We start from the raw sequence: 288,358 nt of genomic DNA, 5'->3' as shown, positions 1-288,358 counted from the left end.
GAACTTAAAGGTTCTGTGTGTGACATTCAGAGCATTTATCTAGCAGAAAACTTCTCCTTGCTATATAAAGATATAGAGGAGTAAAGGCGTCGTGAGAATGAAGTCATGGTACCTCTCAGTGACACGCCGAGCTTCTCTGTGGTTTGTTGTCGTAAGACGGCCTGGCTGTGCATGCATACAGCGTGCATACGCTCTGAATTTCACATAAAGCCCCTTTAAAATCTGATGTAATAACTTTGAATCTGCACTAATTATTGCATTTTTATCAACAGTAATTTGGGCGTTTTTAGCACTTTTGATCTCACTTTTCACAGCTTGACACTTTTGTTTTTTTTAATGTGTTTCCCAAGGAAGCAAGTAGATGTTTTTTTAATTTAAAAAAGAAGCTCTAGTAAATCGTCGGTATGTAAAATTAGAGTTCTGATGGATTTACACTAATTTTCTGGCCAGAAACACATTTCTCAGAGTTTACCATAACCTTTGTAAGTTGATAATGTGTTAATTATGTTATTGAAAATTATTATTTTTCCCCTCTTACCTGTAGTGCTATCCATCAATCCACATTATTTTGGTGTCTGCCTTCTCTCCAATATAATTGAACTAGACTGTGTTACTCAAAGCACCAAAAAATACATCTGAAAAAATCAACAGTGTTGTCTCTTTCCAGAAATCATAATCGAATTACTCAAAATAATCCACAGACCTCACTGTGAGCAGTTTTATGTAGGAACTATTTTCTTTCTACCAAACTACACCTGCCAACCGTATCACCATTCAGACAGAAACGTACATCTCCTCATGGACGAGATGCTCGTGCTCGTGACAGCTCAAGATGTGGAGTGATACGGTTGGCAGGTGTAGTTTGGTAGAAAGAAAATAGTTCCTACATAAAACTGCTCACATCAAAGTCCGTGGATTATCTTGAGTAATTGGATCATGATTTCTGGGAAATGATGTTGAGGTTTTAAAATTATTTTTATTTACCTTTATTTTTGCCATCTATCTTTGTTACACTGCAGAAAAGGCAGATGTCTCCAGCTGATATCTCCAACACCAAAACAATCTAGATTAATAAATAGCACTACAGGTAAGAGGAAAAATATTTATTTTTATATTTTTGCGGTGAACTGTCCCTTTAAGCAAAAATAATAGTAAATTATTATATTATTAATTAGCAATCTTAGGGGAGTTATTATTCTTTTTTTGTTTAACAGCTCTGAATCCAGTGCTTTTAGAGTGAATATTTTTCTGTGAGACTTAACTGTAGGTTTGTTTTTGAGGACTTGGATTCGTGACCTTGGTCTTTCTTAAATCCTGGCCCTGAATTCACTACAAGAGCATGAAATAATTACTCAACTTACATATTTGCAGCCTCGTTCCGCACGTCTAACTGTATCAAATGTGTTAATTAGCTGGCATTTGATACGTACACAATTCCAGAAATAATTCTATTGTTTGGAGTGATTTCTTTATTTAGCCTACTCGTGTGTATGACAGCGCGCAAATCCAAATATCATTCCCAGCTTTTGTTTTCTCATTTGTATCACATTAATCCCACTGCCTCGCAGCTGTTTTCATCATTTTCTCTGTTAAGCTTCTAAAATTAACCTAATCTTCTTCCCTTGTCATCCCACCCACTCGCCTTGTTGCGCGAGCCCACGCTCATCTTGCGTTTTTGTAGTGTTTTCTAAGCGCAGAGTGTTGAGATAAGTGGCATATTACACCCCGACAGCAGACGCACCGAGTGACTTTGATTATGATGCAGAGGGTGTTGTCTTTGAGATAGGCAGACGTGGAGGAGGAGGAAGGGAGGGGGATTATGAGGCTAATTCCCTTATAACTTTTTCCCTCATTAATCTCTGCGGAGGGATACGAGATTCTTTAAATGCTAATGTCCAATAAAGATGTCAGCGGTGACATTTTACAGTCGCGGCGCAGATGTGAACAAAGTTGACGGTGTTGTTGTGGAAGAACTTTTCTCACTTTACTCATATTACTCGCCTCACATGTTACTTTGAAGAATCCTCTCTCGGGATTAAAAGTGTTATAATCAGCGAGGCGCGCACTTGCGCGTCTTCGGCGAGTCACAAACATTTTGAGCCAAGGTCAAACTTTTAATTCAAATACAAGTCGATTTAATTTAAGCACAATCAGCTCTATTTACAAGAAATGAGTGGAGGTCAATGTGGCGACAAACAGAGGAACGAACAGAAAAACATCCTCATTGTCAACAAAGGACTATCATGGCAAATAAATGCAGAAAATCCTTAAAAGCACCCGTTGATCAAATAAAACCATGACAAATAAATCACTGGGACTTTATCTAATAATTTACTTACACAGCAAACTTGCTCCTCTCAATCCCTTTATACAGAATTAGTATAAAAATTAAGGTAGAATATGAAATGTACTGCAGCTCCTTCCATTGCTTCCCTGTTTCAAGGACAAATTATTCTTCCAAAATCCCTTCTGAAGGGATTTGATTGTTTTTGACACCCTGTCATTCTGTTGAGGCCTTTTAACGCTGACCAGGGCTCTGACGCCGCCGAGCTACTGTCACCGCTAGTCGCAGCACCCTTGTGAGTTCAATGCAATGACACTAAACGTTTGCGTAATATCGATCTCTGTTCTGATAATCTCTGTAGGCAAATTTAGCATCGCTCTTGCTGTGCGGGATCCGTCCAAACGGCGCGTGGTCGTTGAAACACGTGTCAAAGACCTCGTCCACTATTTTCTCCGCCTCCTCTCGGCTGATTTTCCTCACAGCGAGGATGGAGCGAAGGGCGCGGCCTCTGACGCACTCCTGTTGGAGGAAAAATCCCGACGTAAGCGTTAGATTGTCGACACAAAGCTGAATCCTGCCTGTAACAGTGAGATTTATCTCAGAGCAGACCTGATGATGCTCCTTCAGGCCGAAGTTGAATCTGGAGAGTTCGTTGCTAAAGGAGCAGTCTTCACTGAGGTTAGCTGCACGAATCTGAAATCATAATAATAATATATTTTGATTGGGTTTTGAAGATAGAAAAACATACCAAATCATAAAACAATATTTAAACTGTGCAAAACACACAATACGCACCCTTAGACCAACATTTACAAGACACAAAACATAGCTTAGCTGGAGGATAAATAAAACTTTAAAATAAAAACAAAACAAAAAATAAATAGAATTTAAGAAAGATTGCATTTTCACTTAAAGTGCAGAAGGTCTCCCAACATACAGTAGGAGTTGCTCTCTCCCCGCCGCTACAGATCACCACGCCAGGAGGAGAAAGTGCAGCAGCTCCACAGACGGACCCTGACTCAGCTGCCGCAGCATCCCAAATCCAGCCAGCGAAAACCGCAGCTCGCTCAATCAGCAAACTTTCTGTTGCTGCCGTTACACACCCGGCGCTGCAGCTGGCCACCATCAGTCTGTGGTGCTTAAGGTTTGCGCTGGACGAATTTGAGCCGCCATCCAAAGGTTCGTCTGCCGAGCTGCTGCCGGCTTTACCTCACAGCGACAGGGAGCGAGGCTGAGGCTGTGGAACACGCCGGGGCTCACCTCAGAACAAGCCAGATGTCTGAAGTTGCTGAACCAGTCCACGTGGGCCCGACAGTGATCGAAGGCGTGAATGAGCTCATGCGTGACCACTCGGTTCATATGGGACTGCTGGCGGATGTTGTTCTGACACAAAACGATCTGGAAGCAAATGTAAATGTCATCAACGTTTAGGAGTCAAATTCTTTTCCACTTTATCTTCACTGTAGCCAAGATCTCGCTCTTACCTGAGAAGAAGCTGCGTCAAAGCCTCCGCTGACCGACCCGTCACAATCCTCACAGGAGAAATGTCGGTCTTTGAACACTTGGCTGCAAAGAGAGGAGACCGTTGTTTTGGTTTGTTTTCTTTGGTGTAACAACAGTTAAAGTTTTTTCACATCTATAAACAGCTCAAATTCAAATGTTAAATTGTTGCAAAAGTGTCAAAAACTGTCAGTGGAAGGTGAAAGTGAGCACAATATGGGACCTTTAAGGTCATAATTTCTGTTTCTTTCATAAACTGATTATTTGGGTATACCAACACTTCTACAGCTTATTATTACTAAATAGTAATAGCAGTATTTGCAAGACTGAATCTGTTAATAATGTCTGTGTAAACAAAAAACAGTCCTAGGATTTGTTGAAAAAATATTAACCTTTTGAACCCTGGATCAACATCAGTTTTCTTTTGCTGCAATTTAGGATTAAATGACCCGGAATTGGAAAAAGATTGTTAAAAAAAAAAAGTGCCAAGAAAATGACCAGAAAATTAGCCAAAAATAAAAATAATAATAATAATAACAAGAACATAAAAAGTGAAAATCATTAGTAAATTAGCAAATAACAAGGGGAAAATATCAGGAAAACTAAATTTATTACAATTCTATATTTTAAACGTTTATATATATATATAGATATAGATATATAGATAGATAGATATATAATTATTATTATTGTTATTATTTGTGTTTTATTTGTGTCTTATTTTATTATAACATTTTCGGTGGGCTTTTTTTTTTTAGTAATTTTTTAACTAATTTCTGGGTCATTTTTACTTAGCTGCTTAGCTTGGAAGAAAACTAGAAATTTTCTCAGATTTCAAAAGGCTAAGGTTAAAGAAGAAGGCCAACAACTCTAGACACACTCATGTTTTATATTAAAAGACACGTACCATCCTGATTTTTTCATGGCACTGAGGAGGAGTTTGGCATATGGACCTGAGGAGCACAGAGACATGACACACTGACACAAACCACTAACTACATTAGCTAAAGCTACATGCTGCTAATCTGACAGTCAGGTCAAAACGTTACCATTGCACTGGTATTTAAACTATCATAGACATCTGATTGAGAGCTTTAAATCAATAAAACATATCCTCTGATCATTGCTGTCATGACATCCTCTCTGCAGGGGTTATTTATTAGCTGCAACACTCACTAGTATCCATCGCGAACTGCAACATGACCCGACACTTGTGGTTGAAAGTGAACAGACTCTGTCCGACCATGCTCCCCTCGTGTTTATCCGCTTTTCTCTTCGGGAATAAGCCGTATCCATAATCCTCCTCTTGTTTCGGCTGATCCATCGTGTGTAATGTTGTCAGCGGTTTGGAAATGTGAGCATCGGTTCCTCTGGTTTAGCTAACTGCTAGCAAGAGAGGTCATCGCTGTTTTGTAGATCACGTGGTCGCAAAAGGTCAAAGGTAATGAAATGAATATTTATTCGCAAATTTGTATATTGTTTATATCGTTCTTATATACCAAAAAAAGTCAAGAAATGTAACTCACGTTAATTTAATGTAAGAAATATATATTATTTTCAATGCAGCTTTGTTAGACTGCTATAATCAGGAGATCGTCTATTGAGAACATGTAGGAAAGTCGTTCACTCCAATGCGTAGACCAAAACTAAAAGCATGTCACAAAACCTGGAGGAACAGTGTTTAGCTTTTAACATTACAAAGAAAATGGGCCCAGGGGAAATCTTTGTGTGGATATTTTGTTTATTTAATTTGTTTAGTGTGGGATAAAAAAAAAAAAAAAATTACAAAAGTATTAATAAATAAAGAAAGAAAATGACAATCAATAATACATTAAACATGTACAGAAAGAAATATATAAATTTGGCCAATGGAAGATGAAAAATGACATAAGAACCAATACATACAATTCAATAAATATTGACATAAATAAATACAGGAATAAATACATAGAACTTGATTTGACAAATGGAGGACAAAAAAATGGCAAGTATCAGTAAATGAAATGAAATAAATGTATACATAAATAAACACAGAAATTAATTTGGCTTTTGAAAGAGGAAAAAACGAACTAAGTACCAATAAATATAATAGAAATAAAATAAACAAATACAGAAATAAATAAAGAAAATACTAATAAAAGCTGAAATAATAAGCAATTACAAGAACAAATTAAGAAATCTATGCAGAGGTTAACATTAACATACAGGTAAAGAATCATACCAAAAAAAATGCAGTACAAAAATGTTGCCTATTTAGTTTTACATCCATCTATTTATTTCCATATTTAAATATTTATTTATTTATTGAAAGTTGGGGTTTTTTTTTTTTTTTTTTTTTTTTTCTCTGTATGGGCTAGCCAATTATAGTTACAGTAAGTTTTCTGTAGAAACAATAGACGATCTTTGGTTACGCCCTGCGCACGCTCAGCAGCGCAAAGGCTGCTGGTACTCTGCTGTCATGGCTCCCAACGTAAACAGAAAGCTATCAATACCGACACACTGAGTTGTCGTAATTAGCCAAAATAACTGCTGCTACGTTATAACTGTAATTATCAGCCGGAGGAGGAAGTGTTGTCAGGTACTTTACAAGGTTCATGTAGTTACAGAGTCACATATATTTACTTTATCCGCTCGAAGTGTTTTTTTTTGCTAGCTAGCTGTTAGCCTCAAACGCATGACGGCGTGATTCTTCCTCTCGGCTGAAACTTCAAGACCACAACTGCAACAACAAGAATTTCTCCAAAACAAATGTGTCTTTCACAGGCAGTAACATGTCCGGGGGAAACAAAGCCTTTGAGTTACAGCTTCAGATGCGGCAAAACGCGGAGGATCTGCACGGCTTCATGAGGGAGCTGGAGAGCTGGGAGACGGACATCAAGAAGAAGGACGAGGAGCTGAGGACAGGAGGACACCAGGAGGACCAGGTTTGTCCCCGCTGCACACATGATGTACCTGAAAGACATACTTGAGTAAAAGTACAGATGTCTGACCAGAAAATGACTTTGGTAGAAGTTAAAATCACCTATTAGATTGTTACCTGAGCGAAAGTGTCTGATATTTACTTCACTTAAGTATCAGAAGTTTTTTCTTTATATTAAATGTACTTAAGTATTGGAAGTAAGAGTACAAGTACATGTTAGTGTTAAAAGAAATTAAGAATTTACTTATCTATTCCTGTATTTGGGTACACATTATTTTTATATTTACCTTTTTACTTATTTATTCCTGTATTTAGCTATACATTCATTGTTTTAGTATCTATATTGAATTCTTTATTCCTGTATTTATATTGAATTCTTTATTCCTGTATTTAGTTATAGATGAATTTTTATGTTTGTTTCGTCTTCTACACCACCTGTGCAATAATGTCTGTAGGCTATATTTCTATATACGTACAGTAAATACACTGTGTGTTTTAAGCTGTCCTATTCAACTGTCAGTCATGGGGATACAGTAAATGTATAAGTGAAAGATGTTTATAGATTTTATATTTCTAATTTTATCTGATTTGTATTTTTGTAATATTTGTATCTTTATCAGCACCCTTTTTCTCTCTTCTACTTCTAGTTCTTGAGTTGTTGTAATATGTGAATATCCCAAATGCGGGATTAATAAAGTCTTAAAAATACAGAATACGTTACACTTGAATGACACTTTGCTATAACTCTTATGTGATTAATTTATGATCTAACTTGCAAGGTAGGACCACTGATATGCCAAACCTTACAATTTTATGTTACGATTTTTTGTAGTAATTAAGTAATGAAAACGCTCTGAGGAAATGTGGTGGAGTAAATGTAAAAGTTGACAGAAATATAAAAACCCAAGTACAGATACTCCCAAAATACTCAAATATTGTTACAAGGTATTATTACTCCATTACATTACACCACTGCACCTGTGGATGATCTTCAGGTGTGAGCAGCGTGTTGTGTCTGTGTTTCAGAAGAAGCTCCCACCAGTGCGCAACAAAGACTACAAAACAAAGATGAGGGAAAGGAAGAAGAAGAAGAAGGAGGGCAACGGAGACGCAAAGACAGAGGAGTCCAAGGAAGCTTCGAGGATAAAAGCATACGACTACAGATCGTGGGACAAGTTTGACGTGGTAGTTAATTCTTTCTTTTTTCTGGAGGAGATGTTTACAGTCATATTCATACTCATCCATACTTTAAATCTTTTATTTATCATGTCCATATTCAACAATATTTAATACACCTTTGGTGGGGATATTAATTTCCAAAATACACCTACAAGATGAGCACACAACCCAAACTTTACACAATTTATAATTCAATAAAAAAAAAACACAAGAAAAATACACACATATATATATATATATATATATATACAAAACAGTAAAAACAATACCATTGAAAAAAGTGATAAAATGAAGCTTAAAATGATAATAATCACAATAACGACAAAGAGGTGACGAGGGGCCACTGAGTGCGATTACATGGATATGAATAACCATTTTGAGGCTTATACTGTTTATGACCATAATTGGGATATTGTGTTTACATGAGCACAGAGAAATCGGGTTATTCACATTTTGCGTATGTATCCCAGTTTCTTTTAGAGTCCTCCACCTCGCACATTAAGTTTCTCATAAGCATAAAATGGTGTTTACATGCTTAAACACATAAACGGGACACTACAAAAAACGATCATAAACGGGTTATTCATGTCCATGTAGAAGCACTCATTTTCGTTATTAAACTGTCATCTTTTTGTATTTTTTTCATTTTACCCTGCCTCTGCATTGATTAATGCTGGGGGTTTGCAGCTTTAGCCAGGAGGCTTAAAGAGTTGTTTTTTGATGAAGTCAATACCTTTTTAATCTCTTTTTGAATATTCCTCCAGTGAATCAATTCTTTAAAAACATGATGATTGGACATGATCAGTTAAGTCTTGGAGCAGTTGACTCAGAGATTTACGCGTCTGTGGTTTCAGGACAAGGCTCTGGCAGAGATGGACAAGGAGGAGAGTCCCGCAGAGTCGAACGAGTCGGACTCTGAGGAAGCTGCAGCGGATCAGGAGAGAGCGCTGGCTGAGAAAGAAAAGTAGATACTTTGTGAGAAGTACTGCAGTGACATAACTAAAGAGAAGAAGAATTTATTCTTTCGTTAAGCAGATTATATTTTCATTTTCAGGGTAATGCTTTTTTCAAAGAAGGGAAGTACGACGACGCCATTGAGTGTTACACCAGAGGGATGGGTGCCGATCCTTACAACCCTGTGCTCCCTACAAACAGAGCCACCTCCTTCTTCAGACTCAAAAAGTAAACAGATCACAAGGCTGCCGTATTGCACCAAAGATTTCGCTGTAAATCACTGAGACTTTGTTCTGTGCAGGTTTGCTGTGGCAGAGTCCGACTGCAACTTGGCGATCGCTCTGGACAGCAACTACTTCAAAGCGTACGCACGAAGAGGAGCAGCACGGTTTGCACTGAAGAAATATGAATCTGCGTTAGAAGGTGACAAACTGTTCACAGGATCAAATCTTCTTTTTTATTTGAGTGCATTGAGATAACAACTTTCTGTTGATAAATCTCAGTAAGGGGGAAAACTAAATAAATAATAAAATTTAAAAAATGAATAAAAAAATAATTAATAATAATAATAATAGTAGATATATAAATAAATACATAATAATAACAATAATAATGATGATAATAATAATAGCAACAATTCACTGAGATAACAACATGAATCTGTTCCTGAATAGATTACGAGATGGTTCTCAAGCTCGACCCCGGGAATGTGGAAGCACAGAATGAAGTGAAGAAAATCGGAGAGGTGAGTGTGATGTGATCATTTTGGAGTTTAGCTTCATTTTTTCCTCTTCTCTTTATTTCATCTCTTTCTCTGGATGGTTTCAGACTCTCAGACAGCAGGCGCCGGCCGTCCCGAGTGAAGCCGCACAGCCACAGGAGGCTCCCGCAGCGGACTCTGAGCAGCAGAAACTGATGGAGGAACAGCAGAGACGACAGGAGGCGGCTGTACAAAAAGACAGAGTAAGCTTTGCTGCAGCATCCTCAATCATTCACACATTATAGGCTGGTAAATTAAAAATGTGCCCAAATGTCCATATGAGGAATAATTTTATTGGGTTTTTTTGCCACTGTTTTTTTTTTAGCTTTATTTGTTCTGGTAAGGGAGACTTTTTTTTAATTAAATTTGACCATTTAATATTTGTCTTTTTTAGTCTTGATGTAAATTTAATTGTATTTTATTGTTTTCAATGTTTTTATCTATTTTTAAAATATATATTAGCTATGTAATTTTACTTGTATTTTACTTTATTTTTGTTTAGGGGAAGCTTTTTATTATTTTTTTTGTTGTGTATTATGATTTTTAGTAAAAATAAATAAATAAATAAATAAAATTATTTATTTATTTTGTAGGGACAGTGTACAGTGGCCTACAAGGTGTTTAAGAACAGGCTAAAAGAGCGATGGTCTCAATTTATATTGTCACAAAAATGAGACCCTGCCAGATTTACTCATCAAAGATGACGTTTCTGCAATGTCTGCTTTAAAAGAACATTTTTAGATCCTGATGGTAACAGGTTTGAAAATAAATGAAGCTGTGTTTATTTAAAAATAGTTTCCCTAAGTGCTCTGATTGTGTGTTTCAGGGGAACGCTTATTTCAAAGAGGGAAAGTATGAAGCGGCTGTCGAGTGCTACAGCAGAGGCATGGAGGCAGACAGCATGAACGTCCTGCTGCCCGCCAACAGAGCGATGGCCTACCTCAAGCTGGAAAAGTCAGCACAGCTTTTATTTCTCCAGTTTTTTTTTTTGTCAGAGTGAAAAGGCGTCCGTTAAAATGTTTTTTTTTTGCTGTTTGCTGCAGATATCAGGAGGCAGAGGAGGACTGCACCAAAGCCATCTCTCTGGACAGAACTTACTCCAAGGCTTTTGCCCGTCGTGCCACCGCCAGAGTGGCTTTAGGGAAACTGGAGGAGGCCAAACAAGGTGCCGAATCGAACAACACTTTCCTCCAAAGGCAAACAGCCGCAACTACAATTTATCCTTTTGTTTTTTTAACACCTGGATGACCTGAAAGCTTTGCAATACTGTATTTAGCTATATTCTTTTAAATAATCTGTGTTTATATATGCTTTAATTTTCAAATTTATTTATGTGACAAAACTGCTTTTATTCTATTTTAAGCAAGTTTACAATTTAGGTTTAAGGCCTTTTTTTTATTTCTTTATCAGCTTTAACTTAGCATGAAAACACTCAACAACAATTGTCACAAAATGAAATTGACAGAAAATTGTGCTGAAAAATTCTGAAAGAGGATTTTTGTGCTCTATTATTGAGTGTTTAGCCCATTAAAACACTGTGTGTGTGTGTGTGTGTGTGTGTGTGTGTGTGTGAGACAGATTTTCAGGAGGTGTTGAAACTGGAGCCAGGGAACAAGCAGGCCTTGAACGAGCTCCAGAAACTCCAGATAGTAGGTTTCAAAATCCAGTTTTCAGTTTCATTTATCTTAATTCGTAAATAATGAAGTTGTCATGTTGACTTAGAAATGAATCATCTACTGTGTTTCAGAATCAGCGACAACATAAATGCTGAAATTCCAATCTAATTTAAAGACTAATTGACACGTCAGACTTTATTAGGTCTGATCTTCTACAGACATCATTTCTCTCTTTTTATAATGTCATCCTTTTTTTTTGACAGGATGTGGCCTCCAGCGGCCTTCTCCAAACACCAGACAGCACACAGCGGAGGACAGTTCAGCCGATAGACAAACCAATACATCTGCGGTCAACTGTGAGTTGCAAGTTTTTCCTCAGTGCAGACTAAATAGATGTTTTTGCTTCACAGAAGGCAGGAAAGAAGTTCACTCTGATGCTAAAACACTGAAGTTATGTGACTCAATTCCAGGAAAAAGGTTTACTGTATAAGCAGGACAATATATTTTAATTTCTGAAAGGATCCTTTAATTGATTAACGCATCATATAAGCCGACGTGCTTTTACAGTGGACTCTTCACAGCATGCTGTAACATTATTTGTCCAGCAGGTGGCAACACAGACATCAAAGTATATGGTGACGCTGCAATCCAGACAGATATCACAATGAAACTTCTCAAAATTGACCAGTGCATGAAATACTTGCTTTCACCATGTAATGTCTCACCTTAACATCTGTAGTCAGTCATTTTTATTTTGTGTAATCACTGATCTGAAGATTTCGATATGCGACTGATTGTGCTGCTCTGCAGAAACCTCTGAGGAGGATTGATATTGAGGAAGTAAGTGGAAAGGTGACAGTGTCCGAGGTGGAGTCTGGTGGGTCCAAATCCTTCATCCAGGAGGTGATGAATGAGGCGGAGCGTGGATCCTCTCCACTGTCGACTTCACCCAGCGCCAAAATGATCAAGATTGAGGAGATAGCAGAAATCTCCTCACATTCACCTGAGCAGTTAGTACTTTTATATTCATGTTGTTTTTGTGTGATTTGAACAAAGTCTGTGAAGCACTCAATAAATTTTGCATTATTTTTTTGGATATGGTATTGATTATTCCCAGTAAACAAATGTTCTGTTTCTTTTTTTTAGCAGTCAAACCAAACAACCCGAGCAGAAGAACATCAGGACTGTTCCTGAACCCTCAGCAGTCCCCTCTCCGACAGAAGCAGACCTGCCTCCTCCACCCAACAACAGCTTCCAGCTAGAGGCCGACTTCCGAAAGATCGGAAACCAGCCTGAAGTGATTTACAGATATCTGAAGGTAAGGTTGTGTGTTTGGAAAAAAAAAATCTGACTGGTCACTTACTGGTGACAAGATCATATTTTTGTGCTCAGACAGAATCATTATACGCTGTCAGCACAGCGTCAGCACTCACGTGCAGATTATATTTCATGTCTAACAGCTCTGAGTGCAGTGGAGTTTATTTTTTGTGTTTTAGATCTTTTATTTATTCTTCTCAAGTGGTATTCTGCAGACGCTAACCCTTTTTTGATTTCCATGATGCAATTATCTCATCGCTTTGTCAACCTAGTCTGATTTTCACAGACAAAATCTCTTTATAAATCAACGACACTGAATTTGACAAACACATAAGACTTGGTGCTTGAAAACAGTCTAAATGTCAACGTCGCTCTGCATTGTTTCGTTTTAAGTAAGGCTCTCAGCCTCATTTTTCTTCTCATCTTGCAGCAAATCAAGCCTGAGGTGTATGCAAACATTTTCCACAACTCCCTGGAACCTGACATTCTCAATCAGATCCTGAGGACGCTGCACGCTTTCTATATCAAGTAAGTTTTAAAAGATGCTCATGGAAAGTAATTAATCCTGTACTGTTACTTCTGTACAATAACACCGGTCTTGTTTAGGAATGAAGCACCGACCATCACGCTGGAAATCCTCAGGAGTCTGGCGAGTGTGAGGCGCTTTGACATGGCCGTTATGTTCCTGTCGTCCCCGGAGAAGACAGGTTGAGTCTCTTTGATGTGCTGCTGAAGATGACTCATACTTTTCACCCGCACATCCCATCTTATTGATAATTTCTGTGTCTTTTTTCTTTATCCCAGTGCTTAAAGAACTGTTTGACTTCCTTCGCCGAGCTGAGCTGGAGGGATCATCTGTCGCGGCCTTACAGAAGAAATACGGTGTGTGACGCTGCGAGTTCATTAGAAGTTTAAGCTCAACACAAAGTGCTACATTATTTTCAGAGCCAACAAGACCCCATAGTTATATTCTAATACTAAATAAATGTTCATTCAGTTCATTTTTATTAAATTAGACTGCTGTGTTTACAGCCCTGAATAGATTCTATTCATAACACCGCGTTTAATTAAAACTGGAAATTCACATATTGCAGATGGTAATGGAGAACATGTTGTGTTTAAGTATTAAGTGACAGTTTACTGTCCCTTTAAAGCTGATAAAATAGAGACTTCCTTTGTAGACTCCTTTGCAGCAGCATTTATGATGCTTCAGAAAATCTGCAACTTTGCTGCATGAATGTATGAGTTCAACCATTTACTGCACAAATGTATGAGCATGCAAAGATAAAAAAACATCTTATAGAGGATTATACCCTAAACAGCAGGGATGTTCAACAAGGAATTTTTGTAAGAAGTTTTCAGATTTTTCAGACGTTTTTGAATGCAGCACATGTATGGATTAGTCTCTGTGAGTACTCAGCCCTGTTTGAATGTTCCCCAAATTCTGCCTGAAAAAAGAAAAAAACATTTTATTGGCTAAACTTGCTCAGTTTGACAATGTGAGAGAGGAGTCCCAAGTATTCTGCCAATACAGATGTTTCAGAAACACAACAAATAAAGGTGTATTTTTTAATTTGTTTGTGGGCTGTTGTTGAATCAGTCACTACAGAAGATCAAAGAGAGTCCGTATAGCAATCTCAGATGTGTCACAGAGGTGATGGATTAGCATCAGGTTATCAAATTTGCAGTAGTTCCTTGTTTAATAAAGAATAATAGTGCACATTGTTTGGCAAGACAAGTTGGAATATATCATGAAAGAGAATGAGATTAGCCTTGTGCAATTAAAACCCCAAAACTCATCACTCAAGCACACAATACGTCTATCTTTTCTCTCTACCTGTCTAATCTTGTTCAGGGTCACAAAGAGGTTGGAACCTGTCCCAGCATGCATTATGCTAAAGTCAGGGAAACACCCCTTTCATGTCGCCAGTCTATCACATTCAGAGCACGCAATCCTTGAGCAAATACAGTCATACACATACATTAAGTGTCATTAATAAGAAGATTATCAAACTTAAACTTTGTGCTCCACTGTGTGCAGAGCTTGAGCAGATCAGGAGGGTGTAGTTGAAGAATGAGTGCAGTTCTTCGAGTGTCTCAACAGCCGCACCACTGAGGATCTGCAGTGAAAAGCACATAAATTAGAGTCAGGTAACGGTAACAATTACACCGCCATTCAAAGACAAAATTTAGTTTACTAAATGTTTGCTCAAAATGTAGTTTTTCATTTACTGATCTTTTTTACTACACTGAATCACCGTGATGCTGTGCTGACTACAGCTTTCACTTCCCAATAGACGCCGTTTACAAAGACACTGTTTCAGTGCTGTCTTGCTTAACAGCTAGCTAAGTCTGCCCCCATATTTTGCAATTGGGGCCTTGATCAGAAGAGCCAGCCAGCATAAAGCCATAATACACCTACCTGTAGTAGGCAGTTTAAAAGATACTATAGACTACATAAATATTGAACGTAGCTGCTAGGGGTGGGATATTATCACAATACTTAAGTCACAATACAATGTTAAGATTTTTATTGTTTTGTAATATTCTGAGTTATGTGATAACACACATTGCAATATATTGCTATTTATTGCCCTTTTGTTCAACTGTAAATTATGTCCTTAATGGAAAACTTTGTCAACATCTGATTTATCTAACAGTAGAAAGTTTTATAAAGTTTCTCACTTCAATCAATTCAATTAATGCAAAAATGTATATAGCTGACTGAAAAAAAAAGATTTTATTATCCTAGTAGGCTACCAGGAGTTTTATTTGTATTTTCAACATAAAAAAATTTAAAAATCGATACTTGGCGTTCGTGTATCAGTACAATATTGCCGCACAAATATCATGATACGTTGCTGTATTGATTTTTTTCCCCACCCCTATTAGCTGCAGCGGTGTCACCTGTAGTTGTGGACTGCTGTTTAAAAGCCTCACGTTTAGCATTTTGGCTATTGCCGCCTTGTATTTTTTATTTGTTTTACAGTTCGCTTCACTGCCGCTGTAGACACTCTGGCAGCTGTGGTCAAAATGACGTCGGGAGACGTGTGACTTTTAAGTCGGGAGGGCGTTAAATTTTGATTGGAATAAATATCAGGTTGTGTCTGATGACGTTTCTGTTGTGTGGATGTTAACATTGTTACATTTTACGTTGACGTTGGATTTTGTTCTCTGAACTTTACGACTTAAATGTCGGTATTCCATGTCAAGATGACTTTGGCATCAGACGTCTGTCATGATATTGAATTTTGGTCACCTGACGTCACAACCAAAATTCAACCAAATATAGCTGAAAGACTCTTTGCTTTTGAGGGCAGTATGTCTAAGAACACCCAACAACAGCCTACCTGAGACACTGAGCGTCTCATTAAACGTTGACGTCTTCCCGGTGTATGTGTTCTCAGCCTGGCAGCTGATGGACTCTTTGGACACGTGGCGGTTTACAGTGATGTCAATCTCACTACCCGTGAAAGTCGACCCGTACAAAGTCCACTTGAATCTGCAGGGAGGAGTACAGTCGGCCGAGCACGTAAAGCTCGCTGTGATCCCGATTTCAAGAGAATCTGGTCCTTGGATGATCACATTGTGTGGTCCATCTGCAAGAGAAGAGCCACCTATTTAAGCCAAAGCATTCTGAACTGTACAAAAACCTTCCAAAACACGTGCATCTATGCAGAAAACATCACAAAAGAGGAATAATGTCTTACTTCGTCCCATAATATTTGCTTACCAGGCACCACCACTAAGGTCTTCGCCTCTTTGTTCTCCTTTGTCACTGAGTTTGATGCCACACAGGTGAGGTCAGCCTCGTATGGAGGTGTTACAGGCGTGAAGAACATGGTGGCGTTTGTAGTCAGGAGCTCGCGGTTGTAAAACCAGTTGATGGAGCAGATGGGGACGCAGTCAGCTAAACATTGGAGCTCCGTTGTGAAACCAGGCTGACTGAACATCACCTCACCCACCGGCACGTTGTTGGGTTTCACAATCAGCACCTCATCTGGCCCATCTGAGTAAGATAAGACAGCCTATTTTAAACTCAGTACTGACTGGATCGTCAACACTTTAACTTTGCTACGGAAAAATATAGTGGAGAAACTAAGATAAAGAGAAAAAATGTACCCGGTATGATAATTGTCAACTTTCATATTACAATAACTTAAATCTGGTATATTGCTGCAGTCCTATAATGGAGTTAGCCCCATTAGCTGCTAGCCACCACTCTAGCCACCTCCATGTTGCGAACCAGACAAATCATAAGCTCTGATGTCCACAGAGAACCCCCTTGAAGAAATATTTTGCCATTTTGGGAGGATTGATATGAGAAGATTGATGCTACTTTCTATTGTCTGCATGCTAATGAAGACTTTGCATATCCTCTTAACGCCAAGCAATAACAGTGAATACATTGAGTTTCATGACTCTGTAATACTCACAGTTTACTTGCATCAGGTAGCCAACAGACAGGATGGGGGTCCCACCCTCAACTCTGAGCAATCTGTTGTACTCGACCGTGCTGTTTGCACTCTCTACTACCAAACATTGGTACAACCCTCCATCCTCTGGCAAGAGAGAGCTGAAGGTGATTTTGATGTTGTCAGGGGAGAATTGCACTCTCTTAGACGCTGGAATTTGGTGTTTGTCCTTGAGCCATGTAATGGAGGTTGGTTCCTGAGGGCCAACACACTGCAGAGAGAAAGGCTTGCCAGCGACCGGCGGGGCCTGAGATGAGGGACGCACTGAGAATGGATCTGTGCAGGGAGAATATTAAAAAGTGAGGAACATTGCTAGTCTACTAAGGCAACATAAAAGACCTACAACATAAAAGATCTCAAACTTGTTCAAAATCTGCGTGAGCAATACCACAGGCTCACCTTCGACAGTGACGTTCATCGTGGCGGCCATAGTGGCGTTAGATAAAGTGTTCATTGCCTTACAGGTCAGAGGCTCCTGTTTGGCGTAGTCACTAACAGTGATCGTCAGTGTTTCGCCTTTGTAAGTCTTCCCCATGAACTTCCAGGTGAATGCACAAGATGGAGAGCAGGAGGCGAGGCACATGTATGTGTACTGTTTTCCAATTGCCACTTGACTGTCCCCATCAATGGCAACGTTGGATAAACCTATAGAAAAAGGTGACAATGTATATTGCGCTCACTTGGTAAATTACAGCAGAACATGTATGCAGTTGAAATGTCATCAAAGTCAAATAATCCAACAGGTAAATTTGCAGTAAAAAAGTCATTTACAGTTAAACTCTAATGAGTGTAGTCATGACAATAAAGGATAAATACAATGTTAATAATGGCTTAAACTCACAGAGTTGCGAAGTAGGAGGGGTGAAGTGTTACTCCAGATTCCTGTTTTAGTTTTTTCATTAAATGATTACTTAAGTGTTATTTAAAATACCACATTGCCCTTCCAGATGATGTAACAATCCTATGAGTTTACGCCATGGCCACCGGTTTTAATAATGTCTTTATTTTATACAGTCAAAGGTGTCACGGCAGTAGCAAATTCACTTTCACATACTTGCCACCGGCAGCTGCAGAACCTTGTAGATGTAGATATGTGAGACGCTGTCCTGAGCCTTACAGACCAGAGTTGCAGAGATGACAGGATTAGAAGGAATGACAGAAATGATATTGCCTTGTGCTGTTCTGATCGTCTCGTCATCAATGGAGACGGTCCATGAGTAGCTGCAGGAGGAGGGGCAGTCAGCTGAGCAGTTAAACATGGACACAGCTCCTGCAGTCAGAAAGGCTGGACCACTGATCTGTACATTAGATGGTCCAGCTGAAAAGTTGGAAACTGGTTTATTGTATTTCTGCTGTAAAACAACATCTGAGCTAAAGTTCTATTTTTAAACAAAGTATTACCTATGACTTGCAGCATCTTCTGGACAGTGACTGATGTTCCTGTAGCAGGATTGACTGCCGTGCAGGTCAGGTTTAGTGTCGGCTGTAGTTCCCTAATCTGCAAGCTCAGCTTTGGGCCCTTTGAGGTCACACCACCCCTGGTCCAGGTGAACTGGCATGCCGGGTAGCAGCTGGCTGAGCACTGGAAATCATACGACATTCCAGCAGTCATTATGTCGACGCCACTGATCTCCGCTGACGACGGCCCGTCTGTGATTGCAAGAGGAACAGATGGATACAAAGATAAATCAGGCCGGCACATGCAAGTACTTTGTAAATTGTCAAGGTCATGCCCCCTTTTGGAGGATAGAAAGCCAAAGATCCTGTTGATGACAATGCAATTTGTGTTTTGAGATTATCATTTCTGACACATCTGCATTTAAACAAATTTAAGCAACCTTGCCTGGACCTGAGCACATGCTTTACCTTAAAAAATGTATTATCTTGGAAAACGAAAAATGCTTGTTAACACAGATTTTAACAAATTTGTGACAAACATTTGAGAGAAATATATGTTGAGTGCATGAAAAAAAAGTCTCAAATCTATGACCTGTGAAAAATGGGAGCATAAACCAAAGTGTTGCGGTCAAGTTTTTGTTCAGAGTACATGGGGCATGGGCGCGGTGCAACACGTCTTCCACAGCATGACCATGTGATGATCTTTGTATACTCACAATTTACTTGCATCTCGTAGCTAACAGACTGTATGGGAGGACCCCCCTGTGTCACCACACATTGGTATAAACCGTCGTCTCCGTGCTGGAGAGGACTGAAGGTCATCGTGATGTTGTCAGAGGAGAAGTGCACTCTTTCAGATGCTGGCATTGGCTGTTTGTTCTTCAGCCATGTAACGGAGCCTGGGTTCTGAGGGCCGACACACTGCACAGAGAAAGACGTGCCTGCAACCGGCAGGGCTTGGGAGGTGGGACGCACTGAGAATGGGTCTGTGCAGAGACAATATGAATATGAACAGCATGATGTGATTACCTCATACCCTTTTCTGAATGAAACATCAAGGTAGTAGCAATGCCCCAAACTCACCAATGACAGTGAGCTCCAGAGTGGTGGTGGCCGTGACATGAGACGCAGTGTTTGTTGCCTCACAGGTCAGAGGCTCGATTTTAGAGTAGTCACTGAAAGTGATCGCCACCAGGTTGCCAGACTTTTTCTTGTTCCCCTGATGCATGATGGGTGTCTGGATTTCTTTTCCATGGAAAGTCTTGCCCATGTACTTCCATATAAAACTGCAGGATGGGACACACAGAGCAAAGCACCTGTACAGGTGCTGTGTCCCCATCATCACTGTGCTGTCACCAGTTATGCTGATGTCAGATACGCCTGAAAAAGAAGTTTGATAAAGAGAAGTTTGAATATATCGTGCTCATTTCCCAATCAGAGCACAAATTGAATTGATTTGAAAGTCCACGTGCAAATTTAGTAATATCTTGTGACTGCATCTTTTAGTCTTTCAGCAAGTTGAACTGGCTCGGCTGATAACTTGAAATGCTAAAGGGACAGTTCACCCCAAAAGTGAAGTTTATCAGTCTAGATTGTTTTGGTGTAAGTTGCTGGGTGTTGGAAATATCAGCCATCAGGAACTTGATGGCATTTGGCTTGTGGTTCTCAAAGTGCCAAAAAAATACATTTGAAATTCAACAGCAATGTCTGTCCCCAGGATTAATGTCCTGGTTACTCAAGATAATCCACAGACCTTGTTGTGAGCAGTTTCACGTAGGAACTATTTTCTCTCTACTGAACTACACACGCCAGCCGAATCACCACGCAGAAGACAGCGTGCATCTGTTGCTAGCTCACCAATGAGCTTGCTAACATTACAGCTCAGCCGAGGAGGACAACGTTAATGTTTACATCTCTTACTGTCATGAGCACAAGACTCGATCCATGAGTGGATGCATGCTTCCTTTTGTCCAAAAAAATCTAATCACAAATCTAAGTTAAGTATTATTACTAAGGTAGTCGGTCACAGAAATGGATGAAATGCCAACTGTTTTAACAGTAAACACAGTGGGATGACTTCTAATGATTGTTACTTGATGATTGTTCATTTTCATTAGGTTCTTTTACATACTTGCCACTGGCAGTGTCAGAGTGGTTGAGATGTAGAGATGTGAGACGGTGTCCTCAGCCTCACAGATCAGACTTTCATAGAGGACAGTACTGGCAGCTGGAGCGACAGAAATGGTATTGCCTTCTGCAGTACGGAGCGTCTCCCCTTCCCAGACAACACGCCATGAGTAGCTGCACGAGGGGTAGCAGTTGGCTGAGCAGGTAAAGGTGGATTCAGTTCCTACAGTCAGAAAGCCTGGACCGCTGATGTGTATGTTTGACGGACCAGCTGGAAAGTTTGGAAACAGGTTTGGTTGAAGGAAGTTGTGCTGTGGGATTCATGAATTTCAGTTCTGTTGGGTCATTCATACCTGTCACTTGCAGCGTTTTGTTGACAGTCGCTGACCTCCCTGTTGTCGGGTTGATCACCGTGCAGGTTAGGGTCTGTGTTGGCACTATGTGCAGGAGCTGCAGGCTCAGCTCGGGCCCCTGAGAGGTCACATTGCCTCTGGTCCAGCTGTACCTGCAGCCCGGGTAGCAACTGGCAGTACACTGGAAACCATATGGGATTCCCACTGTCACCACATCAACCCCACTGATCTCCACTGAGGACGGCCCGTCTGCACGTGGAAGGAAGAACAGACAACATTTTTCTCCAAATAAAACCTTTTTAAGAAAACTGAAGCTCATGAATGAAGAGTGATATACAACCCAAAGATTATCCCAAGGAAACACAAAAAGACAACAAAGAGACAAAATGCCCATAAAGAGTCATAAAACAACTAAAAGACACATGAAAGGACAACAAAGAGACACAAAACAATAACTAAGAGAAACAAAGAGACCCGGAAGAGACACTCAAAATGACAAAGATCTCAATGAGACACAAACAGATCCTAAAGAGACCCCAAAGAAATAACTAAAAGACACAAAATAATGTCTTAGTGACACAAAAAGACACCAAAGAGACACAAAGTAATCCCTGAAAGACACAAAATGACCATAAGGAGACACCAAATGACTATAAAGAGCCACAAAGAGACCCTAAAAAGACACAAAACAACTACAATGAGACACAGCCAAAAGGAGACACAAAATGCCTTAAAGAGACACAAAATTGCCACAGAGAGACACAAAACAACCATGAGACAAAATTTGTGCCATAAGACCTATTGTCTCCCGATCCGTCCATGCATACAGCACAATAAGAGAATCATATAAGAGCTGCTTTAAAGCAGTTTTTATGTATCCGAAGCTCATAGTTATGTGTAAGAATCTGAATTCAATCTTACATGAGGCTTCCCCCACGGTTCCACCCGCTGCAGTTTCACTGGCAGAAAAACCTTTATATGAGAAAAGAATAAATTAACATAATTCATTCATTGCAGCTCCTTCAAGTAAATCCTAAAAATAATGTATCTAAATGTCCAGTGCAATAAGTAATGTCATGAGTAGATGATGATGTCTCTTACCTGCCAGGCAGGTGAGCAGCAGCAGCAGCAGCAGAGGTGCTGAGTGATCCATGGTGCTGCACAGTCAGAACAACTATCCGCACACTTGTGATCATCCACCCTCTTATAATCCATCGGGGGAAAGGCCTCGCCTAGTGTTATCACACGCTCATTAGAGACACAGACAGCAAATGATCGAATGTTCCTGGCAAAGGTTATCAGCTGCTTTATTCAGCTGACGTGTTGTTTTGTCTTCAGTGGGTTGTGGCTTCTTTTGCATCTTTTATATCAGCCTGCAGCTGCAGATGTAAATATTATAAACTTAATTTATCACATTTTGACAGAATAAAACTTCAGCTGCTGCCAGATCTGATATGTTTTTATGTTTTCCTTGTGGTTCTGTTACTATATACCTTTTATTAACGCACACATACACACAGTATGTCATGTATTTTCAATCTAAATGAAAATAGTAACAAGCACGTTTTTCCTCTTCTTCTTAACCAGAAAAAAGTTGAAACTACAGTTTGTGTGCATTTTTGCTCTAATGTTGTGTTTTCTGTTGAAATAAATATATATGGAGTTATTATGAATAAAAATATGTATTCTGGCAATGGGTTGCAAGGCAAGTCAAAGAGAGATTTTATTTTATTTTAATTTTTGAAGCTGGACTGAAATGGTTTCAAGCTGTAGTTTGTAGCTTTTATTTGAGTTTTTATTTTGATGAAACTGTTATTACATCCTGACAGTAGTCCATGAGACAGATAATATGTGAAAAAATGCATAGTGCCTCTTCCTACTATTACTTCCAATGGAATTTGCAAGAATCTACCATGCAGTGGATTCTTGCAAATACCAAAGTTATTTTTTTACAAAACTGACTAAATACAGCTTTAACTCAGGATGTTGTAGCAGTTGTTCATTCTTTGGGACTTGCATGATTTCTCTTTTACACATACATTTTTAGCTGAGTGTCACAATTCTCTGGAGTTGATTAGAGGGTGATTCTGATCACCTGTTGTGCAGGCTGTGGGTGCTGACTCCTAGTTAAGAATTGAGAGCAGCTTGGTGCATTTTCCCTTTGAGCCAATCAGGGTGTGAAGACGCACTTTCTGAGGGATAAGAGAGGTGGAAAAATCCACACTCAGGACTTTCTGATACCTCCTCAACCTGAGGCATATGTCATATTAGCAGACGTTGTCAGTCAGAAGCTCTCTTATTCGGGCTGCTGTTATTCTTTTTTGCTGTCCTGTTTTAGGATGATTTTGTGCATTTAGAAATCTTAGTGTGGAGAATATTAACACTCCCCACCAGGTTACCTGTATCAGGGCATTTCTTTCTTGTTGTTTTTTTTTGTACAAAATTCCAGCTTATATAACAATCACCAAACACCTGTAGGCTTTATATTATTTTTTTGTTTTTGATTTATTTTTAACTGAAACCAAATATAAGCCCCACCCCATATATAAACATTTCTTTATTACAGAAAAGGCTTTTTTTTATTCTTTAAAGCACATTTGTATATTAGTTTGATTGAATTTTTTTGTTACTGTCAGAGGCCCTTTACCGTTTCTTCTACCATATCCCCCAGTGCCAATGATTGAGATGTAAGAATAAAATCTCAGATGTTGGAAAAGGGAACGAGCCACAGCAAAACACTTTCAGAAAGTGTTTTTCAGTGGGCTGATATGAACCCTGGGTGTGTCCAACATAAGATTACCACAAACATGAACCTCGCTGAAGCTATGAGGAAGTATTGAACTGCTTTTCCATTTTATATTAACTCATAAGAATGACTCCTGAGACAGTCCTGAGAGTGTTAACATTAAGTGCTCTTTAATCAGGCTTTAACAAGTGAGAACACCTGTGAGGGTGAGTGAAGTGGTTGTAAATAGTCTTGGACTCCTGAGAAGTCTTTCACGTTGATTTGATGGTGTTGATTCAGCCTTGGCTCCACCTGCAGGCTGAAGTGCTGTGATCACTCTTAACATATAGTTGGTTCCTCCCAGATAAAGTGCAATTAAACCTGCTTCCCAAGACTGTAGTTGTGTACAAACTATCTTTGACTTGCATCTCCCCCACCGTCCTCATTTCTTAAACACGTTACTCATGTTTTATGTCTCTTGTGTGGACATCAGGTCAATCAGCATGTCGCAAATCAACATGTTCACATTTGGTAACTGAAAAAGTCATCTAAAAGTCATCAGTGCACTTTATTTGTGTGTAGAGAAATACAACATTTCAAATATATTATTGCAGAAGTACCCGACAAAGATTTTATTTATTTATGCACTTTATAATTTATCTGATAAGGACAAATGTATGAAACATCGCTTCATATGTAAAATACAAAGTTGATGCAATGCATACAGGTCTCTAGTCAAGGCTAATTACAAGTATCTTCACAAGTGAACAAATTCTGACATTACATGTGCACACGTTTATATTTTCAAACTTTTGCCTCTCAGCAGAAAGTGCAAACAGAGTTCAGCCTACGGTCAACATATCAAATAGAAAAGAACAGTATGCAGAGTGAGATTACCGGTGCATGAGTCATTCATTCGACACACTTTTATTCACGAAGAAAGATCTGACAGACGAAGACAAAGAGAACAATTAGACATATTTTTTTTAAAATAAACCATAAAAACTACAATTAATAATATTACCATTAAAAATAGTGAAGTTATTCTTTTTAAGTAAAAAGCCACAAAGACCACATGTTGCAGGGATCATACAGTAGCAAGCTTCAGCCGTCCTCAGTGGGATCATATGAGTGTGAAGGCAGCAGAAATGATGAAAGCCAGCAGAAGCACAGCTGAAGTCTCTTCAGGACGAGTGGACAGGTTTCGGTCTGACCCTGAACACAAAGAAAACGAAAAAATGCAGGTCAAATAAACATTTAAAGTGTAATTATGATACAAGAGGTAAGGGGGTTGAATAACGCTCTAAAGTAAGGTTAAATTTTGGCAATGGAAAAATGCCATGGCCATTTCACAGGGGACACTTGACCTCTGACCTCAAGATATCTGAATTAAAATGGGGTTTTATGGGAACCCATGAGTCTCCCTTTAAGCGATGTGCCTACTTTATTCTCGTCCCATGCAGTTTTTTTTTCTGTCATTTGATTCCTAATCAAGACAATCAGGTAAGAATTGCTTCACCTTGTCAATAAGGACCACGAAAGTGTTTTGAAATGCAGAATAATGGCATTGTGAACGTGAATAAGAAATTTGATTAATCACAATTAACTATTGGTATTCTGCGATTAATCGTAATTTAAAAAAATATCGTTTGAAAGCCCGAAACATTATGTACATTAAACCATTTTATTGCTTATCTACCTTTTATTTGTACAGTCTTTAAGACTGTCGCTGTCCTCCTTGAAGCGGTGTTTTGCGCCTCACACTTGAGAGTGACCGATTTAAGCGGATAATCCACTGTCAGCTCGATCACGTTGCCCCTCACAGTGTGACTGCCCATTGACGACACGAAGCGACAAGACGGCAGACATTCAGCAGTGCACACAAACTTGTACGTTTTTGCAATTTCTATTATGTCGGTGCCATTGATTTGAACCTTTGATGGACCAGCTAAAAGAAATAAAAGTAAAGACTGATCAGAAAAAGCTACTACTTGATTAAAAAATACCAATGTTTCACGATTCTCTATTTGTTAAAATAAATAAATAAATAAACAAATATTGAAAAGTGAAAATGTTCTTTTCTGTGAAGGGTTTTCAGGGCTGTGACAAAATATATTCATACATAAATAATTGTATGATTAAATGCTCAAATAAATGAATACACAGGTAACCGTATTGATAAATGTTTAAAAAATAAATAAATAAATAATTACACAAGTCGATGCTTAATAAATATAAAATTGTACAATAAAATGCTTAAAAAATAAATAAATGTTATTTAATGCTTAATTGTCACCATAAATAAATCACAATTCATCAAATAAGACAGTCGATAAATAAATGTTAAATTTATTTGTGAATTTACTCATATTTATTTATTCACTTAAAATTACATACATATTTAGTAATGAATTTATTAAAGCATTAAATTTTATTGTTATATTTATTTTTAGCATTTATTTATATAGTTATTTATTTATTTTAGCATTTAATTATATAATTATTAATGCCTTTATGGCCCTAAAAACCCTCCATACTCTCCAAGTTTAGGACCTTTCACCCGACGTGCAAATATATGAAGCTCTTGACTCACATGTAATAGCTAGCTATGTTTCGAGTAGCAGCGACAAACAGCCCAGACACAGTATTGATAGCTTTGCAGATGAGAATTTTGGAGTTGTCCATCTCCTGAGGAGTGATAGAGATAACATTTCCTTGACTTCCTATCCACGGGCCTTTATCGGTCCTCCAAGCGTAGGAGCAAGAAGGCCGACAGTAGGCGTGGCAGCTGTAGGTGTGGCTCACTGACGGATTCAATAAATCAGGGCCTGTGATGGAAACATTTGCTGGTCCAGCTGAGGTGAGGAAGACAAATACATTAGAAGGGAAGCTCTGTATGCTATACGTCAATTAATATTAAAGCCATGGTACCGAAGTCTTAAAATTTAGAAATCAGCTTTCATTACCTAACACTTGCAGCTGCTTTGTTGCCGTGGCAGTCACCCCTGTGTCGTCATCTGTGGCCGTACATGTCACTGTTAAGGCCTCCATCCATCTGTAAACAGTGAAGGCGAGCACGTTTTCCTGACCCTGGGCACTCTGTCCATCCATAGACATAGAGTAGGTACACGCAGGGCAGTTGGCATCACACATAACGCTGCTGGGCACTCCCACAGTCACGTAGTCCGGACCGACAATCTGACAGCTGAATTCTGAGGATTTATGAAATTCTTCAGAAAATGTCAACATTTGTGAACACTGTACAATTGAGACAGTGTCTTTGTGTAATTACGGTGGAATATATCACAGTGAATCTTTTAGTATCTGGATGTTATAATTGATACAGGTAGAATCTTTAATATAGAATTTATTTTTAAAAAAAAATCAAATTTCAGGTACTCGTGTGGAGCATTAACAAATGCACAAGTTTTAAAGTCTTCATTCTGGCTACTTGCATTAAAGCACCAATGGGTTTCGACCCTCAGGTTTTCATTAGGGTTCGAGTTTGTTTAATTTTCCTGTGTTTTTTTTCTTGATTTTCATATGATAAAGACAGTCATCGAGCACACCACCACCTCATTCTCACATTGATTTCATTGCATGTTTGTTTTTTAACGTAATATCACTTACCCTGATCATCATCATCTACTTCATCTGGGTCATCTGGTTCGTCTAGTTTGTCACCATCTGTGGACAGTACTGGCTGAAGGCCTGCACAGTCAATGAAGATATTTCATTAGTAGAATTATGCATCAAAGTCCATTCTGGGCTTTGAAAATATATCTACAATCCCAAAATACAATTTAGGGTGGGAGGGGGGGTAAGTCTGCCGTGGGGTTCTGGGGTCTGAGTTGGTCTGAGTTTGATAACTTCACATCTCTAGAGGGGTCACCAAAACTTCACTGGAGTCACAAAGCTTTCTTGATTTAAAGGATGCACGAAAATGTTTTTATTTCAGCATTTATTCATTTCTATGCAGAAAACTGAATGATACTGTGATTTTTAAAGTTTATATTATTATTTAAGATTTAAGATATATATATATATATATATATATATATATATATATATATATATATATATATATATAAAATTTATTTTTTTATTTTTTTATTTTCACGGTAAAGTTCAATGTTCATGGAACAGTGAGACCTGAACAAAAGCACCTTCAGCACCTTCACTCTGCTAAACAGCCTTGTTCTGCATTAGAAATGTTCGAACTTAAAACAACCAAAGAGATAATAGAACAAGTACAAAGTGTCAGGGAGAAGAAAACTATTAATTGTCCCAAAAACGCCTTCTATGTTTTAAAAAAAATGATTTAAAAAAATCTCTGAGGCAATATTCACACGAAACAGTCTGCTCAAAATTCATCCAAATCACTTCCTGCAGTCATTGCGTTCACTATATGGATCAGTTATGGAGTTTATCAGTTGTTCTGAGCTGTTATTGTTATGCATTGAACTCATACTGAAAAAAAAATGTTAGTGTGTAGTATTACATTTCATTACACATTTCATATGTGTAGCTGAGTAAAAAGTATCATATTTACTTCAGGAGGACCAGAAGCATAACATAGCTTGAAATGGAAAAACTTAGGTAAAGTACAATTACTGCGAAAGTTTACTGTAGTTTGTGATCCATTACATTTATAACAGGTAATATATACACACACAAGTACAGAGTTTTGTAGTGAAAACACAAAAGCCATTGAAATCAGTATGACAGCATTCACTCACTGTGACACAGGACCATTTTATCACAACTAAAACTGACTCTCTTTGCATCTTGTACTATTGTCAGAGAGAAAATATTTGTATTACCTGCCAGAAACAGCAGCAACAACAGTCTGCTGAGCTTTGACCGTCCTCGGTTTTGTTTAGATATGTTGGTATAATCCATTGTCCGGTAAGAATGTGAAGTGTTCAGCCACTAGGAAATAGAAAAGTGTCGCTGCATCGTCAGACCCCAGGAAACGGCTCTAATCAGATCTGAGAAGAAACATATCTGCCTTCTTAGTCACTCTAATGAGAAATGCATTGCTCTTATATGATGGCAGATCAAAGTCCACGCCACAGCGGTTAAAATGAGGTTTCACCCTGAGTTTGCACGTCCCTCGTCAACAGAAAACTACTTTGGTAAATCTTTGGTGAGTTTTCCAGATGAGATAGAAGTACGGAGCAGCAACGCTCCCGTCTTTGGGCTTCTGGCTCAGAGCCACTTTAAGGGAGTGTTTTGGCAATTGTAGGATGGTGTAATGCTTTGGAGACTGATCCAAATAGGGACAGGCACAGGTCTGACCACTGTGAAAGTGTACATGTCCCAAACAAAAAAGGATTTCACATTGGAAAGCACATATATATACAACAAAATTTAAAATGACATTGTCATAACTCAGCTACAGAGATTAAAAACACATCCGCACATGATAATAAATCATTTGTGGGACCTGCAGTGGTGCAATATGATGTATGATGATATTCACTTCTGCATTCCCAGCATTCACCCTGGTATTTGTACAATAAGTGACCTCGCCCATAGTTCCACAAAAACGTCACTATCAGAATAAATGATCAAAATGCAAACAGACCAAAAAACCTGCTACATAATGGATGGACAGACTTCAAGGAAACTTTATCAGTACGACTTCAAACAAGCTGTGTATGGATCTGGCACACACACACACACACACACACACACACACACTAAAACACAACTGAGCAAATCACATTTTTTGAAAGCCATGAAACTACAAAAGACTGCTATTACTTTATTCCTACACAAATAATCAACAAGAAAATCACATTTTTGGGTGCAGATGTGTATGTTTGGGCATATGCAATTTCCTGTGTATGTGTGCGCAGTGTGTGTGGTCTTAAAGTGACGTCTCTCTGGAGTCCCTGGGCGGCCTGAAGGTCAGTATCTCTGTGAAAGTGTGACCTGCACAAAAAAAAAAGAATAATGCATCAGCTGTCAGCTACATCATGTCTGTGTCCTACCTAGGCGTCAGGGTTTAACATCTTAAACTTTTCTTTCATGAAAACGTACATTTCCCCCGTTAATTCTCTTCTTCATGTTAAAAGTAGCATCAAGTAAATCTGAGATCTTCAGTGACCTCTTCTGACAAACAGCAGGTACTGTGACAACACAGCTTTAAATTTCTCTTACGCTTCCACTGGTCCAGCGGCAGGTCCGTGTTGTCCATGGTCTGATCATAAGGCAGCGCCTCAGTTTCCTCCTCTACATCTCTGAACTCGCTGAAGAACGGCAGCTCGAGCGCCTCCGAAGCACTCACCCTCTGCTCGGGGTCCAGGAGCAGCATCTTTTCCAGGATGCACACTGCTGTGTTGCAGATACACAAACCAAATTCAGCATGACAGAGTTTAATGAAGCATCGTTTGTGTAAACTGGAGAACGGAGATCAATTCATACCATTTGAGCTCGCTTTGGAGAAGACTGAGTGCAGGTCTTTTTTTGGGACTTTTGGTAAACTTCTAATGTAGTTTTTGGCCTGTTGAGAGAGGAAATTGTGAGAAGGATGTGACACTCCTCAGTGACAAACAAATGACAAATTACTTAAAGGGCACAAAACATGTTGGGGTCAGTGGTAGTGAAACAATGGCCAAATCTAATTCAATCAGTCATTATTTGCTATAAACATAAACAAAAAAAAAAAAAAAAAAATCCGACTTCTGGTGAAATACAAATTTGACAGTTTTCAGGCTGTTTTCTGTGTCTTTAATGATCCACCAGCATCTACAGCAGCGACGCAGAGTAACCCTAGAGAGGTATTCGAAGTGAAATATGTCAACAATTAAGCACTTGAGTCCAGGGCGGATTATGAGACAATGCAAAACCACCACTTCTCCTTCATAAAAGCTGGACACACAGACTTTGTTTTTGTTTGTGTCTCTTTGCAATCATTATGCATCTTTTGTAATTTTGTGTTCACTTGTAGTTGTTTTGTAACAGTTCCTCATTCTTTGGTATTTGCTGCCATTTCCCTTTACCCAACTTATTTTAGCTGAGTGTCATAATTCAAGTCTCTGATTAGAGGGTGATTTGGGTCACCTGTTGCACAGGCTGTGGGTGCTGACTCCTCATTAAGAATTGAGAGCAGCTTGGCGCATTTGGCCTTTGAGACAGTCAGGGTGTGAAGATTCACTTTCTAAGGGATAAGAGAGGTGGAAAAATGCACACTCAGGACATTCTGATGCTTCTTCAACCTTAGGAAGACCTTAGCAAATACTGACAGTCAGAAACTCTGTTATTCAGGCCCCTTTAAGGCTTTTGCTGTCCTGTTTTAGAGGGTTTTTTTTAAAACATGGGTGTAAGGAATATGAAAAAGCACCTTTCCACAAGATTACTTGCATCTGGGCAGTTCTGTTTTCCATGCAAGAGTTTTGTTTTCCTAACAATCACCCAACGCCTGCAAGCTTTAATTTCTTATTTTGTTTGTTGGTTTATTTTAATGGAAACACAATATAATCCCTACCCCTAAATATAAACATATTTAATTTTTAATTAATGAAACGTTTCTTCATTGTTGGCACCTTGTAAGATTAGTTTCTCCAAGTGAATATTTTCATATTATGTGGTTGGAAAACTGGTTCTCAGACTTTTGTCCAGCCAGATAAAGTCTGGGGAATCAGTTTTTCCATTTGGGGTTATTTTTATTTTTTATTTTTAAATTAGTCTCTTTTTAGTCTTTTGTGCATCTGAGGTCATTTTGATTTGACTTTATAGTAAAAAAATAAATAAATTCTGAAATGAGTCTTGTATTCCAGGACATTAACTGTTTCACACAAATACACACAAATACAAAAATATAAACAGCACTTTCCCAAACAACAAAATCATACAAAAAATGCTATGCATTAACACTGACATTACAAAAGTGGATGCAGTGCAACATATTACTCATAATCTATTGCATTCAGCGTTGGCCTCAGGCACACTGAGGTGGCTTAGAAGTCACACTCTGATTTCATAGATTGACAGACTAAAGAAAGAAAGAATTTCTCAACCTGTTCAGTCGAGTCTGTGAGACTCTAAATCTCCTGCATGATGGCAAAAGCTGATATTCTTTAAATAACATGTGAGAGGGATCCGACGTAATATTACCAGCCAAAGACAACATTCTTTCAGTTAAGTTTGGAAACTTGATTCAATCGCATCACCCATAAGCTTCTCTAAAAAAGACATGAAAATAAAGTGAAACTCACTATCAGAATGCATTGCAGCAACTATGAAAGCAAACTGACCACAGCCGCTGTTCTCTTCAAAGTCTAAGAAAGCAAACTACAATTTTTTGCAATCTCTATTCAGCTTTACAGCCAGTGAGTGTTTCATACAGTTTTTTATCCAGTGCATCAAGTGTATCTCTAATAGCAGTCTGCCAGTCTAACCCCTGGGTTCGACTTACATCTTGGCTCTGTAGCTTCACAACAAAGTCAGCACCTGGAGTTCCTGTGATCTTCATGATCTCTCTGAGCTGGTCCAGGTCTGGCAGTATCTGTGGTCAAGTATTAACTGTTGCATGGATTTGATGATTTGGACACATTATAAAATAGTTACATCTTACAGTTTTGACACAATCTGTGCACAACAGTTAAGGATACGATCATTTCCTTTGAACAGCGGCTTTCCCAGCAGCATCTCTGCCATAATACAACCTGCCGACCAAATATCCACTGCAACAGAGAGCAAACACTCAGCTTTCACATTATGAAACAGATCCCTTTTTCCCTTTTCTGCATGCTTGTTGACACAAAATGTGAGAAGAGTTTACCAGTTTGTGTGTAGTGCATCCAGTTGAGGATAACCTCGGGCGCTCGGTACCAGCGCGTCACGACATAGCCGGTCATTTCTGCGTCGGCCTGCCTCGCCAGGCCAAAATCAAGAATCTGAAGCAAAAAAAAGTAGAACTGTGATATGGAAATGTGTAGGTGTATGCAGTGTTCATGTCAAAAAGGCCTGATGTGAAGTTTGCGTACCTTTAGCTCACAGTCTGGGTTAATGGCTAAATTTCCAGGTTTAAGATCCTGTAGGATGGAGAAGTGTGAGAAAAAAGAAATCAAGTTAATGATAGATGTCATCAAAAGACATTTGTATTTTCAAATATTTTAAAGAAATGATAAACATAATTTTACTATGATATACTTCAATTTTAATCATATAAATAAATATTTCTGCTTCTTGAGACACTATTAGCAACCTGTGGCTGTTTTTCCACTGGCTTTTTAATTCCCAGACATTGGTGTTTTTTAGTGACCCATGGCTGCTTTCCAGCATCTTTAAGACCCACAAACATGGATGTTTTTAGCAACCTGTGGCTGTTTTCCCACTAGTCACAGTGCCACAAAAAGTGGTCGTTTTTTTACAGAGACATTGCTTTTTTCCCAGTGGGGATTGTGCCATTAAAACTGGGTATTTTTAACCAAATCATTATCTTTTCCCAACTATAACCATGGTTTAGTTCCCTAATCTAACCACATGTTAAGTGTCAAAGTATCTACAACATAAGCCTCAATATCTGTGGTTTGCAGAAGCGGTCCCATTCCAACAATTATTCTGAGTTCGATTGGGTTGTTAATGGACAGCGTATCATTCTGTCTACAGGCTCCCTGTGTGGGAATCAGGATGAATGGGATTGAGTGTGAAAAAGAGCAAGAACCCCACCCCCAAAGCTCATAGTCAGAAAGGCCAAAGTTCACGCACCCTGTGGATGATCCCTGCAGAGTGGATATACTGAGGACAGAGGAGACGGACAACATCAGCAATTTCAACTCACTCCAGCATGTATGAACCATAGTTGGTGGAAATTATAATATTTAAACCGTTCTAACAGAAGGAAACGAGTAACATGCAGGTATCTGTGCTGGTCGTGGTGTTCACCTTGAGTCCCCTCAGCATCTGATAGACAAGGAACTGCACTCTGTCCTCTGATAATCTCTCCAGCTTCATCAGCTTGCCGAGGTCAGTGCCCATGAACGGCATCACCAGGTAACTGTGGACAAGAGAAGAGGAGTCGTATCACAGCAGTGGGAGGAACGACCCATTTTATACTCAGCTCTCACAGAACTCACAAGTCACGCAGACGGTCCAATGAGATTTCAGCTGTGAAAACATCCAGCAGCCCAATTACCTGATCAGAACAACAAAAGCACAAATACAATCTGATTAAGATAACATTTACTCACTGCAGTTATTTTGTAATCAGATGTTGTAAATTCTTTTTTCGCCTTCAAGTCCTATTTCCTTCTACCTCAAAACCACAGCTTTAAAATATGTGCCCCTCTTTTGTCTTTTCTATGTGGAGAGCGTTATTACATTTTCGTGCTTCATGTGCTTGAGGAGCCGCAACTCTCTGTATGCCCTTTTGGCAAAAAGCTTGGACTGGAAGGGCCGATGAAGTTTCTTTATGGCCACCTGCATTCCCATCCGGCGGTCCCATGCTGAACTGAAACAGACAATATATAAGTATATTATGTATTTCATTAAACAGCTTGAACATCTTAATTTTCACTTCTAAAAACTCAAAGTCTATCACTTAAGGAATTTTCACCGCAGACATTTAATCATAAGGAGATCTAGAAGTTTAATTAACAGCATCTAAATGGAACACAGCCTCATTATTGATATTAATTACACCTGTGCCTTTCTTCTTGCTATGACAAGTCATAGAGTGATGTGAGAAAAAGGTCTGTTTGAGACTGAAGACAATATAGTGGTGCATTCTCTAACTCTAACTCGGGGTCTTTGACTTCTTCTAACAATGAAACTGGGGGGGTGGTTTTCTTTTGTTGACCCTCATCCATACAACACAATGCAAAGAGAGGCCCTGCAGAGCCAGCTGTGGATCCGCTGCCGAAACCAAAATATCCCACACAAGCAGGAGTGCTGCTGCAGGAATATTATAGTATACTCAAGTACAAGTAAAAGTACTGAGGGGAAAGTCTACATACATACCACAAGGTAAAAGCAGTCATGGGGGAAGTATTCAGATTCAGTATATCACTTTCAGTTTTCACATAAAAGTAGCTTACTAATACTGCACTATAAAAAAATGTTTACAAGTATAAGTCCCACTTTAAAAAACCTTAAAGTAAAAGTATGAAATCAGCAAAATGTACTTTACGTATTAAACATAAAATAAAAATTAAATTCAATATAATCAATCAAAAATAATTAAAAGAGAAGCTACAAATCCTCACATTTGAAAAGCTAGAACAATGAAATGTTTTGCATGCAAAAAATAGTTGCCAACTAATTTTCTGTCATCAAATCAATCAACTGTCTGTCAGTTTCAGCTGCACTTGTATATTTCATATGTTTAATGTGCAGAAATCCTGAATGTAACAGCAACTTTGTTTATTAAATAATTGTAGTGGAGTATAAAACACAGTACATCCCTCTGAAATGCAGTCCAGTAGAAGTATCTAGAAAGTGGCAGGAGAATAATATACTCAAGTGAGGTACAAGTACCTCATATTTGTACTTTTGTACAATACTTGAAACACAGTTACATTCCACCTCTGAGTTAAAGTGCTCAGTCTAGACATTGTACTTTTACCTCTTTGTCACCTACACTGGGAAAAGGATCAAAGTTTCTTATGAGTTGTTTATAAATTTGTAATATACTACCAGACTAAAAACTTATACAGGGCCCATGTGCGGAATGCAAATTAAAATACTGAAAATACAAAAGAAGAGTTATTTTTTTTGGGTGAGAGTGCTTTGGTAAATAGTCCTGGCTCCAATCAGCTGACACTGATCGATACTCTATTGAACAGTAAAACTGATGTTAAACTCACCACACAGTCCCATAAGCTCCTGTTCCGACCTGCTTCAGGTCCCGGTACCTCTCCGGAACCTCCCACACGGTTCTGTTTATCTCCTGCCGGTAGTATCCCGTCCTGGACCGCACAGCCATTCCCTACCGACTAGACAAGGCTGAGGTCAGGATGTGGGTCCACTCGACTCTAGCGTCAGGTCAGCTCCGTCCTCTCATGTGAATTAAAATGAGATTATTACTATTATTCTTTGATTATTGTAATTTCCAAATGCCCAAGACGCGCAGAGAAGAGTTTAGTCCGGCGCAAATTCCTTCAGATGAACCAGCGGAGCGCTTGTACGCTGTGAGGGGTCGCCAGTTACACCCCCAACACACACACACACACACACACACACACACACACACACACACACACACACACACACACACAAACTCTGCTGTTAGTCATGGCTCCGGTCGCCCAGGGCAGTCCATGGGTGTGTCTACAATGTGGGGAATAAAGCCACCAAACATCTGCCCACCCTCAGGTTAAAATACCACTTTAATATCTCTGTCAATATCCCAATAATGTTTCTGTAATAATCCTGCAAAGCTGACAAACTAGCCTGTCACTTTCAATTAATAGTCACCATGGAAGGTCATTGAAAACTTTTTCTACTTACTGATTTTTATTTTGATGGTTTTAATTAAAAAATCCTCATTGCTGTTACAATGAGTCAATTGGAAAAGTTTGAGTGTAGTTTGGTGTATTTTCAGCCTGTCCATGTTGCTTAATAATCTATTCATACTGGTCTTAAAGGTCCAGTGTGTAGGATTAGCGGCCTCTTTTGGTGAGGTTGCAGAACTTACACTTTACCTGTGTGCCAAATGTGTAGGAGAACCATAGTGGTCGTTGCTATACTATACTAAAGTATATTATTCAAATCTATATTGTGCTATAGGTTATATTAAGTCTATTGTGCAATGCTAGCTCATATTGTTCCATGATAATTTTTTAACATCTCAAACCTAAATTCCAATTCATCCCATAGATGTTTGTTTGAGGTCAAAGCTCTGTGAAGGCCAGTCATGTTTCTTCTCACCAGACTGGACTAACTGTTTCTTTATGAAACTTGCTTCCAGAAACAGGAAAGGGCCTTTCCCAAACTGTTTCCACATAGGTGGAAACATTATTCACACAACACACAATTCCCTTGATAGAAACAGGGAAGCCACAGATATAAAAAAAAATAATATTTGCCTACAAAATGTATGTGTTTATAAAGTCTAATTGTTGCAGAGAATATAAGGCAAGAAACTTACAAACAGAGCTAACAGAACTGATGGTGTTTATTCTGTTGAAGCCAAGTCATGTTACCCGTTGATGATAAATGAGAAAATCATCAGAATCATCTTAAAACTGACAGCGGACATTCAGTTTAGTGATTTGAAACTCATGGCTACCGTTGAATCACATGCCACCATGTATTCAAAAGACATGTCTAACTTGTAACACACATACAGTTTACATATACATTCGATTTGCGGTTTGCTATTCAAATCCACCACATATACAACATCCACATAAGCACACAACACTTGAAACATTCAGAGCTCTAACAAGCTTTGACTGAGACAGACAGTTTGATTCATTTGGACTGTAAATTCAACACTTTGCATCCAGTGTTAATGGACGACTTGCACAACAGGCTACATGTAGCACTCCAGTGTGAACCATTACAGAGGGGGATATTAAGAGTAGATTTCCTTTCTTGTGCTCCTTAAAAATGACTCCTGAATGGTAAATTGATGTTTTAGTTGTACTTATGTTTCTTTGAGGCAGAAATAAACTCACTCTGACTTAGAGTTGACTTAAAATATAACATTAGCTAACAGATGTTTAACCTCACTAGCTATGTTTTCTTCTTGTTCCATTCTCATAGGCTATCTGCAGCAAATAAAACCTCAGATTACATTTAATGCCAAACCTGGGTATACTCCATACTACAGTTATACTAGTAAACTATATAAATTTTACAATCTAGCAAGTATTACAACTTATAATTAGGTTAAAATCAAAAACTAGCTTAACTCTTCAGGCAACCTAAAGAGTTGCTCGAGCTGCAGCTTAGCATTAGGAAGTCAACTAAATTAAATAACTAACCTAGAACACATATATACCTGCCATTAGTATCAAACTTCTATCCAGATAATATACACAGTGGCACGTCAAAAAATGTTTCATAAGGGTGGCCAAATGGGGCCACAGAAAATCTTAGGGTGGCACCAAAACCAAAAGCCAAAACTGAATTTCAGGAACTTGCTTATGCTGTTGAAGTATATAGGCTATCTGAAAACTATGTCAATATGAGAGTTAAAGAATCTCATACTGGTATACGTAGGATTGTTGTGCAACTCAAAGTTTTAACTGTATGATTTAAGTTTACGTACACCAGATAATAAGTTATGTAAACTGTAAAATAAAAAAAACAGTTTTAATGTGTTCTGTGTCTGTACATGTTAGGAGATTCATTATATAACGTTCAGCTTAAATTTGAGTACATATAATGTAAGACATTTACCGGAACCTAACCCTCTTGAGTTTTTTTTTTTGTTTTGCCAAAATTTATCCTTATTTAGCTCCCTTCCCTGACAAGCTATGTCAACAAAGTTGGTACCAATAGGTGTCTTAGGCTGTCAAGTTTTACAAAATAATACCACCTTTACGCCACAGCCCCTTAATGACAGTAAACAGTGTATCACCACTGAGTATACAGATTAAGTGCAAGAATGCATCTGCAGATATTACCTGGATTTATGCCTAATCTATAAGCCTTTTATCTCCCAAAATGTCATCTGATATCAGTCAATGAATTCTCCACTTTACTAAAAATTTGGGCAAAATACCACACAGGTTTTATTCTTTATAAATGCATCATCAGTTAACATTGAGGTATATCCCATTGAAATTATCAGTTTTCTCCTGAATATATTTTCTTCAAGTATCAGAGTTCTAGATTTCATTATATTGGTGCTGTCCTCTTTTACCCCTTGAGATTTTCACTGACCTTCAGTATAATGCTGGAAAACTTGTGATGTGTTAGCTCTGCACATTGTGGTTTGACACTACCAGATTATTTCTACCTCAGCAAAAAGTTTGTTGAACTAAAACTCCAGTCTGCTGCAAGCTGAATGACACAATGTCAGTGAGGAAATCAGCCATTTGTGGTGATAATCTGCACTGAGCTCATGCTGTTTATACAAACGTTACCAGTGATTCCCCAGTACTTTAGCACGGCGGTCACTAATGAATGTGTGCGCTTATTTTAACACTCAAGCATCATGTAAACCATAAAGAAGATGAGGAAACATGAAATATCACTAATGAGCCAAATATGGCTGCTTTGTGAGAATCATGTTCCTAACAGTTTGCAAAATGCCCGTAGTCTTAATTATTGTAAACACAAACGGGGACTGTAAAAGACTATGGAAACCTGATGGAGCGCTGCCAACACCAACAGGTGATCAGAAATCAGCCATCAGCGGAAACTGTATATGAGAGGCAAGGCCGCACTGTAAACACAGACCTGCAACACAGCCATTCTGCTCCAGCTTTGGCATATATTTATTACCTTGCTAATTAATAGCACAGTTGGTGTTTACTACTCTGTAAGCGGGAGAGGATGACTCTCATCTGAGGAAGAACAGTCGTCTTTGTTTGCTTTTGTATTATTATTTTTTTTACTGCACTGAAATGATGAAGATAAATAGTTGGTCACATTTCCTGGTAATGCGTCTCTCTGACCCTCAGGCTGTTTTACATCAGTGTGTGGCAGATGCAATAAGCAGTCTTAATGGTTATATAATTACACTACCATAATCTGTAATAATAAAATGCACAAAAATCATGCAGTAGTAAGCAGGCTAGATGCTAAGCTGTTCTGTGACATGACGTGGCATTGCTGCAAGCATTTAAACATGAATTTTATATATGAAATCTCTGACTGCTTATGGCATTTGTCATGATGAGACGGCACTCTGTCGTTGCTTTGGATATCCTAGTGTGCGTTTTGTTTTTCATCTTTCGATACCTTTCTATCAGTCTGTAAACACAATTCAGTCCCACAAAGTTGCTCCCTCGTATGACGCAGTCATGTCAAACGGTTCCACATTTTACCCTCACTGAATGGAAACATAAGAGGAAGCAACTTTCTGGACTGGAAAGCTCTTTCTATCGGATTTTAAAATTGCTCCCTGTAATTGCAATGTGTGCATCTGATTCCATGGAGACCATCCTGCCCTGCTGCTCACTTAAACCCATGACAGGCAGTCAAACACAGTCACGCTGAGCAGAGGAAATGCAGTTTTTCTTCACTTGGCTTGCCACAGTCCTTCCTCATCATTTGAGTGTGTGCTCCTTCTTCAGGGTCAAGGGTTTGAGGCAGAGCAAATGCTTACTGCTCCACCTGAAGGCTATCAGTCTTGCTGCCGGATGCTCTGATGCTGTTCACCTCTTCGAATACCAACTCTGTGCACAATCATGGAAGAGAAAAAAAAGAAAACACAATACGTTAGGAGTGTTGAATCGCATATGATCAATGTCTAGAGACTTCACACCATCTTAAGGTTAAAAAAACACAATGTCCTAAACTACTTCCTTGAAGTTTTGTTGTTACAACATACGTCGATTTCCCACACATCCTCATGCCTACATGACAGACTAGGTCGTTTTCCGGTGACTCCAAAAACAAACAAGCGAGAATCTCTGGGTAGGGCAAGACAGAGGGGTGGTGGATGGGTCAAACACACACAACTTTTACCGAAGAGACCAGTGATTGTGCCTCACGTGAAAGCAAAGGTAAAGTTTTTTCAAACATACCGTAATTACTGGCATTTGTTGCATGATATAGTTGTGTCATGCCACAGATGTCATTTGACATACTTGTCAAATTACTGTAATAAACATACTTCTTTTAACCCACATCATGACCAGTTTTGTAAACCTAACCATGTGGGGCTGTATCTTAAAATGAAAGTAGTCTTGGTGATGAAACCTAGCTTTCGTGTAAGGTTTATTTGGAAAGACACTGCAGCATGTAACGAGCAGAAATGACACATACAGAACTGACACTAGGGGCACCTAGAGCGTAGGGCCACTGACCAAGCTGCCTCATCTGCGGAGTTGGGAGTTTGAACATGTTTGACAGTCAAGAGTCTGATTTTGAGCACTTGGTCAGTGTAGTTAGATTTTAGTGGGTGAAAGTTGACTCATGCACCACTCAACCTTTCACCCAGCCTGGACTTTATTGTTTTCCATGGATGTCACCTGACTTCCTCCTTTGCTCATAATTACTAGGGCTACTAGAGGGTCACCACCAAACAATAAACTATAGGTCGTATTAAGCTGCTTGTACAAACGACCTATAGGGTCATTTCTGGGGGGATGACAGTCTCTTAATGTCACATGGAAACCAATACTTGTGCACGCTTTTATTCAGTGTTATCATAATGCTGCTTGATCAGCCTGATCTGTCAAAGGAGCTCAAAATTAGGATGCAAACCATACAATAAACCACCATGGCAGATCTGCCTTGGGGCAAGTCAAAAAGAATAGAACTTCCTGCTGAAGTCAAACATAATCTATTATGATGATTCATGATTTTATGAACAGCATCTCTAAATATCTCAGATATTACTTTGGTGGTGTAGTCGACATTTCTGCAACACCCAAGCAAGCTTAAAATCAGTACTGCATAACCTTCACTGTTAAAAGCTCTGCAACTTGAAGCTCCCCTTGGATTTGTGGCATCAGTTTATGCAATTGTGGATTTGCCAGTGTCTCACAAAGTTCTCTGTTTGATTAGTAACAGTTGAAATGTCTGGGAGCTCTTAATACAGTGTGTAGATCTTTGTCTTATTATTTGCCATAATCTTTAGTGTTAAAAAATCTGCAGCTGTGTCGAGTCAATTTGTGTAACTTCCTCTGCAAATCAAAAACTGCCCTTTTAAAATTGTTTATAAAGGGAAGTGAAAGCATTATTTTCAAAGAAACCGAGAAGTAGACAATTATCTATACATTTTAACATGCCATGCAAAAGCTGCAATCATTTTTTCACTCTATGTGTTTTATTGTGCTACCCACATGTGTAGTTCTCCTCTCAAATGATATCTTTACCTTTCCATTCCTCTAGAGTTCGATCTTTACTCTCCAGCGTTTGGTCGTAAGGCGGGGCTTCTGGCTCGTCATCGGGATCATGGTACTGTGAGAAGTACGGGTGGGACAGAGCCTCGCTGGCTGAGATCCTCCCGTCACAGTCCAGAACCATCATACGCTTCAGCAGATCGACAGCTAACAGACAGAGAGGGGAAAGAGGGATATGGGAGGTGGTTGGAAACCAGTTTAAACCCAAAGGGCCAAACCTGCGTAACTGAATTACTCATTTGCAATATGGAGAGAACAACTTGAGCTTCAGCAGCCTCCCGAAGCCTTACAATTGAATTTAAGAAGTTGGTAATCAAATCTGTGGTGCATCACCCACCTAGTGGATTTGCTCCTCTAAAGATTTTTTCGAGGTCCTGCTGAGGCATGAAGGGCAGAGACTGGATGTATTTCTGCGCCTGCAAGTAGACAACAGAGTTCAGCTCATGGCATGTGACAATGTGGATGATTTGTTAGCAATCTATCACCCCAACACTCAGACATATTGACTTCTCAGTCAACAGCCTTGTAAATAGAATGACTAACGATTGGAGCATGTTGCCTGTGTTGGCAGAAGCAACATTACAGTGAGTACAGATTTTTTTCCCCAATCACTCTGTTCATTCCTCCCCCTCTCACATGTTCAGAGCAGATCTTCTTTAACAGTTCGGGTGACGGTGTCCCAACCACCTCCATGATTCTCTTCAACTGGTCGATATCTTCAGGAGGAGTTAAGGTCTGTCATTGTATTATCTTATCACATATAATCAACTAATTCCAATTGTACGCTAGAAGACTTCTAAAATACCTTTTAAAGACTAAAGTCTGACACCTTCTCACATCTTAAGACAATTTGCAATCAATACTTGTTTCAGCTGAGTATTTGGCTCAACCCTAGTAAATAAACTCTCTAGTGAAAGTGAAAGTAAAAGCCAACCCCAGATTCACTCCTGTCTGGCCTTTTGCCTTACTATTTTTTAAAATTATTATTATTATTTTTTTTCAGTTCTGTGTCTCTGCTTACGGCCTGGCACCTGGACGCTACCGATTATAAAGCCCTGACCTCACTTGAGGATACATACCCATGGACGTCCCATATTTACATGAGCCAAGACTAATACCTATGGTTACATTAACCATGTTTAATTTTGTTGGTATGGCAAGATGTAAAAAAGACTACCTTAAGAGAGCTTGGACTGAATTTTATGACCACCGAACAGCAAACAATCAAAATCATGGGAACGCAAAACAACTGAGGTAAAACTCTTATGATTTTATTCCAATTTTAGTAATTTGTCTGTGACAATGACATCATTTGAAAAGTCATATAAGGCCAGTATAAGACAGAGTCTCTCCTTGCTGATCACTGCTGAAGGTTCTTTTTTTGTCAACGTCCCACAAAGATCAGTAAATCAATTTTATTTTAGGTCTGCTCCTAGACAACGAATACAACAACCTAGATAATTCAGCCTTTTGTGATTGCTCCTATTCATTCCCCACTTCTCTCTGTTAATGCACCTCCCCTTCAGAAAGGGGATTGTGATGCAAATCCACAAGAGCTCAGCATCCACAGGGCACTTTAAAGAGGTAATGGAGGGATGATGCTATCTAAGAGGGAAAAAAAAGATGCAGATTGCTGTGGACTCTCGCCATGGTGATAAAGGATACAGTCAGTGCCAGGAAAGAGGACTTTTCCCTTCAGCAGCTCTCCCATAATGCATCCCACTGACCAAATATCAACTGGAAGAGAAACACCAGAGGTTTTACAATTTAGTTTGCTTCTGGGAAAAATATTCTTATTCTACAGCTTGATAGATAGATAGATAGATAGATAGATAGATAGATAGATAGATAGATAGATTACCATTCTGATTGTAGTGCATCCAGTTTAGCATGATCTCTGGCGCTCGATACCAGCGAGTTGCCACATACCCTGTCATCTCGTCATCTGTCTGTCTGGCCAATCCAAAGTCAAGGATCTGTAAGACAGGAAGACATGTCTTTTACTTATAAATTGGAGTAAAGGATTAATAGCTTTAAACTGAAGGTTAGTCTTACCCTCAGCTCACAGTCCTCATTTACTGCCACATTACTTGGCTTAAGGTCCTGAGAAAGATAAGGTGAACAAAGAGGAGAGAACCATGAATACAGTGTATGCAGAGAGAGGAATCCATATGAATACAAAACACAAGCAGCACCTTCTGAGGCTGAAAAATTAAGCTAACCTGCAACTGCAGTTCCTTAAATGGCCACTTGAGGTTGACTCCAAAAGCGAGTAAATCCCCACAAACCTCCATGTTAAAATACTGACCTTTACAGCAGAAATAAACATCTTTACGTAACCATTGCTTTAAGGTTAGCTCTACGCTGTCGTCCAAATATGGTCATTTTTGGCTCCAACAAACCAACAAACAGCTAAAATACCAAACTTAAAGCTAAAAAACAGTCGTCCACAAACCACCTTGTTACATCACAGTGACTTCAACCATTATTTCATACAGTCTGTAAGTAAAAGGCATAAATTACTCAGCTTCCATACTAGCCTAATCCATTTTTAGCTATTTTCACAGCTCTTACAGAGTATACTCATTGGGATAGATATCAAGAGCACCAAACAAAATTCATGGCTATTAAATGGTGTCAAAATTACACTTTTTGATGCCACTGCAAAATTTATTTTAAGTCAGGTATCGCCCTGACTTTTCTAAATGGGACTAATGAATAATTCTGTCCAGACAACTGGATTCCACCAAACAATTTTGGACAACCATTATAAAACTCTATTTAAAGTTTCAATGTACAGCTACCTGCATGCTTGTCTACAACCTCACTGTTGCATTTATAATTTAATCAGAGCTGTCAATCAAAAATCTCTGAAAAAGGGCTACAATCCATTTTTTTAAAGAGATTGATGAGCAAGCTTTAACCTATTTTAATGACGAGTTGGAGCAACATTGAATACACAGGGGAAATATGTATGTTATCTTAAACCAGGCAAATGCTGTTCTGTTTTCCTCAAACTTGATGGTCAGAAATGACAAGAACGGCAAAGAGAAGGCACTCACTCTGTGGATCAATCCGGCTGAATGGATGTACTGTTCGCCAGGCGGTGGGATGGGGCAGGACGATGGGGGAGGAGAGAGGAGAGAGAGAGAGGACATAGAGGGGGACAGGGGTCAACAGTGCAGTTAACCATATTAGCCCCTGCCAAAAGGGAGACTGCCTTTGTCTGTCCCATAGTAACCATGAAGGCCGAACAGCCGGTCCTGCCGGCTGCTGGACTGATTCAGTGAGCATGCAAACTTCAGACAGAATAACAGCATGTCAGACTCAATATAAATACAGCAAGTGTTTGCTAAACACAGGCTGTGGAGTCCAAATTCAGATTTTTGACAGGCTGTGTTCGCTTTAAGCATAGTATACCACATTGATTCCCAACCAGTGGTCAGTAGATGCCAGGAAGATACATGGAAAAATTGTAGCTCAAGAAATATTTGAAAAATAGAAACTCTGATTTGTTTACAAAAAACGATAACAGATAGCTAAAAGTAAAGAATGTAAGATTAAATAGTTCAATGAGTTCTCATTCCAGGTTGTCAAATGCCGCCACTTTTGGCATCATTACGAAACACACCCTTTAACGTCTATATATGACGCACAGCTGCATGCTGGGTGAAACCAACTGTAACATGAGGCTGAAGTTGTCAAACGGTCATGGTTAGGTCAGGTTAAGGCAACAAAACTACATGGTAAAGATTATAAAAACATCTTGTTTTAAGTTAAAATAACAACATAATATGACATAAATATGTGACATTAGTATCTGATGGACAGATATTATTTATATAACCTTAAATTGAAATAGCATTGACTTTACATCAAAACTGCCTTGGTTTCAAACAGGACACAAACAGCCCCCTAAGAATTGCACTGGACTTTGAAGACAGTTTGACAATGGCCAAATCGTGTACAACTTTTCTTTTTCACTCTTTATACTACGTCAGTTTCCCTGAGCAACAAATATTGCCCCAGATGGATTTGCATTGGAGTTATTTCAAAGCTCAAAAAGACGCCAAATTGTGACATTAACGTCAGTATCTCATGCCGAGTGGTGTGACAAAAAGTCTGTATTCGATGATGTAGGAATGAGGATGGGCTGAATAGTTAGGTAAACAGATGGATAAAAGTAATAGATAAATGCTTTAAATTACCATTTTCTGTCACTCCCAGTTAGCAGTATGAAGGCAAACTTGACTATTGCAACCTAAACACTGACAGTTCAATTGTGTGAAAAAAATATTTATATAATCAATAGTGTTAAATAACATCCAGCTTAAACTCAAATCACACATTTCAACCATGGCAGATGGAGTCAGTGGCTGTGAGGGTACAACATCAGACAAAGAATCACGGGTGTACTATCTGCATGCTAACTCATATATTATGTATGTATGGCATGCAGCAGGTGTATCACACTGCAGCAAATTACCTTGAGGCCGCGGAGAAGCTGGTAAATTAAGAACTGCACGTGCTCGTCTGACAACCTCTGAAATTTAACAATGTTATTGAGGTCTGCGCCCATCAGGTTCGTCACCAGGTAGCTGGAAAAGGGGAGAATGTATGAGTGAATGGGGGGGGGTCTCACTTAGAGGAGAACATGCTGCCATGGCAACCGTAAGACGTCTGTGATTCAGTTGCAATACCACCCTGCCCTCCAATAACAGAATCATCAGTGAAAGGTGGACAGCTATATAACGTGTAGTAAACATAACAGATTTACAGTTCATTGAAGTCCTCTAATGTTGCAGCAGGTGTGAAGACGTCCAGCAGTCCTATTACCTGCAGAGACAGAGACAGAGAGAGACGATCAATAACAGGCCGGAAACATGCAGAGAGCTGCGTCTGTCTGTCTGTCTGTCTGTCTGTCTGTCTCTGAGTATTTTCATGAGAATCACTAACATTCTCATGTTTCATGTGCTTGAGCAGCCTGAGTTCGCGGTACGAGCGGCGGCTGTGGATCAGAGACTGGAAGGGCCGGGACAGCTTCTTCACTGCAACCTTCTGCCGCAAGACGACATCATACGCTGAGCTGGAGAGAGAAAACAGAAAGAATTAATAATTGTTAAAAACTTGTCCGTTTACCTGAGTTGTTTGCCATTTTAAAGCCATTGTTTGACACGTGGGAAATTTAATTTTCTTGCCAACAGTTAAATCATGACATTGTTCCCACTTGCATCTATTCTTTTAAATATGAAGCTAAAACCAGCCAATAGTTAGCTTATCTTAGCATAAATCCACCTTCCACCACTCTTACAGCTTACTTAAGTGACAGTTCACCCCAAAATCACAAATACACACTTTTCCTCTTTCCTGTAGTGCTATTTATCAACCTACATTGTTTTGTGAGTGAGTGTTGGAGATATCAGACATAAAGGTGTCTGCCTTCTCTCCAGTATAATTGAACTAGATGGCACCCACGTTGTGGTGTTCAAAGCACCAAAAAATACTTTTGAAAAACTCAACAGCAATGTTTCTTTCCAGACATCATGACCCGGTAATTCAAGATAATCCACAAACCTTGTTGTGAGCATTTTCATGTAGGAACTAGATTCTTTCTACCAAACTGCACCTATCAGCTGTATCACTGTGCAGAAGGAAGAGTGCATCTACTCATGGACAGGAGGCTCCTACTTGTTAACATTAATGGCATCCTCCTCAGCTGAGCTGTAACGTTAGATACCTCAGTGGTGCTACATGAGGTGGCAGTAAATGCACACTTCTTTCTGTGTAGCGATACGGTTGGCCAGTGTTTGGTGGAAAGAAACTAGTTCAGACATGTTCACAACAAGGTCTGTGGATTATCTTGAGTAACAGGGTCATGATGTCTGGAAAAAGACATTGCTGCTGACTTTTTAAATCAATTTTTATTATTATTTGTATTATTAGAATTTTTAAATAGCACTACAGGTCAGAGGGATAAGGAGACAGGACAATTTTCCTAGCAGTCACCTTTACCACTTTCATAAAGGACTTAGGCTTGCTGAGCGCTTTTAACTTATCATTTCAATCTCTTAGTGTTAAATTGTGTATAACAATTTTTGCTATTTAAAAATGTTGTGTGTTGCTCATATATTTTTCTTTTGTGTTGTGTTTAAACATTGTTCCTGTGTGTGTTTTTTGAAGTTTTAAGTGCAGAGCACTTTGAAACATTGGTTTAGATAAGTGCTATATTAAGAAACTTTATCATTATAATAACATGTTGAAATTTAAACCTTTTTTTGGTGGAGGCTTCAAGTAAACTTACTCATTTGTTGCCTCTCACGGCACAGTATACTATGCTATTTTTTCATTTTGTGTATTTTATATTGTATAAAAATAAAAACAACACACTTTAAAAAAATAATGTTAATCAATAAAGGTATTTTAACTAATTCAGAAACAAGAGCACACGTCTCTCTCCCACTAAGTCAGTCACCTGCAAGTCATTTATTCAACCATCTGTGCCTCATTACTCTAATCACCTGCTCAGACCTATAAAGGTGTGTCAAAGCCTTTCAATCCTGTTTGTCTCAGTGACCTTAAGAAGTGTTGGTGGACAGATTTGGAAAAAAACTGGCATTAGCTTGAGATACTGAGAGTATGTCTATATATTATGATTGGGAGTGGGGAAAGGGATAGACAGAGACTAATGCAGAGACAGCAGGAGAGTGTGAAAGAGGATGTGGTAGAACAAGAGAAGTGAGGTTGTCGGATATTGTAAAAGTGCAGCGGTTCATTTCATCTGCCTCTTTTGAAATGTAAATGCCACTCCGTTAATGCCACTCCGTACATCGAACACTGAGCCCTGCAGCTTCTGACGCCACTGTCTTTGTGGTGCCAGTGTCTTTTCAGTCCTGCTGGCTTTTCAACACTCACTGTAGTATTATTAATACAGCCAACAACAGAGAGAGGAACAGACAAACAGGAAGGAAACGAGAATTGTGAAATACCAGGCAACACTGCAGAAACAGAGCCAAAAGCAAGAAGTGAAACAATGACTGAAAAAAACGAGTAACAGAGGACACTGAAAAGAAGATTTATACTGTACAATAACATGTAGAACTTACTCAATATAGGGTATAAAACTCATTGCTATATGGAAATCCCATTAGTTTTTATTGCTGATTTCTGATCACTTAAAGGGAGAATCCCCTCTTGCTCACACTTGAAGTTCCTCAAAATGTATCATGTTTATTTCAGGAATTTCTCAGTAGTTTTGGGGAGACCATAACCTGCTTTGTCATCTTTTACTGAAGTCTGTGCAGCAAAATACTTCACATGTAGTATCCAGCTGTCAGTTTTAGATGAAGGCAGAGATAGTGACACTGTATATTAAATGCAATATAGAGCTTTTTAAAAAAATAAAATAAAAGCAGGATTACCGCCTCTTGAGTTAAGCAGTCAAGCTGTAGTTTCAGTTCACATTCATGTCTGTCCAGACTCTATGCAGCAACGACAGACAACAAAGCTTCAAATATGGATGTCGTTGCAAAGAAGCTACAAAAAAACATGATAGATGATGTGGTGGGGGGCCTTTTTGTCCTATATGTGGTTATACTCAAAACATTTAGAAAAGAGGACACCCCATTTATCTGCAAATACCCTCCACTACACCACTGTTTCACATGCATCATCTCTCCAGCAGCACAGAAGATTTATACAGTCAGCGCAGTTTCAAGATTAGTGTCACTGATTCAGTATCTCACCAAACACCCCCCCTTCTGTTCTTGAGTTATTGAGTTATGTCCGTGAATAATGGACAGAAAACATTATGATGTCACAGTGAAGTTGACCTTTGACCTTCTGGATATAATTCAGATGATGAGTGCATGCAAGATATCGAATTCACGAAATTCACAAACGGGATATCACAGTGACCAAAATTCAGTTTTGCCAAATTTGAAGAAATTCCATCATGGTGTGCTTTTTTTCCCTTAGATTACTTTTTGGGCCTTTTGTTGCTTTTCTTAATAGTGCAGCTGAAGGGTGGCAGAAACAGTGGGGAGAGAGACAGGGGTTGAGATGCTGCAGAGAGCCATGGGAGTCGGTATCAAAACCAGACCGCTGCTAAGACCTCTGCACACTCCACCAGGAAAGCTAGAGGTCGTTCTTGAGTTATTGCAATCACAAAAATGTGAGAGACGAGGTCACAGTGACTTTTGACCTCTCAATTTTAATCAGTTCATTGATGAGTCCAACATCTGTGCCAAATTTGAATAAATTCCCTCCAGACATTAGAGGTCAACAGATTATCGGCCTGGACGATTAATGGGGCTGATATTTGGCATTTTGCTGATTAACTATGTCAGTGTTGTATTTTGATGATCGTCGATTAAATTAAATAATGAAAAAGTGTGCGTATTAAACTCAACCAACACCAGGGAAAATGGGATGGATGGGAAAACAAAATGCCTCCCGCCCAGGCTATCACCAGCTCAAAGGCATTAAAACTGGAAGCCTGCTTACTCAAAACCCAACTTGTCTTGCCGCAGCACTCTGATCTGTTTTATTAATGTGGGTGCAATAACTGACTCTTGCATCTATGGATTTCTCCCTGTACAATGCTCAGTGACTGCACTACTGTAAAAAGCCCTAGAAAGAAGCCATCAACCCAACCTTCGCTTTCCATTTTCCAAAACACCTGCAATACTTCAGTTCGCAGCAGGTACAGGATCTGGTTTATGGTCAGCTTCAGACAATTAACAGAAGTGCCCAACAAATGATGCATGTTTCCTGTTTCTTCCACAGGATGAAACCCACTGTAAATATTACTGTATCACTTCATGGTAACCTATAATGCTGACACGCCTGATTACACTACACTCTTGCATGGTTGCGTGCATCCATGTGTCTTGAAATCACCTGCTGTCAGACCGGATGTCCCTGCCGGGCTGAAGCCGGGACAGCAGCCAGTCTCCTCCATCTCTGACATGAAGCAGGCCTTGCTACCTCACACATACCTTCCTCCCTGCCATCTTCCATACATGGCTCTGACTGCACTGCTGTCAGCACACACACCGCAGCCAAGGCATCGGTTTTCACTCCTCGTCTCTTGTCTCAGGTTTTTTTTTTATGTATATCTGAGCTCTTAATGCACTGTCAGTTTCACAAAGGAAGAGGGGGAAGGGGATGCTAATATTCAGTGTAAGATGATTCAAGCACACTGTTAATCTACAGAGGAAACTGTTTTTATGCATATTTTCTGATCATATCAGTTGTTGTGATTCATTCTGAATAAATCAAGAGGACAACCTCTATGGTTACATATATCTAAACAGGGGTAGAGTATTGACTCTTGTAAATGCAGAGAGGAAATTATGATTTATTCTCCAGACTTTTGTACACAGGGTTTGTTTCTTCCATCCAACACTGCACCCAAAATGATGTCTTTCATTGCCTCACACAAAGACCTGAAACAGGAAACAGCCAGCCATGCTCTGTCTAAAACAATCAGCGACCTCCAAGGCTGAAAAATGAAGCCAACAAAGTGCCACAAATTGCAGTTCCACAAATGACCACTTGAGGCTGGCTCCAGAAGCAAGTCAGTCCCCACAGGACCCCATGCTAAAATGTCAACTTTAAATGATCAAACATGTTTACAGCCTGATAAAAACATGTGTCGTCTCTATAGCTTATTTTCCCCCTTCATGACGACCGTACAAGGCGTGAATTTTTATATAACTAAACCTAATTAACCTACTAAAACAAGATGTGTTAAAATTACAAGTTTATGTGGGGTCACATGATGGACTATTTCTTGGCAAGATGCAATGATTTCCATAGATTTTTGTTACATTCATATAAGGCTAAACTGGTTATTTCCCCCCTGTGTCCAGTCTCAGTAATTGTGTCCTGACTGACAGACTAAGAGCAGTATTGATCTTTTCATGCAACTCTCTGCAACACAACAAATTAACATATTCCCAAAATGTCAAACTATTTTTTTTCAAGCAGTACACACCCAAATACACACACACTTTCCACACAAACATGCACTCTATCATTACAGCCCACATGCATCTGTCTCTTTTAAATTGTGCTGCACTCACATGATAACCCCCAGCTACCAAAACAAGATCAGCAACAAACCCCAATCTCGTTTTCTGCTCAACTTATTTCCAATCAACAATGTTACAAGCACAAACATAGCAGTTTTGACAGGAGAAAATGAAGCAGTCATGTTTTATTCATCATCATCCAAATGAGAGGCTTCATGCCAAAGTTCTGCTTCACTGAACAGATGTTACATATGGGGACATGAGATGAAAGCAGCCTTGATCAGCTTTGTGCATATTCTCACTTGATGTTCAGCCTCGGCCAGACCAAAATTGGCCCACTTTTTGACTCCAGACGCAGGGAAGAGAACATTCAATGGGATTAGGGTTCGACAGCGAGAAGCTGAGAATACAATGAGTCTGGATTAGACTGGGAATATGACAGTCCTCCGAAACTTTTTCTCTCATGACTTATCAAAATTCAAGAGGCAGTGCATGTTAAAGTCTTAAAGCAGATTTGTATTTCTGATGCTTCGCTCTCTTGCGTCTAAAATCCCTCCTTCCTTACTGTCTAATATCCTCCCTCACACCTACTGTACTATTCTCTTTCTAAACTATCTGTCTGTGTCCTCGGTTCTCCATCTCCCATGGGTGCCGGGGGTATAAGTTCTTCATCTCTAGCTATAAAGGATTATATGAGCTTGTTGGATCCTTGACCTCAGGCGTGCAGCCTCAAGAGGGTTCACCGAGAGAACAAGACACTCTTTGAGATAAATGATGAGAGCTGTTTTACTGTGCATCTCAAGAGGTGGGACTACCCTAACCCCCCATCACGACAAGCATACATATGTCGTCTTCTGGAGCCCCATCCCCCATTCTAATGATGTCTTCCCATGAGAAAGTCACTGACAATGGATGGAGATCGACATTAACAATGCAGGGCAATGCTGGGTGGTGTGTAGAGGAATGTCCTTTGTGTCTGTGTGTGTATAGTTTAAGTAAGAGCTTCAGTCAAGTCCAGGCATTTCACCAGTGCTGTCATTCAACTTATGCACTCACCATATGATATAACATCTTAAAAAGTTCAGTTCATAAAACAGGAGGAGAAAAACACCTGCTAATCCCCTAATATGTGTCTACCACTTCATGCTGGCATGGTTTTCTGATAGTTGCGCAAAACAGTGATGTCAAACCGATGCGTCAGTGCTACAGGAAATCTGCAACAAGAAGGAGTCATGGAAGAGAGAAAAAAGCATGCCAAAGTGTGGCTTCATTTCATGAAGAAAGATGACAGTGTCATTTGTGATGTCTGTAAAGTGATCAGGGTGGAAACACCAGTAATATGCTTTCTTTAAAACCTGGGTTTAAATTCCAGGTTTGCCATGTATTTGAAACTCTATATATGAGTACTGTAGCCCTAAACAGCAGGTACGTTACCAAGGGTAAATATCCTAGTTTTTAATAGCATTAATGCCATTGGTGTTTTTTTGTTTGTTTTTTAAAATCTAAATGAAAAGATATGCTGGACATGTATTCTCTCATTTCATCCATTGTAGACAATGAGATAATAAAACAGACTTTTTTTCCACACAGAGAACTGACCATAATAAGGGAATCGATAACGAATCAAGCCCATACGCAGACTCGATAATAGCATTTTATCTGTATCAATACGATCTTATTCATTCCCATCCAAACAGCCTCTTGACACCAATGATTTAGAGCACTGATCCCCAACCAGTGGTACATGGACAGATTATGGACTAGTTCGCTTAAACATAAAAAAAATAATGAAGTAAAACGTTAACAGTTGTCTGAGAAATATTGTAACAATATCCACTTTTATACAATAAAAAATTGTGTATATATTCAGATGACCACATTTTGGACATGACAGGAGGCTACTGGTACACAAATGGAAAACTCATATTCTGATCACTGTTAGGTCTTATATAAAGCCACTTTCTTGTCATCAAGGGGGCATAAAGAGCCTCCACTCACAAATCTCATCGTAACTTCACTCTCAGGAAAATACCCTCCTTCATAATCCTATTATAGAAATCAGAGATTTTCCAGAAAGCACTATTCAGAGCAATAAATAAGTGTTTTATTACAAAGATCAGGCATTGTGAATTCCATGTTTACACAAACTGGCTAAACCTTTAGGGATCATACCATATTACTTTATTTCTGTCAACAAAGATGAGCTTTATGCACCGTTGAATGAATGCTTTGATAACACTATAAATGTAGCATGAGTGCCCACAATGAGAATAAAACCTCAACCTTGGCTATTTTCTGCTCCAAAACAGCCCGTGTGCATATAATCTTCCTAAGGGTAAGTGAAACAGCTGAAAGCAAGCTCGTCATTCAGCTCTCAACATTTTTATTATTGTGCTATTCTGAGCTTTAAAGCTGCAATATAGGCAAGATGTTTATGCACTTAATACTCCTGTGGGAGCCCGAATCATAGACTGGAGCCCCAAACAAGCACATTCAGTCAGTGTCTAAATTAACACCTGACTTGACAGGAAATCAGCTGTCAGGATAAAACCTTCTTTATAAGGATGCAGGGGTGTGGCTTAACAGGCCAATCTGCCAGAGCGTTTTAGTTTGTAATGCACACATTCTTTATGATATTCCAAAAATGTGGTAGTAGAATGATCCTTCTACAAAAAAAGCCACTCATCAATATTTCTGAGACAAGAAAGGTGTGACAAAAGAGAATAAGATGCAGTCAATTCAGCCTAGCAGCCCGAATTGTAGACGTCGATTTGGGATACTTCTCTGCCGACACCGACAACAAAACACAATGAATCAAAATTTAACAGCCAATTCCAGACTCTGTCCTAAACTGCAGAGAGTGAGTTCTCCATCTGGAGAGAGTTGGACTCACCGACGTTAAATCTTTCGCCTCTCTCATCTTCCTTGTACAAAGCATCACAGAATTTGGACTTGCAGAATTTTGGAACATGCAGTGAAGCAAAGCTGGCCCACAAATTTAGATTTTCATGATCACAATCAAGATTTAAGGGCTGTCCTCATTGAGGAAGTCTGAATTTACTTTGCAGGTGAGAGGATAAGGGGGCATTTCAACTGGAATTTTAATTAAAGAGATTATTTTACATCTACAAAGCTATGTTTGGCCAAGCTGCCGGGATCAATCAAATCTTTGTGAAAGTTCCTTTTTTTGAAACCATCTCCAAGGCTTACAGCTGTAATATTATTCCTTCTTGCTAGCTATTTTTGGCACCCTCTCTATTACGGATAATTCCAATATCCCTGCTCTCTTACAGAAGGTCAATGCCTTTTCCTCCCTATTAGCTAGATGTTCAGTTCTTAAATGAATGGATATAACCCCTCCATCACACGACCAATGGATCAAAAATGTGATGCAGAACATCAAACTTGAAAAGCTGGCTCCAAGCTGGCTCCAAGCTGGCTCCATTAAGAGATTTTACAAAAGTTGGGACCCACTGATATATTATGTGAATAATCTAACTGGCCTGGAATTTTTAATTCATTCCTCCACAAGCGGTCTGTCCTATATGTGATAAAAATGCACTATGATGCACACATCTTATTTTGTTGTTTTTCAACTTGTTTTTTCCTTTGTTTTTCCCCTACCATGTCTCTTTACATTTCTGTTCATATTTAGACTCTAAATTATACCTGATGTTAATATCTTGTCTGATAAACTGAAAAATCTCTCTATATAAAAAAAATATCTTGCTGATCTTGTTCTCCAAACAGAGGACAAGATCAGTCATCCTTTGAAAAGGATGATAAATGATTGTTATTGCCATGTTATGCTGTTGGTTTTGTTTAGAAAGTACTGCTGACACATTATTCGAGGCAGATGCTGTTGTGTCACATGTCATGCCTCTCTTTTGATTCTGAGGTGCCAGCATGCTATCTAAAATCACACGCTGGGGCAGAATTATGCCGCTGTTGTTTGGTTCTGAGTAAAAATGCCAAAAAGGTATAAAGAATGGATTCTGTAACAGCCCAATGATACAATCTCTGTGTAAAAAGGGCTACTCATACTGAAATCTGCTGCTGCATTTACTGAAAAAAAAATGTTTTGGCGGTATGAAAGTAGTTGTTCTATTCCAAATAGTCTCTGAGCAACTGAGAGAAACGGAGAAAGTGTTGCAACCATTCCCAGTCACCCCTACTTCTCACTGCCAACATGCAATGCTGCATCAAAAAGCTGTAATATATTATTCATGTCTTGAAAATAAGACATGAAAACCCTTCACTCCACATTTCCTTGGGTAACCATTAGCTGGCTATTACAGCTTAATTTATATTGACTGTTGGAGGTGGTTATCACCATGACAAATCACCATGGCAACGTGATCCCACTAGCTGATACCAAACTGGAACAAAATTAAAGCATGTTGAAAGACAGGATATGTCTGCATCAGAGAGGGACATACAAAGAGCAGGGTGTGTGTGCAGGTGAATGATATATGCTAAATGATGATAATGCATGCTGCTGCTGCTGCTGAAGGCTTCAAAGTGTCAGACCTGCTTTGTGTGAGAGCAGCTGGGCTTCCCCTTCCCAGATGTGACATGCCATCTTTAGGGTCCCGCTACACCAGCCTCTGCAGAGTTGCTCCTCAAATTTGGAGGAGCAGACTGTGTGCGCGTGCGTGCGCGTGTATGCAGGGTGGTTATTTGGGAAATTCCTGCGCTGATGCTGTCTCATTCTTTATTTCCCTCCCACAAATATAGGACAGCAGACAGTGAGCTGGGGGGTTAAAACAGGCTGAGGGTTTTTTCTGTATGGCAGACCATATAAAGAACATTAATCTGCATATTAAAACACAGGAATGCTATTGTTATAAAACGTTTTCCTCCCTTTAATAATGATACAAACAAGCGATGAAGCCAGTTGGATGATAATAATACACCGGCAATGACAACAATAAAACCCACGGAAGCTGCTTCATCCCGACACGTACGCATCGCTATTCTGATGCATCATGACCAACATACGGTAAATATTGTGGCCGTGCAGCCTCGCCCCTCCACCCGCCCTACACACACACGCACACACACACGCACACACACACACACACACACACACACACTCACCACACCGAGCCGTAGGCGCCGGAGCCCACCGGCGTCAGGTTCTGGTACCGCTCCGGAACCTCCCACACAGTCTTGTTCAGCTCCTGACGATAAAAACCTGGTCTGGCGGACATCTCTCCACACAAAAACAAAAACAGAGAAAGGAGTGTGCAAAACAGGAAAAGAGGGAGAATGGGAATAAACGGAGGAAAACGCTAGATGGGACCGGAGGCGCGAGCCGCCGTCTGCTGCCTGAGCCGAGCTGCTGTTGCACACAGAGACCGAGCAGTGACAGCCTGTCTCCCCCTCTCTCTCTGTCTCTCTCTCTGTCTCTCTCTTTCTCTCTCTCTCTCTCTCTCTCTCTCTCTCTCTCTCTCTCTCTCTCTCTCACCACCCCCACCCCTCCCTCTGGATACATTGTCAAAAAAGTTCATTATAACAGAGATAACACAAATATGGCATATTATACTTTCATTATATACGCAGGTACATGTGGAGTTAACATACACAAAAGCCTATGTAAAGACCCTTGATGTCGAGGAATAAAGTATCATGCAAAATTATGTAACATGAATACAACAAAAACACATGAAACTAGATTTGAAACTAGACACAGAAAGAAAATTCTTATGTTGAATGCAGTGCTGGACCTAAGACATTCGGCACCCAGACAAGCATCCCCTGGTGCCCCCCCAACCACCACAAAATTAAAAAAAGTCTGTCGTATGTCTTACAAACAAAAACAAGAGCTAATGGGAAATCAGAACAAATAAACAACCAAGCTAACAAACAATAATAATAAATTAAAAACAATAAAATGTGCAAATTTGAAAATTCCTTTCCTCCTGCACCCTGGTTAACAAGTAAAATAAAATAAGAAAGAATAAAGTAACAACAACAACAATAATAATAATACATTTGTTAATACAACACTTTTCAAAACCAATGTTACACAGTGCCTCACAAAACAATAACAGCAGATAAGTCAAGCAAGAGAAAAAACTGAGGTAATTGTAAACAAATATTTATACATCAATATATAAATGTGTGTGTGTGTGTGTATATATATATATACATATATATGCACACACATATGCGCTTGTATACAGACATGAATGGATGCCTTTTGCATTTTCATTCCCTCTTACTCTAATGCTCTTCACATACTCTTTGCTTCACCATATGAATTCTAAAGCATCAGATTGTGATGTTCACATTAAGGTCAACTTGCGAGAACTAGAGGTGGTTCTCCTACTACAGAACAACCGTTAGCATTAGATGTGTGGATCACTTTTCCCTAATTTATCTATATTTTTTTTTTCTGGTTGACGCCCTTGGCAGCTGCATACATTGCCTATAGGAAAATCTGCTTCTGATGAAACAAAACATATCTTGATATAAATCCATTACTGTCATCTGGTGGTTGACATCTGCCAGTGCGAGAGGTGTCAAAAGCAGCACTGCTGTTTAAACCATTCAACTTTCAAAGGAGAGCTTGAATTCTCATATTTTGGCTTCAGATGTTGCTCTGTCCATCTGAGCACACACTGTGGTGAATACAGACTTCACCACACATGCCATAACTCTGAGGTATTTATGCCCATTGAAGTGTGACTGATGTACTTTATTTAAAGTTATATCACGGGCTGTGCCTGTCCTTGCTTTGGATTATAAATAATGGGTTTAGAATTATAATATATTGTTGAATATGACTGAAATAGTGTACACTGTAGTAGTGTTTTAGTTAGGAACATTTCTACTTAATAGAACAATGTGTAAGATTTAATGGGATTTAGTGGCATCTAGTGGTGAGGATTGCTTATTGCAACCAGCTGAAACTCCCATTTGGAATTCCTTCAGCGTTCATTGATACCAGGATTTAGTGCTCTTACTGCCACAGCCGGGTTCGATTCCCATTCAGTGAAAACTTATGTGCCACCACATGTTGGAAAGGCTCGGCTCTGTCTCTGCTGGCTGCTCTGTCTTAGCCAAACCCAGCCCCAAGTGCAGCAGGGACACACCTCTGCACTCAATCACCTCTGATTGAGAACTGCTGGTCCAACAAACAGCAGTCAACACTGACATTGACACCTAAGCCACAGATTCTTGTCTCTGCTACTCATCCAGTTTATTTCCTGATCATCAGTATTGAGGAACCAAAGATGAGCACAACTGTGATTTCAATTCCTCTACAGTAATCTAAGGTCGTATCTAAATCTAAATATACTTTGTACTTCTCACTTTTAGTTAGGATTGTTTCTGGTAAAAGTTAAAGGCTGTGATTGTTGTTTTACTGCAGGCCGCACAGTGGGGCTGCAGCCTCATGGACTCAAAATACCTTAAAATATGACAGTGCAGAAAGGCCAAAGATTTGTTAGGATTTTTTTCTGATGTAATCTCCTGTCCAGATCATTTCTTGGTTGAAAATTTAAAAATAAATTCACAGGAATCTTATAAAAAACATTTAAGTTATGGGTTGTGTAAAGAAAAGCAGTATCCTCCAGCAAATGCCACACCCACATATTCACACTCTACAGTAAAAATGATCATTATTTTCAGTCACATAAGTCTGTCACTATTTCACACACGAGCACTCTTTAATATTGGTATGTATTTTTATTGAGAAAACTTTAACCTTAGTGTATTGTAAACATATACTCTTTAATTATGATCTCTCAAAACATGAGATAACCATTATTTCACACATGTAATATTCCAAGTGTTCAAAGGCAACATTTACATGCAAACATACATGTTGGTGATTTACTGACATGAAGATGCATCAAAAATCTACCACAGAGATACAGCAATATGCAAAAATCTTCTCCAAAAACACACAACAGCAAGCTAGAAGTTCTTGTGGACTTTGAGGTGTATCCTCATGTTGGATTTTTCAGAAAATGTCTTGTGACATGTCACGCACTGGTAAGGTTTCTCTCCTGTGTGTGTCCTCATGTGTTTCCTCAGTCCTGAACTACAGTGGAACGATTTTTCGCATTCTGAGCAAGGGTATGGTCTCTCCCCCGTGTGGGATCTCCGATGAAGTGTCAGTTGTCCTGCTCTGCCAAAACGTTTTCCACAGGAGTCGCACTGATAAGGCCGCTCTCCTGTGTGAGTGCGTGAATGCACCAGCAATTCCCCAGAGCTACAAAATGACATCCCACATGTGCTGCACAGGTACGGCTTCTCTTTCTTGTGCACCCTTTGGTGCACAGCGCGCACACCCGGCTGTGTGAATGTCTTGTCACAATAATTGCAGGCGTACGGGCGTTCACCAGTGTGAATGCGCATGTGAGACTTCAAGACTTCATTCCTGAAGAACCTCTTGTCACAGTATGAGCAGGCAAACGGCCTCTCTCCGCTGTGATGACGCAGGTGAACTGTGAGCGAAGCCTGAGAGCTGTATTTCTTATCACAAAGGCTGCAAGACAGGATTTTAGGGTTAAAGTGACTAAGCAAATGCCGGTTCAGGTCTCTCTGGTTTTTATACGTCTTACTGCACTGACTGCACTTGAACGGCCGTGCAGAGGAGTGAACAGCACGATGTTGTTTCAAAGTGGAGCGATTTGCAAAAGTCTTGCCACACTCCGAGCAGGTGTTATCATCTGAGACAAGAGAGACATCGGCTCTGTCTCCTGTTGAGGACTGCATCGTGCTCTTTTCTGATGGCTCCTTCTTTCTACTTAGTTCCAGATGTTCCCTCAGACTTTCCACCGGGCTTTTGGTTGGCTGTAACGTGGCTTCATCAGCTGTTTCTGCAAACAGGAAACGAGAATAAATGATAAAATCACTCAACAGAATCTACATGACTATGACTTCCCAGCAAAGAGAGGCAAAAGCACACAGATGTAGAAAGAGTAAAAAGTGATGCAAAACAACAAAAAGAGGCTAAACAACTGTAAAGTCTGTAGCCCTTTAACACAGAGATCACACTGCTTGGCACCTAATTTGTCCCATGTTTGCATTTTTACACAGAACCAAATGACGGTGGCATCGTGCTGCTCCTGTGTCTGATTGTAGATAGCATGCTGGCATCATGGAAGCCAAAGAGGCTTGATGGGTGTGACTTTTATCACAACAGTGTCTGCTTCCAGTGTGACATACAATGTATGTTTCAGAAATGTTTTCTCAACAATAACAATGGCATTAACATGGTAATAATATTTATTTACTGTCTCTGTTAAATGGCAGCTGAGCTGCTTACTGCTGCTAACTGCTTTTTAAATCTCCTGCGTCACACCCCTTCTGCTCATGGTCCCTTCCATGGACCATTTCGGTGCTGTTACTAACATCAAATAATAACTCTGTTCCCCAATCCACGATCGTACAGAGTGGTGGGGTGGTATAACGGCGCGATATTTCCGGCCTTTAACAAGCAGTGTAGAGGGGGCTAAAGAAAACACTTGCACCGTCACCGACCTAAGAATACTTTTCAGATTTTCCATAAAATCATGTATGAAGTCAGAGATGCTCACTGCCATCATCTGCCGCACCATCTTCTTCGGAACATAGAGAGGAAGTGAGCGGTGACAAGTCGTACTTGTGCAGCCGAGAGTTCAGGTTAGTTTCAATAGAACTGTCGTCAGTTACTTCATCATCCCCACAAACGTCCTCTTCTAGCTTTTCTTGATTTCTTTCCTGTGTTTTCCCATCTCCACCTTGCTCAACGTGATCTTCAGCGGCCACTAAAGTCTGTTTAGATGCCAGAGTGGCAAGGATAGTGTCTGACATGAAGGTGAATTCACCTGAGAAACAGACACAATGTTCTTGTTAAAGGAATTAGAGTGGGGGAAAAGGGGGTTCAGTACACCTTGACTTTAATTGTTAACAGATTCTTACTTTTATTCAACTTTTGTCGCTCTTGTTGGTGCTGCAAAATCCTCTTCAGATCCTCAGGGTCGGAGACAAACTGCTCAAACTCACAATCAAGGGAAGAAACGTCAAACATGGAGAATACCTGGAAAAGAAAGGGTGGATATTTAACAAAAGGCATATCGTATAAGTTTAAGTCTACCTCTATACTTCTTCTTTAATACTTGGATCTACACTTATAATCTATGCTGACATGAAGAAATTGAAGAGATTAGAAAGAACTTACAAGTGATGCTGAAAAAAGCCACAAGAGTTCTGTTATTCAGAAACATGTTTACTCTAATAGCCATTACTCCACGACGACTAATTACACAAACATAATTCGCCAACCAGCATGAAGGAATTGAGCAGATGGAAGGTCAGTTTGTTGTTATCCTGCTGCCTACCTGTGAAAAACTTGGTACTGGGAGGAACTCCTCCAGGCGGCAGAAGAACTCCCACACCAGGATCTGCAGCACTGTATCAAAACGAGCCCCATAAAGCACCAAATAAATCTCCTATGACAAGGAAAAAATATCATTAACATGTAAATGTGTCATATATGCAGAAGATAAACTAATAAGTTAGAAGCATATATTAATGGCTTTAAAGCGTCAGTTCACCCCAAATCAAAAATGCATACCTTTCCTCTTACCTTTAGTGGTTTTTAGTCAGTCTAGATTGTTTTGGTGTGAGCTGCCGAGTGTTGGAGATATCTGCCTTCTCTCCAATATAATGGAACTCAATGGCACTCAGTTTGTGGAGCTCAAAGTGCCAAAAAATACATTTAAAAAACTCAGCAGCAATGTTTCTTCCCAGAAATCATGGAATAGTTCCTTCATGAAACTGTAGACAACAAGGTCAGTGGACTATTTTGAATAGGTGAGTCATGATTTCTGGAATGAGATGTCATTTTTTGGCGCTTTGAGCACCACAAGCCAAGTGTCACGTAGTTCCATGATATTGGAAACATGGCAGACATCTCTACAGCTAATATCTCTAACACTTGACAACTCACACAAAAACAATCTAGACTGAGAAATAGCATTAAGAGGAACGACATTTTTGAAAACTTGTGGTAACACTCACCTTGAAAAAATGCTCTTTTTCAGACTGGTCTGTCAGCAGTGTTTGAACCAGCTCCACAAATGCCGACTTTGAAATCTCTACCTCTTCATCTTCGTCCTGTCGTGAAGCCCAGGGTAAGTTTATTTACATGCATTAAGGATAAATATTTCAGGATAAGAAATACTCAAGCTACATTGCCCACCTCTTCATGCATGATGTTTGTTGTCATCTTTTGGAAACTGTTCAGATGATACTGGATAGTTTTATCATCAACATTATCCGTCCTCTTTAGGGATTCAAGGATCAGCTGAAAAACACAGTCAAACCTTTTAGGCTTGACTTTAAAAAAGGGCATTTTGACAGAATAGACAATGTGATGCATAATTCTTTAAATATTAGCCTCACTTGGGGGACCTTGACTGCTTAATAATAAATGATAAACAGAAAAACATGCCCCACAAATAGTCCTAACACCCACATTAACTTACCCGCGCCTTTAGTCCCAGGATCAGCTGAGTCTTCTGTTTGTAATTGAGAAGCTCTGGGACCATCTCTGTCACCAGTGTGATGAATTCAGCCAGTTTGTCATACTGGTCTACATTTCGCTCCTGGGCAACCTGCCACATGCAAGCTGACATCAGCCTCAGTGGAGGAACCAGGAGGTGCAGAGATGACACAGGAAGATGAGGCTCAGACAGCAGGCCTTAAAGCAAGCAGTTAAACAAAGAAATGCTGTGTTATTAACTTGTACTGTCTCAAAACTTAATAAAAACATAAAATAAGCAGAGGACTTTTATCATGATTAAAGAAATTTACTCCATAAATTGATGCAGAAAAGGCACAGTTTAGTACTAAAATTGTAAAATTGTACTAGTATGCAGGACTCAGTGTTTGAAGTGGGCAAAGTGAAAAATAATTTGGTTATATTCAACGTGTTTTAATGTGTCTATGGCTCTACAACTTTTTATGTTTCATATGGTGTGCAGTGCTGTCATAGACTATGCAATATGTTGCTGTGACTTTTGATTGCTGTTTGGTATAAGGGACTGTTAGTCATTTATGGGGGGAGGCGAAACAGGGGAGACATTCCTACCAATTTTCAAGCACTGGGGAGTGACAAATAATTTATATATATATTTGTGGTAGAGGGATGGTCATTCATATTCCCCCAGTCACTTCAGGAGGCTCAAGAAAAAATATATTTTAATAAGGGGGGTAAAGGGAAAATGTCCAGAACACTATATCATAACTAGAAATTATAATACTTTTAACTTTTGTGAAAAATGTGTTACGTGTAACATGATATACATTACATCCTTTTTTTTTTCTTTTTTTTTTGCTTATCTTCAGGTAATTTTCTTGTAGCTTTTTTACTGTAGGTTTAAAAAAAAGCTGCATAATTATTGTTCACATTCAAGAACTGTCATACAAATTATTTAAGGCTGTCATAATTTAGGTATGCTGGACAGCTGAAAATACATTTTATTGTGAAGACAACAAACATGATATAACGATGATTAACTTGTTAAATAGTGCATGCAGTATATTTTCATTATATTTTATTGGACAGACAGATTTAATGGGTAGTTTCTGGTATACACTCCGCAGCAGAAGGTGGCGGTAATCGGACATACTTTCTGAACGCGGACAGCGGCGGACTTGTACTGGTCGCGCGGACGCGCACGCGGCGTCGCTGCTGGTGCGCGTTGGTCTGGCGCTCCGCGCATGCGCATGTCCGGATTCACTTTCCGCTCCTGTCGGTGCTTCACGATGTTTGATAAAACTGGAGAGCCAGTCTAACTTGGAAATGATTGAAGGTAGGCCAATGTCTGTTCTCCTGCCTTTCTGCTTCCTCTTGGTCCTCACATATTTGTCCCTCAGATATTTCCACTTGTACCGGCAGTGGTTTTCATCTCTCCCAAGCGACTGCGCGATTTCCCTCCAAGAGTTTAGCACCATTTGGCCGTCTTTGTATTCCCTTAAAGACGAGTCATATAAATGTGGGTGACGGCGGATCTCCTCGCACAATCTTTCTTCAAAACAAGAATCCATTTTGTTATTTTCTTCTACTACTTATTCGCAAAACCGTTACAAGAGCTTTACGCCACCAACTGGACTGGAGAGCACGCGCAGACTTCCCTATAACACATTGATGACGCGCAGTCCGCGCGTTTGGCAGGCGTCGCGTACAGTCCACGCGGACTTTTTTTTAAATTTTTTTTTTTAACCCTTTAACAGTTTTGAAACCAGTACATTTAATGGTCAATCCCTAAATTTACAAATGACAATAATGACATGTAGCTACAAACCTCCTCCCCCCCCCCCCAAAAAAAAAATCGACACAAGTATGAAAACACACAGGTAGTGTACATTTTGAGAGATCAGTCAGCTCATTTAAAGTTTACATTAACTTACTTATTTTAAATTCTTTATTAAAACCATACATACATACAACAAACTGAACATGCCAGGGGTACGTGTATACAGAAAAAAAGCGAAAGAAAACCAAAATTAACATAAATAATAAAAATGTTGCCTAATGCAAAATCAAAATATTAGTTCATGAGAAATTTTTCAAAAATATTGTTCATCTTAACCGCCTTTTTGTTTTTAAGGCCTCTTATTGTGATGCCATATAGTTAAGTTCTTGTTAAAAAAAAGTCCAAAGTCTGATTGTCCATCCATCTTTTCTTTTGGATGTGAAACTTTAAAGCAACTATCTGTCTGTCCATGATGTGCGGATATTACCATGCATCCCTACTATATATAGGCATAGAGAAATCAAGAGGAAATGAGAATAAGAAGTATGCAAAAAAAGAATAGAAGTATGCCTTTTGCTACAAAATATACATGTAAATATAAAAATATAAAAATAAAAAAATTTGTTTTTATATATAGATATATAACTACAAATAATAACTACAAAGATGCACGTCATACTAAGAGTGTGCAAAATATAAATACAAGAGTAGAATAGGTAATATTATACAAATAAAATATTGCACAGTGTATGATACAGTTTAATTATTATTGCACGGTGATGTAGAGGGATTCAAATCCGTCTTGCATAGTGGAAAAGTTTGCAGTTGAAACAGTAAAGTATTGCACAGTTTAAAACATCAAAAAATAAATTATTGGTGATAGCAGCTGCTTACGGGTAAATAAGTCGGGGGGGAGGAGTTGAAAAGTTTGATGGCTGCAGGCAGGAATAACTTTTGGCGCTCTGTGGTTCGGCTCAGAGGAAACAATGTGCTCGAATGTGCTCCTGTGTTTGACCAGGAGTGGGTGGGAGACATTGACCAAGATGACACGTAACTTAAACAGCACTCCCCTCTCTGATACGAGAGAGCCCGACTGCGCATGTTGAGGTGTTTGACAGGGGGCCTAGACGTATCTTGGGGGCAGACTGGGGTGGCTGGGTGTGCCGGGGTTTTGGGTGGGGTTGGGTGGGGGGGGGGGGGGCGGGATTGTGTGTGGTTGTTGGTGTCGTGTTGTGGGTGTGATGTGGGGGGGGGGTGGTGGGGGGTGGTGGGGGGGGTTTTTGTGGGGGGGGGGGGGTGTGGGGGGGGGGGGGGGGGGGGGTTGTGGGGGGGGGGCTGATTGTTGTGCGGTTGTGGGGTGTTCGTTTTATGGGTATTTTTGTTGTGCTGTTGGTTGTTGAACGGCCTGAAAGGAATTAGAGAGGAGTGGGTTAATGCCACGCCTGTCCCGTGGTGTTATTTGGTTTGTTCAGTGGGGGGGGGATGTGAAATAAAGGCTCCCCTATTGCCCTGGGTGTGTTAAAAGATGTGTTTGTGTTGTGTTTTGATTCTTTTTGTAAATAACCACCCCCCGACACACAAGAAATATAGTGAGACGTCCTTTCCCGGAAAAAAGAAAAAGGTTGTTGAAAATTAATACCCGAGAAAAAACGTTTGTTGAGATATTAAATATAAGGAGGGTTAAAATAAAAAATGCACTGCGGGTCGTGCCGTTGTGTCCCGGTTGTTGACTTGTCTCGGGAGTGGGTGGGGGTGGGGGTGGGTGGTGGTTGTATGGGTGGGCGGGTGGGGGGGGGGGGGGGGGGGGGGGGTTGTCGGCGGCGGGGGTGTGTTAAGGATTATGAACTCGAGTTTTGTTGTGTTCGTGCATTTGTTGTCCTGTGTCGATTGTGTCCTTTGTTTCGGCTGTGTGGGGTTGTGTGAAGTTATGAATTCGTGTGTGGATGGTTGAGGATGTGTGAATGGGTATGTGTCCTCTCGTTGGGGGGGTGTTCGGGGGGGTGTTGGTGAGTCAGGGGAGGGTACTGGGGTGGGAGGTTTGTTTATGGTGTGGGTGTTAGGGGTAAAAATAGGGGTTGGGGGGTGGGTGTGGTATGGTGGTTAGATGGATGGGGGGGTTTGGGGGGTGGAGGTCTTGGGGGATGGTGGTGTTGAGGGGGGTGGTGGGTAAGGGTGGGATGTGGGGGTTGGGGATTAGTTATAATATAATAATAAAAATATAAAATATAAATATAAATTATAATAAATAATTATAAATATATATATAAATATATTATTAATAAATAATTAAATATATAAATAAAATATTTATAAAAATATATATGATATTCATATATAATAAATAAAAAATATTTATTTATTAAATTTTAATAAAAAAAAATATAATAATATTTAATTATAAATAATATCATAATAAATATTAATAAATAATTAAATATTATATTATATATATATATCTTATAATAAAATAATAATAACTATATTGCATTGCTGTTTTGGACTTTGTATGAAAATATATATATAAATTAATTATACATTAATAGATCTTAAATATATATATAATTTAATATATAATTATATATATAAATACAAATATTAAATAATAATATATATATAATAGAAAAAAATATCATTAAAAAATAAATAATAAGAATATATAATTAAATAATAATATACATAAATATTATATATTATATAATATATATTTGTATTATTTTATATATTCTTATCTATTTTTTGCTTCTAATTATATATTGAAATATAAAAATATGATGTTAATATAATTTGTTTTTATATATAGATATATAACTACAAATAATAACTACAAAGATGCACGTCATACTAAGAGTGTGCAAAATATAAATACAAGAGTAGAATAGGTAATATTATACAAATAAAATATTGCACAGTGTATGATACAGTTTAATTATTATTGCACGGTGATGTAGAGGGATTCAAATCCGTCTTGCATAGTGGAAAAGTTTGCAGTTGAAACAGTAAAGTATTGCACAGTTTAAAACATCAAAAAATAAATTATTGGTGATAGCAGCTGCTTACGGGTAAATAAGTCGGGGGGGAGGAGTTGAAAAGTTTGATGGCTGCAGGCAGGAATAACTTTTGGCGCTCTGTGGTTCGGCTCAGAGGAAACAATGTGCTCGAATGTGCTCCTGTGTTTGACCAGGAGTGGGTGGGAGACATTGACCAAGATGACACGTAACTTAAACAGCACTCCCCTCTCTGATACGAGAGAGCCCAGCTCCACCCCCACAATATTACTGGCCCCGTGGATCAGTTTGTTGAGTCGGTTGACATCCAGTAACCTCAACCTGCTGCCCCAGCATGCAACAGCAAACCGGATAGCACTGATCATCAGATTCAGAAATGACTCTTTGCATTGTCCAGCAGATGTTTGAGGACCCTATGGAAAGACCTCGGCCTCCTCAGAAAGTACAACTCTGGCTGCCCTTGTAGAGGCTTTCAGTGTTCCAGCTCAGTTTAGTTTATTTTCAGTTTTCACTCTACACAATGTGTCCTCACTGGGGTTGCAGTGATATACCAGTTTAAAAGTATATTTAGGGGTCGACTGATATTGGTTTTTCAGAGTGATACCAACCACTGGTTAACCAGTGACCAGTAACTGATATTTAGAACCAGTCTACATTTACAATAGAAGTGAAAATCTTTCTGTCAATGTTTCGAATTTGGACTATAACAAACTCCAACACAAAACTTTGTTTAAATACCTTTAGCAAATATTTCACCAGAACTAAAAACTTCTAACATCATATACAGCAAGTTACCAGCAAATTTATTGAATTATTTGTTTAATAAATGCAAGTGAAAATTTGAATAAAAAATGAATAAATAAAAATAGCTCACTGGGGTTTGACAAGTAAAAGTTTGCACTTTTTAATTAATTAACTTTATTGGCGAGCATTAAAATAAAACGCCGATACAGATAATCGGCAAAATGCCAGATGTCGGCACCAATAATCAGCCAGGCCGATAATCTATCAACACCTAGTTATAATAAAGGCAAAGATTATTATACTGTGTACATTTTCTTATCTGCTGTTGTAGAAAATTATTATTTTATATTATGGAATCATGTAAATGTATCATGAGTAATGGTATGGAGTTATATGATTCATTAATGTCATGAGTTTATTTAGGACCTTAGAGTCCTTCCCTGTCTCCGGGAAGTCTGAGTGTTAGGGTACTACAAGAGCAAGACCTTGTAGATGTTTAGGCTACACTGACCTGTGAAATGTTACTGTTTAAATTAGTGATTCTTGTGTTACTTGGAAGTTTTTGATATGTCTCCGTCCGTACTTGTGTCGCTCCAAAAGCTTCTCTGATCAGATTTATGTAATAAAGATATATTCAAGTAAGGACAACTGAGGCTTACAGAGTTTATTTAATAACTCATCGAACTTATTTAATTAATCATCAAGTTTGTGTTACTATTCATCAAGCATACTTTATTATTTTATTTTTGTTATTCAACCTGAGAAAAAAATATTTGGTGGACAAGATTTGAAAATGGGCCTTGTTTGTTTCTACTTTCAAAGTTCTCATTAAGAATAAATGTATGTGTATTAATACTAACAATAAATATATCAATAATATATATTAAAAAAAAAATACAAATTCAACTATAAGTAAAAAAGAAATTCAAAATATATTTTTTTTCTTACCTTGATACAAACACACATCCACTTTGCTCCACACAGGTCAGACTTTGGTAAATGGCGCCATCTAGTGTTTTAAAATCTATAAGATCTGCTTGATCCGGTCTTCGTCAGCCAACCAGGAAAGAGGGCTTGCCGTGATCTGGACTGAGGCGGATGGGACCAGAAACCTTTGTTCTGTCTCTCCTCCCGAAGCGAGATTTAAAAACAAGAGCCTGTCCATGCTTCCTGCAAAACTGCGCGTTTCTGCGGGTCGGCGATCGCTGATGGACGTTTTATTAATCAGAAATTAGCTGAATTTGTTTAACAGGCTTTCTGATATTTTTCCCGATCGCTACAACCCGAGGGGGACATCTGCTCGTTTTTTTCCTGTCAGCTGCTAAATGGAAATAAAACGGGGAGCTGAAAGTGGAGGCAGTCGAGGTGTGTAATGAAACATCACGTATATAATAATGTGTGTGCTGTCAGTTTACAGGGACCTTACATTAACTGATTTTAATATTCCTGCAGTGTTTCTGTATAGACTTGATCCACAATGAGCGTGTTCTTGTAGCATCAAGTGCTTGCTTTATTTCCATCACTCCACTTATTGATCTGCTAGAATACTTTGCTTTCAGTATTGATCTGAACATTATTAATAGTTATTTTCCTGTAGCTTCCTATATCAGTGGGCTGCTCGGTTGTGCAGCATTCAACAAGATGTGAGTTTGTGGTGAGTTTGATGGATGCTGCTGTCAGAGCACCTGAGAGCACCACTGTCATGTCATGATTTCTGCAGGCACTTTGCATCGATAAATCAAGTTCACTTATGCACAGTGTGCTCTTGGCCGGCATGTGAAGTGTCAGGTGGATGTTGTTGACTCTAAAGTGCTGATGAATTATATGAGCTGTAATAAGTACGCTGCCACTGCTGGTTTGCATTTTCTGAAGGGGGCTTTGGCTCATTTGTCCTTGTCTGAACAACAGTTATAATGTTACCTATTTACTGTACAAAACAATAAAAAGACATGTAAAAGCAGGTCACACAACAGCTAGTACAACAGATAGTAGTATAGAAACGGTTTGCTTCGGTTGCAGCCATGGGCGGATTTCGAAATAATGGGTCCCTGGGCACAGATGTGCAAAAGGCCCCACCACCCTAAGGGCAAAGCATACAAGCCCTTGTTACACTGCCACAGGCTGAAATATCACGCCACCTAGCCGTTCTTTATAAAAGGTACTATTGCGATATGCGAGGACAGAGTTGTCTCACCTTAAAACCGGAAACAGAGGGAGTGACAGCTCCAAGTCACACAGTACGTTTACATGTACAGTTAAGTTGAGCTTCAGTTACAGCTCGATTAGGACATTTTATTGGACTACTGTCATTGTCCCAGTATACAAGCAATGGAGGAGTATTGATTTATTGATGGAAGTATGTTCGACACTGCAACTGTAGGTGGCGCTATGTCCCACTTTAGCTATCGAACCACAGCTGCTATCAGACCTTTTTCTGTTTGATCGATGACATCACTTACCAAACAAGTTAGCAAGCGGCAAACAGGATGCATGTTGAATGTTGAAAACATGAACAACAGTTCGGCACTGCAGTTCATACGTACGTATTACGTGCGTTTCTTTTTGGACAAATGAGAAACGCATTTTTTTCTCTTGGTTTTTTTTGTAGTTAGTTGTTTTGCCACTTTTCATAGTCATTGTTAGTCTCTTTTCATTTTTTTTTTAATTTATTTTTTTTTACCTATTTTTAAAATCAGTTTTTATCAAATATGAGAGTTTTCATTCTAGACAACAACATGTGTCTGGTGGACTGAAAAAGCAATTCATTTTATCCTTACAGAAGTTGTATTTGTATTTGCAATACTAATAATCTCTACAATAAAAAATAGACACTTGGTGTTTGTGTATTGATACAATATTGCCACGCAAAAAATATCACAATACAATGCCATATCGATTTTCCCCCCACCCCGAACTGCATTTATTTTTTTAGAAAAGCTTCATTATTTAACCATCAATCTTTATTTGAACAATGAAGTGTTTCCCTTTTGCAAGTAGCAGTGGGTTGAGATACCATTTTAAAGGGCCGAAACAGTTTGAGAAATTGTTCATACATAAAATAACCAGTTGATCATGTGTGTTTTTTGCCTGTGCCTGATAAAAGCCCTTCATCGCAATAATGCAGAAGTTATATTAATATTAAATATTGTCAATTTTTATTAAAAAAGCTCATTGGTGTAGCCAGATCAGTAAGCCATAGATGTGTTTATAACATCAGAAACCTGCCTGAAGTTCTCTGATAAGGAATATGAAGCATAGAACTGTAGTGCAGGTGCTTCATGTTACCTGGTTATTGGGTTACCTGTCTTGGGTTGTTTACACCTGCTCCTGTTTTCTCTCAGGTAATTTGAAACACTGTTAAAGCACAGTAATCCTCTGTGGACAACCAGCTGAATCAAAACAGTTTTAATTGTCTTTGTTACATGAAGCATTCAAACGTCTTTTTACTTTTTCCTCTCTCTTTCAGGTAATGATCTTCCAGTCCACTATCTACGCCTCCTGGCCCCTCCCTTGCAGCTCCTGTCAGCCGCAGTGTGGCAAGTCGTGCAGCAGGGACTTGTGGACCACTATGGGATGCTGGAGGAGTTTGTTACCATGGTGACAGAACTGGTCCCAGAGCTGATGAGCTATAGTCAGAGGGCTCAGCTCATACTGGGACTCAGGGCCAGGGTCAGTAATAAGCACTGTTTAACCAGAACGAGGCAACGCTTGTACTTATTTTAAATGTTTGTCTCTTTTTAACAAGTTTACGCTCTCTTATAACGTACTCTCTTATAACGATGATCTAATTGGTTTGATTTCTTTCGAAAACATGGAAAAAAGGCAATGAGCAACTTGGCAAGAAGTGTCCCGCAATTCCCAATAGAATGAATAAAACGTGACAAGAAACATAAACTGATAAAAGAAAAGACAGAAAATTATTAGAAAACTGTTAAAAAATTAAAAATAGATTATTTTAGCACTGTTTTCCATCTAATTTTCTTTATTTTAATATTTTTTTTAAACCTTTCTTTGATGAAATTTTAATTTTAATTTAAGAAATTTTCATGTAACTTTAACTAATTGTTTTGCTGATTTTGGGGGGTTGTTTTGGATTGGATTTCCTATAAAGTTGCTTATTGCCTTCTAATGGTCTTGAAAGAAATAAGGCCAATTTGCTCAGGTTTCAAAGGGATAAAGAGGCAAATTTATAAACAGTTTTAAGTCGCTAATAGGTAGATGATTAGTGATGTAAGTTTTCTTTCTCACTTTTCTTTGTTATTATTGAATTTCTTCCACTTTAAACAGATTAGCAACAGGTCAAATACTTTCATATGGCAGCTTAATTTTATGCAACACAAAAAAGCATGGAAGTGTAATGCATTCGCTTGACCACAAAATATTTTCCCTGTTGTTATTTTTGTTTGTTTGTTTTATTAACAAGATTATTATTTTAGAATTATAAGAAAAGTTTTCCGCGACATTGTGCTCTTGTCTTTTTTTCTGAATTAGGCAGAAAATAATCTCACAAATTGTTGTTTTTCTGAATTAAATTGCATTATTTTTACTTGCACATGCAAGCTCAGGTACTATGATGTTCTGTATATATGTCTATGCTTCTGTATATAGTTTTATTTATGTTGCATCTTGATCCCAGTGAAACGCTCAGCCAGTCTGCCGTGGACAGAAATGTACAGCATGGTAAAATGACAGTAAACTTGATTTGATTTGTCTCAAGTGAATGCATTACTCTTCTGTAGAAAAGAGAGCAAAGATGAAAATAAGTTCCTCAGTTGTTGTTGTCCAGTGATGCATAATCCAGGACTGTTTTCTTTGTGTGCGTACATTCAGCTGGTTCTGGAGATGTGTCGAGGTGAGCACCCGGTGGACATGCAAACCATTCAGCCTCATCTGGACAGAATTAAAGCTCCCGTCAGCACTGCCAAGGATCACCATGTAAGTAAACTGTCGCTGGCAAACACGCAGCTGTTTTCTTCCTGGTGTGGAAGTTTACAGTTTTGATTGATTTAGTCTCATGACTGCTGGTTTACTTCAAACCTTATAAAAAACTGTGTTTATGTCAAGAGTACACTTGATTAGAATTTCAGAAAACATAAATGATGCATAACTATATCATTTACAATCATACACAAGACAAATGTGTACAAAAATACATAAAAAATAAATACAGTCCATCATACAGTTAATATGAAGTAACGTATGCCAGGCTTCCATCTTGCAGAGGAGTAAATCAGTCAACTCGAAATTCACTATGCTGACCAGTATACTTCCTATTTTGGATGTTTAAGATGATTAATCAAAGGACTCTGTGCATGCGTGTGTGTAACCGTAGGTAACCATAAACCAGGTGGAGGAATCTGAGGTGAACTTTGTGGAGTTGGTGCATTCATTACTGGAGGATCCCTCTGAAAGAAAATATTTTTTCCAGGTGAGACGGCACTCAGTCTTTATTGTGTTGCTTTACTTTCCTTTTAGCTGAGCAGGAAACTTTTAAAATGTTATCTGGGTGTCAGCTGCAGGGTCACGTTAAATAAGACTCTATTTTAAGCCTGGGAGATTTTCAAAACAGTGTCTGTTTGAACACTGAATACACGTTTGGTTTGCAAACGCTGCGAATTTTGCGAATGTTGTAAGTTTGTTGCTTGTTTCACATGCGTGAATTTTTATGCTGTTCGTTTGAACTTTTGCTGTTGTGTTTAAGTCTGTTCGTTCTTTTATGTGAAATTCCTTATGCTGCTGTCTTGGCTAGGACTCCCTTGAAAAAGAAATTCTGAATCTCAGTGGGACTATTCCTTGTAAAATGAAATGAAAAATGTATTTAATGATGAACATTAAAATGAAAAGAGAAGACAATCCATCAGTGCTCACATTGATTTAACTGCATCGTATACTCTAATATATGCTGTACCATCAGTTCATCAGATGGAAGAACGTCCAGTGACATTTCTGACTTTTTCCAAACAACAAACCATCCCTACTATGTCTTCTCATTTGCAGGAAATCTTCCCTGTATATTTTGGGCCAAAGTATGATGCTGCACTCGAGATGCTGGTGTGGGAGTTCATATCAAGACTGGAGGAGCTGCTGCCAGTTCCAGACTTCACACAGGTGCCATGTTTCTTTTATAATAATGATAACAAATTTTATTTGTATAGTGCTTTTCTAAACTAAAGTTATAAAGTGCTTCACAAAACCAAACCATACATTACAAGAGCTTAAGGTAAAACAACATCAACCCCATTAAAACATACATACATACATATTACATTCTAAATTTATACAAATTACCGGGTGAACACGCCAATTTCAGCTCTTTAACCGGTGACGTGCTGCCACTAATTACCATCCGTCTCCTCCTAAAGTGCACTAAAACACAGATCCAACTACTTCTGCACCTAGTTTAAAAGAGAGACTGAATAAGTAAGAGATATATAAAGAGAAGAAACAACTGAAAAGTTTGCAAAGACCTCTGTTCCTGCTGCTGTCTACTGTTCACCTGCTCTCCTGCCTGTCTTGGTGATGTTGCACGGACACACCAAAAAAAAACAACCAACACGCACACATAAAAGCTGACAGAAAGGCAGACTCGTGTGCTGCAGTGGTGTGTTCTCTGGCAGTTGGAATACAATCTATCGCCTATGCTCAGTGGGTTTACCCGTGTTTGTATAGCGCTCTTAATGAATGGTCCAGCTCCAAAAAAAAAAAGTCCATACAAAGCAGAAGATATTTTAATTATGGCAGGCCGTCATAAATAAATGATTGTGTGGGAGTCCCTGTTTGAAATACAAATGGTCATTTGGGGGGTGAAGTCTTCCTTTAAACCAACTTATGATAATTCAAAGGTCCTAATAAGTCATAATTGTCTCCATTTTTTTAAAGAGAAAAACATACTGATTTTTATACGCCTATGACCTTTTACTCTATTGCTGCTGCCAAGGTTTTTTACAGTCACAGAGCTGCTGACATTCACACTCACATAACAGGCCATATTTTGACCAAGGTTACATCCCTATTGTGTTACCTGCCCTCTGCGGTGTTGATGTGAAGCTACCAGGGGAGGTAACCAGGCGCTGTGGGAGGTCTTTACTACTTGTTTTGCTTCTGCCTTTTATTCCACCATCAGAATAACCCGAATGTAAAACAGAGAAGTGAATCACCAGAAAATAGCTCTGGCATTATACCAAATTGAGCTGCTTTTTTCAGGCTGACTGTGTACTGTCTCACTGCAGGGGCTCATCTGTGTGCACCACTGACCCAGAGGCTGATATGGAGGAGGGTTAACTGGGTACAGGTGCAACACATTTTCCCAGTGGACTGTTTCCTTCTCCTCCTTTTCTGTACCGAACAGTGGCGCAGTAGTAATATAGCAAAATCAGATTAGTAGCAGTTAAATGCTACAAAATAAAGTCTAAAAAATGTTCATCAAGCTCATTTTCTGTTGGTCAGAAAGACTTTTTATGTAACGTTCCTCATATGCATGACAGTAACACAAGTGGAACGCAAAGTGACGCATGTATGTCAAGAAAAACACAACACCTTATCTAATTAATTTGGCAATTTTAAAAAAATGAATGGATGCGGGATTACTAAAGCAAGTAACTTGATCTCTCTTTTCAGTTGGCAGCTTTGCTCGGAGATGCGCCGTCATTCCTCGATGACTGTTTACAATCCTTCTTTCCGCCAGACGACGTGAAGGCTGTGCTGGAACACCACAGGAACCTCGGTCATTTTGAAGAGAAAGGTGCTGCACTGTAGGCTCGTGGTTGTGTACTTAAATCATACGCTGTAACATAAGTGCGACCACAAAGTGACAGTCGTCACCAAAATTAATATGGTGATCCTGGATAGTAGCCTTTAATAAACATTTGTGATAGATGACGCTGTAAGCAAATATTATTTATCACACGCAGAACTTTTTTTTTGATATGATAATAATGATAAAATAATAAAATAATAATTATAAAAAGAATTTTAAAAAATAATGATAATAGTAATAGTAATAATTATTATTATATATTCAGTATTTATGTATTTAAGAAGAAGTTGAACCTGAAGTGAGAAAAAATAGTCATTGTTGTCTTTACATTTTGTTAAATTTGACAGTTTTTACCTGTTGATTTATGGTTGAAGCCAGCTGGAGTCTAATTAACTATATTTTTCCAAATTGTAGATCCTAGATTATTACCGATGGATGACTGCATTCTCTCCTCCCTGTCTCTGCCTCCTGGGAGCAAACCTGTCACTGACACCTCCTCATGCTCACCTGCTCTCAAAGAGTCAAACCCTCCAGAGCACAAAGGAAGTCTCGACGCTCCCTTCAGCACAAGCCGTCTAGAGAGGGCGATCAGGAGGAGCTCTGAGACGCTGAGACAAACACTGAAGGAGACGAGAGACTCGGGCAGCTGGCAGCTGCAGGTTAGAGGCGGAAACACTTCTCAGGAGGGGAGGATGCAAAACTCAGTCAGTGCACGACCATGTGATGAAACCATAGACCTCACCACGCCTAATGAGACTGCGGATACAGACTCAGCAGCCAATGACAACAGCCAAAGCTTGAGAGGAGGGCCTGTTCTCAGGAAGAGGAAGCTGAGCGAAGGCGTGGATATTCCTGCAAAACAGCCTGCCGAGGCGACACCTTTCTTGTAAGATTACCAGAAATGTTTTTTTACATTTGTAGTTATAGGTGGGCTTAATAATGAAAATGTGAAAGAATGTTTAAAAGCTTTAATACAATAGCAATACAAAATTCTTCGTTTTTTCTGATATTTTATAGAATTTGGAACTTATCAGATAATATGTCCCTCCACGATATCTGGTTTACAGCGTACCAGAAGATGCCTGTGCGTACAGCTTTGTGTGGTCTGACTGTAACAGCAATATTTAAATATCACAAATTCAACATACATATTTATAAAATTATTTTGGGATGCACGGTTTACTGTTTGCTTTCCCTCTATTTTTAAATGCTAAAAAACAGTTTCCACTGATGGCAACCAAAGCTCAAGAATTTGTCGTTAAAGAACCATTACTGCTGAGCCAAGCAGTCGTCGTTCCCAGACAATCAACCCTAATGACTCTAGTAATCACCTGACTCTCCATATAGTACCATCATCAGGTTAAATGTTGAATTTGTCCAATCCCACAGACGTCAAACCAGAGACATTTCCATCAACCTCAGCTTTACTTTTTCAGCATGCAAACGTGCTAAACAATTTGTGGGTAAAGAAATCGCCTTGATTGGATTAGAAAAGAATTGTGCAAAGTAATCTGTCAATTAACTACTTTGTGTGTTTTCCATGTTTGCAGGGATTCATCAGTGGACGATGAGAATTCAGGAGAATCTCCTCTGATCTCCATATGGGGAGAATATACAGGTTTGTACAGTTTATATATGGGTGAATAGATTGTTTTGGTGCATTATGTCATTCATTTAATTTTTTTTTTTATTTCTGTGTCATGCCAGACATTTGCCATCCCACACCATAATGTTAATGCATCCTCTGGTCTTGTATATATCCCAAATGAGCTGTCCACAAGAGTAACTACTAAATATTAACAGATTATCTTGATAAAGACCTTTTTTTTCTTCTCTTAACTAAGTATTTATGCATCTTACATATTAACAAAAATTTGTTTTTTATCTTACTGCACAGTGCATCGCATAGTACACAATAAAAAGTACCATAGAAAACAGTGTGGAATCATTATCTATATATTTTAGACAGCACATTGCACAGATTGGCTTTTCTTTGTTTAGATTAACATATTGTCAAAAGTATCTATCTAGCATATCAGTCTAAGCTTAAGCTTTTCAAGAACTCTTCTCGTTTCATTTCAGACTCTCAGGAAGGTTCTTTCCCAGTTGTGACGGACACAAAAGTTCCCTGGTCAGACGAGGAGACGCTCAATCTGCTCGACATCTGGGGGAAGGACTCGGTGCAGCGAGCTTTGAAGGGCTGTTTAAAAAACCGCCACATATTCACACAGATCGCTCAGAAGATGGCAGAGAGAGGCTACATGAGAACGGTGGAACAGTGTCAGACCAGGATCAAACGGCTGAAGAAGAGCTTCCGCCAGAACAACAAGTGGGTGTTACATGAAATGTCCTTTCTGCTTGTCTTTCTGTCCAATCATTGCAGTTTGACAATATTTCTGATAACATCATAAAAGAGGCAAAATGTCCATTTTCTTCCTCTTCTGTCAAACCCCAGAGGGAACTCCAGGCTGGAGTATAAATTCTACGAGCAGCTGAAGCGGGTTCTCGGCTCCTCAGCTCCCTCAGCTGTTCCTGAGGTCACCTATGATGTTGAAGAGGTCATCGATGAGGACGAGTCCCAAGACGGAGATGAAGACTTGCAGTTTCTTGGTCAGACGAGTCGACTGGAAATCGGTACAGTGCTATTTTTTTTTAGTGTAGTTTGGGTCTACAACAGAAAATAATTATTTCTGTTATAATAAACTGTAAAACTTCAAACAAAAGCTTAGTCCCAGTTAAACGCCCAGTCCCTTTCACAAATAATCAGAGGCCTGGTCTGGTGTCATGCAGTTCGTTTTTATTGTTTTTGGCTACTTGCTGGAGTTAACATCAGTTAGCTGCTTAGATCATGCATACAAATATGTATATGTGTTAAAACTGCTGTTAAAATGGACATAATACTCACAATATTAGCTTGGTAAAGATTCTCCATATTAACTGACACCATGAGCACCAAAGAAGAAGATATTACCGGCATAATTAACAAGAGGGACGGAAAAACAAGCGAGAGATTAGTAGATGTAATTTTTTTTTTTAAAGTTAGGGTAAAATGTCCAGTGAACTATATTCATAATTGTCATGATTATATATCAAAAAATATTTTACAGAATTATTATATTTTTATCTCATCTCTCACTTTCTTTTCTTTCTTTCTTGTTTTTTTTTTTACTGTGTTTCATTTTCTTTTTTTAATGTTTTTTTTGGGTAATTTTCTTGTATTTGGGTAATTTCTTCTTTTGTTGCTCATCACCTACCTCACATGTTTTTTAGATAAATAAATGAATGAAGAAAGATGATTTGCCCAGGTTTCAAAAGGCTAAATAAATAATTTGATGAATTTCACGTCCTTGCTGAGCAACACTTTTGTGTGAAAGGAATTAAAAGCCCGTCCCATATAGACCCCAAATATAAGCCTGTTGAGGTCAGTGAATTAGGCAAATAATAGCAAATAAATAAAGTTTTACAGTATGTGTGTTTTACGTATTCATTACTGACTACTTGTTGATTATAAGTATTATATACCACATACATGCTTCAAAAAAAACAAACTATCCCATTAATCATATTTTTCAGTTATATTTATATAACAAATTCCAGTAAAATTATCATACTGGACAAACAATATGATTCATATTTTTATTTTAGGAACCAGAAGTGTTCCGTGGACAGACTTCGAGACGTTGGCCCTCATCAACACGTGGGGAGAGGACAAGATGCAGCAGGACCTGAGAGGAATGCACAGAACCGGACACATTTTCTCCGTCATATCCAACAAGATGTCTGCGCAGGGCTTCTCCCGCACACCCGAGCAGTGCCAAACAAGACTGAAAAGGCTGAAATCAAATTTTAGACAGTGCTACCAAAACAAGTAAGCATGCTCACAGCAAAACATAGTGAAAGGAAACGTTAATGTTTGTTAATTTAATATCTGTTCTCTTCTTATTTCTTGATGTAGCATGAAGGGACTGGAGCAAGTAGAATGCAAGTTTTACAATGAACTGGGAAGAATTTTAGTGAAGGACTTTCAGTCAGTGCCGCAGCTGGAGGAAATAACAGGAGAGCCCGAAGACAACGACTTTCCCTCCTTCTCCCATCAGGATATCGGTAAACGCTAATGTCCTCTACAGACAGCAGGGAGGGGAGTTCAGACAACAAGCTGAGGTGGTTTTAATCACATTACCTTTAGTCACCCTTCCACCTAATGATGAGACACTGACTGACCCTTATATGGAGGACAGAAAATGCCAAAATCAAAAATTGATTAATAAATTAATATGCCATTAAATGTACCAATATTTAAAAAGAAATGTAGGCTTAGATTTATTGATGAGTTGTGAAATTCATTTGTTTTGCTTTCTTTCTTTTTGATTTATTTACCTTATTTACTAATGGTATATTAATTTATTGAAAGAATTTTTTGGGTTTTTTTGCAGCTTCTGTCCTCTATATACTTATGCCTTTATCTCTTACTAAAGTTTACTGCTCCATATTTTGTAACTGTCAATATTATATATTCTCAAATAAATTCTGTCATTGATGTCTTTTTTTGGAAATTAATTGTTAGTATATGTTGTGCCCCGTAATGCAAAAAGAAAATAATGAACAGTTGTGTTTTTCAATGAGTATAGTTCTTTTAAACTTTGCAGAAACAAACTAACAGCATATCATATTCAGAACAAAAATACAACTAGAGATGCAGTTTGGCTAATATTATTAGTAGTGACCAGTGAGTAGATGCTGACAGAATCAACACAAAAGTTATTAAATAAGGTGTTTAATTTTGTATTTGTGTCTCCTCAGAGTCTGCTGTGGGAGCTCAGGAAGAGAGCAGGAAAGTCCCCTGGTCTGACAAAGAGACCATCATCCTCCTGGAGATCTGGGGAGACCCACAGGTAATTTTATAATGGCCATATGTAGACTTACTTTTAGGGCTGCAGTGTGTAACTTTTATGTTGAAGTGAAATTAATAATACAAACAGTAACATCAACATGTGCTTATGATGTATGACAGCAGAAGAGCTTGCCGCATCTCTGCCTTTCTTTTATTTTGTTAAGTTTAAATCCTGCCTCTGAGGGCCGAGTTTCTTTTTTACGTCAAGCATCCACTCCAGAATCTTCTCTTTGACATTTCTTAGGATTTTACGCCACAGCTTCTGCCGTACTTTAGCTGCGTCTTTGTCTCTTCGGACTCTCCCTCCTTCCCACCCCTTTTAGCTTAGGCTGGCTGATGTAAAATACCTCAATTCTTGTTACCACAGTCACCACAATATATAGTACAAAATAATATATAATACAGAGAGCTTTTCCTGGCAGTGAAACAGCATTGTGTGAACTCAAGAGCTTGAATGCAGCAGCTGTTGAGTTATATGTAAAAGTACCACACCACAGCTTTAACTTTTCCGATAATCAGGCTGAACTGCCACCTCATTTCTCTTCATCACATCCTTCATAATTTCAATTGTTAGAAAAAAAAACATGAATTTATCAAGTTATCTTTTTTTCTCCTGCTCAAAAGTGAAACTCTTGAGTGTAAGAAGAGAGCTCCGGGAACATACAGACAAACAAAAAGAATAATATTTCTAAAAATTAAAAGAGAAATCTATTCAATCCTAAAATGCACATTGCATGTGTGATATCATCTTCAGTTTGATTGATAAACAAATTTTAAATATTTTAATTATATCGCCACCTTTATTACAAACTTCTCCTATATTTAGGTCCAGCAGAACATGAGACGATACCCTCACAACGGTCACATTTTTACCGAAATATCAGAGAAACTCGGCGCCAACGGCTACTCCCGCAGCGCAGGGCAGTGCCACACCAGGATCAAACGGCTGAAAGCCAGCTATCGGCAGTGCCGGGAAAACATGAGGTGATGGCTGCATGTGTATATTCATGTTGTGCACTCTGCTTCAGGCAGGATGTGTGTTTTTAAAACAGCTGCCTCTGCTGTCCGCAGCTCCTCTGGGACGGATAGAGTCGACTTTAAGTTTTATGATCTGCTGGAACAAATTCTGGACAAGCAGCCATCCACATCCTCCGCTGTGGTGACGGACCACATCGAAATATCAGAAGACTCCAACAGTGAATCAGTGATGGAAACAGGTAAAAAAAATCATCATCAACTCGTGATTAAAAAGGCAGAAACACTCAAGATTACACTTATTACTGATTATAGCTACAATAACAGCATTTATATTATTGTGATTGACATGTGCAGCGTTTCAGATGTGTTCTTTGAAGCAGTTCAAAAGCTGAAGCATGCTGAAACATGCAACTTATTATTTCACATTAATTTTGTTATCAGTAATCTTAGAATCACTTTTTTTGTAAAGTATTTTTTAGTTTGAGCTTGATGATTTGCTGCTTTTCTCTTTGTTAAATTTTGCACATTTAATTGCAGATTTGTAGACGTAAGTTTTGGGATGTGTGATTAAAAATCCTCCCTCGGGCCAGTTTTATTACATCTTTAATCACACATATATCCAAGTCAGTTTACTGTCTTCAAAAAACTGAGCTGTCTCCTGGAGCAGACTGACATTACTTTCACCCTCCTCTCGTGGGCCTTGTTGGCAGAGCCCCGTCGTTACGCCCTCTGATCACTGCTCCCCACTTTTGCAACCATTGTTTCTTGAAAACCCCATGACATCGCCGGAGGGCACACACCTACTTGAGCAGAGATGGCAAACGCACACACCGTTTTCTTTTAGCTCAGCTCTAGGGTAACAAAACACATATGTGATTGATAGTAAATATATGTTTATTGATTCTAATAATGCAATCTATTAATACATTCAGGTGAGTAAAAAAAAGTCTATATTTAATGACATTTTATAAATGACATATGGGCATTTTTCACTGTTTTTAAACAGACAAAACATTTAACCCATAAATTGGAAAGTGACCACGAGTTGCAGCTCTAATTTTCTGTAAAAAAATATGTGTAATTGCTGTACTCCAACAGGCGGATTAGTTTGATTTTAGTGTTGCAATCGTTGTTCCATTTTCTAAGAAGTCGCAAGGGAGCTCCTTGTTGGGTGCTTCGTCATAAATGTGTGTCTTGTTTACATGTGAATGCCTCCTGGTATATATCTGTTTGTAATAGTCCCAGCTGAATTTGAGTTGCTGTAGCCATCAAAGGGAAACTTTGCTGATTTTAAACTAGCTCTGTCTTTGCAGTGCACAGGGGGAGGCCAAACAACGTTCATCTACACACACTGCAGCGATAGACCGGTTAAAAATCGCCAAGGTTTCCCTTTATCTACAAATATCGCTATATTTCCAAGCTGTTGTGGCTGTCACAGTTAGTGGAGACAGACCTTCAGTGGCTGCAGCAACTGAAACGCAGCCAGTACAAACCTTAAGGGCCAGAGGTTTGATCATGAACCGCTCCTTGCTGGATCAGCAGACTTTTCGGCTTTGTAGTCTCCGAGCAGCGAGGAGTGAGGTGGAGGGAACATGGATTGGGTTAGTGAGCTCGCAGCAGTCTCTTTCAGCGGCGTGGCAGCCAGTCATGGGGCCTTAAAATTTGGCAGCCCGCTTCGTCATGTGAAAGTGAGCATGTTTTCACAATAGATGCTACCAGACCAAGAGAGGCTGTAGCACCAAAGCAGTGTTTCAATTTAAAGGGGTGCATTTTATTGCTTATTAAAGTAACTTTATGTTTATAAGAGGAATAATTGTCATTCTGTCTTTCAAAAGAGACACCGGCTTTCTTTAATGCATTAATTTAACTCATTAACAACCTACAAACTATACTTGTGGAGTAGATGAATGAAGCATTTGTAAATGAAGAGACAGAAAAAAAAACAATCAGCATGAAAGCAAACAGTATTTTTTTGTGCTTCACAGAGACAAATCACATTACTTGGCTTTAACTTTTGAAACTGTGCGCTAAGTTCAAATCAAATCTGTGCAGACACTGACACGTGCTGTGTTTCTGCTGTTAGATGGAGAAATCAGCATGTCAGCAGAAAAAAACACATCCAGCTCCTGGTCCAATGACGAGACCCTGGCACTTATTGAGATCTGGGGCGACGAGGACGTTCAGAGGGCGCTAAGGGGTTTCGTCCACAACGGACACGTTTACGCCGACATTTCACAGAGAATGCAGGACCTCGGCTACTTGAAGACCTCGGAGCAGTGCCGCTGGAAAGTCAAATCACTAAGGACAAACTTTCGACAGTGCTACGACAGGAAGAAGTGAGATCAATCTTTCTATCAGTTTGCTTTCTGTTCAAATGCAGAATGACATTATTTGCTCATATTCACGTCTTTTCACGCCTTCCAGATGTGGAAGAAGAGTCGATTATAGATTCTACAACCAGCTGGAACAAATACTCGGACAGGAGGCAGTTTCTATCGATGAGTATGATGAAAGAGACGAACAGGCAGACCAGGATCCAGGTACAGTCGTGTTCACATCGTACTGTGTTCACACAACAATCAGTCTTTCTAAGGACTGCATCCATTTCTAAAACAGGTGCAGACGGTGCAAACACAGCGTGGACGGAGCAGGAGACTGCCGCTGTCGTGGAGATCTGGGCTGCAGACGATGTGCAGCACAGCCTGAAAACATGCGTCCGCAACGGGCACATATTTGCAGACATGTCGGAGAAAATGGCCGCCTTAGGATACCTGAGGACGGCGGAGCAGTGCCACTCCCGCATCAAACGTTTGAAGAAGACTTACAGGCGCTACTGCAACAGCCGCAGGTAAATAAATTGGTTGAGTGATTGTTTGTAGGACAGAAAACCCACACCTGGTGTTTTTTGCACACAGTTTTGTTTAAATTATGCAGATTTTACTCGTAGAGATTTTTCTCGTGTATTGCTGCTTTTAATTTTTTATGTGTATTTATTAAAATGTAATCTGTTCTATCAGCACAGTCGGTGGATCAGGGCGACTCAGTTTTACTGTGTTTGCTGCATGTGACAACAAAGCTTCCTTGAATCTTTCAAATTGCTTCATTGTTCATTTTGATTGAGATTACGGCCACAGTTTCCGCCGCAGTAGACTGTTTCACAACTTGCTTTTGCATTTTTGTGTCCCAGAAGTGGAGGACGTCCAGCTGCGTTTCGATACTTCCACCTCCTGGCTCCGGTGCTCGGTGACGACTCCATGTATGCTGACGTGGACAGTACTGCTGCTGACACCACCTTGCAGCCCTTCATGGACAAAGATCCTGACATGTGTAGGTTCAAATATGATCTGAGCCATCACACCTTTTGGAAAATTGTGCACAGCGTTATTTTGAGGAATAATTTTGGTTAAAAACCCTAAATCTGTTGTTCCTGCACATAGACGAGCAGCCGTCAGGCAGCCACCTCTTGGCCGACTTAAGCAGGAAGATGCCGTGGTCGGACCAGGAGACTCGCACCCTGCTGAAGATCTGGGGGGAAGACAATGTCCAGCTCACCCTGAAGGGTTGCCTGAAGAACCGCCACGTGTTCGAGTACATCTCTGAGAGGATGAGCGACAGAGGATTCACAAGGACCTCAGAGCAGTGCTACACCCGAATGAAGCGCCTTAAACATGGCTTCCTCCATGAAAAGTCAGTGAAGACAAAACAAAGATTTTTTTCTCCTCAAAACAAATGTATTAATTATATTAATGGTATTGTTAAAAGACAAAGTTTTTTTTTTTCAACCTTGACCTAATTTTCTATGTTTTTTGCGTTTGTTTGTCCACTAAAAGTGTTTTTGCCGCTGACAGGCTCAGATTGTTAATAGAAGGGTCTGCTAACTTTATGGAAAGGATCCCTACAAAAATAGACCTTTTTGTTTTGGAGTAAGATCCTTTCTGTTTAACCAGAAACCGCACAAAAAACGCCATCGCCAAACTCACCAGACTCCACTTAAATAAACAGTGATTTTAGAGCATCTGGAGCCAGCATATTTTCACATCAAACTGGCTGAATTAAGGGTTTATTGCAAACAAACCAGACTTGCTGATTGTTGGAACAGCGGACATATAAACCAAGACGGCTCTTGTGAGTTTTATTTTGTTTTTGTCGACTGTGAATGAAGTATGTTTTACTATATTATTAAATTATTGTTAATTTTAATGGCGTCTGATTGCTATTGCAATTTTGAGGCTGTTTCAGCGTAAACAAGAAGGATCTTACTCTAAAACGAAAGGTTTGGTCTCTTAAGCAATCCTGCCCAAAATGTTGTCAAACACTTATAATAACACTCTGAGCCTGTCAGTGGCAAAAACAAGCACTTTAAGCAGATTTAAACTGATGACGCATACAGTCCCTAGTGGTTATTCGCAGCCTGTTTTGTAGCAGAAGGTTGCAGTGTTCCTGCTCAATACTGCACTTATTTCAAAAATCGTTGTCTCCGTCAGTCACTTCGAAACAAAATGGGAAAATAGATTCCCAGTTGGAAAAATGATGAGCTTACCCTTTAATAGCCAGAACCATGAGGTAATACTTTGAGGCCAAAAAAAATCTCCAGAATACAACAGATTGAAAGGCCTTGAATCTAGCTTCTTCGTAAAATTAGGACAATTTATCAAAATCTCTCAGCTTTTCCTTTGCACCATCAGTAATTTATGTCTGCTCTAAAACAAACCCTGTAATGGGCACTTGCTGTGATAAAGTAGCAGTTATATGATGATATGAGTTTGTTTTGACATGACCCACGTAATTTATGAATTTTACCAATTTTTGATGTTGAAATTGCTGTGTGCGTTGTTGAATTACCATGCGAAATGTTTGGGAATTAATAGTTAATCACAGCCTAACTGTCAGTGTTTTTTTTTTGTCCATTTAAATTCAGGGAGGATTTTAAATTCTTCAGTGAGATGGACGAAATCTTCAGGAAGGAGCTGAAAGTTGACGGCTCAGTCGCGGACACATCAGTCACAGATGAGTCAGACGACCCCCCGCAGAAGAAAGGTGAAACTTCACAAAAACACTTAAGTGACACCATTGGATGTCAGAAATGCTGCATCAAACTAACTATTCTTCATTCATGACAGCAGTCATCACAGCAGGAGTGTCAGTGGTGGCATCAAGTGAGGACTTAGCTCTCATGTCTCATTTATTTAGTTTTTATCATAAAAAGTTGATCAAAACCAAACAGACAAAATAAATTAACTTTATGACCAAAATCAAAACAGGAGAGAGATACAGTTTGATAAACATATCTAAGAAGAAGTTAAGAATTTGACCCTGTGTTAAAAAACTAACAGTAAAGTTGTCTGTTTTTATGTTCCCCAAAAATCATAGTCAAAAAGCCATTTTTTGACCGTATTGTTTGTGTTGCATTCAAGTTTCACATTTTGAGCCGCATCTTTTTGTGCTTGTCATTCAGTTTCCGGTTCTTATGTACAAGTGACTTGAATCTACCGAATGTTTTTACCTTTGTGTTTTGTCAGATAACACAGTTTTTTTTAGCAATAAAGTAGATCTACAAGTGTATACATATGCCAGTATAGCTTTTCTCATATTATAATAATGCCATAAACCAGATTTTTTATTTTTTTTTAACTCTGAGACTTTGACTGTTAGTTGCCTCAGGTACCCAGTGGATGGCCGACAGCTCTAAGCTGGCCTGGAGCGATGGGGAGACCGAGGCCCTCCTGGACATTTGGGGGAGCGAGGAGATCCAGGAGAACCTGAAGGGCTGCACCAAGAACAAACACATCTTCATCCAGATCTCTGAGGTCATGGCCAGCCAGGGCTACATGCGAACTCCTGAACAGTGTCAGACCAGAATAAAGAGGCTGAGGGCCAATTTCCGACAATTCCTAGAGGGCAGGAAGTAAGTACTTTTGTTTGTTGCTAGGAGATGTGGTTAGCTCCCGCTGCAGGTGCAAACATCTGAATACATTTTTATCTCCATCTATCGTCTCCATAACACGCTCTGAAATTCTGTTTCGTGTTTCCAGAGGAGATAAACAGGAATGCAAGTTCTTTGACCAGCTGGTGCAAATATTTGGAAGCAAGTATGTAATAAACTCTGACCCCCTGGCCGACGACACAGCTGATAGCGTAGGTAAGAAGTCACACTGCCTCACTGTTGTCCATCATGTTAGTGTTATGCAATGACTTTATACACCGGATAACGCTTCTGGTAGCTAGTGAGCAATGACTGGTTTACATTACTGTTATATTTAGTTTCTTTCATTTTTTTGTCATGTGAATAAAATAAAAGATCTTTCAGTTATTTCAAAAGCTAGAAATAATTAAGGTTTATTATTTTAAGAAAATGGAGCTTTTTGTAGTCAACTGTATCGTGTCTGACAACCTAAACATGCAGTAATTAACAACTTATAGCCTTATTTAAAATGTATTTTAGTCATAGTCAGTAGTTCAAAAACATGACCATGTGGTCTTACAGGGAGTTATGTATCATTGTTCTTACTTAGGTTTATTGTACAGATGAGGTATAAAGCTGTTTAAGCATGGATTTTTACAAGTACAAGTACAGTTTACAAGAATATTTATAAAAAAAACTGATTCTTGGGTTTTTATAAATGCTTGCACACCCGTTTGGAACAGTGTATAAGAAGGAAAATACTCTCGATTTTAGCAGATCAGCAGAAATACATTTGTGGCCAATGAAAATCCCTTTGATGTCATACCTCAAGGTCACAGCTAACTTGCTGCCTAAATGGGGGAACGTCTTATCAGTTTGATTTCTCAATATCGTAACACAAACACCTCAGTGACTGGCTCAACCGGCAAATACAGCTGCTTGCTAAACCATTGCTAAAAATCAACTCCAAACCAGCTCAATTAAATTCCCATTTTGTACTAACACTAAACAATACACAGTAGCTTGTAAGTCATAGTCACAATTTAATATCTAAAATTTACTTTCTCTAATCCAGAGACCTGAAACTGTCCATCATTGTTGAGTCGAATCACAGAGACGCAGCAGCTGCAGAGACAGGGGGGACATCCAGAAGAAAAAAACAAGGACTATTGAGCAGAAACTGTTACATTAACGGCTGTGGTGTGCAGTTCTTTACAGATGACGTTTGCCTCAGTACATATTTCAGATTCTTTTACGTTCTTCATACACACTGGATGTGGTAGTGTGTGTGCGTTTGTGTGCGTGCATTCGTGTGTGTGTGTGTGTGTGTGTGTGTGTGTGTGTGTGTGTGTGTGTTGTGTGTGTGTGTGTGTGTGTGTGTGTGTTTTGCGTCCCTCCACCAGAGTGTCTTTGTATTATTTACAATAGAGCCATGACACTAAACTCCAGGCAGCTCAGGGCTCGGGGGACAAAAATGAATCTCTGATCTCGACCCGGTGGGAGTCACAGAAAAAAAGCTGTGCTCCTCCAGAAAACATGTTTTTGCCAGCGTTTAGTTATTTTGTACTTGAGTGAATCAAAGCACACGCAAAAAGAAATACACGCAAGGCCTCTCTTACTGTGACCACAGTGTACATTTGCTTTTTTTTTTTTAAATTCAGGTCTCTGTTAAATCTTGTTTTTGCACTTGTTTACGATATGATAAAAGTTGGATTCATGAAGCTAATTATTATTTTTTTACACGATGTGAGTTGATATTGTCCAGAATTTTATTTATTTAAATTATTGTCTTTCTATGTATTCCAAAGTTTTAATATTTACTTTAAATCTCTGTTACTCTTCAAATTCTATTGAAGCACTTTTTTTTCCACACAAACTAGTCAAGGTTTTATCACGTCCATTAAAACAAACTTGAAATGTTTAATTGAGGATTTACTTCTGTGATTTGTTGTTTGTTTATTTATTTCTTTATTTTGCATGTGAAAGGTTCATTGACATGCTAGTAGGGTTTTATCTGAACACTAAAACTATAATGGAAACAGAACAATAACAATAAGAGTAAAATAAAAATGCATAAATGTAGAGATAAGGTCAAGCTAAAGCAATAACAGGAACGGAGCGATTTTACCAGAGTGTCCTATCTGTTTTTATGCCTCTGTGCCAGCGATAGCTGTGGCCGAAGGCATGTTTTTGGGTCGTTTTGGATGTAAACTGTAACTTGATCAGTTTGCAGAAGCATAAACCTGCCAGGCAGTAATTTTACCAAATCATGATGCTTTGACAGTCTGAATTCTGACACCTTGGTGCTTTCTGATGATCAATCAAGATTCGATCTAGACGTACAGAACTGGAAAGTAACTCAGTGCATTGACCCAAATACCATAAAGCAAGCATCATGTACTTACCTGGTACGTCTTCTGTCTCCGTGATATGGTTGGTGGGTTTAATTTGGTAGCAAGAAATTTTTTTCCCCCTTTTTTCATTTTTTTTTTTTCAGTTTGTTTTTTAGTTTAGTTTTTTTTAGCACCACAAGCAGAGCGGCATCTAGTTCATTATGTTGAAGAAACACAGACTTTTCCACAGCTGGCAGCTCGGGTAAAATGACATACATATCGTGCTATGGCAGAAATTTGTCCACCAGAAGAAACTTGCTAGAAGTAGCTGTTGGAGGCGGGCTGTGTAGCCAATTAGGGCTGAATTTTCACATGATCTTGTGATTTCTCAAAATCCAGCTGCCTCAAAAGCTGGCATGTTTTGGGCAGACATGGAGGAGGAGAGTGAAGTTGCAAATACAGAAACCTGTATTGAAATATTTGCTCTCAGGAACCTGAAAGCTTTCATTTTACAGGAATTTTAGTTTTACTGTTTTGAGTCTTGTCTTTAACTGTGTTGTTTCTTGTGAGGCATTTGTTGTTTTTGTTTGTTAGTTTAAAAGAGAAAATAATCAAATGCGATGGTCATTTCTAAATAATTTCTTAACTGAATTTACAGAACAGTTACTGTATCATGATGCATAAAGTTACTGTGATATAAAGTTCCAAATACTGTGATAGAAGATTTCGACCATATGGCCCACCGCTAGCTGCAGGTATCTCCAACACTGTGCAGCTCACACCAAATACTCTAGACTGATAAACAGCCCCACAAGTAAACAGAAAAATAGGTATTTTTGATTTGTGGTTGAACTGCCCCTTTAAAAGAAACCAAAAAATACTGTTTATATAGGAAACTGCAAACAAACATCACATTTTATGGATAAAATAAAAATGAAATAATGATGCTGTATTATGTAAGGTTTGCAAATTTATTAAGGTTTAAGTTGGATACACACCGATCAGCGACAAAATTAAAACCACCAGCAAGTGAGGTGAAAAACATTGATCATGTGCTTACGTAGCAATGTTCACTTGGAAAACCTTGGGTCCAGACATTCATGGAGAGCCACTTCATACAAACCACCCACCTAAACACTGTTTTGGAGTATGCCAAAGCAGGACAATGCACCACGCCACAACCGTAATGACTGCCTAGGAGTGGCCTGACGAACACGACAAAAAGCTCAAGTTGCCGAATCGGTCACCTAATTACCAAGATCCTGATCCAAACATCGGTGTGATGTGCTGGTACACCACCTCAAACTCAGAGGACAACGTCCTGATGCCTGTGTCCATGCCTTGACAGGTCAAAGCCACGTCCGATCCATGATGTGGTCTCTGACTTGGCAGGGTCAGAGCCACATTCGGTGTAGCTTCAAGCTTGGAAAGACATGGACACAGGACCTCTGGGGGTGTTGATCAGATTAGGATCGAGGGAATGTAGAGACAAGGCTCCTTGAGGGTTAAGTCATGTTGCTCGGGCCATGAGCAGTTTTTGGATGCGGAATGGTGCATCGTCTTGCTGTTGTCATAGAGGAGGTTACAGTGTTAGAGTAGGTGGAGCATGTCAAGTAGTATCCACATGAATGGCAGGATCCAAGATTTTGTCGCGTAACATCACACCGTAATGAGATGATCGCTGTTAGTCTCCTCTTGTGTCGGTGGTTTTATGATGTGTTTGATCAGTGTATATACACAACAAAAACAGTGACTAACAATACAGTAATATACATAGAGATGATGTAAATGTTTACATCATTCGATTTTTCTTTGTTTTGTCCACTATGGGACTCAGTGCCCTCTTGGTGTTAATAAGTAGAGGCAGATTGAGGATCTTGTCCTCTCCATTAGCAAAGACTGGAAGCAGTCGCTGCGGCCTTCCGGTTTTCGGCCTGGAGCGCTTAATAACTGGAGCGCTGTTGATGTCAGGCAGCTTGAAGGCATTGGTCACCTCTGTGATTTTCGTGGGGACAGCAGGCTGATGTTTGGGTCCTGCTAACCAGTCGCTGCAGCAGCCAGACGGGGGCTTGTTGTCAACTGGGGGCAGACGCACAGGCAGTCTGTCACGTTTGAGCTGACTGTCCTCCTTGTTGCCGCGGTGTTGTAGGACAACTGCATGACAATTAAGACAAAATAGGTCAGTACAACTTTAAAGGTTTGAAGTGTGAGATACTGCAAATAATCAAGCGGCAAAAATGAAGCTGATGTGCACATGCCGAAAACTGCAGTGCCTGTGCAAAAGCTACTTAATTTCAGTGGTCCACCTGTAACTTTTCAGCCTATTTGAAGATGGTGAGACAGTCTGGGTTTGTGTCTGTTAAAAATGTGCCTCAGATTGATATGCAGCCCTGTGCAAAAGTCTAAGGCCACCTTAAACTTTGATAATTACACGGTTATAATAATCATACATATTTATTTCTCAGTAATCTTTTTACTAAAAATACAACCAGAAGAAAGAGGAAATATGCATGCAATATTAAAATATTAAATATATTAAATATTAATATTAAAAGAGCGAAGGGATTAATTAATAAAAGGACAGAGAAATATATATATATATATATATATATATATATATATATATATCCTCTTTACAACTTTGCTAAAGCAAGAGATCTATGGTGGCCTAAGACTTTTGCACAGTACTGTATAATCAAACAGCTCAGATATCTTACCTGCAGACACCTTGGGCAGTGTCCCAAATCCACGTCTGTCCTGCTGTGGATGTTCAGAGTCAAATCTGGGGCCAGGGGCTGAGAAACGTTTGTTCAGCAGCTTCACCTGCTTACAGGCAACACGTGGTAATGGGGGGATGTGGTTTGAATCTTGTTCACCAGTGTGCTGACTCATCATCCGGCCATTGCCAATTGGTGGCAGAGTGCATCCATAAGCAGGCTTGGACTTCTGTGAAGTCAAGAGGTCACCTCCTGCACGAACCTATGTCACAAAATATAATATTTTTCAGAGTGAGATTTCACGAAATTAAAACACTTGGAAGAATTCAGGCCAATTTTCTAAGTCAAATTATAGCGCAACAAAGAAAAATAAAGCTAAAATAAAAAAGTTAAATGAATATTTAATTTGAATGATCAGTTTTCTAGATATTTAGGTCTTTTTTTCATGTTTACAAAGGAAATCAAAACGATTTGCTCAAGTGTCAGTACTACACAGCACAAGAAAACTGAAATAGATCCGGTTTCAAAGAGTTACACCTACACAGCTAAGGTTACTGTGTGTTATAATAATTTACTGCTTTGAAAGACAGAGATCAAATTGGCCTTAATTATGGATTTTAGGGGAAAATATTCCAGGAAAAAAACCATTTTTATATTGAAACTATGAGTAAAAACTTATGTAGAAAAAGAAAGTTAAAGAAACAACACAAGATAAAAGGTATGTTGAAAAGGTGGGACATTTTCAGACAGAGGTCAGATGAAATACAGAGAGCTACAGTGTTGAAGGTTATAGCATACCTTGTTTCGGTTCATATCCATTCCATCCTGGTTTTTTTCTCGTTTTTCAACGAGTATCGGCAGTCGCCTGGTGAGAAAGTTAAGAGAGGTCAACCCTGATACTGATGTCAGTTTTAGGGAGCAACTAGCTGACTGTTATTGGTAACAGTTACTGAATCAAAAAAATATGTAATTTGTATTTGACTAATCAAAATACTATTGAGGTTACATCCATATTTAATATTTATGCAAAAAATAACCAAGTAAAAATATGCGGGTCAGCAAAGCTGTTGGGACAAATCTGAGTGCAACAGTTAGAAATTCATGTTTTTTAAAAATGTCAGCCTTATTGACCAGTTTTTAAAACATTTATTAGAAAAGTTACACTATAAAATGAATCTATTGGTTTTAACCTAAAAAACAAAAAAAAAGTTAGTGCCTTAAACTTTTAAGTTGACTGAATTTGAGAAGACAAGTTGAATTATTACAAAATTACCTCGATTTGTCTCTTCCAATTCAGACAAGCTAAAATTTTATCTTTTTAACTTAAAGCATATAGTCTTTTTTCACATTGTATATTACATAAGCACAGTAAAATAGTTAAATTGCTTATTATTTTACATTTTAAAAGTAATTCATAAGTAACATGGTAAAAGGTTGGTGAAGGATTAGGACCTTGTAGATTCGTTACTGGATTTCTTACCTTTGCTTTTTGTCACTCATGGCTTCAGTTAGAGTGTACAGTGTCTCTCACAGAAAGTCTCTCACAGAAAATCACAATCAATATGCAGTTTGCAGATTTGATGTGTTCGGTGGCTGTGAATGTGCAGTAATGAAGTGTTAATCTTGGTTACACAGGATAGGATGCTGTGGAATCAACTCACCCTCAACATTCCATTCCATGTGTACATTCTGATTCCACATTCCACTGAGTCCCAATCAGCAGGTTTAAAAACAAACAGAAAATAAATGCAAATAACTGTGACAAAAATAACAGTTAAAACACAATAAATCACTAAGACTGTTCCCATTATGAGAAGAGGTTAAATCATCACTTTTAGTTTCAGAAAATATGACATCTTCAATGTTTATCGTTCTTTCAAAGTCATTGTTTTGTTTGTTTTTGCACATATTGCCCCTTTCTGTAACAGTATCATCATTAGTAAATCTATATTCACATATTTATTTCCATTTCAACCTCAATGTAAATGTGCAAGAGTTCATGTGGCTAAATTTCGACTGTGATCCCTGGGCAGGTTATGAATTATAAGTATTATTATTAAGGCAATACTTCAGCATCAGCGACAGTACAACAAAATGCAATGCAATGTTAAGTCAAATCAAGTCAGATGCATTTTAAAGAACAAACTTTGACCAAAGTGCTTTACGAAGAGATTAAATCAATAAAGGCATGTTCAAATAAAAATGCAGGAATAACCAAATGAAAAAGTCATAAATAAGCCACTATAAGTCAATTAATAAAAGCATACAATATGTTGGTAAAATCATAACACACAAAAAAAAATTAAATGCATGAACATGTATGATTAATTTGGTTTGCTTCCAGTGATCTCTTAAAACAGGGGTCTCCAAACTCTTTTGAGTGGGGGCCAGATAAGATGATGTAAAAATACTTGGGTGGCAGCTGCCTCTAGCATCAAATGAATTATTTAGAAAAATACAAACAAATGAGACAGGCGCAACAATTTAATCTTTAAGTGAAAACGTTTTCAACTTTTCGTCGCTCCTGAAAGCGTCAGTCCTCACTGTCGATGCTAAAAATCAACTCCAAACCAGCTCAATTAAATTCCCATTTTGTACTAACACTAAACAATACACAGTAGCTTGTAAGTCATAGTCACAATTTAATATCTAAAATTTACTTTCTCTAATCCAGAGACCTGAAACTGTCCATCATTGTTGAGTCGAATCACAGAGACGCAGCAGCTGCAGAGACAGGGGGGACATCCAGAAGAAAAAAACAAGGACTATTGAGCAGAAACTGTTACATTAATGGCTGTGGTGTGCAGTTCTTTACAGATGACGTTTGCCTCAGTACATATTTCAGATTCTTTTACGTTCTTCATACACACTGGATGTGGTAGTGTGTGTGTGCGTTTGTGTGCGTGCATTCGTGTTGTGTGTGTGTGTGTGTGTGTGTGTGTGTGTGTGTGTGTGTGTGTGTGTGTGTGTGTGTGTGTGTGTGTGTTTGCGTCCCTCCACCAGAGTGTCTTTGTATTATTTACAATAGAGCCATGACACTAAACTCCAGGCAGCTCAGGGCTCGGGGGACAAAAATGAATCTCTGATCTCGACCCGGTGGGAGTCACAGAAAAAAGCTGTGCTCCTCCAGAAAACATGTTTTTGCCAGCGTTTAGTTATTTTGTACTTGAGTGAATCAAAGCACACGCAAAAAGAAATACACGCAAGGCCTCTCTTACTGTGACCACAGTGTACATTTGCTTTTTTTTTTTTAATTCAGGTCTCTGTTAAATCTTGTTTTTGCATTTGTTTACGATATGATAAAAGTTGGATTCATGAAGCTAATTATTATTTTTTACACGATGTGAGTTGATATTGTCCAGAATTTTATTTATTTAAATTACTGTCTTTCTATGTATTCCAAAGTTTTAATATTTACTTTAAATCTGTTACTCTTCAAATTCTATTGAAGCACTTTTTTTCCACACAAACTAGTCAAGGTTTTATCACGTCCATTAAAACAAACTTGAAATGTTTAATTGAGGATTTACTTTCTGTGATTTGTTGTTTGTTTATTAATTTATTTATTTTGCATGTGAAAGGTTCATTGACATGCTAGTAGGGTTTTATCTGAACACAAAAACCATAATGGAAACAGAACAATAACAATAAGAGTAAAATAAAAATGCATAAATGTAGAGATAAGGTCAAGCTAAAGCAATAACAGGAACGGAGCGATTTTACCAGAGTGTCCTATCTGTTTTTATGCCTCTGTGCCAGCGATAGCTGTGGCCGAAGGCATGTTTTTGGGTCGTTTTGGATGTAAACTGTAACTTGATCAGTTTGCAGAAGCATAAACCTGCCAGGCAGTAATTTTACCAAATCATGATGCTTTGACAGTCTGAATTCTGACACCTTGGTGCTTTCTGATGATCAATCAAGATTTGATCTAGACGTACAGAACTGGAAAGTAACTCAGTGCATTGACCCAAATACCAGAAAGCAAGCATCATGTACTTACCTGGTACGTCTTCTGTCTCCGTGATATGGTTGGTGGGTTTAATTTGGTAGCAAGAAATTTTTTTCCCCCTTTTTTCATTTTTTTCCCCATTTTTCAGTTTGTTTTTTAGTTTAGTTTGTTTTTTAGCACCACAAGCAGAGCGGCATCTAGTTCATTATGTTGAAGAAACACAGACTTTTCCACAGCTGGCAGCTCGGGTAAAATGACATACATATCGTGCTATGGCAGAAATTTGTCCACCAGAAGAAAACTTGCTAGAAGTAGCTGTTGGAGGCGGGCTGTGTAGCCAATTAGGGCTGAATTTTCACATGATCTTGTGATTTCTCAAAATCCAGCTGCCTCAAAAGCTGGCATGTTTTGGGCAGACATGGAGGAGGAGAGTGAAGTTGCAAATACAGAAACCTGTATTGAAATAGTTGCTCTCAGGAACCTGAAAGCTTTCATTTTACAGGAAATTTAGTTTTACTGTTTTGAGTCTTGTCTTTAACTGTGTTGTTTCTTGTGAGGCATTTGTTGTTTTTGTTTGTTAGTTTAAAAAAAGGAGAAAATAATCAAATGCGATGGTCATTTCTAAACAATTTCTTAACTGAATTTACAGAACAGTTACTGTATCATGATGCATAAAAGTTACTGTGATATAAAGTTCCAAATACTGTGATAGACGATTTCGACCATATGGCCCACCGCTAGCTGCAGGTATCTCCGACACTGTGCAGCTCACACCAAAATACTCTAGACTGATAAACAGCCCCACAAGTAAACAGAAAAATAGGTATTTTTGATTTGTGGTTGAACTGCCCCTTTAAAAGAAACCAAAAAATACTGTTTATATAGGAAACTGCAAACAAACATCACATTTTATGGATAAAAATAAAAATGAAATAATGATGCTGTATTATGTAAGGTTTGCAAATTTATTAAGGTTTAAGTTGGATACACACCGATCAGCGACAAAATTAAAACCACCAGCAAGTGAGGTGAAAAACATTGATCATGTGCTTACGTAGCAATGTTCACTTGGAAAACCTTGGGTCCAGACATTCATGGAGAGCCACTTCATACAAACCACCCACCTAAACACTGTTTTGGAGTATGCCAAAGCAGGACAATGCACCACGCCACAACCGTAATGACTGCCTAGGAGTGGCCTGACGAACACGACAAAAAGCTCAAGTTGCCGAATCGGTCACCTAATTACCAAGATCCTGATCCAAACATCGGTGTGATGTGCTGGTACACCACCTCAAACTCAGAGGACAACGTCCTGATGCCTGTGTCCATGCCTTGACAGGTCAAAGCCACACGTCCGATCCATGATGTGGTCTCTGACTTGGCAGGGTCAGAGCCACATTCGGTGTAGCTTCAAGCTTGGAAAAGACATGGACACAGGACCTCTGGGGGTGTTGATCAGATTAGGATCGAGGGAATGTAGAGACAAGGCTCCTTGAGGGTTAAGTCATGTTGCTCGGGCCATGAGCAGTTTTTGGATGCGGAATGGTGCATCGTCTTGCTGTTGTCATAGAGGAGGTTACAGTGTTAGAGTAGGTGGAGCATGTCAAGTAGTATCCACATGAATGGCAGGATCCAAGATTTTGTCGCGTAACATCACACCGTAATGAGATGATCGCTGTTAGTCTCCTCTTGTGTCGGTGGTTTTATGATGTGTTTGATCAGTGTATATACACAACAAAAACAGTGACTAACAATACAGTAATATACATAGAGATGATGTAAATGTTTACATCATTCGATTTTTCTTTGTTTTGTCCACTATGGGACTCAGTGCCCTCTTGGTGTTAATAAGTAGAGGCAGATTGAGGATCTTGTCCTCTCCATTAGCAAAGACTGGAAGCAGTCGCTGCGGCCTTCCGGTTTTCGGCCTGGAGCGCTTGATAACTGGAGCGCTGTTGATGTCAGGCAGCTTGAAGGCATTGGTCACCTCTGTGATTTTCGTGGGGACAGCAGGCTGATGTTTGGGTCCTGCTAACCAGTCGCTGCAGCAGCCAGACGGGGGCTTGTTGTCAACTGGGGGCAGACGCACAGGCAGTCTGTCACGTTTGAGCTGACTGTCCTCCTTGTTGCCGCGGTGTTGTAGGACAACTGCATGACAATTAAGACAAAATAGGTCAGTACAACTTTAAAGGTTTGAAGTGTGAGATACAGCAAATAATCAAGCAGCAAAAATGAAGCTGATGTGCACATGCCGAAAACTGCAGTGCCTGTGCAAAAGCTACTTAATTTCAGTGGTCCACCTGTAACTTTTCAGCCTATTTGAAGATGGTGAGACAGTCTGGGTTTGTGTCTGTTAAAAATGTGCCTCAGATTGATATGCAGCCCTGTGCAAAAGTCTAAGGCCACCTTAAACTTTGATAATTAATTACACGGTTATAATAATCATACATATTTATTTCTCAGTAATCTTTTTACTAAAAATACAACCAGAAGAAAGAGGAAATATGCATGCAATATTAAAATATTAAATATATTAAATATTAATATTAAAAGAGCGAAGGGATTAATTAATAAAAGGACAGAGAAATATATATATATATATATATATATATATATATATATATATATATATATATATATATATATATATATATCCTCTTTACAACTTTGCTAAAGCAAGAGATCTATGGTGGCCTAAGACTTTTGCACAGTACTGTATAATCAAACAGCTCAGATATCTTACCTGCAGACACCTTGGGCAGTGTCCCAAATCCACGTCTGTCCTGCTGTGGATGTTCAGAGTCAAATCTGGGGCCAGGGGCTGAGAAACGTTTGTTCAGCAGCTTCACCTGCTTACAGGCAACACGTGGTAATGGGGGGATGTGGTTTGAATCTTGTTCGCCAGTGTGCTGACTCATCATCCGGCCATTGCCAATTGGTGGCAGAGTGCATCCATAAGCAGGCTTGGACTTCTGTGAAGTCAAGAGGTCACCTCCTGCACGAACCTATGTCACAAAATATAATATTTTTCAGAGTGAGATTTCACGAAATTAAAACACTTGGAAGAATTCAGGCCAATTTTCTAAGTCAAATTATAGCGCAACAAAGAAAAATAAAGCTAAAATAAAAAAGTTAAATGAATATTTAATTTGAATGATCAGTTTTCTAGATATTTAGGTCTTTTTTTCATGTTTACAAAGGAAATCAAAACGATTTGCTCAAGTGTCAGTACTACACAGCACAAGAAAACTGAAATAGATCCGGTTTCAAAGAGTTACACCTACACAGCTAAGGTTACTGTGTGTTATAATGAATTTACTGCTTCGAAAGACAGAGATAAATTGGCCTTAATTATGGATTTTAGGGGAAAATATTCCAGGAAAAAAACCATTTTATATTGAAACTATGAGTAAAAACTTATGTAGAAAAAGAAAGTTAAAGAAACAACACAAGATAAAAGGTATGTTGAAAAGGTGGGACATTTTCAGACAGAGGTCAGATGAAATACAGAGAGCTACAGTGTTGAAGGTTATAGCATACCTTGTTTCGGTTCATATCCATTCCATCCTGGTTTTTTTCTCGTTTTTCAACGAGTATCGGCAGTCGCCTGGTGAGAAAGTTAAGAGAGGTCAACCCTGATACTGATGTCAGTTTTAGGGAGCAACTAGCTGACTGTTATTGGTAACAGTTACTGAATCAAAAAAATATGTAATTTGTATTTGACTAATCAAAATACTATTGAGGTTACATCCATATTTAATATTTATGCAAAAAATAACCAAGTAAAAATATGCGGGTCAGCAAAGCTGTTGGGACAAATCTGAGTGCAACAGTTAGAAATTCATGTTTTTTAAAAAATGTCAGCCTTATTGACCAGTTTAAAACATTTATTAGAAAAGTTTCACTATAAAATGAATCTATTGGTTTTAACCTAAAAAACAAAAAAAAAGTTAGTGCCTTAAACTTTTAAGTTGACTGAATTTGAGAAGACAAGTTGAATTATTACAAAATTACCTCGATTTGTCTCTTCCAATTCAGACAAGCTAAAATTTTATCTTTTTAACTTAAAGCAAATAGTCTTTTTTCACATTGTACATTACATAAGCACAGTAAAATAGTTAAATTGCTTATTATTTTACATTTTAAAAGTAATTCATAAGTAAGATGGTAAAAGGTTGGTGAAGGATTAGGACCTTGTAGATTCGTTACTGGATTTCTTACCTTTGCTTTTTGTCACTCATGGCTTCAGTTAGAGTGTACAGTGTCTCTCACAGAAAGTCTCTCACAGAAAATCACAATCAATATGCAGTTTGCAGATTTGATGTGTTCGGTGGCTGTGAATGTGCAGTAATGAAGTGTTAATCTTGGTTACACAGGATAGGGATGCTGTGGAATCAACTCACCCTCAACATTCCATTCCATGTGTACATTCTGATTCCACATTCCACTGAGTCCCAATCAGCAGGTTTAAAAACAAACAGAAAATAAATGCAAATAACTGTGACAAAAATAACAGTTAAAAACACACAATAAATCACTAAGACTGTTCCCATTATGAGAAGAGGTTAAATCATCACTTTTAGTTTCAGAAAATATGACATCTTCAATGTTTATCGTTCTTTCAAAGTCATTGTTTTGTTTGTTTTTGCACATATTGCCCCTTTCTGTAACAGTATCATCATTAGTAAATCTATATTCACATATTTATTTCCATTTCAACCTCAATGTAAATGTGCAAGAGTTCATGTGGCTAATTTTCGACTGTGATCCCTGGGCAGGTTATGAATTATAAGTATTATTATTAAGGCAATACTTCAGCATCAGCGACAGTACAACAAAATGCAATGCAATGTTAAGTCAAATCAAGTCAGATGCATTTTAAAAGAACAAACTTTGACCAAAGTGCTTTACGAAGAGATTAAATCAATAAAGGCATGTTCAAATAAAAATGCAGGAATAACCAAATGAAAAAGTCATAAATAAGCCACTATAAGTCAATTAATAAAAGCATACAATATGTTGGTAAAATCATAACACACAAAAAAAAAATTAAATGCATGAACATGTATGATTAATTTGGTTTGCTTCCAGTGATCTCTTAAAACAGGGGTCTCCAAACTCTTTTGAGTGGGGGCCAGATAAGATGATGTAAAAATACTTGGGTGGCAGCTGCCTCTAGCATCAAATGAATTATTTAGAAAAATACAAACAAATGAGACAGGCGCAACAATTTAATCTTTAAGTGAAAATGTTTTCAACTTTTCGTCGCTCCTGAAAGCGTCAGTCCTCACTGTCGATGCTTCTTTGCTGTGTTGTTTATCGTCTGATGAGGAAAACACAGCAAAGGGATCTTGCTTGACAAACCAATATCGTGTGGCAAGCCATATATTTAAAAGACAAGCAGAGAGCCATTTAAAATTGGGCAGCAATTGGCCCCCAGGGCCACATTATGAACATGACTGTCTTGGAGGAATACTTTACCCACACATTGACCATTTGTGAATCAGTTCTTCATGCTGTCTTACCTTGAATTCATAAAAAAAAAAGAAAACATTTTTTTTCACATGGCTCCACCGAAAACAGTGAACATGTTGATTAATTGATTGATTGGGGATCATGTTTATAGACTGCAAAAACATGAAAACACGTGCATTTTCACTAAAAACTTTAAAGTGGAATTTGACTTTAAAGACAGCAAAGAAAAGTTTCGCTTTCAGGTCATTTTTAAGTCCTGAGCATACAGCTGGATAAATGAGACTTGGAATTTATAGCATGAGTTGTGTGAAAGTTTGCAAATAGAGTTTTGAGATAGTTTTGCTGCTTTTAAAGTGTTCCTCAATTAATCAATAAATCAATAGCCTATTTTCACCAATATAATGGTATAAAAGATTATTAGTGATTTTAGATCTCACTAGAAAAAAACCTGAAAAAATCACCTTTTCTTCGCTTAAACATCATCTATTAGACATTTTGACTGTAACTTGCAAATGCCCACTTGGTGGCGCCAGTGGATAATAAGTTATTCTGAAATAACTGGAATTGCCTAAAAACATTATTTCTGAGTCATGGTGGTTGTCCTTTGAGTTCAAATTTTTTTAGAAAAGATACCCAGAAATACACCAAAATTACTAGTTGTCTCTTCTTTTCAAATGCCCCTGTGTAGTATTGTCTCACTGGAAGTTGTCTCCTGTCTCTTTGGACTGCAGGTCTTATTGTCTATTTACAATAAAGTATCAATATGCCAGCAGGGAAGCTCTGTCCCAGCATCACTGACATAAACACACTCCATGTAAAACACACGCTCACAGTTTACTTAAATAGACACAGGGACAAACACACATATGCAGCTCTCAAAAGCTAGGACAGTAATTACGTGTCTAAATCTGACAGAGCGTCCAACCGCCAATGTCTGGCTGCCTGCCAGTGTGTGTATGTGTGTGTGCGTGTGTGTGTGTGTGTGTGTGCTTGTGCCCGTGTGTGACATTGGTGAAGACAGAGACAGGCTGGCTGGAATGTGTTGAGGGAAGGGTTATACTGAGGGTGTTGCTACACTCAAGAACACATGCACAAGAAGGCCGAGCAGTGCCACATCACCCACCTCACCACTCGGCCCACTTTGCACACACTCTCACCCTCACACACCGTTTTCTATTCACACAGATGATAAGGGCGACATTCATCCCCTCCGTGTGTACCGTTAAGTCCATGTGGCTTTTTCTTTTTGTGTGTATCTGTACATTTTTTGTTGTTGTTGTTTTTAGATAAAGATAAAGAGAAAAGATTCTGGAGAAAGTAATGATGTTTGGTTTTTTGTCCTGTCCAGGATAGCACATCACTCAGAGTACCCTAAAGTGACTCAACTCTAGTACTTATCTGTTGCCAGCTAGCATTTACTCATAGCTTATGAGGCTAATGTGTTGCAATCAGGAGCAGAATGTACTTTTAAGCTAATGCCGTTCTAAAGGTGCAGTCAGTGACTAGTCTAATACACTTTTTGTGCATGTTCATTCACCGACCTGACTCTGTAAAGGCCCTGACACACCAAAAAGTCATCAAAGGGCAAACACACAGCAAATACTACAGCCAACTGCCAGCTAGCACGTACGTTTTGCGCGTGGGTGAGAGGACATTATGCCTCATAGCAGCAGGCAGCAGTAGTCTGTATCCTGTATTATTTAGCCAGTTAGCATATAAAGAACACAACCCAGTGTTGAAAAAAACAAATGATATTCATTGTGTGACCATTTCAGCTAAAGAGCTCAATAGTTAAAAAATAATAATCTTTCGTTATGTAACAAGTTTGTTTCACTTTCATGCCCTCTTGACTTTAGCCTTGTTTACATTCCTTTCTTCCGTTTCTTTTCTTGTGCGCTGAGCTGAACTTGAATTTGTTTGGGTGTTGAGTCCAAATATCAACAGTCACTGACTCCACCTTTAAATACAGTTTTGAAGTATTTGTGCTTACTTGAGTATTTTAGTTTTACTTCTGCTTCACTTCAATTAAGGAAGAAAATTGTACATTGTACTTCATAACATTTGTTACTTTTACATAAAGAATCTCAATACTTCTTCCTCCACTGGTCTCACTGATGCTAATAAGTCAGTTCACCTTCTGGGCCTCCATACTGAATTATTTCACAGTTTCCTTGACTTCTTTTTCACCACCCAGCTCCAGGTACAGATCATTTACAAATGAAAGAAAAGTCAACAAAAAGTTTCTTAATAAGGTTTCAAGTATCAAAGCATAAGTTCTCCAGGCATCTTGAGCTCCACTTCTTCCCTTATTTGGTGTGATGTTGAACACATCACCTCAAAATCTCCTATAGCTGTTCAGTTAGGCTGCTATCTGTTGAGACCATATAATGTGGCATTCCGAATTTTTAATACTCATCAAAATCCATTTATTCCATCCATTTTTATTTTGTTGAGGCTGGTTATGATTTGGACATTGGACTCTAAAGATCAAATTAAAATTGAATTAAAAATTCCTATTTGTACAGCCCTTTGGGGCACACTTTGTCACTGGGCTACTGTAAACTTTGACTTGATTAATCTGTAAAGCACTTTAGGTCGCCTTTGGGCATGAAATGTGCTATATAAATAAATCTGCCTTGTCTTGCCTGGTGACCCTCCATGCCCTGTGTATGTCATCCTGGGACATGTCACATGTCACTGATGGGATGTTGATGTCACATGTATGGAGGCATCATTGATTATGGCTCCCCGTCCTTTTATTCAGGCTCTAATTTGTGACTTTGTGCATATGAGTGAATTCTGTAGAGGGAGGCACGACGAGCTTGTGCAACATGCAACTGAGTCATTCCTCCCCGAGGGCAGACATTTTCACCCTGCTTCATTACTGCAACAGGCAGGCTCACGTTCTGTCCTTCTCTCTCTTTCTGTGTGTGTGTCCAGAGTAGATACACTCATCCTGTTATATCCTCAAACACGTAGCTTCATGGTCTGCCCTCCACTGCAGGAACACCCATGTGGAAATACAGACCATGAGTGAGAGAGGATGGAGGGAGTTTATCGTTTAGCAGAGAGGAAGAAAGTCAAAGAGCAAATGTCGTGAAGAAGAAAGATAATGTGTGTATGTGCGGGGAGCCTCCCTCCCTTGGGGTTGTGTATGGGCTTGTTACAGCTACATTCCTTCACTCAGCTGCTTCTGAGAAGCACATTCCAGAAACAGAGAGATAGAAAGAGAAAAGACAGTAAAGGGAGGAGAGAAGGAGAGAGGGAGGTGAAAGGGGGAGTAAAAAAGAAGTGGGAGAAAGAGTGGGAGTAAATGAGGCAAAGAGGACGGACAGGGATGAGCGGTTAAGGCAGAAAAAGGACATTTTTAATATGATATGTAATTGATCCCCGTTATGACCTCGTTTCTCCACAGAGAGGTCAAAGGTCAGGGTCAGATACAGTACAGAGAAAACAGGAGCAGTGCTGAGAAAAGGAAGTGACAGAGAGGAGGGGGGAGGATCCCAGGAGGCCATGAGGGCTTTTCTTAAAATATTATTCCCCGTGTAACCATAACACACACACACACACACTGGTGAGAGAGCAAAGTGGAAGACTCTTTGGAGTGTGTTCATCTCTTCAGTCTGCTTGACCTGTTTCCACTGAACTGTGCAAGAAAGAAACAAATCTCACCACAAGCACAGACACACATCATGATTCAGCCACATGATTACACTCCTACATGAATACAGACACAAACACACAGTAAATGAAAAGTGAAACACAAAAATATAAAATAACTTCAGTGATAAAATGAAACATTATAAGTCAGAGTAGACGTCTCAATTAAATTATCTCTGCACGTAAATAACATTACTAAAAATTTTCAGGCAAATATGCAACATAATTCCGTGAAATAAGTTATAGTAACTCAATATCTTTGAGTTACTATCTGTCATTTATTTTAATAAATGTCCTATGTATAAAATTATTTTGGTTAGAAATATATTATTTCTTTTAAAACAATGACTGGTAAAATTATTAGTTTAGAAAAAAAGAGATAGTTTTATTTTTGTAAGAATGACATTGATTGTAAAAGACAGTTTATATTATACCTCTAATTTATATGAAAAGTACTACATACACAATGAAAATGGACTAAAAATATGCCACACATGAAATTTAAAATAGAAATTAGACACTATGTTGAAACTTTTATTTTTTTTTATATAGTTTCCTTTAATGTCTTGGTTTCTTGTCACATTTTATTCTTTTTATCTTTTATTTTCATATATATATATATATATATATATATATATATATATAAACCAGTTTTCTCCCAGCGCAACAAAGAAAAATAAAGCTAAAATAAAAAAGTTAAATGAATATTTAATTTGAATGATCAGTTTTCTAGATATTTAGGTCTTTTTTTCATGTTTACAAAGGAAATCAAAACGATTTGCTCAAGTGTCAGTACTACACAGCACAAGAAAACTGAAATAGATCCGGTTTCAAAGAGTTACACCTACACAGCTAAGGTTACTGTGTGTTATAATGAATTTACTGCTTCGAAAGACAGAGATAAATTGGCCTTAATTATGGATTTTAGGGGAAAATATTCCAGGAAAAAAACCATTTTATATTGAAACTATGAGTAAAAACTTATGTAGAAAAAGAAAGTTAAAGAAACAACACAAGATAAAAGGTATGTTGAAAAGGTGGGACATTTTCAGACAGAGGTCAGATGAAATACAGAGAGCTACAGTGTTGAAGGTTATAGCATACCTTGTTTCGGTTCATATCCATTCCATCCTGGTTTTTTTCTCGTTTTTCAACGAGTATCGGCAGTCGCCTGGTGAGAAAGTTAAGAGAGGTCAACCCTGATACTGATGTCAGTTTTAGGGAGCAACTAGCTGACTGTTATTGGTAACAGTTACTGAATCAAAAAAATATGTAATTTGTATTTGACTAATCAAAATACTATTGAGGTTACATCCATATTTAATATTTATGCAAAAAATAACCAAGTAAAAATATGCGGGTCAGCAAAGCTGTTGGGACAAATCTGAGTGCAACAGTTAGAAATTCATGTTTTTTAAAAAATGTCAGCCTTATTGACCAGTTTAAAACATTTATTAGAAAAGTTTCACTATAAAATGAATCTATTGGTTTTAACCTAAAAAACAAAAAAAAAGTTAGTGCCTTAAACTTTTAAGTTGACTGAATTTGAGAAGACAAGTTGAATTATTACAAAATTACCTCGATTTGTCTCTTCCAATTCAGACAAGCTAAAATTTTATCTTTTTAACTTAAAGCAAATAGTCTTTTTTCACATTGTACATTACATAAGCACAGTAAAATAGTTAAATTGCTTATTATTTTACATTTTAAAAGTAATTCATAAGTAAGATGGTAAAAGGTTGGTGAAGGATTAGGACCTTGTAGATTCGTTACTGGATTTCTTACCTTTGCTTTTTGTCACTCATGGCTTCAGTTAGAGTGTACAGTGTCTCTCACAGAAAGTCTCTCACAGAAAATCACAATCAATATGCAGTTTGCAGATTTGATGTGTTCGGTGGCTGTGAATGTGCAGTAATGAAGTGTTAATCTTGGTTACACAGGATAGGGATGCTGTGGAATCAACTCACCCTCAACATTCCATTCCATGTGTACATTCTGATTCCACATTCCACTGAGTCCCAATCAGCAGGTTTAAAAACAAACAGAAAATAAATGCAAATAACTGTGACAAAAATAACAGTTAAAAACACACAATAAATCACTAAGACTGTTCCCATTATGAGAAGAGGTTAAATCATCACTTTTAGTTTCAGAAAATATGACATCTTCAATGTTTATCGTTCTTTCAAAGTCATTGTTTTGTTTGTTTTTGCACATATTGCCCCTTTCTGTAACAGTATCATCATTAGTAAATCTATATTCACATATTTATTTCCATTTCAACCTCAATGTAAATGTGCAAGAGTTCATGTGGCTAATTTTCGACTGTGATCCCTGGGCAGGTTATGAATTATAAGTATTATTATTAAGGCAATACTTCAGCATCAGCGACAGTACAACAAAATGCAATGCAATGTTAAGTCAAATCAAGTCAGATGCATTTTAAAAGAACAAACTTTGACCAAAGTGCTTTACGAAGAGATTAAATCAATAAAGGCATGTTCAAATAAAAATGCAGGAATAACCAAATGAAAAAGTCATAAATAAGCCACTATAAGTCAATTAATAAAAGCATACAATATGTTGGTAAAATCATAACACACAAAAAAAAATTAAATGCATGAACATGTATGATTAATTTGGTTTGCTTCCAGTGATCTCTTAAAACAGGGGTCTCCAAACTCTTTTGAGTGGGGGCCAGATAAGATGATGTAAAAATACTTGGGTGGCAGCTGCTCTAGCATCAAATGAATTATTTAGAAAAATACAAACAAATGAGACAGGCGCAACAATTTAATCTTTAAGTGAAAATGTTTTCAACTTTTCGTCGCTCCTGAAAGCGTCAGTCCTCACTGTTGATGCTTCTTTGCTGTGTTGTTTATCGTCTGATGAGGAAAACACAGCAAAGGGATCTTGCTTGACAAACCAATATCGTGTGGCAAGCCGTATATTTAAAAGACAAGCAGAGAAATTTAAAATTGGGCAACAATTGGCCCCCAGGGCCACATTATGAACATGACTGTCTTGGAGGAATACTTTACCCACACATTGACCATTTGTGAATCAGTTCTTCATGCTGTCTTACCTTGAATTCATAAAAAAAAAAGAAAACATTTTTTTCACATGGCTCCACCGAAAACAGTGAACATGTTGATTAATTGATTGATTGGGGATCATGTTTATAGACTGCAAAAACATGAAAACACGTGCATTTTCACTAAAAACTTTAAAGTGGAATTTGACTTTAAAGACAGCAAAGAAAAGTTTCGCTTTCAGGTCATTTTTAAGTCCTGAGCATAGAACTGGATAAATGAGACTTGGAATTTATAGCATGAGTTGTGTGAAAGTTTGCAAATAGAGTTTTGAGATAGTTTTGCTGCTTTTAAAGTGTTCCTCAATCAATCAATCAATAAATCAATAGCCTATTTTCACCAATATAATGGTATAAAAGATTATTAGTGATTTTAGATCTCACTAGAAAAAAACCTGAAAAAAATCACCTTTTCTTCGCTTAAACATCATCTATTAGACATTTTGACTGTAACTTGCAAATGCCCACTTGGTGGCGCCAGTGGATAATAAGTTATTCTGAAATAACTGGAATTGCCTAAAAACATTATTTCTGAGTCATGATGGTTGTCCTTTGAGTTCACTTTTTTTTTTTTTTTTTGAAAAGATACCCAGAAATACACCAAAATTACTAGTTGTCTCTTCTTTTCAAATGCCCCTGTGTAGTATTGTCTCACTGGAAGTTGTCTCCTGTCTCTTTGGACTGCAGGTCTTATTGTCTATTTACAATAAAGTATCAATATGCCAGCAGGGAAGCTCTGTCCAGCATCACTGACATAAACACACTCCATGTAAAACACACGCTCGCAGTTTACTTAAATAGACACAGGGACAAACACACATATGCAGCTCTCAAAAGCTAGGACAGTAATTACGTGTCTAAATCTGACAGAGCGTCCAACCGCCAATGTCTGGCTGCCTGCCAGTGTGTGTGTGTGTGCGCGTGTGTGTGTGTGTGTGTGTGTGTGTGTGTGTGTGTGTGTGTGTGTGCGCGCTTGTGCCCGTGTGTGACATTGGTGAAGACAGAGACAGGCTGGCTGGAATGTGTTGAGGGAAGGGTTATACTGAGGGTGTTGCTACACTCAAGAACACATGCACAAGAAGGCCGAGCAGTGCCACATCACCCACCTCACCACTCGGCCCACTTTGCACACACTCTCACCCTCACACACCGTTTTCTATTCACACAGATGATAAGGGCGACATTCATCCCCTCTGTGTGTACCGTTAAGTCCATGTGGCTTTTTCTTTTTGTGTGTATCTGTACATTTTTTGTTGTTGTTGTTTTTAGATAAAGATAAAGAGAAAAGATTCTGGAGAAAGTAATGATGTTTGGTTTTTTGTCCTGTCCAGGATAGCACATCACTCAGAGTACCCTAAAGTGACTCAACTCTAGTACTTATCTGTTGCCAGCTAGCATTTACTCATAGCTTATGAGGCTAATGTGTTGCAATCAGGAGCAGAATGTACTTTTAAGCTAATGCCGTTCTAAAGGTGCAGTCAGTGACTAGTCTAATACACTTTTTGTGCATGTTCATTCACCGACCTGACTCTGACTCTGTAAAGGCCCTGACACACCAAAAAGTCATCAAAGGGCAAACACACAGCAAATACTACAGCCAACTGCCAGCTAGCACGTACGTTTTGCGCGTGGGTGAGAGGACATTATGCCTCATAGCAGCAGGCAGCAGTAGTCTGTATCCTGTATTATTTAGCCAGTTAGCATATAAAGAACACAACCCAGTGTTGAAAAAAACAAATGATATTCATTGTGTGACCTATAACAAAACAGTTCAAACCATTTCAGCTAAAGAGCTCAATAGCTTAAAAAATAATAATCTTTCGTTATGTAACAAGTTTGTTTCACTTTCATACCCTCTTGACTTTAGCCTTGTTTACATTCCTTTCTTCCGTTTCTTTTCTTGTGCGCTGAGCTGAACTTGAATTTGTTTGGGTGTTGAGTCCAAATATCAACAGTCACTGACTCCACCTTTAAATACAGTTTTGAAGTATTTGTGCTTACTTGAGTATTTTAGTTTTACTTCTGCTTCACTTCAATTAAGGAAGAAAATTGTACATTGTACTTCATAACATTTGTTACTTTTACATAAAGAATCTCAGTACTTCTTCCTCCACTGGTCTCACTGATGCTAATAAGTCAGTTCACCTTCTGGGCCTCCATACTGAATTATTTCACAGTTTCCTCGACTTCTTTTTCTCTGTGTTTTTCACCACCCAGCTCCAGGTACAGATCATTTACAAATTAAAGAAAAGTCAACAAAAAGTTTCTTAATAAGGTTTCAAGTATCAAAGCATAAGTTCTCCAGGCATCTTGAGCTCCACTTCTTCCCTTATTTGGTGTGATGTTGAACACATCACCTCAAAATCTCCTATAGCTGTTCAGTTAGGCTGCTATCTGTTGAGACCATATAATGTGGCATTCCTAATTTTTAATACTCATCAAAATCCATTTATTCCATCCATTTTTATTTTGTTGAGGCTGGTTATGATTTGGACATTGGACTCTAAAGATCAAATTAAAATTGAATTAAAAATTCCTATTTGTACAGCCCTTTGGGGCACACTTTGTCACTGGGCTACTGTAAACTTTGACTTGATTAATCTGTAAAGCACTTTAGGTCGCCTTTGGGCATGAAATGTGCTATATAAATAAATCTGCCTTGTCTTGCCTGGTGACCCTCCATGCCCTGTGTATGTCATCCTGGGACATGTCCCATGTCACTGATGGGATGTTGATGTCACATGTATGGAGGCATCATTGATTATGGCTCCCCGTCCTTTTATTCAGGCTCTAATTTGTGACTTTGTGCATATGAGTGAATTCTGTAGAGGGAGGCACGACGAGCTTGTGCAACATGCAACTGAGTCATTCCTCCCAGAGGGCAGACATTTTCACCCTGCTTCATTACTGCAACAGGCAGGCTCACGTTCTGTCCTTCTCTCTCTTTCTGTGTGTGTGTCCAGAGTAGATACACTCATCCTGTTATATCCTCAAACACGTAGCTTCATGGTCTGCCCTCCACTGCAGGAACACCCATGTGGAAATACAGAACATGAGTGAGAGAGGATGGAGGGAGTTTATCGTTTAGCAGAGAGGAAGAAAGTCAAAGAGCAAATGTCGTGAAGAAGAAAGATAATGTGTGTATGTGCGGGGAGCCTCCCTCCCTTGGGGTTGTGTATGGGCTTGTTACAGCTACATTCCTTCACTCAGCTGCTTCTGAGAAGCACATTCCAGAAACAGAGAGATAGAAAGAGAAAAGACAGTAAAGGGAGGAGAGAGAGAGAGAGAGGGAGGTGAAAGGGGGAGTAAAAAAGAAGTGGGAGAAAGAGTGGGAGTAAATGAGGCAAAGAGGACGGACAGGGATGAGCAGTTAAGGCAGAAAAAGAACATTTTTAATATGATATGTAATTGATCCCCGTTATGACCTCGTTTCTCCACAGAGAGGTCAAAGGTCAGGGTCAGATACAGTACAGAGAAAACAGGAGCAGTGCTGAGAAAAGGAAGTGACAGAGAGGAGGGGGGAGGATCCCAGGAGGCCATGAGGGCTTTTCTTAAAATATTATTCCCCGTGTAACCATAACACACACACACACACACACTGGTGAGAGAGCAAAGTGGAAGACTCTTTGGAGTGTGTTCATCTCTTCAGTCTGCTTGACCTGTTTCCACTGAACTGTGCAAGAAAGAAACAAATCTCACCACAAACACAGACACACATCATGATTCAGCCACATGATTACACTCCTACATGAATACAGACACAAACACACAGTAAATGAAAAGTGAAACACAAAAATATAAAATAACTTCAGTGATAAAATGAAACATTATAAGTCAGAGTAGACGTCTCTCAATTAAATTATCTCTGCACGTAAATAACATTACTAAAAAATTTTCAGGCAAATATGCAACATAATTCCGTGAAATAAGTTATAGTAACTCAATATCTTTGAGTTACTATCTGTCATTTATTTTAATAAATGTCCTATGTATAAAATTATTTTGGTTAGAAATATATTATTTCTTTTAAAACAATGACTGGTAAAAATTATAGTTTAGAAAAAAAGAGATAGTTTTATTTTTGTAAGAATGACATTGATTGTAAAAGACAGTTTATATTATACCTCTAATTTATATAAAAAGTACTACATACACAATGAAAATGGACTAAAAATATGCCACACATGAAATTTAAAATAGAAATTAGACACTATGTTGAAACTTTACATAACAGAAATGTTTTCATATTAATGCTTCAGCTCCAATGAACTGCTCTCAGAGTGATATCTTACTGCTTGCTCCTTCAACTTAAATTATATTTTTGCTTTTTTATTTAAATCCTTTTAAACCAGTTTTCTCCGGTTTCAAAGGACTACATAAAAATAGCAATATTATAATTTAAGTTGAAGGAGCAAGCAGTAAGATATCACTCTGAGAACAGTTCATTGGAGCTGAAGCATTAATATGAAAACATTTCTGTTATGTAAGAGGTCCAGGTGATGCTCTCTCTAATTCCTTCAGCTCTTCTCAGTGATGTGGGAGTCACATATAATCTCACATCAACAGCATTTACCTGCTCCACTGTCTCCGAGCACACATGCACTGTGCACTGTTTAAACTCTGTCAGGAGATACAGGAGAGAACAGGTTACAGAGAGCTTTGCTATATGTTTGTGAAGCCCAGAGTTAAGAAGCAGCTGACAGCTGACAGATTAATGGGTCAAATATATAATCTGGATTAAGATACAACCAGAAATAGAAACAAATATCATGAAACATCTCCACTAATGGTCACATGGTTAGTCTGTGTTTATGTTAAATATGTTGAGTTATGCACAAAAATTATAAGTGTTACATGACTAATTTAGAAAATCCAGTTCACTTAAATTCAGTGTAACTGACAAACTGGTGAGAAAAGAGAGAGCACCAGCGAAGGAGAGAAGAGGAGAAAATAACAAATAGTAAATTGGTATTCTGGGTAGAGCTGTCGGGGGGGACAAGAACTCAATAGACACTTATGCATGATTAACTGTCTTCCAATAAACACACACACACACTGAGAGAAGAGGAATCAAGTGACATTGTTTTCCTTTAGTTCTACCAGTGACAACAAACAAACCGATCTATTCAGAGTGAGGAAGAGGGAGAAGGAGCAGGGACGCTGTCACTGAGCCAACAGGCTTTCACACACAAACTGCTTTTTGTTGCTCTTGCTTCTAAACTTATTTGCTTGTTATCCTCAGTAAATATTTTATGTTTTCTTTGCTTTCCCTCTGTGTTTCTGCCCTCTCCGATTTTCATGTCTGATACTTGTCTCTCTTTTATTTTATTTGATCTCCTCTCCAGTGTATGTCTCTGAATTAGTCCACTTAAAACTCAGCCAACAAAAACATTGACATTAAGGTTTGTGTGTTCAGTTTTGAGCTCCTTCTCTAATACACTGGTTCAGCTTGGTTGTCAGAAGAACCAAGCAATAACTCTCTATAACACTTCTCTTCAGTCAACAGAGAACTCTTAGAACTTTCCACTTTATAGTTAAAATAATAAGCAAATTAATTATAAACTGTTTTTGCTTGGAGAAATCTGGGTTTTATCAGTCCCACAACGGGGATTTTTTTTTCATTGTTACAGAAACAAAGGGATCTCAAAACTGAATTGCTCTTTGGAATAAATAAAGTTGTCTGAATCTAAATCAAAGCAGGTATGTACAAAATAAATAAAACAAAAGAACAATATAAACAGTAAAAATAAAACACAAAACTCAATAGTTAAAAAAATAAACACCAATTTTATACGGAAATAATAATTATAGTATTGCACATTGTTATCATGAAATTTTATTTTATTTTATTTTATTTTATTTTATTTTATTTTATTTTTATTTTATCTTATTTTATTTTATTTTATTTTATTTTATTTATTTTATTTGTATGATACCAGTGGCGTCAATGAACTACGTCAGACCGACAGACACACAGTTTGTCCAATCAGACTTGTTTTTTTGGTAGAGCTACATCCATGTGAGCCAATAGGATTCTAATTTTATGGTCAACTGTCCAATCACAGACCGCTGTATCCTGGAAGGGGAGGGTCTTGTTCTTCCTCGGCTTTGCCCAGTCCGGATGTTCCTCAGTAGCGAATAACGAGCAGCAGTGTGTGAATGTGGCAACCGAGGTAGACAGGGAGGGGTAGATAGGCTGACCAGACCATTTTTTTGTCTTTTTTCTTTCTTTTTCTTTTCTTGCCGAGCCTAGTGTTTACAACCGTGGCGTCACATAAAGTGTGAATTAGTTTGTGGACGTTGAAGCCCCTCCGCCGCTGCTTTTCTTTGGGACTAACCGTTAATACCGTTGTGAAAACAGCCCAGAAGAAAGAAGGAGAAACAACATGGGGCGATAATTTAAAAAAAAAGAAGGTGTTATGAACCGACGATGACTCCCTGGGAGGATCCGTGAAGCTTATTTATTTTTATTTATTCTCCCTCCTCCCTTGTGTGCTTTTTTTGTTTTACTTTTGAATTTTCTCCGCCCTTGCTACTTTGGGAGGTTGTTTTTTTTTTTTAAAGGATACGTTACAAGAGAACTGAAGGATGGACCAAGCCGGCATCCTGAGAAAGTTTATCCAGGGGGTGAAGGCCATGAGCGAGGGGGACGAGGAGAGGGGAGAGGACAACTTCGGCAGCGACTTTATGGTGGGTCAAAATTTACACGAGCCTCCTTTGCCTTGTATCAACCTCTACCAAACCTCTCTCCCTCCATAACGTCCACCTTTTCCTCCATACCCCCCTCCTCCCCGTCTCCTGGTTCCCTGTATCCCCCAGGAGGTGAGGCAGGGGCGGCCACACTGCCCTCTTCCTTTTCCTCCCATTTCCAGGCTTTACATGGCGGCCTAGCATTGTCTCCAAACACCACCGGCTCCTGATTCTTTAAAATGAAGAGACAACAGCAAAACAAGACATATTCACGTCACTGTTCAGCCCCAGGGCTCTTTTTTTTACATGTTGGGATACCTTAGCATGGGCTAAAGAGCTGTGTTATTGTAGCTTACTGTATGTTAAACCAAGCCTGATTGTTAGGATACAGTGCAATGATTCATTGTCTCCTCTGATACTCAATAAGTAATGGGCTTAATTGTATTGTTTCACCTCCTATGGTGTTCCTGTAGTGTTACAATGCATAGTTTTGTTATCAGGGTCCCTGCTAAAGTCGTAAAAGGCACTGAAGCCATTAATCTAAAAAAAAAAAAGGCCTTAGTTTGTATTAAATTGACTTAAGTGAACCTTTCGGAGGTCTTAAAACATACTCAGACATGGGAAGTTGGATTTTCTGGATCCTATTTTTCTGACATTGTGTTGTAAAATCTCAAAATACTTTGTGACATCCAATTTCTTGTCAAATAATTGAAAAAAAAAAATCCTCTACTTAAACTCCTCTTGATGAGAATCCAAGCAGTGGAACCTCACATGCAGAGCAAAAAACCCACAAAATTACCAGCTGGTGAGAAATGCCAGATTATTCCCACTTTGACGATAAACCAAATAGAAATTTTAATACTTAAATGTTCATTATCTTGCATTTGTGCTTAAGGCTGTTGGTTGTTGTTGTTTTTTTTACATTTGACATCAATAATTTAACAATTTCACTTGACAAAAAATGGTTCATATCACAGTAAATATTTGGACAAAACAAAATTGTTCCTCTTCAGTTTTGGTTATAAGAAAATTGGCCTTAGACTTAATTCCAAGTGGCATTGAGAACGTCTCAAAAATCTAACTTGCCTTAAGTTTTGCTTTTAGTGTTTCTAAAAACACTGATTTGTTAAATATAGTTAGTCCATGTGCTAGCCTTCTTGGAGGTTGGATTGAGTGCAGGAAGGTTGTATTAGGCCACATGGGTTTTTGGCTGTGTGTACTAAATAAACTGGCAATGGAATGTATAAATCTACGAAAAGCATAAAACTTAAACTATCTCCTATTAATGTAAATCACCAGAAGTCCAACGATACGATATTATCGCAGTATTTTAGTCACAATACGATATTATTGTGGTTTTGAACATAATATAAATTGTAGAGACTATCATACAACATTTACTGAAACACAGTTACAAAGTCCTTTATGTGGTCAATCCCGAAATTTAAAACAATGCAGCATTTAAGAAAATAAATTAGGCAATTTCAAGAAATACAAAGAATCAGGATCCCTGGCAATACATATTAATATCGTCAATGAAGTAGAGAAGCAAAGAATACAACTGCCTGCCCTGAAAATTGCACTGAGGTTTATCATTTTTAGACTAATACAAAATTAAAATACCCGATGACAGTGTAAGATAATAACAAAAAAATAACACACGTTAAAAACAAACTATGCTAAAATGAATAAAATGCTCCTTTGAACAGATACATTTTAAAAAGTGATTTCAAAGATGTTACTGATGCTGAAAGCCTCAGATCGTTGCAATTTGCTGCGTATTGCAATAATATATTTTGTGATATATTATGATTATACCACCCTTAAAATACAATTTTTTAGCTTCCAGGCTTAATACTCTCAATTTATATATATATATGGTACATTAAAACCTCCATAAAGGTTGAATTGATTGCAGGGATGTTGTATTAGGCCACATTAGTTTTTGGCAGTGTGCACCAAAAAAACTGGCAGCTAAATAAATATGTAAATCTACAAGAGAGTGAAAAACTTAAACTGTCTCTCCCCTCTCTTGTCTCTCCATAGTGATTGCCAACATTGAAAGGAATGTAATTCAAAGTATACATCACATTTTATGGTATTTTCTCACTTGTGGAAGGGGCTTTACCTTGTGAGGTGGTAGTAGTGACATCTTTTTTGCCTTATGATGGCCGCTGACCTGCAGAAGTTCACCCACACTGCATCACTGGATATTGTTGTGTCGCAACTGCAGACTCAAAATAGGACTTGTTACAGGCTTGTGAAATTACTGAAATAGCCACAACCAGAATGGCACGACTGTTAATACCATTTACATCATTATACGGTCATTTTAGTTTAATGGCTTTGATTAGGATACATTAGGAAATGATGTGCTAACTGGAGGATACATGCACATTTCATTTGTGAGTTTAAATGAAAGTAACAGTTCGTAAAGCCTCTGAAGGATTCAGATAAAATAGGCCTTAGTTACAGTTGAACTAGTTGTAGCAGCAGATCTTCTTTATGGTTCACATTATGTTTTAGGGAAGTTTAGTGTTTATTGGTTTTCTTGTACTGTAGTTTGATTGTCTGGAAAAGAGGCTAATCAGCGTCAGAATGGTTAACTTTTTCTGCTTATGCCTACAGTTGCAAACACACACACACACACACACACACAGACACACACCTCGCTCTCCTTACTTCCCTACTTCATGCAAGCTGCTTGCTGGAGCTTGCAACATTCTTTCTCGGCCCATTTCATAACATTTTGTTCTGGCTTTAAAACAGGAGCTTTATCGACTCCTGGGCACATTTCGGATAAAAGCTACAGTTTGTCAAATCTCTCTCAATGAAATTGGGTACATAACAAATCCTGACAGAAGAAAGACTGTGTATGGGTCAAGTTGTGTGCTGATGACTTGGCCTGGCCTGGCCTGTCCCTGCAGCATGCGTTTTAAATAAAAACGCGGAGGTGGAAGATGTTGCGCCAAAACGCGACCGTGGGGGGCGTTGGGCTGTGTCAGAGGGATTGAGGAAGTGTTTTATGGATGAGGGAGAGAGCAGTGCCTGAGATCTTGAACTTGTAGCCATGTAGTTTGAATAATTATCCAGCAAAATCTCCTACTTTCTAAAAATGGATATTTAGAGCGCTCTTTTATTGGCTTTCATTGGCTGGTTCTTATTCCTAAATTCTCCATATAGAGAGTTGGCTGAGTAAATATATGTTTATTTTTTAGCATCACCACCTCTCATTCATAACTTTATACACATCCATGCCATGTCAAACTGCCTACTATAACCACAGTCCTCTGCAGGAAAGAGGTGATCTTTTTGCTTGTTGTTGAGCGAGAAAACTCTCTTTATCAGTTATTCTCCACTAAACATCCCTCCAGCCCTTGTTGCTATTGAAGGTGGGAGCCCTTTTAATTAGGGCTGTGTCAAATAGTTTGAAGCTTCATTAATAACGTTAATATTCAAATTCAACATCAATATGTGAATGTCTGTTCATTCTGTTTAAACTCAGTATTTCTGCAGTTGCAGAACAAGATGAGGCCACACTCGTCTTATTGGTGTTACACTATTTGCATAATTAAGCTGTTTTCACACATTCAGCACACAACAGGAGATTGTCGGCGTCAGAAGCTTTCTCACCTACTTAATTTAGTTACGGCAAGGGACGCCGCCTGTGTACAGTGTGCAGAAGGCAGGACATGATGCAGTTTCACCTCTGTCACATATTATATGGTAATAAACACCACAGTCTCTTGCTGTTCCTTTAATTTTTCTGATGATTTCAGCCTTCCTTAAAGAAGCTCTTTTTGTTGCAGTCTTCGTATAAATGACCCTTCCTCTTAACCGTCGGACGTTTGTTTCCTTCCAGTTTCGCATAAGCAATAAACATCACCAACAAATTCACTTTCTTGATGTGAATTACCTGCTCTACTCTCATGTGCGCTCAGTTGGACATCACACAGACTTTGTACTAGGAAACTGGCATGATAAAGTCTATGAAATCTCCAGTCCAACTTTTCAAATTTTTTTTCGTCCAATCAAACAGATTTGGACATTTGCGTTCACACATAAACTCCTCCTCCAGTGCTTGTGTAAAAGGGGCTGTAGACGCTAGTGGTGGCTGCATACGATTGTTTCTGACTAGTGTGGTGCAAACATTTCCAAAAACTCCAGAGTGTTATGAAGTCCAAAAGTCAACGTGTATTTAAAAAAGAGAGATGTTGTCATTTTCAAATTTTTTTACAAAACAAAATCTAGACATTGTTGGCATTTGGCTTTTAAAAATTAACATTTTCACTGCGGTAAAAAAAAAGGGAGGCAAGCACCTGTATTAACAGGACGGTGTAGCAGCAATCTAACAGCAGCTTAAATTATATTTATTCATTAAAGACAGTTGATTTGATAAAGAATCACTTCCTTCAATTTTGGGGATTTTGTTTGAGGATTAAATTAATTTTTTTTAGGGTGATCATGTCATAAAACATGACAGACGTTCAAAGCTATATACGAAAACCTCAATAGAGGCTTCAAATGTGAAAAAAAGAGCCAGTTACAGCCTACTTTTAATCAGAAATCCCCTTTTCAACTTTCAGGACACCACTAACTGTTTGTCGTGCCTTTTCTTCATGTGATGTCTGTTCAGTTTCCTTTTAAATGAGCTTTATTGGCTTGAAACACAATCAGTCCTTTCTGCAGTGAACCATATTTCCTGTCAGCCTTTGGGCTTTTACACATCCCTCCAGACAGTAATATGACTGTAAAACAGCTCATATAAATGTAATCTTTCCATTTAAGTTCTTCAAATTGAACTACTTCTTAAATCCAATTATTTACAGTAATCAAGTAATTTTTGTGCATGCAAACTTACTGAATGTTCGCTTTATGTAAAGGGGCTTTGAGCTAAATTCGCTCTCAGCTGGCAACATCTGCTAATGAATTAAGAGTTTCATCTAAATTATTCAGCAGACAAACCAGCTTGTAGACACGAAAACTTGTTCAGATTGAGTCCAGGTGGGCTGTGTGCCAGTGTACTAAGCACAATTAACACTCATCAGCCATGTAAGTGAGTCCTCCGGCTGGTCGCTGACGGTCTGTTGTTCCGATTTCAGGCCTTATGTGAAGCTCTCAATTGCTGAAGTCAAATGCACAATACCACAAGCGTATTGGGTGTGCTCCTTTGCGCACTGAGTCACCAGAGCACCCTGACATAACACCCAATTTAACTGCCTATTGTTGTTTATATATAGAATGTGTTTTATAGGCGTAATTACAGTGCTCTGAAAGGGCAACAAGTCAGATTATATGCTTTGTTTGGTGCCCTTTATGCAGCTTTCTGATGGAATTGGAGTTTTTTCCGCCTAGCACCCAAATGTAAGAAGTGTCTTCTTCCTTTGTGCCCTATTTAGTTTGTCAGAATTAGTACAAGATGTTGTTAATATGTGGAATGTTGTTAAGTGACACTGATACCGACGCACATCAACAACTGATTTAATTACACGGCACATACTTGTGCCAGTGGTGCAAGGACATCATGGCCTCCCATGAAGTGCAAAGAGACAGTCCCGAGTCTGGAGTTAAAGCTGTAAAAAGGACACATTTTTATCACAGTCCTGGTGCTATAGCAATGGGTGAGCTAGATTACATGTTGCTAAAACACACAGCATTATAGCCAGCGTGTGCCTGTAATTTTTCTACCTTTAACCGATGCCTTTTTTTGTGATGAGTATATGACAAAGTTGAACTTGAGCTTCTGCATGTTGGTGGATTAAATGGCAGTCAGAGCTGCAGTGACTCCTCAAAAGATTTAAGCTTCAGCTGTGATATCATGCAGCATGTAATCAGTAAGAGGCACACGGTATGATCATTTTAACCAATTTGGTCCAGTGATGATGCTTAATTCCAGGGGATACAAACGGGAGGAAAGGCAAAATATGCACTCTTGAATCATGGAGTCTGTCTCATGACGCATGTTCTGCAAAATCGGGGCATCTGTGCAGTCGCTGGTTCCACAAAACCAAACAATGGCAATCTTACTTGTTTCACAAGGGTGGTTATCAACTCGTTCTGTCAACCCACGACTTTCCAAACCAGCTATTAGAGCGCTTATGTAAGAGAGCCGGAGTATTTTTCTTAAAGCAAGTAGCCAGTTACAGAGACAACGCTATATGAACACATTCAGATAAGATTTTAAACAAAGCAATTTCAAATTAAATGAAACATTTAAGGAAAGATAACTCACTATAGTAGTGTCAGAACACACAAAACTAAATACTAAAACTTGCAAAGTATGTTGTCTAAAAGGTATCACTTAGATATCACTTAGATAAAAAAAAAGAAATATTTTGATTTGGGGTGTAGATTATGTTCACATAAATGAATAATCTTCTTTCAAATAACAGAAGAATGTAATATGGTTGTCATTTTGAAGGCTACATAGGATTACCAAAGGATAACTGCTATCGCCTAAATATAAGACAACCCTAAATATCGAACGACACGATATATATAATTAGCTAGCAAGTTTTAGCCTTTTAACAAAAAGCATATTTTAGAGCACATAGTAGGTGCGTGTACGTAGACCCTAATAATAAACAATAATAAATAAATAAATGATAAACATGTAAATGCCTCAATTGTAATAGACCACCTCAATCTGAAGGACTTTTCAGTTGGGTAGAGAGGGTGGTGTAAATCTTTGATTATCTGTTAAATAGGAAAATAAATGTGCCTAATAACCATGTAATTTCTTAATCCGATCCTTTCTCTCTGGTTGGAAAAATAAATTTCTTCCTGCGCATGTTTGCTGTATGTGGGGTAAACATTACACAGGTGCGCCACATGTGGCTTGATGCAACCTGTGCCTTCCTTTGCCGATTGTGACATAGAATTGTTTATAAATTCAAAAAAAAATTTTAGTGCTCTGCTCTTGTTACCCTTTTGTGTGAGTGCTCTTTGATTTTGATACAGTATCCTCATTTAACGTTGTTGTTACAGGCTGTAATGTTGACTTGTTGGACATAACAATCGTCTATCCTTACCAGCAGCATTAGCCCGCAATTTATTTATGGAAAACTGGTAAATTGTAATATCCACTGATGATGTCTGCATGAGAGGTGTTCAAGGGACATCTGTAATTTGTAGCATCAGAAAATAACCTGGGTTACACAAACGCTGTTTACTACAAAATTACAATAACAGGAAAACCATTTCTCCCCCTTCTATAATGTATTGAATGACTTAATTTTCCTCGACGTGGTTGAAAAAACAAATCTTTTTCTCATATATTTCCAGCAGATTAGATGCTTCACAGTATGTGGAACCGGTTTGCAGTCAAAAATGTATACTGTGATTAAATGCTTTGGGCCGTGCAAAATGCTTATTGGATCACTTTATTTATTTATTTTTAAGATTGTTTTTTGGCTTTTGCTTTTTATAGATAGGACAGCTCTAGTGTGAAAGAGGGACAGAGAGGGGATGACATGCAGCAAAGCCCACAGGTTGGAATCAAACCCTGCGCTGCTGTGTCAAGCGTTGTTGGAATCTCTGATCAAAATGATTTAAAACAGGACTTAAGAAATATTGTCCATATAACTGCACCTATAAATCTACAAAGTCCTGTATCTTGACCGACCACAAACCATTTTTTATTGCATTTTTTATTTTGCTGGACAAGAACTGTTCAAAAATAAAATTAGCTTTCTTCATTTTGTACCTTACAGTGTTTTCGCCCACCTCGACAGCCTGAATTTGCGTCTCATATTTGAACTAGATGTGAAAGATCAGCGTGGGTTCACTTTGCTGCCATGAGCGAATCATCTGATGTCGACACTTCCTTTCAGATGAATTGAACGAGGTGTTAGAATTTGTTGTGACCAGTCCCTTCCAAAGTTGTATTGCTGACTCACAAATCTGTCTTTGTGAAACAAGCTTTGCCGATCTACAAGGACAGCGCTAACTGCCTGCTGTCGTAGAGACTGTACTTTGCTTATTTTTGATTCGTCACTTCCCGTGGGCTTATGAAGTGTCTCTACTCAACACAGACTTTAATTTGTGCAAATGAAATCTGGAAGCACCCTTCTTTCATGCAGGCTCACTCTCTTAGTTAGACTTGTGTAATAGTATTTAGGTTGCACTCATTGTAGATTGAGTGAGTTGTTAGAGAGGTATCAGCTCAAGGCCAGGTTGATTGAGCTGTTGATAGACATACAAGCTGCAGGGACTGATCCTGTGACATCTGTATTTTGGAAAACCCTCTGTAACTAGCAGGCCACCCCGCAGCCTGAAAACACCGCTATTGTTTTATCCAAACGCCTCTCGGTGTTACACACATGCGTTTTTGCAGGGTTGTCCCCAGTGGCAGTGGATCTCCAAACCCTGGCAGTGTGATAGTGGCATTAAATTTAACTAATACAAAAATTAACAAATTTCTTTAAACACATTGCAATTTTGGCGTCTGTTTGCATGCCCCCATGTGGCACATGAACAGACATCTTCACATAAACAGATGCTTGGATATTGCGGCCTGTGTATAAGATAAGAGGGGACACCTTGTGTATCTTTTAGAAGTGTAAAATTCATTTCACAGGTTTAGCACATATAGCTACAAAGTGGTTCAAGTTAAAAAAAAAATGCAAAAGGAGAATGATGTGAAAACAGGAAATAAAACACAGCCGGAAACTAAATCTGTGTGATCAGATTCCTCTATCATGTTACCTGTGTATCTAAATACATAAATACACACGTACCTGCTTTTGGAAATACAGGGCTCAACGTTATAGTGTAGATTGTCTAGACAGGGTTTAGACATAGGAGATCATCCTCTGTGTGTGTGTGTGTGTGTGTGTGTGTGTGTGTGTGTGTGTGTGTGTGTGTGTGTGTGTGTGTGTGTGTGTGTGTTCCTGCCCCACCTTTGTGAGCAGATTACTCCCAAGCTGCACATCAAAGAAAGCGAAAAAGTGCAAACACACACGCTTCTCTAAACATGTGTCCTGTCAGACATTAAACACTCAGAGGGGAGGCAAGAAAATGAGATGTGACAGTGTCTAACATGCTAGTGTGTGTGTGTGTATAGTAGCTATTTCCACTGTCACCAGGGGGCTTCCCCCTCTCCACTCTTAGGTGTGTGTGTGTGTGTGTGTGCGTGCGTGTTTGTGTGTGCGTTTTAAGTGCCTTCACACACATTTGAGCCTGCAACACAAGATCTGGACGCTTTTATGTCCATTTTTTACATAAGCCCACACACACAACACAACATCCGAAAAAGGCTGTACCCAACTCAGAATCTTGCAAGTTGAATCAGATTTGGCTGTTTCAACAAAAATATTCAACGATTCAGTATTTTGTTTTGTTTTTTCATATGAAGTTGAAAGTTTAAACACGGTTCATCGGTGTAGTTCAATGTGGCAGCAGCATTTATGTTATGAACAAAACAAACCAACAGCGCTAATGATGCGTAGGTGCACAACAACATTTTAAATTCACAATTTTAAGCAAAAGAGAGAGGATAATTTTATCTTATTGCAGTATCTTTCTTCCTCTCAGTGCCGCTGCATCGCATCACCTGCAGCTTGTATCAGAGTATCATAAAAGTCAAGAGTGCTCACTCTGCAGCAAAATCTAGGGACCAAAACTTCCCCAGAGGCACACTGCAGAGGGGAGGTGTCTCCAACTTATGATTTCAATCTCCGACATCCAAACACAGTTTCATTTTACAATGCATAACTATTGCTACGTTAACTCTTAGACTCTAATATAGAGGCCTTTGAAAGCACTGCAAACTAAGCTTAAGTTTGAAAACTGTGGTTGTGTTTTAGCCCGGGCGGGCGAAAAACAACGATGCAGACATCAACATTCACCTCCCCACTGGTTCTTTTCAGTGTTTCAAGCCAAAACATAATAGTTAGGTCTACAAGCTTCTGTGATTTAATCTGGTCAGTATTTACGCTAGCCAGCATATGCTGGCTTTTGTTGATATCAAGAGTAGTTGTGCAGCAGATTAAAATGTCAGCGGCTAAAATGTTTGTTGGGAAATGACCAAAATAAATAAATTAATTAATAGCATATTAGATAGCTTACTGTTGTGTGATCTAAAAAACATGCTGACAAGACAACTTAAAGAAATATTATGCAGACCAGATTTTACTATTTTATAGATCTATTTATCCATCAAATGTGGGCGGGGTCTGTCCCTGCCTCTCCATAGCATGCACTGCATCCATGGCAGTTAGTGTGCTCAGCGTAGGTGTCGGCATCACGGATCACGGTCTCCAGGAAGATCTTAAGAAAATTGCGGTTCTCCTTGTAAATCAGACTGGAGATAGGCTTCACACGGCGAGCTAGACAGCGGATAGTGGGCTTGGTGATTTCCTAGAAGTTATCACACGAGACTGTACATTGACGTTTGGCACCTCCTTTATCTCTGCCACTCATTCTCTCTTCATTTGAGCGATCTTATTTTCAAGTGATTTAGTTTGACGGGCTTGGAATTTAAAGAGGGTCATGACATTTTCTTGTGTTTTTTATTACCGGTTTAATGTAGTCTGTTACTTGACTATTTAAAACATATTTCCGGCAGTTGTTCTGGAATAATAACGGCTATATTGGCAGTCAGAATTTTACTTTGAGCAACTTGGTTAAAATCTGCTTTCTTCTCTGCCATCTTCCATTACTGGCTGGAAAATGAGTATGTTTGTTAGGTTGTGTGCTTTTATTAGCTTGTTTGTGTGCGTGGGTGGAGGGTGGTACATTGCAGGGGTCGACCTCTGTTTTTTTTTAAATGCACGCAGGTTTGTGTGTGTGTATGTGTTGAAACCACTGTAAGCTGGCCTCATGTTACTGTAACAAGACTTCCCAATTTCCTCTGGTGTCACAACCTCCCTCTTTCTCACCCGCCCCCTCCCATGGCTTAACCCAGAAACCAGCCTTTTGCCCCTGCACCGGGTGTTTCTCGGAACAGACGCAACACAATATTTCCGCTTTAGAGTTAGTGTGTGCGTGTGTGCATGTGTGCTAGCTGACCCAAAAGCAAGGCTGAAGAACTTTATTGATCAAGATAAGGAGACAACACACTCAAATACTCAGGAAATTCTGCAGTAGTGCCCCGTGTTTGTAATGTCTGACTTAGGTCAAAGGAAATGGCTGCATGGAGGAGTCATCTTTGCCGTGGCAACTCAGACACATCACACACATGTACGTTCAGATGCACAAACCTGTCAGAAGTCCTGCTAGAAAGTTCTTGAGGTGGACAGGGTGCTACAAGAAGAAAAAATGTCTGTTTTTGGGCACGAGTAGTGGAATAAATTATTATAACATCTCTAAAACAAAGAAAAGAAAAGTTATATAAATACATATAAACACACATAAATCCAGACAAGGGTTGACTTAAGGTGAGAGATGTATAAAATCACATGACACTTTTAAGTAAAAGAGACAACAGTTTGACCCCCCATGCTGGCTGTGAATATCAGAGCGGGGAAGTGATTAATGCATGCATACAAACTCTGAGCACACACTGAACACACAATACACTCCTGTCCCAGATGATTGGGATTACATGCGGTTTGTCCACATCTGCTTCCTGCAGCAGTCCTCGCTCCAGAGCGGGAAATCACCACCAGCCAAATACCCCTTTGCTTAGTGCAGCAGCAAAGTCAACAATATGAATTGACTTTATTTCACTTTAACATGCAAGGTCAAGGCACGTTATAGCCTCCTAATAATTTGGCCATGGTGCTATTTTTTTGTCTCTTCAGTGGAGCAGAAGATTGTTTTTTAAGTCAAAGGCTTCTTGTACATCATGATTTATTAGTTACGTGTCTTTTCATTGCACAGTATGGTGGTAAAAACTGATTTTGATATTTAAACCTTTATTCAACCTTTTTATATCAGGGTTGTTTTATGAAAACTCACATAAAAACAAGTGAAGGAAGCAAACAGATACATTTTACACACCCGAACAGATATTCTGATACTGAAGGCAGGATATGGTCTTCTGGTTGTTGTTAACATTTTTCCACATCTCCCAGTTTTACGTGATCCACTCAACTGTTTCTTTGACAGTCCCTCCATCACTTTCCCATTACACCCTTCCTTCTGATTATATTTTCTTTGTCCACTTTGTTTTGTCTTCTGATGCAGTTAAAGCCACAAACACAGTGACTCATTATTCAAAGGAAGCTGCAGGTTTTCTGGGTTCGTCTTTGTAACATACAGCACACTGTATGTGTGTGTGTGTGTGTGTGTGTGTGTGTGTGTGTGTGTGTGTGTGTACTGTATGCCAGGCTGAGAGTTGAGGTCCCACAGGAAGTTGGCACCCAGAAGTTGCTATGGTTTTAAATGGCTGACTGAAGTGGTGGCTTTCAGTTCAGGCCAGGTGTTTCCTGGTGTGGCTGTATTTCTGACCACATACACACAAAATGTGTTTTCAATCACATGCACATACACGCAGGTTAGAGACTGATGTATTTATACTCACTACTCCTCTATTTTTGTCTACTTAAGTGGTTTTTGGGTGATTATATCATTTCAATTTCTTTTGGGGGTCCCTTTTTTAAACGTTATGTTCCTCTTTTTGATTCGCCATTCTCATGTTGAACTGCCGCCTGTGTGACTTGCGTGACAGAAGAGACATGCAGCTATTCGGTCAGATGGCTTGAGGAATTGAAAACGAAACCGCGACAGATAGAGAAAGGAAGCCTCATGGCTAATTAAAGGAAAGCACACTCTGCTTTATGCCAGTGAGTGACAGGCTGTTACACCCTAACATGTGTGAGTGCATGTGTGTGTTTGTGTGTTCATACTTACTCATGCTATCAGTGCTCCACTGACCTACATTGGCCAGAAGCTATAAAGCGGATATGATTGTACAATGCATGCGTGTGTTCTCACAACTGACGCTAGTCGTCAGACATTATCTTTGTCCACATCTTTAGCTAACGAGGAGGTCTCACACACACACTCAGTCCTGGCTGGACCCCTGACTCATACTAAAGGTCAGGGTGGGGTTTCATGTTATTTCCTCAGTGATTGAGCTTGATTATTCACCCCTGTTTACTGTTAAACTAACAGTGGACACCTGACATGGTGACCTGCTCTCTGAAAAATTTGAAAAATGAAAAGTTTTTTTTTTAAAAAACACAAAACAATAAAACACTTAAAGGCATAATTGAATCACCCAACATTTTGGGAAATAGTTTTGTTTTTTTGTTTTGTTTGATTGATGCCACTCCTCTGTTGCATTTGGCACCGCAGAGTTATGAAGTGATGGGTTACTATGTGGCTATTATGTAAATTGCACTCTGCTGTAAGCATCATCAGGGCATTGTACATTTTTAGATAGGCTAACTCTACCTTATCTTTGTTGTGGAAGATTTCAAAAAAGATATTGCTTTCATATATTTCCCCTTTTTTCTCTCGCTTGCGTCCTGTCAGCCTCTGTCCTGTTAGACTCTCATTGTGGATATGTCCTGCAGTTACGCCACTTTTTCTTCTCTGCGTCTTTGTCAAACAAGGCTTTTGACAAAAAACGCAGAAAATCAAATCTGAACTTTGATGACAGTTTCTTAGTTGTTGTGTAAATGTGATTGACACAGGGTAAGGTTGTATTTGTCTTGTTTTGTTTTGCAACAGTTCTGGACAAATAATACAGATTTGGTGTACAAAAGCCTTACATCTCAGCAAGAAAGCACATAAGTGCATTTCCCAAATTGTCAGACTGTTCCTTAAATGCTGCTGCTGTTTATATCATGACAACCCTTTCCATTCACAAATACACTTTTTTTTTTCATTTACTTGATAAATATTTAATATATTCAACATTTGGTGCAGCCACATTTTGCTGTGTAGCAAAATATGACTTTGCACTTTGCAGCTTTTTTTCTGATTTGGGACACTAGTGCTACATAGGGAGAGAAATGAAAGCTGTGAAAACGCCAATCAAGCTTATTTTATTGATGGGGTAAAGAAGCAGAGCGACAGACTCATAGAGAGTCACAGACCCTTTTAGTCTCTGTGCTGTAGCTGTGCATCTTTTCCCCGCATGCTCCCAGCGCGGGAGATTGATTTTTCTGAGAGCATTGTAAGGGGTGACCTATTTTAGCTTATGTGTGTGTGTGTGTGTGTGTGTGTGTGTGTGTGTGTATGTGTGTGTGTGTGTGTGCATGAAAGGTGACCGTGGGTATAGCCTCTCTGCCACCAGCGCTTAACACCCCCACTTCCTGGCCACACACAGACACACAAACCTTTTTTTTCCCATCGCTTCTGCAGGAAGCGCATATTTTCTGCCAATCAGTGCTTACTGGTGAGTCCAAGGAAGAGAATGTGTTTCTCTTTTCTGTGTGTGTGTGTGTGTGTGTGTGTGTGTGTGTGTGTGTGTGTGTGTGTGTGTGTGTGTGTGTGTGAATAATTCAGTGTGCCAGAGAAGTACAGCAATGCTGACTTATTCAGCCAGGAGACAGAAAGTAGGTTAGACCCACTAACAACTACAGTACATCTCTCTCTACCCACGTCTACCTCCGTCGTGCTCTTTCTATCTCTGTGGACATTTTTTCAATCTTCGTTTCGTCTTTCTTTTTCTAATCTTCTTTTCCATTGTCTCCATCTGTCTCCCTCTGTGCCCAGTAACCGCCCCGGCATCCTCGGGCCATTTTAGGCCAAGTCAAGAGACTCAAGTCATTGTGAAGAAATGTGTCTGTGAGCACACATGACTCAGTCGCACCCTGAAGGGGGTCTGTGAAACTGTCAGTGGACTTCAGGGGGCAACGCCCTGTGTGTGTGTGTGTGTGTGTGTGTGTGTGTGTGTGTGTGGCAGTGGAAGTCGAGCGTTCACAGGAAACTGCCAACTCAGTCATGCTGTTTTACTCCTGTGACTGATAGGAATCAACAGAGTAATAGGAACAGGAGGGAAGTGAGTGGAAGTACTGGGAGCAATGTGAGAAAGATTTTCTATCATTTTAACTAGGGATGTCTCGATTGAGTTTTTTTGCCCCCGATCCGAGTCATTTGATATTCAGTATCTGCCGATACAGAGTCCCAATCAGAGTCTTGTATTTATCTGCACAATACAGCTGCACAATGCACTCTTCAAGTATTTTAAAGTTATTTAAATCTATCCAGTGTATATTCTTGACAGTTTAATAGCTCTGCAGTGCTATACAAGAATAAATGTCTGCATCCAAACAGTTCCCGAAAGGTGTTTTTTATATTATTTTTTGCAAAAATAATAAGTAAACCAAGTAAAAGTATTTTTATATGGCTCTTGTGACAAATTCACTCAGTGCAGCATTTGATTTTTCAACAAAACAAAGTAAACAACCTAAAATGTGTCTTAGAAATTGCTCTCAAATCCACTTAGTGTAGCACTGTAATAAAAGTACAGAACACAACAAATGAGTAATATAACCAAAATTCCACTTCAAAAGTAGTGTCATAGCTCAACTTTAACGTTCCCAGTCACTACAACTAAAAAACAGTCCTATTACAGTAAAACCAACTAGTTTTTAAACTAATTAACTAGTTTTACTTTACTAGTTAACTAAAAACGAACAAAAAATTCAGGTCCTCTTCAAATGGTGTAGCAGCTTAGGTTAAACATGAAAAAAAGTCTGTTTTTTTCTATTGTAGTAGCAGCATTACAGTAAAACCTGATTATCTGCCACTAATATACCGATCCTTGGGATCTGATCGAAACATCCCTAATTTCAACCATTTGTGCTTTTAATTTGGAGGACAAGAGAGAGGGAAATGGGCACTGGTGGGAGATACCAATGCCAGTCTGTCCGAAAAGGCCATGCTGAGCTTTTGATGGAAGTTCAAGTAAACCTCATCTACTAACAGATGTTCATCAGCTGTTAAAATTTGGGTAATCTGCTTCTCACATTTTGCAGACACAACCACAACAGTGCAGCGTAGGTGGTTTCGGTGTTCTCTTGTCTCTTAAATGTGTGAAAACCATAGAAGACTTTTAATGAGAATTTTCTAGTGTTTTAGTAGCTTCCCTTTCCTGTAAGAAGAGTTTCCTGTAATGTTTTGTACCTTTGTAATACCTCTTCAGGTACAAACAAGGGTTACAAAATTTATTGCACTTGTATTGTTATGATTTTACCCTTATTCATATTGTTGTGTATAAGCTGATATCATTAATTTTTTAAGCAAAAATACAGTTGCTAATTTTTATCCCTTTAAATGTGATGTTTTTCTGAGTTGAACTCAAATGTGAAACATTTGTTTCCATTTCCAGAAGCCCAAGGTTATGTGTATAAAAGGCGTGATTTATCTGACTAAGTACCAAATATTTACCGGTTTTGCTTGGAAAAATGACAATAATGATGAATAATGATTTATTATAAGAAAAGTTGCAAATGTGACTTATTGAAACTGATATTGCAAGTAACCATTAGTTGCAGCTCTACAGTAATGGACAGACTGATAGATAAGAGGAATGAGGAAGAGAGAAACATGTAGATGTACCTTTGAGCAAAGCATGCCTTGTTCATCATCAGTCTCTGCCTCTTTCTCTTTCTTGTTTATTTTCTGCCAGTCTTGGTGGGTTTTTTCTTCCTTTTTTATATCCATCACTTGTTGTCTCTTTGGAGAGGCTACACCATTATCAGCAAATAAAAATTGAATAGAGGACCGAACTTACGCAGTGAGAGATACAAGGGTGTTTACTTTTCTTTCCCCTTTTTCTCTGCACGCCCCTCCACCATTAAGGACAGAAGCTAGTGCGAAGCGACAGAGTGTGTAAAGAGAGCGTGTGAATGGACGACAGAAACAAGGACTAAAAGAACCCATTAGCTTCAGTTACCAAGAGCCTCTTAAAAGCCTCGGTTCTCTCTTTCCTTCAGTCCCCTCTTTCCTCTCTGTTCACCTCCCCATTGTCCCCCCCCCCCCCCTCTAAAATCTACTCTTTTCAACTTTTTTACCTCACTTTCTCGTTGTTTTTACACTCCACGTCTCTTGTCGATTTGTTTAGAAAAGGTACACAGGCGAGGACTCTGCCTCTGCTTCATTCTGCTGCATCCTCCAGGCTTACCCATTATTTGTCCGTGTGTGTGTGTGTGCATTTGTGTGTGTGTGTGTGTGTGTGTTTTACGTAACAGGAAGTAAGAGTAATTAGAAACAGGGTCTGTCTGCGGGATAATGGAAAGTTAAAAGAAAAATAGCGAGACAGACAGTAGCTGGATCTCCGTCCAATTTTCTTTTCTTTTTTTTCTCTTGCAATGATGTGTCACATTTACAAAAAGCTGAATACAACATAACTCCTTTTTATGTATGAGTTGCATTTTTATTATCAGCAATTAGGTAATCATCCCTATGAATGGTAAAATTTGACTAAAAATTGTTGTTCAAGAGTGTTTATGGACATTTTGAAATTGTGTCTGTAAAACATCTGGTCACCACAGCCTTCTTTGAAGTGTCATATACATATTTCTACTATTAAACTGTCAGACGTCTCTTGACTTCATTAAAGTTGATGAAAAGAACATTTAACAATTCAGCTTTTAATAAAGGAATAACAGAAATATTTTCATAAAACTCGCTTGGATCAGAATTAGGGCTGGAACTGAATATTCAACTATATTTTATATTTGTTTGTTAAATATGTATTTGTTTTCAATTTTGGAATTCAGGTAATCTCTTATTTTTTGAGAACTGACAATAAAGAAATTATTCATAAATATAGATTTCAGTATAATGATATATTTGTGTCTTGACACCACAAAATCAACATTACAATTTAAAATGGGTGAAATCTTATTTAAATGTAGATCTGCATATTGATTTGCTTGGCTAACTGGTAGCATTGCATAGCCAACATTACTCAAAAGGGTATTAACGGGTTAAATGTCAGGGTAAAGCTGTTTGTAGTGAGTTTTTTGGAACTGTTAAACCGTTCACCAGCCAGACATTATAGTGACCATTTGTTGGGAGGAGAGGCTCCAGAGATGGTCCATCAGTGCTGCGTCTAACCTGTGTTAACAGACGCACTGAATCTTAAAAATACAAAGCTCGAATCTTAAATTTATTGGAGCTATGCTGTCGCTGCGCTTTTGTTTCACAGAGCTTTGGCAGGCATCGTCTCAGATTCACAGCCTAGTATTAAAGGCATTTAAATGGAAATTGTTTGTCAGTTTAAAGATAGTTTGACGGTGTAGCCTTTAACCACAGGGTTGCACTGATGCTTTATTAATCTTCTTGTGTCAACTGACTCCATATGCATTTTTAGTACCAGTGGGGGTGCAAAACACCAAGGCAGAGTTTTCACAATTAACATTTTGTAAGTAGCCATTACTCTCTCTGTCCATTTGTAATTTGATAATTGTAGTAAGTGACACACTCTTTAAATGTATTACAAAATGCTTCTTCTACAATCGGTTGAACTACCAAAGTAAAACACTTATCATATCAGAGAGGCAGACTGAATTAAGAGAGGGAGGTGTAAACCTGGAATTACTTTTGGTGAAAAATCTTTGAGAAAAGTTGCAAGTTGTGACCCTATGAAAACATGAAATACTTTTCCAACTTGCAGCTGACATAGTCTGTCACGTAAAGATTAAAACTAGCAATTTGGAACAGAAGCAAATCATGATCTGCTGCTACAAAATGTCCAAATTCATAGACCTTAAATGGAGAATCGTCTCGTACTTCAGTTCACTGTAAATGAAGTGAAATGGGCCACAAAGGGAAAAATACTTATCATCATTACAGCGTTAGAGGGCACATTTGTGTGCATGTTTTTCTCCACATAATGTGTTTTGTGGGCCGGGGGAATCACAAACCATCACAAATCACTGTTCCCGGCCTTCTCTTCCTCATTGTGTGTCTGAAGTGTGTGTTTTTCTGTTTGTATGTCTGTGTGTGTGTATTCCTGGGCTCTGGCCCAACACAGAAGCAGACCTCTGTTGGAAATGTAATTCACATGAGGCCAGAGGAGCTCTAATGCTATTACCACACACAAACACACATACACACACGCACACACACACACACTCAGCTGTGTTGCCGCCCACATTCTCTGTGTGCACCTCTCAGACTCCTTTTTTCTCCCTTGTTTGCTCATCCTAAGCCTGTCGTCGTGGTTTATAAAGATGAGTGATGCAGAATGAAAGGTGAAGAACTCATTATGTCTTTAGGGTGCTTCTCTGCCACTAGTCTGAGCTGTTTATGTGTGTGTGTGTGTGTGTGTGTGTGTGTGTGTCAGTAGTATGTGTAGAGTGAGTACAGCAGTCAGCCCATCAGTTTATCAAACTTCAGAATCAAAAAGAAGTTAAAAAAGGGGACAGAAGTTGAAAGTGATGGTGGAAGAGAGATTCATGTGTCAGTTACTTTTTTCTTTACCCGTTCTGGAAATGATCTCTTCTGAAGTGTTTGTAACTTTGTAGATGCATCAAGATTAACATACAATGCATAAAAGATATACAGAGAGCAGTATGCACTGCAAACACAGACGTAACTAAATGTGACAGATGTACTCAACTATGCAAAATCATTGTTGATGTTGTAGTGACACATTATCAGCACAGCTTCTTCTTCAGTTTTGCCTTATGGAGGATTATCTTTCTGTAATGTAATTGTGTTTGTTGGTGTGTGCGTCTGCATTTCTATGCGTGTGTGTAATGTTGTAGATTTGTCCACAGTACAGGGCTATAGAGGGAATGTAATTTTTTTACATTCAAAGCTTGTATCAAGACTGAGACATTTTGTTTTTGGTTTTTTGCTTGTCAGTGTGTTTTGCAATGTTCTGCAAAATATGGGGACCAAAACGTTGTTGAATATTGGTATTTAATAGCCAAATCTGATTCGACTGGCATAACAGCCCTAGAAGCTTTAAATGTTTGTCGCCACATTTTTTTTTTGACGTTATCACCCTGAAAGAAAAAAAAAGTTCTTTTTTAAAGGCTATACACCAACAAGTATGGACTGAAGCAGGATCTTTTACTCAATAAAACATGTTGTGAATTTTGAAAATGATAACAGCTTTCTTTATTCAATACATGTTGACTTTTGGACTTTACAGCCCTCAGGAGTTATTGGAAAAGTTTGGATCACACAAGTCGAAAACTAACCCACGCAGCCAGAACTTGGGATCTAATTCTGCAAGTGGTATAAAACTAACAGTATCAGTGTAGCCGAATCTTTATCAGCAACTGTACTCCAAAAGAATACACAGACATGCAAAAAAGAAAAAAAAGCTGCACAGCATTTGAATGTTGATTTAAAATTCAAATCTGTCAGCATCTTGAATGAATATTTGGAACTTCAAACTATTCGGTACAACACTTCCAAAGTAGCTGGGAAGTGATGTTATGACAAAAGTGAAATAGAAACAAGGACGGGAAGAAAAGTCTTGAGGTTCGAGAGTTGTCAGAAGTCGGGATGTACAGTCCCTGTAACAGTAACACGAGGAAAGCCTTCAGTCAGTGCCAGAGAGGAGAGGTGAGACCATTTTTCACACGAGGCTCCGGCAGCCAAACGCCCACGCTGACTTTCTCAGAGTCAGTGAGAGAAAAAAAAGGGCAGAGTTAGGGAGGCAGAAAAAGCAGAGTGATGCCTAATTTCCTCGCTGTCTCAGAAACAGAGAAGGATGTGATTGAACCAGCTGAGAGAATAAAAAAAGGCACTTTGAGAGCGATATCATGTGAAGGCTATCAGAGTCGAGCAGCAGGAGTTTTTTTTCATGGTATAAAAATCTTGCTGTTCTTTTAAAGTTTCTTTAAAGTTTTGCCATGACACTCGAGGCCACAGTGAAGGCGTGAATGAGAAAGTGTCACATGATAAAATTCACTGGAATTTTTAGAAAGTCCCCCAGTTTGTAGATGAGCGCCTACTCTCAGAGCAGCCAGCGTCTTAATAGGTTGCTCTTAAAGTTGTGTAGGTTAAGCAGTGTAGATGATCTTTGATGACTACGACATTTTCCGCATCCCAGCCTCTTCATTCTCTCTCTAGTTCTGTTGAATAATCTGAACCATGGCTGGGCAATATGGCTTATCGTGATACAAGATTTATATCTCGATATTTTAAAATCTCCTCTATCACGCTACTGCAAGAAACCTTTAATACAAGCATGCACGTGGAAATGAGCAGTGATACTCAGCCTGTATACATTTGGTAAAATCTCCTTTCTTGCTTTATATAACTCTGTATTTCAGTAGCAGGTGATGGTGTTATTGGGAATTTTCTGGAAATTCACATAACAAAGGAACATGCAGACAGACAGAAAATGTCTGTGTCCTTGAAAAGTCCTTTCATCCCTGATCCCATTAGTGAAATGTCTGACAAATCACTTCATTGCATTGATACAAAAATCCTGTAACTCAAATATTACCTCAAAAAAAGCCCTGTATATTCACACCTCTACCTGGCTGCATGTCTGAGTATTTGTAAGTGTACATTACCATTTTGTCTTCCTTTTTATTATCCTGTAAAGCATCTTGAACCGCTTTTGTAAGAAATGATGCTATACAGATAAAACCCAAACTTTTAATGGTCTAAGACAACTAGAGGTATACAATTATTTGATATATTGGTAGAAAATCTATATGGAAAAATGTATACCCATTAACAAATAAGAGTTAATTGTTAGTGTCCTTGAGTTAAAGGGCTGCTAGCTGAGTTAGCCTGCTGTGAGACAAGAGATGCTGTAATTGCTCTCTTCCCATTAACTGAATGTGTCTTCATCAGTGTCAGCCACTATTAGATTTAGCCACACTTAACTTAATGCACCATCATGCAAAGAGGAGCAGGAGTGTGTGTGCAGGTCAGGGTGCTGTGGTGTAATAGTGGCGGTGTGAATGTTGAAGGATGGGCAGTGTGTGTGTGTGTGTGTGTGTGTGTGTGTGTGTGTGTGTGTGTGTGTGTGTGTGTGTGTGTGTGTGTGTCTGTGTCTGTGTCTGTGTCTGTGTATCAGAGGAATTTAATCGCTATTATCTGTGTGTTTGTGAGCCAGGACATTTCAGAGCAAAAGTACGATTAAAAAAAAAAGCTTTATTGAGGCTCAAATTTACAGTTATTTGTGTATATAGACACCACAGATTTCCAACACTTTGATCACAGCTCTCTGTAACTCTGTCTGCTTTATCTATATTTCTAGTGTTGTGATAATCGGATAAAGACTGACTTTTGTCTGAGGTTATCACAGGCTGGCCGCGCACTGCTCTCATTTTTCTTTTTCCTGTGTGCTGTCAAAGAAAAGTACTCCCATCATTAGTTGCTTTCCTCCTTTTATACGTCCATTTATACTTACAAACAAATCACACAATTTCAAGGTGACAGAGAAAAAAGGAAAATAGTTATTACCATCTATTAATTATACTCTTGTTGTGTTGTTTATTCCAGCGGTTACGGAGGTTATCAACTAAATACCGGACAGAGAAGATCTACCCCACCAGCGTAGGAGAGAAGGAGGAAAATGTCAAGAAGAACAGATATAAAGATATACTGCCATGTAAGTACCCTTTCACAATCAAATAAATTTGCTGTATTAATGTGAATTGGATGGACGCAGTATTTCTGAAATGTTTCTAAAGTTTTATTGTCGGGCTGTTGTAGTAGAACGTGTAGAAGACAATAGTTAGTTACCTCCACCTTAAAAAACCTGGTAGTCTTGTTCCACTCCTACTTTCTGTTACTATGTTTTTTACGTTATGTAATCTACCTTGTAATGTAACAAAATGATCCTTTAACAACAAAACTGGAACAAAATGTACAAATTTGATTAAGAACAAGTGCCAACTTTGTCCCAGTGGCAGCTTGCCATAATGAAAGCATCTGCAGCCATATATTTATTTTCATGTTTTTGGAGCTGGACCGTTCATTAAAAGCACTACTGGAATATATCTACTGTTTGGTGATACATTTAACCACACCCTCAGAGTGCTGAGAATTCTTTTGGCATAAATGATAAAAGTTTAGGCTCAGTGAAAGTTAAACTTAATAGTTAATTGCATGTGCGATGATGACAGCAGCAAACTCTCTTTTTTTCTTCTCTTGTCCACCCCTTAAATTCAGTGATTTTTGCAGGTCCATGAAGACAGCTTTTTAGGAGTTCTTTTTCTCCTCAGCAGCAGGTTGTGAGTCGTAGGGTGAATAATTGATCTTTTGAGCCATTCAGAGCTGAGCTGATCTGATCAGATGGAAAAATGAGAGGAACAGCTGCTGCAATTGAATGCAAACTTTTAGACTCAGCAGAATCAATGGTTTAGTGTCACTTTCAATGCACCTGACGTCTGTGCAAAGAGTACGCTCTGCGCTTCAAGAGGTGCAGGGCATAAACAAATGGTTTATATATTTCAATAGCGCCGCTAATTAGCAGTTCAGCACCAAAATTTGAAATCAATTTGTGGCAGGAGATGTTTTGATTTTTGCAGACCGCCACAATTAAATGAATATGTGGGAAACTCTGCACGCTATTTGTGCAACGACAACAGATCTGAGCCACATATAAGCAAAAACAAACCCCAACAAATCAAAAGTGATTTTGGTCACTTTTGTCTGTAGTCTATGCTATTTTCATGAAAATGCAATGCCTGACAATATAAGCTGTATGAAAGCTTTTGTTGCATGACAGCAGCATTAAAGCATCATGTATTTATGTCCTTGAGTTGAAGTTGCTTTGTGCGCTTCGAAAAAATTGCACCTGAGTGCAGACAGGGAATGACAGAAAGGAGAGGGAGATTGAAAAGAGAAAGACACAAAGTCTATAGAAACTCACTCAAAAATGTCGTGTATGCAAAAATATGTACACACATACGCAGATATGAAGTATGTTGTAAGAGGTCATGTAGTTGTCCTCGTCTTACAGAGAGCTCTCGCTGTACCCAGTGACCTCGGGGCTTCCATGACCTAACATCTGTCCTACTTAATTTTTTTTTTTTAACCTTTATCCTCTTTCTCCCCTCTGTCATTCATCCATTTTATTCATTCATTAAGGCTTTTAGTGAATGAGCTGCTGATAAGGCAAAGGAAGAACCGGTTCACCCGTAACAGATGTTTACACGCATGCATGCACACACACACACACACACACACACACACACACACACACACACACTTAGGAATGAGGATGTTACTGTGTGTCCATTAACCTCTTTACATCACTGTTTGCACTCGTTTGCCCTCTTTGTCTTTCACTATATTCTCTCTGTTAGTCTGACTCCGTCCCCTCTTTTTCCTCTATCTCTGTCTTTTATTTCATCATCTGATTCTGCAAAATGAAGAAATGCATCAAAGTAAATATTTCTCTTTTTTTGCCCCCAGTTGATCACACTAGGGTGAAGCTGACGTTAAAAACATCCAATCAGGACACAGATTACGTCAATGCTAACTTCATCAAGGTAAAAAAAAGGCTTTGTGAATCACAGTTAACATCCACTGTGGAGATAAAGTGCTTTCAAATCATTTAAAAATGAATTTTCTGGATTTGTGATCATTTCTCTTTCTCCTCATTGTTCCCTTCAGGGTATGGATGGCCCAGAGGCCTATATTGCAACTCAGGGCCCACTGCCAAACACTGTCATTGACTTCTGGAGGATGAACTGGGAGTACAATGTAGCTGTGAGTATGGCTCATTGCATGATGGAGGAAAAAAGCAGGAGAAAAGGGCAGATAGAGAGGGGTTTAAGAGCGCCAAGTCCCTCTGAATGTTTACTGAATAGAAACAGAAAGCTGATACTTAGTGGTTCTTTAACTAAGTGGATGTTATAATTAAAGTAATTGAAATAAATATTTAATGTGGTTGTCAGCCAGATGGGGAGCGCTTATGTTCGAACCAGACAGATAGAAAAGGAGCTCGCTGTGATTAGGTTGAACTGGCGCTCTGCAAAGCTCGCTGTGATAATCACTCCTGTAGGATCAAAGAGGGTGATGTGAGATATAGATGTAAGAGTGAAACGTCTTGATCAAAAATGATCTGAAGTCTGCTCTGCTGCTGCAGGACTGGAAGATGTAGGAGTTCTTCATATTCTGCCGGGTACTCCTCTGAGTATCTGAACTTTATTTTGGCGGCTTCAGCATTACATGAATAGAACATAAATATTTTTGGGATTGTAAGATTTAGCTGTGAGAGGCTGCGTGTAAATGTTGATAATAATCCTTCCTGTTTTTGTCTCTGCAGGTTATTGTAATGGCTTGTCGAGAGTTCGAGATGGGAAGGGTAAGGCTGTGATACTTAATCCCTTCGTGTATGTTTGTGTGTTCGTGTCAGCGTCAGGCATGCAAGTGTACATATGTGTCTGTATACACATCTGTGTTTTGTTATCTCCACCAGGGTTACAGTATGTTTTTGGTCCCATAAATCTGTTCGTCTGTTAAGGTCTTTACACACTGAGGGCATTTCGAGAGTGATTCATTTGCATGAGTATATATTTTGACTCAGAACCCAAATATTACACAGCCCAAAAAATTTTTTTTCTTCAGATTAAGGTTGATTTTTCTGAGCTTTTGTTTCATAAATGAAGGCACCAACCAATCACGTTGTGCAGAACACGTTACATCACAACATCATGACAATCATAAAAAACGTACCAGAACCACTCCCTCTGTACTAACCTCTTACAATAAAAACCCTAAATAAATTCACTGTGTACCTGTTCACTAGAGGGAACTTAAATTCACTCAGACCATTTTGCAAAAAAACATAATTAAAAAAGCTTACAATAGCTTAAACTATACAACAGCTTACCTGAGACCGACTGTTAAACACTTCTGTGGGACTAAAGGATTTAGAGCACTTTAATCAAAGAAAACTAAACTCAAATTTAAACTGGGTGTAACAAAACATTTTTGTTACCTGTAATAAAAATTAAAACCTAAACAAAAAAAAAAACTAATTAAAACGATATTTCGTATTTACTAAGTACACAATTGTACTTGCGGAACTTTTTATTTTACCATTGCACAACTCCACTAAAAGTCAATATCACTAAAAGGAAATATTTAAATATCATCCACAGCTTCACTTTCTCTGCTTTGCCTTGTGATTCAATTCGCCAACTTTCCATCGACCCTCTTCAGTCCTTTAAAAATATTCCCCTGCATGTGTTCTAGCAGGAAACTCAGTTAAAATTAAAGGAAGAGTCTTTAGTTTTAGTCTTTGTCATTTTGGTCAAAAAATTGTGAGGAGGGATTGGTGCATATATGCATATCCCATAGACTGGGGTGTTTGCATAAATGTGGGTCAGCTACATCCCAAAGTGTTGTATTTGTATTGTAATGCTGATTCTTCTGAACTTCTGAAATCCTGCCTTTAACGAACGCCCCCCCATGCCATAATAAAAAAACAATTAATACATAAACTAATAAAAACTAAACTACAACCGAACAAATTTTGAACAATAAAAACTAAACTGAAACAAGCAAACCCACTCAAGAGATTAACTGAAACTCCATTGAAAAGAAAAATTATAAATAAAATAAAATAAGAATTAAAGCTATTGATAAATACAGATCTATAATAACTCCCATTCACAGAGAGACCTTAAACTGTTCCACTGACATCCTAAAATATGTCCAGAAGCAGCTGCCAGTATGAACAGCTTTGACGCAAATATTCACAGGGGAGTATTCTCCATTTTTGTGACATTTATTCTTCAAAACCCTACACCTGTAATTTCTTTGGTGTGTAAAGACCTTTAAAATTTCTATAAAACCCTATTTTTTCCTTGATTCTTTAAATCAACATGTAAAATAACAAATACAGAGAACTGTTCAGCTGTAGTGAAAATATTTCTAGTCTTGCATGTGTGCTCTTGCTTGTCTAAGTGTGCTTACGGCCTATATTTTTGTTGAAAGACTGAGAAGCTAAAGGCGGTTAACAAAGCCTTGAACTAATTTGCATTGACCAAAGCTTGCTATGTTTAAGGTCAAGACGTTCGCTGGATTAATAATAAAGTGTGACTAATGGCTCAGAGAATACCTCTTTTAAATGTGTGTTTTGCACCTGTAGGTAGATAGAGTATCGTGTGTATGTATTTAGTCCTTGTTTTTCTGTAAATGTCACTGAGATGTTCCACTTGTCACGTTAATGGTTTATGTCAAGCCAGAGTGTGTGTGCACCGGAAGCTGTGGTATTTGTCTGGTATTTTTGTTCTCAGCCAAAACTAACTCCCGTTCTCTTCTCTGGTTAGAAAAAGTGTGAGCGGTATTTCCCGCTGCTCGGGGAGGAGCCCTTGAATTTTGGCCCCTTCAGAATCTCCTGTGTAAGTAGACAAATTTGTAATATCACTGCTGTGTGTATGTGTGTGTGTGTGTGTATGTGTATGTAATGAGTGTGTAAGAAGAGGGGGGGTCTGACTGCTGCATTTCTCACATTTTGTTCTAATGACCGTTTTAGTCAAGGGTTGTGTAAATGTTCTGCCTGTCTCTGTTTTCTAGGAGTCCGAGCAGGCCAGAACAGACTACTTTATCAGGACTTTGAAGGTGGAGAATGAGAATGTAAGTTCTCCAACTTAATGCTCAGTCTTCTCATTGAAATTTATCTTGTGACAAAAGCATTTTTTTTATAAAACTTCTTTGTTTTTTCGCCATTGCCCTGAATTAGGGCCTTCCCAAATAACATTTCTGGGGCTATGAAACATCATTGAAGTTGTATTTGATGAGGAAAAATCACTGAAAGTTTTGGAAAAGTCATAGAATTTTTGTGTGTATTGAAATTGTTATAGTAATTATACACATAAAGTAACATAACAGCCGATTTATTTTCTGTAGCTGTCGACTTAGCGTAGTTCTAAAATGGGTGGCGTTTTGTTTACCATCCTGTACGTTTCTCTTGTATGTATTTCATGTATGCCAGCCTGCTGAAATAATGTTAGAATAGAGTTTTATGTCCAAAAAAAACCTAGGCAAGTGGGGCAAAAAACAAAATTATGGAAAAACTTTTAAATTCTGTTCATGAAACTGTGTGGGGACCCGGCATGCATATATATTAAAAAAAAAACAAAAGCAAAGTGAAGCATTTGAATACAATACTGTGGCAACAGTGGATGCTTCAAACCATTTGGGACAACCCTACCATCAACATAAATCCATAGTGGTATTTTAGAAATATTAATATATCTCATGATGTGTTTGATTGTAATACATTAGATGTAAAACAGAACTTCAAAAGCTCAATCATTTGGTTTACAGGTAAAATTGTTCGTATAGACATTAATTTTGGACACAGAACATGAGAACAATGACACCCATATTTTTGATTTATCAGTGCACAACTCCAATGAAAGTCAATAAATGCAAATATTTAAATATCGCCCACACATTCACTTTCTCTTCTCTGCTCTGTGATTCAATTTGCAGACCTTCTATCAATCTTTAAAATATTCCCCCGTATTTCTCCCTGCAGGAAACTCGGAGGATAACGCAGTTCCATTATATGAACTGGCCGGATCACGACGTCCCCTCATCTTTTGACTCAATACTGGATATGATCGGACTAATGAGAGAATACCAAGAGAATGATGATGTCCCTATTTGTGTGCACTGCAGGTAGGTTCAGCATCGATAATACTGTGCAGAGACACCAACACAAATCCACCCATGTATGCACACACTGTAACTACGGCAACATTCAGAGAAGAGATTGACTGCAGATGACAACATCATGTAGTTAAAACAGACACAGTGGTGTATACAACGTACAGTACATGCATCAAATGATACCTCACACTGGCATCGCTGGTTCTGCATTTTTCTGACTTGTGCTCTTGAGTGATTCATAGAATTGCCAGTGGCTGTCTGTGAGGAGGCAGTAAGAATGTGCAACAGGTGGCCGACATTGCTTTGTGTGTTTTGAAATCAAGTTTCAACACTGCAGAACAATGTTACAGCAGTGGCTAAACCCAGCATGCAAATGCACATCTACCCCTAGCAAAAAAGCTAAATTTATGTTATTGTTTCAATACAGTGCTTAGATAAGATTGCTGCAGGCTAAGAATTTGTGTGTGTTAATTTGTCTCGATACATTCAGCTATCTTAAAGCTGACTGCACTATTTCCAACACTTAACAACTTCAAGGTTGGGTCCATCAATGTTGTTTTCCTTTTTTTTTTTTTTTAATGGAAACATACACTCAGTTATTAGCAAGAAACTGTGACGTTGGTTAAATGATTTTGATAATAATAACTGACAGTTAGTTAGTTATTTTTTTGAAGTGAAGTGCAGGTTGTATGAGGTACTACTAGTGTAGTATTTTCTTCTCTTTACTTTGATGTCAGACAGCCGTTTTCTTTGCTCTCTTCAAAGCTGCCAGGCTCCATTGACTGTAACAGTAATTTTTCATGTAGAATACAGGAGTCACTGCCTTGGTCGGTTAATAAGTTTGTGTTAAGACTCAAACATCAAACTGACGTCATCGAACTTGTGGCAAAAAGGCAGACTTTTGCACCGCCTCATCTTGCCGGTGTCTCAGATATTACATAAAAATAAAATAGTCTTGGCAGCAAATATGGTATACCATAAAATGAAGATGCAAACCAAAAACTAAACCAAACAAAACAAACAAACAGAAGGAAAAAAAGCACACCAAAAAATTAGCAAAAAAAATAACATAAAATAAAACATGAAATAGAATAATAAAACATGAAGGCGCAGGTGAAAAACAGATGTTGTTACAGTAGTTACAATGTACAGAAATCTTAGCGATTACATGGGCTATAATGCTTAATGTTCCTGTTTCCAATATCCCCAACCCAAATCCTGTCTTTGGTTTTATTGGTATTTATCAACATTTTGTTTCAAAAAGTCCATGAAGCTCCTCCAAATATTTTCAAAAACTGCCAGCTTTCCTTTTGTAATACATGTTTATAAATCCTTAATATTTTACCTTATATTTTGTTTATTAACATCTTTCCATCCTATAGTTACTGCCATAGGGACACTGCTTAACAACAAGACAATTAACCCACCCTTTAAAATGTGAAGTAGTAAGAATGAAAACACACTGATTCATGAGGATATAGATTTAAGTCGTCTGCTGAACACATGCTCACACACGCACACATACAGTGCCCATGTGTGTGTAATCAGCTCTAATGAGCAGCCGGAGGACATTTCCTGGTTCCTCTGTTACACAGCGGGACGTAAAGCTGCGTTTGTAAAGATGCCTAGTGTGGGTTGACGTGTGCTGTACTGTATGTGTGCGGAGAAACTGCGCTTGTTAGAGAAGCAGAGGCTCTCTGACAGCATGAGATAAACTTTTATGATTTAATGTGTCAGACATGATGCCACGTAACCTTTAGCTCCTGTCTCCATCCTGTCTGGACGAGGCGTTGTTACATACAAACATTCATACATGTGGTCGAGTGTTTGTCTCTGCTTACTGTTTTTTCTGCCGCCTCAAGAAAAAAAATACAGAGTAGATATTTGAGGAGAGTTTTATAGGTTATTTTTGCGATGAAAAGGAGGAAGCTCAAGACTCGAGTCTGTGTCTTTACATGTGCTCTTCTTCTGTTGAATCTAATCTTTGTGACTGTGACTGTACAGTGCAGGCTGTGGGAGGACAGGTGCCATCTGTGCAATCGACTACACATGGAACCTCCTCAAAGCTGGGGTACATGGACACACACACACACACACACTCCTACACATACCTAAAACACACATGGACACATGAACACACGTTAAATGTTAGGTTAATATTCAAGTGAGAATTAACCCTCTTATTATGTTGTGTGCTTTTTAAAGAAAATACCAGAAGATTTTAATGTTTTTCGGTTGATCCAAGAGATGAGGACGCAGCGACACTCAGCTGTTCAGACCAAGGTTTGTTCTTAGTTTTGTCTTTTGTTTTACACACAGAACGATGTGTTGCATTCATACTGCTCTAAAGTCTATTCAACTTAACTGAAATCCCACATTTAAAACAAAGTTATTAGAGTAATACACAGAGGATTAAAAAAATGCTAATAACAAGTACTTTTATGCTAATTTAATTTAATGCTAATAGCTGCACAGAAATACCACCACATCCAGATTTTCCACCTGGGAGTTGAGGTCGACATTGTGTTATATTTGCCTTCATTGTCAAATGAATAGATTTCCTTCAGCTAGAAGTGTCTCAACTGTTTGTTTGAAAACAGTAAAAAATTAATTAATTCGATTTTAACAATATTAGACCTTAGACCCGCAGCAACTAGTTGATAAATACATTAGTCAATCAACAAAAAATTACTGGCAATTATGTTAAATTCAATTAATCGTTTTAAGAATTTTCAAAAAAAAGACACTGCGGAGAAGAAATGTCAAAGGCACAACTAACCATTTATCTTATATTAATTAATATTAATTAATATATTATAATATTAATTCATTACTAACTCACTACATCTCTTTGCACTGTTCAGGATTTGTGTCAGTGACCGTTGTTCTGTTACATAGCCTGTGTCAAGTCTCTTCATTCCTGTTATTTGGCGCACACCTGGTTGAAAATGGATCTTGGCCTGTTTAGCAGAGGTCGACACATTCCCGCCATTATTTGTAACTGGTTGAGTTTGTTTCAAGAGTTTTGACATGAGTGTGTTTGTATGTTCGCTGCAGTGGACAGATGATTCTCAGCTGGACATGACTTATATTTTCTTGCAACATTTGTGTCTTTGTGGAATACAATATAAATTAAAAAAAGTCTTAACCTTAAAGGGAAGGTTCACCCCAAAATTAAAACTACATATAATTTTCCTCTTACCTGTAGTGCTATTTATCAGTCTGTATTGTTTTGGTGTGAGGTGCCGAGTGTTGTAGATATCAGCTGTAGAGATGTCTGCTTTGTCTCTAGTATAATTGAACTAGATGGTACTTGGCTTGTAGAGCTCAAAGCACAAAGAAATATTTTAGAAACTCACAGCATTGCCCCTTACAGGTATCGTGACCCAGTTATCCACAGACCTTTTTGTGAGCAGTTTCATGTAGGAACTGTTTTCTGTCTTCAGAATAACTCCTGCTAACTGTATCTCTGCCCAGAAGGAAGCGTGCATACACTCATTGAGGCTTGTGACAGCGAGATGTAAACATTAATGGCGTCCTGGTCGGCTGAGTGGTAACATTAGCTAGCGTAAGGTGAGCTAGCAGTAGATGCACAGTTCCTTTGGTGCGGCGCTGTGGTTGATGGGTGTTATTAGGAAGAGAGAAAATAGTTCCTACATAAAACTGCACACAAAAAGGTCTGCGGATTATCTTGAGTAACTGGGTCATTATTTATGGAAAGAGACATTGCTGCTGATTTATGCAAATATATATTTTTTGGCGCTTTGAGCACTGCAAGCCCAACTGCCATCTATTTCCATTATATTGGAGAGAAGGCAGACATCTCTACGGCTGATATCTCCAACACTCTGCAACTTACACCAAAACAATCTAGATGAATAAACAGCACTACAGGTAAGAGGAAAAATATGTGGTTTTGAATTTGGGGAGAACTGTTGCTTTAACAAAGAACCCAGCGACCCTTATTTATGCAGAGCCCTGTTAGATAAATCATAGAAGTGCCTTTAAAGAGACTGCTGGAAGCAGGGAACTGTAATGTAATTTCTGAGAATGCAGCACGAAACACTTACTGCCTTAACGGGAAAGTAATGAGATCAAACCAGCGTGCATCAGTGAAGGCCCTTCTATTGTTTTCACACAGGTTGTATTCAATAGCCTTGTAAATGGATGTTTTTGAGCAAAGACTTGAGAATGTTTTTTCTTTTATATCGATTTTCTTTCTGTTTTCTCCTTCACCTCTCCTCTCCTCCATTTATCTCATTACATCTCTGTCTCTCTCTCTCCTTCTCTGTCTTTGTCTCTGTAGGAGCAGTACGAGTTAGTTCACAGAGCGATCGCCCAGCTCTTTGAGAAACAGCTGCAGCTACTGGAGAGCCCCACCAACACGCAGATACACGATGGCATGGTATGACACACACACATACACAGCACACATATTGTGCATGCTGTCTGGTGTTAAAGAAAGACAGGATGTCGCTGAGTAATGCACTCGGAGTGGGAAAAAAAACACAAATAATTAGTCACAGGGGAGGGAGAGGGTAGGAGGAACAGAGGAGCAGGAAGAGAGGCCCTCTGAAAACTTTGCTCTTTACACATTCAGAAAAAAGAAGAGTCACAGAGTTTGTGCCAAAAAGAGAGATCGCTCCTCTGGAGAGTATTCTCAGAGGGCTGCGTACAGTTAGACCTATTTAAAAGAGCGAGAAAAAAAGCTTTGTTCTGTCAGTCACTACCGCCCTCTTTCTAATTTACTTCACACTGTCCTCCAATGCCCCCAAACACACACACAGACACACACACACACCATTTACAAAGTGTCCTTAATTGTCCCTGTTCCTCCTCCCAGTGTACTAAAAGTACAACCCAACAAAAAAGTTTACTCCTATGACAAAACATGTTTTATAAAATCAAAGAAGCAGTAAAGTGGCTAAACTTAACTTTAATTTAAGTGCCGTACTGACGACACTCTTTGAAATCCAGTCTGGTGTTTGAACATCGTAGTGACGGACAAATAAAAAAATTAATTTGTAGTTGATCTCTCATCTGTAGCTCCCATCCATCGTCCCACATCTTTTTGTAGCAGATTTAGGGAAGTTGCTTTTAAACTAAGTAGTTAAGCTACAGTCTATCTGAAAGCTGCTACTAGCTACTCTGAAAAAGTTGCTTAAAGAGGACCTGTTATGCTAATTTTCTGGGTCATACTTGTATTTTTGGTTTCTACTAAAACATGTTTACATTCTTTAATGTTCAAAAAATAATTTATTTTCCTCATACTGCCTGTGCTGGAACACCTATATCATGTACTGTCTCTCTCTTAATCTCGGCCACGAGAGGAAAAAAGTCATGTTTTATGTTTCAATAAACATTGGGGAAAAAATAGTCTCTAACCCTAAATGATTGATGCCGGTTCATTTTTTTTTTCTTTAATTTTGGTTATTGTAAAAGTGATCTTAAATTTCATTCCTAATAGCATTAAAATATAGACCATATAGGGAAATCTGTCAGAAGCCAATGTCAGTTTGTCGTTAAAGTAAAAAAAAAACAAAAACCCAAAACCCTGTTGGAATCAGAGCATCCGGAGCAGTTTCCAGTTTTTTTACTCACAGGGATTACTTTTACTCGTGTTTACCTCGTTATTTGACACTTCAACCACATTTATTATGAACATCCTACATTTTCCACCAGATGCTCAGAAACATTTGCTGTAGATTCATATGATAAAAAAATTGCTGTATAAATTATTGTTATGCAATTTATTGACAAAATGAAACAGTGAGAGGCTGGCACCAGACTGGAGCCCTCCCTGCTTCTTTTGGGACAGGTCGGTGTCTTCCTCTCTGCTCTGTGATGCCAAGCTGATGCACTTTATTGATTCTCTCCTGAGACATAAAATCAGGGGTGGAAGAATTTCAATAGCCTGTAATCATCTTAATCATACAAAGAAAACAACAAAAAAAGCAGCTGTAGCATTTGGTTTTAATTCTTCGCTACTTACTGTAAAAATATATGCCTCTCTCCTGCAAAGGTTACATGATTGCAGAAATATTATCACACTTCCCACTCAAAATGTAGTAAAAACTAGTAGTGCTGTTACTCCCCAGCACTGTTATGTAGATATGTGAAGACAACAGACAGAGAGCCAGAAGACAGAAGCATCAATGAGACAGTGTGCGAGACTGGCAAACCTAAAGACAGAGGACACAGAGAGACGATGAGAGAGCTCATTGGCAGCAATCCAGTGGTTGACTTCCTGCTTAGGAAGCTCTGATGACATCATTCCTCTCCCATAATGCATGTTGACTCTGAGAATAGACAAGTATCCGTTGGGAAAGGGAGACCCTTCCAAAACCGCTCGCAGGGACACACGCAACCATGTTTACATTAAAGAAGACTCAGCTGACACGCTTTCTGAAGAGTTTAATCTTCCAGGATCTCTAAAGTAGCGAGAAGCTCATCCACTGTACTGAGCTGTACTGCACTGTACTAAACTGTACTGCACTGTACTTCACTTTTACGACTTGTTTAGAAGTTTGTGCTAGTAATCAGTTGTAGGCGTAGGCGTGTGTATATGGAGGAAGACAATAACTCCAGTACAAGTTTGTTGCTACGCATTATCACCTTGTCACAATCTTACAAAGTTGCAAGTCCACGAGCACACACTGCCCTCCCTCTCTCTCTCTCTCTCTATTTCTCTCTCTCTCTCTCTCTCTCTCACACACACACACACACACACACACACACGACTGTTAGCAAAACATTATCCGTACTGACTCAGTCCATACACACACTGACTCATGTCCAGTCAGGCATTGTTAGTGACTAAAACACCCACATAGGTGCTTTCAATGGCAGTACGAACAATAAACCTACACATGCACACATCCCACACGCGTTTCTCTGCTCACACGCAGGCGCCATTGTTCGCAGGAAGTGCTCCTCCACCAAACTGATTCTTCAAAACATACAGCCAAATGAGATGTAATCATGTACACTGACGGTGCTCACGTGAGTTCCTCAGCAGACGGAGGAGAAGTGGCCTGATGTGCCCTTCTCCGTCTTGAGTTTATGACGGCTGAAGTCGTCCCGTCATCTTTTCATTATCAGAGCGGAGAGAGAGTCAAATTAATGAGTCACGGGGGAAGAGAGGAGAGGAGGAGAAAGGCGGGAGTCGAGAGGAAGAGAGAGAAGATTAGTCGGGAGGAGGAGAGCTTCTTTCAGAAATGGTTTTGATCCTTCAGTGAAGCAATTTCGGAGCAACTTTCTGCCTCTGCTCCAGAAACATGTAGGAAAGAAGAAAGAGAGTTTGCAGAGAAGAGTTAGAGACAGAGGCGCAGCACATTTCAACACCATTTACAAAAACTGCTGTTACATTGTGCACTGAAAGTATTTTTTTTTCAAATATATGTAGCAAAATACAGTTTGTTTTGACAAGAATTGAAATGTTGCTTTACTATTAGTTTGATTACTAACTAACTTTAGTCTCATGTAATCATTTTTTCGTATTTTTTCTGCTTTTTACTACTGGTATTACTGAGATCTTATGCTAAATTTGATGGTGTGCTTCACTCAGCAGACCTCCGAATGAATTAATCAGCAGTTATGAAAATGTGTAAACTGAATCATTAAGGCAGATGAACATTATCTGGGAAATATCACAGTTTTTCACTTTATATGGAGCTAAAATTAATACAGAATTATGTTGAATGTTTGTCCAATGAGTAGGTGTCTGTTTATGAGTTGTAGGAAATCATAAATTAGCATTTAGAGGGAGTAGATGTTTAACGTGAGCGATAGGCTACATCAAATTGAACAACATGTTAGTGGAGTATGGCAAACAAATTGCTTACACGCTTGGTAAAAATTAAAACAACAACTGCTTAGAAATGACTACTGTGTGTACAATTACACATTACTGTGTGTACACCGTTTCACATACAAACAGAGAATTACATAAGCTGGCAGTTCTGAGGCTGGCAGTAAATGCAAAATAAAATCACATTTGGGATGCTGTCGGACTGAAAACATCAGTATACTGCAGCCCTAATGCTTTAAAGGTGAAGAATGAGCTGAGTCAAAAGTTCCTTGAAATGACAAGAAAACACAGAATTGTCTGAAAACAGTGGAAGTAAAATAGGCTAATGTGGTTTGAGCAACACACTATTAAAGAACGTCAGGTCTGTGGGAGAATCAGAATAATTTTAACTAACAGTTTATCGCACATGGCACCCAAATATGAGGATACTTTTAGGTGAAACTTAACTTAATTCGGTCACGACAGATTTTTCTAAATACATTTTTTGCTTCAGAAAATGCTTGGCAGAATATAACCGTTTTTTTTTTTTTTTTACAAAAACAAAACAAAAAAAACATTATTTCCTTTTTGAATTTCTTAAATGTGGTTTTTAAAGAGTTGTTGCCAATATATGTGCTGAGTGGCTGTAACATAAACAGTGGTTTCTGTGGGACAGACTATGTGATGGACACATTGTTTCTGAACTACCTGTAATTTCTTTACATTTGGTGGCTGAGCAGAGCAGTGCCACAGCTCTGGCTCGAGTCTAAAAACCTGAGTTAAACATTAAACTCAAAATTTTGTTTATCTTTTTGTTTGTGTCTAAATTGTCCAGGATGAAAGCAGTCCAGATAAAGCAAGCCACCAGTCAGATGATGACAGATGGGACACACCACCTCCAAAACCTCCCCGCGTACGCAGGTAAGACATGCTTTTTGTTTTTTATTTTTAGCTTATTAGCCAATGTGATCTGTTTTTCTCCTCTTGCTTAAAGTTCACAAAACACAAATGGATGTATTTGTAGAATAAAAAGACACTCATCCTCCACACAGATGAATGAACAGGCTCACACAGAAGTGAGCAGTAGGTGTGAAGTGGCCCGTCACTGAGCACAGTGGGTGTTTGTGTTTTGTAGGAGGAACGCAACAAAAAAACAAAAAAAAAACCCTCCCAGCACAACAGTTTGTGTGGAGCGCACAATGAAAACATATTAAACTGACCAAATAGAAGCAGCAGGCGCTGTGTTCACCAGAGCTTTCTGACACATTAGCTCCCCACCAGCCCACAGATCCAACCAGCCTCCACTCCACTGAAGTTAACTTCTGTTTAACAACTGCTGCGGCCCGAGGAGAAGCTGTATTTATAGATCATTTTGCAACTCGTAACAATACTCTACAACAACACGTGGTGTTGCGTGAAGCACAACCTCAGGCTAGTTGACGTAGAACTGCTACATCTTTCATCTCCAGCTCTTTGAGAACAAATACTTTTACACGCGGTTGTTATTTGGTATCTGTCACGCATAAACACACATACATGCCCTCTCTCTTTAATGTATAACTCTCTCTTTGACACACTTATCCCCCTCCTCATTCCTTTCTTATCCTCTCCTCTTGCTTCCTCCCTCTCTCCTCATTTTTAATGTTCGTGTTTGTGCCCAGCAGGGGTTGTGCTCCACTTTTTCTCAGCCAGTTCATCTTCAGTCCCCCTTCCCCTCTTCCACTTATGATTTATCCACACAAGGCTGTTAATTCAGAAATACTTAACAACTTTTTAGATAGATGTTTAAAGAGTTGCTGCAGCGCAGTTGCTTTAATGTCACAGGGGACATCTTGTTGCCAAGAGACTGTTTCACTTAATTACCTGTTGCTAGAAGCATTGTCTAAAAATGTCCAGTTTGACAATGTTTTGTGAGTCTATGTGATTCATTCACTCTGTGCACATCCATATAATTTAAAGGGGACATATTTAGCTTTTTTTTTTAATAGTTAGTCTTATATTTAATGTTACAGTGTCTGATGTTAAACATGGCCAAAGTTTCAAATAATAATGTACATGTGTGTAAAAGTGATCCATGTAAGCACAAACCTTAAGCTTCAGACTGTTATGAATACTCTCCAACATTTGTTCTTCCCTAGAGATGAACTCTGCTTGTTACCAGGGTTTTTCCTGCATAGAAAATTGCATGTCGGCCGCAAAATTTTGCCATGCCTCCAACTCTTGAAAAAACTGGTGTCATAGTGGAAAACATTATTTCAATAAGTGTTCGATGTTTCCCACAGTATGTCAGTGTGTGTGCATTGGTAGCTTTTTTTCCCTTTTACATGCCCCTTTCTAAATTCAGAGGTTTTTGCAGATCCATGAATGCTGTGCAGGCTTTGTCTCTTTTTCCTCAGTAGCAGTTTGTGGACCCGCAGAGTGGGTAATTGATCTGTTGATTCGTTAAGAGCTGATCAGATCTATGGATGAGAGGAGCAGCTGCTGTGAGTGAATGCAAACTTTTGGATGAATGGTTATGTTTTGCTTTAAGCCCGGTGCACCACAGTGTTTCTGCTGTTAACGTCTTTGCAGCCACAACAAAAATAATCACTGAAGGAAACAAAACTCCTTTTTCCTGCCATTCAATGACAGTTTTATATCGCCAGGTGGAGTTTATAAATGCCGTCGCAAATGGCAGTGCGACTCGACATTTGTGAACACTGTTTCTCCTCTTGTATGTGTGTGAACTCAGTCTTGTACTGTGACTGCTGCGACACATGCACCAGTGAAATGTAAGAAAATAAAGTATTTATGTTAATCAACATTTTTCCTACTTAAACAAAATAAAAACTCAAATAGACATTTGTAGACATAGTATTACTTTGTTACAATACAAGAAAATAAAGTGTTTTTGACCATTAAAGCATGTAAACATCTTCTAATAAAACCCAAAATACAAGTATGAACCTAAAAATGAGCATAATACGTCCTCTTGCGGGAAATAAGGCTTGTTATTTATAAAATAATATATTACAGATGATTGTTTTAGTGTGAACCTGCAAATGAGGGCATTAGGTCCCCTTTAATTTATACATTCTCATTTTTTACTCTTTCTCAATCTTAATTTTAATATGACTACTAATTCTAAACATTTATTATACTAGAAAAAAAATCATTCGAGCCAACATGACTTAAATTGTGTTCTGTTACTGCTCTAAAATGACCGTTCTCTGAACGGTCTGAAATTATTATTAGTGAGCTGAAATTATCTACAGTACTGACTGGTTTGATGGGAGAGCAAATATTTTGCAGAGGTCCTAATTTTGGGATGTAGCTGCAAGTGATCTGTTTACAGAAAGTTTATTTCTTGCTCTCAGTAAAATATACAAATATGAACTCGGCAATGCTGCCAAATAACAAGGCTCTCCTGGAAGACTCTTAAATGTTAAACCTGCGTCTCAGTTTGTGCTTTTCTCACTGTGTGTCGTCCCTCGGTTTCCTAAAGGAATAATGTCCGGGCCTAGTTTTAGCCTGGGAGTATTTTAGTGATGACAAGAGCTATTTTTACCAACATAGTCTACATTCTGCCGGCCACACTCCCCCTGGGTCACTTCAGCAGTGTGTGTGTGTGTGTGTTAGAAAGAAAAACATACTGCAGGAACTCCAATGAGGCTGGCATCAAGGTCGCAGATACTGAGTCACGGCCTTTACACATATATTCACCACCACGCCCTGAAAAGTCATATCCTCTGAACTCTCAGACCAAAATGTGTTTGTGGCTTAGTCTTCAGTGGTTATTTGTTGATAAATGATTTCCCTTTTTTGAAAAATAAGACTTTGCTTATCTTAGACAGTATTTTATATAACCATATTTTTTTGTATAGTCGATCTGTGTTAAGACTTCATTAAAATTAAAAAATAAAACCTTTCTCACAGAAAGGTTTTAAACTACGACGTTTTGTTATGTGAATATCAGGTGTGAATTTTAGTTCTGTCATGTCCCCGCTGGAATGAAAGAGATAGAATAACGTCCTTCAACTTCTATAAATCTTCAAAACACCTGGATCTAACCCAAACAACATTTAATGTAAGGTTAATTTAGTTAATCAACCCCATGGTGCTTTTCATATTTTTTCTGTCATAAATATAATTTTACAATGTTGGATATCATATTAAGCATGGCCAAATTTTCATTCTCTGTGTCTGTTTGTTCGACTTTCGAGACAAGCTGACATCAGCTCGTAACGGATTTCTGCATTAGGTCATCTGCTTCAGCAAAGTTAGCATTATGTAGTCTACACTGCTACATGTAGATAGATGCTAATGTCAAGAAAACCTGTAAACTTGGTTGCTGATGTTGTTAACCTTCCCCAATTTTGAATCATATTCACATTGGAAGATGTCCGGTTGTGTTTTGAAGCTTTAAATTGTGATTTTTCACATTGAAAAGTGTGGTATTTTCCATTAAAGTCAAAATTTAATAGAAAAATAAGGCTTACTCATACATTCAGTGCTAATAAAATTCAGCTTTCCAAAAGAAAGCAAGTTGTTAATTCTTGTCATTTACAGACAGTCACGTAGATAATCATCTTATCTAGCAAGCCAAAACACATATTTGTTTAATAAGTGGTTGAAATCTGTGTAGTTGGAGTTTGCTGCTTTTCTGGGTGTCTGTATGCAGCATCAGCACAACATGAAACCATAAATGTCTCTTAAAGCTTCATCACCTTCTAGCAATGCATCCCGCCTCTGTGAGCCAACTCTAATAAAGCATGCAGCACCTTCCCTCTGGAGTACACGTGTGTGCAGGGCACAGTGCACTTGTTCTGTGTGTTTGAGTTTATGTGAGCGTAGGCGGTGCATAAATTTAAAGTTCTTGTGAAGGCATACATATGTGTCTGTATGTAGGAGTGTAGGTTTTGTGAGTACACTTGAGTAGTGTGTGTGTGTGTGTGTTTGTCTGTCTGTCTGTGTGTGTGTGTGTGTGTGTGTGTGGGTGTGTGTGTGTGTGTGTGTGTGTGTGTGTGTTGTGGTGGGGGGGGGCAAGGTTAGCTCTTAACTTTGTACTGTGTCGCCAGCATGCCAGAGCAGTGTGGATGATTTCAGTGTTTTTATGCTTAAGGGCAAAGGTGGAAGAAAAAAGTGGCAGAAGTGAAAGTAGATAAAGTTGTTTGTATTTGTTGTTTTGTGGCGTAGCTGTAGAAAAGTTTATTTTTTTACAGATTACCAGCACACCATACACTGAAGTTGGCTCTTTTTCTTATTTTAAACATCTTTTTTTCTCTCTCTGCAAACCCTAAGGGTGTGTGTTAGTGAAAACTAATCACAGCTACTTCTTTATTCACTTGATGTAAATCCTCATAATATTTTCATACACACTTGCATTTTTCATGGATGTCCTCGTGCTGCAGTTTTCATACGTGTTAACGTGCTTCATTCTCTTTGATACTGCTCACTTGTTTTGCTGTGACTTATTAGTGTTTGCTCCTCTAATAGCTCAGCTCCCCCTCAGGAATCATTTAAGCTCCATCTTATCTTATCTCAGAGGGACTTAATAAACTCTGTGGCATCTCGGTGATTCATATCCCCATGGAAACAATCAGCACCGGTGGGAATCATCTCTGTTATTGTTAAATATAGCTTTTGCTTGCTCAGGCAATCAAGACAATATAAAGGGGGGTGCTCTCATGGGTAATTTACGTTTTCAATAAAGTCCTTTAACTTGTAGGCTAGACATTACCAATAAGAGACCCGTAAATTGCTTTTTTAGTTTCTGGTGGTTGGAAAAGCTCTTGAGTTGTGCTTAATCTCAACAGGAGCTCTATTCTCCAGCAGTCATGACCTCTGACCTCCCCACTGAGATTATAATAAAAGTTATTATCTACTGTTTCTGTTTCTGTATTTAACGATTAAATCCAATTCCTATATAAATCATTGCATGCTTTCCTTAATGAGGACCTATTACGGTCATTTTCAAGTCAGGCACCTCTTTGCATGCTTAAATGCTCAAAAACTCGTAATTCTTTTTATTTTTGAAATTATTTTTTACACATTTATTCACCGTCTGTCTGTGATGCTCCATTTTAGCCCCTGCCTCTTTAAGCTCCCACTCGAAAAAGCCCAGTTTTCCCTGATTGGTCAGTTTTTAGTCAGTTCTTCAACATCCGTGCAGCCAGGGAATCATGGTAACAGAGAATGGCGGCACTTTGGTATGTGAAAAATCATCAGTAAAAGCTTTTTAACACAAGTGGACTTATTCCAGCAGATATATGATCCAAAATTTGGAAGAAATGAAAAAAAAAGGGAAACCAAGACTCCAGGTTTTCCTTACATTAGCATGTAGCTTCATGTAGCAACATACTTGCAGACAGGGAATGACTGTGTTTAGGTGGCACTTTGTCTTATCAAAATGTACCAGTAAAAGCCTCTAAACACAACTGGACCTGTTCCAGCAGAAATATAATCTGAAATCATAAAGAAATGAACAATGTTGACAACTGAGATTACATATTTGCCTGAGATTAGCATGTAGCTTCATGTTGCAATCTATGTAATGTAAACACTTGAAGTACTGTGCCTGAGAAATGACCATATAAAGAAATCTGTCGTGACCTGACGTCAGCTTGTCTTGAAAGTATGAATTTTTCAGGATTCAGAATGGTTGAAAGCGTGAGGTTTTTGTTACTTTTACATGCCATGTTTACCACATTATTTAAAACTTTGCCCATGTTTACCATGAACATAAGATATTGTACCAGGAATGACAGAAAACGTCTCCTTTAAAAGAGTAAAAATACACATGGCAGACTGCTGCCTCTATCATAGAGGAGTGTCGGCCAATAGCAGCTGTTCTGTGATGCTTTATGAGGAAGCCTTATACAATCTGTCCGCAACTCTCATGTTGCTTCAGAAAGGAAGTCCCCTGTCCTTTTAGCTTGCAACTTCTCTGTGCCTGACTTTCTATCTGTCTTTTACACACACACACACACACACAAAAACACACAGCATCATGTGCAGCAGTCCTACGTTAGCTCTTGCTTCAGTCATGCGCTCTTGATTTAGCAAACCACCACCACATCCTTTCAGTTTTTTCTGTGTATTTATATTTGTATGCATGTGTATGTATATTCTGTGGGGTGGAACATTTCTTAATGTTCAACTTTCCATTGCAGTGTGGCGAGCTTGGTGATAACCTCAGTATCCTGTATATAATTTACACACCTTCACTGTCTTTATCTATAGCTGTGTAAGAACGTTTATAAAAGCACATTACCCAGTAAAGTCCATGTGGAAGACTTTTGTTGAACACAAGTGCAACAGAAGTCACGTCTGTATGTAGTACTGAAGATACTGTACTGTATACTGTACAGTACTGTACTGAAATTTCCTTTCAGTTTTATTAATGAAGCTCAGTATCACAAACTTTATTTAATAGCACCTTTCACTCAAATTAAATCCGCTTTCAAGTGCTTTACAAGTGATTGACAAAACGTGGCAACTTAAAATGGCTAAATGTTCTTAAAATACAATAGAATAAAATAAATAAAAATAAAATAAGCCAAAAATGAAAATAAATAATAAATATTGATGATGATAATAGAAAAAAATCTAAATAATATAACCACAAAACCACACTACATAAAAGCCAGACTAAATAGATGTGTTTTTATTTAACTTTTAGGAATTCCAAAATGTTAATGATGACCCCTTATAAACTTTGGTAGCTTAAAAGAGAATTAAATATGTCTTCATGAAAAAATAACCACCCTACCTTTTTGCTATGGACCACCAGTGACCTTAGTAGGCTGCTGCACAGAAAATACAGAATACAGAAATAATAAAATGCTTTAATATACCCTGAGAAAATTTGCCTTCGAACTCTGCGCTCCAGCTTCAGAGACATTATAAACAAGTACAGTGCATTCAGAGAGATGAACTCTGCTGTAGTGATTCAGTCATGTCAACCATGAATCCACAAAATCTGGTCCAAACATACTGTATCATCTCAGGATGTGTAATTTGTCTCAGAAGAACATATTTCTTTATTTTTTATTCTGCCACCTAGTGGTGACTCACTGACCTTCACAACATGAACAGAAACGACCTTTTAGTTTCATTCATGTGTGAAATAAATTTAACATGAGTCCATTTCATCATCTTAGTTTCATCATTTCTTGTTAGATAGAGAATAATTTAAAACGTGGATGTCCAAATGTCTGGAAGTTGTCTGATCAGTCTGATGAAATTCTTTTCATCATTTCCATTTCTTAAATTGCCTGAATCACAGTCTTCAAACCTGTTAGTTCGATTCTGGCTTTGAATTTTGTGTTTTAATGACTGTGGTACATGTTGGGCTCCGTGGAAACGGACGTCTTATTAAAGAACATCAAAAGTGTCTCTGTGTCTTACATCCATTCAGTAAAAAGCTTGTCTAGTTTTAGCTCTTTTTTTGCTGTTAATTGAGCTCCATCTCTCTGTCTCTCTGTCTAGTTCCCAGGCAGAAGGTGATGTGAAGGAAGAGATACTTCAGCCCCCGGAGCCGCACCCTGTTCCTCCCATCCTGACCCCGTCTCCCCCTTCAGCTTTCCCCACCGTCACCAACGTACGGCAAGACAATGACCGCTACCACCCGAAACCTGTCATACACGTCCTGGCCACCACACAGGTGAGTCTGCTATACAGAAACATACAGATTTGCAGAGTATTAGTGTATGTATCCATTTATACTACGTCAAGTTTGTTGTGGAAATATGTAATTGTGTTATTAAGTCCACATCTACACATCTACATTGTGTTGGTGTTTTTACAAATTGAGAAGCTGAAAGTAGAGAATATGTGGCACTTTTGCTTGAAAAAAAAGGGCCTAAAGAATTTTTTTCCCAACTATAAATTTGATCACAACATTTTAAAGGAGCTGAAGCAGAAAGACATGTAAAAACCGTTTCCAGGTTAAAAAATACCAAAAAATACAGTTTTCCGGGAATTTGGTAAGTTATTTTTTTCATACATACATCTGAAAGTACATTGCATCCAGTTTTTACATCATTAACATAACATTAACTTTAAATCTTTCAGCCAAAAATGAGAGGGTGGGGAATTTTTAATTTTGGGGGGAAGAAATTGCAGGATCATCTTGCCCTAAATACTGACTCCAGCTCCCTTTCAGACATGCCCAATAATGTGTGAGACTTTTGCAAAAGATGCTTAAATGTTTTCATCACCTTCGCTTTCAGAATAAAGACGCTGACCAGCAGCAGAACCAGTCAGAACCCAGTCCAAACAAACAGACCAGTCCCACAGAGCGGAAGGACCAAGATCTACAATGTCGAAAACAGACTCAGGTCTCAAATCTGGATCTGAATGACAACTACAACAATAAATCAACATCGACAAAATCAGAATCGGGCCAAAGCCAGACTCACACTCCCTCCTCGCCCCTCTCCCCGGCTGTTGAATGTTCTGGCGCTCCTCGGATCGAGAGGAAGCTTAGCATTGAGATTAAAAAGGTGCCGTTACAGGAAGGACCTCGTAGTTTTGACACCTCCTCCTCCATGGGAGTAGCCGGTGGCACAGGCAGCAGTGCAGCCAATAGCGCAGGAGGGCTGCAAAGAACCCACGCCTTCAAAGCCCGCTCTGGCCAATCCCTGCTGACGTCTAGCTCCTCGCTGTCAGAGGACTCGGGCACGGAGGGAGGAGCAGGTGGATGTGAGAGTAATGCAGATGGAGGCGTCCTCGCCAGACCAAACCACCTCCCCGTGAAGAGTGAGAAGGGGGAGACACAGGGAGGGGAGAAAGTGGAGGGGAAGGCTGGCCATGCGGCGTGGACTCAACCCTGCAACAGCCCCGAAAAACAGTTCCCCAAAACCTCCTCCTCTTCTTCCTCCTCAGACCGTGTCGCACCATCGTCCTCCTCTTCCTCCCACCTCTCCTCCTCCTCTTCCTCCTCCTCCTCTACTCCTGTTAGGACTGCCCTGAGCTTCACCAACCCCCTGCACTCTGATAACTCGGACGAGGAGGGGGATGGAGAGATGTCCGGAGGAAAGGAGGGCTATCGCACTAATGTATCCACAGCGACGGCCATGGTGACCACATCCCCTCACCACGGAGACCAGCAGACGGTCCGGAAGGTGGTGCCCATGTCGATCGCGGGGCAGAGCGCTCCGTCAAACACAGCAAGTACGTCAGTCAGCTGCTTTCATTTGATGACTGAATCCAACTGATTTAACTAACTGGCTGCTTTCCTAACAGAAGTAATTAAATGACAAATTAACTATACAGGAAATCAGATAAATAGACATCTGAATTAACTAAATAAATCAGATAAAGACGCTCAACTAACTCAATGAAACACTGAAGGTAATTTGTGAGAAGTCTAGTCAAAGGGTGACTTATGTGTTTTTCAACCTGAGCCCTATTTTCTATGTTATTGTGTCTAAGTGGCTGATGGGAACAGCAGATGTTTGAATTAGTCCAGTATTGAGCAAGAAGGCTGCAGCTGAACACCTGGGGCGATTGTGCAGCGTCAGTATACGTCCAGGAAAAGTGCTTGTTTTTGACTCTGAGTATTTATTGAAGTGTTTTACAACATTATACAGGGTTCCCACGGTCATGGAAAATCTGGAAAAGTCATGGACTTTCACAATCACTTTTTCTAGGTCTGGAAAAGTCATGGAATGAGCAAATATCATCGAAACTTTTGGAAAAATCCTAGAATTTTGTTGTGTGTAATGAAATTGTACAGTAATCTTCCATGAATAACCTTTAAAGGTAATTTTATTAACTGTAGCTTTTGACACAACGGAGCTTTAATATAAATAAGATATATAAGATCTAACTCTTTTTGTTAGAGAGTAATATTCTTCTTCTTTAATCATAAACAGCCAAATAATTGCCATCGTCAAAGCCACCAGCCTCACTTTAAATAAACAATAATGTTATCATTGTAAAATACACTTCATTCAAAGTTGAAACAAAATAAAACTCACAAACACAGCTTTGGTTTGTCTTCCTGCTGCTCCAACAGTCTCCAACTCTGGTTTGGTTGAAATAAACCTTTAATTCACTCAGTTAGATGTGAAATGATGCTGGCTCTATACATGCTAAAAATAAAGCTGTTTATGAAGTCTGGTGGCATTGGTAATGGCGATATCAGGGCTGTTTCTGGTTAAACAAAAATAATCGGATGTAGGGATCGTTACCAGAATGTTTTCAGACACCCACAATAACAATCTGAGCCTGTCGGTGGCGAAAATAAGCACTTTTTTTCAGCTTTTTGCATTTTTCATGATAGGACAGCTCAAGCATAAAAAGGGGGGAAGAGAGGGGATGACATGCGGCAAAGGGCAGCAGGTAAGAGTCGAAGCCGTGGCCACTGCGGCAAAGAAACAGCATCTGTACATGGGGCGCCCGCTTCACCAGATGAGCCAATTTGTGTCCCAGAGACACCTTTATTGGATGTAAATTGATGATGTACAAATGTCCCAAGTGTTTACATTGCAGCCAGTTTTGCAGCTGCTGGTTGCGGTGCTCTGGCTCCATTCTGGACCAGTTTTAAAAATTGTTGTTCCCATCAGTCACTTTGACACAAGAACATGGAAAAATAGATTTTAGGTTGAAAAATTCATTTTCTGTCATGTCAGTACGGAGACATTTTCTGAGTCAGTACAGAGACAGACACACCACATGTTAATGATAAGTGGTCAACACACACATTGTGATATACTGTTCTCACTGCTGGGCAAAGACGGAGGCACAGAGAAATAAACAGAAGACAAGGAAGAAAGAAATAACAAGAAAAAAGTGAGATAGTTCCAGTGAGTCTCATTTCAAGCATGGCTGTATGACTAATTGGTTGGTTTGCGAGGAATGCTGCAAACATCTGTCAAAACAACTCTTCTTTTTCTCTTTCAGCTTGTGTGTGTTTGTCTCAGTGAGTGGATTTGCGAACGGGAGAAAGAAGTCCTGTTTTTGTGTGTTTTTTGTTTCAGTGCATTTGTGTGTGTGTGTGTGTGTGCATGTTGGTTGGTGAAGGAACAGCAGTGCATGAGAACGATAAATACACGTTGGCCAACTCTGCGCACGTTGGGTTGAACAGAGCGGCAGTGTCACGCTGTTTGTGCATCGGCCCCACTGTCATGATCGCAGCGATGAGATGTTTTTAATCTCCTGGGGTGCAAAGACTGAGATCGCTCCTTCTTCTTTTGTTGATTTCAAAATCGTGAGATTCTGAAATCGGATTCTCGCTGTGATTGGAGCTGATGTGGAGTGGTTTGAAGTGGACTTGGCTTGGAAAGGTTTTTGATCTTGAATGGGTTTAAAGCTTGATGAAACATCACTGCATTTTTAAATATTTGGATTTCACCCTGAGGGTGCACAATGTGAATGGATTTGACAGCAGTAACATCACTTCACATAAAAGCTAGTACTCGTACTAGTACAAATACTCACTACAGCACAGCTTGTTTACCTGGGATGTATAAAATTACTATATTGCTCGAGACAAGCCAGTAACTTCAGAATAAAAGCACCAGTTATTCCCCTTAGATTTATTTTATTACATAAATATTACAGTACTTTATTTTACTTTATTATGACAATACAATATTTAACTTAATTTAGTTTATGTAACATTATTATAAAAAATACTTTACATATATTTATTATTACAATAGTTTATCTTAAATGTAACAGTACTTAATTCATCTTTATTTTTACCTTACTTTATTAACCTTCGTTAACAGCAGTTATTTATTTAATTTTATTATAACAGTACTTTATTTTAAAATTTATTATATCAGTATATTATTTAACTTAATTACAACATTACTTTATTTAAATTCATTGAAACTGTAGCTTAGAATTTAAACAGTTTACAGAAGTTCAGGAGATTTCAAAATGTTGTTATATATCACGTATTATGATATAGCCTAAAAATATTATAATATTTGTAGACCACATCGCCCAGCCCTAATTCTAAGTCTGTTCTAATTGGAAAATCATCATATATATATAAAAAGAAGTAGTACTGGATTTTTTGGTTGAAATAAACTGCAGAGAATGGCAGTGCTTGCATTTTTTTTTTTTTTTAGAAATGCCGTTATCTCAAGACCACAAGTTAATTACTTCATTATCTTGAGAAAACAAGTTTTGTTATCTGGAGATAATCAATCCATTTTCAGGAGAATATATATAATGATCAAATAAAATTGAAATGTTATGGTAGCCATTTACATTTTTGATATCACACATTATGCACCCCTGAGGTATTTCCAATATTAAAATGAAATGCAGTAATATTCGCCTCACAGTACTGAGGTGCACTGGTTTGTGTTTTGGTCTGCTTGGCTTTCTGGCACTTTATTTATTTGGGCTGTGGTAGCGCTTTGGAGTCGGTCATGAAACGCTGATGGCTGCTGTTTGTTTGGTTGCAAGAATCTAACGGCTGCTTGTTGTCATGAGAAAGCTGGTGGCTGCTTGTGGTGTTGTTTGAACTATCATTAAATTAATCATTTATATGGCGAATTTTACAAAAGTCAGTGCACTGCGAAAAGCTTTGCCAGTCAAACTAAGGAAAAAGAACAAATATGAACAGTAAAATAAGGCAAAGCAATGCATGTAAGTTAGTTTGCTTATGTGAAGCACAACAAATATGCAGAGCTACAAGATTAAAATTGAACTATGAAAACGTAATCCAACAATGTAATTAAAATGAAAGAATACAAATTAAATTCAACAATAAAATAGACAACGAAGGTGCCGATCAGAAGGTATGCTTTACTATCAGTGGAACTGATGATTTCGACTGAGGTGTTAAAAGGTTAACTGTGAAGCTGCAGTTTTATATTTAGTTTCATATTGTTAACAGCACTTAACTTAGATCAGCAACAGCAATGTCTTGTTTTCTCTTCGTGCTCGCCCTCATTACTTATGGTGACAGTAACCTGCTGTACAATCACAGTCTAATATTTTAGTGAAAATGGTTCAATGCTACATTAACTATCATCTAACTGCGGCCATCGTTAAGACTAATTTTACACTAATCTACGCTGTTTTATGTCCTTTCCTCAGGCAGCCTTGAATTCAGGAAGAGCAAATGAGTTCATAATGATTAAGACTTCTTTGGATGAGGAACTGAAAAGAATTTTAATAGACGTGTAGCCATCAGGGCTGAAATAGGTTAAAAAAAAAGATTTCTGGCAATATTACTTAAGTTAAAACCACTGAATAAGACTCAGTGATGGTAAAATATGTCTACTTCATATATATCAATGCGGGTAAATTAAATTAATTAAATTAAATACCTCTCCTTATAATTCAGTCCACTTTAACAGCTCCACAAACTACATCCTTCATGAAAGCTGGATTTATTGCAGTTATTTATTACTTTTAGCTACCTCTACCTAATAAATTAGATAAGACACAAGGCAAGGCAATGAGCAACATCACAAGACATGACCCAAAATTAAACAGGAATTAGTAATAAGTTACTAGAAAATTACCTGAATAATAGTACACAAAATAGAAAAAGAATTTATACATTTATTTTAAAGATAATGGCTTGAAAAAAAGTGCTAAAACTGAAGGCCGTATCCGCTCTTCAGAGCCTCAGTGTATATTTCGGCTGGGTCAGGCTTCTTTTAGAGTCCAATCAGTTCTCATTAAGAAAGAGACAGACACACTCAGAATAAGGTCATTAATACAAAATGAATATTTGGGTAGTGTGCTTAATGAAAAAGAGACAAATTTCTTAGTTTGACAGTGTACTAAAAGTAGCTTTCTATCAAGGAGAACCAACACAGAAAGACAGTATTTTCCAGAGACAGATATTGTTAAATAACGCTCAGTTTGAAGAGGATAAAATCAGGAGAATGTAACAGAACAGAATTATAATCAAGACCGTCTGCAACTCAATCTGCTAACCAGTAAAAGCCCTAGAAATTATATGTGTTTTATTATTACTCATTATATTTAAACAATTTCCTTTGACAGTGGTTACATGCCGAACATAGTCCTGAAATTAACAGATGTAAAGTGCTGTTGCTGTTTTTTATTTAAAGATTTTAGGTTACATGTGTTTGCTCACAATTAATGCAAAAAGGATGATAAAAATACAGATTGTCGTTTGATTGCTTTTTTAGAAATTCTAATTCAGAGGTTCTATTGGAACAACCATATTCAGATACATAATTGCCAAAGTAATAAATACTGTTATTCACTTATGATATATTCAGAGCATTGTTAATTAATAAAAAACACACAAAGAAATCTAATATTTAAACCTTTCAGAACACCAGTTACCCAAATAAGTATTCTGCTGCACCTGTAGAAATGAATCCCATTGTATACATCCAAATATGAAGTCATTTTAATTGATGGTATGCAATAAATCATAGAAGCAAATATCTTTCCACATTGCACACTTACGTTTTTCAATAAAAATATTTTCATTTAATTTTGCATATAATTCAACATATGAAAGACAATAGCCAAACAAACAAAATGTGTAGTCATGTTTTTTTGTAGTTATTAAATCTAATGAAACATTTCACAAATTACACACATTTAATAAAGAAATAAAATAAAAGCACCTCAGATAGAAATAGAAACTCCTAGGCCTATGTTGTTTTAATTCTGTTTATTTATTCATTTTTAAACTTTTATTTAATTAGGCAGTTTTATGTCACTTTTGGTAACTTATGTACTGCTCTCATTGAAGAGGAAAACACTGATGAGTTTCAGCACTCTTAATATCGTTTTCGTTTGACTGCTGTGTCTGCTGGAGCCAGTGATTAATGCTGCTTCTCATTTGACCTCTGACCTTTTTAACCCAGACTGCTGGGACAGCGATGACTCCCCTCCCCCCCTCCCTGCGAGGACCCCCGAGTCCTTCCTGCTGGCCACAGGTGCGTTTGCATTGGTCAAGATCCACAGGTGTGTCTCCAGTGCTGTGGGTTCACTGGGTCACCTCCTGGACACATCTGGTGTTTTTATGGCTGGTCAAAGACGGCGGATGGATCAATGAATATGAGACTTTTTGACTTTAAAATCTAGTGCGAGTGAGAGCATCAGCAGCGGTTGTTTGATACAGCTCTGATATAAGCTGGAACACAAGCTTCCGTTCCCATTTTATCTGCTCCTCTTAACTGGTACCTCACAATGTATGAACACGTCGGGCCTCAGTCTCTCTCATCCTGCTTCAAACACACAGATGGTCACACATATTGCAGGTACCAGGCCGTGTCCTCTCTTTCACTGTTGCCTTCTGCTGTTTTCCTGTTTAGTATTCGAATTTTTAACCACATAAGAGCACGTGAGATGAAAAAGGAGTTTAAACATTTCCACTGTTGTTTCAAAAAGAGAGCATGTTGCTTTTTTGAAGAGGCTTTGTCAGTTTTACAGCACCAGAGGGCGCCATTGGCTGCATGTTAGACCTGCAGTGGTTTAGGAAAGACCTGAAATATTAGTCTCAAGCTGTGTCCCAGTCCATACTACGTACGGAAATCTGAAAAAATAACCAAAAATGTCAGTATTCATTTTACATCATTTGCTTTTGTTATTATTTTTATTATTATTCATATTTATTGTTGTGATATACTTATAATTATTATTCTTCACCCTTATTAATGAATTCATTTTATTTATTTATCTACTTTTAAGCGTGTTCTGCATATGTCTGTAGACATTATGTTTATTTCTATGGAAAAGAAACATGCCAACGCTCTGTTTCATCTTGCTTTGAAAATGATGTTTCAAAATAAAAACATTTGAAACAGGGATAAATAAACTAAAATAATTAACTAATAATAAAGAAATAATGCTGCTGTTGATGACTTAATAATATAATAATAATAATAATAATAATAATAATAATAATAATAATAATAATTTAGAGTAAACTGTTGACACTATTCTGCCATAATGCATTTGACACGGCAAACAAAAAATAAAAACTAGCTGTGTATAATGGTAAAACATTAGTTTTTTTTTAAAAAAATCTTTATTTATTCTTTCATTTTGGTGGTATTTTTATTTTTATTTAGAATAATCGACTAGTTTCAGTTTTCTTTAATTTAGTCTTAGTCTTAGTTTTTTAAGTATTATAAGAAAAACCTTTTTTAGTAACTTTGTACCCGCAAGATAAGTCAGAAAATCTTGTTCTCATATTCAACATCCTCTTCTTTTTCCTCTCTGGGGTTTTACAGCAGCCGGCATCAGCTACATGTTGCATTGTCGCCTCCGTCTGAAACTAAAGACAATATGGCATGGCAACCTCCTACACGTAGAGGGAGAAAACAAAGCTTATTTTTACCTGCTGTTGTATTTAGTTTTAGTTTTGTGGTGCATTTTCAGTTTTTATTCAGTATTTATGTTTTGTTTGTTTTTTTACAGCATTGTTTTTTTTTTGGTGTGTCTTTTTTTTAAGTGGAAGAAATACATTTTTCACTTCTAGTTCTATTTTTTTTGTCACTACACTCTACTGTCTAGTCTGGAGTTGGGGCACAGCAAAACTATATTGCTAATTTAGTGATTTAGAAATTGATGTATATATGTACAGGAGTGTATTTAGGGTACAGCTACACAGTAGAAAGCTCAAACAGTGTGTTGAGGCTTTAATATCATTTCTTAACATCTTTTTGTCATCATCTGCTGTTTATGATCACAGAGTGAGCCTAGCTCGCGGTTGTGTGCATTGCGACTCGATCTAAATACAGACGAGCATTAGACCTCAGTGAAGGTCGAGGTTTTTCTCCCGCTGTGAGGCTGAAGTACTTTGGATATGGTGGCTTACTGGACAAAAGTGTGTTGGAAAGGTGTGAGTGTGTGTGGATGTGTGTCGAAGTAAAGTTTCTGTTTCATTTGTCACCAGTTCTTTCTTTGTTATAAACTCCCTCTTCCTGTTACTCTCTCTCTGTCAGACCCTGTGGACGTGAAAACGTCAACCTCGGCTGAATGGAGCGGTTCAAATAAAGGTATGAACACACACACATTGTAGCTGTCTGTTCAGCCCTATACGCAAAGGATGTGTATTACCTGAAGTAATTTGTAAAAACTGCAGTTAGTATTTTTCTGATTGCTGAGACACTGTCTTTGAAATTATAGGATATTTTTGCTAAACTCTGCAGACTAACCACAAAACTTTACACCAAAACAGCAAAACATGATACATCTCTTACACAAGCAAACAACTCTTCCAAAACTCTTCAAACAGTCATATTAATAAGCACACGAAGCACAAACCACATGCTGATAGTATGAATGAAAAACATTTGCAGTTTTTGGTGTTTGGGGCATAGCAGTTTGCAATAAAATTTTCATGCATTTAGTAAACATATACACACAGAGGGATCCAAATATGTAAAGTATGCATGTGTATTCTGAATATAACACCACAACATAACACACTATTTTGCACACTCCTTAAAAAGCCAAAGTGTAGAAGAAGAAAACAAAAACATTTGTTTTAGAAGAAAAAAAAAAGGGACCAATGTTTAAAGTTTTGCTAGAAGTGTGTTGATAAATGCAAACTGAGGGAAAAGCAGGAAATTGTGTTTACAGTTTTGGGGAAAAAAAGTGAGTTATAAGCAGAGAGAACGGGCATTCAGTTTTGAACACTTGGTAAATGCTTTGGCTACAAGTGTTAACGGTTTCAGAGATAGTGCTTCGTGAATTAATTTTAAGCACTATTCACAGGGGATGAGTATTACCAGGGGAGCTCCTGTAATTTGAAGTAATTGCTAAGGTCGTGTGTGATCTTAATGCCATGTGAGTCTGCCTTGTCTGTAATTTGTCAAGTCAAAATTTCACCACAAATTACCCACAAAATTTCACTGAATTGGCATCTGTGTGATTTAAGGTCTTATTCAGATTTATTGGGGGGGGTTGTTCTGCACATCTTATCAGCCTCTCTTCTGGTCAAGGCTTGCGGAGGCTGGTTTGGCAATTATAAATAAGAGTTTTGACAGCATTTTGGAAACCGGAGGCTCATCTCACTACATAGCATGTGGAGACCGTTTGCAGAAAAACTCAAATCAATCAGAAAATCTTGAAAGATTGATGACATGATTTGACAGTGTGTGGCAGAATCTGTTCTGTTTGTTTAACCACAGTTTAAAAAAAGAAGCTTAATGTTGTACATTACTGCTTGTGGGGCTGTGAGTGTTTATCTGTTGCGTAGAGTGGAGTCACAAATGAGTGTGCCCATTATATCTGGCCGATCATCCCAGTAGATTCAAGTAAAAATACAGACTTTGCTTATCCTGTGCGAATGCGCCACACGAAACAGGCTTGAGGTCAGCAAGTAATCCTAGTCCTGTATGAACAGGTGAACATGTTTTTAAGCACATTTCTAAGCAAATCTGCCTTGTCTGTATTGTCTCATGTTAAAATTTCACCACAAATTACCTGCTACATAGCACTGAGGTCATGTGATAATATTAGTCCTGAGGGAATTTGAGTCTCTGTTATTGAGGGTTGTAATTTTTATTTTATTTTATTTTATTTTATTTTTTTATTTTTTTTTTTTTTTTTTTATTTTTATTTTTATTTTTATTTTTATTTTTATTTTTATTTTTATTTTTTTGCTTCTTTCCTGACTCTTTCCTGGCAGAGAATTATAAAGGCTAGGTTGACATTTTAAATGGAGGTTTTGCAGCATTTTGAGTGCAAGTTCAGATAATGATATCATATCTGGAGGGTAATGTCCATAAATTTGAGTAAAATACAGGCTTTGCTTATCCCATGCAAATGCACTGCATGAAATATAGACTTTGGGGGTAAATTTCTAAATCACATGATTGGTAATATACTAGCCTCATGTGAATAGGGCATAAGTCTGCATGCGTCTCTGCTCAGAGGAGTCTTTGCATGTTTGTCCTTGTGTTTATGTGCATTCACAGTAGTTAGTAGTCAGCAGAGCAGCGCGGGAGACAGACCTTCAGTGTTTTACAAATTAACCCGCGCATGATAAGGCTGACAGCATTTGTCAAAAGGGCAGCTGCAAGAGCGCGGGAGTGAGTAATAAACGAGTCAGAAAGAGATACAGAAAGACAGAAAAGGGGAGAAGATAATACATGTCTATCGAGAGGTGAAATGAGAAATGCGTGCGCGCTGTGAGGACCGTGTGATGACGGTTACTGCCAATTTAGTGCTTCAGTAGCTTCAGTGTGCGTGTCTCTGTGACAGTGACAGACTAATCGAAAGGGAATAACAGTTTGACTTGAATTCTGTAATGATTCTTTTCACTAGCCGTGAATATAACTCGATAGGAGCATTTATAGAGAATAAAAAGGCTGCAGGTTTCGTTCAAGTTCCTGCGGATATTCAGCCTTTAAATATCAGTAACTAAGTTTCTTGGCCTAACAAATAAGCGTGCAAAACTTCTCACATATATATATGTATATATATATATAATATATATATGTCACGTACATGTGGGTGTAATGTGGTGTTCTGTGCATTGTGAGGTTAAAGGTATAGTGCAGCTCAAATGAGGCAGTTTTAGCCTGAGGCCTTCATGTGTTAAGCCAAAAATGTGTCACTTGAACATATAAAGAAATATCAAGTTAAATCGGATTATTAAATGAGCTATGACCCAGCATTTAGTTTTTTACAGTACAAACTTGACTGAAGTTAAATGGTCGTAATCAAGTCTAAATCTTTGTTTGAATCTTTGAAAAGTCTTAGAAATGCTCAGAAATGAGAAGTATTTTATCTTTTCTCTAATGTTGTAGTGTAAAATCTCAAAATAACTAAAATAATATCCGGAATTTAAATCATTTATCAAATGCCCTGCAACACCGAGCACCAACCAAAATCAAACATTTACTACATCCAATCAAATGACAAATAGACAAGTTTTTTTCAAGGCAAATCAAATGGAAACTGTTATGTTAATATGTTCATTGTTTTCAACGTGTCCCACTCCAGAATATTTTTTCAGCATTTGAAGGAGATCATTTACATGTTTCACCAAAAAACTTTAAACATTTGGTCCAAATTGATGTTGGTTTAATTCTTTTCCTTTGGTTTTGGTTCCAGTAAAATTAGTCATAAATTTAATTTCGAGTGGCATTTAAAAGTCTTAAGAAGCATTAAATCCAACTTGCCCTAAGACCTAGTAACCCTCTCCTGAATGAGCACTGAACACAGCTGATATTCACACACTTCCACCCTGTTAATGTGTGTGTGTGTTTGTGTCCAGATGTGTCAGAGTGCATTAAGAAGAAGTCTCCAGCTGACCCTGCATCTGCAGGCACCACAGCGACAGACAGCAAGGCAGACCTGGGTGGGTAAGTCTGCAGTTGCACCTCTTCTACGTGTTTTGTCAGTGAATTTGTGACTGTAACATTTCTGCGAGTCATTCACAAAATGTTATTTGCACAAATAATGATTTTTATTTTAGTCTCCGTGCAGAAGACTTTGCTGACAAACATAGTTTCTGTGTCATCATTTTTTTGTGATGTGTGGCATTGCTTCTGCTGATTGGAAACGTAGCTTTGGGCTGCATGCGCAGAAAAATGTTTGATGGTTTTGAGACCGGGCAAGAATTTGAAGGCACATTCTCCTCTGGGGGAAGACATTTTCTGGTTGTGATTTATTCAGTTTAAAGGGATAGTTTGGATCCGTTGAAGTGGGGTTGTATGAGGTGCTTAACCATAGTCAGTGTGTTACGTTCAGGAGATAAAGCAGGTAGGAGTGCCGTCATAGAAGTTAAGCAATGCAAAGCTATAGACAGGAGCAGCAGCAAAATGTATTTTAGCCACCTAAAAAAAATCTATAACATTTTAAATGTACACTATATTTACAAAATTTTCACTGGTTCACCTTGCCATAACATAGCTCTGTCCTACGGAGAAGTCTCATCACAGCCACCAGACTAAACTGACAAAAATGTTCATTTTTCCTTGCAGAACACTGGAGTTTCTGGTCTACTGTCACCTCGATTGGTTAGTTTGATTGTGTCATTGGTGTTTTGAAGGTGTAGTTCAGATACACCAAAATCGTACAATAACATAAAATCATTTTAAGATTCGGATTCATTTTTAAGATGACCCAGAGAGGCAATTTGCTTTACAGACAGCAGTTTACAGTTTACAAATACATACATTATAAAGATAATAGCACAAGGTCCATATCTCCTATACTGAATCATGGAAAAACAAAAAAAAGGAGATGCAATGCAATCTATTTGTGCTTCCTTTGGGGAGACTGGTTTTCATATTTGGTGCAATTGATCTATGTGATATTTTTGTTGTGTATGAGTTTTTAAGAAATCGGGTTCAGCTGATGGACACCTGCTGCCCCTGAAGCCATCATCAGCAGGGACCGGCAGAACAGCCGGAGCTCCAGGTCAAAGGCAGCAGCGGATCTGGGACTGTCTACTGTCCTATGTAGAGGCATTTGTTTTGATACTGTTAGGCATAACACCTAATGCGTACAGCACCAGAGAACTCATGAACTGAACTCATGGCTGCTTTTTCAAGTGGACCTGGGCACAGATGAGTGTACGGTGATCAGGTCCAGTACAGTGTCCACACTGATCAAAGGAACTGGACTTTGGGGTCAAGTGTACTCGGATCTGGGGCTGTGTCTCTGAGGTGGCAATAGACCAGCAACTCCTGTTTTCTGTGAGGTAAACTTAGCGTTTTTGTCAAAGAAGTCTGGTTATTTTGAGGAGCGCGGTATAACAGCTTTAGTTCTTCTGTCTGACTTCAAGGTAAAGCGGTGAAAATATTTAGAACATAGCATACGATTTTTAGGTGGCTAAAATATATTTTCAAGCCACCTACGTCCACAGCGGTGCATTGCTTAGTTTCCATATTGGTAATCTTGTCTGCTTCTCCAAACTGGCAGCACGCTGACAGCCATCGGCTGTATGTAATACACCAACTCTTGATAAGTACCTCACACAAGCCCGCTTTAAAAGATCCAAACTATCCCTTCAAAGCAAAACAAGCTCAGCTAAGAACTTCTTTTTCATCTTGTCAGGGTTCGGTAACCGCTGCATTCAGCCCAAAGGCCCTCGGGAACCCCCCCTGGAGTGGACATGATGGGACGGCCCGTCTGCCCGTCCACCGACAGTGTCCTCCCCTGTCAGGAGATGGACTCTACCAATCTCACCTGGCTGGTCCAAAAAACCTAGTTGATAGATGCTACACAGACAGACATCACAATTTTACATAGAAACCGCTTCTGTGTAACTCTGTGCGACACCTCCCTCTCCTCCTCCTCCTCCTCCTCCTCCTCCTCCTCCTCAGTCCTTCCTTCAAAGTGCCACAGTGCAAAGCAGAAGAACACTTAACTGGTCAAGTGGTTGTCCACATTTTCCTGTTCAGCTTGCTGGTATTAGAGGTTTTCACTTCTCTAGACACTGACCTGGGATCAGTCTGGTCATTTTTTTTCCTGTTAATGGTTAAAAATGTAATTCCTGTTTTTTTCCCTTGTTTTGGTGACTTGGGAATAGATGATGAAATTGTTTTTCCTTCTTGCTTTAGAAACATTGTGAAAAAGTGAAGAGGGACGTAGGTGGAACCCTTACACGTTAAATCAAATTTCCTTTAAAGCCAAATGAGAAAAAAGAGCAACTTTTTTCATCATAAATCAGGAATTATCTTGAATCAGAAAAGCTACTGTGGGAAGCTGATTGCCGAGGTTTAACTGAACTCCCAGACGGTGTCTGCTTCCTCCTACTGAATGAACAACAATCTTCAAAGCGAACCTAGATAATCTGTTACCCATGATGCAACCTTTTCTGTTGGGTATTTACAGGTTGCCAGGGTGCTCTCTGTCTCTCTCTCTCCCTCTTTCTGTGTGCTGGTGCTACATTACAAAGGATCAGCATAGAAACAGAAGCACTCGAGCTGTCTGTCCCCCCTGTGTTAGCTGCAGTAATATCAGCTCCAGTACTTTATGTTTCTATGCTGACCTCACTGTTTACCAGAGTCACAGGTTGACATTGTTTGGTCATTGCAGAGGTCCGTTGCAGCTGTGTTGGATCAAAAGTTCCTCTCTGTGACTGTAGCTTATTTACTTTCCTGCTGAGAGTTAGATGAAAAGTTACTTTCGAATGAGCTGTTTATACCCACATCGGGGGCAAATTTTTTAATGTGAAACAGTCCAATTCTTTTTTTTTTTCCAGTTTAAATCTCCAGGTCTGTAGAGAGACCTCTGTAGATAATTTAGCTCCCTGAAGCTATCTGAGAAAAAAAGGTGAGCATTTGTGCCGAAAAGCAGAAGAGAAACTGTTGCTTTGAATATAATCAGATTCTGTTATCACCGTGTTGACATCTTCATGTGGCATTTAAAGGCAAAGCTGAATGTGAAATACTGAAAACTAGAACTAAGGAGGTCTGTACCAGGTGATACATCATACATCTACGATTTTCAAAGAGTTTAAACAAATAGTGATGTTCCTTTCTCAAATATTTCACAATAAAATGTAAATATTAATTAGAAAAGTACGAAAAAAATCGAAATTACTGACCTTATGTCCAAGAATTCTGCTTTAACCAGTGTCAACAGGGTTAAAATGACCTTAAAAAACATCAGTAATGACCAAACTGATCAGCTCTGTGACTCTGGCTCTCACTGCTGGGACCATGAGCCTGCCTTAGTCCACCTCTCAGAGAAGACAATGACAGTCCTCTTTAATTTCTCTCCTCAGTACACTTCTCTCTCTGTCTTTCTCTCTATTCCTGCTTCTCTTGGTCGTTATTGGGACTCAAATTTACTGTTTACTTCTGTTTTTTTGTTGCCTCGGCACTGTCCTGTTTTTTTGTGTCTGTTGCAACTATTGCTTTTCTGTTCTCACGTTTGGATGAACAACCATGCAAGTCAATTTTTATTTTATTTTGGCAGCCGGTTTTCTTACAATAAACCTCAGTGTTTCAGAGTAGGAATGTTGCACATCACCTGAAGCTGTTATGGGACTTTATAGATTTATATAAAGTCTGCTTTCCTGCAAAAACCACTTCTCCACAGACCAGACTTGTATGTTTTTTCATCCGACAACCAAATTTTAAAAATCATACTGCTTCTGTATGTGTGAGACGATGCTGATAGGGACCCAGGACTACTGTTTTCTCCTTCTCTGCTAAATCCTCCTCCATTAGCTACCATAACTATACAGTATATGCATTGTTTTATAAAGATAAAAACTGTACAGGGCAGTTAGGTATATAATATTTCAGATTTTTTTGTTATCTCTTAAATATTCTTATTAACAGAAGATGTAAGAAAGTCAGTGCATGATGATGATGATTCCTCCCCTACACAGTGTTTCCCTTCAATCTGTAAATTATTCTACTGCCCTATGTTGTTGTTTTTGTTTTTTTTTTTTTGCTTCTGGCAAATATTTCAGGGTTGTTTTTATTTTTATGTTTGAGTTATATGCTTACAAAGATTGAGAAATTTTGTTTTAATTGGCTGGCAGAGGAAAAGCTTCGACTGCCAGCCAGCCCCCTTTCAGATAGCGGCAACGGGCTTCAAATAAGATTGTAATAATAATATTAATGACAATGATGATGATAATAATAATAATAATGGTCGTTTTTTTGTAAATGGTATTTTAAAAGTTATTTTTGTATACGCGGTTGTTTGTTGCGTCACAGGTCCACTGTTCCCCCACCCAAAACCTCTCTCTTATCTTCTCACATACTCTCTCCACCTCTTTCACCTATTTTTTGTTGTTTTTTTCTGTCTCTTGGCTCTTTAATGTAGAACATGCAACAGAGATGGATCTCTTGCTCTGGACATGGAGCACCTCATTATTTTCCTCTTCCTTCATACTTCCCCTGCTGTTTTCTCTCTTTCATCCCCCTCGCCTCTCACCCTCGTCTCTGCCTTTTTAATTTTTAAAAGGCTGCCATTTTTCAACACGTCTGTGTGCCACTAGATCGGTTCACTTTAAAGGAGACTTATTATGCTCATTTTCAGGTTCATACTTGTAGTACTAGAACATGTTTACATGCTTTAATGATGAAAAAACACTTTATTTTTCTCACTGTCTGTGGTATATCAACTGTATTCACCCTCTGTCTGAAACGCTCCGCTCCATCACCTGTGTCTTTAAGACCTCCTCCTGAAAAAGCATAGTCTCCTCTGATTGGTCAGCATTTTCGGGTTTCGCATCTCAGCCCCCCTTTACCGTCATTGCAGTCGGGGAATGAATGTAACGGAGAGTAGCGGCACTTTCTACTGTGAAAAATTAAAAATAAAACCTTCTAAACACAACCAGACATGTTCCAGCAGGAATACAAACCAAAATCGGGGAGAAATTAATCTCAAAACCCATTTAGTTATCGGTCTGATGACAGTAAGCCCTGGGGGTGAGGGCCAATATTTTGGGCTGATCCAGTGTTGGATATCCAAGCCAAGACTTCCTTCTTGTGCGCTGACATTTCCTCTGTTCTCTATAAACAGATATCAGCATATTAATGCGGAAAGTTTTTTTTAAAAATGAAGCTAACTCATCATAGTAGGTGGGTTCCAAGACTGTATTTTAGGCCAATAATTTTCACCCAGACCCGCAGGAAGTGCACTTTGGACTTTGAAGCCAACTTTTTTATTGGCCAAACAGTGTAATTACACCATCACATGATGCCCTGCAGCCCAAAAAGACTTTTTCCCCTTGATTTACATGGTGAAAGACGCTTCTGTAAATCAGTGGACACATCTTTCGTAGCATCACAACCCCTGCAGAATTAATTGTTTCTCCACTGGGGTTTGAGCCATTTGGTGTAATAACATTTAGAAAGTGTAGAAAAGCCACAAGATCAAATAATTCAAACCAATTCGGTTTAGTGGAGCACCAAACCGAAAGTTTGCCCTTCGGGCAGCAGAAGTTAGCTGCACGCCTGGACTCAGCAGAGCTTTGCTGTCATGAGTCTCTAGTGTGCATGCACGATGGCCTGCACAGTGCGGAAGTAGTGCTGATAGTTCCCCGATCTTCCAGGGTGTTTTATACATTACATTTGAACCATTTTGGTTTCATGCACCGCTGAGTAATTCTCTCAAGAATGGATGGGGCCCTGCATTCAATCCTGTATCCAGTTCTCTTAATACATCCATGCCTCCACCTCTCCACACAGACTGTTTACCTGCTGTTAAAATGTGATTGGTCAATACTACTCCAAACTACGAACAAAAACCACAACACTTCTGTTACCAAACTTTTGTCCCGTCGCCTGCAGATCCTGCATATATATTCATTTGGAGAGATTTATAGAGATTACAGAGAAATGATCAGCAATGGCAACCAAGTTTGCATTTTTTCCATATATTAGCATGTAGCTACATGTAGCAGTGTACTGGCAGTCAGAAAATGATTGTGTGTAGCGCCACTTTCTCCTGTTAAAAATCACCAATAAAAGCTTCTAAACACAGCTTCATGTTCCAGCGGGTTTCCCAGATGTTAGCACGTAGCTACGTGTAGCAGTGTAGCTTACGTAATGAAAACACTTGCAGTAGCGTGCCTGGAGCAGACGACCATATAAAGAAATCTGTTGCGAACTGACGTCAGTTTGTAAAAAAAAAAGAAAAAAGGTGGATACGGAGGATTCATAAGTCTTAAAACTGATTTTTTTACTCACAGGAATTACTTTTACGTATGTTTACCTCATTATTTAAAACATTTAATATAAACAGTGACATTGTAAAATTATAAATATGACAGAAAAAAACAAAAAAAGAAAGCATAATCAGTCCCCTTTAGGTGATCCATCTCTTGGTGGTTCAAAGTAAGAAAAAACATCAGTCAACTGACAAAAAGACGTGCTAAGAAAAAAACTGTCTTTTGAACTTAATCATTTGTTTTTCCAGTCTTTTTTTTTTCTGTTTTTTGTCCCTGACTCCCTCACATGCACACTAGCCTCGATCTCAGAAAAGAGCCCACCTGTGCCTTTAAGTGAGAGCCCGCCCCGCCCCCCTCGCCCCTCTCCTCCAATCGTTGTTAGCGGCGTGAGCGTGAGCGATGTGATTCGCTGCTGCTTGCTCATTGCCTCCTGTGGGACTCTCGTTCAGCCCGCCCCCTCACACACACACAAACACACACTTTGTGTCCCTCTTTACACACACACAAACATAAACACACACACACAAAATGTTTGTATGTTGCAGAAATCAATCAGTAAAAATGAACATTAAGTAAAGACACGACTCTTTGTTTTTATTTAATGAGATTTAACAAAAAAGTGTGCTCACGGGTTGTGTTTGACTGCGTCTGTGTGCGTACATATAGACAACTTTTTTTACAATATAGAGCCAGATATTTGCATCATGAAATCTCAAAATAATTGGTAGCATCTATTTTTTAAATAATTTTCAGAATTAAACATAGGCCAGATTAGGATAGAGGGAACAACAACACTCATGCAACTATTTTCAAGGTAAACCAAACAGACACTGTAATAATGTTATATGTTCATTGTTTTCCACGTGTTTCACTCTAGAAAGTTTTTAATTTTTTAAGCATTTGAAGTAGATCATCTGACATTTTAACTAAAACCAAAAGATTTAACCAAAAAAATGTTTTATGTTGAAGTAAACATTTGAGCAAATGCTGGTAAAGGATTTTTTTCCCCTCATTTTTGGTTATTGTAAAATTGATTGGCAATAAAAAAGTATGAAAAAGTATGAAATCTAATTTGCCTTTAAGCTGTAGGGACCCTGTATAGAGCAGTTATAATTAAGTTAATAAATCACATTGAATCCTCTCTGTAGCCACAATTAATAAAATAATTAAACGTGTCTTTACTGACTGATAGCCAGTGTTGAGGAGTGACTACTACAGTAATTAAATTACAAAGTAAATGTAATTGTAATCAGTTATACTCAGAAAAAATATGTCATCAAATTACAGTTACTGATCGAAATGTTGACTACTATCAGTCTAAGGGGTTAAATATGAAAAAAATATATTTTCAGTGAAAAGTTTACATGTTGAATAAAACGTTTATTCTGTTGCTTTACATCAGCTTGATTGCCCTGTTTAAATCATTTGTTAGAAAAGTAATCAAAAATAATCAAATATGATAAGTTATATCACTTTGATGAAGTAATTAAAATAGTTATGTGACGTATTACATTTTCAACAGGGTAACTAGTAATCTGTAATCCATTACATTTCAAAAGCAACCTTCCCAACCCTGCTGATAGCTCATAGCACATATAGTCTGATAATGTCAATCATTGTGTGCATGTGTGTGTGCGTGTGTGTGAGTGTGTTTTGAGAAAGGGTCCCAGCAGGAGGTCTTCACTCACACCTGGAGGATCTGCTGAGAGAAATGTATCCACACACTCCAACACACACACAGACACACTAATATGCCGATTAATTAATCTCGGCAGGTGGTATAAACACAGTTGCTTGCCGTCTTACTACGAGACCTTGAAGGTTTCACATTTGTATTCACTCTACACGCACAGACAGACACAGCAGGTGGGAAGACATACTGTGATTATTTGCTTGTGCTCACATATTTCCGATGCTCATTTGAGAATAATTATACAGTACATTACAATACAATGTTTAATGTGTAATGGTGCGACCAAGGTGGTTTAGCAGCTTTGAGTCAGTTTTCTTTAATAGCACCTGTTACGACAACAAATCTTCTCTACAGTGACCTTTGAAGTAAAGTATAAATATGTATATTTGCAGTTGTACAGTACTTGTGAATGCATAGGAATTGTAATCATTAAACAATTGTTAGTTTGCTCTAATAGCCAGAAAACATCACTTGAAGCCTTGACGGAAGCATCCAACATGATTTTTAACTAGAGTTGTCATGATATAGTATTAGAAATGCCTCCAATACTGATGAAAATGCTTGATCGGATGACGCCGAGTATGTGAGTCTTGGCACCAACGCAGTACCTGTAGAGTTGCATGATATTGAATTTTTTGCTGATATCCGATATTTTGATATATAACAACTCATTTGGCTGTTAACCAATACAGATATCGATATATCCACTTTCTTTCCCAACTAATTTTAGAGATCATCAAGTCTCCTCTGTAGTGGAATTTACATCATAGTTTGTGTACTCTTATCCTGATGGTCCACCAAAAGACGGAGACATAAAATACAATGCTTTTTACGGTATGAAATATTCATTCATTGTGCAAAATAAGAAAATAATTCGACTTAGGGTTGATGTTTTGTACATGTTCAATTTGTCAATAAAAAGAAATACCAGTGTGTGATATCTGCAGAAATCAACATGTTGGCTGATTCCAATATTTCATTTTAAGGCCAATATTGGCAGATACCAATAACGCGCCGATATTTCCATACATCCTTAGATACCTGCTGTTCATTCCCAGCAAGGAGACTCTTAATTCCCCAGATCCACTTAGTGTGAACTAATCCAGCACCATCTAATCAAGTTACAGGAGGGAACAATGAAGAACTAACATTACGTCACTGAGCGCCTGTCGGAAAAAATGATGTCAAAAAATACCTTCATACATGTACAAAAACTACACGGTGGTCAAAAAAACCAAATTGCAATATGTATGAATTAGGTAGGAGTTAATAACTTCCATCTTTGTTGACTTTTGAAGTTGTGCAAAAGTGCACATTGAGGTGAACATATTGACATTAATTTGACCTAGTTAATGTTAGTTTAAAGGTTCTGCACGCAACTCTGGAGAAAGATAGTTGGTTGTTGAGTCTCATTTCCACATCAAGTACCAACATCCTTGAGTTGGTGGTCAGATGGAAACTACCAACCCCAAGTGATATCTGACATATTTAATCGTATAGTGTTGATGATATTTGATTCAAGTATAGTATTTGAGTTTTTTTTTATCAAACATATTTTATTAAGGGACTGTATTTTATTTAGCCCCCATGAGTGACTAGAGGAAAATGCATGACCCTCCCTGCACCAGTAACCATATTTCACAGTTTTTGGCTATGATTAATAGTGTGATTGTAGATATTTTTTAAAGAAAACTTGACCTTTTGCACCACTCTCTTTCCTTTCATTAATAATGAATGGTAGCTAAATTTATCCAAAATTTTAACAAGCATTCAAGATTTTTGTACATTTGTTATATAATTCTGGTGTAAAAATTACATTACATTTGGTAAAAAGCACATTATGACGTGTTTAGGACTTCAAACTCAAAGTTTAAGACTTGGGATTTGACTCGAAACTTGAGTGCAAACACCTGAGACTTACTTGTGACTTGCAAAACAATAACTTGGTCCCACCTCTGCTAGTACATTCACACCAAATGCTTCTCTCCAGTCCTCACAGCTTACTAATTATTTTACTTCTTGCCTTTTCTGACATACACACCTGACAATGTGCTGAATACACAGTCTGAAACACACACACACACACACACACAATCTTTCTATCTCCTGTGTTGCATGAATTAAGCCAGGTTGCTGTCTTAACTGGGTCACCTCAGTTTTCCCATGGAGCAGTTTAACATGTTATGTAATGGCTTATAAATATAGCCAATCAGTGTTGAGCGTGTGTGAGCAGAAGCAGCAGGCTGCAATGCCATCTGAAGAAACTGAAAAGTGTGTCAGCTCTGTTTTATACAGTATGGTGTGATCAGCCAGATTATTTTTAGGTTCATTAGTCACATACAGAATTTAACTTGCTCAATAATACACACTCACTTCACGCACAGACATCAGATTTCTACTTCTGAATAATCTTGTCACAATGTTTATGGCCAGTTGTAACTTTACAACTGGCCGCGTGCAGCCGCTAATCATGTTTATTATTCACGGTTGACTGTCACTCAGTGACAGGCCTTGTACTGACGGTTCAGCCAATCAGTCTGAGCGAGGAAAATGTTTTCATGTCAATAAATCAAAGTGTAAACAGCTCCGGAGGACTCAGGATGCTGTATAATGATGTGTTGCAGTGTGTGAGAGTGATAAACTCATCCAGTTGTGAAGATTAGATGAAAGAGGGCAAGTTTGTCCCTTTGATGGGAATATCTCCATTTCAGCAAACACTTATACTTCTCACCACCCGTCTTTGTGTGTCTGTCAGTCAGCTGGGAAGTATGCTGTGTTGTTGGGTTGAGTTCTGGTGAAAATGGATGGGAAAAAAGATGTAGTATTAATCTTAGTAGAACAAAACTAAATGGTTTTAATTTTCTGGTCTTTAAAAAAAAGGAATCAAAACCACTATTTAAGTTACAACTAACTGGTTTATATCAATTAATCTTCAGCTTAAAATGTCAATATGCCTTGATAGCCAATTGGTTACAGTGCATGCCATATAACTACAAAGTTGGTGGTTAAATAGATAAATTCTTCAGCCTTAGATAAGCTGAGGAAAAATGTCCAGTGAATATTCACGATTATCAGAATTATATATTCAAAATTGTTTTTACAGAATTATTTAAATGTTTATGCTTTTCTTTCAAGTCATTTCTAGCTTTGCATATTTTTTTGTTTTATTTTCTCATATTTTTTTTTCTTGTTTATTTTTTTTGGCAAATTTTCAGGTCATTTTCTTGTATTTTTCACATATTTCTTACTACCCTCTAGGTCATTTCTTCTTTTGTTGTTCATAACCTTACCCCCATGTTTGTTTTTTTAAAGCCAATTTACTCACAGGTTTAAATAAAAAATTTAATTGCCAATATAAGCTTGTTGAATTCAGTGATTTAAGCAGATAATAGCCCGGGGAATTAATTACAGTTTTATGGTATTTTTGTTTGTTAGCTTTTGTTTATGTCCGCCTCTAGTTTTTCCCTCTCTTCCTGTCACTCAAAGCTTAATCCCGCCCCTCTCTCCCTGCCTGTCAATCAAACTCGGCCCCGCCCCTTCACTGCCTGCACGCGCACGTCGCGCAGAAAAACAGCAGCGGCGGCCGTTGGGGGAAGAGAGTAAATAGAGAGAGAAGCCTCAAGATGGCTGACTCGCTGGGCTCCGCTCACCTCACCGGAGCTGCTACTGCGGTAGCCCCGGCGGTCGCCTCCGCCAAAAGCCCGCTCGTCAAGCCGACCGAGCCGAAGGCAGCCCCCGACAACCGCTCTCACCAGTCTTCCCGGGATTTCAGCTCACCACCGCCCAAGAAGGTCCGAGTGGAGGAGAGGAGCGTTAAACCCAAGAAACTCAGCAGGGACACAGGAGTGGGAGGCAACGGTAGCGGCAAAGAGAAACTCCAGCAGCCGCGGAGTTATGGCAGCGGCAGCGCGGGCTTGTGGAGCGGCAGCCCCGTTAAGACGAGCAGCAGCAACCCTGGAGCTCAAACACCGACAAACACACATAAAGTCTTCAGACAGAGCGATTTCTTCCTCCACAAAGCGCCTAAAAAACCGAGTAAAGATAAACAGCGGGAGAAAGAGAGGAAAGAGGGGAAAGGCGGCGCAGAGGAGAAAAAGAAACATAAACTGTTGGTGACCTCCGCACCTGGGAGTAATGTTAACGATATCACCAGAATTAATAACACTTCTGCAGCGAAGAGAGAAAACGGGGACGTCATAATGCCACCCAAAGGTAGGCCATAATCTATTTCAATACATTTTACTCAAAAATAAAGTTTATTCTAAGTAGGCTGCCCTTTTATAGTTACTTGGCTCACAGAAACAGCCACTTGGGATATGAACATGTGGCCCTGAGTGTGCAGTTGTCTGCCTCCTAATTTGTCTGGACAGTCCCGTTTTCGGACTAGCTACAGCTCAAAAGGCGCTCCAAAATGTTGCACATGGACCGTCAGATTACTCCGATGTTACTCGTATTTATTATCAAATGTTTTAAAATTGGTTTACATCGAGTTGAGCGCCCGTAAAGCCCAGTTTAGTCGATGTTTCTGCGGGCTATGGCTGCCAGCTTTCGTCGCTTGTTCACCCGCTCGTGAACCCTCGAGCTCCACAACAAGCGTTCCAGGGCAGTAGTCGCGCGACCTGGCTGTTACATTGCAACCAGCTGCCCGCGTGCTGCTGCGGAATCGTTACGTAGTTACGTCGTATTGACAAAATATAGGCTGTTTTAGTCAAATACGCTCAACAGTAATGTAATCCAGTCGATCTGTGATGTTTTTAACGGCATAAACAAACTGCAATATCTGTCATGTCAGCGTCACAAATTAGGCAAATTGTTAGTTAGTCTGTAGCATTTATCCGCGTATGTATTTTATAATTTTCTTAGGAGCTTTGTATGTATTAAAACTACACGCTGCTGTCATAACAATATGACAGCCGCCCGCCATTATAGGGTAAGTGTTGTTTTGGTAGAGCACCACGCCCCCCTCTGTAACCTCAGGCTGTATGGGAAACAGACAGAGCTGGATGTTACTCCATGTTCCACACTTATAGAGGCAGATCATGCTGTAACCACTCTTCTCCATTAATTTGTTTTTACCACTGAACAACCTTGATTATTACACTAAGGTTAGCGCACTTGTATCCTATTGACAAATATAGTCAATTTTAGACTCAGTTTTGTTTTGAGTATAACCTTCCGTGTTGTTATGTAATTTAGGTAAGGGAAAGAGGAAAACACGAATACTTTAATTTAGGTGGGATTTAGGTTTAATAAATCATGAAAATCACAGAAAACATTTAATCCATTGAAACCTGGATATACATTCATTTTTTGGGCTGGATTCAAATGCCTTTCACAAGTATTTTAATATTTGAACCCTGAGCAAATTTGAAAATATGGGGGAAAAAAGGCATAGATCGCCTTTGCTAGAAGTATACCGGAAATTGCAAGAAATTAGTAGATTTAGATTTTTTTTTTTAAAGCTAGGGCAAATGTACATTCAACTGTATTTTTAATAATTACAATAATGTGTATGAAATTATGTTACAGAATTCTTACTGTTTCTTTATCACTTTTTCAGGTCATTCCCTTGACTTTTTCCTTTTATTTTTTGCATTTTTTTAGGCAACTAAGGCTTCAAAAAATGAAACCTGACCCTTTTTGTTAATTTGTGCTATTTTTGGGTCATTTCCTCTTAATTTGCTCATTGCCTTCTTTCCATGTTTTTGAAAGAAAGTAAGCCAATTTACTCAGCTTTCAGATGGTTAATCATTAAGAATTAATGAATAACCATTTACATTTAGGGTTGGGGAAATCAGTACAGCATAGAATCGTGTTATTTTGCGTGGCAATACTGGGTCGCAGTGGTACACTGGTTTGGACTGGACTGGTTTTGTACTGTGGAATGAAAATTGTCAGTTAATCATATCATGTACATTTGCTTAGCAATGTCAAAAATGTAACTGCACAGAGAATCTAATCTTTATTTAAGTTATTTTTAAAAAGGAGACCTTTTTACACACACACACCTCCATTAAAAAAATAATTTCACGTTTCTGTTACAAGAATTAAGTGTTTGTTCAGCAAAAAACGTATATTTTTATTCCTTCAAGGAATGAAAACAGAAGGGTTTTCTTTAACTGTGTAATACAATATATTGTTATACCATGAAACCGCAATATTTACTGAGATAGTTAGTATCATTTTTTATTATTATCTAAATCATTAATATTGCCAATACAAATTAAACTTTTGGTAGCCTTCTAGAAACATACAAGCACTGACAATACAAGCTTTTTCAGTCCAATAGATACATTTTTTGCTACAATAAAAATGACTAAAGTGAGATGAACGAACTAAAAACTTTGTTGTATTTGACAAAAAACAAATGATGACAAAGTTTTCCTTTGGTGACATAATTTGCTGCTAAAAAAGGTCAGTAAATCACAATATATCGCAGTACGTGTTATAATACTCAGCATATTGCAAAAGGTTTAAAATGGGATTTATATTGTATTGTGACTTAAATATGGTGATATTTTTGTATCATGGAGCTTCTGGTGATTCCCACAGCTATTTATTAGCTTGACTTATTGGGGATTTGACTGACTGGGGCACCAGCTATTTAATTTACTGTGTTTTGGTGGTTGTTATGGGTTCTGGGTTCGAACTTGCTGACCAGCTGGGGCCTTCCTGTGTAGAGTTTGCATGATCACCAGTCAGCGTACATTTTCTCTGGGTTCTCTGGCTTCCTCTCACAGCCCAAACACAGGCAGGTTAGGTTAATTGGTGACTCTGAATTACCTGTAGATGTGAATGAATGTGGGCTTGAATGGTTATCCGTCTCTATACACCAACTGTGATAGTCTGGCGATTTATCCAGGGTGTACCCCTCATGGCAGCTGGGATCAGTTTCCACCCCCCGCGACCCTTTAAGTGGATAAGCAGTTACAGATAATGAATGAATGGTGGGTGTTTTGTCATCTTTAAAACATTGTCTCAAAATCTCTTCATTTGCCGTGTGTAAATGTCATTTGTGTTCGAGTGTTCAGACACTAGTGGAGTACCGAGTGGACACATGCAAATGTGTGTGAGTGCATGATGTCACCCTTTTCCAGTTGGGTAGTTTAAGAGGTCATGACATGCTTTGAACAGCCACTGCAGTCAGTGAGAACACCAGAACGAGACATGTTGTTGGCCTGTAGCCCTGTCAGAAACACAGGCTTGTAAACAGGCTGTGTTGAATGTGTGCTTGCACGCTATATAGGGATTTCAGGACCGACAGAGGCTGGTTTTGGTCATTACATAGAATCAGTATTCAGTAATTAATGCATTTTTATTAAGCAATCATAAGGCTAAAAGTCAGTTAGTGTTGTTGTATTTATTATGTTCATTTAAACCTGTTAATGTGATATTCAAGCATGTTGAGAATATTTTTAAATAAAACACTTGTGCAGTGCTATTACATTTTCATCTCTGAACCTGGCAGGAAAAATTTATATGCAGCCATGAGTAGCAAATAATAGCACTCTGTCCTTCGGCAGTCCCACTGAGGTGCTCTTGAGCAAAGCACCAAACCTCTTATTGCTGTAGGGAGCTGCTCAATAGCCGGCAGAAGGAAACTGTAATTATAATGAGTAGCTTCAAATGTGAAGATGGGGAAATACGCGAAAGTGTAGCAGCGAGTGTTGCTGGAAAAAACACATTAATCCTCAGCAAAATGTTTCAAGGATTAAAAAGCTCCCTTCTGAGCTGCACCTTCCTGTAAAAGCTGCTAACAGTGTGTCAGTCTTCTTCCTTGAGTCTGGGGCACAGCTGCAGTTGGCGTAGGCTTATGCTGCGTTCACATCGAGTTTGGCAGACGGCAAACTAGATATCATGTTAGTGGAGAAGTAAATGGTGAGGTCAGCTAGTGTTCCCCACACAATTGTAATCTGTGTAGCAGTAGCTGATGATTTTTTTTTCTCTTTTTAATCGTGAGTGTTTTTGTCATGTTTTGTTTTTTTTTAATCATTCTCTGTCCGCTCTCTAAATTCAGACATTTTTGTGAGTCAGTGAAGGCGGTGAAGGCAGTGCAGGCGGTTTAAGACCCAGAGCAAAGAACAGTTAAGTTTCACTTTCACTACGCCTGATGTTGTGCAGCTCTGTCTGTGCCCAGAGTATGCTCTCCACTTCAGGAGCGCAACCAATAACTGAACAGTATAAATTTTAACAGCGTGCCTAATGACGGTTTCAAAAACATAAAATCTATATATGTAGTGAGCTGCCTCAAAAAAATCACTATGTAGGAGACCCCTGGTCACCAAAGAACACAGGTGATGGTAGATATTGCTGTTCAAAGTTAACATACTGTATTTTGACTTGTTGTCATCCTCCACGATGAGATTTCCAAATGGATGTTACATTGCTCCCTCGCTCATGAAAACTGGGCAATTGCTGGGTATTGCTAGAATAATTACATAAAATAATAGACACAAAATCATTTTATGTATTATATTTTAATCCAGGGATACTCAACTTTCTTTGCCTGGGGCCACTCTTGCAAAATGACATCTGGCCAGGGGCCAGTTTCTAGGATGTCCCTCTGTCTGGCGTTCTGGGGGATTCTGCCTGGCACTTTTTGATAAACAAGCTCTGTTTTGATGCCACTCGGGCACCTCTTTTTACATTCACAGTGCAAAAAAGTGTGAAACAATTGATATTTATTAATTTGAAAGTTGTCAGTGGTCTACCTGGCCAGGTTTGGTATGTGGGCTGTAAGTTAAATATCACTGTTCTATTCAGTTCTTTGTTTAAAAAAAACAAACAAAAAAAACCCCCCACCATCGCAACATATCGTCATGCATGTTTGTTTTACTGTCCTGACACTCTGTTGGACTGTCAGTCTACTGTCTGCCTGATTCCATATGAAGGCAGCATTTAGGTGATACCAAAAAAGTAAAAATGCGCTTTTAATTTTTTTTTTGTTTTTTTAATGTGCTGTCTCTGGGTGGCAGGATGGCCCACTTGTTAGACAGACTGTTGAGTTTGGGGCCCCAGTGCTGCAAAGTGTCCTTGAGCTGTAGAGTGAGTCCTGCCAGCTTGCTCTGACCTTCCTGGTGAGGAAGAACTTTCCTACAGGGATCAAAAGAGTATCACATAATCACAGTAATATTATTAGTGTTGGGTTTGGTGTTGGAGCAAGGCTGAAGGCAACTGCCGGAGAGCAGTGACTCCTAGTTACATTTGGTCTTGAAATAAGAGACACGAGTTTGACAAAGTGCAGGAACAAGGAAACGTAAACTGAATCAGGTGGGCTGATACTGTGAAAGAAACGGTTGTTTAAATCAAAGGTCACAATCCTTACTGAAACCAAGTTGACCTGTTGATGACACCCAGTGTATTTACATGCAGTCTTTCGTTATGATTATATCTACCCGCATATACGCTGAAGGCTATCCTCCTCACTTTTTGGTTGGATGCCTAGGTCTGGCCTCTCTGAGTGTTTTGATCTGGCACATGTGCCGCATAAGTCACACATAAAGGCTAATGCAAAACAGCTTGTTTTATTTATTTTTTTAAAGTATTATTAATAAGCTAGTGGTTTGTTTTTGCTTGCAGCCTTCATTTTGCCTGTTTTTGTAGTTGTTTTGTGTCTTTTTTGCACTTCCTTTGCATCTCTTTGTGGTCTTTTTCTGGTTGTTTTGTAAGTCATTTGTGTCTGTGACGTAATTTTTTTCTCTCTTGAGGTAATTTGTTTTTGGTTGTTTTGTGTCCCTTTGTAATCATTTAATGTGTCTTTGTGGTTCTGGGTTTACAACTAGACTTGTAATTAATAGCAGCTTTTATGAAAGTCCTCGTTAATACTTTCAAAACTGTGAGGACGAATGAAATCACAATTACTCCAGTTTCCTGTTGGCTTATAGGTTGTCGTGCATTGTGTTGGACATTATTTTGTCCATTAAACATGTCATGTAAACTGGGTTTATAAGGAAGGCCGAGTTGTTGTGAATCATGTCTGATTCTCAGTAATCAGGTTTTTTTGTGCACGTTAATGCAGCATGCTGACAGTCACTGGCTGTGTCTGAAGCTGCTCATCTATGGCCGTGTACAGCGAGGGAAAAGGGGAGAGAAAATGAAGCTTGGCTGCAATCAGCACCCAATTAAGTTACTGTCAGACGGGTCATTTGCTCAGTTCCAAAAATTACAAAATGTTTAACTCTGCGTGTGCAGTAGCAGTTCAGTAGAATGACAAAGAGTGTGTGAACCTTATTACTGCCAAATCATTTTGAGATCAGCTTGAATGGTGAATCACGGATTTGCCACACAGTCAGCAGGGTGGACTGACCATCTGGACAGCAGGATTTACCTTGTGGGCAGGTTTACCTGTAGTGCAACAGTGAGTCAACACTGATCCAAAATATGTCAGCTCCACTTTAATGTCTGCTGAGAGATATATGTCTTACTATAGTATGTTTTGGAAATAGTAGTTTTCACCCTAGGGTTGGAGGAAAAAATCAAGTCTTTGATGCATGGTGGTTGGTTGTAATTGGTTATATTCTTACACGCTGTTCAACTACAGACACCCAAACTGACTTTGTCACTTTGCTCTGCTGTATGTGTAAGAGAGAGATGGAGAAGTTGGAAGGTTGACTATTGCATTCTCATTCTCTGTACGTTATTTATTACTGGATCGCCACAGGTCGGGCCACATCACTAGATTCTCAACATTAGGATGGCCTTAAGACCAGGATGTTCCATCCATGATGGTGAAATATAGCATACGTATACATGTGTTGTGTTTACGTTCTATGCTAGGCCACTTTGTTTCGACTTTGATTTGTTTTGTTTTTCCATGTAAAGTTAGTAAAGCTCAGCAGGATGTTCAGTGTCACAGTAGCATTCATGTGATGTAGTTAACAAGCTAACAGCGCTAAAAGTAGATTGTAAATGCACACCTTTTTTTTTACCAAAACAAAATATCAAACAAAAGCCAGAGACTGTGAATATGAAGTTGCTGTGAACTGTTAATTAACCACGTCTAAGCAGAAGAGAGAAGATCATTTTATCTTAGAGCCTTGCAGTACAGTCTCTCTTTTCCTCTGTGCCACTGCAGCCTCTACCAACGTGTAGCATGACATTAAACGCTATTCTGGGTTAATGCAGGTTAAATATAATACAGAGTTTCATGAAAATCAACTCCAATCGCCACCAATCTAAACTCTTGTTTCCAGGATAATTGAAATGCTCGCTTGCACCTCAGCTCATAAAATTTGTCTTAACCTGCCATTTTTTTTTTGTCAGTGCCTGATTGGTACTGCCTATGTGCACCTCTGAACAGAGAAGAAAAGAAAGCAAAATTGCTCCCTTTATAGCTACTTCCATTATCTGTTGGATGCAATAGTACTGAATATTTTTTTTGACCACTTGCTCAATCAGGCAAGATTTACTTGCCCAACATGGCACTTCACTTCACCAGACAATTTTGAATATATTTTTGAGGCCTTTTAATACATTTGGCTAATAAAGTTCATTTTAAGGACCAGTGAATCTTGTTGTCAAAGTAGAATTTACATTTAGGAAACAAACATTAAAATGTGGCTACCCCATTGACTTTTTGAATTTTTAATTCTCCTCGCCAGCTCTAAAAAGTTTGATTGCAGTGCAGTGAGGCAGAGTTGAAGTTAACAAACTGTCTGCCTCTGGCCTTCTATCGTTTCTCTCCTGTGATCATCCATGAAACCCACCTGCTGTGATCCCCTTCAAAACCTGGCTGCTGTAAGAAAGCTAGAAAACAAAATAAGAAAGAAAAAAAAACTCAGAAGAAGTTGCCTGGATCCCATTCATTTCTTATTCATATACACCTCTAGTTTTGAGTTGTGCTGCGCTCTTGAAAATCAATCTTTTGATTGACCAGTTTTAACTTACAATGGGAGGCTCTCGTTGTTATTTTAAGGGGAAGACCTTTCTTTCAAGCTGTGATAAATAATCATGTTCTCCAGCGTATTTAAAGCTCGCTCAGCCACCTGGTCTAATTTATCTCCCATTGCCTCTAAATTAAAAGTTTATGAATGTTACCGCTCTGGCAGGGTCTGACATATTTTTATAAATCTGGCAATAGATCTGAGTGAGCCCTCCTTTTGTCGGCAGCTTCCTGCAGAGCTAAACTGATGTTTTGAAACGTGCATTTTTTTTCTTCACAAGGCAGCTTGGAGTGTCTGGTAATTTTACAGCATTTATTTTGCAGAGTTCCTAAAATGGTTTGTTAACATTCTTGGCATTCTTCCTATTAACCACAGGGTATGCGGATAATGACTACCTGCATCTTAAGTAGCAAAGTAAAAACGGCACACTAAACTTCAAAATGCCGAGGTATTTATTTAAATATAATCATTGAAAAGAGTGTATCGATGTACCTCTAATTCTCCGGCTGCTCCTTAAGCCTTTTTACTTTCAAAGCATTTTTCTCCTTTGATCCTGCAAACAGCGAGTCCAACCCCACTGTGTTCACTTTCCCACTCCCCACGTCCACAGGAGAGTGAACAGTCTGAAAACACAGCTTCCTTTTAAAGAAGGATCTGACTGAGTTCAAAGAAAAAGTTCTTTGGGAAGGAAAAGAAAGAAAGAATCAGCAAAAGAAGTACTGTGGAAAAAATAAAGGATTTTTTTTATGAAGGAAATGAAAGGAAATAAAGAATCAAAGGAGGAGGTGTATAAAAGATTGTTGAAATGAAAGTTATTTTAAGGAAGGTGAAGATTCCGCGGCTCTGCTGGAAATGATGATTTACACCCATCCACACTTACTTTGCCTTTCTGAAAGTGCTGAATAGGTGTGTGTGATGGTATGATATTTACATTTTAAACTGATGCTCTCATCCACAGCGATTTGCAATGAGTGCAGCATTAGAGTGCACTCCAATTTCTCGATCCGTAATATTCCCTCAACACTGAAATGATTCTGTCAGGCGGAGGAACGCTGGAAGAGGAAATAAAACAAGTCAAAAGGAAAGCAAGGATTTTAGGAGAGCGGAGCATATTGAAGCTAGCAGAGAACATGAGACAGAGATGAGTTAGAAGGAAGAAACGTGCGGTATCTATTGATGAGGTGCTTTGAGGTTATGACTGAAGTTGGCGAGTGACTGCTGCAGTCTTAAAATTGGAAGGTCGTTACAGTGCAGAGGAAACACAAGAAATAATGCTAGAGCGGTGATAATCAATTTATGGCACACAGGCATAGAACAACATCAAAATAGAGCTTGTTTACAGAAAAAAGCCCTGAATGCCCCAAAGTCCTGGAAATGTCCTAAAACCCCCAAAATGTCCCAAAATCCTTGAAATGTCCTAAAATCCTAGAAATCTCCCAAAATCCTGGAAAAGTGCTTAAGTCTAGAGATGTGCTAAAATCCTAAAATATTTTAAAATCTGAGAAATGTCTTTCAATCCTAGAAATGTCCTAAAATCCCAGAAATTTCCTCAAATCCTAGAAATGTCCTGAAATGCTAGAAATGTCCTCAAATCTTCGACACATGTAGGGGTCTGCTACTACTGGCCCCTGGCCTCCTGCCAATTTGCGAATCTGGCCCCCAGGATATCCTTGGAGTAGAGGCTTGGTGGAGAGTTGAATTTGTTGCAGCAGGAAAGGAAAAAGCCTAACATTTTGTAGGAAGGATTTTGTAGGAGGAGGACCAACAAGATTAAGCAAAGGGTAATGGCCAAGGTGAAGCACTTGGCAAGAGTTTAGTCAAGAGGTTAGAGGAAGAAATCGAAGTGAATGGAGTTTGCTCACAGCTGTGGTATGTGTGTAGTGAGTACATTTCTAATGCTAATGTGTTTCTCTACTATTGAGACCTGAAGCCTTCCTCTCTGCTTCCACAGAGCCCTCCAATAAGGTGAAAGAGAGAGAGCGAGAGGAGAGGGAGAAGAAGAAGGTCAAAGACAGAGAAAGAGAGAAGAAGAAGCACAAAGTGGTAAACGAGATCAAGAGGGAGAACGGAGAAGTCAAGCAGCCGATTAAAGGTTGGTGGAAACACACACGTACACGCAAACCAAGTGATTTATGTAGATTTATGGAAGCTTTTTTTTTTATCTTAGTTAATCGTTCCGTTCACGAAATGTTAGTTAAACCATAGATGAACTATAAACCCTGACTTAAGGAAACACAGGTCAAAAACTACAAAAATGTAGCTGATAGAACATTTATGCACTATAATTTCTTAGTGCGTAACTTCCACCTATAAAAGCAGATATGTGAAGGGCTTAGAGGTGTATTAGTCTGGCTCTGTTGTGTGTACGTGTGTGTTATGTTGTGTTCATTTTATGAATGTTGTGGTGAGTTTCATTGTTAATGTTTTGACAGTAGTGAATTATTTGCAGTGCACAAGTGTCCGTTTAACGTTTAACGCATGTTTAGAGGACATGCACACACAAGACACACTGACGACATGTATACGTGGGCACCATTTTATTCACATGGTTGTATTCCCACTAGGAACATCAAATGATTTTTTGAGCACTTTTGGTAAAGGTGATGGGCATAAAACTTCAAATGGCTTTATCTTATATTTATTTTACTGCAGATTTTAAAGGAATATCTGCCTCTCTGGGTTATGAAAGTTGTCTTATTTTCCTCTATATTCCCTTTATTTTTAGCATTTAGCATATTTTTGGAAGGCACGTTTTCTAGAAAAAAATCCAAGTGATTTATATATATATATATATATATATATATATATATATATACGCATATGAGATTTATATGGCATTTAAAAGTCTCATGGCAGAAGGTATTTATTTATTTATTTTTTTTTTTAATAAAACAGATTTGGACATGTTTCTTTTAAAAAAAAATGTCAAAATTACACCGCTCATCATAGCAAGAAACTGTTAAAACAGAAATTATTGCTGGATTTTGCATTCCCAATGGTTCTTGAACTCATCATAGTGAACACTGAAATTATGAATGAATAGAATTTGAATCTTGGATGTTTCTTCCATGGATTCGTATGAACCTTTTTTCCGTTTTGTAAAGCTCCAGGTGGACTCACAGTGTCTCTGTCTCTGGCTACACACCACAGCTAGTGTCTGCCGATTATAATCACTGATTGATAATTCAGCTCACTCTTTCAATCTTCATACTTTCTGTGAGGTGGGCAGGTGCCCCTGTAATGTTGGTTTATCTTCTCCGTATAAGTGTAAGACCTGGAGACGTGAATGGAGAGAGAGGACACAGCTGATCAAAAGAATCACTGTCTATTAACTCTGCAGTCATCCTGCCGGACAGACTGCTATTTAATCATGTGTGTTTACGATCAAAATAGAGACACTGTGGGATACATGGTGGGAATCAGAGGGAGATTAGGAGGAGACACTCTCCACCACGGAGTAGATTTTCAGTAATTGTGAGTGAGGCATTTAATCACAGTGTTAAGTTTGCAAACGCTGGGAGTGACAGAGTCAGGGAGGGGAAGTTAGAAATTTAATCAGTGAGAGAGTGTTAAGTTTACAATTAGAGAGAGAGAGGGAGAGACAGAGAGGGAGAGACAGCCAGAGGAAACATAGGAAATCAATAAGCAGCGAGCAGCTATTCTGACAGTAAGACTGCTTTACTACCACTGAGGCTATGTGTGTGTGTGTGTCCCACTGTGTGTGTGTTTGCTTGACTGGGAACTTATCTGACCTTAGACTGGACGTGACCGTCTAGCTAAGTGGCTCGCTCTTGTACAGACGTGTGTGTTGGTGTGTTAGCCAGGAGATGGATATCAGTTTGTACACACTTGGACATTGTTTTTTAAATGTGAGAGGAAATCATCCATAATTTTGGATGTTATTTTCTCTGTGCTTAGAACCTCAATGATGGAAATTATACTTATGTTAAATCTTTTGAATTTTTTTTTAAGAGCAGCTGACAGTGAGTGAACAGTGAGAGATCTATTGTCAGGGGAGCTACATGTCACGTGACTCTTGATCATAGCAAAAATAGTCAAGAGTTGTAGTCGTCTAACCTGTTACACGGCAACAGGAAGTTTGCTGATCTAGTGGGGTTGGGAAATCGGGTGGTTGGAGCTCAGACACTCAGCACAATTGTTTTGTCTTCCTTTGAAACTTTGAAAGACGTCCGCACTGCTGTCCTTGTTAAGTCTATGATAGTAGTCTGGCTGAAAAATTTCCCATTGTAAGCTGGTAGTTTATGGGCCCGATATATATTATGCATCCCTAATGTGAATGTCAGTTTGGCTTTTGAAAATTTTCCCACATTTTGTAGACAAAAAGATTAATTAATACACATAATATTTGGCAGATTAATAAATATTGAAAATATTTGTTAGTTGCAGCCCTACTCTTGATGAGCCAAAAAATTATGATGTAATATGTGAGACTACAATGAAGCTTGTTTGTTTTGTGCAGTGTTTTAGTCGGATCCTGACAAAAAAAGTACAATTATAGATTTAGACCATCATTTATTGAGGAAAGGGTAATCATTCAGCACTTGCAACTTTAACTTTCAGCTTAGCTGTATGATCCCCAAGGGCAACTTGCAGTCAAATGAAACATAGAGGGCACAGAGACTTAACATAAAACAAACAACTTAACATGTAAGAAGAATATGTAAAACGTGCTAGAGGCTACTACACAACTTACACTACACAGTATACATTTACAGTAAAAGTCTTACAACCACAAGGAATCATTTACATTTACAGTAAAAGTCTTACAACCACAAGGAATCTGCCCTCAGTAAGCCAAGGAGGAAAGAGTCACAGCTGCAAGGCTATTATTATGAAGCAGCTGCAGACACACAGCACACTCACAAATGTTTAACAGAGGTGAGAACACTAATAAAACTTTGACCACATCTGTATTTGTACATTAGTCTGTGGGTAGGAGCAGAATATGATTGAATTTTGGATAAGTAGATTATTGTTATTATTTTAAGCTGAACATTGGCTTGAAATTATCCTTAATTACAAAAAAACCCAAGATTTATTTTCAAAAACATATATGTAATGATCCATAATAAAAATAAACACAATTGCCCGGCCCCCCAGTGGGAACCCCCTCCACTCTGAAAGAAACAAAAATTTTAATTATGTTATTTACCTCATTTATATGCACTTGTCTGATATCAGCATGTTAGCAGAATAAGAATCTTTACTGCGGTTTGTTGTCATCTATGGATGCACTATGTATAAAGAGGTGAACCCATAGAGCAAGTGCATAAGAGACTTTCACCAGCCAAACGGCTAACTACTCTATACTAACTTAAATGGGGATAAAATTATTGAATTGTGAAGCTCCTCTAGACTTGTGAAATGTGAACAGGCATGGCTTTTTTTAACGCTTTTTTTGTTGCTAGACTTGCACCTACGTGACGTGCATGTAACTACCTTCTCTAAAGCGTATTGATGCACATACGTACAGGAAATGTGTTCATACAATCATGTTGAGAAATATCAACGTTTTTTTGCATCGAGATATTCCTTTAAAAAAGAATCGCGATGCAGAAACGATTATTTTCCCCACCCCACTGTCTCTGCTCCTTTTCTGTTTCTCATTCCTGCCTTATCTCGCTATGAACGTGTGTTGTGTACCAACTAGACTGAAAGTGTGTGTTTGTGTGTGATGATAGCGGATATTTGAATTTCGCTGAGGCAGCAGCAATCAAAGTGACTCACATGTGCACATAGACATACACACTGAATGTATACATGTCCTCGTGTTCACACAACTACTCTGCTAGTGTGAAACCAGCCAGCAACACATTCCCAAATAGGTATGAAGAGCTCTGACACACTCACTCACAGACACAAATACATACAGTAGCCGCTGTGCATAAATTTGCATGTTCCACTCTGTCCTGCCTCAGGCGTCAGAGAGACGGTCCACCATGTACAGTATTATCTCTGTTCAGATATGCCACTCGAAAGCTTGTTTCCTGGCTTAGTCATATCTGCTTTTCTCTAGGGATGCCATTTCAGGGCTCTTCAATTTATTTTATGCATGCACCCCAGGAGATGCACACCATCTGGGAGAGGCTATGAGTCATCTGTCTACACGTACTTAAAATAGTTAGGACTCATTATTTTTTGTGTTATTGTTTTTTAAATGGGGAATTAATCAGGTATCAGTTTGTTTTGATCATTAAAAACAGTGTAAGTAAATAAAACAGCAATCTGGGTGGAAGTCTTGTATTTTACTGTGCATTGTTTATTGTTTATTGTGTTTTGACAGAGCTTAATCAGCATCTTATTTGCAGCTTTCCCAAATTTTCTCTTCTTTTTATTTTGCCTCCACACCAGCGATAGGTGTGGCTGAAGGCATTATGTTTTAGGGGTGTCTGTATGTATGTCTACCACTTTGTCCTGAGCGCGACATCTCAAGAATGCCTCAAGAGAATTTCTTCAAATTTGGCACAAGCATCCACTTGGACTCAGCATTGAACTAATTGAGTGATTACATTTTATATCCAAAAGGTCAACTTCACTGTGACATCATAATTTTCTGCAAAAACATTTCAACATCATATTTCAGGAACAGAGGAGGAGACATTTGGTCAGATACTGAACTGGCGACAGTAATCTTGAAACTGTGCTGATTATATATTACGTGCTGCTGGGTTAAAGATGTGTGTGAAGCATCCATGTTTTCAAAGACTTGGACGTAAACTATAACTGCAACTTGACAGGTTCGCTGAGGCATATAACCCAGAGTCGGTAATTCTAGTTTTACTGGAAGCTTTCCTGAGCTTCTGTCATTGCAAGAGGACCTGATTCACTGTAAAGTACAGTGAAATGTGTCTTCTTACAGCAAGGGAATGAAAAGGGCTGATGATTGGTTTGTTGATCCATCACACATCAGAGAGCAGACTTGAAAAGCTTTTTTACAAAGCTTGCATGAATGATGTGTCTCCCTACTCCCTTCAAGCCTTTTCAAAATTACTTTTTTTTCATATTCTTGTGTTGATCTTTTAAGAATGTCTTCTCCTGTGAAAAGCCTCTTCCCTCTAAGTGATATATTTCTTCCTTCCCTGTCACTCTGTCCAGATGAAAAAGAGAAAGCAAAGATCAACTCAGAGGAGCTGCAAATCAAAAAAGTGAAGAAGAAAAAGAAGAAGAAACACAAAGAGGGGGAGAAGCACAAACGAGTGAAGATGTACCACCGCTCCTGTCAAACCGTTTGTGCTGGCCTGCTGCTTCTCCCTTCATCCTCTCCACCTCCCACCCCCTCTTCCCCAGCCTCTAATCCCACTCAGAACTCCTCACTGTCTCCTTTCAAGTCCCCTCTACCTGTTTACCCTCCGCCTAATAACAAAACTGCACATCTTTTACCTTCCTCTCCTACTCTTACCCCCAAATCTCTCTTAAACTGCACTCTCCTCAACTCTCTCAACTCCCCATCTTCCTCCACGAAGACACCACAACCTTCACCAATCAAACTGCAGCGGCAGTGCTCCTATCCTGGCATGGCGGGGCTGGAGTTTGCCCCTTACATCCACATAGAGCACCAGCCTAACGGAGGAGCCCTGGTGGCCCACGCCTACACGTCACAGCTCTCATCTCTCTCCATGAGCCAGAGGCAGAGATTTGCCCAGGAGTTTGTCACCTTGGCTTTCAGCGAGGACTCATCCCAGGTACGGGAAAGATACTGATCTGATTGATCCAGAGGTTACGTTGGACTTTCTCAGTGCCTGTCATTTTGACACACAGGGTCTTCCTGCCAACTTGAGTTGCACACATGTCAGATTTTTACTGTCTGACTCTACTCTGCTTTGAAGGAATAACCCATCATTTTTTGTAGATCTTTTCTATTTCTAATGAGACATATATAATAGAAATATTTTTTTAATAATTAATTTTCATTTTTTTATAAATAAAAATGCAGAACAAGCTTATGGATTATACATTCAGAAGCAAGGGTGTCATGTTTAAGTAATGATTTGTTAAAGTAAACCTGATTATGATTACTGTTTCCTCACTTGGAGAGAAGTGCTGGAGCCTCAATCCAGTGCGCTTTGGCAGCACTACACCCCTGAAAGAAAATATGATCAGAAACAGCGAATGCGCAGAGAAACTTTGGACACTCAGCTGCTGTGACACTTTGCAGTGGTATATAGCGTTATAACTGACCAATGCGATGGCTAAAGCCAGATTGACAAAGAGGTGCATATGTCGAGATCAAAGACAAGACTAGATAATAGCTAATTAATAATGCAAACACCACCAATTGGACAGGTGTGTTTCCCACAGTGTTCTAATCTGTCAAAATGACAGCTGGCCTTTTAATTTTTCCATCATTGATAAAAAATTTAGTCAGTGATAGAATTTAGTTGACACGACCTTCAGATTGATCCATGGGTTCAGTGCAGTCTGGCGCATTGGCTTCTGTAACTTGATAGAATTTGTTTCATTTGTAGGTGATAATTTTAGATTTCATTACTGTCCTTGTTTTTCAGGCAGCTCATTACGTCATGGGAATTGTCCACGGAGAAGCCGGTTACCTGCCTGACTTCTTGGATTACTTCTCAACCAAGTTCCCATCAGCTCCAGTCAAAATGGAAATACTGGGAAAGAAGGACATAGAAACCACCACTATGGTTAATTTCTACTCTCAGGTCAGTCAGACGCAATCACTTACACACATGGAGACACAGTTTTTGTCTCGTGTCAATTACTGTTGGAGCTGTAGACACAGAAAGCACAGAGCAGATGAAATTTAAAAACATACAAAGTAAGAAAAGGTCTGCTGCCAAACTAGCAAGGGCAAAGTACGACCAAGCATCCGGTCTCACAACGGTCCTTGAACCTGTTGAGACACTATGTAGGAGGTTGTCTGAGGCCATTGTGGCCAGAAAAAGTACTGAAACTCTCTGTTCTGATAAAGTCACATGATGCAGTGAGTGTAAATTCTGGTCATGTGTAGAAGGGCACACACTGTAGGTGAAGTGCAACAGGAAACAATGAGGACACGATACAGTTACAACTGTCAACACAGCATTTTTTTGTTTTCCTATTTTCATACAAAAAACAGGAAGAGGTTGAGTTCCACTAATCACTTCATCAAGAATCACTCACTACAATCAAATCTGTTTACATGCTCTGACAGGTGCACTAGGACTGCAGCTAATTACTATTTTCATTAAAGATTCATTACCCCATTATTTTTCCAACTAATAGTTTTGTCAATACAATGTCACAAAATAGTGAAACATGCTCTGTGTGATTTCTCAGAGCACAAGTTGACATCTTAAAATGGAAAGTATTATCCGGCCAACAGTCAAAAATGTCAAAGCTATTCAGTTTATTGTCATATATGACAAAGAAAAGCATCAAATTCAAACATATAAGATACATGGAACAAGCAAATGTTTGGCTGTTCTTGCTTAAAAAAATAGTAGAACAATTCAATTATTAAAATAGTTGCAAATTCATTTTCCGTCAGTGGACTAATCAACTAACCGTTGCAGCTCAATGAAAAATGGACGTTGCCTTCTGAGACTGTTTGAGTTACAACTCTCCAGTATTTCAAAAGAAAAAAAATATGTAAAGGTTAGAGCAGAGTCATGGTTATTATCTCACAAGCTCTTTGATTTATCTTGCAACTCTCAGGCTGAGAACCACTGTATATGTGTGCATTCACGGATTAGTTTCTGTTTAAAATGTGTCATGTTGTGGCTCTGGAGTGGTGCAGGGAACATCATCATTGCTCGTAAATGTTTGGCTTGAGATGCTGCAGCTCTGTGTCTGTCGCATGCTTTCAAAGTTTTTATGAATTTAGCCTAGTAATTTGTTTTCCATGAGGATTTGCATCAGAGGTGTTTTGCGGATTTGATATTCCTCTTATGTGAATTGAAAGAGTGCTGAGTTTCTGAATGCCTTGACCTCTTGATCACTGTCTTGTACATGTGAGCAAAGTCAGTACAAGATACAGTACAATTCAGGGGAGAGGATGAAGGGATGTTGGGGGAGGTAAAAACCTGATGACTGCTGCATGCGTATGAAAAAGTTGTGTTGTTGAAGCTTTACCATCTGGTTTCAGCATCTGCTTCAATCTGTCCAACACTTAACAGCTTTTGGCATTGATACAAAAGTCTGATTTTCTCAAAAAAAATTGACAACATTAACAATTACAGCAGGGTTGTGTGCATTGCGCAGGTGGTGACTGCTGCTCGCACTTCAGTGCTACTTAAAACATACAAAGCAAAGTTTAAGTGAGCACTAGAAAAGAGGATGTGAAAGCAAAGAGGGAGACTATGAGAGATGACTGCTCGCAGTAAGTCAGGTCAGAGTGTCATAATCGACACAAAAAGGTGTTTTTCTTCTTTTCTTTTTAAAAGCACAAGTGTGGCAGCCTCTCACCTCAACATACTACACAACCTTTTGAGGACAACTGGAAAAACAAGAAGTGTGTGTGTGTGTGTGTGTGTGTCTCACTGGTGGTGTCTGTCTGGATTGTCTCCTGTGAGCACAGTGACGCAGCTAGACCTCTTCATTTCGATCTGTCCCACGTCTATAGTACACTAATGAAAAGCCCTTTGTTGCCTCAAACCTCCTGAGTGGCTTTGTATTGAGATACTGCCTGCTCGTTTTCAGTGTGAGTGCAGGCAAACATACTCTGTGTGTGTGTGTGTGTGTGTGTGTGTGTGTGTGTGTGTGTGTGTGTAAATGCGGTCCTACAGGGGGTAGAGCAGTTTATGCTCTCTATTGCTCTCCTTCTGGCTATTTTTTCTTATTATGAAATATTCATAATGTTATTCCATGTGTTTGTTTCAGTTTTGGCCAGTTCTGCCTTAACAAACACATCTTTGATCTCCACATGTGTCTGAATAAATTAAACTAAAATAATGAATGAATTAAATCCTTTAAATTGTCCATTGTCTATGTGGAGTTGTCCCTGCAAACCTGTGTGTCCGCAGCTGTCCCTTTAAGAGTAGTGTTCCTTGCAGGGCTAACGTCATTGTCCACTGGTCTTGTTAATTTTTTTTTCCCTCCCTTCCAGCGCTCAGCAGTGACCTTGGGAAGTAGACATACAGTCTACACACACGCGCACACAAACAGATGTGAGCATGCACACTGATATATATACACAGCACGGGTACACACAAGCACACAGGCAGATTAACGATTTCTCTCACACATTTTTCCTCTACCTTTCTTTCTCTCCAGCTCTCCCTCTCTTTGGTGTCTCCCTCCCTCTGTGTTAGTCTGTCATTCTCTCTCTTTTATCCCTCCACTCTTTTTGTTTCTGCTCTGTTGTTTGGTTCTCTGTTCCAGTTGCTGGACAGCTGCTTTTTTATATGTGTGTGTCTGTGTGTGTGTGTGTCTGTGTGTGTGAGTGTGAGAGAGCGAGAGAGAGGAAAAGATAGAAAAAATATAGAATCTGCAACGGCTTGCAATGCTCTTTGGTGTTTGTGTTTGGTGCATTCATTCTTCTATGTAGATTTGCTTGGTTTTATTCTTGAGACACAATCACCTGTGCACCTCTTCACTTGATAATGAGCTGTGTGTGTGTTCAGAATTTGACTGCAGGTATCAAAGTTGCCTTGCTGCTGTTCAGGCTGCGTGTGAGTATTTTGTATTCAGTCCCCGACTGAAGGCATTTTCAGTGGTGCTAAGGATTATAGAAGATTACAGCACTCTATTTTCTCAGGGCAACCACAGCCTGACAGTCAATACACGATGTGCTTTGGCAGAAAGGTAATTTGGTCTTTCCGGTTTAGTCACTAAGTAATAATTTAGTTACGACATCAGATTAATATAATGCAAAAGAACAGACTGCAGCTTTTTAATGTGATATTAATCTGTGCTCACAGTTTGCTCATGCGCAGAAATGGACTGGCAATCTGGTGATTCTGGCAAATGCCAGATGGGTCGGCCCACCAAGCAGTAGAGTCTGACTGCAGCTGTGGGGTGTCGTGCATGACAGCAATGCACACGTAGATCATTGGTTTACGTAGGACAGGAACACCCAGTAGCTACTAACCACCTGTTTTTTTTTTTTTTTGCCCGAATCTAGATTGTTGTATTGTCCTGTTGGTGACATAAGTTGTTATGCATTTGGCTGAAAGTGCAATATAACTTACTTTTTGTTGAATTCTGAAATCTCTCTTCAATTATTTTATGACTTTCATGAAACAAATGGGCCAAACTAAAAATTATGTTTTCTTGTTCCCCAAAAGCCACTGATTTACTGTGGCACATGACAGGAACTACCTGCTCTGGCTTCAGTAAGACCTGTCGCACATCTAATTGTGGGCTGTAAGAACATGTTTTCATGTAGTGTATATTAGTGGCTATTAAAGCTTAAAGATTCATGAATGATTAGTGTTTTGTTGTAAACGATTTGATTTGGTGTCTTATTAATAAATGTAAATACCTGAAGGAGCTCCAAATGGAAGAATGAACAAAATGTAATTGTATCATACTAGCTAGCATACTGACTTTGTTTAACATGTCAGTGTTAAGGTATTATAAGAATGAAGCAACACTGAAGCTAGCTCTTTGTAGGAAAATCCCTTTTGAATATTTGATGGTCTCCGTTTGAAAAAAACACTTGTTTACATTACTTGGTTAGCTATTTACAGTTTCAGTTAAACATCCTCAGAGCTGAGAAAGTAATTAGCCAGCTTTACCTTATTTGACTCCACCACTTTCAGCATCTCACGCTTTCATATACTCTGACCTGGAGGCAGGACTGTAGCACTAGGCCTCCAAACTGTCTTCAACTCTGTTTACAAAACATGCCAAAGACTTATCATCGGCCTTGCATCACAGCATTAAAACCAGGATCCATTACTTTACATTAAATGAAAGTCTGTTTGTACATTTATATCCCTGTGTTTGGTTAGCAAAGGGAGAGATTATGCAACAGAAGTTTGTGCGATTGTGCATGCAGTCAGCAGCCGAAAAACTTTATTGTGACTCAGGCACAGTAATCGACAGCACTCTAGAGACTGATAATGATTTAGAAAGAGAAACACAGAGCTGAGAGAGGAAGAAGCAGACAGACATACAGAGGTCCTGGAGAGTTCAATGAGATGATGTCATGACATGAACTCAGCTAGAGAGAGTGAAGGATGTGTTGACGAGAGGAGGGAAACCTGTTATAGAATTAACAAGTGGCTGCACCAGAGATGGAAAGCAGACCAGGAAAGAGAGAGGCTTCATCTAATAGACTTCCCACCGGGGATGTGAGCATTATGAGAAGAAAGAGGCAGAGGAGGAGACGAAGAGGCTGACAGAGACGAGAGATAATCGGAGTAAAACAGAAAGTGGGAAGTAGAGAGGGAGTGAGACTTTAAGATATACTGCTTTTAGCTGGGGAAAGTGACAGCAGGCGGGAGATGACAGCGATGATAATTATATATAATGATGTCGGCCTTTTAATCTCTGGAATTTGCGGACCTAGAATACCAAATGAGATGCAGTAAATTTTAGACGGAGACAAATTGTTTTGTGTCCAGATTTTTTATTGTTTAGCTTGTTAGTGTTTATTTATTGCCTCATGTTTTATGGGCAGCAGTATCTCACATTTTAAATAAAGCTTATTTTCAAGTTTAGCTGTAAAAGAAACAAGTCAATATTGTCTTTTAGGTCATTATTATTATTACTGGTCATTTGTTTTCATACATTTAGCCACTGAATGTGTTTACATGCACGTACACAGACGAGGAGGTACTGGAGCATCTTGAATAGTAGCTCTCAGAGGAAGTCTGTCACATTTCCTGTTTCCCTCTGTTTGCCTTTACATTTTGTCGACAAACTGTGTGTGTGTGTGCGTGTTTGAGTGTGCGAGTGAGTCATTGACTGTTAAATTTTATCCGTTTATTTTTAGGTGGAGGTAGTGTTTCCTAATACTCCTCCTGTGATCGTGTGAGTCTGTTCTCTTTGCTAACAACGTGGGGGTTATTCTGCTGTTAAATTATGCATGGTGTAAACTCACAGATACACAGGAAGGGAAAAGAGACGCTCATGAGCACATAAGTATGCAGGAAGATGAATGCCTACACTCACAGATGCACATGTAGTGGCTGAGAAACACAAATGCTTGTAAGCACGAACGCGTTTGAATCCATGTGTGCACACAAACACATTTCCCTCTCAGTATCTAGGTCATTGACTCAGTGAGACTATTTAAAGTTGTGATGTGTTTACGTGCATGGATTGAGTATTTCAAGCTTTTAGTCATCATCATCTTAGGAGGATATTACACAGTGTCGTGGCGCAGATGCAGTGAGATGAAGCGGACAAACAAACACAGCCACATGGCTCGGCCTGTCTGTGTATGATAAACTGATTTATTTCGTTAATTTATCCTTGATTGGAACACCAAGAGGCAGTTATGTGATGCATGCAATTAGACCAATTTGCGAGTGATCATGCAGGAGCTGTCACATCACTGCTGATGAGACAACATGCTGACATGCAGTGTGGACAGGTTGCTTTATACACTAAGAAATAAAAGCATATTCTATATATAAGGATGAAACGTTGAGTCGATGAGTAGTTTAGCATCTATCCAAGATTTATTTCCTGTTAATCTTTGGATTTATTTATCAAACAGAAAAAGTTCAACATTCACTGGTTGCAGCTTGTGAAATATGTCGATTTGTGCCTTTTATCTGTTTTTATATCACTTTAAATTAAAGCTGGAGTCAGTTTAATTTTGGCATAACTGGGCAAAAGTTGCATAATAAATTTTATGTTGTAATTCAAGAGGACTTGGAGAAAATCAGACCCCTGCACCTCCTCTTGGCTGTGTTTTTAGTCGTTAGGAAATCTAGCCACTGATGGGAGACTTTGGCCAATTCACAGGTCATATCAGATAGAAAATGGTCTTATAGGTCGTTCTACAAATGTCAGTGCACATGCACGGCATTCCTTCAGTGAAAGCCTGATTCAATGATGGAGAATCCTGCAGAGAAAGTTGCTATTATAGCATTGGCAACGACTGCCTACACTGCAAACCAACCCAAAAAAGGGAGACAGACTTAAAAAAGAGAGAGTCCTAAAGAGAGTCTGACAATAAACAAAATAAAACATTTCAATATCGACAAAGAGATGCAGCAATATGTTGCTAAAAGTTTTGCCTCCTGCCAACCAGAGCCAAAAGGCTCGCGACTGCGCCTTCAAGTTCATGTTTATGTAACGTTAGCTAGCTGGAGTCTCGAATCAAAGTGTGATCGTGCTGCACTCCCCGCTGTTACAGACCTCCTCGTGGGCAAGAGAACAAGCAGCAACTCTGGAGATGGACCCCAAGTCAGCCGCCTGACTCCTTGCCAGATCAGCACACTTTCTGTTGCTGCAGTTACACGGAGTTAGACCCGGCGCTGCCGCTTGCAGCGAGCCCGCTGTGACACCCATCACTGAGGGGTTGCAGCTGCAATTCGAGGGTCTTGCTGCCCGTTGTCCTCCAGGCAAAGCAGTCCACAGAAGCAGGGAGTGAGACAGAGAGACGATGGCTAGCAGCTAAGTCTCGTCTTATTTGTGGTCTGATAAACAGAGAATGAGAGAGAGTGCAGCGCAATAAGGGGCTGAGTGAACAACTCCAAAATGAAATAAGACTAAATAAGTCAGTGTTTGTTAAACACTGGGTTACTGTGTGAAGTGCGTGCATATACCCATGATCATCTGGTAGGAGGAGCTTAGGACAGAGAGATGCAGGAGGATGGTGTATTTTCCAATTCTGCCATTTTTTGTCTTTTAAGAAAAGATGAGAGAATCCTTTATTCGTCCTACAGCTGGGGGAATTTGTGACATTACAGTAGCAAAAAGACAGGAGGCATCAGTAAAAAACACATATGGCAATATAGTAGTAAGGATGTATCAGTAAAAAAAAGAAAATAAATATAAAGGCTGACCTTACTTTTTGCACAGTTCAAGTACAGATATTACACATTTGTTAAATACTGATATTTCAGGTGAGTGATGATTGAATGGCAAATAGTTTTTTCAGATTTTTGTTGTTTATGTCAAGTTTATGAAGTTTATGGTAAAAAAAAAAATTGATTGATATTAACTATTTTTGTAAACTCCCAAATATTAAGGTCAACGTGGCCCCTAAAAAATCAGTATCTATGAAACTATGCACTCTTATTGAGCGTTGACATCAGGGTTGGAAATACATTTTTTGTTCACCTGCTACTGAAGCTGGTGGACTCCAGAATCTACCAGCCATTCAATAGATTACCATTGTTTATTTGGCTGGTGAGTGAGGCAAATCTAGCAACCAGCAACAGAATTTTTTGCTGGTGGATAGTGCTGGTTGATATATTTTAATGTTTGCTGTAACACTAAAGTGACTAAAGCCAATTATGACCACTTATAATTAGCTGTGTCATTTAATCCTGTCTGTTGTGATGAGTTGTTTTGATCTCAACATTTAAAAAACATTTTACTGTCAGTGACCCTTGTCATCCAGTTGTTATGGCATTTCTCTACTAATAATCCAGCCTGTATAAATATTAATAACTAAAGTACTGGACCAAAAACAACTACTTATTAAAAGCAACACCCTGGGGTTAACACACACACACACACACACACACACACACACACACACACACACACCTGAGAGCTGCCTTGATCTACAGTTTCACACAATTGGCCTTTGAGCAGCTGTTTTGGGATTTACTGTCTCTCTCAAGGACACACCTGGGAGCTGTCGAGCACTTTCTCCTTCAGTCTTCTACCAAGTTATTGTTTCTGTCTTCATTACGTCTCCCTCACGACCCATCCTCTCTAACCCGTCCTCATCTCTCTTCCTGTCTTGTCACACTCCCTATCTCCTTTGCCTTTTACTTTTTCTTATCTGGTGTCCCCCTCTGTCCTTCACCTCTGTTTTCCTGTCCATAATCTCTCTTTTGCCATCCAAAAAAAACATGTTATTTTCATTTTCCTCCACTTACCCTCTTCCCTCCTGACTCCTGTTTATTTCTGTCCTCCCCTCCATGTCTCTTTGACAGCTTGCCTTCCTAAACTTTCTCTCTCTCTTTCTCTCACCACTTCTCTCCATCTGTCCCTCTTCCCCTCATTCTTTCTCTCCCATGTGTCCTCGCTCTCTCCTCCCTCTGGTCTGTCTCTCCTCTCGCTCTCTCTTCTTTTATCTCTGCCTTGTTGTCAAGTGGTGACTCACCAGAGGCGTACAGCCAAGGATTTGGCCTACACACACGCACACATACACAGTCACAGTCACACACACACATCCTGATCAGCCAAGAGTACAGCATGCAGGCCACATGCTGCACGTACTGCACACTCATGCACACACACAAAGACACTGTTGAGGGCCAAGGGTATGAGAGATGTGTTAGACACACACACAATCACACACACACACACACACACACACACACACACACACACACACACACACACACACACACACACACTATGCTCTGTCAGCCAAGTGAAGAGGAGCAAACAGTCTATTGAGTCACACCGGTGGAGCAGAAACATCAAGTGAAACCACCAACTCCCGCGCGCATACACACACACACACACACACACACACACACACACACACACACATACACAGAGTCTGTTTTGACACCAGTAGTGATTAACAGCTTTAGTGTCAGCGTCTGGTTTTGTTTTCCTCTGGATTGTATTGTAATCAAACAAATACAAGATGCATGTGTATTATGTTAACATATGTACTTTGCACTAAAACCTGTTGGTCTGTTGATATCCCTTGTTATTAACATGATATAGATGAAAGGCAAACTTGTTTATGTTGCACATTTCGTCTGCTTAAATTTGACACCGGCCACCCCAATTTTGTCACACACAACCTGTATGACACTAGTTGCTCCATCATTACAAACATGTTATTATATTAATCACTCTGTTATACTGTTATTACTAATGCAATTTGAGGAGGATTTAGCACTGTGGTAGACTACTTTTAAAATTGCCATAACATGACATAATTATAAATTTTGCTACGGTTTAAGCTCGTACAGGGGACCAAACCGGCAAAACCGGAAATCGACCTGACTCTTACAATAAAAAGCAGCGGCTTGGATTCAAAAGACCAGATTCGCAGTTGACCTGCCGTTTTCTGGGAGTTTGTTCCAGATATGTGCTGCACAAAAACTGCTTCCCAGTGTTCAGTCTTGACTCTGGTGACACGAAGCAGACCTGCCCTACATGACCCGAGAGGTCTCAATGGTTCATAGAGTAGCAGAAGGGCAGAAATGTATTTGGGCCCTAAACCATTCAGTGCTTTCTAAACAACTCCTTAGAAATTTGATTAAAGCTTTCCATTAAATTTAGAGTACGTGTAATACATGGCCACCCAGATCAGTCTTTCCATACATACCAGTCTGGGATCTTTTAAGAGGTCTTGCTGAGGGGTTGCTAGGTGATCAAGAATAACACATATTTATGCTACACTACATTATGCAGACTTTGTTAGTTGTTTTTTTTCTAATCTTAATTTTTTCTCTCATTATGAAAAATAAATATTCAAGTAAAACAAAGGGGAATGATCTTAACATTTCTGGTAAACGAGTGAAACCTGTGAAGAGTGGTTGCAAGCAGACTTTGCTTTGTTTTATTTTTTTGATATATGTTTATATTTTTGAAGTGATAATTCTTCAACATTTGAGGTAGATCATCTACCTTTATATCATGAACAAAACAAGTCATGTTGTATGTTACAATAAACATGTAGGCAAAATGTTTTGATGCTAAGTAATTGATGTTGGCTCATGTTTTTTTCCCCTTAACGTTTGGTGAAATTTAATTAAAAGTGGCATTAAAAATCTTAAATCTATCTTGTCGTAAGCTGTCGGAACCCTGATATAAGTAATTTGTGTACAACCTTTGTTAACAGCTTATTTTAGAAAAGTGGACGTGGTCACACGTGTATCCCTCTGCTCGCTTTGCCATGTCTGACGCTACCTCATCCTGTCAGCGCGATCTGGGCCGTTTGAATGCATTTACTGTGAACGTCAGTATATCTGTGCGCTACAGCTGTAGAGTCAGAACACAGAGATGCGAGTGACAGCTGGTTTGACTGCAGTTATTTTTAGAACATGCCCCTTGAGTGACCATGTGCCTGCGGGCACTGTGTTGGCGACCCCTGTTTTAAGAGGTCACAAGCCCAAAAGCTCGGGAGCCACTTTCTTAGAAAACCATTGTGGAAAAATATCAAGGGTCTTAGATTACATTCAGAATGCATTAGAGGGATTCAGGACAACAAGAGGGAACTTTAACCATGACATGCGCCCCTCTCACAACAACAGGTGCATTTAGCCTCCAAAGAGACTCAACAATAGCTATATAATAATATTTTTTTTAAAGATTAAAGGTATAAAAATGCCACCAGATTTAAAAATAAATAAAAAATTTATTGCACGATTTATAATAATAAAATAAATAAAGTATCCATGCAGCTGTGATGTTAAAGTAAATTATGATATCGTCTCATGTTGTGTTTCTCCTCTGGTTGCTGCAGGTGAAGAAAACGTACAGTAATGGTACTTACAGAGCCGGAGCAATGAGACAGATCAGCCTGGTGGGTGCCGTGGACGAGGAGGTCGGGGATTACTTCCCAGAATTCCTCGGCATGCTGGAGGAGTCGCCCTTCCTGAAGGTGAGTGAGGACAGGGTGAACGGCGATAGAATGGATGGATGGAGAGACAATGGGAGAGTGACAGAGGTATGAACACAGTAGATGCATTTGGAAATGCCACAAACTGAACAGATGGAGAAATATTACTTGACACAACAACACACCTAATATTCTCCATGGTGGCTGGCAAAGAAGAGACGTTAAGTCGGTGTGTCAGAGTGATTTGATGCAGCTTCCAGCTTTCAGTTTCAGGGGAAGCAGGTTCTCTTTTAAATGCCTGTGTGTGCAGGAACAGACCACCAAAAATACTGTGTTTACCGCCGTCCCTGAAATGCAGGAGTGACAAGCTTTTTTTTCTGTTTGCCATTCTGTGTCGACACTTCAAATCTCCAGCATGCAGCGTGTGGAGGAGTGGCGTCCTATGCTGAATATCAAAAGACGCACATCCTCTGGCAGTTCTCTATCCGTCGAGGGCTTTGGCTCTGATTCAGCACCCTCTGAAGCATCTTGGGTGCCAGTGACAAGTTTTGCCAGGGGGTGCAATTTCTGCGCATGAGATTTCTTTTCGGGGAATAAATAAAACAGCTGAATTGGTTAACTGAAAAAGTGAGGGATGTACTAACACACTGCTTTGATTATTTCTCCCCCTTTCTCTGTTTGGCTGCAGCGGACGCTCCCGTGGGGAACGCTCTCCAGTCTGAGGCTGATGGATCCCACAGAGAGTGACGACGGTCCTATAATGTGGGTCAGACCAGGAGAACAGATGATACCTGTAGCTGATATACCAAAGTCCCCTTTTAAAAGAAAACGGTAAGTACACTACTGTTTACTGCACATTAGGCAAATAGACACACACAAATGAAGCCAGCCAATATTTTGGATCCTCCTTAAGCACTTCAATGAGACCGAATTAGCGGGGATTTTAGTCTCTGTCAGTGTTTGCACTGGGTACAAGTCTCTGGTGTGTGTGTACCTTATTGAGCCAGCTTGCCTCTGTACTCTCCGCACAGCCCACAAGGACTGATTATAGAAAAAAAACAGTAACAAAACACACTCACACATTTGAAGCAGCAGCCGCGGCAGCAGCACGAAGCTTTGTTATAGCCGAGCAGCGCCGGATGAGGCAATTACACCCTCTCTGTTTGTGTCTGTCACAGTGTCATTGTTGCTCGCACATAAGCTCTGTCTCACACACACACAGAGACACGGGATTTCTGCGAGCGAGGCCATTAGAGAGAACGTGTGTATGTGTGTTTGTCTGTCTGTGTCTGTGTGTGTGATGTGAGTGGCGGTATGTGGCTCACCACTCAGATGAGATCATCGTTATGTTAATAGAGTCGACATCAGACGCTACTTCACATGGCAGCCAGCCAAGCACGGGACGACACACACTGCACACATTCCTCCCGTGCAGCAGTTCTGTCTCTCGTCTCTGTTGACTGGTAGTGACATTAATCAATGATAATTTTAAGATTTAAAAAAATATATAATTTCTGGTTTAAAAGCTGAGACACTTAATGGGTTGACAGAAAAATCATTTTGTTAATGAGGTTAGGTCATATTTCAAGCAAAAAATACCAACTGTTTACTGCTTCCAGCTTCTAAATTGTGAGCGATTTGCTGCTGTTTTAGATCATTAACCAGGCCACAAAATACAATGGCAGTCTCAAATGTGCGTCTTTGGGCATCGAAGCGGGGGTAATGAGATATGAGGACTTGAGTCTGACCTTTTTGACACGACATTTTTCAGTAGCTGCACCGAAAATAACGTGACAATTAGCCACTGTGTGACATGCAGTAGTTTGCAAGACGGCTAAGCTGTTACTTACAGTTTTCAGGTGATTTGTTAAGTGCATTGTAGATTTGTGATATGCTAGTTTTCTTTGGCATTTCTACCACTCACCTTTTGGAGATTATCTTTGCAAATATTGAAACTTCTTTAGATGCTTGTTTTTTTTCCCAACGTCTTGTTGACGTATCATGTGGTTACAATGTCCAGTTACAGTGGGATTAGACTGCTGGTTATTGACATTTTAAGAGAGTGAGTCGACGAAGTTGTCAAATAATTGCTACGTTTAAATGCCCTTGTCTCAGAATTACTAATAATAAGCAATGTTGATGTGTAATGAATATTGCTTGATTTCTTCTTTTTTTTTAAGATTATTTTTTGGCATTTTTGCCTTTATTAGATAGGACAGAAGATTGATAGTATGAAAGGGGGAGAGAGAGAGGTGATGACATGCAGAAAAAGGCCAGGGCTGGAATCGAACCCACAGCCGCAAAAAGACACTGCCTACATACATGGGGTGCCTGCTTTATCCACTTATCCACCGGACACCCCACCAAAACATTGCACCAAAACATTTTCTCAAGGCACCATTTTCTGTATCTGTCCTCTTTTATCGTCCATGCCGCAGCAGGATCGCACCTAACAGTGTAGTTTGGAGTGAGATAGCGAATATTTTTCGCTCTGAAAAGGACTCCATTGAAAATTTCAACAAACCTATTAAGGACTTTTTAAAAAAAATGATGACAGTTCAATTATGATATAATATGTTATAATGTAAATTGAGGTAGCTTTTCCTCCATTTTCTTCAAAACTGTAAATTAAAATAAATTTTGCATGGCCATAGTCTTGGTTATCCTGAGTAGAAGAAATGTAAAATTTCAGCAAACCTCTGATGGAAAACATTCATTAAAATCTAAAGAGTTTAAAAATAAGTAAATCAATAATGTTTCACACTTTCATTTGAGCTAACTTTCCCTACACAGTAATGAACAGTGAAAATACTGCACATTATATGTGTTCATAGTCAGGAACATTTTAAGCAAAAATCTTTTTCGCCTCTCAGAAAACCTTTAATGGAAACTCTGTTCATGTGAGTTCTGTGTTTAACTGCTGCTTTCCCACTCTGTCTCGTCTGTCGGTGCGCTTTCAGTATCCTTTTTCCACGCCGCACTGTTATTAGTTATGAATGTTTTCACTGTGTGAGAAAATGAATGTGTGGATTGAGAGCGTGTGAAAATGTCAATTTTGTTAGTCCCACGGTCAGTGCCTCAGAGTTTGCAGCCCTATATATCCTTTATTTCTGAACGGTTACATGCACTGGTGCAGGTAGAGCTGAGAATTACCTGAACTACCATGCACATGCATGAGTTATTTTGATACCTGGTACCTTTGCTGCAGCAAATTGAGGTAGAAAAATAATCAGTTGCAGTTTTTGTCGATAAATTCATCCAAGAAGCTTATTTTAGTCAGATGTTACTGAGTGAAGTAATAAATAATAAGTATAGCCACTTATCATTAGTGTCTACACCTGAATCCAGCCTGTAAATACATATACTTTATTGCATATACATGTTATGCATCAGTTGGCGCACAGTGTTTGAGGGGGGCGGCTTCCAAGAAAGTGCGTCAGTGTGAGTGTTTGTGTGTGCTGTCAAAAACACTTGTGTAACAGCTGGGGCTGAAGGAATCTGTTTTTATAGAGACACGGATGGATAGAGAGAGAGGTGGTTTAACTTCCCCTCTCTTCTTTCTTCTGTGTCCTGTCTCATCCCATCACTCCATTATAAACCACCATAAGATATGATTACATATGACATCTACAAACCAGGGTGCACTTTTCTAATAATTTCCCCCCTTCTGGCTCCCAGATCTGTCCTCAATCTCTCCTTTTCCTCTTTCCTTCGCTCCTCCCACATTTCTCTGTCCTTGCCCTAAAAAATATCAGTCTTTCTCTATTTCTCTTATGATCTGCTTCCTTTTTCCTCCATCTGTCCGCTCTTTCCTGCTTTAAGTTGATTTATTGTTCTGTGCCGTTATTTTGAGGAACTCTTAAAGTGTGTTTAAAGAAAGCACATATATTGAATACGCCTCAGCAGTGAAAGTGTTTTTGTTTATGTCTGTCTGTGTGTATAAAGAAAAAGACATAAAAACAGTGTGTTTGAAAGAAATATTGTGAAGTGCAGAGAGCAAGAGATGACGTGGTGTTATTTGCAGTTTGACCGTACGCTGTGTTGAAGGAAGAAAGGCTGCTTGTGTATGGGGAGCGTCTCCTCACACAGCACTGCTTCTTTTTCTCGCTGGTTTCAGTGAAAAGGTTTAGCTGCTGTGCATTTCTGACGGCACTGAGACTCTCAGTCTGAGAATTCAGATGATTATAGTGGTCAGACGATGAAAATAAACCAAAATGTTTCAGCTTTTAGTGAAAGAGTGCCGTGCTTCCAGAGATTTACAATAATTGCATAGTAACAGCAGCAGCCCTGGCAAACAGGACGGAGGCCTGATGCAGAGCGCGCTGTTTCTGTTTAGATACAAACTGCATGAGGAAGGACGGAAACGTGAGTCCATCGGCAGCTGTCAGCAAGATGTTAAAGCCCAGTCTGCTCAGTCTCAAGTGGAGTTTAAATAATTGATGAGTAATCAATTAGTCAAGCTACAAAAAAATAATTAGCAGCTATTTTGATCATTTATTGATAAGTTGAGTAGAGCTGCATTGATTGGTTGATTAATTGGCAGCTATTAAATTAACTTATTTGATAAATTATTGATTTGGTTTGAGTAATTTTAGTAAAAAAGTAAAAAATAGTGATCTGAGTACAGCTTCTTAAATATGAATATTTTCTGGTTTCTTTACTCTGTGATAGTAACTTAATATCTTGCAGTTTTTGACCAAACAAGACATTTTAGGACATCATTTCATCAGCACTGAATGACATTTTTGAACATTTTCTGACATTTTATAGACTAAGCATCTAATAGTTTAATCAAGGAAGTAATCGTAACATCAAGCAAAAATGAAAGTAACCAGTAGTTGCAGTCATTTTTTTAAACAAAAACTCAACGCATTTTTATTCGTTCAAACTACTGCATTGTGAGGCTTTTCAGCTTTTCTCCATTTTATATAATACTGAATTGAATATCTTTAGGATTGTTGGTTGGACAGAAAAGACATTTAAATCTCTCTCCAGTAAAAAGAAAATATAAAAAGGAAAAAAAAGTTTAGTGCTTTTTGTTACTTCACTAAGATATTCTACTTTCATTGTGCAGAATCATGTACATGCAGAGTTTTGCATTGCAAGACTTGAGTTTAAGATGTGAACATACTTGCATGCTTTTTTCAGTTCAGTATACGATTTGTGTAATGCGGAAACTTGAAGCCTGCAATGAACATACGCTGAGAGTTTTGATCATTTTTACGAGGTAGTTATCAGACTCTAATTATTATTCAAAGCAGAGTATTTTATGTCTTAGAATGTCTGGAGGGGATCTCTTAAGTGGAAACTGACAACTTTTCCTCTCCTATGGGGTTTTTCGTGGCTGCAAATGAGGCAGACGTGGCACCATCCTGATCGTGTGCACACGTTAATGTGTGCTGAGGCTTCAACTGACTGAAAGAAACACTTTTTACAAGCAGAAGTTCTCATAATATATGATCGAAATTATAGTTATTAATAAATTGCGGCCAAATTATTACTCACTGCTGATTACAATGGCACCATCATATCAACGTGATGCTGCAATAGCAGTTACCAATAAAAGAAATCCACCAAGTGCAGCGCTTGTTAGAAAAAAGTGTTTTCCATTACTGCTATCCTCTTCCTGATTTGTTTGTGCAATGGTTGACACACCATCTTTTTAACGTACATTAAACCTTCATCAACCAGACAGAATTTTATGTTGAAAGGGAGGCTTATGGGGAACCAATCTAAATGGTGATGGTATAATTATTTTATAGCCATTATGCTATGTAATCAATAGTGCTGTCCCCTGAATCAGATTAAGCTTTTCAGTCCAAATATTCACCTATCCATTTCTTTTTTTCCATATAAAGTTTGAGAGTTTGAATAAGATTCAGCATGACAGTGATATTCGTGTAATATAGTAAGCAAGCTAAACAAGCTACGGACAGACCTGAAACATACATTTTATTGCTGGCTTAAGCCAGAGACTGTATCATATTAAGTTGCTGTGAGCTATGAATTCATTTTTTCTAAGCAGAAGGCAGAAGAAAACATGTCGGAGCCTTACAGTGCAAATCCTCCACCAGGCCTCGTGTCTGGGAACGCCTGTTCAGAGCAGTGTGAAACTCAAGAGCGCTCACCCTGCAGCAAAATCGTGGGACCAAAATGTCCCCAGAAGTACAATGCATAGCACACTGATTAGCAAAAAAATGACACAATGATTCCAGTCTCAGACTTTGAGGGGCAGATCTAGCAATTAAAATTAACTTTTTAATGATAAGTTAAAGTCTATTTCCACTTTAAAGTTGTCACATTGGGATGTGGGAAACAGTAATGGAATTTTTTCTGACATCATAAAGACTAAACAAATATTGATCAACAGAGCAAGTAGTTGGCAGATAAATCAATAATGCAAATGATCATTAGTTGCAGGTGCATTAGCTCAGCGTGTGAAATGTAAATTTGAGATAAAAGCACTTCAGGAGTGTGTGCTGCAGCTTTAAGATGTACTTTAACAGTGTTTGTCGTCAGAGAACGTGGTTCCCTCTTTACTCTCCTCATCCCTCCACTGCTCTCTCTCCTTCTTCATCCCCCGTTTCCTTCCATCATCTCCTCTACCTCTCTCTACCTGCCAATCATTCATCTCCCCACGGTAGCCTTTTCTCATCTACCTCCCACTTCATCTGCCCATACATGCACAGGAATCTGTCTTGATGACTTGGTGCAGAGACAGCTGCCCACTTGCAGTTCTGACTTCCATTGTGCCAGAACAAAAAGACCTCACATATAGAGGAGGGAGACTGCAAATATCACTCTAGATGTGCACGTTCAGCACTCCTCCCTTTACACTCTCTTCTTTTCAGTGTTTCACTTACCAGCTTTCCTGGTTTTACATGCATTACTGTCAGCCTGCAGTCAGCTCACACACACACTGAGCTGTGTGTGTGTGTGTGTGTCTGTGTGTTTTTATTCCCCCCTACTCTCTGTACTTTTCCTTCGCTTCTTTCTTCCTTTTCCACCAGCTCCTGCCTCTCTCCTCTTATCTCTGAATGAATGAATGCACAATTAAGTGTTCAGCGCGGGTAGTCTCGCTGCTGTTCTGTCTGTGTTACACTCTCGAAGGAATCTCTCACACACTCTCTGAGTGTGTGTTTATACTCTCGTTTGACTCTGACTGCAGCTCCAGTGTGAGTCACTGATCCAGTAGTGAGCTGACTGCAGTACTTCTATTGTTTGGCAACACGGCTTGTTTTTTTTTTATGTTTTTACTCCTCAGCTTCTCAATGTGTTCATATGTAGATACATTTGAATACCGCTGCTCCATTTTTACTGTCCATTATTTAAAATGCACAAAGACATGCATTGGATATCCCTGATTTCCGTTGTTTCTCCCTTTTCTGTTACCAGTATTTTGTGTTTGAGGAGTTTTGATAGATACCATATTAACCATGCAAGAAAATTTTTTTTTGGAAACAATAAATAATTATATCTCTGGTAAAATTTCTATATATGTACATAATAAATTATGGCTACACAATTAATCTAAATATTATCAAAATATTGCCACGTGCAATATCCAGATCCCAAGAGCTGCATTATTTAGATAAAGGAAAAAGGTGTCACAACATATCATCATAAACAAAGCATTGTGGTGCTACAGAGATGCCCCGGCCTTTAAATCATTTTCCAAACATAAGGGAACGTGCTTCTGCGGTACAGGTCCCAACAAATATCACAATCAAATAATTTATATTTTTTCCAGTGAAAATGAAAAGCAAATCATTTCAGCCCTGGTTTGTTGAACCTAATTGGGGTCAGCTGTTGAGTTGAAACACTTAATTGATTAGTTGAATGACAAAAAAATCATTTTGCAGCTATCATGATTAATTTCAAGTTATTTTTAATGTCAAAAATATAGCTTATAAATACATCTATATAAAAATATGTACTACTAGTTACAGAAGTTTTAGTTTAAAATTCATAGACTTCTATGTTGTCACAAAGAAAATCATTTTTTGGGTTTTGGTGTGTTGGTCAGCTCTTGTAAGGGCAGTTTGTAAGCATATCCAGACTAACACTAATTGCAATTCAGGGAGTTATGGTGTGTTAACATTAGTTCATGCATTACTGCTTTTGTTTGTTGTTTTCCTTAGCGCCTACTTTAAATGTGTTTTTGGATGGCATAAAGACATTTGATATCACTTCGACCTTGGAAAAATATGAGCTTTTTTGTTTAATATATTTATTTATTTATTTATTACTATTTTCTGACATTTTAAAGATCAAACTAAATTAATTTAGTGAAGAAAGATTAATTGATAATAATTGTCAATAACTGTTAGTTAAAGCCCTTCAAAAATTGCTCCAACACTGCCTGAATACACAACAAGAATGTTTTATTATGTCCACACTAATGCAGGTTTTCATCCTCTCTAACATCCTCTTTTCCCCTGGTGTCACCGTGTGGCATCTGGATTACATCAATGATAGATAAAGCCTGTCTGGTGCTTTTATTTTGCCACAGCCGACAGGAAACAAAGAGATAAACAAAGCCGCCTACTCACCTTTAGTCATTTTTTTCTTTATTCAGACAGCAGGGAAGCAGAGACGGGGAGAAATCTCTTTGTAGAGCCGTGTGGACACTCTTCTGTGGGTTTCTATTGTTCACTGTACAGTGTTTATTTCTGTCCTGTCGTAGCTCCACCAATGAGGTGAAGAACCTGATGCAGTCGCTGCCCAGGACCAGCGAGCCCAGAGAGATGCTGTTTGAGGATCGGACTCGGGCCCACGCTGATCACATCGGACAGGGCTTCGAACGGCAAACCACAGCAGCCGTGGGGGTGCTGAAGGCTGTACGGGCCGGAGAAAGGTAGGCGGGGAAGCAACATGTGATCACACTGTTGGGTAGCAGTGGCTGTTTAGAAGCAACACACGCTCAGCATTTATACAGCCTGCTCTTTACAAGAAATGACATGTAATCCTTCTTACTGTGTCCTCCCCTCCCTCCCTTGTTTTCAGCTCAGAGCCTCCTCGTGTAACCAAAGACGTCGTGTGTTTCCATGCTGGCGATTTCCCTCAAGTGGTTCAGAGGCTGCAGTTGGACTTGCACGAACCTCCGCTGTCTCAGGTTTTTATATCACACAAACACACACACACACACTCACACACACACAATAAGCAGTACTCACACAGGAGATTCACAGAAGAGTCGTCTTTATTATGTCCCAACTTAATCTGAGTTATTCATCTGTGTTTCATATATAAACCTTACTATTTTATAAGAGGTAGGGTGTAATGTTAAATGAATCTGATGTGGATGCTGCTACCTTGTGGAGCAGAATTGAACTGCAGAAAGTTAGAGAGCTCATCTAGAGCCCAGAAATGATGAGTTTCAGTTTAGTCATTTATTATAATGCCTCTTTGGTGAAGGTGCTTGTAGAGTTTTCGCTCCCTCATCTAGCTACAGTTTTACTTTACAAGAGATTGTATTCAAAGCAGAAGAATTTAGGACTATGTGAATGCACATGTTCAGTTACTGAGTGCAGCCATTTTTGCTGTAAATAAGCTGTCTGTTTTAAGTCTGTTGCTGTTTCTTTTTTAAATTTTATTTATCTTTTTGCTTTAATGTTTCTACTCGCTTTGCTCTTTTATGTGAAACTCTTTATGCTGCTGACTTGGCAGCAATGTCCATGCAAAAGAGGTTTGGATTTTAAAAGGGAATAACCATGGTAAAATAAAGGTTAAATAAATAAACAAAATTATGATTTTGGGATGCCCCATCCATCCTACTCTTGTGAACGTAATATCTCAGAAACTCTTTGGTGGACTTCCGATAAGATTTGGCACAAATGTCCTCTTGTACTTAAGGATGAAGTGATTAGAATTTGATGGACAAAGTTTACAAAATATGTGACTTAAGAATTCATTTGTGACAAAATTTCACTCAAATATCTAATAGGATAAATGAAGTATTAACGTTTTGATGAAATCCAGAAGGTCAAAGCTCAACTTCACTGTGAAATCATAATGTTCTGCAAAAACACCTTTCTGTCCCTTACTTAAGTTAACAACTCATTTCGCAATGTATGGGCATGACCTTTATCATTTTGCTGACCTTGATACTGCCTGTTGTGTTTGCATGCATGTTTGTTCACATAAGAATGTTACTAACGCTTTAGCCGAGGTACGCCAGAATAAACAGCAGGGTTTTACAGATCATTATAAGACTTGAAAGAGGCGGTTCTTCCTCTTTGCTCGACCCCTGCCTAGATTCATGAGTCAGATAGAGTAGAACAGGTACAGTTTGGATAGTCTTTAGCTTACCAACCTCTGGCAAAGAGCCAAAAAGTCAGTCATTGTCATTGTATCAATGGCAAAAAATGTCTCAAAATGACAATAATATTGCAATTCTTTCTAGGATAGCATATTGTTTAAAAAAGAGTTGTGACAGGCTTAAATAGGTCTGGTGTGCTGCCAGGTTGTAGATGTGTGTAGAGCATCAGTGTGTCCGAGTTTGTAGCTTCTTTGAAGCAACATCCAAATTTGAAGTTTAAAATATGTTTGCAGTCATTAGTGGGTGGATTAGGCAGTGTAAAAAAGGGACGTTTTAAGCTTTGACTTGAAAGTGGTCATAGTCAGGGCTTGTCTAACATAATCTGGGAGGTTATTCCAGGTTTGTGCTGCATGATAACAAAAAACTGTCACCATGTTTTATTCTAACTCTTGGGACAGTCAGTAGGCCGGTCCCAGATGGCCTGAGTGTCCTAGAGGGTTCATATGTCCCAAGCATGTAGATGTATATAGAGCCACAAAGTGATTAGCACCATAGTTCCCCTACGAAGTTCCTTCTTTTCGCCACCTTTTTACGACACATCCAAACAGTGGCGACATCATGCAGTTCTGGTGTGTGATTTTAGACAGCATGTCGGCACTGCAGAATTAAAAGAGGCATGACAGGTGTGAAGTTTAACACAACAGTGCCACCGCTGTCTAGTGTGACATATAACATGCCACATCGCTCAACAATAACAATGGCATCACATTTGAATAACAATCATTTCCTATCTTTGTTGTATAACGGCTGATCTTGTCCTCGGCTCGGAGGTTAAAGAGCTCCTGAATCCCATTTTCTTCCCAGTTTGCAGACATTTATGGCCGCTACTCTCCTCCTTTAAGCTAGCTGTTAACAGCTACCTTTTAAGTCTCCTGGCAGTGGGTCGCACGCAAAATACGTCAAATAACGTTTTACCTGTGCTTCCCATGATCCCTTCCTGCCAGCTGTCCTGTTCACACAGACTTTGATTCGGAGCTGTTACTAACTCTGATGTCGGCTGAAAGGCATGACAACTCGGTCCTTCTGTTCCGCAATTTTACCTTTTATTCAGAATGGCGAGGCGACAAATGGCATGAAATTCCCACCTTGAAGAAGCAGTGTGAAAGGGTGTCAAAAGATGGAGGTTTCATTTTGGAGTGTACCTCTTCATCTCCTCTCTCTTCACAGTGCGTGCAGTGGGTGGATGATGCCAAACTGAATCAGCTGCGCCGCGAGGGCATCCACTACGCCCGCATCCGGCTGTGCCACAATGACATCTACTTCATCCCTCGCAACGTGGTCCACCAGTTTAAGACCGTGTCGTCCGTCTGCAGCCTGGCGTGGCACGTCCGCTTAAGACAATATCACTGTGGAGAGGGAGAGGAGGAGGAGGGGGAGGAGGCGGAGGTGAAGGAAGAGGAGGAGGAGGTTGAGTTAAAGGAGAAGGAGAGGAAAAAAGAGGAGGAAAAAGTGGAGAAGCGAGAAAAGAAGGGTGAGAAAGGAGTGAAGGAGAGGATAAAAGAGGAGGAGGAGGTGGTGGTAGAAAACAGGACGTTACCGGCTGTCAAAAAGGAGGAACAGGATCATCCGCCTCTCTCGTCTCAGCCCGCGCTCTCAGTGGACTCGAGCAGTGCGAGAGACAAAGAGGTGGAGAAAGAGAGGGCCAAAGAAGGAGGGAAGTCTAAACAACAGGATTCACCTCCTGCTAAGGTGAAAGTAGAACCCCCTGCGCCTCCTCTTTGCAAGAATAAATCACCGTCACCTCTCTCTCCTGCCCCTCATCCTCCTCATCAGGACACAAAACCCAAAGCATCAAAGCACCTTCATCATCGCCACCATCACCATCATTCGGACAGCAGAGTGAAGTCTTCCTCCTCTTCAGCTCCTAAATCACCCGCCTCTAAGTCTTCCTCTTCTTCAGCTGTTCGCTCCTCTTCTGCTGCTCCCTCTCTGTCCTCTACCTTTTCTCCGTCTCCTGCTCTGTCCCCCTCCGTGTCAGCAACTGCATCATCTACTAGTACTCCTCCCAAGCCTGCTGCAGACTTCTCTCTCCCTCCTTCCACTGTCTCTTCGACTTCCCGTCTGCCTTCCTCCTCTCCGTCAGACCGGCCAAAAGACAAAGACTCGCCTTGCCTGAAGCCAGACGTCCCCTCGGACACACGGACACAAGAGGTTAGAGCGCCACACAGGTCACCATCTGCGGATTTACAAACCTCTACGAGCTCACAAGCCGACACACGGACATACGCTCAAACGGCGACAGACTCACGGACACAAACACTCCAAGAGAGATGGACTCACAGTGCCGACTCCAGGACGGATCCACAGATGCATCCGCCACAGGACGCTGCGAGGCAAGGAATTTACATGCAGCAATACGCACCCCAGCATCTCCCGCCGCCTCCTCACCTCCCTCACATGCTTCCCCCATCTTTCTCCCCTCTCCTGCCACACTCCCATCTCCCTCACAGACCTCCAGTCCTCCCCCCAAATCCGCTACCCAGTCCGCCTCTCCCCACACAGCAACCTCTGAACTCTTACCTCAGTCAGAAAGCGCCGCCACATTCGGTCCACATGAGTCATCTGCATCACCAACCGAACATCACCGCGCAGTCTCAGTCGTACTACCAGCCTCCGCTCATCGCCGCCCCGCGTCAACCAAACACTCCCCTCACCAGCGCCCAGTCTCTCCCCCCTCACCTCTCGCCCCATCAGTTCGCCCCCCACGCCAACACCTTCTTCCCGCCTCAGCATCCCCACTTCTCCCCGCACCCGTTCCTCCCCCCTCAGTCTTACCTCTCCCAACCGCCAGGCTCGTACCCGCTGCAACCGCCATACCAGTCTTTCCCTCACCCGCCTCCTCCTCCTTCCTCTTCGCCGCCTCCCCCTCCTCCTTCTCTTCCGCCTCCTCCTCCCCCTCAGCCTTCCCCGTCTGTCCTCCCCTCTCCCCCAGAAGCATGAAGAGGAAGAGGAGCAGAAATAGATTTTATAGTTTTTTTGTACATAATGATGCCGTTTTTAAATGTTTTATTTTGGTCGTGTTGTGAAACGATGTAAAAAGGAAATAACGAGGATGTATCGGTATGAACACGGTGTGGTAGTTTATGAAGCAGAGTCGGACTTTATTCACCCCAGACCTCTTTACTGGGCTGGTTTAGATTGTACTCTTTAGTTGTACTCAGAAGTACTGAGAGTTGATTGCATTTATTGATAGTTTTGGCCTTCGGTCATGTGTGGCTACACTATTCAGGCTCAAGGTTTGAACGAGCTCCCTCGTCTGCCAAACTGCTGTCTCGTTCTTTTGTTTGAAGTGAGCTCTCAAAAGTAGGAAGGAAAGAAGATATTTACATAAAAAGGTCCAGATGACGACCTTTTTGTGAAACTTGCAGCTAATGCTTCCATTTTTGTGGCTTTTTTTCTAGTATATTCTATGTGCCCAAGACTGTTTCTGGAATAATGATGGGTCAAATTGTGATATTATACAGTACTTTGTTGTATTGATGTAATATTGCTACATTTCCTCCACAATATTGTATCGATACATCTTATTTAATACAATGTATCGCAGTATGTTTCCCTGATATTGTATTATGAGCAATAATGCTCCGCAATAATCTGCTGAATATAATTGCATTTCCCCATTATTGTGGTAGGGTGACGGCACTTATCAGTATTTTTATTCTGATTTCTAAGCTATTGATAAAGAGACATTAATGTCCTGTTGAATCATGTTGGGATTTTTCTTATCAGTTCCAGTGTTTTATTGTTCAGGAAGAATATTATGGAGCTCCTTAAGGGACATGGGTGGAAAAAAAAGAGATGGTGAAAAAAATAAATACATTTGATGGTGGAGAAAAAGACATGATGGAGGGGGGGGAATGATGTTGAAAAAAATTTGATATTAGAAAAACAATTTGATGGTGGAAAAGAAATTGATGATGGAAAAAAAAGATGTTTCTTTTTCCTCATATATATATGTGTATATATATATATATATATATATATATTCTTTCATCATAATGTCATTACCATCATGAAATTGTTTTCCATCATCAAATTTTCCCTCATAAATTCTTGTTTTTTCACCATCAAATTATTTTTTCCATCTATCTATTTTTTCTCTCTCCCACGTCCCTTTAGGTGCTCTGTATTGTGCAGTTTTATTTGCTAACCCCCCCCCCCAATCTGAGTAATAATCATAGTAAGCTAAACTATACAGTAGCACCATAATGAGAGTCACAGTTTAAAGGAATAGTCTGACCTTTTGGATAAATGCATTAATTTGCGGTCTTGATGAGAGTTCGATGAAAAGCTCAATAACCACTCTCATGTCTGTCTGGTAAATATAAATCTGGAACCAGCAGCCACTTCGCTCAGCTTAGCTTAGCTCAGCGCAAAGCCTGGAGAGACACTGGAGACTTGTCGGCTCTGTGAGCAGCCAGGCAACAAGCGGAGAGTACTCACAAGTTACTGCTCCTGGCCAAGAAACAGTCCGGCACATAACGGCCTGTAAAACCTCTGTTGTTGTGGTTTCGCTTCCATTCAGTGTGAGCAAAGTGGTGAATTAAACATTCATTTCAGGTGGCAAAGCGAATTTGCATCTCTGCATCACGTACAGTCCAACTTTGTAGAATTTTGAACACTGAAGTCGCAGCCTGACGTTCGTGTGGTTGACCCTCTTAATGCCATATGTAACTCGCCGTTATTGTATGATATTGACCGTAGAATATATAACCTGTCCCACATGAGAGATGCAGCCTGGCTGGCAGTGGTTTGGAAAACAGGCATGAAGAGTAAGAAAATGGAAAATGTGCTCGCAGCAAACTAGCTAACAAATAAAACCGTCCCATCTGGCAGCTCCCACATTTGGCACGAAATTAGTGGATTGTCAGCAATTACGATTTAATTGCCTAGTAATTTGATAATATATTAATTGGTTTCAGTTCTGTTTTTTTTTTTTTTTTAAGAAAAGAAAAAAAATCTCTGATTCCAGCTTCTTAATATTTTCAAGTTTCGTCAAGTAAACTGAATATTTTCGGGTTGTGGACAAAACAAAATATTTGAGGACGTCATCTAGGGCTTTGAGAAACACTAAAGGACATTTCTCACTATTTTCTGACATTTTACAGACCAAACAACAATCAAGAACATAATTAACAGATTAATTGATGTTGAAAACAATTGTTAGTTGCAGCCTTAACATGAACAAACAAAGGTTATGCAGTGATTATGTAAATAACTTGTCAGATGGGTTTCATTTCTGGGGATGAGCAGGGCTAACTTGCTGCTAACAGAAGCTTTATATTAACTACACAGACATTGGAGTGATAACAATGTAACTCTATAAAGAACGTTTATAAGAATATTTCCCAAATGTCAAACAACTCCTTAAAATGACTGCACTTAACTTGTACCTGTAGCCCTGAAGACCAGTGGCAGAGCTCTTAGTGAAATTTAGCTGTGTTATTCAGTGTCTGTTGGATGTGTACCAGGGTCTCCTAATTTTGGAAACGGAGCACTTGGCTCTTCAGCCAAGGACAAATTCGAGCCAGCCAAGGCTGCTACTCAGATCGGCCTTCACAGTCTCAGGAATAAAAATATTCAGGACACATCCACGATTTATTGGTTTCCCCCTAAAAACAAATATCCCAAATATTAGTTACCTTTTTAGGTAAAAGTTCAGGGTCATTAGTACCTATGCAGCTACATTAAGAGCTTGCCATAAGTTAACTTTTGATCTCACAGCATCTGGATAGCAACGACAGAATGAGCAGAGCAATATCACACAGATGCAGAAAGTCAAGACGTCCGAAATGTGACTCATTACAGCACTTTGTAACACGGATTTATCAACTGCTGTTTAAATACAGTTGATATAGGAGCGACTAATTATGTCTGATTATCAACAGGGCAAATTCAGGTTCTTCCAAGACTATTACTTTAAAGGGACAGTTCACCCCAAAATCAAAAATACATATTTTCTCTCTTACCTATAGTGGTATTAATGATTCTTGATTGTTTTTGGTGTGAGTTGTGGAGTTTTGGAGATATAAATATAAATATCTGCCTTCTCTCCAATATAATGGAACTAGATGGCCCTCAGCTCGTGGTGCTCAAAGGGGCCAAAAATACATCTGAGAAATTCAACAGTAATTTCTCTTTACTGTAATCATGACCTGTTCGCTCAAAATAATCCACAGATAGAAACCTAGAATTCCATTCATGATTTCTGTAATGGAAGAACAACTGGAAGATATCTGAAATGAATATTGCCAATAGTAAGAATTTAATTATTGGTATCAACAATTTGATATTTCCACTTTTGAGAACTGAGAATGGTTGATGTCAATAAGAATTGCCTTGTCCCTACATTAAACTGCTTACCACAAGGTTTGTGGATTAAAATAAATAAAAATGTGAGTTTTAGATTTTGGGGTGAACTGTCCCTTTCAGGCCTCACAAACTCTATGATAATTTTTTTTTTTTTTTTATGGAAACATGCTCCAAGACACAGAAGGTACACTGTTGAGAGTTCATTCCCAAAGCACTATTTATCTATTTAACTGAAGTCCAGATTCTCTACAGTGTGTCTATTAACATGTTTTATTTATCAAGCAGGGACTGGAGTGACCTCTTGTGTTTAAAAAGTACAATAAATTATTGAAATTCTCTTTTTGCGACAGCTATGAATATGTTTCTCCAAGTGGTGAATATCTGATTTTTAGAGTCAAACTCTTCTGTCTCACTTTGATGTTGATGACTTGATTTTTTTTTTCTGTCACTTGATGTCTTGATTTTACTATTAATATTGGAGTACAGCCCACTTGCTAATGTAGCCCACAACATTTCCCCAGTGCCTGTCCTTAACTGTGAACTAATAAGTGGTCCAGAGCCATCCAGAGAAGGAGTTCTGTCTTTTCATGGGAGTTTTTAGGAGCCCCAGTTTTAAGATATCACTGGAAAACCAGAGCCTTAAATTGGTCTTGAAAGCAGCTAAAAATTCCAAATATCTGCGGTTAAGTTGGGATAAGTCAAACTTTGTGGCTTGGTGGGATGAAGTCCTTAAAACAGGGTTGTGTTTTTCATGATTCTGTTCTCACCGCAGGCCTGGAAAATCCTGGAAAATGAAACCCTCAGCTCTTTTGGTCAGTGTGCCTCTCGGGACTTCATTTCAGAGACAGAACTCTTCACTTTGTGGCTTTTGGAAGAGCGAGGTGACGATTAGCACTTGATGCCCGTTGCAAGGCGCTCTGCAGCTCTTTTTATGCTTTTTGGGTTTCAGATGTTACAAAAAAAAAAAAACCTGACAGGAACTTCTATATTTTTTGTACAAATGTGACAAAATTATGGTTGAAAACAAAGCAAGTCTTCAGGGGCTGGCATTGTTTTCAGGTTTATTTATCTCAGTTTTTGGTTGTTTTTTTTTCTATTTTGTTTCTGTGGTTTTTAACTGTCAGCACTGTAGTGTACATAAGAAGTTTTGTAAAGAGGAAAAAAAACTTGTAGTGTGGTTTCTACTTTAAATATGAGCCTAGCTAATAAAAGGTTCAGTGTATGGAGAATGTTGTGGTACGTGGCGATGTTTACTGGTCTGGTGATTAAATACTTGCACATCGATAAAGGTATATTTTAAGAATAGCTTCTTTATATACAACGTTATACATCGGTGCGCTGTCAGGATAGAGGGCAGGTAACTTTAGGCCAGGACCACCAACACGGGGCCGTTTACAGCTGCTCCAGTCAATTCAAGTCAATTTTATTTACAAAGCCCATTATAATAAAACACAGTTTGCCTCAGAGGGCTTTACAGCATACGACATCCCTCTGTCCTTAGACCCTCACATCATCCGAGGAAAATCTCCTGAAAAAAAAACCCTGTAATGGGAGGAGAAAAGTGGAAGAAACCTGAGGAAGATCGGCTGAGGAGGGATCCCTCTTCCAGGATGGACAGACGTGCAATAGATGTTGTAAATAACAATTAAATTACAAGCTGATCAAAATGGCAAAAAACAAATGCCAGCACATAAAGTCCTGTTTGATTTCAATTTTCTCGCAAGTAAAATCTTAGGGAACCGCGGGAGTGCTTGGATCGAAGGATTCAGTCTGTGCGTTTTTAATAATAATAATTACCTTTATCTATATAACACTATTATTCACAATTTTACAAAATGCATTTTATAAGAAACAGCAGTTTGAAGCAAAACAATAATAAATGAATATGTAAACAAGACAGTGATCATAAAAACATATAATCACCAGCAGGGGCGTAGCATCAAATTCTGCATAAACTAACGCAGAATGCATAAGCCGTCGCTGTGCCCCCTCTTTGTGCACCTTAAGGATTTTTAAAAATGTATTTTTTTACAAAGTCAGTCCGCTATCTTTCCCTTTCCCTTCTTTATTTCACAGAACTCGGAGACAAATCATAGATTTAGGGCGACCTAAATCATTTTGAGCCTTTAAGAGGAAGGACAGACCTTTAGGATCTCTATTCAAAGTCTAATGTATGTCTGTGTTTTCTCTCTCTGTTTTGCTGTTATGCAAGCCGCCCACTCACTGCAGTCTGCAGCAATGAGCTCAGCAGTTTTAGCAGGCAAGATTTGATACACACTACAATGCAGTAGTCCAACAATTCAGGGCTGGTGTGTGTCGGGTCAAATATGACTCAAAACAGCCTTTTTCCCTCTCGTTTCATGCTTTCATGCACACTCTCTCACACACAGTGGGAATGCCAGAAGAGCTCAGCTGACCTTTACAGAGCGGGAGTGAGGGAGGAAGCTGAAGCAAAGAAAAAGAAATCGTTTTGGAGGGAAATGTCGGGAAAATATCATTGAAACAGACAACACTGTACTGTCTTTGTGCATTCACTATTCACTCCTCGAGGGCTTTGGTATAATTAAGCAGGGAACAGTACTCTTCCTTGGTTACATTTTGAAATTAATTTGGCTTTAAGGGGAATCTTTAGTATTTTTCAACTTAGACATTTTTTTAATGATGTTTTTGTATCTAAGTGACTATTGGGAACAGTTTTTGAGTTTGATACAGTGCTCAGCGAGAGCTCTGCAACATGTGTCTGATCGGTTTGGCAACTTTTTTTGTGCTGCGTTCAGATGCCTTTAACAAGTATTGAAACCTCTGGAGCCTGAGCAAATTGGTTTGGTTTCTTTTTCAAACAGGAATAAAGACGAAGAGAAACTTGGAAAGAAATTTCTGGCAAATTGCAAGGAATAAACAGATATAGAAAATTATTTTTAAAAAAAGCTCCGGAAAAGTGACGAGAAAACTATTTGTCATATCATACATATTATTAGATAATAATATATCATATATATTATCATTTTAAAATATTGTGGGACATATATATATATAAAGTATATTTCCATATATAATATAATAATTATAAAGTGTATATATATCTCATAAATATATCATTTATCATAATTACATATTTTTAATATATATTTAACAGTGTTGTTTTCATTTGTTTATGCACTTTTTCCTCTTTTTTCACAATTTTTGTTATAGTAATGTCAGGTCATTTTCTTTTACTTTTTTTTTTTTTTTTTGGTTCATTTCATCTTATGTTGCTCATTGCCCTCTTACCGTGTTTTTGAAAGAAATCAAATCAGGTCCCAAAGGGTTAAGGTACATTTTTCAGATAATACTTCTGTAATTTTTACTTTGGTATGAATTTTTTTTACTTCAGAACCTTTGACGTCAGATTTCTCATGCTATGTTCAGACCCCTTTTGCAAGAATTTTAATATCTGAAACCTGAGAAAATTGGTTTGATATTTTTTCAAAAACATGATGAGCAACTTGGAAAGAAACATCCCGCACATTAAAAATAATAAGTAGTAAAAGGTGAAAAAAGTGTCCCGAAATTAGCTATGGAGGAGGGGAGATTATTAGATATCATCAAAAACTACAGAAAAAATGTCCAGAAAACTGTAGTTATACTTCTTTTATTTCTACATTTAAAATTATGTTACAACAGTTCTAACAGTTATTTTCTTGTTTGTTTTTTGTTTTTACTTTTCTTTTTTTTTGTGATTACGTTTTGGTTATTTTCTTATAACTTTTATAAAGTTCTTTCAAAGTAAATAAAGTTTTTCCATGTTTTTGAAATTAACAAGCCAATTTGCTCACATTTCAAAGGGTTAAATATGTGGACAAAATCATTCTGTGAAGTCGTAAAAACACTAAGACTTCAGTGTGTTAGAGGAACTGAAGTGTTCCTAAAAGGACACACACACACACACACACACACACACACACACACACACAGAGCTGTTTGCTCAGTGGTCGTTTCAAAGTTCATTTCACGTCACGTCCCAACAGGATTTTCGCCCAGCAACCGCGATACTTTGATTTACGGTCTTGAAATAACTTGGATCCTTCTGGAAACACTTTAATGTGTGTATTTTTACAACAATTTAAGACAGCTTAATGTGCAGAATCCATTTATTTTAATTATCAAATGCTTTCAATCTCAAAACACCTGATCCTTTTCATTTCAACACAGTGCAAAATAATGCAAAGAATACTAAAAATGAAATGGCACAAAACAAATGTCTTGCATGCACAGTGTCACCCGTACCATACAGTTGAAACATGATGGCACAACATTAGAAACTGCTGTTAGAAAGTATTCTGATGCACGTTTCACCCTCATATTTAATAAACAGTAGAAACATGATGTGTTACTCCTGTCGACGTCGGACTTTGTTCCCACAGTAACAACAGATGACTGATTTTCACATGATGATTGACATGATACAAAAGCGACCTTGTGCGGAGCGGAGAGGGTAGCCTTCGGGAAAATCACAAGTTGTTCTGAGATGCTTTTATGTCCAAAACAATTTCTTAAATTATCCGATTTCCTTCAGCCAAACCAAGCTGTTGTCACGAACACCTATAAAGTTAATTTAAAACTTGTGGAATAATATTTGGCCAACTGCTCTGCACAGCTCATGAATGAAAAGAAAAAAAAGGTTGTAGCATAAATAAAGCCACACAATGAATTAAAGCATATGTAACAAAATGTACGCTCCACGATTTGGTACCACGAGAGTCAATATTAAATACCATTCTTTACATGAGCGTGTGTGCTCACTTATATACAGTGAAAATAAACACTAAAAAACAATACTGAACACCTTCAGTTCGAGACAGAAGCAAACATCAGCAGATGTTAATGTTTCTTCCAGTGTCGGCTTCACAGTAGTCATAGAAATTTACACTTGATCCCCTATTGGCATTTTTCTGTCCCTGTTTTTGTAAATAAATGAGAGCCATTTTTTAACTTTTCTGATTTTTTCAAAAGAATGGACAGAAAGCCGAGTCCCGTCCATGCCCTCACAGCATACTCCACCGAGGTCTGAACAAGGGCTGGGTATCACTTCAAAAATACTAATATCAAAAAATAAAAATGAATATTTTTTAAAAAGCTAGGGAAAAATGCTCAGAGAACGTCATTTCTAATTATCGTACATGTATATGTAAAATTATTTAACAGAATTATGATATTGTTTTGAGCCATTTTTTAGGTCATTTTTTATGTTGTTATTTTGTTAACCCCCTTTATTTTCTTTGTTTGCCAATTTTCACGTAATTCTTTTTGTACTTTTTTGTTTCATTTTTTTTTTTTTTACCAATTTCTTGCTAATTTCTTCTTTAATTGCTGATTTCCTTCTTCCGGTGTTTTTGAAGCATAAAGCCAAATTGCCCTGTTAAAAAAGAGTTAAAGTATTGAGCACCCAGCCCTAGTCTGAACTCACTTTTTTTTTTTTTTAAAGCCACAGTTTCTTAATCTTAAACTGAATTCTCATATCGGAAATGATGATTTTACTCCTTCTCGACTCTTAGCCCTCTCTGGAAACATGATCAGGTCAAAACAAAAACTCGAATTTCACAAAGTCTTGGTCATAAAACCGCACATCTACTCTCAACATTTTTTATTATTTTGTATGTCGGTGTAATGATCTGTCCTCTCTCAGGCCTCTCTCCTCTCAGGAAAGATATTCAGGCCCAGCTCCACCAGCGCCCCCAGCAGCATGGTCCACAGTGGTATGCACACAAACGTCAGTTTTACGTCCGCCAGCTTCTCCAGCTTGGCGCACAGCGTCAGGCAGAAGCCCAGCTTAAGCAGCATGGCCGTCAGGTACCAGGCACGCAGACGCAGGTCCGGGGAGCCGTTGCGCGGGTCGTACCCGGGTTTGCAGCGGCCGGCCATCTTTATGGCAAGCATGAGGATGAGGATGCCATCAAATACCCAGACTGGGAGGAAGATGAGGAACCAGTTCCACTGCACCTGGAAGGAGGAAACGGTGATTGTGTCATAATCAAGGTGTTAATCCACAAATCACACTGAACAAAAACTTTACCGCAACACTCTGGTTTTTGCTCACGCTTTTCTCAGGTACACGTGAAAGATCTAAGACTTTTTTCACGCTCTGAGCAGATTTATTTCTCTCATATTTTGTTAAAATCAGTGTAAGCGAGCACTTCTCCTTTTCCAAACGGACTCACAACTGCACAAGTTGGTTATGACAGCGAACTGCAGTCTGGTTAAGACGTTGGTGAAGATGATGAGCGTGCTGATGAGATCGTCTGAGACGATTTCTGGCAGTTTATGCAGAAACATTTCAGTTCTGCAAACCCATTATTAGATCAGCTGGTTTGGTGGCTGCTCTCAAATGAAGACGCTGAATGTGGAGGTCCTGAGCTGGTGTGGTTAAATGTTGTCTGTAGTTGTGAGAGCTTGTTGGATGTACTGCCATTTAAGCGAGAAGACACTGGAGACATCTGATGGTAATGAAATAAACATTCAGTCCACAGGCAGCAGCTCTGGTGGACATTTCTGCAGTCTGCATGCCAACACATGCTCCCTCAAAACCTTTGACATCTATGTCATTGTGTTGTAATAAACAGTGACTTTTTACTGTGATGGGAGCAAAAACAAAACTGTTGCATTCAAATTTTTGTTCAGTGTTATGAGTGCGGTGGGTCAATTTCTAGCTTGTGTGAAAAGTTGTGTGAGTAAAATGGGATGATATACAAATAAATTCTAGTCCGTAAACACAACAAGGACTAAAAGTAAACGGGCAATTAGGCTATATTGACCAAGTTAAGGCTACTAAAATATATGGTGAACAAAAGGGACATTTTTATGAAGAGACTGCAGGGTTAACCAAAAAAAATCTTTACCTTCCCATCCAGTTTGAGTACCAGCATGATGAGGAAGACCAGGGTGAAGACCCACGTCAATAAAACCCTCTGAGCCAGAGACATCTCACTGACTGGAGACAGATCAGAGGAGGAATCAGGCATAACATCCATAAGACAATAGATCAGAGACAATCAGACGTTCATGAACATGGGAACAAGGCATAAGCAACTTCACAAGAAATCACCCCCAAAATAAGAAAATAAACAAATAAAAGTATAAAAAAAACCCAGGAAATAACCTGAAAGGTGATAAAATAAAATAATAAAAATGAATAAATAATAAAAAATAAATTTTACTGTAACTTAATTTTAAATATATAATTTTAATATTCCTCCTCGTTATTTAATTATTATTATTTAATAGTCATCTAATGATTCTTCCAGTTTTTAAAGCTAATTTTCAGGTTATTTTTTGTCACATTTCAATATTTTATTAATTTATTTTTGCAATTTGTGTGACACTTCAAACTACTGATTGCCTTTCCCATGTTCTTGACAGAAATGAAACCAATGAAAACAATTTGCTCATGTTTCAGAGGTTTTTTATGCTTGTGAAAGGCGGCTGAACAAAACACAAGTAAATTGAAGTTGATCCAGGGATTAAAGGGTCAAAGAAAACATGCCTTTAAACCCACCTGCAGGTTTTAGGGCTCTGATGGTATCTAAAAATAATACAAAATATAACCATTTACAGTTGAATATTCTTCCCCTAATTCAAATTAAAAATATAACTCTAGTGCTTATAAAAACATAACTGAAGTGCCTCCCTTGTTTTCAACCACCTCCACTTCTCTGATAAATAACTAACAGTCCCTTATGATGTGTGATAGAGTATTATGGCAAGAAAAGCGTCATATAAGAATCCACAGCAACGTTAGAAATAGCTCTTTAAAACGTTGTATCGTTAAAAATATCAAACCACGCATCACCAATACTATCTATTATCAATTTTAAATCAATAACTCTCATCCATCGTTATGGTTAGCTTGAGTTACAATGACAGCTAGCTTTTAGATCCCAGTAGCATTTTAGCTAATCAGTTAGGGATTTATGTACGACAATATCTGACTTACTTCAGTGTGTTTCTACATCGGTGACTGGCATTTTCGTCTCCCTGTGAGGTAAACACCACATCTCTAAACGTCTCTGATAATAATTCACATTATTATCAGCAGACGGCTCCGGTAACGGCAGCAGACGGAGGGGTTTTCTGGTCCGTTGTCCGTCTATGTCCCGCCCCTCCCGGATGCCGATTGGTCCTTGCCCGGTTACGTCAGATTTGTTTAAACGTCCATCAAGTTATGGTTTTACCATAAAGTTGATGCAAAAGCGCAAAGTTGTTGTAAGTTGCCTGCAGTGGGTTTTTCCATCCACTGGAGGTAAGTAAAGTTCTCCAAAATCCAAAATTGGCTGGGTTGGTGATATGGTGAAATCAAATATAACAGTGTTTTCTTTGCCAAATACCTTGATATCAATATTGTGGTTTTGACTATTGGTGCTTTCACAAAATATTTACACATTGATATTTTTGATGAATAATCATTAGTAATGCGGATATACTGACTAAGTGGCAAATATTAGAGTGGTTATAACAGTCTGCTAAGTTCAGAAAATTACCTCACTTTACTGTAATGCAGCCTTTAAAAAGCAGGACAAGATGATAAGTGGAGCTGCACTTTTATAGTGCCTTTAGTCAGGGATTACTCAAAGCTGTCTTTTTCTCTCTGTGGTTGTGTTTATATTGTATTTACAGTACCACTACATGAAACTGTGACATTTTCCTGTGATATATTTTTTAATGTATTTTGGTGTATGTAATTTAGTCATTAGGGTGACATTGTTTTTCTTTGGACCCTCCCTAAAGCTACAAATATTTTTCCTTGAGCCTCTGTGAGTATATATATATTTATATATTTAGCACTGTTTTGCATGTCATTTCCTTGTTTGTTTTTGTTTTTTACTTTCAGTTTTTTGGTAAATCTAGGTCATTTTCTTGTGAAATGTTTCTAATTTCTTTCTTATTTTTGGGTCATTTCACATTAAGTTGCTCAGTGACTTCATTCCATGTCTGAAATAAATCAAGCCAATTTGCTAATGTTTCAAAGGGTTAACAAACAACTGGTAAAATAATGCTACATTCATGTGACGTCGGAATAATCGGAATAATAACTTTCCCACTTGGAAAATTCACATCAATGGCTTCTTATGTCAGAAAAACAACTCCATAACTCTGAGATAATTTTACAAGAGGAGTTGCCATTTGAGGTCAAAAATGCAAAATATGGCGAGCAGTCAATTTTTGATGAATACTAAGACACTTAAAAAAAAATCCTTTGTTAAATATCAATTTTATGATCATTTGTAAAGTGTAATATGGTATTAATGTTAACTGTTATAAATAAATTGGAAACAGCTATCAACATATTATTTAAATGCTTTAAGCATCTAAAATACGACCCATCGTCTTGTTCCCACTTTACGACCTCAAAACACATGAACACAGCAAAGTCGGAGGAATGACTTCTCAGCTGGAAATCTCTCACTTTCTGACATCACATGAACGCAACATAAATACAAACAATCGTATGCATCTCCCCTCAGCCAAAATTTAAAATCAGGAAGTCCCTCCCCCTTTTTGCCACACCACTTCCCCTCTCGTAGATAACAAACAGTCCCTGACCGTCGGCGGCTCAAAATGTCATGGCGCCTGTACGCGGTGGTTTACGGTGAGCTGAAGTAGTATTTTTACAGTGAGAGGCTGAAAGGAAAAAGCTAATACTTCAAACATCGGTGAGCAGACACTCAGCATCTCTCCCAGACACTGGACACGTTTAGTTAGCTTAGTGCGGCAGTTAGTCGCGTTTATAAACCACAGTTTGGGGTGAGCGGGCGGACTCGGAGCCGCCGTGGCAGTGAAGGAGGTAAGACTGAGCGGCTGCATGTTGTGTTTGGACCACATTGATCAGGGTTGGAGATTTGGGGCCAGCTGTGTGGGCTCTTTGTGCCTGCTGCCGGTAGCTTAGCTTACTGTGTAGCATGATATGAGCTAGCAGGAGGTGAGGAAGAGGAGGAGGAGGAGGAGGAGGAGGAGGACAGCCTGTGTGAGGTGAAGGCTGTCTGAAAACACCGTGACTGCATCTACACCAGCTAGCTACCAGATTAGCTGCCTTTAAACTGATTTACAGCGCTGCACAGGTCATGTCCTTTTTAGGAGTGAAAACACACTGTAACGTGTACTAACCGTACTGTGTAGCTGTATTGTAACGTTACCGACTTCCAAGACAACAGTGCAACATACTTTAACCCATCATTTATCTGCACATAACCTCCATGTACATTAAAGCCTACTTAAAGCCTTTGCAAACTGAGCAAATAGACTTATTTCTGTCAAAAACATAGGCATAAGGCAACGAGCAGTTTGACATAAAGTTACCTAAAATTGTTACAAGAAAATGACTTGAAAATAAGCTAAAAAAGGAGAGTAAAGAACAAAAACAAACAAGAAAATGACTTGGAAAAAGTGCTACAAATAAAAAAACAACAATCTGTGACATGTTTTGAATATGCAGTTATGATACTCATAAATATTTTTGCTTGTAAACATTTTTAGGGATGCACAATCATATCAGCATGTCATAGGTGGTTGATATTAGCTTCAAAATGAAGTATGGGAATCGGCCAACATGCCAATATTACAAACCGTTTAATAAAAAGTGAATATGTAGAAAACATTGGCCAGAAATTGAAGTTTTTTTCTCATTTTGCACAATGATTAAATATAACATACATTGAAAAGCATTATACTTTATTTCTTCAGTTGCTGGTGGGCCATCCTGATAAGAGTATGTGTAATATGATGATAACTACAGAGGAAACTTCATGATCACTAAACTTAGGTGGGGAAAAAATTGATATATTGATACTGTTATCCATTTTTGGCGAAATTAGTTGTTATATTTTGGCATATTTGATATTGGCAAAAAAAATCCAATATCGTGCATCTCCGTAAAGGGTTGCAACGGTATCAGATTTTCATGGTATAACTGTCTCAGACGATATTGGGGTTTCACAGTATGATGGTATATGAACTGTGCAACTATTGTTGTTATTATTATTATTGGTTAAGCAAACACTTCACTGCCATAGCCTAATTGAATCTTGAAACCATTTTTGTAATTGAAGTTTATTTTTATTTATTTATTTATTTATTTATTTGTAGTTTAGTTTAAGTCCCCCTTTTGAAAATAACTAAAAAAAGAAAAAAAAGATGAGATTCTCTCTCTCAGGTTGCATTTTTTTAGATAAACAAATGTGCATGTTAATAACTATCTAATATCATGTAGGAAACTTGTGGCTTACCTACCTTCGTTAAACAGTGGGTTCCCTCTTTGGGTTCCTTCAGGGTCTGAGGTCACTATCCCTTAACTGTTAAAAGAAATTGCATGACTGAAAGATGTTTTTTACTTGCTAGATTGTTTGTCAGACTTGTAAGTCGGGGGTTAGGTTTCATGTCGACATTGGGGGGAACATATATGAAACTTTAGGGGTCCTCCCCCAGGCATTTTGAGCATAAATGTCCTGCATTCTGGTGAATTTTTCTGACTTAAGTTGTGCCTCTCTGTGCCAGTTTTAGGTAGAAATGTCTGTAATAATCAATTGATAATAATCAATTAATCTTTTTAAAATTCTTCTGCTTTTTTAATGTTTTTATTGACAGGGACAAATACACGTCTTTAATATTGAAGGGGAAATGTCCTGAAATCTACATTTATATTTTTGGGATGGCATACAACCTTGCTAAACAATTAATTTCCTGGTCAGAATTACAGTGCATTACAGCTGAATCTGCTGGTTGATTTATTCATTGTAAAATGCCACAAAATAGTGGAAAATGTCCACATTTTTTCCAGAACCGAGGGTGATGTGTTTTAATTACTTGTTTTGTGCAACCACACTTTGATATTAAAAGTTTTGAGTCATGCAAGAACTAGAAAACCAATACATTTTGAAATTTCAGAGCGTCTTTAATTGGCATTTAGCTACTTTGCATTCAATTTTAATTTATTTTTTAAAATAGTTGATGTTGGTCAATTTTATGTCAATTGACTAATTGATAACGTTTGTTTCAGGACAAATTTTTATTCCATATCTTTATTATTTATCCTACTCTCTAATGCTGTGGTCAAGTCATTTCACTTCTAATGTTCGAGTTGGTATTGTGTTGGTCTTGTGTCCTCGGAGAAGCAGCGATGGGACACTGTTGCAGACGTTCGGGCTCACAGTTTGGCAGGTCATCTGATTATCCAACACTGTTTGCCGTCCAGCCAGCCTGTCTGTTCCAGTGTCCGACTAACGCTGTCATCACTCACCCAGATTTTCCACCGCAGTCATAATTTGACCCCTAAGTTAACCTTCCTCACCACGCTGGCAGATAATTCACAACATTTACATGCAGCCGGAACAGTCAAATAAAGATCAACATCTTCCTTATTTTTCTATCAACCTGTAGTTCGTACATAAAATGTTTTTGGAGAATCTTTTGGAGAAGATTTAGGAGAAGAGTAGGAACAGATCAGACTATATTTAATCAGTTAATCCTGTTATAAAACATGACAGAAGCAGAAACGACCGTCTGCAGTAGTAGTACTGCCGCAGCTGTAATACATGACTGTGCTTGGACTGCAGCCAGTAATTTAACATGTATGTTTCACCTGCCGGCAGTCAGGTATGCAGGTCGGCACCCTGAATTCTTCAAATTTTAACCCTGTTTCTAAAAATCACGTAAAAAATGCAACAGCAAAGCAAACCTCTTATATGATTTAGGCTGCTTGTTTGTGAATTCATGACTTTTATCTCTTAAGCAACTTGGTAATGCTTTCATTCAGAGTAACTTCCTTCACGTATGAATAGAGATGGCTTTCAGTCAGGTATGAGATGCCATGAAGTGCCCTTGAGCAAGGCACTTTCATACAGTTTAATGGCAAACGGCGGGGAGCTGTGTTTGCAGAAGCGAAAGTTGCGTGTTTGTTACTTGTTGAGGGATGGGAGAGGAGCGATGGCATTACTTTTGCTGTGATTTGCGTGTTGACAAGGCTGGTGTTGTGTTACAGACCTGGGATTCCCGGGACGATACAAACACCTGCATGTACACACACACACATTGTGGACCGGACTACACACAGCCTTTGAGACATTGATTGACTGTCAGTTCGGCCAGTAGTAATTGTTAGTCAACAAAGCCGTGCGGCAGCTCTGCAGTGTTTACAAACTGGTCTGCTCAGTGTGTGTGTGTGTGTGTGTGTGTGTGTGTGTGTATATGTGTGTGTGTTTGTAATTCTAGCACCCACAGACCCAGACTACTGTCTGTTGTCTGACCAGCGTGTCTTTGTGTCGTTTGTTCTCTCTCTCTCTCCCAGTCTCTTTCACGATGCTGTGTGTAATTGTGCATCTTGAATCCGCCTGCAGAGCTGGTTACATCATCAGCTGCAATGTCGTTACATCACAACATCAGACTGCCATCTCATCTAATGTTACAGCTGCAGAGCGACCCGCAGGGCAATGATATAAGTCATAGAAATTACAGCCGTTGCAGTATTGAGCGAGAGCAGAAAGGTCGCAGAGAAAGGTCAAGTGGCTTTGCAGACGCCTGAGAAGTGCCGTGTTACGGGCTCGGCTGTACTGCGGCAGGCTGACAGCTTGAGTTAATGATAAGGTGTTGTTATGTTGAGCCATTGCTGCTCAGGTTAAGTCTATAAAATCCAGCGTCACAGACAGGATGGGGAATCTACAGCAGGTGCATTTTGACTCTGTACTTGATCCGGCTGTCTGTTAAATGTTGAAATGCGTCACTGTGGTTCGTTAAAGCCAATTAAAGTTTGTTTTATCATATGGGGCTTTTTTCAAAACGGGCATTTTAACATGTTACAGAAGGCAAAAGTGTAAATACTTTTTCTGTAATTAACGATGGCTGAATTACATGTCCGGGTGCTGGTGTTTTATCTGCACTTTTTGTTATCCTCTCTGCCGTCTTGACTGTAAGGGAGCTGAGAGGGACAATTTAATCGGATGCAGCTTTCTTTTAAAGTCCAGTTTTAAATGACATGGCTGTGTTTTGGTTATTAGAAATACATTTCCTCATATTAGGGAAAGCAGAGTGCAGATAAATGAATGCGTGGCAAACCCTGTAGGCTGTCTATTTTTCACATGCAGTCTCTGTAAAAGGCATATATGGATTTGCTCTGTGCAACCTGCCCCAGCATCATCGGGTTTTATTATCAGGTGCCTAAAATGTGCTGCAGTGCAACCTGAACTTCGCCGAGTTCAGTTTTCTGTCTTTTTACATTGCTTTTATGGGCAGGATTTTTTATTTTTATGTATGTATTCATTTATATAAATGAAGGAGGGGGAATCTCCATTTCAATCATATCTGTGTCCGTGTGGACGGGTGCAAATGAAATCGCCTGTGCAGATGTAGGGCCTTTAATCTAACAATGAAAAGGGATTAGGTTAAAGATTAGGTTAAAAATTTCCTTCAATTTTAGTTTCAGCATCTCAAAATTGTGTCAGTGTTTTTATTTTTAGAAACTGCATCTATCCACTTTAGAAAAGTGTTCCACATTATCAAAGTGGATAAAACTCCACGGCACTTTTCATATTTCCATTCCACACACACACATCTCTGCAGCACAGTTTGTCAAAGGCGAATGTTGGTTTCATTTTTCACAAGCCTACATCTGGAATTGCAAGCCCTAGGCCTCGTGCACTTTTGTTTTGATGAACAGCGTTCACCCTTTTCCTTAGGAGGTCATTGCATGAATCCCTGACACTAATACCTCACTCCCACCATAATTAGCGAGTGCACGCAGGTTTTTGAAACACGGGTAAAGCTGCTATATGTAATTCATCTTTTAATTTTGCGAATGGCATTTCAGTTTGTTTGACAGTTTTATCCGTCAGCTGTCACTCTGACAAGGCTTTCCACAGAAAAGAATGTCGTCATGTGATTCACATGCTGCAAAGATAATCATTTCGAAGTGTAACTTCCTCCTCCGTTTCCCACTAATGGCAGATTTTAATGTCTTTATGGAAATGTCCTTTTGTTAATTCTGTGAAATCCTCAGAGGGTAGCTTGTTCTTGTGACTGTAGAGCTGACTGAAGGTCACGCTGAGCCCTGCGGATAAACTCGGGAGACATTAGGACATACGGTTTACAGGTTAGCTGCCTCGTTAGCCTGTCATCAGAAATCCTGAAGGATATTTTAATGATGACAGAGACGACATGTTGGGGACGATTCTGATGATGATAGAGGGAGATGATGATAGTGAAGATGGTGCTCAGCGTCCCAACAATAGCTGCATTGTTTGAAAAGGTTGACTATTGGGATTCTTTGCTGCCTGATGTTATTCATTTTTGTTTCTGAGAATTCATACTGTGTCCAGAGGCGACCTGTGTGTGTGTGTGTGTGTGTGTGTGTGTGTGTGTGTGTGTGTGTGTGTGTGTGTGTGTGTGTTTGAAGCTCAGCAAGAGACGCATCATGCTGCTTCAAGCGGACTGAAGTGAAGCCAGTTGACAAGCAGCAGGAGCGTGTGATGGTACGGCTCAGTTCTTTCAGTTTATCTGTGGTTACTGGTTTCCTATCTAACAAATGCATGCCCAGATGACACACACACACACACACACACACACAGACACTCTCACACACACACACACACACACACACACACATTCACAGGCACATTTTTGCATTTTCTCCATGTTGCGACTACATGTTATCAGTAAAATGATCGCATTGTATTCTGTTGTCGCATATTTGACTAAATCTCCAAATGTTAGACATAAAGATGAAATGATTTGACTTTGGATTTAAGGCTGCACAGCGGCTCACTATGAAGATCTGAGACATTTTGTAAGGACATCCCTGGATTAGGATTTGGTAACAGTTTCATAATCATGATGCTCAGCATAAACTGCTTGCATCTTAAAGGAAATATGTCCTTCTTAGGTTTGGTACAAACCAAAATCATGAAAATACGAAGGAACATTTTTTTTCCCCAGTTTTGTCCCTGGATTGGTCACCCATGACTAATTTTAGACGCATAATTTTTGTCTAGTTAGCCTGATTAAGTGCTTTTTGAAACGATCAGTGATCTTGCTGATTAGATATATTTCTGGCATGTGTGAAATGTTCGTCAGCTGTTATTTGAGCGGTTCCATGGTCCGATTTCTCTCATGATCACTGTCAAATTTTAGTTGTAAACTCTAGTTTTGATATTATGCAAATAGTCTTTTACATGTTGTGGCTAAAACTGTAGTTTTGATTGAGGCTGTGCAGTTATTTAAAATTGAACTTCTCTGCAAAACAAATGCAATATTGCCTTTCAGACAGCTCCATATTTTATGACATTGTAAAATTGCATGAAGTACAGAAACATGAGCTTTCTCTTTTTTATTGCCACCACAAAGGATTTTATGTCATTTTTTTATTTAACCTTTATCTAACCAGAGAAGTTGATTGAGAACCAGTTCTCATTTACAATGACGACCTAGAGGCAGTGACAGGAGGCAAGTTGCTATGAGACATTAAAACATAGATACAGCTGGTGCAATTAAACAAGCATTAAAAAGTGGCTCATTTGTTTGAATAAACTTTATTGGGATAGACAATAGAAATTTGCGTGGTTCATGTTGATGTTAGTGATGAGCTCTCACGTTTGTGCTCAGTCAGCTGATCCATTCACTGTGAGCTTATAAGTCTCAGGTTTCTGATTTTCAGAGTAGTGTGAGTTAAGTTAGAGTACAAGATTGATAAGGACGTACAGTGTCTTCCCAGCCCGACTTTTGCGGAGACAAAGTTCTTTGTTTGCGCTGCAATAAGCGCTGTAACTGACGATTATGTTCATTAACATTTAATCTGACTATTTCCTCATGTAATAATTTGTCTTACAAAACATTAGAAAACTGTGAGAATTTTACTATTTTACAATATCCAAGAGCCTAAAGTGACATCATCAAAAGTCTTTTTTTTTCAGGCCAGCATTTAAAAATCCAAAAACAATAAATTTACTATGATATAAGACCAAGGAAAGCAACGCATCCTTACATTAGAGACCCTTGAAATACCACTTAAACCATTAACCTTTTAATCAGAATTTCTGTTTATTTATTTTCTGTCAAAAAAAAATGAATTAATCCATGTCATATTATATATTAAGACGTTTATTTTTTTATTTTATTTTATTTTTTATTTTTATTTTATTAAGACGTTATTTTATTGTCTGAGAAATGTTTGACAGCTACAAGTTCATGGAGCCTGGGCACATATGTGCATGACACCGTAAATAACAAATGAACTAACCGTAGCATGTGTGTGTTTGTGTGTGTGTGATACTATATAATCAAGCCATGTATAGGTCAAGCGTAGTGTCATTTTGGTGTTACTTGAGACCGTCAGGGATTCACCCTACATGACGGAAAACATGATCCCCCTCACCCACCACCCCTCTGTTTCACACAAACACACACTCTCAGAATCCCCCTGACACCGTGTGGATTGAGCCGCGTCATATTTCCTGTAGGCATGCAAACAAACACACACACACGCTTACTTAAACACATGCCCATACACACACGTGCCCCCCCTCGCCTCGGCCCAGCTCAGAGATGTAACCTGCACCCATCATGAAATATAGAGCACCCAGAGAAGGAGGGAGCAGCTCGAGTTACACATCACGAGTTACCAGACTCATGAAGGAGGTCTCCTCATGTGTTCGTGTTTTTATGAGACGTCCTAGAGACACCGATAGAATGCCAGCCGTCATAATCAAGAGATATCTACTCGATTTTCTGCTGTTTAGGTTGTTCTGCTCTGTCATTTGTCCATCCAGAACAGCTTTGTGGTCAGAGATCAGCGCCTGAGGAGCTTTCTGCGGTATTGCTTCACGCTCAGTTTCCATGTAAACTTGTCTGATTGCCATGTCCTGCTTTTTCAGGCCAAAATTAGCCGAGTCCGTGGAATGAACAAGCAAACAATTTGTTTTCCACAAATCAAATCTGTTTAAAAAACGTTGTTTTTCACTTTTGTTATGGTTGTTTTATAGCTGACATTGATGATTTTCGCGAGACATTTTCACAGCTTTTTAAGCTTCCCTATAGAAAGCAAATGAGGCTTGTCACACGAACCTTCTCACTTAAATTTAAAACGTCAGAGTTTATCCAGCTTGTAAATTCTGTTATGTTGCTGCAGCCAATGGAGGGATGAAGGAGTGTATACAGTTTCACATAACCAGGTTTAGAAATCAGACACTGGCATTAATGTGTTTTTCATCTGCTCTGCTGAACTTAACATACTTCCATGGAAACGGTGTCATACCTTAACGGTATAATTTGGACGATCAAAAGTCAAAACGTCAGGAAAGTTGATGCAAAAAGTCATCTGTTGGGTTTTGGTTTGAAAGCATTTTATCAAGTCAGGAATCCATTAGCAAATCCTCTTTCTTATCTAAAGCCTTCCCGATTCCTTATCGAATCTTTTAAGTTAAGCTTTTAATGATTTAAAGTGGTAACGTTATAACAGGGTTTCCTGATTTGGGCCGCATCTGTGGTTGTGTATTAACGTAGCCGAATCCTTGACTCCTGAATTTGTTTTCCATTTTGGGGTCATCTTTAAGTTTTTCCCCAAATTGCAATGTCCTACCCAAATTTAAAGGGACAGTTAACTCAAAAATCCAAAATACATATCTTTTCTCCCTTTAGTGCTATTAATCTAAATGGTTTTGGTGTGAGTTTTCGAGTATTTTGGGATATCTGCTGTAGAGATGTCTGCCCTCTCTCCAGTTTATTCGAACTAGAAGTCACTCAGCTTGTAGAGCTCAAAGCACCAATAAATATCTTAAAAACTCAACCACAATGTGTCTTTCCAGAAATCATGACTCAGTTACCCAAGATAATCCACGGACTTTGTTTTGAACAGTTTTATTCAGGAACTATTTTCTCACAGCTGAGCTCCACTCGTCAGCTGTATCACCATGCAGGAGGCGGCGTGCAAACTCACGTAGCACCACTGAGCTAGCTAACGTTACAGCTCAGCTGAGGAGGACGCAATTAAGCCTCTTGTCAATGAGTAGATGCACACTTCCTTCTGCATGTTGATATGGTTGGTGGGTGTTGCTCAGTAAAAAGAAAATCGTTCCGGGCTTAATGAGCCTGATACCAATCATAAAAATTTATAAAAATTGCAATAATTTATTCTTACACAAATGGAGGCGCTCTTTATTTCAGGCAGAAAATGTAGGCACGAAATCCTAAGCTTTGGTTTGGGTGTTTGGTAACACATTTGCCATTTTAGTGAGTTGTGCTTTTCTAATAATGAAGATAGAGGACATAAAATATTTAATAAGAGATTCTTTCAGAGTCAGACATTCGCAAATGAGTTATTTTAACAATTTGGAACTGCGAACAAAATGTAATAGGTTATTGGAATCCAACTGTTGTCATTTGCAATATTGTGAGACATTAAGAATTGACAGAGAAAGAGGAAAAGAAAGAGAGTGTGAGAGCGAAAGAGAGTAGCTGTGAGGTGTCTGATTAAAAAGTCTGGCAAGCGTTGCAGGTTGCCAATAACATTAAATGAAATGAGAACCATTATAAAACACACACAGCTTCCAAATACACACCCACTTCATTAGACACACTCACCACACCCTCACTCTCAGCAGTCTTTAAGTCATAGTCATTTTGTGTGTGTGTGTGTGTGTGCCTGGTTTCTAGAAAGTACCAGTGGATTCATTTTAATGCCTCTGCACCAGTTTTTGGTCTCCAGCTCGACACTGCGGTGATCAGCAGTATTTCCATTACATTTTTAAGTATTTCATCCCAAAAGTTCAATAAAACATCCTCAAATGAACGTTATTGTTTCTAGATCTTCTTTGTTGCTGGGTTGAAGGTGTGTGTGATGCATCCACATTTTAGCTTTTTTGTAGTGTCTTTGCAGCACATTGAAGCATTGTCCACTGTTTTCTTTCTGAATCAGCTCTTTTGGCTCAGTCAGCATGTGAAAACACATACAAGGTTTTTGACTCTGTTTGTTTTTATCACAATGAAAACATAACAAACTAACAGACACACTACAGAACAAGAGCAACAAAGTTTAACAAAGTCAAGTCAAATCAAATTTATTTTTATATCCTTATATCACAAATCAGATGTTCGCCTCAAGGGGTTTCACAATCTGTACAGCAAACGACATCCTGTATCCTCGGATGTGGAGCAACTTCCATTAATGGGCAAAATAAACCAGGGAAAAATACAGAGGAGAGATCCAGATGGACAGACGTCTCAGGCACAGAACAGACCAACATCACAGCATACAATCACAATGGCGGATATACAGACAGACTGTGTACATATGAAGACCTCTGCGCCATCTTTGGTCTCCACCTCAGCCTCCAAAGACTAACTGATAGATGTAAAAACTCATAAGAACAAAGCTCAAGCACATCATTCACACAGGATGAAATAACACAAACACCCAGAAGGACAAAAAGACAAAGACAGCATGAACAAAAGGAGTGAGAGAGACTAGAGGAGAGGCCGAACTGCAACTGAACTGGTTGGCGTAGGCATTTATCTCTGAGGCGGTAATTCTTGTTTCAATCATGGTTATTATTTTTCAGTAACACAACTGTGCGGCGAATTTGGTATCCACAGCTGTCATTGAGTTTGCTGATGACAGCGCTGTAGTGATCACAGACAGTGAAAAAGGCCTACATGACAGAAGTAGAGTACGTGACCTGCTGGTGTCAGGGCAACAACCTCCTGAAAAACTAAGACTTCCCACACAAATAAGTTTTTGTTTGAAAATACATAACATTTGCTGTTGATGTGTAGCATCTACACTACTCTGGTGTTCTCCAAAATACCTAAAACACTATAAATCTTAATGCATTTTGGAGCCAAAACAACATAAACTGATATATAAATTTATTGTATTATGCAGTATTTTGTACTTTTTACCAGAGGCAGTATTACACTGTAAACCTGACATTTTACTGCAGAAAACTGTAATGAATTAAACTGTCATTGTTGAAGTAAATTATGTTAGTGACGCTGTAAAATAACAGAAGGATGCTAACAACTACAGCTGCCAGCAGTTACTACAATTGTACGGGAACATTTATACGGACATTGTTTTAATAAAAAAACAAACAGCTGCTTTTTTTAAAATGAAAACATATTAGTGTGGACGAAGCTTAAGGAGTTGATAGTGGATTTTGGGAAGAAGCAGACGGCCTAATATCAACGCCCAAACCCACCCCACGCAGGCAGCATGAAGCCGCATGGAGATCACACGCACGCCCACACACACACACACACACACACACAGCATTCAAAACTAAACCTTCTTCTGCCACTGATGCTCATTCACATTAACATTCATCCAGTGGCTGCAACAGACATATGGCTAATTGCAACCATTTCCTGCTTACACAAAGACACACAAGCACGTACATACACACACACGCACGCACACGGAACAAAAGGTGCCCTCATATAAACTGGCCTACATAATACACACTGTCTTACTTGACCGCTCTCTCTCTCGCGTTCTGTAAATGGGTCAGTTCAGACAGACTACTGGTCAGACAGACTTGGCAGGCCTGGTGGCTGCAGGATGTGTGTGTGTGTGTGTGTGTGTGTGTGTGTGTGTGTGTGTGTGTGTGTGTGTGTGTGTGTGTGTGTGTGTGTGTGTGTGTGTGTGTGTGTGCTTGTTGAATTCTTTGAGAGCTTTGTAATGGGGTGCGTTTGTGAATGAAGCTTTCTTGTTGACACTAGTTTGCAGAGTTACTTGATCAAAAGTGAGCTGGAGAAAGACGAATAAAAACAAGCACATGGCAACCTTAAAAATATATTATTTTGGGCCTGAAATGTAGCCTTAAATCTAGAAGGTTCACAAGAAAACACTTTGCCCCTGACATTATATGTATTTTCTGGTCACTGAGACATTGAAAAGAAAACAGCTGTGTGTGCGTCTGTTGTCTAGGCTCTGTTCCCTAAATACTCCTCAGCAAACCACAGTGTATTTTGGGAACACTGTGAATGTGTGGTTTCGGAAAAAGTGCGTTAGGAAAGAGAACTTACCCAGCCTGTTTCTTTTTGTTATGTTTTCCAGCATAAATAATAACCCCGCAGTTAACAGCTAATCCCGTGTTTGAAGCCGTATTAGGCAATAATGTTCATCTGCGCGTGTTTTTGTCTGATAATGTGTGTGAATCAGTGTTGGCATCCCACTGAGGTACGATGAGGGGATTTTGAGGCTTTGAGCAGGGAGGATCTGCCTGTTTTTGCTTATCACTGCTCCTGCATGGGGAGGATTTGAAGTCTGAAAGCTGTCTGAGAGTCTTTGACAGTTAAAAACAGAAAACACTGCTGTCTGTGGTCCAACTCCACTAATGATGGGGTGTCGTCCCCATCGGCTTGTCTGTCTGGATAAATGTCTGTTATTGTTCTCTCTGGCCGTGATTACGATTGTTGTTTTGTGGTTGCACAATCTGATGCTTTTTCATTTTTTCAAACAAGAGTTGTTGGCAGTTGTTGCTCTTCAGTAATTGGACACCAAATAATTATTACTGTGAACTTAAAGGGAAACTGTAATTTTCAACCTGGCCTTTAAAGGCTGCAGCGTAACCACTTGGGGAATTTTTGCATCTTTGACTGTCAGTGCCAAACAAAAAACACTTTGTTTGGCTCTGACAGGCTCAGATTTTTATCATAAGCATCTCACAACATTATGGAAAGGACCCTACAGAGAAATGAAACCTTTGCTTTACCTGGACAGTTAGGTATTGTGTGTCGAGGAGAAATCTCGTTCTGAAATCTCGCAAGAGGTGAACTGTTGTTGGAAAAACAACGGTGGAAACGTCAGTGAGAGTTGAAGAAATGAGTGCTGGAAAGAGTGTGTTGTGTTGAAGTAAGGAAATTTAGTTGTGTTATTTAACAGATTTTCAATGTTTTGGCTGAATATTTAGCTGATTTCAACGATGTGGAAAAGTTTGCAGGATTTAACTAGATCAGCAAAAGATAAAGATGTTTCTTTTTAGGGATATTTTTCCATAATGTTGTAACACTTAAAATAACAATTTCAGCCTGCCAGTGGCAAAAACAAGCACTATCTATCTACGTATAATAGTATATATTCTTTTCAGGAAAAAAAAACCTTAAATTACAAAGTATTTCTGAAAGATATTAGGTAAGTAACATTTATTAATATAGTATAAGTATAGTATTTATGATCCCAAAATCTTCTCTGGCTCCAGCACCCCACATGTGAGGATTTGCTGCTTTTGTCTTTGAAGTTACTATAAACTGAAATTTTGTTTGGGCTATTTATGTGATAAAACAAGCAACACAATATGCTCTTGAAAGACGACATGCAAAGTTTCATCGCCGGTTTTGTCAGTACATCATTCATATGTAAAATGTATCAAATTGATCAAGACCTTAGCAGGTCCTTCGTCTTTTTTTTTTTATCAACCACTGACTTTATTTTTGTTTATGAATATTTTTGGAAACTTCCACATTGCTTTGCTTTTTTTTAAAGCGCACACTCAACAGAAGGGCACCTGTTTCCTCTTATAAAGTACATTGAACATCTGGGACGCTATAATATAAATAATTGTAAGTCAAACTCAAACAAAGGACTGTTCAGCAGATCCAATTCAGTTTTCTTCCCTAAAAACAAGGACTTTTAGGCCTTTGGAAAGCTAGCTGCTTTCCTCCTCTAGTATGTGACCGAGTCAACACAAGTCATGTTTTCCATGAAATGAATATTCTTCTGAATAATACGAGTCTTTGAGCAGCAAAAAAGGTGTGTGAATGTTAGTTTAGTATTGGTGGGTTACTCGTGTGTGAATGGGAAATAAACTCCTCCTCTGTCTCTGTGAGGAAGCAGGACAGATAACACTTTCTTGCTATCTCATCCTCCATATGACGTTTGCTCTTTACATACACTCTCCTTCCTTGCTCACCGCCTTTTATTATCTCTATGTCTCCACTCAAGTTTTAATATGTAGGCCATTATTGACACTGTAAACCCATTAACTTGTTTAACAACTGCACGTCAAAAGGACAAACCAGCATGCTTTAGATTTGTATCTCCTACTTTCTGTCTTTCAACTCTTAGTTCAAGTATGTGTTATTTGCAGAAGAGCAAACAGAAAACGTATAATATGTCAAAAATAGTGTGTTTTGAGTAGTGAAAGATGGAGGGAGGAGTGATGATCGTAATCGTAGACAGCAGCATGCAAGAAACGTTTTTCCTGTTGCTAAAAATGTCTCTGGCCTTCTGTGGCTAAAGTGCACACACACAGACATGCACACACACACATCTCTGCAACTTTATGAGCAGCATGCGTGCAGTATTTACAGATATAAGAAGTGCAGTTTTGTGCATTAGTAAGCTGGTGGTTTGTCGTGTGTGTGAGCTCAGTTAATACTACTACCAGACTTCTGTGCTTAACGTAAAAAGCGCTCTCACTTGGCTCAGTGTAGAAAAGTTTCTCTCCTTCCTGCTTCTGAGCTTCGCATTCTTGACACACTGAGCTCGGACTTGCTCCGCCGCTTTGTACACGAGGACTGACACACTCACACTATTACTCCTCTGTTTGTATGAAGTGCTGACTCTATCGCACACATAAACACAAAGTGTTGCGGTTTGGTTTTCGGCAGATAAGCTGTGAAGCTGTCAAACAGCCCTGCAGTTTGATCTCACACATTTCCTCAAGGTTAACTGTGTTGTAGACTGCAGATGGCCACGAAAGTGACTCATCAATGCTTTATTTGAAGAATATTTAAGAAACGGCAGCATTTTCATGGAAAAAAATATTAAGAGGGAAAGGATGACACAGAGCTCAGTGGAAATGCAAACGTCAGGGATGACTGCAGGCTGCTGAGACACAAACAAGCCTTCACATGCAAAGCAGCATGTCTTCACTTTGAAGGATTCAAACTTTGAGTGGAAAGCTTGAGAGTAAAAAGAGGAGAACTTTAAAAGCGAAAGGGAAATGGCAAACCTCATTAATACCCCCCTTCGAAAAAAGGAAGAAAACATTCATTTCTGCAATACTTCATTCATTGGATTGAGTAATATTTCCTGATAACCGGTAAAGTCACAGAGAAAGCAGAAAGCTCCTGCTGCCCTGAGCCGACCTCCATCACTCTACATGTATCTGCTCCTCCATCAGTCCCACTCACGCAGCAGGACTGCACTTTGCACTTATGTAACACAGAAACACAAAAGAGATAGAAAGTGACTGAAAACAGAAGGAAGGAAGAGATGCAGGAGGGAGTTGAGGGGAAGGAGAGTGGCTCACTGGGAAGCCTCCATGTTTTCCACTTAATAGCTCCTCATTGACCGCGTTTGCTACTTCCTTGTTTTCCTCTTGCATTAAATAAAAGAGGATTCTGTTTGTAATGTTTTTTAGGGATGTCCCGATTAAGTTTTTTTTCTCCCATTCCCAGTCTGAGACATTAATTATGCAAATGCTTTTATTTTCCTAGATATTTCAGCCTCAGAGTGTACACGATGATCGTATTAAGAGACCCGGATACATCATTTGCATCGGTTGGTTGGCTTCCAGCTCATGGCCCTTTACTGCATGTCATCCCCTCTTTCTCCACCTTTTGCGCTTGCATTCTGTCCTCTCAAGTAAAGGCAAAAAGCAAAAAACTAATCTTAGAAAAAAGTTGTTCAGTGGCACATGAAGCCAAAAAAGCTTTCTGTGATATGAAATTACCTGAATGATCAGTGCTGCTTTAGCATCCTGGAGCCCATAGAGCAGGTGAAATAGAGACTACCGCCGCCTGAGTTGGCTACTTCTGGTTTAAAAAAAAAAAAAATCAATTTTTTGATTTATTTGAAACAAAATTAAGTATGAAATAACAAACCCTCTCTTTGATATTTTTGGCCTTGTCTCGAGAAAATTATTCTCCAGTGTTTGTTTCCTCGGTGCAGCCTGACTCTGAGATAGATCTGTTGTCAAAAGTAACATCAGCTAAATGAGTCCTTTTTGTTGTTCTCTGTGTCATATAACTTTTCAAGCTCAGGTTTTTTGAAGCGGATCCAGTTAAAACTCTCTGGGTCCTTTTTTTTTCTAACCACAACAAACAAGCTCATATCACCTCCATCACCAGAAGATCCTGTTTCAAAGACAAGTTACTGTAATCACACTGAGACTGTAACACTGACACACTGCAGGCTTAATGTACACAGTCACTGATGCACCTGAACCTCCCATCAGTGATCCAGATATTGATTATCAACAGTAATACAACATATGGGTTATTTTAGTGGTCGTCAGAATATGATCTAAAGTTGTAAGTTTCCAGTAAATAATTTAAAAAACGATGTCTGTTGTAGGGCTGGGCAATATATCAACATTATATAGATGTTTGTGATATGAGACCGAATATATTCTTGGATTTTGGATATTATAATATCATAATGTGATGATGTCTTTGCCTGGTTTTAAAGGCTGCATTACAGTAAAGTAATGTAATTCAATTATACTTAGCAAAGTATTCTAGGTGTTCTATTATTTGCTTTTTCACACTTATTCATTATATTCACATTACTGCTGATTATTTATCAAAAATCTTATTGTGTGAATATTTTGTGAAAGCACCAATAGTCGACCCTACGACGTCATAGCAACATCAATATTGAGGTATTCCGTCAAAATGCTGTTATTCCATTTTCTTGATAGCACCCATTATAATAAACGTTAGATGGGATGCAGAGTAAAATTTGTGTTTTATGTTTTATGCAATGCCAAAAACAAACAAAGCCGCTGCATCGTGTGGCTCGCAGTTACATATTTCTATAGCCAGGAGGCGTGTTTATGTGTTTCAGTCGGGGAAAAACTCCTTGTAACAACATATCGCAGTAGTTACAGGACTCTGTTTGCTTATTGGCTGCAGGTTTTGGCTGCTTGCAGCTAAAAGTTAAACCACACCAAAGTTTTAGTTTGGCTGCACTTCAAAATTACACGGCGGCAGCTAAATGCGATCGCTGCAGCTAAATGCGATCGCTGCAGCTTTCCAGTGATGTTGAATGGCAGCTCACCGCAGGTCACATTATGCTGCTGCTTGGTGTGTTTTTGCCGTTAAAACAATAGTTTGACATTTTGTGAAATTATCTTATTTGCGTGTTCTCTGTGCAATCAAACATATTGTTTTTACACTTTAATTTTTGCACAGATTTAAACAAACAAGATAAAACGTGTTAACAAGCGGCGTTATTAAGGCGATTCCATGTAACTCTCAGTAACACTAACACTTCTGTTTGAAGTGTGTGTGTTTTTGTGCGTATTTATGAGCCATAGCTAGCCAAACCACTGCAAGGGATCCAGCAGCTGTTCCCAGAAAACGCTGGTTTGTGTGTGTCACAATATGATTCAGTGGGAGCAACCAGCTCCAGCCACCGCTATTAGAGTAATAATCATTCCCAGGTCGGCTGATAGAAAGACTGTGTTTGTTTGTGTTGTAAGATGGGTGTCAAGGGAGACGACGTGTTGACTGGTCTTATTACTAATGTTTGTGTGTAATTCAAGAGCAAAAACATAAGAAAAATTATTCATTAATTGTGTGTTTATGTTTTATGTAAGATGTGAATGCCTTTCGACACAAGTGTGTGTGTCTGTGTGTCTTCCCCTCCCTCCCTCCTTCGTCAGTTGTCAGGACACACCTTCCTCCCAGGTATATAGACCTCAGTTGTCCTCTTCTCTCCTCATTACTTACACTGCTCTCTCTCTCGCTGTGTGTCGTGTGTTTTCAGTCTAAGATGCCCTAGGCCGGGAGAAGGGAAATGTAAATGGCTTCCAAAGTAAAAGATGCTGTGGTGTGGTACCAGAAAAAGGTAAGATGATGCTTATTTCTTCCCATTGGCACGCTGGGCTTAGTTTTTGCATGACACAAAATAAGAAAACAATATTAAAATGTCTGTCATTGTTCAATTTGTTCAACACACAGGCTTTGAGAAATAAAGTGTAACTTCATAGAGCCTTGCTTCGCGTTGAATGATGCAGTATGTTAATCCTGAATTTATTTTAATTTGTTGTTTCTGCTGTAAAACAGTCAGTGAATGTTGCTGAGCCTAGCTGACTGTGTTTACATATATGGAAGTACAGAAGTACATTGCCATCGATAAATAATAAATAGCTAAAGACAAGAGACTCCTCAGATAAAAAAAAAACTGTCTCCATATTCCACCAAAAATCCTTTAAATGGCATAAAAATAAAGCAAGCAATGCTTGCATGAAGAGTGAAGACAGAAGAAGAAAAATGAAGTCAAATACTTTAAATATTTCACATTTTTGACAAAAGCAACAAAACAAACCCAAAAACTTGTTAGTTCACTCACTAGGCTTTTAGTGGCATCTCAGTTTTCTGTATTTATGGAACATTAGTTATGCAAATCAGTTCATTTTATTCAATATTTGGTCTTCTGGTTAACACTATGAGCGATTTTACTACATAGGTATGTAATATGGGGTTTTAATTTAAAGGATTTTATGGTGCATAATGGGTCAGATTTTACTACTTCTCAGTATGTAAACCACAAACGGACACAGTGTGATGCTTGCAAAGTGAATCCAAATTATTTTTGAGATGCTGAATGATTAACTCAGTGTAATATTTAAAATCGCAAGACAAAAGTGTTGCACTCAGTCAAAGCAGGGTCCATGTACAAGTGTGTAAAAGTGTTTTTTTTAATTGGACAGCAATTTATATTAAAAAATAAACATCAGCATAGACTCAGTTTAATCTCTCCTGCTGTTCAGATTTTTTATTTTTTTAATAACTTAGTACATTTTGGGAGAGATAAAGTGTGCACATCATACTTATGAAAAATACATAATGGGATGACTTGAGAATTAAATAGAAAAGTAGTCAAAGTGGTTCCCTAGAAATAAACAACATAATGGGGTTATATATGTGATACCTCCACATAATCTCTCTGGAAGGGTTTTACGAATTTCATCCATTTGGTCAAGAACTAAATAAACTAATTTTTCTGAAGATTAAGGTAAAAGTTTTTTTTTGGCATAACATATATACAATTTACTATAACAATTAACTCATATTGTGGGATGCTCAAGTAGCCAGCACATTGTAATGGCTTTTTTTTTGGCATCAAAGTGTGTTTTTTTTTTTAAATTCAGTTTGTTATTGCACACTAGAGCAAGATAATTACAATCCAATCAAAGCATTTCATAAACAAAGATTTTTCATTAAAAATTCTTCTTCCATTTTTAAGAGAGCTGCCTCTACAATTTTAAAGTTCAAAAATAAAGTAGACAAACTGTTAGCACAATTAAATTACCTTACAGGTATCTTTGGCATTTCGCTGCTGCTATTTCTTATTACCCATCACCAGGCTTACGTACAGATATCAACGTATCTGCAGCAAACTATTTTTAGGCCTGGGTTTATGGTGTTCAGAGAAAGTGCATAGCATTTGTTCATTTTCCTTCCCTAAAACTGAAGATATAGAGTTACAAAAGCCATTAAATTTAAGTGTGTACTGTGTGGACTCTTTTTGATGCACAGTATTTTTGGCAGTGACCTCCTCGGAGTCGGGCCGTTCGGCACAGTGTGAAACCAGGCCGGTGTTGTGTGTCTTCTTGTTCCATGGTCTCAGATATCAGATCCTCCGCTGGACTCTAGCACTGCTCCCCCTGCAGCTCTCAGCTTACACACCCCGTCTGTCTGTCCTCACAAACCTGTCCGTCTGTCATTACAACCCTGTCTCTTTTTGGGCCTCCTATACTCGCCTGTCTGCCTGTTATTTCCCCACTGACCCCTCCCTCTCCATATGTCTGCTTTCTTCTCTTTTTGTCTTTCATCTGTCTGTCATATTATCACAACCTGACTGTCCGTCTGTCTCTGATCTTCTGCTTGCACCTGGCAGCCGTCAACATGAGCTTTCACTCGAATTAGATCACAGTGAAAATGACTCATATGCGAAGTTACAAACTTTAATTAACGGTCAACACTCGTAAACACGGCCGTGTGCGTGAGACAAATAACTATTGTCACATGAAAATAGCAGGTTTTCCCAGCTTTGCCTCTTTTATTTTGGTTCTTAAATAAGTCCTTAATTTAATTGTAGGTAACCTTAAAAGGTCTTCAATTCGGCTTTTTTCAAATCTACAGATCAGTATAATTAGTCTAAGAAACTGGATTAAAAACAGAAAATCAGTGTTTTCTTTAAATATTTTAAGATTTAGCTCTGAGTCGCTGCACATCTGTGTGTGTTTGTGCGTGTCTGGGCAGAAGCACACCAGTGACGACAACTGCTGAGTCATGAATGAATAAACCCCCTTTTAAGGAGCAGATCACACCTGTCTGACTGTCCTTGAGGCTTCTTTATCTCTGACGTCTCTTTCAAACAAGTTAATTGTTTTTCATTCTGGCTGCCTGATTGTAAAGGAATATAACACAGACGCTCTGTTGAAGCTTGTGTTTGTGGGTTTTCTATTAGACGTCATAACCAGGGCCTTCTTGTCTTTTGTTGTCTGAGTCACCTGAACAAGATTATTTTATTTGAATATCTGTCGGTGCTTTGATTTACAGGCTGGTCAGTAACACGGCAGATAGACGAGACTTAAAGAGCAGACACGGTTCATCGCAGCTCTTAAGTTTAGTGTAGTCCATGCTAAAAATAGAAAAGAGAGCAAGAGATAGTGTGTGGTTTGGCATAAAGCAAACACCTGAACTTATGCCAAATAAACAAACTCTGCCCTTGGGAAATATTTAGGTGTGCTTATTTTTAAATCTGGCTCCTGGAGAAAAACCTGTTGTGTTTTATAGCCTTGGCTTAAGAGGTGCTGTGATTCTGATCGGGACGTCACTCAGGTTGTATTTTCGACGCTGTCAGAGTGAAGGCTGTAGATAGTTCTCGTTCTGTTTATATTATCTCTATTTGTTTTTGCCTCCAAACTGTCAACTTTTTGCTTATTTATTTTGTTCAAGAAGGAGAATTTTGTCAAACCAAACAGGAGCTCAAACTTAATTCTTGAATCTCTGACATTAAAAATCACAGAATTTCGACATGCATCGTTTTAGTTGTAGATTGCCGATAATTTTTCTTGCTGAGGTGTCCAGCTACGCAGTTAGTTTTGTTTCTACTGGTCCATACTTTTAGATATCCGTTCCTCAGATTTCTGCTTCCAGCTCATTACAGTGGAGGTGAATGTCATTTCTACTGCTTAAAACTTCTGGTTGGTTGGTCGGTCAGTTGGTTCGTTAATATGGTCCTGGCCAATGAAATTATTAGTTTGACAATCTCTGGTGCTACTTTTATCAGGTCGCACATCCAACAAAGCATATTTTTTCTTTTCCAGCTGAAAATGCCAGGTGCTTTACTAAAAATGCCCAGAAATCTTACAAATATCTTAAAACCCATGTAGATAAAACCAAAACTATCTGCATGATACCACTAGAAAGCATGTTTTTGGGTGAACCAACCCTTTAAATCAGCCATTGTATGAGTTGTAATACATGCCAGCTATGTGTTTTGTTTATCTCGCTTTTTGGGTCGATTTCAAATGTGTGAAACCACAAGAATGGTAGAAAAAGCATGAAACGAATGTTTTGAAACTCTTGGTAGGATTTTTTATAAGCATTGTTAGTCAAACGAAGGCAAAGAGCTGTAATGAGACCTCAAAATTGACCAGAAGAAATTTCAGATTGCGTTTTTGAGAGAACGGTCCAGATTTTCAAACAGGTCGTGAAGCTGAAAAACCCATCGTCTTCTCTCCAGCCTGCAGGCAGGGCGCCGTGTGACTCACAGTATATTTCTGACTGCACTGTGTCTACAAACAGGCCACATATAGACTCAGTGTTATTTTTGTGTGGAAGCTGCTTTTATTGTCGCCACAGTGCCAGGCCAAGCCCGTATCACGGTGAAGACACACGTAGTCTAAATCAGTTACAGTGCCAGACAGACTAACTTGTTTTTTAATGTCTGACACATCAAGCGTCTGGTGGGAGGCCAGTTGCCAGCTTCTGGTGGCACGTCTGTGATATATTTGAGCTTCAAAAGGTGCACAGTAATAAATCGGCTTATGGCTCATTTGTGTGGAAGCTTTAAGGTCTTTTTAAAGACATAAGCAACATAATTCATATCCTTGGTATGTAGGCGAGCTCTGCTTATGTTAAGGACTTCACAGACAGTAAGTCTGAGGGTTGTAAGTCTCTGTGAAATGAGTTTATGTATGGAGGACATGACTATATTTAGAGCAGAGGAGACAGACAACACATGAATTATCAAGTAGCTTCACTTGTTATTTAGATAGTATCTATTTATGTACGTTTATGGTTATTTGGCCAAGGGTTCAATTGTAGCCCTGCAAAAAAAGAAAGAAACAACAACAAAACAGGCTGAGGTTTATTCACATTCGTTTTCTCCAGCCTTCCAGTCATTATTATTAAAAATAGTAAAGCTAAAAGAGTTAGTGGTCTACCTGATCCATGGAAAATTAATTAGCAGCTATTCTGATCACTGATCAAAAGTTTCAGTCACTTTTCTAGCAAAAACAACACAAATAAGGAAGTCCCACCTTGTTGTACATAATTATTTGCCCTTTCTCTCCCCTTTAATCTGTGTGATAGAAAATTAAATATGTTTGGGTTTTATACAGTCAGACAGAAGATATTTGAAGACGTCACCTCGAGTTTTAGGAACTGTGATTGTCATTTTTGTTGAAAAAAAAATGACAAAACAATTAAGACAATTATCGTTAGATTGCATAACACATTTATGATTATGTTAAGACTTTCTTTAAAACCTGATCCTATGACTGCAAATAAGTTTTAACATGCACAAAAATTCACTGAACTTCCCTTTAGCTGCCGTGTCAGTTTTAACAGGCAGAGTGAAAAATCTCACACACACACACACACACACACACACACACACACACACACACACACACATACATACAAACACATACACACCTGTCTGAGCTGAAAATAAACCTTACACACACTCTACAGCAACACCTCTCTGTGTGCGTAGCCATGGTCACACATGAAAACACAGCAGAGGGTTAATCTGACCGCCGCCACAACCAGCTGTCTGACCCAAATCCCTTTTTAATTGTTCTTTCACTCAAGTTGTTCTTTCCGTCACCGAATCTTTGGAGCGGGTTGTGTTCATTCACAGCTTTTACTGTTAATTTTATAACACTTATTCATGACTCCATTTTTTATTGAAATGTTGAATTTTTCAACAAAGAAATGTCCGATAATCGTATCAGATAAAGAAGTTGTCTCAAAATTAGCACATAGTTACTTTTTAGAACATTATCACCATCTGTCAACAATTCTGACAACAGGGAAATTGTTAAATCCCGTTTTATGTCACATCTTGATTAATTAGATAATGAAAAAGAGAAATTGATGACTAATGAAAATGAAATTCACTACTTGACCCAAATTAAGGCTGCAACTAATGATTTAAAAGTGTCAGGATTTATTAGTGTAACATTTAATTCATTCATTCAGTCCTTGAAAATGTTCCATGTGATACACAAACCTCTCCAAACTGAAAGCATCCTTGTACAAAAACACTCGCGGTGCCTCTATGCGTTTCCACTGGTGGTTAATCAGTGTGTCAAAGCTCGCCACACCTAGACAGACATATGTAAATATGTGATTCCCACAAACAGGTGAGGAATTTTCCATCACAACCTGTTCCACAGTGGAGAGCACTGAGGTTTGCTAACTGGAAGGAAGTAGGTGAAGGTAGATGAATAGTGAAACTAGTTTAAACAGAATTTTGAAAGTGATTTGGCAGCATTATATATCCAATAGCTTCATGTAGCTTTAAGCTCCTCATACAGATTTAATTTCTTAAGATAAAAAATATTTTTTAGTTCTCTGATGAGCCACATTTGGGGACACAGCACGACTTTAAAAAGACTGTAGAGTAAGTTTTATTTTTTATGATTAAATTTGGGTTTTTTTTCTACTAAATCAATTTTTGCATCTATAAAATGCAGAAAAAAAGTTTTAAAAAATAGCCATGTTAAGTGTTCCATGCTCAAGGTGACACTTTCACATCATTTTTTATAAGTTGAAATAACAGAGAAAAGCAACAAATCCTCATTTTGTGAAGCTCGAACAAGCACATGTTCATTTTACTTAGACTTTGCTTATTAAAATTGACCAATGAATGAACTGACTAGTCATTTCAACACTGAAAGACCCTTTTAAAACCTGGATTGGTTATTTTAGGGCCGCAGAAACAAGCTGTATATACTTGACTGACATATTAGCACCTAGTTCAGAGTCGTGTTTCTGCTCACCTCAATGAGTGTACAGTTGGACAATGTGTCAATATTATATTCATATTGTGATAAGAGAGTAGATATCATCTTACATTTTGGATATTGTAAATTTAGAAAGTTTAGTCACAATGAAGTGAAGTCATTTTCTGAACTTATTAGACTGTTAAAGCTGTTCTATTATTTGTCTCTACCCACATAGTGATTGCATTCACATTGCTGTCAATTATTTATTTAAAAATATCATTGTATAAGTGTTTTGTGAAAGCACCAATAGTCACCCTGCACAATCGTCACAATTTCAATATCCATCGACATTTGGTCAAAATATAGCGACATTTGATTTTCTCCTTATCACGCAGCCATAAATGTAATAACAATATTCACAGCTCTGTTTTTGTCAACACCCTTGATCGCAAATATTTTATTAATTGCGCAGTCCCTTTAGTTAGCTGTTTACCCATTCAGCAGCTTTTTCCCTAAAAACATGTCCACTGCTGCACCTTCACAAACAAAACTGTGAAACCAAAACACTTTGCCGTAAAGCCAAGCTGAAAGGTGCTAAAACATCTGTAGAGCTGAGGAGTGGGTGATAACTCTCTGTGGATTCGTCAGTATGAGTGACACCTCTCACATTACACATTTGTCCCACTCTTAAAATATAAATATTGATTAGAGCATCTTTAAAGTTAACAGTCAAGACTGAGCAGAGGAGTGTGTGTGTTTGTAAAAAGGCAGCGTGGTCCTCAAGTAACTTATAATCAGATTAATGGTAATTTAAACCCCAGATAGTGTTACATCGTACAATAATATACATACAATACAATAATCACCACAGGTGAATGATGTGGATTATTTGCAGCTGATGTCTTTGTGTTATGGTCGTCTAAACTCAGCGAATGACTGCTGTAGACACTTAACCACAAACTATCGCCCTTATACCTCCTCAAACCAGTGTGTGTGTGTGTGTGTGTGTGTGTGTGTGTGTGTGTGTGTGTGTGTGTGTGCGCGCGCGCAACACCCCCTCCATTGCAGAGGCAGTTGTTATGTAACTCAGTTGCCTCGCCAACATAATCCCTCTCTCTCTTTCTACCTCCCTGGATCGTCCCTCCATCCGTTGTCATGGTGACCCCAGCACTGCCGCAGCGGCACACTTGGCCTCATCATCTTCCCTTCTGGTGCAACCTCGGCTCTTGATTTGCTTGTCAAATCGCTGAAGTCTGTGATTTTACTCAGTGAAATCAGTGTGCCATTTGACCAAGCCGAGGAATATTTAACCCTTAACAGTTACCAAAGCAATGATTTTTTAAAAGAAATCATTTTAAGACAGAATAATAATGACAAAATGAAGAGTCAAATGGATTGAGGGACTGTAATTTTCTTGTTTTGTTGCCTAAGAGCTGATGTATTTTAGGAGGAGGTAATCAGGTGTGCAGAGGGTGATGTAAGGATGAGTGTGTGTGTGTGTGCAGATAAGAGGATTTCCAGTGCCGTTAATTCCACTCCATCAGATCTCAGTTACTGCATCGCTCCATGATGTAATGAGGGATCATGTGTATTGTGTGTCTGAAAATGACTTTCCATACCTGCCCTCCTCCTTATCTGCACCCTCTCTCCTTCTTTATCTCTCTGCCGCGCAGTCTGGTCATGTTTGCCCTCTGGCTGTCCTCCACAAACGCTCGAACACCCTCTCCGATCTGTGTGTGTATTTTTTAATAGGTTGAGCGATGTGGAAAATTATCTGTCAGCCCAAATGTCACACAGTTAATCAGTCAGTCAGACGTCAAGTTAAATGCTCAAGAGTCGCCCATTTGCTCTCAACTGGTGGCGCCTCGGGATGCACATTTGTCAATAAATCACAGCCCGCTCATAATGTCAGATTTTAAATTGCAGTTTATATTGCTAAATGAACAGTTACCGGAGTAATTTGCAGTGCTTTATTGCAGCGTTAAAGGACAAAGAGAAGTAGATTTGGGGGCAAAATTCAAACACTACAAAAATACTTAGACAATAGAAAATAGTGGTTTAAACCACAAGTTTCATCAATATTAAATCAATTCTTTTGACAAGGATACAATATTTGCTATATTTTCATTTGATTAAATGAAATATCCTTATTGTCTTTTCGTGGCTATCTGATACTAAGCTGCCAGCAGTCTAAATACTGAGGAAGAAGGACAGAAATGGTTACATAAACGTGCCATGGGTATTTCAAAATAAAGCCACATCTTAAAGATGATTATATGTTAAGACATTTTCACTTTGCATCGATGATATTGGATCCTTGATAATTGAATCGATTTACTTACTTACAAAAGTAATAATACTGGGGTACTGTAATTTACTGTAGCGTAAGTAAAAGCCATGCTTTTAAAATCTTGCTCAAGTGAAACTACAAAAGTACTAACACTAACATGTACTCAAAGTACTCATTATGCAGAGTGGCCCATTCCAGAATAATGCAAATTATATTACTGTATTATTATTATTATCATTATTATTATTATTATTATTAAAATACCTCTGTCCAAACATTTTTGAAACATGTTGCAGGCATCAAATTTACAAAAAGTGTACATTTATGCAAACACACATGAAAAAAGTTTATCACTTTGACCGTTAAATATCTTGTCTTTGTATTCAGTTAAGGATTTGCAAATCATTGCGTTCTGTTTCTATCTACATTTTACACAGTGTCACAACTTCTTTGGAATCAGGGTTGTGAGTAAGTAAAATTTATTTACAAAGCAATTTTCAAAACCAGAGTTACAAGATACAGTGCAAACAATAAAAAGCACACAGCAGGCAAATACAAAAGTCAAACACACAAAACAATAAAAATTGAACAGAGAAAGCAAATGCCTGATAGAGGGAAAAGGTGCTTTAGAAGGAGTAGTCCACTTCGGTTTCAGCAATTTAAAAATGATAATTTCACATAATATTAATTAACCTTTACACCCGTAGGACAGACAAGTACATATGTGTTGAGAGGCATTATCTGACCAGCGTGACTGTATTGTTGCTGTAACTGAAAAAGCAGTTTGAGCAACTATGTTGAGCCATGTTTTGTTGTGTTTTAAATGCTTTTGTTTTCTCAGACAGGCTGAAATGAAAGATAAACACCTCTTAGGACCTCGCTGCTTAAAAACAAAACAAGTTAAATACGTCTTGTGGAAGTTAAGAGCGATCGTATAATGTGTTGCTTTGTTTTGACCTGGAAAGCTGTTTGTGTGACAGTGTGACCTGCACGGAGAAATCAGCAGAAATCAGTGTTTTCAACATTAAAGCAAAGCATTGGAAGCATGATATACTTCAAAATAAAAGTTGTGCAGGACGTCCCATCTCTGGATCAGGGTCAGACACCACCCTAATGTGACGCACTGCCTGACCCACATCTCATGCTGGTATCTGGTGGTTAACTCGGGGATGTCACAAGTTGTCAGGGCTGTAAAAGAAAAAGCACATACACTGATTATTTTACTTCTGTTTATTCATTTATTTTGAACTATCCAGAAGAGAGAGATATTTATAAAGTAACCTTCTGGATTTTATGAATACTTTCTTTCTTCTCCACCCTTTTTCTGTCTCTCTTTATGTTCGTCTTTCCTTGTCTTTGACCTCCGTCTTCCTCTCTTCCTATCCATGTTTAATGAAGTCTCATTAAACATGTAGACTTTCCACTGGCACCCTCGCGGGGTGACCCAGACTGGATGCCTTGTAGACACACACACACACTCACACACACATGAATACACTAAGGTCACATCATCAGCTGATCCTCTTTGAAAAACACACAGTGTTTTAAAAATGAAAAGCAACCCTGTTGTGTGACTTCAGCCTCCCAGCATCCTTTTTATCTCCTTTACTTTTGAAAGCAGAAGCCAATTATTATCTGCTAACCGTGACTGTGTGGCAGGGGGAAATTAGTGCAGTTTGACCTTGGAGTGTGTTTGTTTTGTGCGTTTTGTATGTCTGTTCCCAGGCTAGATATCTGGATGAGGTACAAGTCTATCTTGTCCCCCGTAATAACAGCACTTTCTGTTCATCTCTCTATCGTGCTACGCTCGCACAGACACTGCATATACAAGCATTTGTCAGACATCTAAATAAGTATGTATTAAACACACCACTAGCCTCATGCACACAGATATACACACACTTTCTCCTCCACAAACACACACTCTACAACTCTATTGATCTCTGTGACAGTGACAGGTGGTGCTGCATGCATTTCCCTGGAGTCCCTTCAGCAGGTGTAACTTTGATTAATACTGGCTTTAGCACAAGATTATTCTGTCACAGAGGTTTATGTGAAGTGAGCTTCAGTTGACTGGGACATTTTTGGACCAGTTTCACACGTTCATAACTCCACTTTAGAGAGAAATATTTGAAGAGAAAAAGTAAACAAGAGAGGGGACAGTGAAAGAAGGCTAACCGCAGCAACGTGTTTCTTGTTTGTGGGTCAAATGTGATCCGCTCAGCAGGTTTGGTTTTTGTGCTGAAGTTTGCTCATGGTGTCAACTATAGACTTACCTTGCAAAAAGAGAGATGACTGGTTGCTCTGTAACATCTAATGGTGATCAATACCAGTTGAGATAAACACGAAGGCAATCCAGGCACTCTAAAATAAGAAGATTAAGAAGACCTGCAGCGGTCGAAACATGTCGTCTCTTTTAATGATTTAGCCACTATAATAAAGCCGTTTTGATATTTCTTTCCTCATATACATATAGTGATATTGTTGGAGTGCCTGGATTGCTTTCCTGTCCAGCTAAACCTTATTTAAATCCACAACACTATATTTAGTTCTCTAAAGGAGATCCCAAAGTGTGAAGAGATGCTAAATAGAGCTGCAACAATTAGTCAATTAAAAGAAAATTAATCATCAGTTAGTCATTTTGGTAACCAGTTAATCTTTTTAGTCATTTTTCATGCAAAAAATGTCAAATATTTGCTGGTTCTAACTTCTTAAATTTTAGAATTTGCTACTTTTCTCTGTATTTCTGATAGTAATGATGTATGATAGTAGGTTCTGGACTGTTGGTTGAACAAAAGAAGCACATTGTTGCTTTGAGCTCTTGGAAATTGTGATGAGCATTTTTTTCCCCACAATTTTTCGACATTTATGGACTAAATGATTAAACTGTGAATCATGAAAATAATCTGCATATTAATCATTATTGAAAATAATTATTAGTTGCAACTCTAATGCCAAATATGGCTTTAATAATGACATATATATGGAAAAGTAAGACAATGTATTTCTACACTTATTATATTTTATCTATTTCTTTTGTTTTTATGTTCTAGTCGTGCTGTGTCTAAATGTCTTTAAAATTATATGAAAGAAGTCCAGAATATTTCAATATGATGAAATGCTGATTCCATAAAGTCTAATGTTGAATATTTAACTCAGTGTAAACACTGTATATGAAGCTTCAATGATGATTTACAACAAGCTGTTACAGATTACACAATATTGTCAAAAGGTACAAGAGATTTTAAAAGCTACTTAAAGCTACAGTAGAGCAGCAAACGCTACATGTTTCAAAGTGCTGCAGGAATCCTTGTTATTGTTATCTTTTATTTACTTTTATATATAGTTTTAAGGGCTGAGAGAGAGGCAGGGCAGATGCATTTTTATTGCATTTGAATGTATAATTTAACGTTTATGGTAAATGATAAACAGACATTTACTGCTCTCTGGTCTTCCGACCATTCAAAGCACACATTCAAGTCCACATTCACTCATTGCTGCACACATTCACACACACCTGCACACTGGTGGCTGAGGCTACCATACAAGGTGCCACCTGCTCAGTTTTCATTGTACTCACACAACTTCTTAATCCTTTGAGACCTGAGCACACTGGCTAAATGTCCTTTGAAAACATTGGTAAAAGCAACTTGACAAGAAATGACCCAAAAATTATCAAAGAGAGGGGAAAAATCTGTAAAAAATGTACAAAAAATTACGTGAAAACTAAAAGATGCCACAAAATAAAATAACAGAAAAATAGAGCAAATACCAAAAATCAAGGAAATGCCCTGAAGAAAACCTTAAATAATGTATTTTTTATAACTGAAATTTTGAATTTATAATTATGATGATTAGAAATACTGCTTTTTGGACATTACTGGACATAAATTTTTCCAGATCTACTAATTTCTTGCAGTTGTTGGAGGTTGTTGAAGGTTCAAATAAAAGAAAATTGATTTTCAGGTTTCAGAGGGTTAACGTGTATAACAATAACAAAAACCCACAATTAACCCTGTAAACCCAGTTTGAGTGCACTTTTGAAAAGCTACAGTCGGTCAATTTTATAAAAAAAACAAAACAACTTTTTGTCACATTTGCTGAAATTACCACTATCCTGACAGCTGCACATGAAAAAGATTATCTGCTTCTAATGGAATTTGCAAAAATCAGAAACACCTGAATTAAAACAACCAATCAGAGCCAAAGGGAGTCTCTCATGCAGCTTCTGGAGGAGTTTTGCAAACACAGTGACTAACAACCAACAATGAAAACTGCCCATCCCTCCTCTCCAACAACAGCGTTCAAAGCTAAGACGAGTGTTTTTTCGTCATCAGTTTTCTGTTTACTTGCCTTTGCCTTGTATGCTTTTATTGGCAGCACAGTGTGTACATGAGCAGTGAGTAAAGACTCCCCCTCAGCCCTGATTGGTTGTTTTTGTTTAGGTGTGGTGGATTTTTGCAAGCGCCATTAAGAGCACTGTAGGAGAAGTGTATTAAAACTGTGTTTAAGGGGTTAATTATGGGGTTTAGCAAGAATGAAACACTTATTACCAAGTGAAATCCTAATTTATGGTGGAAAGGTTCATTATCCTGCATTTTACAACAGGGTTGTAAAAAATCCAACATGTTTTATGAGACCATGACAGCTCTATTTGTGAAGCAAGAGCTTTTAAAATCCTGAACTCCCACACAAAACAAAACATCAGCCGTGGTGATGTGCTCTTGCAGACTCATCCTAATCTTGAAAATCTGCAATTATATGATTATATTCCATCTTTAAGTTAAGATAATGATGCATCTAAGGGGTGTTTGCTTTCACTGCTTTAGTTTCAGGGAGATTTTTTTTGTATTTGTCTTCTTCTTTGAGGGGAAGTGAGGCTTTCTAGTGTGTCTAAGAAAAACTTTATTGTGGTTCGGATCATTATTCCTCTTTCTGCAAACACCAAGACCATGATGTGTGCAGTCAAAAACTAAAACCTGCCTGTAGCTCTTCTCTCCATAGTTCATCTTTTCTCTTATTTGTTTTTTCCAGATTGGCGCCTATGATCAACAGATATGGGAGAAATCAGTGGAGCAGCGAGAAATAAAGGTACGTTTATTTTATCGTTTGTTTGCTCCGCCTTTCTGTTATTACACTTTTTTTTTCCATTTTGTGTTTTCTCTCTGTTTTCTGCTTATTCTCTGTTTCTTTTGGTTCCCTTTGTCAAGTCTTTTTCGTCTTGTCTTTGACTTTCACTCCTCCCTTTCCTTCATTTCATTCTGTTTTCGCTCTCACCATGCTGCCAGTTCTTTTCCAGTGTTTTCTGTTAACTCTTTCCTCTCTGCCCTCCTGGCTGGGTGTCAACTGCCCGTCTCTCCTCTCTACATCTCATCTCCATCCCTTCTTCTTCCATCCGTCTTTTCCTCCTCCTCTCTACAGTTTATTTCTCTGGTGAGTATACAGCGGGGAGGACGTCCCTTTTGTTGTCCCACAGTGCACGTCTGCTCACCCACGCTGTAGACTACTAGACTGTGATTGGTTTGGTTTGAATTGCCCTGTCAGAATCCCGGTGTGTATATTAACCTCACTCTGTTTGCACTGTAGCAACACTGCTTCGTGATTGGCTGCAGGGGGAAGTTGTTTCCTTAAGATTTAACTCCAGGCGGACAAATGTGGGAACTGTGCAGCTGTGGCCTCCAGAGTTGTTTGTGGTGTGAACACACAGCTGGATTAGCACTGTCAGTGTGGCGCTCATAAATTTCTTTAACTCTTAGCAGACAGTTTCAAGCTAAAAGAACCACATCAAGGACCCTTATAATGTTGCAGACTCCTTCAAGGTCAGCTCAGACCAAAGATTGACGAAAAAGACTAAACACTTTTTTTCAGGGTTATATAGAGCTGTGTTGCTGTTACCAGCCAGTGCTGTTTCTTTCCAAGAGAACAAACATAACAAATTCAGTTAGGAAGGTTAATTCCCAGCCTTTAGTTTGCAGCAGAAATGTGCATATGCTCCCTTGTCCTCGCTGTTTGATTCTCAACTGAAGATCGATTGGAATGAGTTTTTTATTTCAATCATCAAAATCAAAAGCAGGTTTGGCAATCCTTTCAGTATTTATTTTCCTTTCCATTCCCACCTACACGCACGCTTTCCAATAAAAAAATAAACAACTCTTCAAAGATGATACAGCATAGCTTTCTGACACCACGGCCACTGTCAATGTTGGAGATGAAGGAAAAAAACAACAAAGCAATAACAATATCCTGCTTCCTTGAAGCCACTGGTTTGGCAAGATTTTGCCTTCTCAGAGAGTTACGTAAACATCAAGCCGGTTGTTGACAGGTAAAATACAGTTAGGCTACGCCAGTGAAGTGAAAGTTAAAGTGAAGCGAAGTGGCTTTTTGCAGGTGCGCAAACTCAGGCGATTCTTGCAAAGTACCCTTCTTCCATCCAGCGGCTCTTATTGTTTTTGTGTTTAACAGTTTGTTTCCAATTAGCTGGTAAAGTAAGTTATTGCCATTATTACATCATTACATTTTAAGCAGAAGTAATATGGTGGCTCTATCACATTTGATGCCATGTAGCCTGTCTTTTTGAAGAGGAATTTTAAACAGTAAATATCAATTGTCCATGCGTAAAGCCATCCGTTGATCTTTAAGAATCAAGACTTCATAGTCAAACAATAGCACAGCCGTCTGTGCTGAAAAAAAAGTTTAAATCTTTAACTGAAACGAATAGTGACCTCAAAAAAATTGAAAGTCAAATCAAATCGCGGACTCTGAGAATTATGACACCCTAAATTACAACATATACCACTACAACAGAAGGCATGCATTAATTATCAACAGTTAGACAATGCAACAAATACAACAGTTACAAAAAAAGTTAAGATTGATAGAAATTGAAAGATTTAGAGAGAGAGAATTAAAGCCCAAAAGTGTCAGGCCATATTTAAACAGGTTAAACCACAAAGATGAAAGTAGTATGTAAGTAAGTGGAGACACTGCAGAGAGGTGTCTGAGAAAAAAAAAAAATCACTTTTTGCCGCTTTGACATAAATTAGTTTGACTTATAGTTGACTTCAACACTTTAGCATTGCACTTTTATGACAGTATCGGACTCAAAATCGATACATCAGAGATAATATGTGGCGCCTATATTACCCACAGTGCAACTCGACCATTATAGCTATCCTTTTTGATTAGGATACACTGTAGTTGACCCCTTTTGCACTGCTTCGCTTTGTGTGTTTAAATTAGAGGCTTATAATGGAACAATATAGGTTGTGACGTGTGTGTGTGTGTGTGTAGTTGGTGATTGTGTGGGTGTGTGGCTGAAATCGACTCCCTCTCAGAGCTGTAAAAATTAGATCCTCTTCACCTGTCTGCTGTGACCTCTCACCTTTGACCTTTTAATCCCTCCCTTCTCAGATTTAACAAGAGCTTTATATACAGCATTCCCAAAATGGGGTTTGAGTGCCTGATTAAAGCTGCTAACAGTATTTTTAATTGACTTCTGATGAGCAGTTTTTCTTTCTTTCACACCTTTAATTCTACCTCTTCTTTACCTCTTATCCTGTGAACAGAGGTGAGAGACGGACACTCTCTTTAATGGGCTCAAAGTCCACACACACACACACACATACATACACACACATAAAAACACTCACACAAACAAACACAGCGCTGCGACCTTGGCGCGTCATCTGTTGAGTAATTGTTTTCTCAGAGTTCCTAGCTGCAGCAGACTGCACAGAGTTTGTCTTGGCATGTCATGAATACAAGATGTTTCACTTTCTCTGTTCCCTGTGAAGTTTTAATTTATTTGTTTATAGCCTCATAATACATTTACACAACCAATGCCTCCCAATACATCTAGAGGAGCTCAGCTGTCTGTAAACTTCCTGTTTTTAGGAGTTGGATGTCAGCAACTGCTTTTCTTAATATTGACCAATACAGCATCCATGCTTTGTTTCAGTGTGTCTGCAGGTCTATAAAAACTCTTACAATGTCTTGAATTCAGTTGTTGTAATTGCTACAACATTTTATCTAATTTAATTCGTCCATCTTTCAATTTTTTTTGGGTCAAAATTAGTCAAGCTTTTCTACTTGAAAGTCCACATTTTTTTTGTGTTACAAATCTCTAAGAACCATATACATAAAACCTACCTCTGTACATAACCACATATATAACACTCAACCTTAAAACCTGCCTGAAATGCTTTAATAAGAAGATTTGTCCAAAAAAAAACCTCTAAATTAAAAAAAATCTATCACTAAATCTTAAAAACCCTTAAATTTAAGTGGCTGATATCTGTCCACACCCTGTGTTTTAGAGAAGATATAGCTGCTCCTGTGTGTCAATGTTGATTTGAAAAAGCATATTTGATGACGAATAACAAAATGATTTTAACAAGCAAAGTAGGAGAACTTAAACAGATCTATTAAAGGTGTTTTTGTTTCTCTTTTGATCTCTGACTTTGCAAAAACCAACAAGATGAGAAACATATTACTTGTAGGAACTTATTTGTTCCATCTTTCACCTAAATAATTTATTACTGCTTTGCCAAAAGAAGTTATACTCTTACATTATTAATTCGGCTGTTTTCCAAGTGCAAAGCTCTGCATAAGAAAACCAGTCACCACCTGCTGTACAAACAGGACATTACACTATATTCTGCTGAGTTTTTGGCGCAAGTTTCCATTTATGCACTATACATAATTGGTTGTTCTCGCAAGGGTTGGTTAGTTGCCATTGGGTGAGAGGCGAGGCACACCCTGAGCAGGTCACGTGAGCAACGATGACACGTACACACGGTTAATCTTTTACACACACCAATCCAAGTCTTTTTGTTCGGGATTGAACTGGAAATATCCCTGTTGTGAGGCGACAGTGCTAACCACGACACCACCACGCTGTCCCATATTCAAATGTTCAATATTAAAATACATTGCAAACAATTTTGGGTGTTTAGTATCAAATAGTGCAACAGAAAAATAGGCATTCATGAAAAGCAGCCTTTAATAAGGAATGCAAAGAGTAACTGTTTTTACACACTTTTCATTTTTTTTTACTGTTGTCTTATCTTCTAAAGGGACTGAGGGGCATTTATACATGTCAAATCAATCAGTCACTGAGGCGACACCATGACTTGTAACTGGAGGAGAAACTAGTTTATAGAGATAAGAGGCTATGAATAGCACAGCGATAATAGTCGCGCACAGACGAGATGTTTGTGAAGGACTTCACTGCTGCAGTAAATCTACTGCCAAGAGAAAGTTATTGATCGGCTTCTTTTATTCCTGCAGCGCACACACACACACACACACACACACATGCACACAAAGACACAACCTTCCTGCTCTTTTACTCTCTCACATTTTCCCTGTCTATCTGTGTCTCTCTCAGTCTCTGTCTCTGTCTGTCTGTCTGTCTCTCTCTCTCTCTCACAAACACACACACCCTACACACAGCGATTTAGCTCTTTGGTTGTGCTATTTAAAGATAAGCAGCTGTATCAGACCATTTACTGATAACACAGAGCCTGATTGACCTGTATGTAAATATTAGCATGAGCCAGCCAGATTCAAGTAGACAACTTGTATGTTATTTCGCAGTGTTGCTGTATGTGACTCACATCCTTAAAAGTATTTAAGAGATATGAAAGGACTTGTTGAGAATTTCTTCCCTCTTGTACACTAATAATGAAAACCTTCAGGTATGGTTGAGTATTGTTTGAGATGTTTTGCAGATAATATGCCTGATTTTGGGGGCTGGTACTGATACCTTACTCTAATTTTAAGTATTTTTCCTTTTTTTTTTTTTTTTACGTTAACTGAAAAAGCCAAAGTTTTAAGATGTTAAATATTTAAACACAACACAAGACTAAGCTTTGAAAGCTTCCTAAATAATGTTGTGTGTGTGTGTGTGTGTGTGTGTGTGTGTGTGTGTGTGTGTGTGTGTGTGTGTGTGTGTGTGAGTGACACACACAGTGACACAGTGCTGTGGTCATGGCTGTGTTTACCCTGCGCCATTGATAAGACACATCAATAAACCCAAACTATTGTCTGCTTGCACACCATAGTAGCTCGGACATTGTTGTACTTAACTTTAAACATACACACACTTTTAAAGACCTACTATGCGGGAGTTGTTGGTTAGAAACTGAATTAGTGGCGGTGAAAAAAGAGAAGCGATTACAATAACATTGCCACTGTCATCAGTGCTGCTTCTTACCTTATTTTCCGGCCGATCTGTGAGAGTGACGTGTCAAAAAAACAGACAAAAAACCCCTGATAGATACAGTTTTTCTCACTAGCCACTCTCAGTAATGTGCCTGAAAAAAACCCCTGCGGCACAAAAAGCATTTTCCCCATGTACCACCGTTATAAAAGATACGTGCAAAACTGTTGACAGGAACCTCAAACTGCAAATAAGATTATGAATCGTTCTTTTATTATTTGTTTTATCTATGGAGGTTTTATATTTGTGGACTTTCCTCAAGCTGACAAAAGCTTTTTACAAATCTGTGACATCCTTACAACGTCAAATCTATGAAGTGGAAAAAACACCACTTTGCAGGTTCAGTCGGCTATATACCCCAAAAGTAAACCCGGAAGCTAGAAACTTTTTTGGTGCATGCGCCAGGCCAGCAACTCCACTGGAACGATTAGGTGCCATCTTGGGGTCAGGTATCTACTTGTTGTTACACATCTATCCTGTGTACACAGCTGTAGTCTACTGGCAATCGGAAAGGAGTTGATCACCTATTTTCCAGGTTTTCCCAGCTTTAAAAAACCCACATACACATGCTACTTTTGAAGGAAAAAGGGGTATTGGATGTGTGCAGTTTAGTCTGACACCTGGTCAGTACCTTCTTAAAAGGTTCTGGCCTCACTTGCAAGCTGTGCTCAGAAATGTCCTGACCGTAACAAAATTAGAATTTAAAAAAAAAATACAGGCAGAGGGCAGAGTCCCTGCAGATAAATACACTGCCACACACTTCTAGTGAGTCATTAATAACTAAAATATTCATTTGTATTTGTGCCTCTTTGCTTACTTCACAAAGAAAGGCTGATCTTGTAGTGTATGCATGTGAAATTAATAAATTACAGCCACTGCTCATAAAGTTTCAGTACAGTTTGTCATTACAGCTGACAGAGGAGTCTCTCTCTTTCTCACACACACACACACACACACACACACACACACACACGCACACACATGCACAGATGAAGTGTATGCATCATAGTAGGAAGTGACTGGTTGGCTGACAGGAAGTTAGCGTGCCACAGGGGAGCGTTAATCCCAGAGTCATAAACTGCACACAGCAGCAACTTTTAAAGCTGTAACAGTAAACTTTATCAGGATAAATGACAGCTGTAAAAGACTTGAAACGTTGACATTAAAAGGTCTTTAGTGATGTTTTAATCTGCTGAGACCAGCAGCTCTACAGCTCATTCTGTCGGTTGGTCGGTCAGTCCATAGTTTAGTTTAGTTTAGTTTAGTAGTTTAGTATAGTTTAGTTTAGTAGTTTAGTTTAGTTTAGTTTATGTCTGTCATAGACACAAATCAGAGGAAACAAAAGAGTATTAAACATGTTCGAAGGTGTGGTAGAAACCTATAATGATTTATATGAAATAACACACCCAAAGGACATACAAAAGGCAAAATCTTAACACACAAAGTCACCAGTACATTTTTAATATTTGTGCTCAAACATTTCACATTAAAAATGTCAAAACAAGAATATTAATTGCCACATTTACAGTATGAACAATAGTTTTTAAGCATGAGTGTTTTTTCATTCTTCATTTTTTTCCCAGATTGAATGTTTGAACATAGAAATGTGCATTTTCATTTCCATAAAGTAATGCCACATAATCTTATGGGAACCCCAACCTTTGACAACCTCAGTTTTTGCCCCATGAGGCTAGAATTTGGCAAATGTGTGTGTGTGTGAAGGTGTTTTTGTTTGGGTGTGGATTCACAGATTTGCTCAAGGTTTTGTGCAAATATGAGCTAAAAGCAGCTGATTAGCTGTTTATGCTAAATGGCAAAAAGAGATAATGTGTGTATGCGGTTAAAATTTTGTGCTTTTTTTCTTTCATCAACTGAATTCTTCAACAGCTGCAAAGCAGCAAAAGAGACTTGACATTTAGATCCACCACATACATTTAGGTGTAGAAACATGTTTTCACTGAGTTGCATTCAGTAGATGTGAGTAGATGCCTACGCAGTAAAAATGGAGAATGGAGCGAGTAGCTGTGTGAGCCTGAATGCACGGTGTGTCTCCTTAAACACTGAATGTGTGTTTGTTCATGAAGGCATGAGACGCTTCCTGTAGTTAAGTTCCTGTGTGTGTGTTTATTAATAATTTCTCTGTTTCTTCCTTTGTCTGGCATTGACTCTGTGTCTCTCTGTCTCCCCCTGCAGGGCTTGAGGAACAAGCCAAAGAAGACAGGACATGTCAAACCAGACCTTATAGACGTGGACTTGGTTAGAGGTGAGAAAAGTGTGTGTGAGTGCGTGCGTGCTGGCGTGCGTGCGTGCATGCAAACTTCCTCTCCATCAAGCTAATTAGATCAGATAGCGGACAGGCTCTTTGCTAAAGCTAGAAGACACACAACATCATCTCCTCATAAAACACGTGAACCTGAGATGCCGCCGTCGTCGTGCCAACCTCCTGTCACTGTTAATGCTCACTCTCTCTCTCTCGGTCTTCATCTCTCCATCTGCGCTCTCATCTCTTTGCTTCATATTCATCGCATTTTCAATTATTCATCAAATCAGTCAAATCTATCCTCCGTTGTTATTTTATCACACAGGAAGACAGAGGAGATGATAAAGAAGGAAATGTAGGAGGAGAGTTGATAAGCCGAAAGAGTCAGTTCAGCAGAGATGAAAAAAGATAGGAGAGGACTCGGAGAAGGAAGATGCAATAGATTCAAAGATAAACACGCTGCTCTAACGTGACTCCAGGATGTAGTAAGTGATGAGCTTTTGGCTTAATTAGATCTTCTTATTAAACTAAGTGTGTGTGCCTCTTTGTATTTATTCTCTTCCTCTGAAGGTTCGGCGTTTGCCAAGGCCAAACCAGAGAGTCCGTGGACGTCACTGACCCGCAAAGGCATTGTTAGAGTTGTCTTCTTCCCGTTCTTTTATCGATGGTGGATCCAGGTCACCTCCAGAGCCATTTTCCTCTTACTGCTGGCTCTCTACCTGCTGCAAGGTGTGTGTCGAATGGCTGCAAAAGTATGTTGTTTGTCATTGCAGTCCTGCAGAGCCATGAGCTTCACACCAACTGGAAAAACATTCAGTTCAATTCAGTTTTATTTATAAAGCCTGTTATCACAATGGAACAAACTGCTTCACAATGGCAAAATAAAAACCAAAATCCTGTTAAATGACAACAAAGTAAAGCATAAAAAATGATATCAAAGATATCAAATCTACAATTTCCAGTTTTAATATTGAATAATGTTCCTCTGTAGAATTAAAAGTCAGTTTGTAGCATCTTTATCTAAGTGATTGATCTGATATCGAGGCTGAAACTGTCCTCAGTGGATGTTTAAATCTTCTACCAAAAAACAAGTTCTCAAGATGTTCAACAGCTTCTACTGTGCATCTAATCTGCAGTTTTTTTTTTTACACACATGCAGTGTGCAAAATGTCTTGAGAGCGTGGAGTACTCCTGGGTTACGCCCACGGAGCTGCACAAACACTCTCAGGACCACTGCGCAGTGTTTTCCACCACCTACACCATGATGCCCTTTTCAGCCCTGATGAAAACAGACTGTTATTTTATTTTGCAGCTCTCTCTCTCCAACTCCCCACCCTTCCTGCTCACTTCCCTTCACATACCACATAAAAAACACTCACACACACCTTCTCTTTGATTTAAAGGGAATTTGTTATGTTGGGTTTTTTTTCATATTTTCTGTCATATACATATATATATAATGTTACTATGACAGATGTTCATATTAAATGTGGCCAAAGTTGGGAGGTTAAGGTATGTAAAGTTATCTACTTTTGAGAAAAACTGACGTCAGCTCCTGGCAGATTTGTTTATATAGTCGTCTGCTCAAGGCACCCCTCTGCAAGTGTTTACCACACTGCTAAACTTCTCTTTATTGAGTTTTCAGTATGCAAAATGTATATTTTCCAAAATCAACAGTATATTTTCCGTGGACAACAACAGCCAGAAACCCCTTCCTGACCTCCCCAATCTCTCCCGTCCTGGGCCACACAATAACCAAATGACATTAACAATGCCAAAAGAGAAAATAACAAAAAAAGAAATGTTTTAGCCGATAAAGAAATTCCACAACAAGAAACCATTAACCAGAACCATCTGAAGAAGAAACAAAAAACATCTACATTAAATTACAATGCACAAATGGAAGGAACTGAAAGGATCACATTTAATGTGACTGATTTGCGAACTTGAAAACCAAAAAATGAGCTAAAAGGATTAAAAGTTACACTGCCATTTAATGTCTCTGTTTATAATGTAACAAATGTTTTCTCTCTCCTGCAGTGGCGGCAGCAGTCCTATATGTGACCATCTCTCAGCCTCATGGGATACCGACCACCGAGGTGTTTGGAGCCATCTGGCTCATGTTGCTGCTGGGCACCGTCCACTGTCAGATTGTCTCCACCAGGACGCCAAAACCTGCCTCCAGCAGCGGGGGGAAGAGACGCAGGTAAGGGAGAAGAAAAAAAGGGAACAGTGTGAATGAGAAGGGAAAGGGAGAGAGGAGTGAAGAAGAGATCAAGCAAAGGGCAGAAAAAGAGAAGTTGTCAGAGCGAGGAATAGATTAATCACACAAAAGGAGACACAGAAAACAGAAAAAATGAAGCTAATAGGCACGAGGTAAAGAAAGAGAGGAAGAAACAAATGAATATGTCTTTTGATGCTGGGTTGCGTGTGTCCTCTCTGTTTGCTTTCTGTCTAGTTTTTTCAGAAAATATCAAACTGAAATGAAGCATTTTATCATGGAGATACTTTCTGTCAACATCAGCAGACTCTTCTCAGCTTTCTGGCCTGATTATTACTTGAATCTTTATAAATGTGTGTAATTTTGACAGTTATGTTCTTTAAAAGGCAATGGGACAAACAATTTGGGAAAAATGCCTTTGTATTATGTCTTGATTACACGCTCAACACTTGCCAGGCAGAAAAAGGAGGCGTGGTCATCTTAAAGAATCTCTCCATGATAAATCTAATGTCACTGCTTAAAGATAAACGGGACTCACTGTGTGTGAAGTAGAACGTAGTCTGCTTTACTTGTGTGCTTTTGTAGTTGTTAGACTTGCAGTTTGTGGTTTTCTCTCTTGTCAGTTTAAAGCTTGTCAGTGTTTGGCTGCTTTTTCTGGTACAAAAATGATTTTAAGACAATTTTCAGACTCTTCGGGGAGAAAATTGGACCATGCCACAGTTTTGGAAAGGGTATGTGGGGAGCGGCGTAATAGTGTTTGCTCCTTCACTGAATCAACCTTGGGTCTCTTTTTATTCACATGAAAAGTAATGAAAAGGGTACATTTATAGTTACACAAAGTTGACTCTGTTCCTCTGTACCTGTCCTTCCCTTTTCCTCATCCAAGTCTATAAACATTTCATCTTATAGCCAACAGAGAAATCTGTCATGCGGTGCATGACAGATACACAGTCCTTTTACACGGACTGTGTAAAAGAAGTGGATTGCGCCTTTGAGGCTTAAAAAAAGACGCTAATGCAAAGTGCCTTAACCCTATATTGTTTCCACTGGCATGCAGAGGGCGACTCCACTGCTTGCTAAATGAAATCTTAAAAAAAAAAATTTTTAGGTGTGAAAACAAAATAGTTAAAATAGTCTCAAAATAGTTCTCATGTTTTTTTTGCATATAATTGATTAAAAATCAAAGGCAACTGTTCAGGTGAGAATAAAAACCTACCCCGAGTTTGTAATTTATACACTACACATTATTACTAACCATGCAAATTTAATGTAACTCCTCTTCATTATCGCAGCACTTGCAATAGATGTAAATGAAACAGCCTCTCTCATGGGGATTTCTTTTCTCATCTGTTGTTCATACATTTCAGTCATTCTACAGGTGTGTTTAGCAGTAGAAAAGTGGGCCAGTATGTAGTTTGTGTTTGACCGCAACGTTGTACACGGTGCATAACAGACTATCCACACTTTTGTGCAGAACTGTGAATTGCTTTGCACGGCCTTTAGCTGTAATTTGTCTCTGTAAATGTGACGCGACACATTTCTGCATCTTCACAACCAGAAACAAGGAAGTGAGTTTGATGACTTAATGCGGGGGACTGCTATGATTGACAAACTCACAGTAAATTATAATGATTGGTCAAATTTGGGGCTGATTGTATACAATTGTAAGGTTGCACAGAATTCATGTTGATTTGCTAAATTTGCGTTTATTGTTGCAATCCCATCATCGCAAAATCCTACAGAAAATGATAGACGTCTACAACAAAATAGACCTTTGTCTCACTTGACTCACTACATTTTTCTAAAGACTTTTTGGTGTCAGTTTTTTTTCTCAAGTCCTTAGAAATATAGCATGATGTTTAGTTAATTTAAATTATGGTCATATTTGAAGTAAAATAGACAATACATCACGTTATGTTTTAGGGCGTGGCCACCTTATGACTGGCAGGTCCCACCTATTGCAGTGCGCTTGGGTTCTCCAGTTTGCCCTCCGCTCTTCCACAGCTCCACTCTCTTGTCCAAATACGGTCCCTTCTTGCTCACAAAACGCTGACGGCCTAAATGCCAAACTCAAGGCTTCAAAACTTTATTCCACAAACTAATGGACGACGTTTCGCTGGCTATTTCCACTTCTTTTATACAGTCTTTGTGCAAAACCAGCAATTATTGTAGTTTTGTTTTTTGTTTTTAGCAGTGATAGATGGAACACAGATATGAACACAGTGTACCCTTCCTTTTAATTTCAAACAAAAAGACAAGAGTCCTGTCCCTCACCTCTTCCTTATGTCCTTAATCAAACCTTGGAGCAATTCTGCAAAATCCAACTTTTATGTTAAAATCCTGCAAAAGTAGACAAGGAACTGAAATTCCGTAACATAAATGTGATGCTTCCAATTCATAAATTAAAACCTAAGACTTTTTTTTGTGCTTTTGTCCTGTGTTTACCCAATTTTAACAAACCCTTTATGTAAGACATTGGCATTAATAAGTGTCTTAATTTGTCTTAACTGAAAGAAGATGAAGATAAATGTCTTTTAGTCACCTCTGATCATGTCTTTAGATTTATTTTTGATATTTGAAAGCTATTACATTTAACCAACAATTTCTTTAAAATGAAAATATCTACTTTTGCAGAATAACAACCTAAAAGATGATTTTGGTAGAATTTCCCTTTAACTGTATCAGCCTCTGTGTCCAGCGGGTGCCAGAGATTTGGGTACCAGTGCTGTTCTCTTTAAAAGAATGGCACTGTCTAACTTTAGTAAAATCTATTTTTTTAATGTTAAAACATATTTAAAGACAAAGAGAAAATGCTGCCAGGTTCCCGGTGGACACATTGCTGTAGTTTCAGGTCTTCGTAGTCTCCAGGTCCTCTCTAAGTCTCTCTCCACCCTCTATTCTTTCCAAACTGAAGGAAGTTGAGGAAGGCATCTCAGATGGAGGTGCATAGGGAAGGCGACGGGTCTAGCACTACCGATAACACACAGGAGGGGGCGCCACACTCCCACTCAGCCAGCACCACATACAGCCTGGGCGCTCTCTTCCAAGATTTCTGGCATGATATCTGTAAAGCTGGGTGTGTATTTTCGTTTCCCATCTTCTTAAAACGACATGATGTACAAAGACGGGGCTGGGGTTTAAATGATCCAGTTTAAAGATTTTAAGTTTTGCCAATTTTAGTTGGAATAAATTATTTCTTTACGGTAAATTGGTAAATTCCAAATCTGAAATTTAATGAGATTGTCAGAATTTCATCACATAAGTTTATTACACAAATTATGCGTCCAACCAGTGAACAATCTTACTGGTTACTCTTAGTGTTTATGTTATTATTTTTCATCTGAAATACCTAATCATGAACTGAACCCCAGCCTTCTTGCCTCGGAGCTAATCATAGCTTTTTCAGCTGCAACACCACGTCCTCTCCTATCAGATCTTTATCTCTTATCTTGCAAGAAAACAGTTTCTCAGAGGTTGACTGGATTTGGGTCGTTCCATGCAACAAACCAGAGTTAGTGCAAACTGTAACTTGCAAATTTTCTGAGCCCAATTTGGCTCAATAGGTTTCACACTTGCACATTGCAGCCAGTAAAATGTAATAGTAGTGTAATTAGCTATTAAAAATAAGAATGGATAAATGCGTAATATAAAATCCTTAATTCTATATAAATTTGCAACAAATATTTATTCATATTTTCCCACATAAAACTTTCAAAGAAATTAAAATTATTCTCCTTGGAAAAATAGAATATTGGTAAATTTAAATTATTGTTTTTTTTACTCTATTATATCCTGTTTATTTCACTGCATTCTATAAACTTTTATCAATTTATTTGTAATATCTTATTTTCCCAATTTATCAAAAACTTCTAGTCCTTAATTTATTGTTGTTCATTTTAACTAAATCCAGTGAAAAATAAACAATTGGTGAGGCTTTGAATATTGTCATAAAATTTGGCTCCTAAGCCAAGCCTTCAGAAAGACTACTTAACTAGTCTTAAAGTAAGAAAATAGTCAAACTTGAGCATGACTTGAACTATAAGTTTAAACAATTTACAAAAAAATATTGTGTGTAATGTAAAAGCCCGTTGAAACTGTTGATCACATTTTATTTATAACCAAATTATAGTTTAGATGCTGCTGAAAATGAGGTACATTGCACCATGCATTATGCACTCTGCACATCATCTTATAAAACACTACATCTCACTAAATAAAAGTTAACAAGTCACATTTATTGAAAATAAAATTCTTTAGGAAAATAAATCTTTAGGAAATGTGCCTGATTAATAAACTTTCCATTGGGTGAACAAAATTACATAATTAAAAAAAAAAAAAAAAAGTATGACTGACTTGAATTTCTGGAGGATAGCAACATTTAATCGACTAGTCAACGTATTTTACATGATTTTTTTTGATACACTATGATATGAACTGGGAAAATTTCTGGGTGAGGTGGTGTGGAATGACCCATATCTAACATTTGATGTTGATATGCAACGTTAGATTATTGGCTGGACAACTATTATTTCCCAAGCCACCAAAATGTAGCAAAGAAAACAACCTTTGGCGTTTGCCACCACTGTTTTCATTGAGGAGCGGAGGGACTTTGCAGCTGATTTATATGTGCATGACTTGCTGATCAAGCTGTGTTCAAAAGAAGCATGGGGTTTTGCTGAAAAACTCCACCATTAATTAAGTTTCTGAAAGTTTCTCAAGCTAAATGTATTACCCTTTTTAAACTATTAAATGTCTATGATTTGAAATCTTATCTTAACTGTCTCAGACAGCTGCTTCTTCCCCAAGCTGCTATTTGACCAGCTTTCAGCAGACTGCAACAGTGTGGAACAGCACTGAGCACTAAATGGGTCTTGATTTGGTTTCTTCATCTATTGATTATCTGTCACACTCACTTCAGCACTTAGCCAGAGACACTTCCTACATCTGACAGTTAATTTTCCTCTGAGATACAATCATCAATCCTCTGATTTACTCACTTGTTTGCCAAACTTTATTTTGACTTTTTCAAAACACTTATTATGAGAAAAATCACGAAATAAACAAATTAATTACTCTAAGATTTGCACATTTAAGTAATAGTAGTTAAAATGCTGCTTTGTTTAAGTCCGAGCGATTTTTTGAGGTAGATAAATTGTCAAATGACATATAGGATGAGAAAATACCATTTCAAAAGGTATAGATAGATGTTGATTTTCATCCTGAGTGTTCCCAGTGTTAATATCTCTTCTCCCTCACACTCTCTGCGCAGCTGTGCCCCAACTTGTTGTTCTTCTCTTCACAAGTACCTCTGCGACACAGCACCAGTAGTTTTTTAAAAATTGAATATCGATTATTGATTTTACGTCATTTTTGTTTACATATTTTGAAGCTGTGTATTTTACAAAGAGGAAAGGAACCCCATTGTTGCGTTCTATTTTGATCAGTCTGTTTCAGTAACGGTGCATGTGCTTTTACTTAAAAGCAAACATTTAGCCCACTTTATAGAAAATTCTTAGATATATTCTATATTACCATTTAGCCTAAAACTACAGATTTTTTCATCCATATGTCTCAACCCTACTATTTTCGTACTACATAACATTCTCTGTAACACTTTCTCTCCAATATTCCAATGTTGTATGAATGTTCCACAGTGTTGTGTTAAATGCATCCTGTTAGTGTGATTATCTGCATGTCTGCTTCTGAGACTGAACCTAATGACCAGTAAACTCACCACCCTGCTGAGTTTTTATCTAAATATCTGTCTGTATCCATCTGTCCATCTATACATGTCTCTTTTCCTATCAATCTTCTGCTTTTCCTTCCACCCGTCCTCTGCATCCTCTGTCAGATCTAAGAAGTCCAAACTGTCCATTGACAAGTCAACAGAGACAGACAACGGCTACGTGTCGCTGGACGGCCGGGTGACCAATCGCAGCAGCGAGGAGGGGCTTCAGCTCCACGAGCAGCGATGTGATTCGCTAAAAAGGGCAGACGAGGTTTGCTGGAACTCTCATGTCCAGCCAGCACACGCTCAAACGCCCCGCAGCACGGGACTGATGTTGGCGAGCAGCAACAAGGTGATCCCTCAAACCGTAGACACAAGTACAATGTCTGTGTCCCCAGGATTTGTCTGAAATGTGTTTTGTGTCTTTTAGGAGCCAGCATCAGATGAAGCGTCCAGTGAGGAGGACCCTGAAGCATCCTACAGCGCCCTCCGTAGGGGTGTTGAAAGAATGAACAGCGACTGTACGCTCAGAAACCGCAAGAATACACACCACTACAAGAAACACTACGCTGTGGAGGTTAAAAAAAAAAAAAACACACACACACACACACACACACACACAAATAAAAGGTTTAATGTATATAAAAAAAAATAAATCAAGGCATACTGTAGAACAGAATGATAAATTATTCTTTGAAATGCATGGTTGTGGAGAAAACAATTCTATCTTTGAGTAAAAATGAGTGCTTGAAGAAGTACTTGAAAGTCCTTGAATTTGACTCGTCCTGTCAGTACGAACATTGTATCTAAAGTAACATTTGTCCTTTCTGTCTGTCAGGATGTCCCAAAGTCTGGCACCAGCTGTAGCTCCAGATGTTCCAGTCTGAGGACTCAAGACTCAGAGAGCACTCGACATGAGTCTGAGACAGAGGACCTGATGTGGGAAGACTTCCTGCACTGTGCCGAGTGCAGATCGTCCTGCACCTCAGAGACAGGTCAGAAGACAAGATTAGCATAGAAAAGTTAAGGAAGCATTTGTGACCAGCCCAAGCACCGAATGGTGCTAGCACAGAGCTAAAGGGAACATCGAAAACATGCAAAGTGTCTGGAGATTTAGCTCAGTGGGTAAATCAGGCAATCAGTAACAAACACTTAAAACAGTTAAAAAACACACAGTTGTCTCCTTGTCTCCTGAATTTTCATATACTGAATACTGATTTATAAATAAAATTGACTTAATTTGACTTGACTTGAGTTTTCCCTGCCAAAAACTTAGTTGATTATAAGCCTGTTTCATTTATCAGTTTAGTTTTCAACAGATGTCACTGCTGATACTGAGCTAAAGGGAACATCGAAACCATACATGATGTTAGGAGGTTTAGCTCAGTGGGTAAGTTAGGTGGTTAGTGTTCTTGAGGTTCCTGGTTCGAGTCTTATCTGGCACAGGTGATTTTTGACTTTTATGGCATAAATAGAATAAAATATCAGCTGATCCATACAGTATGTCTGCTCTGCTGATATAAGTCATCGATGACGTACCTTACAACTAACACTTAAAACAGTTTAAAAAACCCACAGTTGTCTCCTTGTCTCCTGAATTTTCTTACACTGAATTCTGAATTGTCCCTGCCAAGAACTTGGTTGATTACCGGCCTGATTCATATATCGGTTGAGTTTTCGACAGATGTCACTGCCATTACTGATCTAAATGGAACGCTGAATGC

General features: G+C 38.7%; 12 protein-coding genes across 20 annotated transcripts; 6 read left to right on the top strand and 6 right to left on the bottom strand.

Moving 5' to 3' along the window:
• Window positions 1–2,105: 2,105 nt before the first annotated feature.
• Window positions 2,106–5,241, bottom strand: atp23 (ATP23 metallopeptidase and ATP synthase assembly factor homolog). Its single transcript, XM_042511464.1, has 6 exons — window positions 4,961–5,241; window positions 4,692–4,737; window positions 3,769–3,850; window positions 3,545–3,682; window positions 2,894–2,977; window positions 2,106–2,803 (listed from the first exon to the last, which is right to left on the bottom strand). Exons 1-6 carry the CDS (start codon window positions 5,106–5,108, stop codon window positions 2,600–2,602), a joined length of 702 nt encoding a protein of 233 aa, XP_042367398.1. The 5' UTR covers window positions 5,109–5,241; the 3' UTR covers window positions 2,106–2,599.
• Window positions 5,242–6,272: 1,031 nt separating this feature from the next.
• On the top strand, window positions 6,273–14,107 carry rpap3 (RNA polymerase II associated protein 3). The gene is made up of 16 exons (XM_042511465.1): window positions 6,273–6,708; window positions 7,731–7,889; window positions 8,738–8,847; window positions 8,919–9,065; window positions 9,139–9,260; window positions 9,512–9,582; window positions 9,666–9,800; window positions 10,424–10,551; window positions 10,641–10,762; window positions 11,176–11,246; window positions 11,477–11,569; window positions 12,024–12,223; window positions 12,360–12,531; window positions 12,961–13,058; window positions 13,137–13,237; window positions 13,335–14,107. The coding sequence occupies exons 1-16, from the start codon at window positions 6,556–6,558 to the stop codon at window positions 13,418–13,420; spliced, it is 1,968 nt and encodes a 655-aa protein (XP_042367399.1). The 5' UTR covers window positions 6,273–6,555; the 3' UTR covers window positions 13,421–14,107.
• Window positions 14,108–24,210: 10,103 nt separating this feature from the next.
• LOC121961588 lies at window positions 24,211–29,274 on the bottom strand. Its single transcript, XM_042511647.1, has 6 exons — window positions 28,432–29,274; window positions 27,239–27,319; window positions 26,575–26,820; window positions 26,202–26,463; window positions 25,308–25,556; window positions 24,211–24,823 (listed from the first exon to the last, which is right to left on the bottom strand). Exons 1-5 carry the CDS (start codon window positions 28,508–28,510, stop codon window positions 25,478–25,480), a joined length of 747 nt encoding a protein of 248 aa, XP_042367581.1. The 5' UTR covers window positions 28,511–29,274; the 3' UTR covers window positions 24,211–24,823; window positions 25,308–25,477.
• Window positions 29,275–29,382: 108 nt separating this feature from the next.
• mapk12b (mitogen-activated protein kinase 12b) lies at window positions 29,383–35,712 on the bottom strand. The gene is made up of 12 exons (XM_042511142.1): window positions 35,425–35,712; window positions 33,941–34,070; window positions 33,697–33,755; window positions 33,506–33,617; window positions 33,329–33,358; window positions 32,605–32,652; window positions 32,400–32,514; window positions 32,230–32,301; window positions 32,034–32,113; window positions 30,041–30,119; window positions 29,777–29,950; window positions 29,383–29,548 (listed from the first exon to the last, which is right to left on the bottom strand). The coding sequence occupies exons 1-12, from the start codon at window positions 35,541–35,543 to the stop codon at window positions 29,484–29,486; spliced, it is 1,083 nt and encodes a 360-aa protein (XP_042367076.1). The 5' UTR covers window positions 35,544–35,712; the 3' UTR covers window positions 29,383–29,483.
• A 1,004-nt stretch (window positions 35,713–36,716) lies between these two features.
• Window positions 36,717–56,994, bottom strand: mapk11 (mitogen-activated protein kinase 11). The gene is made up of 12 exons (XM_042510938.1): window positions 56,721–56,994; window positions 46,543–46,672; window positions 46,364–46,422; window positions 46,073–46,184; window positions 44,649–44,678; window positions 43,642–43,689; window positions 43,448–43,562; window positions 43,252–43,323; window positions 42,223–42,302; window positions 41,924–42,002; window positions 41,560–41,733; window positions 36,717–39,912 (listed from the first exon to the last, which is right to left on the bottom strand). Exons 1-12 carry the CDS (start codon window positions 56,831–56,833, stop codon window positions 39,839–39,841), a joined length of 1,086 nt encoding a protein of 361 aa, XP_042366872.1. The 5' UTR covers window positions 56,834–56,994; the 3' UTR covers window positions 36,717–39,838.
• Window positions 56,995–59,363: 2,369 nt separating this feature from the next.
• Window positions 59,364–64,706, bottom strand: LOC121961642 (zinc finger protein 557-like). 3 transcript variants are annotated; one of them, XM_042511695.1, is made up of 8 exons: window positions 64,253–64,706; window positions 63,107–63,321; window positions 62,821–62,925; window positions 62,640–62,735; window positions 61,958–62,068; window positions 61,539–61,656; window positions 61,175–61,444; window positions 59,364–60,454 (listed from the first exon to the last, which is right to left on the bottom strand). In XM_042511695.1, the coding sequence occupies exons 1-8, from the start codon at window positions 64,668–64,670 to the stop codon at window positions 59,547–59,549; spliced, it is 2,241 nt and encodes a 746-aa protein (XP_042367629.1). In that variant the 5' UTR covers window positions 64,671–64,706; the 3' UTR covers window positions 59,364–59,546. The 3 variants fall into 3 exon arrangements, with proteins under 3 accessions (XP_042367629.1, XP_042367630.1, XP_042367631.1); XM_042511697.1 differs by having other exon boundaries at window positions 60,365–60,454; window positions 61,240–61,444; XM_042511696.1 differs by lacking the exon at window positions 61,175–61,444.
• zgc:113263 (uncharacterized protein LOC503753 homolog) lies at window positions 64,364–89,493 on the top strand. Of its 2 annotated transcripts, none has more exons than XM_042511694.1 (24): window positions 64,364–64,435; window positions 72,095–72,297; window positions 73,459–73,563; window positions 73,961–74,056; window positions 74,626–74,736; window positions 76,246–76,369; window positions 76,799–77,270; window positions 77,935–78,002; window positions 78,467–78,713; window positions 78,840–79,018; window positions 80,030–80,252; window positions 80,340–80,488; window positions 81,185–81,276; window positions 82,102–82,259; window positions 82,347–82,492; window positions 84,337–84,589; window positions 84,678–84,793; window positions 84,870–85,101; window positions 85,441–85,580; window positions 85,691–85,940; window positions 87,172–87,290; window positions 87,906–88,158; window positions 88,286–88,392; window positions 89,231–89,493. In XM_042511694.1, exons 1-24 carry the CDS (start codon window positions 64,426–64,428, stop codon window positions 89,236–89,238), a joined length of 3,861 nt encoding a protein of 1,286 aa, XP_042367628.1. In that variant the 5' UTR covers window positions 64,364–64,425; the 3' UTR covers window positions 89,239–89,493. The 2 variants fall into 2 exon arrangements, with proteins under 2 accessions (XP_042367628.1, XP_042367627.1); XM_042511693.1 differs by lacking the exon at window positions 64,364–64,435 and adding an exon at window positions 69,807–69,993.
• A 26,039-nt stretch (window positions 89,494–115,532) lies between these two features.
• Window positions 115,533–180,447, top strand: ptpn12 (protein tyrosine phosphatase non-receptor type 12). Of its 3 annotated transcripts, none has more exons than XM_042511609.1 (18): window positions 115,533–116,073; window positions 138,400–138,508; window positions 140,320–140,396; window positions 140,521–140,616; window positions 141,176–141,214; window positions 143,187–143,258; window positions 143,434–143,493; window positions 144,401–144,543; window positions 146,539–146,605; window positions 146,740–146,817; window positions 148,841–148,939; window positions 153,159–153,244; window positions 160,793–160,967; window positions 161,536–162,478; window positions 168,133–168,204; window positions 170,218–170,271; window positions 173,502–173,585; window positions 175,289–180,447. In XM_042511609.1, the coding sequence occupies exons 1-18, from the start codon at window positions 115,972–115,974 to the stop codon at window positions 175,348–175,350; spliced, it is 2,418 nt and encodes an 805-aa protein (XP_042367543.1). In that variant the 5' UTR covers window positions 115,533–115,971; the 3' UTR covers window positions 175,351–180,447. The 3 variants fall into 3 exon arrangements, with proteins under 3 accessions (XP_042367543.1, XP_042367544.1, XP_042367545.1); XM_042511610.1 differs by having other exon boundaries at window positions 173,502–173,589; XM_042511611.1 differs by lacking the exon at window positions 168,133–168,204.
• A 4,684-nt stretch (window positions 180,448–185,131) lies between these two features.
• Window positions 185,132–224,785, top strand: LOC121961163 (lysine-specific demethylase RSBN1L-like; the record flags this gene model as incomplete). Its single annotated transcript, XM_042511042.1, has 9 exons — window positions 185,132–185,775; window positions 195,397–195,537; window positions 200,562–201,148; window positions 201,971–202,129; window positions 212,977–213,114; window positions 213,761–213,903; window positions 221,759–221,929; window positions 222,079–222,187; window positions 224,561–224,785. Coding segments are annotated over exons 1-9 (2,262 nt in total), but the record flags the coding sequence as incomplete, so codon positions are not given.
• A 27-nt stretch (window positions 224,786–224,812) lies between these two features.
• LOC121961164 (extensin-like) lies at window positions 224,813–227,098 on the top strand (the record flags this gene model as incomplete). The annotated part of the gene is made up of 1 exon (XM_042511043.1): window positions 224,813–227,098. A coding segment is annotated over one exon (1,521 nt), but the record flags the coding sequence as incomplete, so codon positions are not given.
• A 7,899-nt stretch (window positions 227,099–234,997) lies between these two features.
• On the bottom strand, window positions 234,998–237,815 carry LOC121961539 (transmembrane protein 60-like). Of its 2 annotated transcripts, XM_042511567.1 has the most exons (3): window positions 237,675–237,815; window positions 236,581–236,672; window positions 234,998–235,684 (listed from the first exon to the last, which is right to left on the bottom strand). In XM_042511567.1, the coding sequence occupies exons 2-3, from the start codon at window positions 236,662–236,664 to the stop codon at window positions 235,367–235,369; spliced, it is 402 nt and encodes a 133-aa protein (XP_042367501.1). In that variant the 5' UTR covers window positions 236,665–236,672; window positions 237,675–237,815; the 3' UTR covers window positions 234,998–235,366. The 2 variants fall into 2 exon arrangements, with proteins under 2 accessions (XP_042367501.1, XP_042367500.1); XM_042511566.1 differs by lacking the exon at window positions 237,675–237,815 and having other exon boundaries at window positions 236,581–236,780.
• Window positions 237,816–255,187: 17,372 nt separating this feature from the next.
• On the top strand, window positions 255,188–287,800 carry phtf2 (putative homeodomain transcription factor 2). Of its 3 annotated transcripts, XM_042511703.1 has the most exons (11): window positions 255,192–255,218; window positions 257,430–257,510; window positions 271,238–271,294; window positions 271,625–271,636; window positions 278,619–278,688; window positions 279,256–279,414; window positions 280,726–280,891; window positions 283,821–283,982; window positions 286,758–286,986; window positions 287,065–287,211; window positions 287,473–287,800. In XM_042511703.1, the coding sequence occupies exons 2-11, from the start codon at window positions 257,466–257,468 to the stop codon at window positions 287,650–287,652; spliced, it is 1,227 nt and encodes a 408-aa protein (XP_042367637.1). In that variant the 5' UTR covers window positions 255,192–255,218; window positions 257,430–257,465; the 3' UTR covers window positions 287,653–287,800. The 3 variants fall into 3 exon arrangements, with proteins under 3 accessions (XP_042367639.1, XP_042367637.1, XP_042367638.1); XM_042511705.1 differs by lacking the exon at window positions 283,821–283,982 and having other exon boundaries at window positions 255,188–255,218; XM_042511704.1 differs by lacking the exon at window positions 271,625–271,636 and having other exon boundaries at window positions 255,194–255,218.
• The last annotated feature ends 558 nt before the right edge of the window (window positions 287,801–288,358 follow it).

This window comes from Plectropomus leopardus, chromosome 22 (assembly GCF_008729295.1).
Source record: "Plectropomus leopardus isolate mb chromosome 22, YSFRI_Pleo_2.0, whole genome shotgun sequence".
Classification (NCBI taxonomy): domain Eukaryota; kingdom Metazoa; phylum Chordata; class Actinopteri; order Perciformes; family Serranidae; genus Plectropomus; species Plectropomus leopardus.
The sequence above is the reverse complement of the archived record's forward strand: the minus strand, read 5'-3'. Positions and strand labels throughout refer to the sequence as shown.

Excerpts from the sequence above, each read along its gene's own strand:
- LOC121961588 (XM_042511647.1), bottom strand. The coding sequence starts at position 28,510 with ATGGATTATACCAACATATCTAAACAAAACCGAGGACGGTCAAAGCTC. Across the intron at positions 27,320-28,431 it reads GTTGCTGCTGTTTCTGGCAG|GCCTTCAGCCAGTACTGTCC; the intron begins GTAATACAAATA and ends TTGACTGTGCAG. Across the intron at positions 26,464-26,574 it reads AAAGCAGCTGCAAGTGTTAG|CTGGACCAGCAAATGTTTCC; the intron begins GTAATGAAAGCT and ends TCCTCACCTCAG.
- LOC121961539 (XM_042511566.1), bottom strand. The coding sequence starts at position 236,712 with ATGGATGTTATGCCTGATTCCTCCTCTGATCTGTCTCCAGTCAGTGAG. Across the intron at positions 235,685-236,580 it reads TACTCAAACTGGATGGGAAG|GTGCAGTGGAACTGGTTCCT; the intron begins GTAAAGATTTTT and ends TCCTCCTTCCAG.
- LOC121961642 (XM_042511695.1), bottom strand. The coding sequence starts at position 64,670 with ATGGATTCTTGTTTTGAAGAAAGATTGTGCGAGGAGATCCGCCGTCAC. Across the intron at positions 63,322-64,252 it reads CCGCTGTCCGCGTTCAGAAA|GCCTGCTGTCTGAGCCTCAT; the intron begins GTATGTCCGATT and ends GCTTGCTTTAAG. Across the intron at positions 62,926-63,106 it reads TCCTGGGACTAAAGGCGCGG|CTGATCCTTGAATCCCTAAA; the intron begins GTAAGTTAATGT and ends TGTGTTTTTCAG.
- ptpn12 (XM_042511609.1), top strand. The coding sequence starts at position 115,972 with ATGGACCAAGCCGGCATCCTGAGAAAGTTTATCCAGGGGGTGAAGGCC. Across the intron at positions 144,544-146,538 it reads CCTATTTGTGTGCACTGCAG|TGCAGGCTGTGGGAGGACAG; the intron begins GTAGGTTCAGCA and ends GTGACTGTACAG. Across the intron at positions 146,818-148,840 it reads ACTCAGCTGTTCAGACCAAG|GAGCAGTACGAGTTAGTTCA; the intron begins GTTTGTTCTTAG and ends TTGTCTCTGTAG.
- zgc:113263 (XM_042511693.1), top strand. The coding sequence starts at position 69,954 with ATGGAAATAAAACGGGGAGCTGAAAGTGGAGGCAGTCGAG. Across the intron at positions 73,564-73,960 it reads GCACTGCCAAGGATCACCAT|GTAACCATAAACCAGGTGGA; the intron begins GTAAGTAAACTG and ends GTGTAACCGTAG. Across the intron at positions 85,941-87,171 it reads CATGGCTTCCTCCATGAAAA|GGAGGATTTTAAATTCTTCA; the intron begins GTCAGTGAAGAC and ends ATTTAAATTCAG.
- mapk11 (XM_042510938.1), bottom strand. The coding sequence starts at position 56,833 with ATGTCCGCCAGACCAGGTTTTTATCGTCAGGAGCTGAACAAGACTGTG. Across the intron at positions 43,690-44,648 it reads CAGCCGGATTGATCCACAGA|GACCTTAAGCCAAGTAATGT; the intron begins GTGAGTGCCTTC and ends TATCTTTCTCAG. Across the intron at positions 43,324-43,447 it reads GATGCACTACAATCAGAATG|TTGATATTTGGTCAGTGGGA; the intron begins GTAATCTATCTA and ends TTTCTCTTCCAG.
- phtf2 (XM_042511703.1), top strand. The coding sequence starts at position 257,466 with ATGGCTTCCAAAGTAAAAGATGCTGTGGTGTGGTACCAGAAAAAG. Across the intron at positions 280,892-283,820 it reads AGCGGGGGGAAGAGACGCAG|GAAGTTGAGGAAGGCATCTC; the intron begins GTAAGGGAGAAG and ends TCCAAACTGAAG. Across the intron at positions 286,987-287,064 it reads TGTTGGCGAGCAGCAACAAG|GAGCCAGCATCAGATGAAGC; the intron begins GTGATCCCTCAA and ends TGTGTCTTTTAG.
- atp23 (XM_042511464.1), bottom strand. The coding sequence starts at position 5,108 with ATGGATCAGCCGAAACAAGAGGAGGATTATGGATACGGCTTATTCCCG. Across the intron at positions 4,738-4,960 it reads GCAGTTCGCGATGGATACTA|GTCCATATGCCAAACTCCTC; the intron begins GTGAGTGTTGCA and ends TGTGCTCCTCAG. Across the intron at positions 3,683-3,768 it reads TTGACGCAGCTTCTTCTCAG|ATCGTTTTGTGTCAGAACAA; the intron begins GTAAGAGCGAGA and ends ATTTGCTTCCAG.
- mapk12b (XM_042511142.1), bottom strand. The coding sequence starts at position 35,543 with ATGGCTGTGCGGTCCAGGACGGGATACTACCGGCAGGAGATAAACAGA. Across the intron at positions 30,120-32,033 it reads TGAAGCTACAGAGCCAAGAT|GCCAAAAACTACATTAGAAG; the intron begins GTAAGTCGAACC and ends CTCTCTCAACAG. Across the intron at positions 29,951-30,040 it reads CTCCAAAGCGAGCTCAAATG|CAGTGTGCATCCTGGAAAAG; the intron begins GTATGAATTGAT and ends TCTGCAACACAG.
- rpap3 (XM_042511465.1), top strand. The coding sequence starts at position 6,556 with ATGTCCGGGGGAAACAAAGCCTTTGAGTTACAGCTTCAGATGCGGCAA. Across the intron at positions 7,890-8,737 it reads CGTGGGACAAGTTTGACGTG|GACAAGGCTCTGGCAGAGAT; the intron begins GTAGTTAATTCT and ends CTGTGGTTTCAG. Across the intron at positions 13,238-13,334 it reads GTCGTCCCCGGAGAAGACAG|TGCTTAAAGAACTGTTTGAC; the intron begins GTTGAGTCTCTT and ends TCTTTATCCCAG.